This window comes from Episyrphus balteatus, chromosome 3 (assembly GCF_945859705.1).
Source record: "Episyrphus balteatus chromosome 3, idEpiBalt1.1, whole genome shotgun sequence".
Lineage (NCBI taxonomy): Eukaryota > Metazoa > Arthropoda > Insecta > Diptera > Syrphidae > Episyrphus > Episyrphus balteatus.
The window spans coordinates 36,305,190-36,588,309 of record NC_079136.1 but is presented as its reverse complement, the minus strand read 5'-3'; the positions used below and the strand labels follow the sequence as shown (position 1 = coordinate 36,588,309).

Here is a 283,120-nt window from a genome sequence, read left to right as displayed (position 1 = left end):
TGTAAAAAACAAAATTAAAATTCATTTTGATACTTTTTTAAAAATTACTTTAATTTTTTAAATTGAAGAAATTTCTATAAATTGATTTTTGTGTAAAAATTTTTTTAAAAATAATATTTATAATTTGCTTAAGCCTGAAGATATGAAGATTTCTCGAAAACGTTTGTTAATAAATAAACAAAATTATATGAGTATAAGAAAATATTATTTAAAGAACTCATATATAGTTTCCAAAAAAGTAATTTATTACTTATTAAAATTTAAAAATTTTTTTCATTAGTTGAAGTGGTTTTGCGTTTGGAACCACTTTTGGATTTATCAAAAGGGGGCGGCGGTCAGAGGCGCACGTTAGTTACTGGGGCATATGGGCAAGACTGAATTTTGCCGCCCCTTTGATATTTGGCGGCCTCTTTGATATAAAAAAAAGTACGTATATGTACGTCACACTTTTTTTTTTGAGCATTTTTTTTTTTTTGAAATTTTTCATACTAAAAATCAATAGGTACTAATAGCCCAGGGGAGATAATTTTTGAAACCAAAAAAAATCATAGTAGGTTGAAACCCATTGGAAAAGGAGGTGAATATGATAACAATTAAAGGAAAAATAAATTACGGGCGAGCCGAGTTCGGGAAGTGGTAGGGTTGAGTTTTTAATAGTAAAAAATGGTATATCTCGATTTCCGGCAAAACTACAAGTCCAATGGAAAAAAGTTGTATGGCAAGGTTGTAGGTAATAAAAAGATCTACAGCTTATCTGTTAACAATTTTTTCACATAACCTCAAAATTTATGTGAAAAATTCAAAAAACCGAGTTTTTGGTTTTTTAATTTTTATCTTTTTAAAAAAAATGTTTTTTTTTCTACGAAATTTGGTGAAAACTTACCTTATTATCTCCCAAATGCACAGAAATTTATTTGATTCAAAATATTTATTTTTTAACCTTTTTTTTACTTAATACCAAAAAAACACCCTAATTTTCAATCGAAAATTCACGTGTCAAAATATCAGCTTTTTTCAAAAAGTCGGTGGGTATTTTGTTCGTTAAGATCTCTACTTTCCAATAGTGTAAACAAAAATTTACATTACTACACCAAAGTGCATGTTCTCGGAAAATGCAAAAAGCATGAATTCGAAATTTTTTTTATAATTATTTAAAATTTTGGACTATTTATTAAAATTTACACTTAAATTACTCAAAAACCGTAATATTAATCAATGTAACATAAAAATCGGTGGGTATTTTGTTCGTTAAAATCTCAACTTTCCAATAGTGTAAACAAAATTTACATTAGTATACCATAGTACATGTTCTCGGTAAAAGCAAAAAGCTTGAATTCGAAATTTTTTGTATCATTATTTAAAATTTTGGACTATTTATTCAAATGTACACTTTAATTACTCAAAAACAGTAACATTAATCAATATTACATGAAATCCTACGTTTTTTGAGTAATTAAAGTGTTAATTTGAATAAATAGGCCAAAATTGTAATTTTTTTTCGAATTCCAGCTTTTTTCATTTTTTGCATTTTACTAAAACATGTTCTATAGTATACTAATGTAATTTTTTTTTTTACACCATCAGAAAATAGACATTTTAACAAACGAAATGCCCACCGACTTTTTGAAAAAAGCTGATATTTTGACACGTGAATTTTCGATTGAAAATTAGGGTGTTTTTTTGGTATTAAGTCAAAATAAGGTAAAAAAATTTATATTTTAAATCAAATAAATTACAGTGTATTTGGGACATAAGGTAAGTTTTCACCAAACATAAGGACATAAGGTAAGTTTTCACCAAATTTCGTAGAAAAATTTTTGTTTTTGAAAAAGATAAAAATAAAAAACCAAAAACTCGGTTTTTTTAATTTTTCACATAAATTTTGAGGTTATGTGAAAAAATTGTTGATACAAAAGTTGTAGATCTTTTTATTACCTACAACTTTGCCATATAACTTTTTTCTATAGGACTTGCAGTTTTGCCAGAAATCGAGATATACCATTTTTTACCATTAAAAACTCAACCCTACCACTTCCCGAACTCGGCTCGCCCGTAATTTATTTTTCCTTTAATTGTTATCATATTCACCTCCTTTTACCATGGGTTTCATCCAACTATGATTTTTTTTTGTTTTTAATGTTTTTGAAGGCTTCGGCACTGGTATATAAGAAGAGAAAGTCTGGAATATTTTAGAAGAGCCCTAGAACAACCTGGAACAAGTTTTGGATTTTTGAAATTCGAAAAAGGGGAGCCAGAACAAGTTTAACATGATTTTCCCATATTAAATGAAATTTTGGCTTAAAATGCTCAGTTTTGAATATTTTTGAATGAAACTTTGGAACAATTGGATTTGAAAGATTGTCAAAAGGGGGGATGAAGGAGCATTTTTTTGACTTTTTACATACTAAAAATCAATATTAAGAAGCGAAAGTCTAGAACATTTTAAAAGAGCCCTAGAACAACCTAGAACAAGTTTTGGATTTTTGAAATTCCAAAAAGGGGAGCCAGAAATTTTTTTTTTGTTTGTTATATCTTAAAAAATTTTTTTTAGTTTTTAAAGTATCTAATTTTAAGTTTTATGGTATTAAACTCGTATAGTGTTTTTTTAAGTGGGGTTTTTTATAAGTATTCAAAAAACTTATATACCTTTTTTTTCTTATGTTTTAACTGGAATTAATTTGAATTGACTATATTATGACAATAATGTTTTTTTAATTTTATTATTTGGGGTTCAATAGAACTTTTTTGTAATATCGTAAAAATAGGTTTTTTGCTCTAAAATGTGAAATGTGAAAACATCACGATTTATTTTGAAAGTGCATTTTCGAGTTGATACTCTTACTGTAGAACACTGAAACTCACTCCAAATATGGTTAAATATTCGATTTCAGAAAAAAAAATTTTAAAATAATAATTGGAAAAGTATTTTTTTTTAGTTTTTTGAAAAAAAGTTTCCTAAGCGATATCTTTTTGGAACAATGTTTAGAACACTTTTTTAAAGCTGAAAAAAAGGGGGGCTAGAATTTTTTTGTTTTTGTCCCCTTACTTTCGGAATATTGAACTTAGAGGTCCAAAACAATGGAACAATGTTCGGAACAACTTTTTAAACCCGGAACAACTTTCAAAATTTCAATTTTCGAAAAAAGGGGGGCTTGGTCAAAAACGGTTTTTTGAACAACTTTCAAAAATAACAATTTTGAAAAAAGGGGGGCTAACTTCACACACTCGCAAGAGTTCTAAATTTTAATGTGCAACAAATATAACCTTTCAATTACTTTTATCATTTACGATTGATTATAATGTACGTATCTCGGGCAGTAATAAATGTATTCGAAAAATTCTGATAGGAGTTCCTAAAATCTATTTCAGACCCCAAAACATGTAAAATCACCATCAAACTGCAGTTGCGTAAAAATTTAATACAAAAATGTGGTAGGTTAGGTATACAGAACAGTAGTAGGGTGAAGTATCCTTAAAAATTGTTTAATGTTGCTTACCATGTAAAATCTTATCGACCTTTGTACTCAGTTCCAACAAAACAAATAATTGGAATTCTTGAGCTTTTAAGGTCTAGTTTTTTTTTTTATTTAAACTACGTGTTTTATACATTGTTCCTATCTTCTACCTTTATACATATCTTCTTTCTTAAACAGGGAAAACGATGAATAATTTTCAAATTATCTGACGGTAAAAAAATATGTTTGCCCAGATTTTAAAAACTAATTGAAAAATGTGTCAATTTACTGTCTTCAAAAAGGCTTACAAAACCTACTAGGTCCCAATGTTTTTAAATTGATTTTGTCAAAATCATTTTCTTTATTTCAAAGAGGAATACAATTTTAGATTTTATTACTTTAATTTTATTTCGGGACAAAGAATACATATTTACATAATTTAAGGGTATTTTACAATTCTAATCTAAAATAACTAAATCTAAAAATAAAGGGACATTTTTTTATAAAATGCAGCATTTAAAAATAATTTTAAATTATTCAGAATATAATTACATTACTCCAAAATAAAATTTAAGTCACAAAATAATATATACAAATGTAGCTTTTCATTTCACTCGCAAAAACACCATTTCATCTTGGATATTTGAATAAACTTTTTTGGTTCTTGATGGTAACCATATCGATTTCTTACTATACTATATGCATATACTATAATTTTGCTCAAAAAAATTCTTTCTCACGAAAAAAATGAAAATAGATTCTCTTGATTTTTTACTTCCACGAAAAACTAAACCTTAACGACAAATTTTATTTGCGTTCCATTATTTTTAACAGTTTGACGCCTATAATTTTACTTTTGTATTCACTCAGTTCCATAAAATCAAGATATAGATAATGTACAATCAAACAAATTAATACAAAATAAAACACGTATACGCCACAGTGCACGTGTAAATTATGTAAATTACAACTTTAGTTAGTTAATAAATAAAAAGAAAAAGAAAATGCTTAAAATAAAAAAATTGAGTTGGTGTGCCATGTTGGAACCATTATTATTAATTTTGGTTAGGTAGTTTTGTCAAATACCAAATGTGGGTTTGGTCGTTTTCATAAAAATGTATTTATTCATCGAATACGCCAGATTCTCGGTTTGAACTAGGCTCTTATCCACTCTTTGATTTATTTTTTGAATTTTTTGGCCGATCCTGTGAAAAGTACGCTTTTCTAATGGCATATGTGATACCCTTGTTTGTAATTTCTATATCTTGAATGTAGGTACTCGTTTTTTATAGGTTTTAATTAAAAAAGAGGTTGTCTGTAAAGCCGGTTTACGGACGATGATTTAACGTTTGTGTGCTTTTAAAATGAGTCAATTAAAGAGTTCATTTATTTCAAACAATTATAATTTACAAGAAAAAGCTTAAAAAAATTACCTTTTTTCTTTTCTCATTATATTAATTATTTTTTTTTGAAAAGCTTACAAAAAAAAAATTATACCATTAAAAAGCCAAATATTTCTTCTAAATAATAAAACCATTTTTAAATTTTTACAATGCGCAAAAAGTATTAAAATAATTTACTAAAAACAATCATTTCTTATGAAAAAAGTGAAAAAATCATTTCCATCACTTGGAAATTAATTTTTTTGATATAAAACCTATAATAAATTTAATACCACCTGAAAGCTTATTGCTTCAGCTCAAAATATATATACATATATCGACCATGTCTATCAGGCATCTACAAAAAGAGCTAGAATTTTTTGAACTCGATCAATTTTTATCAAAAAAAGCAAAAAAAACATATAATTTTATGATCTCACGTTATTGAATCATTTTTTTTTTAGACAACCTATAAAAAATTTTATATCGTGTAAAAGCTTATAATTTCACCTTTCATAAGACGTTTCAATCTTATTTCTGCGATGCCTAGAAAAAAATTAATATTTTTAAAGCCAACCATGTCGAAATTCCAAACTGAGATTACGGTGGCTGTTCATGATCAACAGATCTCCACAGGAGTTTTGAGGTATTTCGCAAGTTTTTTAATTTAACATTGTGTAGCTTGTAGTGAATGTGCAGTTATGTGTGATATACCAAATGAATGGTAACATCATCAGGATGCTCAATAAAGTTAAATCGAATTTGTATTTGCTTTAGATCAAAAGATAGAACCTGTTGAATAATAAAACTTTATTTTACCGTTTTCTCATAATTGTGACTACAAAATTGATTGAAATTTTGCACAGATATAGTCATGTCGATTATCTATCTACAATATAAATTTCATTTATTTATCTTTTGAAAAAAAAGATACAAATAAAAAACGGTTAAAAAAGGTCAAAAAACTTGGGACAAAAAAACTTGTTTTTCCCGTTATTCGGTCAAAAACCATTTTGAAATACCAATTTTTTTGCACATGTTCTATAAGCTTGAGATTTTTTGAATGCTACAAAAAATTTAAAAAAATAAAAACTCACCCAAAAATACCCCAAAATAAGTAGGTGTTTTTCAAAAATTCATATTTCGGAACGCAAAGACTTAAAAAATATCAGTATCAGACCCTTAATTTTTTTTTATTATCTTTCGAATGACGTTTTCACGTAATCACTACTTTGTCAAAGGTCTACCTCATGTTTTAGTTTTAGAAAACCATTAATAGCTTGGTTTTGCAATTTTTTAGAATTTTTTCAATACCATTGGTAGTCTTGCAATAAATTTATCTACCTATTGATTTCAAAAAAATTCAACTCTTTACATTGTCGCGTTTAGAAAATAGCCAATTTTTTGAAATTTTGTTTTACCCCTATTTACCCTATAAAAAGATGGAATTTTTTAAAATCCTTCAAATGTATTTAACTTTAGGTTATTATCTTTCAAATAAGCTATAGAAGATTTTTGTATCTCTAATAGTTTATTTTTAATTTTTAATTGAAATTTTTGCCTCACTGCGAAAGTGCGAGGGTGGAACGGGAGAAAATGGCGTCACTTTTTTGTGGTGGCTGCCATGGTTCATCGATTTATAAGACGTTATGACGTCAAAAACGTTAAAAACATGCAGACAGAGGCCTGGAGTTCTTTTCATGAGACTTTTTATACAGTTTTAGGTTAAAACTCATGATCAATATTTTTACAAAAACAGCCCTGTACTTTAACGAACTCCTAAAAAATAAGTTTTTTTATCAAATTTTTATAACGAAAACCACTGTACAGAACAAAATCCTTTCAACTAAAGTGAAACATTTACTATTATGGGCATGAATATGCGGCCATCATATTCCTTCCATCCACCTCTAAAGGATACACCATACTACCAACCCAAGGTAAAAAAATATGAAGAAGAAAAAAAGCGTCCTTAGTGATTTTGTCATAGAAACACCTAAAATCCAGGGCTGAGGTTAACTTCATGGCAACACCCTAGTCCCTGACAAATTTATATTTCTATATATTTTTTGGTATCTACATTTATTTGTACATTAAATATTACAAGAGAGTATCCTTGTTGAGATTTGTTATTTACAAATATACAAAAATTAATGAAAGAATATTTTTTTATTTGTTAGATAAAATTGTATTTTTAATTTAAACCATTTTCAGTTCTCACTTAAAATAAAATTCAAAATTATTTTTCTTTTTTTTTCAGGTTGTATACAGTGTAAATAAAAAAAAAAAGCTCAAACAAAATAAAGATCAAAAAAACTAAATATACCAGTCAGAGTGTATTTTTACCTAAAAATTAATTTAAAATGACAACAAGTCTTGCTACACAAAGGAGTTTTGTGTTAGCAAATCCTTCGTCAAATGTTGTCAAAACAAACCTTAGCAATGCAACTGCAACAACTAATCATCGCTTGTTGACCAATAATGAGATTAAACATGAGGTTATAACAATATCAACTGAAGACAATTTAAACGATGACAACGGATTACAGCTGGAGGATGTTTTATCTCAAGTTAGTTAAATTTTACAACAAAACAATTATAATTTGCTTGTGTGTATGTGTGCATAAATCTATAATTTGCTTGGTGTTTTCCAGAAGAAGATTATAATACAACAGCAAACAGATAATGATGATATGCATGATGTCCTGGATGTCGTACCTATGGATGCATCAGATTCCAGCAATGGTGAAAGTGATAGCATGCATGACTTAAGTGCAATTAAAGATGGTGTCGAATTGGCTCAGGTGACTGTTTTGCAGGCGCCCAATGCTGAGGATGGTGATAGCCCACAGTATATTACTGTAACAGGTAAGCATTATTGGGATTATATTTTGTTGTTGGTATAGATTTTACAAAGGTGTTTTTGAGAATGCCAGAGTATTGAAAGCTGAGAGAATATTATTGAATATGGTACATGGTTTTACAAAATATGTATTTTGGAAAACTATTGAGTATTAACTCAAGTTTACTGTAATCTTAGGTTCGGATCCTAGAAGGTGATATTCGTTCAAATAGTGTATTGTGTATTGAATCTTGATGATGATGAATCGCTAGTGGGACTTTGTAGTGTAACTCATATGATTATTACTCGTAATATTAATCTATCCGGAAAGTTCATCCCAATCGGGTAAGACCTTCCGAATCAAATAATATCGTTTGTTTTATACTACAGGCATTAGGGAATCATCTGAGAATTTTTGGAAAGGATTTGAATTTGATATTTCATATAAAGAGGCGCATTAAGACGAACATAAAAATATATTTTTTTTTGTCTCAAAAACGTGTGGTTTGGCCGCCATTTTGAAAAATGCGTTTTTGTGATTTTCTCGGCTCCTGTTTATCGTAGAATAGATTTTTTTGTCTTGTTTTGTAGAAGAACGTATTCTTAAATTTTTTTATCAAAGAATTTTTTTTTGTAAAGTTTCTCTATAAAAAGTTATTGACGAAAAGATGTAAAATTTTCGGTGATGATCGTGATTTTTACACTTTTCTTCAGTTTAGGTTCATCTAAGCGAAATAGTTTTCATAATAACATTGATACAACTCTAAATTTCCTACATTTTTGTATATTAAGTTTTCTTGTACGTCCAAAAGTATTGCAGTTATAACCTGACGAAATCAATATTTTGGTTGGTTACAATGATAATTCTGGTGAAAAAAATTAATTTTTTTTTTTTTTGCAGAAGAAAAAAATATACTTTTCTGATTTTTTGGGGTGCTGATTTTGAAACTGAAGTCAGAAAAAATTTATTGATCTTAGTTTTTGAAATATAAGCGTTATAAAGCTCAAAAAAACGTTATTTTTATAGTTTTTGAGGTTGAGCTATAATGTATAGCAATTTATTTCAGAATTATTTGTAATAGTGTCTGTAGTGTCTGCTTTTCTTCTTCCAAAAACTGTTTAAATCTTTCCGATATCTCTTTTATTGACTGAGATATCTTAAGTTAAAGCATCCTAAGATTGTACCAGGATGTTTTTTAGTGCATATCCCAAAATTTCCCCTTTTTTCAAAAAATACCAATTTTTCATAGATATGAATGTTTTTTTTCATTTTTTTTTTTTTGATTCCTAATAATAATGGATATGAAAACCTTCATGCAAAATTTGGTTCCTCTACCATAACTTTTAAGGGTTTTTCGGTAGTAAGTTTGCAACTGTTATAATATTATGGGTTGACAGATGAAAAACTGGTATAACTTTTTTTAGAGACGTCAGATTGTCTTGATTTTAAATTTTTTGGCATCAGCATTAAAAAGTACCTCGAAGACATGTATCATATGTGTATATAATACCATTGTCTATTATTGCTAGTTTTGAAAATCACCTTTCGCGCTTTGACCTTGAAAATAGAAACTCGCGGACATTAGATTTTTCTAGACTTTTGAGGTATGTTATAGAATGCCAAAACGAAGATATTAAGCAAAAAAAAAATTCTATTAGCATTCATTCCGAGGTGAAACCCTTATTTGACTGGATTATATCAAAAGTAACATAATTGCTGAATTTTAATATGATACAGCTATTATTACATAGTGTTTCCAATATACCCACATTTTCTCTACACCTAAAAAATCACCTTTTCACAACATGAAAATAATTTATAGACTTATTTTACTCGTAATTTCTATGTGAAAGACAACATTTTTTAATAAATTTCATAAGGGTGCCATTATACCATTGATTTTATCGGACTTATCAAAGATTTTCCTTACTTCCCAAAAAAACACCTTTTCACCTATTTTCACTGGGGTTTTATCCAAGTATTTGTGGTACTTATTCCAAATTTCATCATTTCTTAAAAAAACATTCTTTTACTGAAGATAATTTTGTAGACTCTGTAGATTTTTAGTTCTTAAAACAAACAAAACGTTTTCACCGAGTTAAAAAAATTAAAATAAATTATGTTATTATGATACCTTTCTCACACAAAACTGAACACCTAAAAAAAAAAACACCCTTTCACCAAAAATATTTTTAAGAACTTTATGGATCCTTTGTCCAGAATTTCATCAGCGTATCATGTTTTTTATGGGTTTCGGTTATATTTTACCTGTTGAAGTAAAAAAAAAACGCACTCTTGTTTTTAAACGACAATAACTTCTCTTAATGCAGTCTATTGACTTTATTTTTATGTCATTAGATTCAACATCAAAAAATACCTTCCAAAAACAATTTTTTCACTCTATTTTCGATCTTCACCTCTTCCCTCTTTTCTACCACAAAAATTCCGCCCAATTGTTTATAGACTTCTTTGATCCTTGGTTCTTATCCCAAAAGCAAATTTTTGGCCAAGTTTCATGAAGGTAACAATTTTTTTTTTTTTTCGAAGAGCAAAAGCAACTTTTTTCACTCCTATTACACTTTAAAGAAGTATACTCTAATACTCCGATAAATATTCTTATCAAGAGCTGATAGTTTTATTCCTAAGTATACTAGGAAATAGGACAATTTTTTAATGCTTGCCGATAAAAACTTAAGGAAAGTGACGTAAAGTAGCAAAATTGTTAGCTGGTTAAAGAGCTTTTCAGGACTTTTGTCCGGATTCTTTAAAACACTTCTCATACACATTCTTTAAACCGCTTCCTCACTTCCCAATCAGGAAAACTCTTAGACAATTTTTTCTTCAGTCCGGTAAAATCGATCTTATCGACTTTAAACAGATCAATGGCTCATTCTTTCCAACTTGGTTTTGATATGTAATTGTGCTAATACTGCTTTCTTCGATTGGTTCTTATTCTGCTTTATGAGTTGGTGGTGCTAGCACATAAGAGTACTTTTCTCGATTTTTATCCGCCGACAATCATTGAGTGCTTCGTTTTACTTGGAAAAATTGTTGTATTGATTCTAGTATTCAAGTCCCATATTATGAGATATCATCTGACTTCCGAGCTCCTCAAGCATGCCATAGGAAATTTCCGTTGCCAATTTCTCGATAGCAGCGGAATAGCGATGGAAATATTTACTAGTGTTCATATTTCATTTAAAATAATTTTTTGTAAAGTGCAACAATAATCTTTTTGTTATTAATCATGTTCATATTTCATTTTAAATTCATTAGATTCTTTTTTTTCTCATTAATTTATGCAAGCGTGTGAACAGCTAAAATTTTTATGTTTCACGGATCTCATTTCCGATTTTGTATATTTTCGTTGTTACCTGTTCCCACGCTTGAATATTATTGCATAGTTGCACTTTTAATTTAATAATTAATTTTCATTTGCACTTTTTTCAACCTATCATATTTTTCTTGTCTTAAATAAAATTCAGTTTGCTGTAAACCTTTGAGAATTTAACATTGGCGACCGTGACAGGACACTACTAAAGAAAAGTTTTTAGTGACCTGTATAGTGATTTAAAAATAGTGATTTATAAAATAGTTATTGCAAGTAAAAAGTGGTTAAAGAAGAATATTAAAAATGGCTTCCAAGAATAATGACCTAAGTATTGAAAGCATTGCGGCTGCACAACAACAGATAGGTGATTCTATTTGTACAGTTGTGCGCAATTACAATAAAGATGGTCCCACTAGGAAAACTCTCGACTATCTCATCAAGAAAAGGGATCAGTTAGAGGATTTGTGGGAGGAGTTTGACAAAAATGATACGATTTTCCGAGACAAATTCTCGGAACATATGGATCACGAGTATTTTCAAAAGGACTATTTCCAACTGGTGCGTCAGGCAGCGGATCTCATGAGGAGTGATGTAAGTCGTCGTCTTTTAGCTATCGAAGAAATAGAAGATGGCGCAAGGAAGATGCCTGACCAGGAAAAATATCCCAAGGAGAAACTAGATGAAACTCATACCGTAGATTTGAATAATCCAACAGGAAAAGGAGCGATTCCAAAACCAAGTATCCGTAATTCAATTCCAAAACCGAATTTCCAAACAAATTCAAACCAAGAACCCCAATATACAATTATCCAGATGAATAACAAGACAAGATTTAATTTAATATTAAATATATTGAAAAGATCTTTAGACAAGGTCGATGAGCAGTCCTTGATGAATAAAGGTCTACAGTTTCGTCAAATTAAAATAAGAAGTTTGGAACAGAATTGGGATGAGATCACTTGTTTATATCGGAAATTGGACCAGGAATTGGATGCAGAGGAAGTAGAAGACTACTTTGATATACAAGAAAAGCTTGAGGAGACGTTATTGATGTTAGCAACTAGCGTCGCACCATCCCAAGAAACAGCAACTGACCCAAAACCTTCAAATATAATGATGAAGCTGCCAAAAATTGAGCTCCCTAAATTTGATGGAGAATACTTAAACTGGTTGCAATTTCATGACTTGTTCAAGCAAATGATTCATGATCAGCCTATCCCACCAGCACAAAAATTATATTTCCTAAGGGCAAATGTTACAGGAAAAGCCAAGGAATTAATCCAAAATTTCAAGCCCACTGATAGCAACTACGAGGTAGCTTGGGGTGTCCTTGTTGAACGCTTCAACAATAAAAGATTACTATTGACTGCACAACTAAACAAGCTATTGATGCAGTCAGCTACAACAGCAACAAGTTCAAGTTTAAGAAAACTACATGATAACACGAAGGAGTGCTTGCAAGTTATCTCCAACCTTAATGTCGACATCGAAAATTGGGATCCGATCGTCGTTCATTGTCTGCTGCAAAAACTGGACAAAGAGAGCAGAGAAAAATTCGAGTTTACGATCAAGGATCCGAGAAACAGCCCATCCATTGAAGAGTTTCTGAAGTTCGTTGAGGCCAGATTTCAGACTCTAGAGGCCATTAACCCAAAAGATGGAGGAAGGATGAAGTATCAAAGCCTGGAGGTCACCAGCTGCGATACTGGGAAAAAGTCAACCATGGTCATTGCGCCCAAGAGCGATCAGGAACTAATTTGTCATTTCTGCAATTCAAGTAAGCATGGTATATACAATTGCAATAAATTTTTGTCTCTTTCAGGTATAGAACGAGGAAAAGCTGTCCATAAACTGATGTTGTGCAGAAATTGTCTCAAGAAAGGCCATTATTCCCAATCATGTATAGCTCGAAAATGCCAAAAATGCAACATGCTCCACAACACGTTACTTCATCAATATAAAATACAAAAATCTCAAGAAACAAGCAAGGGTCAGTGGGGTGATAAAGTATCTTCAAGCAACACTCCACACCAAGTAAACCAGGCAGTAAACCAGGCAGGAAACCAGGCAGTAAACCAGACAGGAAACCAGACAGGAAACCAGATAGTAAACCAGGCAGTAAATAACGCAGCAGCAGAAACTCGTGTCCAGAAACGCCACGTATACTTAGCAACAGCAGTGGTCAATGTGATATCTTCGTATGGTGTACGCATCCCATGCAGAGCTCTTCTTGATTCCGGATCTCAATTGAACTTTGTGACGACATCGTTCATTCAACAGTTGGGTATTAAGAAGTATCGTAAGGATACCCCTATCAGCGGAATAGGCGCACAAGAGTGTAGGTCCGAGTTTGTGGCATCAATTACATTTGAATCCAGAACCTCGGGGTATGAAGCGACCATTGAAGCGAACCTCATGGCCCGCATTAGTGATTACCAGGCTTGCCAAGAAATTGATGTTTCTTTGTGGAAAATTCCCAATCACATCCAGCTTGCAGATCCTTCTTTCTGCAAGGCTAACCAAATTGACATGCTGTTAGGAGCTGAACTTTTCTTTGACCTGTTCATATCTGGAGAATACAAGATTTCATCAGATCTTCCAACTTTAAGGAATACAAAGTTAGGTTGGGTTGTAGCAGGAGGCGTTTCAGCCTCAAATTCAAATTCAAACTTTAATTGCCATATTGTAACGAAGCCATCGTTAACATCATTGGACAAACTTGTTCGTTCATTCTGGGAAATAGAAAGCCATGACACTCCTATTGATGCTGAAACCGAGGAAGAACATCAGTGCGAAGAACATTTCAAGAAGAACACCTCAATGAATTCCGAAGGTAAATTTGTTGTGACATTACCATTTAAACAGGATCCTATAATATCTTTAGGGGACTCCATGTCATCAGCAAGAAAAAGGTTTTTTTCATTAGAAAACAAGCTGAACAAGGATGAAGAACTCAAAACATCCTACATTAGCTTCATGCAAGAATATGAAGCATTAGGTCACATGACACCATTGAAAAATGGTATTATTCCAAGGGGGCACTACGTCATACCTCATCATTGCGTCATGAAACCCGAAAGTTCAACAACAAAACTTCGAGTAGTTTTTGATGCATCTGCTAAAACCACTTCTGGTCTCTCACTCAATGATATACTTATGGTCGGGCCAACAGTTCAACCAGATCTTTTCTCAATTGTTCTAAAATTCAGAATGCACCGATATGTATTTACTGCGGACATAACAAAGATGTATCGTCAGGTCTTACTACGAGAGGAAGATCAAGCTTTCCAACTTATTTATTGGAGACCAAGAACCAATATGCCACTGCAGCTTTATAAATTAAATACCGTCACCTATGGCACAGCCTCTGCTTCCTATTTAGCAACCAGATGTCTTGTGAAACTAGCTGATGACAAACAAGAGACATTTTATAGAGCTTCACAAGCCGTTAAAAACAATGTTTACGTGGATGATTGTTTGGCAGGTGCAGACAACATTGATGACGCTCATGAGTTACTTAATGAGATTATTTGTCTACTCAAATCAGGTAACTTTCAATTAAAAAAGTTTTGTGCCAATAATCCCATGATTTTAAAAGATATACCTGAAGACGATAAAGAGAAATTAGTAACATTCCATCAATCTGAGATAATTAAAACTTTAGGATTAATATGGGATCCTTCACTAGATGTTTTCAAATTCAGCTTTAATGACGAAAAGGTAAATAAAATAAACACACAGATAACAAAACGAACAGTGTTGGCAGATCTTGCAAGACTTTTCGACCCTCTTGGTTTACTCGGACCAATAATCGTAATTGGTAAGCTATTCTTACAAGAGTTGTGGAAATTAAATATGACTTGGGATAATAAGCTTGAAACTGAAAAGGCTCAGAAGTGGATAAACTATATTGCCCAGTTTTCACACTTGAACATGTTAAATGTTCCACGATATGTCCTTATTCCCTCCGCCAAAACAATCGAACTTCATGCCTTTTCGGATAGCAGTTTATTTGCATTCGGATCATGTGTGTACTTAAGATCAGTTGATGAAAACAACAAAAGCTTTTGCCAACTTCTTTGCTCAAAATCAAGAGTAGTGCCACTGAAGACTATCAGCATAGCCCGCCTAGAACTACAAGCAGCAGTCCTTATGGTGGAATTAGTGGATAGACTAATTCAAATTCTTCCGAAGAAAATTGACAAGGTATGCTATTATACAGATTCAACAACCGTTTTAGCTTGGCTTAAATCACCTTCTTACACCTGGGAGACGTTTGTTGCAAATAGGGTTGCGAAAATACAATCACTTTCAGAGTTTCATCAATGGCAATTTATCAAGGGCCAACTCAATCCTGCAGATTTGGTATCAAGAGGATCAAGATTAGAAGTACTATTCAAGTCACAAATATGGTTTCAAGGTCCAGAATTCCTAAGAAATGGGGAAACAAGTCCCTTCAATGAATACGATTTTCCAGAGGTTATTCCAGAAAGACGCAAGAAGAAATCGGTTTTGTCAGCAGCAATTCAAAATGAGCTTAGCTTGATAGAAAACATCAATTACAGAAATTCATTTTTCACATTAAGAAAAATATTTGCATTTTGTTTTAGATTCTATTATAATTGTAGAAGACCAAAAGAATTACGAAATACAGGCCAACTAACGGTTAATGAGTTAAAACAAGGAACCCGGTGGATTATGGTTTACACTCAAAGAACCTCATTTCCAGAAGATTATCATGTCTTAGAAGGAAGAAGGCTTGTAAATAGAAATTCATCTATAGCATCGCTTACTCCCTATTTTGATGAAAAAACTAAATTAATTCGAGTCGGTGGAAGATTGGCCTATGCGAAGATCTCTCCAGATGCTAAGCATCAAATTCTAATGCCACAAAATAATGTAATAACTAAATTGATTTTGACAGATTTACATCGTAAACATATGCACGCTTCACATAGAGCGTTAATAGCCATCTCTAGACAACAATATTGGATATTAGGTGTTGGACATGCAGCTCGACAAGTTATTAGTCGATGCATCATTTGTTTTAGAGCGAAGCCAAGATTCATCAACCAAATGATGGGAAATATGCCTCCAGAAAGGGTGAATGTATCGAGACCTTTTTATCACTGCGGTATTGATTTCTGCGGGCCCATTAAAACCCACTACAACGTCAGAGGTAAGAGTCCTACCAAATCATATTTGGCTATTTTTGTTTGTTTTTCGACTAAAGCTGTACACATAGAAGTAGTTGGAGATTTATCGTCTCAATCATTCATATTCGCCTTAAAAAGATTTATTGGAAGGCGAGGACTTTGTCACACAATATTTTGTGACAACGCAACAAATTTTGTTGGTGCTAAGAGCGAGTTAGCAGAACTAACAAAAGTATTCAATTCAAGAAGAATACAGTCAAGTATCCAGACTTATTGCCTAGAAGAAGGAATAAAGTGGAAAAACATACCACCTCGTTCTCCTCACTTTGGAGGCTTGTGGGAAGCTGCTGTAAAATCTGCAAAGACGCTTCTCGTTCGTCATCTAGGCGAAGTTTCATTGACGTATGAGCAGTTGCTAACTGTGGTCATACAAATAGAAGCAATATTGAACTCTCGACCGCTAACACCGTTGTCTTCTGATCCAAACGATTTTGAAGCTCTTACACCAGGGCACTTCTTAATAGGAGGTCCTCTTACGGCCATCGCAGAACCAGATGTGACAGACAGCAAAATAGGCAGTCTAAACAAATTTCGGCAAATGCAACACATACAACAGCATTTCTGGAAAAGGTGGTCTGCTGAATATTTACATCTTCTGCAACAAAGAGTTAAATGGAAAACAGAATCGAACAACCTTAAAAATGACACATTGGTGCTCATTAAAGAAGATAATATTCCTCCTATGCGCTGGAAACTTGGCCGAGTGATCGAGACATTTAAAGGAAGTGACAATAAAGTACGCGTGGCTAACGTTAAAACGGCAACTGGAACGTACCAACGAGCGATACACAATCTTTGTCCTCTTCCGATAGACGAGCCGGATTATCCTCCTCCAACAAGTGAACCAGATTATCAAGAAAAAAATCAACATACAAGATGTTTAAGATCAAGAAATCCAAAAAAAATGTCATTACTGTCAGTCTTGTTTTTGGTACTTTTACTGATACCCACATCTTTATGTCACTCACAAACACAGGAACAAATAAATATAAACAAACTTGATGATGGCGTTGGCATATACTTTGAAGACGTTGGCAGAATTCGAACAGTAAACACGTATTGGAAAATATTTGTGTATTACAATCTTACAACGTACTGGCAAGAGTTTGATGAGCTCAAAACATATGTCAATAAAATGCGAGATCTTTGTACAAAAGAAATAGCTCATCAAATGTACTACATACCAACAATAGATACAATGCAAAGCAGGATCGCAGTTATAGAGCACAACAACGAATTGCTTCAAAATTACCATGCGCCAAAATACGAAAGAGCCAGAATAGCAAGATCACCCTTTGACATCGTGGGAACTTTGGCGCATAGTTTGTTTGGTATACTAGACCAAGAAAGTGCTGACAAAATACAAGTCCAAATCAGCAATGCATACAAAAACGAAGATCATTTGATTGAACTTTTGAAAAAACAAAGTTCGATTGCAGATGCTACTTCTAATATTTTGAAACGAAACCACATCCAAGTTCAAGAACAATTTAAGGCTCTAAATGAACAACTTCAAAGTACAATGGCAATCTTCAGCAAGAAGGACAAGGTTAACGAAGTACGACAAAACCTTGGATCTTTGACGTCTTATTTAATTCTTGTCCTCACAAATTTCGAGCATATACAAGATCTACTATTAGATGTTCTATTGGATTTAAATCATGGAAACATAAATCCACATTTTATAACCCCTCATCAATTAAGTGAGCAGCTGAAACTCGTAAGAAGCAATTTACCTTCTTATTTATCATTGCCTGAAGGTTCAGTAATTGACATGTACAAGATGTCAACTGTGAAAGGCCGTTTCTTAAATAATTCAATTGTTTTCGAAATGCTATTGCCACTAACTGATGCTGAAGAATTTCAACTTTTTAATCTTCTTAATGTTCCTATAATCCACAGAAACAACACGTTTATGGTAGAAACATCTGCGCAATATTTAGCTGTGTCATTGCCTAGAGATAGATATTTCCTAGTGAGTGATTTGGAGCTAGGGGCATGCAAACGTTTGGTGTCCAAGAAATATATGTGCAACCAAGTTCATCCAACCATTATTCAGCAAGGTAATTCCGAGATATGCGAATTGGCATTACTAAACCACAAGGAGGAGAGCTTTAAGAAATGCATCTTAAGGGCGACACCTCAACAAAATGTTTGGATGAGACTCAAATCATCTAATAGCTGGATTTTCTCTATCCCATCAAAAATGTCTGGACATTTGATTTGCGGTGATAAGAGCAACGCCGTTACTTTGTTTGGAAATGGGGTTCTGGAATTCAAAAAATCTTGTATTTTACAACTGCCCAACATTGTCATCAAAGGTAAAATTAATTTTGAAAGCATAATAACGTCACCTTTTATTCCTAGCGCTAATGCAAGCAGTTGGTTCATGAATCAAGAAACATCAACAATAAAACCAGCAACCAGGGTCGAAGAATATCACATTGACCTATCCGAATATAATGATTTGAAAAAAAATATCAAGGATATAATGGACATGTCTAAGGAACTACCAGCCCCCACTGACATCGACGTTCATGATTACCATCACTATGGAAGCAGTCTTTTTCTTTTCATATGCATGATTGGGATCATCTTCACTCTTTATTGGCGAAAAAGAAGGCCAACTCCTATGCCGAGAACGTTTGAGGTCAACGTATAGATTTAAGTTAAATATTTAAGTTAAATAGTTTGAATCTAATTTAGAGAGCTAAGAACCCTCAAAAGGGGGGAGTATGTTCATATTTCATTTAAAATAATTTTTTGTAAAGTGCAACAATAATCTTTTTGTTATTAATCATGTTCATATTTCATTTTAAATTCATTAGATTCTTTTTTTTCTCATTAATTTATGCAAGCGTGTGAACAGCTAAAATTTTTATGTTTCACGGATCTCATTTCCGATTTTGTATATTTTCGTTGTTACCTGTTCCCACGCTTGAATATTATTGCATAGTTGCACTTTTAATTTAATAATTAATTTTCATTTGCACTTTTTTCAACCTATCATATTTTTCTTGTCTTAAATAAAATTCAGTTTGCTGTAAACCTTTGAGAATTTAACATCGTGATCTTTTTATTATTTTTGAGAATTAAACAACTAGTTTTAGATAATGCTGCTACTATTACGGTAGAATAATAACCCTTTACAGAATTAAATCGGGAAAACCCATTTGAGTGATGAATTTTATAAAATTTCTGTACCTACTAAATAAAATAAGAAGCATGAAGCGACCTGATCGGGCATTCAATTTTTTTTAAATATTTATGTACAGTCGACTCGAACTCCCTCTAAGTTGAACTTTCACGGGATTCGAAAATCGGTTCGAGTTAGAAGGAAATTCGAGTTAGTGGAATTTATTAAATATTTTTCTTCAAAATTGTTCATTAAAAATGGTGAAAAAGTTCGACTTAGAGGGACGGGAGTCGACTGTATTTGTTTTTTTTGTTCGGAAAGTATGAACGTTTGTTCGTCAGCTCTTTTGTTTATGAAATTGTTTTACAATATGTTTGTATTAAAAGCTTTATTCATTTTTTTTAGGAAGCAGCAATATTTGAAATTAGATTTTCTAGGAAATAAGAGATGAATAAATGCGATATACGTACATGTGTTGTGTATACCGACTGTTATTGATAAAGAATTGTATAATATTCCACTAACCAACAAATGTTTATTTTCCCAGAAATAATATTTTCAACAAAGAGATTACAAACAAGTGCACCATTTCATAGAATATATTTTACATCACAGAGATATCCTTTATTACGTATATATTGTCCAAAATATTTTGAAGGTAGATATAGACGAAAAAAAAACTTAAAAATGTTTTTGATATAATATCATTTTATTTGATCTGAATTCATAATAAAATCATCACTGAATCACCTTTCTATACAAAACATTATTTCGAAAAGATGAGAGGAAAACAACAACACAGTACAACAACCCCACTTAAAATGAATACACAGATAAATAAAAGATATAGATGAATAGAAAATACACTGAATTCCAAATTAAATCTGTTTTCTATATTTCGGTTTTACAATATAAGGATTCACTATCATTCAACTTGTATATTTATTGCGATGAAAAGAGGGTTCATCTTATATAGAAAGGTGAAAAGTTCAAACTGTTTTCTGATTGCATCTCTCGGTTTTTTGTTTGACTGGACAATTAAATGAAGCTCAACATATGCAATTTATTTCTGAATTTGTTTTTGTTGTTGTATAGATTGAAAGATATCAATAAGGATAGTCTATCCGTGTAGTTCATTTAATTCATAAAAGGAGTATTTATAAGGGTAAAAATCAAAGGTGATTTGAACAATTGGAGATGTAAACGATAAAATCAGGGAATCAAAGAAATCAAAGATATCACCGACTTTACTTGATTTGATAGTATTACAATTACCACAACACTACATTATGAATAAGCTTTTTTTTTTATTTGCAATATCTTTCACTTTTAAAATTAACTAAGTCTTAAAAATTACAATATACAAAATTACGAAATGTTAAAAATATCTAAATGAATTACGGATATTCAGCGTATTTTGTACAACTTATCTGCTGTCAAATAGAACTTTTTCTTGCGAAGTTTTGCCGCTTAAAATGAAATAAAAGCTTACTTATTAAAATTGAACAGTTTTTGTTAAAGACACAAATAAAATAGCCTTTTTATCTCAATTCTCAATTCAACTGTATTCAGAACTTTCAACTGGGCGAACTGATTTGATAGAGAAAGAAGTCGGGTTTTGCTTTTTTGTTAAAAATATATTATGAATGTAACTTCTTATTCATATTAACCTAGTATTAAAGATTTTACAATTCTTAAAACCAAAAATGCGTTTTTTGAAAATTTTCTAAAATTTTAATATTATCTTTACTTACACACTTTTGTATAAAAATTTTCATTTAAATCGGGTTAATGTTGTACGAGATATTCAGAAACGAAAAAAACCGTTCTATGACAGGTACCGTTAATAACGGTACAAAAAAATATTTTTTTTATTTAAAAAGTTGGCCCTTATGTGTAGTATTACACACAAAAATTTTAATCAAAATCTTTAGAGCCGTTTTTGAAAAAAATTAACTTTTCTATTTCCGTTATATGGCAGGTACCGTTAGTTTTGGTCATAAAAAAAAAATTTCAATTTCCCCTCTAGGGAATCACCAAAAACTGCTAACTACCAAGTTTGAAGAAAATCACTTCACTCGTTTAGGCTGCAGCTCCAGATAGAGACAGACACACAGACAGACAGACAGACAGAATTGCCGGACCCACTTTTTTGGCATTCTACATCATCGTAATGTCATGTAAAATTGATATCTCGAGTTCGATTTTTTTTACGAATCCTAAACTTGCCCTATAGTACCTATATCGCAAGTAAAAATTGCTTGCAATTTACTTCAAAAGCTTAAATATATTTAGAAGTTTTAATGCTTTTTTTTAATAATTTCATCCAAGCTGTGAAAAAAAAAACAGGAAAATAAAGATCAGACTACTCTGCTTTAGACACAATAGGAAGCCTTAAACCAAAACAGTTTAAAATTTTTTTTAAGTTGAAAAGTACCTATAGCTTTTTAATTTTTTAAATACAACTTTGTGTAATAAAGGTCTTCGATATGTCAATTTGGATACCACAACGAATCTCAACCTCAATTCATTAAATAAACAAACAAAAAAACAACATTAAATAGGAAGCCTCTTCAAAGCCAAAGACTTTTTTACGTGTCCTTGTACCAGAAACCCAAAAACCAAACATCAAACAAATCATTCTCACGCTTGAAGCACCCATAATGTCAAAACAAATAAATCTCAAAATCTCATCTCTCGTGATGATTCCAATTAGACCACCAAAATGAACCCTCATTAACTTAATACATATACATTATCATGGTACACCCTCTTGAAATTAAAAATGAAAAAAAAAAAAACTATGAAATAGATACACTTTTTATTTAATCCTCACCCTCAAATATGTTTTTCGACAAACTTACAACAAAATAGAAGTTTGTTGGCATTGTTTGGAAAGTCGTGCAGCAGGTACAGAGAAAGAGGTACAAAAGTAAAAGAGATATAAATCCTTCGTTTTTGTCCAACATTGATATTCCAATTAAAGGATTTAATTCGCATACCTGCGTAGCACGTGTTCTTTGGGTGGTGGATGGTGGATATGCAAGGCGCAAGGTGCACCCTGTTTTCACCTTTTGTTGTACCCGCACCCGACCTCCGCCACGCCGCTTTAAAACATTCAATATGAGAAGGTATTTATTTCACGCTTCTCTTACTACTGTTAATATGAGTTCGAGTTCTTCAAATGATTGGGATTTTGATTATGATTGTGCAAAGCGCGCTATTTATTAACTCACACCCCTTGAAGTGGTGCGTTTGTTGTCTGTTGCTTGATGTCAGTCTTCTAACTTATCATCCTTCATTATATTGAAAAATATAAAGGTAGATTTCTCCCACCCTCTTCTTTATAACAAAGGTAACGCTTCGATTTATTTTGTAGGATATTTTTCCTTTGCCAGGGGGTGCAAGTTGGGTTGTATATTATTACTGTGTTATGATGTGTCCTTTTTCGCTTCAAATGTATCTGATGAAATAATTGTAATTGATAAAGATTACATTTCTGACGAACGAACGAAAAAAAAAATTAATAATAAAACCTGAAGATACGAGAGCGGATTATGTAGACATAATACCGGATAATTGATTTGATTTGAACTAATTTTTAAGGACGTCCTGCTGTTAATGTTACCCATAAACATGGCAAGTTCATTGTTTTGAAATCAGCAAGTGGTGGGCTGTTATTTTTTTTTTTTTTTTGCTTTAGAAAAAATAAAATAAATGGTGTCTACAGCTAGTTCAGTAATTTATAGAGTAATCTAAAGAAATTGAAATGCAACACTAAAATAGGTCCCAAAGATATCTGGAATCACAAAAAGCATAACATGAAAAGTGAAATAGTAAGAAAACTCCATAAATTCTTGTGCTTTTTGATTCTTTCATTCATAACTTAATCTCTCTTCTTTTTTTTTGAAAATTTTTTGTATTCACAAAAAATTCATTTCTGACTTTCTCATAAAAGAGTTAACCGACCGGATGAATGAATTTTATTGAAACTTTTTTTATGTCAAATATTATTTCTTTTTTAATGGCATACCAATTTTTTTTTTTTTTGAAAAATGTTGGAAAATTTTTATATTAAAAAAAAAAACTATTTTTCAAAAAACGACACAAACTATTTTTAAAACAAAAATTCTAAAAATTAAAAAGAAATTAAATAGCATACTTCGTTTTAATATCAAAACAATTTAAAGAGGTGTATTTATAATTTCAAACCAAATTTTATATTATATTTTAAGTTTTTTTTCCAAGAAACTTTTAACATGAGAGCAAGAACGTGCGAACCAGTCGTGCATTTTTTTTTATTTTTTGCCGAGATGGGTTTAGTTGAGTGCGACAGAGAGCAGTGGTCAATAAATCTATATGGATCAAAATCATGGAGGTCGAAAATTTGATGTCCAGGCATTTTTTTAAATCAAAATAACATTTATTTAAAGTTTTTTTCTCATTTACCAATTAAAATAGTAGGCACGCATCTACGAATATTATTTATTTCGGTTAGAAAAGTTTAAATTTCTTTTTTATTGCATCTTATATACCCAAAAAACAGCATTCCCGGACATGTCCAAAACTCAAAAACTGCACACATTAAAGTCAATTATTTTTAAGTATTTCTTTTCTAAATACTACTATACACAATACTTTTTATAAATTGGTACATCTCTTACAAAAAAAATTAAGTTTTGTTATTTTTTATACATTAATAAAAGTTGTCCCAGGAAAAATGACGCATAAAACCAACATTGTGCTGGAAGCAGTTTTAAAAGTTGATTTTATATAGATTTATCATTCCACGGTTATTTTTATGGATAAATATATAAAATGTATGAAAGAAGATAGTTTTAGTTTCATTTTTAAGTAGAGTACATCAATTAACCGTCATTCCGGGAACGCTTGTTTTGGGGTATAGTTAGAATGAAAATTTATTTTTTTGTGATATTATGATCAAAAATCGAGGCCACTAGAATATAATCTCAAAAATATTTCGTTTAACTTTGTGAAATAAAAAATAAATTTGGAGTTGAGGTCACTTGAACTTTAAAATTGCATTTTTGTGCTCTGCCCGTTCATGAACCGACAAATTATGGCTAAAGCGAACATTTGAGCATGAAATTTTTATCATAAAACAAAGTTGATTTTTTAAGAATTCGGTCATCGAAATTTCTCACCTCCATGATTTTGACCCATATAACCTTTAAAAACGTATTGATTTTTTTAACAGTGCTACTATTTTATATATTTTCACTAAAACTTATTTGTCTTATGTATTTAAAAGCCTCATTTTGTATAGACTTTCTAAAGAGAAAAATTGATAAAATGTTCCCATTAAAATAATTAAGTTTACCTTTAGTGACCTGTTCTATTTTTATCAAAGTGTCTACCAATTTATTTACCCTTCAGGATTCTGAAAAGTAAATCATTTTATACTAGTTAAATGGCAAAAAATCATGCAGAAATCTTCTAAATTTATTATAGATCCTATTTGTTTTTTAAGCTTATTTAATACACGCTACTTATGTCCATTTATTTAATTTATCTGTCCAACCAAATAATAATGCAACGTTCTATAAAATTAAAACAAAACAGATAAATCATTCTTGTAATAGAAATTCAATTGCTTAAAAAAGGTATTCTTCGAATAAAATGGATTTAATTTTGTATAGGTAATAACAATAATCAAAGTATTCGAAGTTTGTTTTATGTTTTGTTTTCCAAATGTAGATGTAAGAAGCAATCATTAATATTTGATTTCAAGTATAATTTTTCGAATAGCCCTCAAATTGTTTTTGAGTATTCTTTTATTTTATAATATGCAACAAAATCACGAAAAAAAAACCTTGCGCCTTTTTAAAATCAATCAATAGCTTCTAGCCTTACATTTAGAAGATTTTAAGATGTAAAGATTTTAATTTGTGTTGTTTGTAAATTTTATTTTGGCTAAATTTTGCATAGAATTTTGTATAGGAGCAAAAGTAGAAAAGCAGAATTTTTGAAAATCCTAAGGAAATGGTAACCAAAACATACAAATTTTAAAGAAAAGACTTAAAGGAGACGAATTAAAAATTTTGGAAAATGTCAACTATACCTAATTAATGGCAAGTATATGAACTTGATTCGCAACATTGTCCAATAAAACTAGTCTTTTTGTGTTTATAGGTTTTCCCACAAAGTTACTACGACCCACAGTTTGATGTTGTTGAATCAAAACTATCATTTATACTCTTACAACACATTAAATTCATATTTGTATGTGAAAAACAAAAATATTTAAAAAATATTAACAAAATCAAGTTTGCTGCTCAACTCTTTTGTTTTAAAGAAACCAATTACGCTTCCTCGTACTTACGAACAATTTATTCACTCTCCATTAGTAAGAGCTCATTACAAATCTGTTAAATTGCATGCAAATAAATAGCGAATTTAAATTGAATGGAGTGTGAATAGATTGGGGCTTGAATCATACATTTTATGGGATTCAACTTTTAATTTCGGTGCCCTGCAATTTTTTTTTTCTTTTTGTGTGGTAGTGCCATAGAATCTTCAAATTCCCTATAATCGGGTAACCTTTTGGATCCATTTTTCTATAATTGTTGAAAGGTTCTGTGCATTGTAGTATGTGTTGGTATACTTAGTTATAATTTCGGTCAGAGTGTATAATGTATATAATTTGTTTTGTGTTTAGTTAGAAAAGCTTTTGTTATGTGTTTTGTAAGAAATTTCGCGAAATATGCTTACAGTTTTCTTCCTCGAAATAAAACCATGAATTAAACGCCTCAATTAACATAAAAAAGAACCTTTCGTCCTAGTTTTATTCTAGTAATGTAATGTAATGTTTTTTTGTTCTTAGAATAATAAATCTACATCTCTATAATTTGTTCTCCCGAATCACCCTACATAACCCATTGTTTCTTGGGAAATCATATTTTCTTCTTAATCCTTTTCCCTACTTCCTTTTTCTGAATTATAATTTTCCTATTTATCAAGAATAAATAATAAAAACCACAAAATTTCGTAAATTGTTAACCCAATTGTGTGAGAGTGATGTGGCACGAAGTTCAACTGCTCTACATCCATCCATGCATAACAATAATACATTTTAAAATATTACAACATTCAAAAATTCATTCTGTGGCTTATTCTTCTCTCCTAATTAATTGTTAAGGAATTTTCCTCGAATTTTAATTGAAAAAGTTTCAATCTCAACAAACAACAAACAAGAGAGCGAATATCAGATATAATAAAACATCCTGGATTCACGAGGATCCAACAAAATAGAAGCAGCAATGTTTTAATTTTTGTTGATTTCTGGTTTTTCTATAGTGATGAGCTCATTTCCTTTACCCCATATCGTGTCGCCGCCATCATCCTGCTTGAATTCTTGAAACCACAAAAGCTGACTCTGACGGTTTTGAGATAGTCTTGATATATACCTAGTATTTTATCTGTATATACACAACTGTATAAAAGTTATTCCTTTGAATATTTTTCAAGAATTGAAAAATTGTGGTGACATCTTAGTTCAAAGCACAAACAACTTCTAGTAGGTACCTATATTTGCTTACATATACACAGAAATCCAACAAAACACAGAAAAAAAAAACTACATCACTCCTTCCAGGCATCAGAATCCAGTCCAGAATAGAGATGAAACGTTTTTCACTTTAGGCAGAAATAAATCCTAGAATTAATAAAGGACTAGAGTGTGATGAGTGATTATGATGGCAGCATCCATCAGCAACAGGAAGGAGGATGCGCGAGAATCTCTATTTCTCTGTTTGTAGATTGTAGGTAATAAAATCTCATATACCTACGCGAAACGAGGACGAGGACACTCAGAAAAAAAAAATAAGGGATGAATCTCGGTACGCATCCATAAAAAGGGGAGGCGCCATGTCTGATTGGCCAAAACTCATCCCTGACTCATTTGCTCAATCTGCCCTGCGGTTCAACACAAAGCACCAACCACCCATCTGACGTTCCTGGCTGCTGGGGGTTGGATTCACTTTCACCTGTTGTTGGTCCATTTCACCCGAACATCCCCCAGCGCCCAGCAGGGTTCGTGGAAAATAAGCAAAAGCAAAAAATAAAACGCAAAACTCATCCCGGATTGGGTGGATGATATCCATATTTGCCGCGCGCCGCACCGCGCCGGGCCAGGTGGTGGTATAGTTTGGGTAGATATATCGCTATGACAGACACTGATGATACACCTGTGTGTTTGAGAGCAGGAAATCCAGGGTGTATCTCGTAGAGTATAGAGGATTTGATAGAAATTGTGCGTACGTTCGTACTGTTGTAGATCGTAGTCGTAAGTATATGAAAAGGATAACACGGCTGCTGTAGCTCTGGATGGGCTTTGTCAATGTACGGGTAGGTAAAACGTTGTTGTCGTCGTCGATGATAGAGTTGGGGGTGATGTCGATGTCGAGTCGAAAATGGTAATGGTGATGACGATGACGACGCTGCCGACACAACGGCGATGAAGGCATATTGCTAGGATAACATTCGATTTTGAATTCAGTTGTAATTTTACCGTCACCGTGTTGTCCGGTTGCTAGGCACAAAAGCACCTCATATTGTAGCGTGGCAGTTGTAGTTGCTGCTGCTTGAAAACTCCTTTCACTTTCAACAGCTTTTGCTTGTGCTGGCTGATGGCTTGATGCTGGTGCAGCAGTAGAGAAATTGTGGACCAATTCTCATATATCTTCCTTGTTGTTGTTGCTATTTTGCTTTACTTTTTGTTTTTTTTTTTTTTATTTTATTTCATTTTGATTTTTTTTTTTTATTTGTTCGGTGAGACCCGGCTGTAACTATTGGTGATGTAAACCATTTGAATGGGATCAATTTTCAATTTTGTTTTACTTTTTCAATGAAATGGATTCTTGTTAGTGTAATTGTAATTGGTGCGGTGCATCACTTTAAACTTTGTACACTCTCTGTTCGAATGTGATGTATATTTATACAAGAGTGTTTGCGAGAGGTGCTGATGCTGCTGTTGAGTGAACGGCCTCTAAAACTAGTTCATCGCCCCTAGTGACGACCTTTGGCGAACTTGGATATCGCGTTACAATTGGTTTTGATATTCGATTGAATTTGTCTTGATTTTTGTCTTCTTTCGATTTAAAAAATAAAAAAAAAACAATTTTAAATTTTTAAAAATAAATAAAAGTGAACCGGAAAAACATTGTTTTGTTGTGTGGGATTTATTTCATTTTTTCGTTATAAGACAAAGTTAAAGTTATATCGTGAAATTGAAAAAAATTAAAAAAAAAATTACTGAATGCATCAGCCGGATTTTATATCGAAAATTTATCAGTTTTCCAAGGAACAGAGAAAACAAGTTGTCAGCGATATGTACAGGCGGCACAATAATATTTCTTATTGCGGTGGTAAATATACGAAATATTTATAACATTAGTCCATATTTTAAAAACTTTTAACAACCATCTAATTTGTATGAATAAGTGTGAATAAAACGAAGAACCTCAAAGATTAAGCTGTTTCCAGAATCTCTAAATTCCCTTCTTGAAAAGGATCTTCTTTTTCCAAATGAATTTTTATTTTCTTGGGATATGCAATAAAATTTGTTTAAGCCCTTCCAAATTATTATAAGAAATTCCTTACATCTAACCCATTACAAAAATAATTGATTTACTAATGGGTTTTCTAAAATTCAAACAAGAATAATCTTATATTGCAAAAACGAATTGTTCTTATATTAATACTCTTCATGAAAGGACTCTCAATTAAAAATAAATATGTATCAAGAACTCAGTTAAAAAAGTATTGCATATATTATAGATATTTTTATTAGTTTAAAACACCAAAAAATTACAAGAGAAACTACTGAATAATTAATAAAACTTTGAATCTGAATGAATCAATCTAAGAATTGATTAACAAATTTTGTTTTTCTGTTTTAGTCTTCCCCTGAAACAAGCTCACGTTTTTCAGCTTTTTTAACAAGAGGGAGCTAAAATCCCTTTTCCAATTCCTGGTTGAGGACTGTCTTAATAAAAACAAATTATGAAATATATTTAAAAAAAAAAAACTGAAAACTTTGTTACTGTGTAATGTGACTTATCCTTTTTGGATTTGTTTGTACATTTTTTTAGAAAGATCACCATATTTAGATTTCTTTTGTATTTTTGTTTTTTTTTTTTTTGTGCTGATTTTCAATGAGAAAAAGTCTTAAATACCTGAAAACAAATTACTTTAAATTAAAATTTTGGGGTTGGTAATTAACTACATACCTTGAACCAGATTTACCACTTCGTTTTTAAGCTTTGTATACAATTCTTAAAAAAGAAACAAAGCCAAAGCTTTTCTTATGGGAGCGATTTTTTCCCGAAAAAAAAAAATATTTTTTATTTTACCACAGTCATCTGAGCTGTAAACCAAAATCGAAAAAATAAATTTTACAATAATATGCTATGCATCCTGTTGTTTTGTCGGAAAAAAACTTACAATTCTCATTGTAAGATATCTAAGTAGGTTTTCCGTTTGATATAAAACAATTATGGAAAATGATAATGATTTGAGGAGTTTATTTTGCTTGACAAAAGACTGAACAAATAAAAAAAATTAAACAGAAAAAATATGTTTGACATTGGCACCTATTTATATTTTCTGTACAATGCTACATAAAGAGAAAATTGTAGTTGCACCAGTGACATTTTTTCACGAAACATTTTTTTAACCACATTTTTCTTTTATTAAAAAGCTAAAGCTGAGTTAGCTAATCTTTATATTTTCAAAATCTTATACATTCTTTACAAAATTCATCATTCTGTATAAAACATATATTTATTACGATTTTAATTTTTTCTCTAAAAATTAGAGCCTCATGAATAAATTTTTTTGATATTATTTTGATGTAAGAAGCTGACCTTCGATTAAGAGAAAATATACGCTTAATCCATTTAATCGTTTATAAAATCGGACATTGCTGCTGAATTTTTAAAAATTTAAAGCCAACTGAAAATAAGTTGGTGTAGTTTCAGTTTAGAAATATAGAGAAATACATTAAGAGAACACAAAACAAAAGCTACGATTTAAGGTTATTTAATGTAGTTTATATGTTTGTTTAAAAAGAATTAAGATAAATATTTCGAAAAACAAATCATATTAAGTACATATTTCTAATTAATATTCTAACTAAAGTTACAGTTCAAGAACTTTAAAGGTCTTTTGGGTGAGAATTTAAACACTCAAACAAATTATTTCTCCTATTTCCTTTGAAACTTAAAGTCCATTTTAAAAATCAAATGATAATTATTTGTGTTTCCATATCGTCGGTGAGACCAGAAAAGTGTGTAACTCCAAATTTTCTGAAAATTAGATTTGAATGCCATCTGTCAGACAAACCTGATATCTACCGTTCCTTAAACTGAGAATCCCCTTAAAATTCATAGTTTTTATTTTATTAGAAAATTAGAAAATGAAAACTCATACAAATGCCTTCAAAACGATTTTGTTTTTTTGCTCTCCTATAAAATTTGCTAAAATGGAGTTACACACTTTTCTGGTTTCACTGACGATATGCCATAGTAAAATTTACAATAAAAACAACTTCTTGATAAAAAAAAATCATTATAATTTTCCAAAACAGGGTCTATGGAAGTTTTTTAACAACATAATATTATATAGCATTTTTGAACTCGTTATACTTAAATTCAAGATATGTACTTAAATTTTATAAAATATTTTGCAAAATTAAAGATTTGTTGGTTTCTTTAATTTACATATTATGTGTCTTTGAAATTTCTCTAAGCTCCAATCGAGAGAAAGCCATATCAATATTATTAATTTATTGAAATATAAGCAATTTAAGCCATTTTTAATGCAAAATTTACAGTCGAAACATTTTTGATTTTTCCTCTCAACAGTTTTAAAACCTAATTGTTTGCTAAAATAAAAATGGTCTTCTATGTGTTCAAAAGAGTTCACTAGAAGAGCAGATTTTTTCGACAATGTAAGGTAAACCTAAAATGTATTTCCAAAATTATGTAACTTAAGTGTTGGATTACAAGAATCACCATCTTTTCATTTAATGTTCTTTCAGTTTAAATATAGCAAAAGTGTTCAATTAAATGGATTTTCAGAGGAGTTTGTGAAATTGAATGTAACGTCAGCTTTTTCGTTCACATATTAATACTAGAATATTTCTTAAAGGATTGATCATTGGTTTTCTTCTTTTTTTCAATGTTTGCCAATTCTTAACATGTGTTAAAAAAAGCCTTTATTATGGTTATATGTAAGATACCCGTGCTTAGTTAGATCTTATTAGGTTATCTTAAAAGTTTAGAATAATTTGGCTATAAAAAAGGAAAAAACAGAAAAAAACAATGAATCCGTTTCCGTGCATTAAATGCACAGCTGCAGCGCAATTAAACCACTATTTTAATGGGTTTTAACTTTAATATCTATGATTTAAACTTTGTAAAAGAACTTTTGAACAAGCATAATTGGACACTCGTTTAAACAAAAGAGCTGAGCAGCGAACTTTATTTATTTTTATTATTTGTTTTCTTCACTTTAAAAAAAAACTAATTTTTCTCAAAATATCAATCCTTGAAACATGAAAAGACAGTTTAGGCAAACAGACAGAAAGAGTAATTGTGAGACCCACATTTTTTGCATTCTCTATCATCTTAGTTTTATTTCGAGAAGAAGCTTTTGTTTTAAAAGTGAACTTGAATTTTGTAACCGAATTCATGGGAGTCTTTTTTGAGAAAATAAGTACTACCCGACTAACAATTTTGCTTCTATAAATCTTTACAGGTGCTATAGTTGCTTGTGTAAAGCTTTATAGAAGCAAAATTGTTTGTAGGGTAAATAATTTCTATGTAGAAAGTACTGCTATTTCTGTTTCTGAACAAAATTTAAAAAATAACTCCTTTGGAGGGTTCCCAAAAGATGCTAGATTTCAAAAGCAAAACAGCTTATAGCAAATTGTAGGTTCATCGAAATCTGAAAATGTCATTTTATAAATCGATGACTCCTCGTTATGAATTCAAACTTCAAACGGGGTTTCTTCGGCATCTATAATACAAAATCACAAAGTTTAAAAAAGCGTTGTTCCAACCTATGCGTGAAGGACAACTCAATTTGGTTCAAATTAAAAATGTAGAAAAAATTATATTGCATTATTTTCCATATACCTAAACTCCTCAACATTGAAGATTAGTCCGGTAAAATTCAAAATATATCCATTTTAAATGAATCTATAACACTGGTCTGCAAGGAAATCCTCCTTTGAATAAAACTATATTTTTCTAAAGGATTTTTGTATGCTGATTCCGAATCCGAAGTCAGAAGTCAGTTTTTTAGATATTCCCGTTACAAAATTTCATAAACCAATTTTTTTGCTGTTTTCGAAGAAAAATTTTGGCATAATGTAATCTTTTTCAATTAAAATTGTTACGGTTTATGAATTCGGCCAGCTCTGGTTTTTGAGATATAGTAGTTTTTTTTTGACATTTTCTAAAAAAATGACTTGATTTTGTGATACATTAATGCGAATATCTTAAAATCGTACCGTGATAGAGTTTTTTTGACTTCGGATTCTAAACTTAGCACATCAAAACCTATAAGAAAAGTATACTTTTGTTTCTAGGAGAAACAAATCTGAAGCTTTACAAGGCAGTTTATCGAATGGTTTATTACAAATAAGATATTTCTAAATAGAAAAATAGTATATAAAATTACAAAACACGTACAAATTTTGTTTAAAGTAGGTATTTTACTATGGTTTTCTTCACATATTTGACTTTTTAAATATAATGGGCATTGATATTTTACATTTTCCTTAATTAAGGTGCTTTTTTTCATGTAGGATTTACTAAAAAGTTAAGGATTTCGAAATGTCTGCTTTTTTTGTCAATCAGTATTTTAAAAACTGAGTAAAAATTAATGTAGAAGGACATATTTGATGTCAATCGATAGGTCATAGTATGAAGAATAAGTCCTCAAAATTTGAGCTCAATGCGATAAATAGTTCTAATTTTATATACGTTCAAATGAATCTAAAAGGGTGATTTTTTAGAAACTACCCACATTTTTTAAAAATAAATTTTTACAAAAATTGTACCTGATAGAATTTTTCTGAAACCAGATTTAGATTCAGTCTAATCTTTCATAATATCAAAAAATTATTTGAAGGAGAAAAAAAAAGTTAAATTTTGCAGACCAGTGTAATCAGCTCAGTGGTTTTTGATCTATTTTTTTTTTTGTTAGTGTGATTTTTCAAACTCTCCAAAAGTATTTTATGTTTCCAAATTGGATGCGCTCTATATGCTTCGTTTTGTTTTTTTGTTTTCGTTTTAGTTTCTACACAGGACACCGTCGGTGGTCAGAATTCCTATCAAGTGCAATATGTGGACACAGAGTTGTACCACAGTAACTCCAGTCAGTCCCAAATGTAAGACAAAATTTCCCAATTTATCTACAATTGATATTCCAATAAAATATATTACTTTCAGGACATATCCTTTTTGTCCCGTCGGTGATTACCAAACAACAAGCCAATCCTACTATTCAACTACAGCCAACTACTCTACAACGAATACTCCCCCATCGCATGCATCCGGGTTGCCTTATTTAGTTCCTGGCGAGGAGAATCTTCTCCTAAACACCTCATCACAAAGCCGCGAATCGCCACCGAGCTTATCCGTAAGGACATCTTCAATTTTATTATTATGATATGACTTTGTGGCAGCTCATCACCCAATTTTATTATTGAACATTCTTTCTCTCTTTATTAGGAAGTGTCTTACTTGCAGGAAGCACAAACACCAACTTCTACAACTCCATCAATTGCTGTTTCCTCTGGGACGGGAAGTGGTGGCTCTGCTGGTGGGCTTGTTGGTGGGAACAATGGAGGTGTTGGCGGCGGCGGGGGTGTGATTGTCAGTGGAGGACTCACTGTTGGAGATTCTAATAACCTGGCAAATGCCAACAAGATTGCCTCGGCAACGGTAAGTCAAAGGGATGCAAGCGCATTCTCATCCCTTTTTTTTTTTTTGTTGTTTGGTTTTGTTCTTTCTTCTTTGGAATATACCTTTTTACTGCATCCCTTAAAATGTTCATGTTTTTGAATTTGCGCTGTACCCATATTAAAATGCTCTCTTGTCAATGTGTGAGTGTGTGATGTTTATGTGTTTTAACTTTAATTTCATTGCATATATACAGATAAAATGGCTTACACGTAACTATGAAACAGCAGAAGGAGTAAGTCTGCCCCGTTCGACCCTCTACAATCACTACATGCACCATTGCAACGAAAACAAATCGGAACCAGTAAATGCTGCAAGCTTCGGCAAGCTAATTCGTTCGGTTTTTTCCGGATTGCGGACTCGTCGTTTGGGTACTCGTGGAAATTCCAAGTATCACTACTATGGTATTCGCATAAAGCCCGGATCTACCCTGTCGCACACTATGGAAGATAAACCGGGCCAGCCGTTCTCGGGAAAACATCAGAACGGTGGTAATCTTAACGGGATTGGTGGCGGTGGTGGTGCTGGTGGTGGTGGCAGCAGTCTCGGGGGTGGAGGAAGTTTGGGCAAAGGCATGAAAAAACACAATGTTAAGCCCGACGCATATGAAGCTTGCTCTCAGGTGAGTCCCATTTATTCATCAGAATCATAATAATAAAATAAACGCGATTCCCGTTTTTGTGTGTTATTGAAGTTCCTTTAAAAAAAAAAAAAAAAACTTTAGTTTGTATAAGAAAGGAAAACAAAAAGAAAATAATACCTATTGTGGTGACAGTGATTGCTTGTTTTTACTTACTTTTCAACAAAGAATGAAAAACTTGTTAAATTTTAATTAGTTTTTATTCAAAAGTGTATTATTTTTTTTCAGTGCAAAGAAAATTGAGAAAAATCAAATTAATTCTGGTCGTGTCGTGGGGATTTTTTTTTTAATAAAAATAAATCAAATTAAATGAGTTTTAATTAAAACTGCGCTTCTTAAAAATAAATTGTTGAAAATATGTGAAAGCTTTTTTAATTCGCTGGAACCCACAAAGGGGTATTTTAGATTTTAAGCTCTTTTGAAAAATTCTTATCGATAACCGACGGTGAAATTATTTAAACACTCCTCTCTCTCTCTGGCGTGCCATTAATGGATTGTAATAATAGTAATATAAAAAGCAAAACTATTAAACAAGCTATTTCAACGGTGATCTGATACAAAAAAAAATATGGACCAAATTTTTGTTCTCACATCATAACCAAAAATGAAGAGTTCAGGTTGATAAATCTTATTAAGGTTTCTGAAAAAAAAAGGGCTGAGTTTGCCAATCATGGACTATTTTTAAAAAAAAAATTTAAGTCAAAGCTGTGCACATATTGAAAATTAAAAGTATTAGCACTAAATCCAAATGTGTAGGGAAATCAATCAATCTGCATTCACAAAATTCTATCTTATCTTGCATCTTAAAACCGTACTTGCCAATTTTTGTAAAAAAAAAAAATAAGAAACGAAGTACGTCCCTTAGTTCTGTATGTCTCTATCTCGAGCAAAAAAAAAACCATTACTGTCATAAATAAATTACCAGAATGAAAGCACAAAAATGTCCTAATCTAACGGTTTTGATTAAAATTTCTGTATGAATTTAAAAAAAAAAAAGTTGTTTGAATTCAATAAATAAATAAAGGACATTATTTTTCAAACCCAAGCACTATTTACATAATATTGTTTCTTTTTTTGGAAAATCGCTTTAAACGCTATATTTAATTTCAAATCGATTTTCAGAAAACTGTTAGTAGGTATACTTTTAGGAATTTTTCGAAAAACAAAGCATTTTATCTGGCTTAAATAATTTTCAGAGTCTTTTTTAACGCCTTTAGTGCATTTAATGGCGAAACACTTTTTTGAAAAAAAAAATACTGTTTACACTGATAGGCAGCGGCAAGGCCAGAGCACTCCGCCGCCGCCGCTTCACATACTACTTAAGATTTTTTATTTTTTATCATTTTTTTTCTGTTCAGTGGGATAGGGACCGCGCGTATCGTGTGCGTGTGTAGGCCTTCGGCAGAAACCAACAAAACGACGGCCGGCGCCATTTTTCAATGTTTGGTATAATATTTTATATTTTAAAATAAAATATTACAATGTTAAAAAATTAAAAAACTTTGGATTTATTGATTAAAAACAAAAAGTGCATTTTTCTCTTTGCCAGTTTGGCCTTAATAAAATTTTATATGGTATAAATAAATTCTATATGGCATTTATGATATTAAAACGTTAATTATGACTGTACAAAATTTTTTTGGGGTTTCAAAATGTTTGTTAATTTTTGGTCATTCCTACTACGTAAAGCTGTAGAGTACCCGCACGCTTTTTGTTGTAAGCTAAAATAATTAAAATTAAAATAAATAAAGATTAAATTTTTTATATCGTCAAAGACTTAGGTTATTTCGAATAGCGCAGTTGTTTGAGTGAAGTTCCTTAGAATATTTTTGTGGGGCGAAATCGAAGTAAATTTTATTTTTTTGTAGAAATAAAACTCATTGAAAGCGAAAGGAAACAAACAATTTTTTTGTTTTTTTTTGCATAATTTATAACAAAACACAAGTACCAATTAATGTATCAGTAAAACGTGTACACAAGAATTTGACGTTTCTCCACCTCAGTGTCAAAGATGGGTGGAGAATTTTCAAACACATTGTTTATTAAGTAAGGTCACTGAGGCTTATGCGTAACATTTTAGTATTTCCATCGAAAGACTAAAAAAAATAATGTCGCTGAGTTTTTTCAAACGTAAATGTTAAATAAACTTTTTAAAAACTAGTGATAACTTGGTTATTTAGGTTTTTTTTTGGGAATCAAGTTCCTAAGTGGAAAAACTATTTCAAAATAATAAAAAAAAATCCCCTAATTTGTCACTATCTCCTTTATTCCTTAATTCCTGTCCAGATCCTCAGAAGAAAACTTCCTTGACTTTCCAAGAGATGCAATGGTCACAAATTATAACTTTGTGAAAAACTACAATATACATCTCAGTAGTAAAAAAGATTGGGTAGGTGAATCTATCAACTACTCTTTTAAAGAAAATACCATCAAATGGTACACAGACGGGTCGAGAACAGCGGAAGGTACAGGGGCAGGCGTCTTTGGGCCTAGTACCAAACTCTCCGTACCTATGGGTCAATCCCCAAGTATCTTTCAAGCTGAGGTAAATGCCATTGTAAAATGTGCAGAAATAAACCTCGAATTAAATCACCGGAATAAAAATATTGCCATTATGTCTGATAGTCAAGCTGCCCTAAAAGCACTTAAATCCTACGAAATCAACTTCAAGCTAGTATTGGAGTGTATAGGAAAACTTAACGAACTTGGCAAAATAAACAAAGTCAGTCTCCACTGGGTACCTGGGCACGTTGGTGTCCAGGGTAACGAGGAGGCGGACTCTCTAGCAAAAACGGGAGCAAATTCCCCTTTAATGGGACCCGAACCGTATTGCGGAATAGGAGAAAATGTTATTAAAAATAAAATAAAACTAGACGAGGAGACCAGGAGAGCAAAAAACTGGGCAGAACTACCAAAACTGAGACAAGCGAAAATGCTTCTCGGGAACTACAACCGTGAGCGTTTCAAATCATGTATCAGTCTAAGTAGGAACAATCTCAGGTTAATCACTGGGCTCCTCACGGGCCACTGTAAGTTAAGAAGGCACCTACATATTTTGGGCTTAGTAAATAGTGCAACATGTAGATTCTGTAGCGAGAAAGAAGAAACACCGGATCACATCCTGGGTAGTTGCAATGCACTAATACACCAAAGATTTAAACACATGGGTCGCTACCAAGTCGAAGAGGATAAACTGCACTCTTTGAAAATACCCCAAATAATCAATTTCATGAAAGGAATTAGGTTAGAGGAGGAGCTATAAAATGAGGTACTAACTCATATAGCTTAATAGGGGGTACAATAGATCTTACAGGTCGCAGTACAGCTTACACCCCAAATCACAATCAATCAATCAATCTCCTTTATGGTATATGAAACCAAACCCACTCACTTCATTTTAAGATACATATGTCGGACAGTAAAAAAGATATCGGAAATATTTAAGCAGGTCTTGAAAGAAGGAACACAGTTGACAGTTCTTATAGAAACCGTTACTAAAAATGTGACAAATTTGCTAATATTGGAAGCTCTTCAAATCCTCTTAACCTCTAGTCTAGGCCATTTTCCAACCTTCGTTTGAAGCATAAAACTGAGTTTGAGAACTTATTTTTGAAAAAATGTCTACTCTATTGTGGTCATGTTTAACAAAGTGAAATTTGACAATTATTTGAGGCTAGTTGAGGCAAACCTTAATGTATCCTTTTAGAGAATGTTTTGAAGACTTATTACCTTAGATGAATTTTAGGTCTTAGGAAATTAATAAAATATTATAAAAAATTTTCTTTCAATTTCAAACTAAAATTTTAATTAAAAACACATTTATATCTCATTCTAGTATTTGGGAGATGGTTCCGGTTGTATTCCCATATTTCCTCATATTGAACTCGATACCACATTTAACAACGAACTTACTTTGGACGATGTTGAAACTTTCCGTTCCATCTATCGTGAGCACTGTGAATCTTTTCTTGATGCAGTCTTGAATCTTGAATTCGGTACTATTGAATACCTTTGGCGTGATTTTTGGCGTTCTTCGGATAACAACAATTTGGATGAATGTGAAGAGGAAAAATACTTGTCAAAGACAAAACTTTACTTACTTTGCCATTGTAATGGAGTTCAAAAGTTTATCAAAGAAGTAAGCTTTGCAGCGCAAGTAAAAGACGTTCTCAAGCAAACTAACTTGTTTATCTTTTTTTTCTAGGTTGATTACCAATTCTATCAAAATATGGTTGATGTCCTTATTCCAGATGTCCTACGTTCCATACCAAATTCACTTACACAAGCCATTCGTAATTTTGCCAAAAATTTGGAAATCTGGCTCTGCGAGTCGATGGTTGGTGCTCCAGAACGTGTAGTTCAGATCAAATCAGCAGCAATATCGGCTTTTTGTCAAACTCTACGACGCTATACATCTTTGAATCATCTAGCTCAGGCTGCCCGAGCAGTGCTTCAAAATAATTCTCAAATTGCTCAGATGTTGAATGATCTTAACCGTGTTGACTTCCACAATGTCCAAGTGAGTAACAGTATTAATCATTTATGCATACAAATATCTAAACTTATTATTTTTCCAGGAACAGGCAGCTTGGGTATGCCAATGTGACACATCTATTGTGCAACGTCTTGAGAATGATTTTAAAACCGCTTTACAACAGCAAAACACTCTTGAACAATGGGCTAGTTGGTTGCGTCTAGTAGTTGATTCGGCCTTAGAAGAATATCGGGATAAACCCAATTACGCCAAAGCTGCACGCCAATTCTTACTCAAATGGAGTTTCTATAGTTCCATGGTTATAAGGGATTTAACTTTACGATCGGCATCGAGTTTTGGTAGCTTCCATTTGATTCGTTTGCTTTATGATGAATACATGTTTTTCTTGGTGGAGCATAAAGTTGCTGAAGTTTTGCAGAAGACCGCTATTGCAGTGATTAGCGATCGAATGGTAAGTGTTTTAAAAAACTGATCGAGACCAATTATTGTGTTCGCATTTATTTTGCTTTAAATTGTACTAGAGTAGGGGAGAAGGGGGTACATTTGACACTTAGTTTTTAAAGGTCTGTATTTTCGAAAACTGTTAATGTTTTCCAATGTTTTATTTTGTATTTGATTTATTGACTATTCAAGATTATTCAATTTATATAACAGTAAATTTTTTTGTTTTACAACATTACAACATTTAAAAAAATAATGTTTTCTAAAAAAAGTCATTTTGTCAAAAGTGCCCCGGGACCGGGGCACATTTGACTTTATAAGGGGTACAATTGACAATGGTGGATTAAACCTCACATCGTGTGCATTATGTTTTTAAAACTATCAGCGGATCCTGCTCGTTTATTGTTCAGTTAGAAAAAAAAAAATTTTTTGGTTTTAAACAATCTACTTAACAATATAATGAAAAAAATAAATCAGAAAATTTATTTTCTAAAAAGAAGAAGAAAAAACAAAAAACCATAAAATGTTTCAAATAATCTCTCCATTTAAATCTTAATCAAAATTAATCGATGTTGATTTATTTTTAAATAATTTATTAAATAAATAAATCCCCAAAACCAACATAAAACTGTGCCCACATTGCAAAAGTCAAAGGTGCCCCGAAGGAGCCTCATAACTGTTTTTCTTTTTTTTCAATAACTAATACTATTTTTTTACAAAACTGGTTTTAATTTACTTAACTTTAAGCATAGTGCTATCAAAATATTGATTCACCATTAAAAAAAACTTTTTTATTAGGTTCAGAAATCGCTTACATACCGGTGGTCAAAAATTACATCAGAAATACAGAAAACACGAAAACACGTGGTACTCCGCGAAAAGTTAATGAAAGACGACGAAATTTCGCAAAAATTTTTTAAATCAAACTTAGCTTCTTTCTTCATCCAAACTATTATTAATTAAGGGCACGATCATACCGAAAAACGCAAAGTCAAATGTGCCCCGGTGTCAAATGTACCCCCGCTTACCCTACTCGAGTATGAAGTATTTTTTTTTTCCTTTCTTCCTACTTATTTAAAAGAGTTTATGAAAATTTTGAGAGTTTAATCTTAATTTTTCTAATCTTACAATTTTGATGTTTAACAATCTCAATTCAAATCTTGCATTCCTTCTTCAATTTTGAAATCACTCTCGACTTGGACACTTCTGGGACAATAGGTTTTCTTTCATTTCGAATTTCGTTAACCGATCCTTTTTAGTATTAAAAAGTTAAAGTTTACGATCCTTTTTAGTAAAGTTCAAATTATTCATCAGTTTGCTTCATAGGATCTTATAAGCTGATAAAGTCATAATACTGAATTTTCACTTGTCAGACATGCTTTCCTCTGGCCATATTAGAGTACAATGGCCCAAAAAAATTGTTTTTCACAAATAGATTTCGGAGAAAAGGCTATTAAAATTACTAGTCGGTTCAAGTAAGGTAGATACAAAATTGGAAAACATGTTCTGAGTTAAAATTTATCAAGTGGCAGCGATGCACAGTGGGACGACCCATAGCAATAAATACAAATATAAACTATACTTCAGTGCGTTCTGTTAACGGTGTTAAAATATGGACTTTTTTACAAGTTACTTTAAAATCCAAACATATAAAAATGAATTATGGTAAGAACTATTGACGGAAATTGCTGCTGTGTTGTAAACTATTGTTGAAATCAAACTTCAATCGTTTTTAAACATAAATTCTTAAAGCACGAGTTCATGCAGTCGAAAGCAATTAATCATTTATAATTACCTACTTGTCTACTTCAGATTCATTTAATTTAAATACGCGTTTCAAAAACTCGCATATTTCTAAAATCGAACCAGATATTGGTTTACATAATCTACTCAGCGATAATTTTATAAGTCATAAAATACCCAGTCAATGTAATTTTAACGGTATTAATGGGACATCAAGTGTGCTTTTTAATTAACTAATGTTTAAAGTTTATTTAATACAATTTACTACAGCAGAAAAATAAAGTTCGCTATTTAACTCTTTTATTCCGATCCATACTGGACGGGAGAGTCGTTTAGGGTTTATTTGTTATTGTTCATTCAAAACCTTCAATAAAATTCACTTTACTAAAAAATTGTACTAGTTTACATTTAAACATTTTTTAAATAAAATAAATTTTTTTAAATAAATACAAAATTGTAATATTTTGAACACAAGTGCGTCAATTGGATTTTGAATTAAACATTTTAAAAAAAAATAAATATAAAATAAACCATTTTTAATTTTTAAAATTTTTTCTTTACAGCAAAAAGATACTGATTTCGAGTTTGATTATCAACTAGCATTTATTGACGCCGATGCGAGTGTCGCTAAACGAATGAAGCACGAATGATTAAAATACTTGATTTTTTGTTAAAACAAAATACATTTAATATGAAATATTTGGAATACTTGAAAAACAAACAAAAAAAATAAAAATATTTAGTTTCTAAATTATTATCTTTTTATTTTAATTTTTTTCTGTTTTTAATGATCAAACTTTTGATTTCAAAAACATTACTTACTATCATTCGATCTTAAATAAAAAAAACAATAGCAATTTAAATTAATAACTTATGTAACTGTTAACCAGTTGAACATTATGCAGTTTTCTTAAAAGCCATTCAATAGTTCAAACCGTCCAAAACAAAGAACTTTTACGTAAAAATATTTACTTATTGAGGATTGGCATTTTGTTAAAAAAAAATAATTAAAAAATCAAAACCAGACATCAAAAACATCACAAACAAAATTAAATACAAAAAAGTTTTAAAATTTTGTATGTAAAATATTATATTTTTATTTTTAATTTTATTATAGCTGATAAATTTATTTCAACAAATCAAATTGACTACAGGCCTTAAAAGTGCAACAAAACGAATTAATATAGAAACATTTATAAAATTATTATATTCTTAACCAACAAAAAAAAAAAAACAAAATACCTATTATTATTGTATGTATGTGAAATTATATTAAAAAAAATACATTAACAACAAAATACATACAAAATAGAAAAAAAGTTCTTTGCAAGATAAAAACAAAAACTATTTTATATTGTTTTTGAACTTTTTTTAAATTAAACAAAATGGTTGTTAAAATTTAAGGAATTAATGTTTCTATAAATTGAAACAAAAAAAATAAAAACAAAAAATACAAAAGGAATTAAAGTTATCTATACATAAAATATTATTTAAACAAAAAAAAAATTAAAATAAAATATCAGTCTAACTTAGATAGTGAAGTTTGTAATCCTGTCATTTTTATAAGAAATTAAACTATAACATGTCTAGTCTTTTAGATTTTTAAGATTTTCCTTATTATTTTATTTATTATATTTAATATTAAAAAATAATTTTTAAATTTACAAAAAAAAACTAAATTGCTCAATAGATAATTTGGATAAAGATTTAAATAAAAATAAATAAATATGGCGTACAATTGTTTGGTGAATTTTTCATACGAATTGTATAAGTGACTATGTTTACTTCTTTTAAATTATCTCAAAACTCTTTTTGACATAATAAAAATACCTATAAACACTGAGAAGTTAAAAAAAAATAAACAAGAAACATGCTCAAACAATACTATTGTCTGCTCAAATAAAAATAAAAGAAAAATACGTATCAAAATATTTTTTACAAATTGTACAAAAAACTAGAGACATTTTAAAAATAAAACAAAAAATATTTATTATTTATAAATAGAACTATCTATTTATTATTTTTTATTTTTCACTTTTAATGTGAAATATTTCTTGCACAATATTGTTAGAACTTTTTTAAAAAAATGAAATTTAATTTTAAAAATTAAAATTACTTGAAACCAAAAGAAAGAAATGAAGGAACAAAAAATTTAAATTAACATTCATAATACATGTAAAACAAAAAAAAAATAACGAAACAAAGTTGTTTGAATAGAAAAACTAAACAACAAAACATATTTGTTGTATTAGTTGATGTATAAATAATACATCTCTTTTAATTTAAATAAAGTGAGTGTAAAAGAAAATTAAACGAATTGTTGTTTTTATTAGGTACTGCGTATATTCATATTTAAAATCTCTAGCTGAAAGCACACAGCTCAGTGATAGTCAGCCCTATCGTGAGTTTCACGTGGAATGTTTTCCACCCCGAATATTCAGCCCTATCGAGGTATTCGTTCGGAGAAAGTTCCGAAACGATAGCCCGTTCCGATCGGAACTTGCATTTCTTTCAAGGTATCCACTTCTGAACAAAGAAATTAAAGTATACAATCGCATTCAGTTGACACATGTGTCAGCGTGATTTATTCAATAAATAAAAATCCTCAAGTCTTCTTAATTTCAACCAACCTCTCTTGCTGAGGCTGGTCGCTGTTTTTTATTAATCTACACTAAGGTCCAATTTATTCACACTCCATTAAATTTAAATTCGCCATTAAAAAAGGGAAATTTTAAAATTTGTATGCGATTTGACAGTTTTATAATTTTTAATGGAGCCTTTAAAAATAATGGAGAGTGAATAAATTGGGCCTAAGAAATCAAAATTATATTTACATTTTTTTATTTTTTGTCTGTGAAATTCAACTTTTATGAAAATATTCCGCAACTATTTTGTGTCGCAATGCGTTGATGGGCGTCATGTTTCATCGGAAGATTCTCCGATATGTCAATCGGAACGGATACCTCTATAGAAAATTCTCCGATTTCGAACAAATCGGAAAAAAAAAATTTCTCCGAACGGATACCTCGTAGGGCTGATTACTGTTCGCCCTGAATCTTAAAGGGTATCGTAAGTTTCACCCGAAAGGAATTTACATTTACGGCTAAGCTAGTTTCTTGTTTCCTGAAAAAAAAAAGTTGAAAAAACTGAGGGATGTCCGAACATGAACAACTTTTCGCCCGGAATTTATGATAGGGGAATAATGAAATTTAATTTTTCCGGGTGGAATCTTGTTCACGTGAAACTCACAATAGGACTGAATGTCTATCGTATAGAAGATAACAAGATCTTTTTGTTGGTTCCGATCATATGGCCTTTTTTTAACTATCTTTTTTTCAAGGAACCTTTTTTGTAACTTTTTTACTACATTTTTAATTTTGCACATTCGTGGTTTTGGAATGAGGGCGACCATATGTCCCCCGCAGTGACCTATTTAATTTATCGTGGAGCTACAACAACAACTTTAATATGTCCTTCCCATTTGACCTTACGTATAAAGTTTTAGTATTTCTGAATTGTGCCTACCAGAAAAATTATTTCCCAGAATTAAATGGATCTTTATTATTGGTTTTTAGGGTCGTCGGTGTAGTAAATACAGCTGATGAAACATGAACATAAATTTTCCAGCTTGGTCAACCGTCTTCTCTTTCCCTACTCTTCTACATGCGATTTGAAAAAAAAGCCAATATAATTAAATACTAAATTGAGCGAGTATACGCTACAGTGCACGTGGACAAGGTATAAATAATGTGAATAACAATTTGGCCTTGCAAATCAAAATTGAATGAATTCCCCGGACTCTTCCCTGGAAATAGACTCCGAGGGATATTCACGATCACAAAATAGATTCCGAGGGAAAAAAGTATTCAGAGGGAAACAAAATTCCCCCGGAGATTTACGATAGGGCCCAATAAGTGAAAATCTTTGTGATGCTTAAAAGTCGTGTACATGTCAATCAACCTCTCTTGTTGCTTCTTCGTTGTTTTTTTTTTTTCTAAATCTGCTCTAAAAATTCAAAATTATATTTTTTTTTTTTTTCTTACTTCTCAAATGATTCCATTTTTCTTAAAACATTCCGCAAATTTTTTCTGTCGGAGAATTTCCAAAGAAATTTGACGCACAACTTTCAAAAAATCTTTGACGAAATGCACTTCATTACAATGCGTCCATCGTCCATGGGCGCCATATTTCATCGGAAGAATTTCCGATATGACAATCCGAATGTATACCTCGACAGAAAATTCTCCGATTTCGAGCAAGTCGGAAAAAAAAATTCTTTGAACGGATACCTTGTACTGATGATTATGTTTGGTAAAATGCAAAAATCTCACAAAAAATGTTTTCGGTTTAGGCCGTACGATTTTCGTTTACTTCAGTATCGTATAGTTGCTTCTCGTTTTGAATTACGTTATAGACATCCAGAGGAAACTCTTCTTTAAAAACTTGGTAAAATTTGTGTCTTCTGTACAGCTAAAAGATATATTAGGTCATTTCACCTAATGGCCGGGTTCACGCAGAGTCGCAGTTCGCAGACCACCTAAACTTAAGTTCGAATTTTTAGTGGCTATCATTGGTCGTGTGTCATAGAAGTTAGGTGATATTTAGTTGACATTTGCGTCCCCATGATCTTAATCCACAATGTTTTTTCAAATTGAAAACACACTCTGAGTTAGCTGTGGACGTTGGACGTGTTTTTGTTGATATTGAATGTCAGTAAAATGTCATTTTTTACTACCAAATACCATTTCACTATCAAAACATGAAAACAAATTCACATTCATCGCAACGTTCTTTGGTCTCTACCCATTTCAATCAGGTTACGTTCGGGTCGACAAAAGTTAAGCAGCGCTATTGACCAACGCGCCCACATTTACTCCATTGTGTTGATCATCCTTCATCACAAATCAACATAATGTGGACATAGCTTAACAAATTAGAGCCACTCAATATTCAGAACATAAGTTCAGGTGGCCTGCGTTGAACACGGTCAAAATGTGCCGGAATATACTTTATTGTCTACTGTTATTGCAGTTTCACTGCAAAAACTAGTTCATTTTTGAGACCTGTGCAAATTGGGTAAAATATAACGCTAAAGTTTTAAACGTAAACTGTTAAACTGGTAGTAACTGGAATCATTTTGATTACCTCGAGCACATTTTAAAAATTGTTACACAAAAATCTTTTTGTGCATTGTTAAATATCGAATATTAAACAAATAAAAAACATTTTATTTTTTTTACAAATTTTATTACTGTAATTTGTTAAAAATAGGATTACTTACTAAAAAAAAATAATACTACTAAAATTAAGTTTGATTATACATATAATTATAATTTAAGATATTTTTTTGTTTTTTTTTTTTTATTTTTGTTGTTGTTCTTTTATTTTGTTCGTTTAATTCTATTCTTTTTTAAATGCGTACCTCCTATTTTTTATGTAAGAAAAAAAATACATAACAGCTATTTGTATGTATTTGTGTAGAAAAATATTTTTTTTTTATTTTATTATTGGTTTTTGTTTGCATATAAATATATATAAATTGTTTATATAAGAATTTTTTGTTGTTTTACATATTTGTACTTTTTTTTATGGGAAATTAAAAAATGCTTCTTCTGTAGGTTTTTTTGTTTTTTGTTGTTCTTTTTTTTTCTTTCTCTTTTTTGTATATCTGGTCAATCAGTTGAAAGTGGATACATTTTTGTTGTTTTTTTTTTTATTTTTTTGTTATTGCTTATATTTAAGGTATGTAATTTTATTTAAGTATATAGGTACTCAACTTAACTTACAATTTATGTCTCTCTAAATATTATATTTACAAAAAATAATTATGAGAATGTGTTTTTGGAGTGTGTCAATTTTATTGAGAATTATAAAAAAAAGAAAGGAAGGAATAGAAAAAATACTGAATAATAGGTAATTTTGTGTAAAACATAAACAAAAAAAAAAGAAATTATACTAATTCTCTTATATTTTTTATTAAATTTTTCATCAAGACTTTTAATGAAACTAAAAGAAATCGATCAAAAATCTTACACAATTTTGGAATTCATGGGGAACATGGAACATTTGTTATTTTGTCATTATGGATAAAATTTTAGGAGTAGGTTAAATAGGGAAATGGGGGAAAATAAAACAAATTCAAATTAGATGATAACTAAAAATATTTGGATACAAAATTGGAATCTTTTCAATTATTCGATTTTGTTGTCAATTTTGTTGCCAAATATTCATGTAAATCAAAACTTTTTTGGATATTTCGTTTATCGAAACCATAAACTAGAAAGAAAACAACACTTTGGCAAACTCTGTAGCAAGAAATTAATCGGTGGAGAGTTTTTATTTTGTTTACTAATAACTCTACACCAAGTAATTTCTTAGTCTAGTGTGTATACTTTTGCTTATGGTACATATTATTTAAATGACTTAATATTTAACTTTTGAATGAGAATGAATGATCTAAACAACTAAATCTTATAGACTAAAATTACGTATTACCAAAAATCTAATATTTACATACTTACAGTATAAACTCTTATTAAAATTAAAATTATATATATTTTCTTTTATTTTTTAATTTTTTAAATTCTATTTCATTTTCTAAAACAAAAACAAACAAAGTGTAAATTTTTAAAGAAGCGTAAACATTTTTTTTGTGTGTAATTTTTCAATATTCACTTGAAAAAATTAAGTGAATCTTCAAAATAGGAGAGTTTTGGGTTTATATAAAAAAAAAACATAAAATAATTTCGTTCTTGAAAATTCGAAAAACTTCGAAAAAGTTTTAAAAAAAAAATTAAAATTTGTATTTCTTTTTGTGACCACACACACAGTTTTTCGTTGGTGTATTTTTTTTTAACATATTTTTTTTACGGGGAGGGGGGGAAAAACGTATACAACGTTGACATGATTTTTAATATATTTTTTTTGTTTAAAATTGCCACATGGAGTTATAATAAACATTGATAAAGGAATAAATTCTACAATATATTTTTTTTTTTGAGAACACATTGACTTATTTTTTCGAAGGAAAAACACATTCATTTTAAAGAATATTGAGAAGAAATATCTCAAAAATTATCTTCGAAAATAACGAAATCATCATCGTCCTATGCTATCCGATTGACTAATTGCATTTTTCTTCGGTTTTGTGGTTGAAATGAGCTAGTTGTAGTCAATATTTGTGTGTGTTGTTGTTGGTGTATGATTTGGGGTTGTTGTTGTTGATGTTGTTGCTGAGAATGTTGTTGTTTAAATTGTTGTTGCACTTCACCAGCAGGACCTATTGAATAATTAACACTTAAGCGAGCTCGTTTCGGTGAATTATAATCGTTGTCGATTGAAGATGTCGGTGATGAGGTCATTTCAATGATATCATTTGAATTTATTTGCAGGCGTACAGCTTCTTTGTCGTCTTCCATATCGATGGCATCGTAAAAATCCTCCACCTGAATAAAAAAAAAAAAAAAACAAATCAATTAATATTATTGAAAACTAGTTGACTGAGGACGTTTTAATCTAACGCCTAAAGAGAAAATGGACTCTAGGGTTGAGAATTTATAAAGGATGAAAAAAACTTACCTCGATATCAAAATCCCTATGCTGTTGCGGCCCACTATCATCATCCTCCTCTACATACATTTCATGAGTTTCAACAATCGTTTCATCCAGTTCCTGATCCAATTCCTCCGAATCACTGGTTTCCTCCACCTCTGACTGACTATCAAGTTCTGCATCACTATCGCCCGTACTGCCATGTTTCATTTCACCTCGTTCCAATGCCTCCAAATGCTCAGGAAAGACCATAGCATTTCGAATTGCCATAGGTTCTTTGCGTGACCATTTTTGAACCTCTTCATCCATCTTTAAAACCTTCTCAGGATTCATTGCCCACAGACAACCTTTCCTCTGTCCACCATTTGTGGTTGGTTTCTTAACTTTTCCAAAACATTTATTCATCGATAGATTATGACGAACACTATTTTTCCAACCGCCATGTGCGGTCCTATAAAAAGGGAAATGCTCACACATGAAACTATAGATTTCAGAAACGGGCAGGGATCCACTGCGGGAGTTCTTTAGCGCCAAAGCAATGAGGCAGGAATATGAATAAGCTGGCTTGGGATACGCCGACTCCACTTCCACCTTAACCTTACTCGGTTTCACACTGATGAGTGTGGGTGTCGACATACTGGCCAAAGGTGATGACACCGATGATGATGTTGCTGTCGAATTGTTGGTGGAATGCTGCAAGTGTGTGGCTGGTGAAATATTTTTTGTATGAATAACATTCCGGGCTAGAATTTTCCCAGACATTTGATTGCCCAGAAATGAAGTGCTGCCATTTAGTGTGGCCATATTGTGCAGCGGACTAGAATCACGATCTCTTTTGAGAACAATTGTATTGCCATTTGCTGTAAGAGTTCCCGAAGACGACTTAGTTGTGTTGGATTGTTGTTTAAGCTTATTGTAGGTTATACTGTTGGCGAATGTTAGACCACCAATTCCTGGGGCAAGCTTTATTGTATTCGTTCCTGTGGATATAATTCCATTTGAATTGATTATTCCATTGGACGTCGGCAGTGGCGTCATTGATATTGATGTGGATGTAGAAGTCGAGGTGGCAGTGGATGTTGGTCTTGATTGTTCTTGGCTTGCTGCAGCCAAAGATGATGATGTTATTGATGATGAGGTAGTTGCGGAAGATGAACTTACAACATTATTAATCAGACTTATTGGTGATTTTCTCAGCTCTGAGGATAGATCCTTTTTGATAGAATCAATTGCAACATTTTTACGTTGATGTACTACAATATTTGAATTATTTTGTTGTTGTAGCGGTTGTTGTTGGTGTTGTTGTTGTTGATTTGGTTCTATTTTAATTTTCTGCTGTTCCGGTCGGAGGTAGGATATTCTCATTTGTTGTGGAGAAAAATGCAAATGACTTTTACTCTCCACCGGACTACCTGGCGGTGATGATGTATTACGCAGGCCATTTGTATTGAGTGTTGTCTTTGGTGATCTATACAACATCGATGAAATGATGGGTATAACAGTGATTGGATTTACACAAGCTCCAACATCGGAATAATAATCACTTGATGATGACCAAGTTGGTTCCCATTTGGGTTCCCATGAGGGTTCACTTTTTGTTTTATGTTTGGATGTGCTAGCAGCATCACTGGATATTGTATCGGCTTGATCAAATGATGATGACGAGGGCAGGTCATTGCCAAATGAACCGAATTCATTGCTGCCACCTACAAGTGTTGCAACCTCACTGCGAATGTCAATGTCTAGCATATCTTGCAACGAATCGGATATATAAAAATCCAGATTGGGACCTGACGAGTCCTGAAAAGAGATAAACAAAAAAAAATTGATTATTAAAAACAATAAATCGATTAAGATCTTAAATGATAAAAATGAAGAAAAGTTAAAAATAACTAATAGTTTAAAAAAAGCCAACAAAAAAAAGAGTATGGAATCAAGTAGTTAGAGCAAAATCACAAAAGCTTTGGTGATTTAGTTCCCCTCAAAGGATTTTCTCTGCCTTCTTCATACTGTTTCCATAATCTCCTTTTATTGAGATAGATTATTAAGACGCATCCGCAAATTGGAAGCTGAAGAAACTATGCTTGGCGACAAAACTTTTAGGTCGATATCAATCTTTAAATTTAGTGATTACTTATGTTACAAAAACTACTCATACATATCCCCGCTAAATGTCAGTCTAGGATCCGGTCACCAAATCTTTACACTTTAGCAAATCCTCGAAATTATGATACCTTAATTTCTGAACTTCGCAAGTGGCGAAGCCTTTATTCTACCTGGTTTATGAGGACGATAGTTAGACTGTTAGCAGAAAATGTTACTGAACTCTTTTGAAAAGAAAACGATACGAAAACCACTGCATCCTGGCTGGGTAAAGTGCATTGTGCATCTCATAAAGCTAAAAGACGATATTGGTGTCAAATTAAAGATTATAATGTCAGATATTAAAATTCATTCATGCAGCCCGTTTTAAGGTTACAAGCGCTAAATATGAGTTTTTTCCTAAAGTCCTGTTTTTTGGTGTGTTGATAATGGACGAGTTAAGGAATTTTGTTGGTATCAAATCAAAGGTAAAATTTTAGCACCTTCCTGGCATACAAGCTTTTTAAGACATTTGTTTCGTGTTTTTTTTTTTGACGTGATAACGTCTTATAAATCGATGAACCATGGCAGCCACCACGAAAAAGTGACGCCATTTTCCCGTTCCACTTGAAATTTTTAGCAGTGCGGCAAAAATTTCAATCAAAAATTAAAAATAAACTATTAGGTATACAAAAATCTTATATAGCTTATTTGAAAGATATTAACCAAAAGTTGAATAGAAAGGATATTTAAAAATTCCGTCATTTAATAGGGTAAATAGGGGTAAAACAAAATTGAAAAAAGTGGCTATTTTCTAAACGCGACGTTGTAGAAAGTTGAATTTTTATTAATCGATAGAATAATTTATTGTTAGGCTGACAATAGTATTGAAAAAATTCTAAAATACTTCAAAACGATGTTATAAATGGATTTTTAAAACTAAAACAAAGTAGTGATTATAGGTAGGGGAAATTTTTTCTGACAATTTGAAAAACGTCATTCCAAAGATAATAAAAAAAATGTTAGGAGTCTATTACAAATTTTTTTCAAGTCTCTGCGTTTCAAATATGAATTTTTGAAAAAAACCTACTTTTTTGGGGTATTTTTGGATGAGTTTTTATTTTTTTAAATCTCAAACTTTTAGAACATGTAGTCTATAACCTACAACCGCAAGAAATTGGTATTTTAAAACAATTTTTGACCGAATAACGGGAAAACAATTTTTTTGTCCCAATTTTTTTTACCGTTTTTTATTTTTATCTTTTTTTCTTCAACAGGTAAATAAATGAAATTTATGCTGTATGTAGATAGATAATAGACAGGACTATATCTGCGCAAAATTTGATTCAATTTTGTAGTTACAATTTTGAGATAACGGTAAAGTTCTATTTTTCAACACGTTCTATCTTTTGATCTAGAGCAGATACAAATTTAACGGTACATTTACTACAAGCTACACAATGTTAAATTAAAAAACTTCAGAAATACCTCAAAACACCTGTGGAGATCTGTTGCCCACGACCAGCCACCAGTGGGCGAAGTACCGTATTCTCAGTTTGAAATTTCGACATGGTTGGCTTTAAAAAATTCAAACTTTTTTTTTAGGCATCATAAAAATATGATTGAAGCGTCATATGAAAGGTGAAATAATAAGCTTTCGTATGATATAAAACTTAATATAGGTTGTTAAAGAAAAAAATTAATTTTATGGCGTGAGAAGATAAAAATGATTGATATTTTTGCTTTTTTTAATGAAAACTGATTGGGTTTAAAAAATTCTAGCTCTTTTTGTAGACGTCGAACAGACATTGGCGATATAAATATTTTGAGCTGAAATTATAGACTTTCAGATGGTATAAAATTATAGGTATAATTATAGGTTGTTATATAAAAAAAAAATCGATTTTTGGGTGATGAAAGTGATTTTTTCACTTTTTTATAAGAAATGATTGTTTTTAATAAATTATTTTATACTTTTTGTGCATTGTAAAAATTTAAAAATATGTAGTTTTATTCCTTAGAAGAAATATTTGGCAATTGAAGACGTTGTTTTGATATTTGCTATCTTACTTTTATGTCTTTTATTTGGGCTTTAACACCGACTGATAAAGGAATCTAAGTACACATCAGAATAATATTAATTTCATTTTTTACCCAATAATTAATACTAACCATATTTTGTTTAACGATTTATCTCAGAATAAGCTTCAGTTTCGGAATAGGATCTATAGAATAGGGTGTGTGCGGAAACAATATAAGCCTGATCGATACAATTAGTCATGCTAGCCAAAGACTTTTTGTCTAAATTTGAATATGTACTATGTAGAAATTGTTTGGGATTCTAGCAGACTATTTTTTCTTCTAGCAAATTTATTAACCGTGTGTTACTAACTTAAAAGAAATCATATCGACGCTAATTGAAGTCAAGGAAAACCATTCACCTCTGCCTAATTTGTGTTAACAACATACCTACCTACCTTCCTCAATAGTCTGGTGTCTTCTCTTAATTCCATACATATCTTCTTTAAAGCGCCTAAACCGGAAAAGCCTAATTAACTTAAAACAAAACTTGAGTAACAAAAAAAAAACAAAATAAAACTAAAAAAAAAAAACAATCAAAGACAAAGAGACCCATTCTCCCAAAAATAAAAATGATCATCTCATCTTTATTTTGCATAAGCTTAAGTTTTTTGTTTTTTATTAGTTTGCTTTTCATAGCCGGCATAAACTAAAAGACCACCATAAAAACAAAAATCACAAAAAAAAGAAAGCCGAACCTACACCAATCTTCGTTTATCTTTTGTTCTGTTTGTTTTTTTTTTTTTTTTATTTATGTATGCATGTTTTCTTGACAAAAAAAATATGTGTGAATGAAGCAAGTGAAATAAAATACAAATTTTCGACACCATGTGTGAAAAAAAAATTGAAACGAAAATATAAGAGGAAAAAAAAATCAAAAACAATAAAATCGAAAATGAATGACAAAACAACAACAACAAAAATCGATCGATAAGTCTTCCCGCCCAAAATTTTGTTCTTTGTTCGTCGTGTCGTCTAAACTCTAAAGCGAGGTTTACAGTCAAATTCAACTTAAATTCCATTTCAAGCGGGTATGAAAGGGTTTGGTTTTGGTGGTCGACCGTCCAATAAAGAGAATGTGATTTGATATGGAATGTTAAAACGAATTCCTTGCCTGGCTCGTAAAAACGAATTCCGATTTGAATTTCAAAGTTCGAGTTTTATTAAGGTGGTAGCTGCAGAATGTTTATTCGGCAACATTTTTCGAAGAAAAAAAACTAGTACCTTTTATTTTGGTACTTTAGTAACATATGGCCATTTTAGCGTTGTTCCTTTAGGAGGTGGCAAAGTACTATGTACTAGTAGTTTAGTAGCGAATTTCAATGCACTTTCAACTAAATCAATGCAATTCTCAACTACTCGGGCAGAAGAGCATCAGTTGTTCTAGTAGTAAATGTACTAGATTATCTACTCATGAGTAAACTACCAATTTCAACGAAACGTGAAAAAAATTGTTAATGTAGTAAGCTCATGTCAAATCGTCTGGAAAGAGCTGTCAAATCCTGTGACATTAGTCGAGTTCGGGTTCCTTTGGAGTACTAAAAATACAAGAAACAATTTGGCAGTTATTTCGGCCGTGTTCCTTTTGGGGTCGTATTCATGAGTAGAAACCTTGTATAACAACTACTACACATTCTTATCTACTCGAGCAAGAAATGAAATGAAACGCAAGGTGCAATTATGAAACGGCGTAAACCCAGCCGTTTGGTAAAGTGGTAAATATGTCAAAATTTTCTATGGATTTGACAGTTCGTTTACCAAAGGACCTTGGCTTTAGTCATTTTTGTCGTGAAATTTAATATGCTTTGGAAATTGTTCAAAATAATGGCAAAGCATTATAAAGAATGGAGTTAACTAGTTCGTTTGTCAGTTTAATGAACAGAGCATTTGACTATTGTGACAAAATTAACATTGACATTTTTTTGGTACAGTAAACACAACTTTTGCAGATTATTCATATACGATTCCCTTCTGATCTCAGCGCAAATGAATGTTTTAGATTTTTAGGGCATGCATGACGGACTTCTTCTTTATAATGCTATGCATCCGAGGGAACTCATCAGTAAGATCCTGTTGTATCCTTCTAAGATAGCATTTTTTTTATCAGAGCATGATTACCTATCGCTTCGCTGGTTTTCATTAATTTTGTTATTTTCTTTAAATTTTTAAAATTAAATTAATATTAAATTATATTTTAGTACAAAATATTATAACATTCCTAGTACTTTTATAATAAATTATAAGTGGGAGCCCTATTATAAAAACGACAGCACTGTTATAGATGTGTATCCACATTCAAGGCTAACTTCATTCAAACTTCTTTGGCAACGTAGAAATAATTGTATTTTAAAGTATGAATCAACTTAGAAGATACATGTTGCAACGACAAAAATATTCATCCACTTCACAAAAATTCTTCTACAAAGATATAATTCATCCGTTGGTTCATCGGCATTGAATGGAGAAATGAACATAAATTTCCCCTTTCGAATGGAGTATTATCGACGCCATTTGAAATTTTCCTTTCCTTCATTTAATATGTTGTTTTTTTTTTTCTATCTCCCCTTGTAGAATAACAATAAATAAGGATAGATACAATATTTTGTTTATTCAACCATTTATAAAGAAAGAGAAAGGACTATTATATGTGTTTTTTTTTATAATTCTCCTTAATTTTCAGCAGCAGTTAAAACAGAGCGCTCAACAAAATATTGTTGAGTTGAGAGGGAGAGAATATGACAACAACAAAAAAAACACACCGAGGTAGAAAAATTTAACTACAAAAAAAAATAAGAAATATTTTCAACATGGAAGGGAGGGAATGAGTAGCGACGAGTGTGGTACAGTTGCGACAAAACATGGGGTTATATTCGAAAATTCTATGTTCTTTCTTTCTGTGTGCCTTTGAATTTTTGTTCCTTTGGGTTTTTGTGTTTCTCTACAATAGAAAAAAAAAAGATGAAAACGAAAATGCGAGACTACAATAATTCATGGAATGGCATGGCACTGGGGCTCACACAAAAATGTTACTATAACTCCAATGGGGATTTGCCGGTTGACTTTTTGTATATAGATACATTTGTGGATTATTTATGTTTACAAAAATAAGATGTCCCGAGAACAAAAAAATATTTGTGGCGCAGCGCGGCACAAGTCGCGTAACGTAACGAAATGGCGGGCAAGTAAAAATGAATTGGGATTGAATATTCGATGTGTTTTGAATTTTTTCTAAACCGAATTAGGTATGATCAATTTCAGAAAAGTGGCATTCTTGTAAGGATATTTTGGTTGGATATTAAAAACACAAAGTGTTGAATCTTCAATTAGAAAATATCAACATTTCCATACACACATACATAATGTACATAGATTAGTATTATAGGTATAGGTACAGGAAGGTAATAATTTTGACGAAAAATTTAATCGATTTTTTGAAAATTTTCCTTTTGCTTTGTGAAGTCTTTTTAGGGTTACCATTTACCAATTTTGAAGTAAAAATGAAAAAAATTCGACTTTAGTAGGTTTTTACTAGGGATGTTGCGGATGTTCGCATCCGCAACCGCAAATGCGGAACTTCCGAATGAATTTGGGCATCCGCAATAATCTATGCGAATTTTCATGCAAAAAATTTGCGACGAGAAGGAAATTGGACGGAGTGTACAAATGGCGCGTACCAATGGGAGTCGCGTCTAGCAATTTTCTATGACCGATTTTTTAAGGCAAAACACAGAAAAAATGCAAAAGGTCTTAATTTTAATAGAGTTCTTTCTTTCCGGACAAAAAAAAAGAGCCAATGTGGAGGAAGAAAACCATCTTCGTTGAGAAGACTTTAACGACGATTTCTACCCACTCCACAATACTGTGCTCCTAGGAAACAATTATTTAGAAGCACGGGCTTTATTTACCAAGCTTTGTTAACCGACTTAATGTAGAGAAGGTGGCGGTATTCTTTTTTTACCGACTTCCAAAAAGGAGGAGGTATTCAATTCGTCTGTATTTTTTTTTTTTTTATGTTTGTTACCGCATAACTTTGGACTGAGTGAACCAATTTCGATAATTCTTTTTGTATTGGATAGCTGGTGGCTGCAGTGTGGTCCCATTTTAATTTCGTTCACTTTTTGCCATAGGAACTATTTTAAAAACCTAGTTTTGATCCATGGAAGTCGGTTTTGTTTTTTTGCTAAAAATGATTATTACTAAGCCTAATGCACCCATTTTTAATTTCTCTTGTTAAATATACCTAAATAATAAAAATATTTTTAATAGCTGTGTCATTTTTTTAAATATTTTTTTTATATGTTTGGTAGGTTTAAATTCGATGTGGCAGATTTTTGAGCCAATTTTTTAAGAAAACGATTTTTTAAAATGGAAATTATTTTTATTATTTAAAAAATGTTTTGAGTTGACCGAAGCTGGCATACGAACTCAGACCTCTCGCGCCACAGGCCATCTCAATACCTACCTAACCATTGCGCCACGGGATACTATCATTTTTATTAGTTTTCCAGTAGAATATTTTTTTTCATTTTTGACTTTATTAAAAAAAAAAAATAGTTAAATTGATACTGATAATAAAACTGGTCGGCAAAAAATACCCAAATAAAATATTATTTTTTGAGAATACATGGTTAATTTCGAAAAAATTAACGATGATGTAATTCGACTTCAAAAGTACCGAAAATATTGGGTATAAAATACGTATAATATTCTAGTTTTTTTTTTAAACTTTTTTGGCAGTGCAGAAATTTTGACTTCAGATTCGAAATCAGCACACAAAATTCCTAAAGTATGGCTTTGTGTGATGATAGTCAATTTGTACTTACTATTTTTATCCCATTGTAGTCATAGTACTTTTGTAAGTTAAAAGACTAAATTCCAGTTTACACGTTTGGAAGATCTTCTTAAATTGACACATTTAAAAATTTAAAGGCAAATTAAAGATCCTTAGTTAGATTCCCAAGATAAATTAATCAAATCACCTAGGTAGAAAAAGTAATCCAACTTTTTTCCAAAGAGTAAAAAAAACATAGAAATTTATAAGATTGCAACATTGTATTGCATTGTCCCGTAGAGGAAGGTCTATGTCTATACTTTCCAATGTTCTTATCTATTAAATTTTAAACTTTACCTTCTAACTGTGCCTAGTAATCCCGTTATTTGGTATGAGTAAAAGAAGTGCCAAAAATACTGTACCTAACTACAAAAAATTTGAACTTCCTGGAAAACATGAAACAATATCTAAGGTACTTGAACTGATAGATACGAAATCATTTCAATGTAATATTTCATATTTTAGGAAAGGTGGGCTTCTCAAAAAATGGAACAAAAATACATCCTAAAACCCATTCATTCCTTTGTAAACACACGGAAATTTGTGTTGTTCGCGATATAGGGATGAAAGTGAACATCGAACCATGTAAATTCAATTGTTATTTCTTATTTATTTTGTTTTTTTTTTTTTTTTTTGTGGGTTTGTCCTTGGCACACATGTTGTTCTCGTTATGGCCGAAACTTCACGATACCTCTTCTCCACCTCTTATAAAGGTGTAATTTTATGTATCTACACTACCACCTTACAGGCACGTATTTCGAACTTGGACATGATAAAGAGGACGATGAATGAGAAAACAAAAAATATACAAAAAAAAAAAATTGAAAAAGGTTTTTTTATCGTAATAAGGTTTGGTTGTGTGTCCGCCTGTTCGTCTGTTGTCTTGTCGGTTGATTGAATCTGCAGGTGCAGCAACATTTGGAGCTCTGACCGAAGTCAACGCCTACACTTTTTTTATTTTAAAGAAGTTAGGTATTGCATTAAAAGTTTATATCGTCTTTCAGGCTTTAGATCGAGTACTCTTGTCATATTACCAAAATACGAATTGATCTTGGTCACATGATCTATCTAGACTGAAAAAGAAGGATTTATAAACTCTTATTTTATGTGAACTGTGCCAAAACCTAATCAGCTAACCTTTCAAGCTCACTTTTTTAGATAACATCGGTTTCTGTCCCCTAAAATAACCATGACCTGAAAATTCTAGAAAACAAATGCGACACGGTTGAGATTGCCAAAACAACAAGAGACAATTTTAAGTCGGAAGGATATCAATCAAATAAAAGGACAATATCACAAAATCAAATTTTGTGACCTTCAAGAAATTGTAAAAATGAAAGTAAGTACACAATTTATTGCCAAATCATTAGGTCCCACTGTCCTTATTTTATAAAGGATCCTTTTATTTTTTCAGGTACTACCTAAAATGACGAACAAAAAACTAGCTCAAGAAAAAAGATAATAATACAAAAAAAAGAAATAACAAAAAACAGGGAACTGCATTTTATCCATAAAAGTGCATTCATATCGCAGGCGCAGCAGCAACAGCAGATGGTCTCGGCAACTACCCTTGTTGGAAAGAAAAAGTAAAATATTACAATGCACACACACAATCCTCGCCATAGGGACATTTTTCAGGATAAGAAAAAGAATATTTGAATTTGTTTAAAGTGCGAAAACTAAACAAAAGTTGAGAAATTTTTTTCTGGAAGGTAAGAAGGTAGGTAATGTGTAGAGTGTTCCAAGAAAGAAAAAAACCTTTTCTTTTAAATAAACAATTACTTGGTGAGTGAAGAAGAAGAATAAGGAAATTCTTTTCGTTGTATTTTAATATCCTTAAAGGGGACAAAAAAGGGGCATTGTGTAAAACGATTCTTTTCTTACATCACATTAGGTACCCATCACGGCTGCGATCCAAAAGGAGGTATAGGTATAATGTGTACAGAACGATCGTATAGCGGCCAATGAAGAAATTTTTACTTTATTTCTTGATCCGCAGCAGATGTCCGAATTATGAAGGGTAGGATTGATTGTTTTAATTTAATGTAGGTTAGGGTTTGGTAGGGTACTTGCATTCGTTGGGTGGTTTAGTGGTTTAGCATCATGGAAAAAATACAGAAGGTAAGACAATTTATTAATTTCCCAAAGTTTGAGCTAAATTGTTTGTGAAATTCAAAGATTATTTGAAATTTCTTATTTTTGAAAGAGCAATTTGAACGGCTTTTTTAAGGCATCTTGGAAGATTGCTACTTTTGTCGGATTCGACCATTTGACCATTACTTTGTGATTTTATGAACGATTTATTTTCAGAAATCTGAATCGGCTCAATGTTAATGATTTCTAGCTCAAAACCCGAATTTGAAAGATCTTCACGTAATTTGTGTTTGATCCAACAACGGTAACACAAATTTTACTGATCTTTTTCATGGCGATTCATCCCCCATATAAACGTTTTAGCTCGTGTATACATTCCAATAGTCACTGACCAGGATTATTTCGGGTACACTCAATGACTAACATTCTAACATTGACGTCAATTGTGCATATTTCGAATAGTGCCAGCCATAGAATACTGTTCTTTTTCAACCGAAATTTGCTGATATCAGAAAGGAAAAACTATCTTCTAGAATAGAGTAACTGAACTGACACTCTGCCTCGGATAGAGATAAATCAAACCTTTACAAGTTTTGGATACATCATAAGGACAAAGAATAATTTCTTTTAAGATTAAAATTGATTTCACATAAAATTAACATTTTGAAGATAAGTTAAATGCAATAGTTTTTCTGTAATACGGGCTTCCGTAAATATGATGCATACGAAAAGGCTCAAAATGTTGATTTATTAGAAGCCTCTAGAGCAGAGATGACGATAACAAAGTTTTGGACTAGTGATATTTCCACCACCATTAGAAAATAATGCACTTTCTTGTATTGATAAAAATCAATTTTCAGATTTCAAAGGAATATTTCCACCAAGCCCATCTGCAAACCTGGTCTTTTGAATGAAGTGGAGTCATTCAGCGGACTTTGGAATTCAACACGTAAACATTGCAATTCCATAACACAAACACATCTAGTGTTAAAATTGACAACCCCTATGCAAAAAGTGGAAACTAAAGAAGTCATTTGAATAAAATAGTATTAAAGTTCGAACTAAGACCATTCACACAAACAGTGATAATGTTTATACCTTCTACTCAATGGGGCTCACAACTCGATATCTTTCCTCGGCTTTAGTCCATACAAAATTTGATATTTCACCTCGGTGGAGGTCACTTCGGCTCATCAGTTGACTTATCGTGAGACACCTTGTCAAAACGCAAATTTTGTCTATATTCAGCCCAAATTACATAGATTTTTTGACAAAAATCTAATGTGATTATTTAGTTCAAATTAAGTCAAAGATTATAACACCAAACCTGCTGATGTAGGAATACCACAAAGGAGCGGCATCTTAAACCTAGGTACCTGACACGACTTTTTATCTGTCATTGATTCTTTATCAAGCTAAGTAGACCTTTATTTTGAATAAAAAGTTATCTAATTCTTAGAAAATTTACAAATTCAATGTTAACGTTATAAATATCATCAAATTTTCTATCAAGTACAAATGTTATATTTTTTTCTTTTTACAAATCCTCAATCTTAACTTCTTATTAAACATAACAATCGATCATATTTATTTGTCTTTTCCCTTTTTCCAAACATTTGTTACAATGTAACAATCTTCCCATATCAAGTGAAAAAATTTCAACATTCTTGCTTGTTTAAAACAACCTTCCCGAATAGGGATTTTTGCTGCTGACCATTTTGTCTATAGTAACAAGAAAATTTGTTCGGAAAAAGAAATATATCTCCAACAAACGCCATCGTTTCATCGTTGTTTTAATTTTTTTACTCCCTTTCCCATGAGTGCAACTAATAAACACCAGACAGGCGTGTAAAATTGTAAGAAGAAAAAAAAATATATATATTTAAGCTTGCGATTGCGCGGTTAAACTTGGAAATGAACGTAGAGAAGATACTGGGAGTTAGATGCTATTAATAGGGAAAAATTCTCTTCTCTGTATCTAGTGTTTTGATTATGTTTGGCTTCCCTTTTTCTTGCCGGTTTTTTTTTTTTTTTACTTTTTCGTTTGGTTCACCTTCGTTACTTGGTTTTGGATTGAATGATTACACTCTCGTGTGTTGGGTTGACTGTCGTCGCCTGCCGGTATCCATTCCAAACCAAAACTCGACTCAAATGAGAATGAAAACATTGTAGCAGAAAATTTTGCTGCTTTGCAGAGAGAAACTGCAAAAATAAAAATATATAGAGAAATGAGAAAAGGTGAAAAATATTAGAATTGAGTGAAGTGAAGAACAACAAATCTCAATGTCAAGACCAAAGGGCAATCACTTTTAGTTTTTTTGTACTTCTTTTTTTTTGTCACAAATTCATTAAACATTAAATTTTTTGTTTTTTATGTAATTTTATTCAAAGTTTATTTCTTTTATTTTAAGAGGTATACGTCCTACCTACCTAGGATGTCAAAAGGAATAGTTAAATAGCCAGCAAACAATGGTAAATGTAAATGGTACTTTTGCATGTATTTAAATTAAACGAGAAACTTTTATGATGTTGATGAAACTTAAGGGTAACTAAGTAGGTATGGAGAGTAAGGCAGGTAACCAAAAACAGAATTTATGATACCTCAATGTTTTCTTTGTTCTTTAACAATTGTTATTTTTAGAGCAATTTGTGATGACACTCTTATTAAAAATGTTTTTATTAGGTAGGTAGTTACCGGAATTTTTTTCTTTTTTTCATTTTGGTCGAGTGTTAGCTTAGGATCTTAGTTCTTTTGAGAAGTTTTGGTTATACACAACAAAAGTTTTCAAATCACATACCAAGGTGGCGCCAATACTTAATTCAACACTTTGTTAGAATATGCTCATTTATATAAGAGGTCAGTCAGTTCATTGTTACTTTGACATTTTTGTAGCCCGTTTTAACTTAAATCGCTATGGTAATAGTATTACCAAAGCCAAAGAATAATTTTTTTGGATGTAAAAATATTTCAAAATCATATGAACCATCACACGATTCTTGACATCAAGCTTATTAGGTATAGGAGATGATAGAACGTCTAATAAGTTTCAGTTACATTCGTATTACAGTAGGAATAAAATGGCTTTAGGATTATGATCACCTCGACATAGAGATCATAATAGTTTCGAATAAATGAAGAAGAAGATTAGGTACCTACCTATAATTTTTCAAATCAAAAGTAAATCAGTTTCTATTGACACTTCCTTAGTTGAAATCGATTCACTATGAGAACCGGAAAAGGAAGAAAGACTACCGTAATTAGGTCTATATTTTGATGATGATAAATGAATTCCTTTACAAGGTAATATTAATATCATTTTAACAAAGCAACTCCTTTTTCCCTTGAGGTGTTGGTTTAATTATACGTATATTTTTATTATTTCTTGTGTTAAGGGTTCGCTATGTATACCTGAAATTTAATACATTTCTAACTTTTTATTATTCCAAGGTCGTCTTTTTTATAATTTTTTTTTTCACAAAATACCTTTATAGAGCTTCACATTTAGTTCTGATAAAATATAGGTTAGGTACCATGACCTTGATTACATTACTTTTGTTATTCTGAGAAACTAAAGAAGTATAGACCACAGATTTTTAAATAAGGATCATCTCAAACTTGGATCCTAGTTTTTTTGGGCTTTTCATAAAAGTTGGTAGGTTTAAAATCGATTTTGTAGATTTTTTGCTCAACTTAAAGATAACAATTTTCAATTTTTAAGTTCAAGTGACCTCAACTCCAATTAAAATATTAAAAATTTTTTTATTATTTTATTCTTTGTGATAACAATTTTCTTAAAAAAATTATTTCCAATTACCCAAAATCTTATTATTATTAAGATTCTTTATTTTTTCAATTTAATTTTGTACAAAATTTTACTTAAAGAATACGGACCTGGTTTTTTTCCGTCTTCCGGATATGACATTACAAATAAAAAATTTTAAAAATTAAAAAGTAGAGTGTAAATTACAATTTCAAATGAAAATTAAAAATAGATACAAAAATGTATTTAGTTTTTTTTATATAAAAGAATAACAACAAAAATGCATTTTTACAATTTTAATGATTTGTCACATAAAGAGATAACACGGGTCGTCTGAACGCGACACTACTCGAAGTTTCTTGCACTCCAGATTTTTTGATGCAGAAATGTTTCTTGGGGTCTAAATAGTAAAAAAAAAAAGCTTTTTCAAAATTTTCTATCTAGCTATTCGCTTTTGCGGGTTTAATTAGTTAAAAAAGCGTACTTTAACGTACTCTCACTCATGTTTGGGTTAATAACACTCCTAATAATAACGGTAAAAACTTAAACAATGGCTCTATTTTTTAGAAGACATATGACTCTTTTTAACTACGTTTCAATTAAATTGATATCATTTTTAAATCTTCAGATATTCAAATCCAAGTCCGTTCATTTTTTCTGCCCTATTCGATTTCACTAATAAAAAAGTTTTTTTTATAGAAGTCAGAGTATACCTTTCTAATGTTTTTTCGTACGCTGATCTAGAATCCGAAGTCAAAAATCACATCATAAGTTTTTGAGATATACCTTTGTATTACCGTTTGAGGAGAAGCATCCCCAAACCATTATAAATCCTCGATTGAGTAAGAGAAAATGTTTGTATTGAAAGGACAATGAAAAAATTAACGGATGGTCACCGTACTCTCCTAATTTTCAACTTTCCACAACCTTTTAAAGCTTTTGTCATCAGCTTCAAACTAAAAATATTCCCAAGAATTTAAATAGGTAGGTAGAAATGATAACTCAAGCACTTCCCCTGCATGTATGCCATAAATATTAATAAAATATGCAATTTTGCAACCAATCCATAACTGTTCCGCACTAATAATCCCGCAAACACACAACAACTCAGTGATAAGAGAAGACACAAAAAAATGTTGCACAAACAAACAAACTTCCCATCCCACTTCGTTTAGAATAAATTTTTACTATCAACATCCCTCCAATGCAACAAAAACAACAAAATGAAATGAAAAAAAAAAAAAAAACATGCAAAAATAATAAAGAAATATCGCAGAAATGTCAAAGACCTTCTCTCGCCATCGTCGCCACTAGCAAAGAGCGCCTCCAACAACGCCGCCATGAACTGCAAAACGTCGTTCGTCGTCGTTGTCACCGTCATTCTCACCACCACCTCGTCGGAAAGTCGATTCACAGTCGAATCGGCCTCGACGAGCCAGCCAACAGCAATCAAAACAAAAATCCCAAAGAAAAAAAAAAAAAAAACAAAAAATGACGAGAAAACTACGGAAAAAGAAAATTGTAGAAACATAATAAAATAAACATGTTTTCTCAAGTCACCCCACCACACCGCCCACCCGGTGTGTGTGCAAAATAACTTTATCCATTCATCACTCAGAAAAACCGCTCACTGAAAAATTCACACGGTAGAAAAAAAAAATAAACAAACACAAAAAAAAAACATGACATCTCCCCTCAGCCGAGTCTCGAAAGGGCACACATACCAACTTTTTTCCCACATATACGTTGTGGAGTGGAGAATGTGATAGGGAAAAAAAACAGGGAAATATTATTTCTCCCCCACCTCTTAGCGGATTTTGTTTTGGTATCTTTGTTCGTTTTCGTTCAAAAATTTATTGTGTCCCCCCCCCCCCTTTACCCATCTTTTACAAACACCACACAACCATACCAAGAAGCCGGGCAATAAAAAAGGCAAACGATAAAAGAAAGAAAACCCAAGTAGAGCGAAAAAAATATACGTTACAAACTACAAATGAAAAAAACAAAATTCAAAAAAATATAAAATACATTCCATTTCCTTCGACTTTGATCGAGTTCACCACAGCTACACACTATCCCATCGTGGTAAAGAAAAAGACATCACGTTCGAATAACACAACACAAGGGACCTACAAAAATTTGAATTCATAAAATTGAATATTTTTTTTTTTTTTTTTTTCAAGAATATGTATAGAGGTACTCTAGGTAGAAAATCGGAAACCCTCTTTTTTTCTGTACGAAGCAATTCATTAGACATCAGAGCTAAGCTGAACCCAAAAAATTAGAAAGAATAAAAAAGCGAGAAAGGGTGAGAAGAGGAAGGATAGGATAGAGTTGCCAACATGTCATATAATTTGTATAAAAAATTATCACATTTTTTCGATGACAGTACAGATAACGGTATATCGATTTAATTATTCATGAATTATGGACAGTGGCGTAGTCTCTAGATTTAATCTTTATTTTCGGACAATGAAAGGCCAGAATGGGGGCGCTTACAGTGTTTCTTATTTTCCGGACTAAGAGATTTCCTTTGAATTGAAAATATGTTTTGCATCACAAAATGAACTGTCTTTCAAACCCCGGTCAAGATAATGTTAAACTAACGGTTAAAACATCATGGGAGTATCAAAAGTTTTTCATTTAAGATATAAAATCCAGTCAAATTTTTGCTCAAAAATTTATATAGTGATATTAATACCACTAATTACAAAATACCAAGGACTTATGATTTACAATACCTAACTATTCCTGTATGCATAAGGGTCCCATTTATCCCGTTTTTTTACAGAACCAGTCCTGTATTTGGATGCTAAATCCTGTGTCCTATAATTTAGCTTTAAAACCTGTATATATCCTGCATTTATCTTGAATGTCAATTTTTGTTTCAGTTTTGAGATAAAAACGCTTTCGGGTAGATCCAAATATGCAAATCAAGCTAAGTTTTAGAGTCAATAACTACTCCTACTTAAAATACTTATAAAAATATATTCTTCAAAACTATCTTGAAAACACAGAGATAGTTTTCGACTGCGATTATTGTATGATTAATTAATTTTATAAGTATAAAACGATGGTACATTATTTTCATCCAAAAAATTGTCTTAAAGGGCTAAAGATTGCAAATTCTGATGTTTTTTTTTTGACATTTTCGACATTGCTGGACTCGAATCTTTTGTCCAAAAACTTAGTATGTTCAATATATCATATACATAATAAACTACGCCAAAAGTCAGAACATTCCACGTGTGGATCGAAAATTCATTGACCTTATTTTCGTTTGCAGGGTTCGACATCAGTAAATCCGTCCGTATCCCAGGCTTGTCGTTGTTGCATATTTACATCCAGACGCAGGCAGATAAGTAGATTAGCAACTTTACATGACTGTTTATTTGCCCGAAGCAATACCTTAAAAAATCAAGGCTAGATTTAGATTTAGAGTGTTTTTGGAAGCCCATGGTGGGAGTTTAGCAGAAAAACATTAAAAAAGTGAGGCAATGGGTCGTATGCAATAAAAATAGCTTAAGCTCTTACCTCTCTTATCAGTACATTTTTTTTAGATCTATCTCACTTTCTTGATATAGATATCAAGATGTACTGAGCTCATTCTTTTGCATATGAGGCAATATTTGAAAATTACGTTTTTGTTCTTAGGGATTTAAGTTATACACTCAGGGAAAAGCCACCATAAAACAACGTAAAATTAGTGAAAACCACATTGATTTAACTATTATTAGGAATGATTTTGCGTTTAAGATGAAAATTTTAAAATCAAAGTAGTTCATCTTTGAAACAACGACGACGTTTCAACTTCAATTTATTTTTTCCCTCAGTGTAGAAAACTATTTTGCTCTCTAATCAAGACCTTCTTTTTACTCTCGATTTATTATTAAATTAAGGTTCATAATTAAGATGATATTGCCATGTTCAAAGGAAAGAACCCCTTCAAAAAGGCAATATCATACAATCAAGGTTATAAGAAAGATAGATCTAAAAATTCTTGGTATATTATAAGCAAATGTGGAAAACCACCATTAGTTGACCTCAGAAATGGAAAAATAAAAAACAAAGTGTGATGTAAATACATTATGTGGGAGTCAAGATCCCTACAACATCGTTACCATAATAATACTGTACAAAGGAAGAAGGTCCATATTATATTCCATGATTGTATTCTTTGCATGTGCATATCCATGGTTACATGACAAAATTTGTTTGCTAGTTTAGAAAAATCGCTTAAAAACTTTAAATTGAAAACATAAACATATTACTCTTGGTATATTATTTGTATATCTAGTTTAGAACTTTTTTTTATCGATTTTTTAAAGACCCAAAAAGGTCTTACTCAACCTTTTTGACTAGTAAAATCAAATCTTATGATAAAAATCAAATATTCCGGCTTAATGATCTTTCAGAAAATTAATGCAGTTAATAAAAACTAATTCATTATTTTCTAAACGTTTCTCCGAGTTTTATTCGGCTTCATCAGGGGATTTTTTTATTAGTTTCTTAAAAAAGAAAAATACAATAACTTATTAACTATACCTACTGTGTTACAATTACTTTACTTGGACTAACTTTTTTTCAAAATTGGGTTATTTCATATTTAATTGATTTGTTGAATATTGGATACATTTAAAATAAATTAAAAAACAAAAACTTTTTAAATTTGAATAAATTAGAAACTAACGGAAATATACATACATATATTTAACATTAATAGCAAATGTTAAATATTTATTTCCGCTTGTTTCTATTTTTGTTTCTATTTTAAGTTAATAATTTGTTGTTCAAAAATTTTGTTTCCATAACATGTTTACAGCTGTTTATTTAAATTTTATTTTTTTTATTCTATCTGTTTTTATTTGAATCCCCAATTAATTTTCTATTGATTTGTTTTTTATACATACGGCAACCCTAAACAGGTACTTTTCCACATTCACTCCACCAACCCTCATCAAGTCTTTAATTTTTTTTTTTTTCCTTTTTTCTAACCATTCAATTTGTACGGCTTTTTGATTGTGCTGACTGCGGCGACTGCTGCTGCTGCCGATGTCTGCTTATACACATCTGCACAATCAACAACAGGCCAAAAAGAGACAACCAATACAAAAATCGATCGATAATTCGTGCAACAAAACGAAACACAAGATGTTGGGAAACATTTTTCGTAGAAAATTATGGGGTACATCTCAAAATTTGTGTAGACATGAGATTTTATAAAAAAGCGGGAATTCAACATAAAAAAAATTGAATTCGTTTTTTTTAATATAAAATTTATATTGAAATACAGTTTCAAAATTATAATCCATCCAATCGATATTTTAAATTGTCAATAAAACTTAAAACTTTTTTAGGTGCATGTATACATACCGCATATTTATTTAGGAATCCATCATGAAATCCACTTGAGTAATCTTCCAGTTCAAACATTTTATTTTTTCGAATTTAACTTTTTTTTATTATCACCCACAAAAAAAAAAAACTGTATAAAAGTTTTTTCAAAAGTTCTTCGAAAAATGTAAATCAGTTAATAATAAAAAAGAAATAAAAAAAAACTTGTTTTTCTAATTTTATCTTCTATTAACACTTTTTTGTGGAACACAAGACAATTGTTTTATTTCTTTTTTTTTCTTTGCTTTTGCCTTTTTCTTTTGTTTTTAATGGATTATTTTCGTTTTTGTTGCTTGTTCTATGCCCTGTTAAGCGCAGCACACAGAGTCAGTAGCAGAGAAGAGAAATTGACGGCAGAGAAGAGCGAAAGAACAACACTATCAACACGCACCACACACAACTCATGTACGAATTCGACTGAGGAAAAAATTCGTTAAATATGTATCTACCACCGCGCGAAACACGAGTGTACTCTGTTCGTTTCTCTGCAATGAGAATTGCTTTGTGTTTCCCCTCTTCGAAGGAGAAATGTTTGTTTTTTTTTTTTTTTTTGTATTTTCTTTTGCACAAGAGAGTCGCTCGGTAGTAATTTCCAGAAATATTATTCTCGATGGAATATGGAAGGGGAAAATGAATGAATAGTTGAGTTTTTAAATTTGACGATGATGATTGTTTCTGATTGGTTGATTTTGATATTTAAATTCAGCTAAAACCGTTGATATGATAGAGACAGAGATAGAGTGGTTGTTCATTTTGGATATTTGCTACTGCTGCATTTGGACAAGAGGGATACAAATTTATTTTGTATTTATTTTTGTTCGTATTTTCTAGAATTTTTTTTTAAATGAACACAAAATGTTGGTGGTAAATATACACAAAAACAACACAGTTGAACAGAAATTACAAATAAAATTTATTTGCCGATTTTAATTACATTATTTTGCACAACGCCTTTTTTTAACATGAATTCACCACATGAAGAGGATTTCTTCTGACACTGGAATTATGTGTAGAATTTACCCGCCATTTGAAGTTTTGTCTGGCAACACATGGAATACATGTGCATTTTTATGGGGTTTCTTTGCAACATTTATACATAACTTGATATATATATATATTTTGGGTTCATTTTATTATAGGGTAATGTTTGATAGGTTCACTTAAAACTATGATGAGAAGTTAAAACCGGGATAACTAAAAAATAGTCGCAAATAACCATTTTTTTAACTGTTTTAATAGTTATCCCGATATTAAATATTTTTTCTCTGAGTGTACAAAAATGCGTTTGAAAATTTTCACTTTTGTACTTTTTCACTTCGTGAACCAATGTAGTTAAGGCCTTAACCCTTAACTATAGTGGTGAAAATTTGTGGTGTTTTGAAATGATAAAATAAAATACAAAATTGAATTTTTTTATAAATTTTGTTTTTGCATCAAAAGAAAACAATTTAAAAAAAAATAAAAAAATAAAAAAAAAAAAGAGAAAATTCATTTTCAACGGTTTTTATTAACTTTTTAAAAGTTGATGTGGGTCCCCTGGACCCACCACTATAGTTAAGGGTTAAGATATAACTACAACACGGCTACTTTTTACAATAAGTGGGAAATTTACAAAAGTAAACAATTTTTTCCTTCCTAGCAAAATTTGATTTTAAAAAAACATATTGTTTTTGAAACTTAAAAATAAGCTTTCTGCATAATTTTTTTTTTCGTTTTGGGGTCGAAAACTGTCACAAAATGGGGTTTAAAATTTTCACTTTTTGACTGTGCAAAAAGTGCTCCTTGTAGTTATTCCTTTATTCCTTTGGGCTTCTTTCGAAAAAGAATAGAATAGAATAGTTTTAATTCTTATGTAGGTACTTTTATTATCTCACAAACGGGTTAGTTTTTCTTTTCAATTTTGAATTATTTCAAATAGACAGCCCACAGCAAATTTTGGGAGTAAAGGTACATATAACCAAAATGTGAGTACCTATGTACATATGCAGTTTTATAGCTTTATGCGTTCTTATAAAGCATTCAAAAGTCTGGGACCTTTAAACAACGGCTTTATATCGTCGGCACAAAGCCAAAACCGCGAATCTATATTTTTGGACATTTTCACTTTCATGTGTCATTTAACTTGTTTTCGGTTACTCTATTTTCTACTTCGACCCCAACCCTCCATCTGTTGCCTAGCATCCTAAACTATTAATTTCCATTGCACGAGTTTCCATAATTTTGCATGAGTATCCAAAACTTTGAAGCCAAAACTTAATTTTGCAGATTCGTGGTTTTGGCGTAGACCCACGATATGGTTTCTGGGTGGTTAAATGCGAGTTTTCTAATCAATTTGAGTAGGATAAATTTACATAAATTCACATTTTTAATACCTATGAGGACTGATGCTCTGTCATTTTCTCAAAGTCTGAATACCTTGTTGCCAGTTGTACAAATATTTAATCCGTGGTTCAGCAACTTTTATCTTTTAAATTCGGTGCTTAAGTTGAGGTTGTGGCACTGGTTCAAGGTCCATATATGGTAAATTGGCTAAATCTAGCTTGAACCAAAGCTGATCCACAACTAATCCGCCGAAATCGGCGAGTTAAATGTCTGATCCGAGGCTGAACCACGTTTGTACAACTGTAAACAGAAAAGTCGTCAAAACAAAGTCGCTTAAACAGTTTATCACCCGTATTCTGCTATTTGATTCACGTGAAAGTCTAAAATAAGAAGCGTTTAAATGGCAATTAAAATTAAACTTAAATAATTTGTTTTTCTTTAAAATTTCTAAAACAGACGGAAACAACGTTTTGCTTTCAAAATTAAGCGTTTTTTTCAAAGCCATGTTGGCATGGTAAAGGAAAGAAATCTTTCGATTCACGTAAATCGAATAGCAGAATAAGGGTGTATATCTTGGGTTCTATTGATAGCATCATTGTCAATATTGAGGTCTTCATAAAAATGACAGCATCAGTTCCTGTAATTGGAATTTGGAATATGAAATAGTGTGAATTTATCCTACTCACATTAATTATCTGCACCTTATAAAAGATTGTTTTGATTTTAGAAACAAACAAAATTGATGGAAATAATTCAGTATAGTTTCTTATGTCGTTTTCGATTGGATCTCCGGAAGCGTCCGGAATCATTCAGAAACCTTCTGAAAGTGTTTTATTCGCTCGAATTTGACAGACAGAACGCTTCTCAGAATAAAAATTCTCTTCTCGATTTCAAAACATCGATGGTGGTAAAATTATCTACAACATATGCCTAGCACATTTTTCTGTAAGATGAACCGTTTCGCGAGCAGAGCGCAGAGAAGGTGACTAGATTGCACTCACATACGAAAAAATACATATTTTTGGTTTATTTTGCTCGATTTTTTAGGTTTTCATAGAAGTAGCTTAAATTTTTTTAGTTTTATTAACTTATCTTATTACGTTAATACGAATTAACTAAAAAAAAATAAAAATGTACACATTGGGATAAAAAATATTATGCAAAAGGGGGAACCACGTTTTTTGGAAATGTAGTATGTTTCCCTTTTTTGTACAATAAGTGCCTTCATTATTAAGAACACACTTTTTAAACATGGTTCAATTTTGGTTTTGAGCTTGTTATCAATTTTCCAAACATGAATTCCATAGAAAATGTCGTTTAGAGCTTCTCAAGAGAAAAGTTGCAGCATACCTTAAAACAGTACAAAATTAGCTGCTGAAAAAGCTTAATGGTAATTTAAGGTTTATACCAAGCTCAAAACTAAAATTGAACCATGTTTAAAAAGTGTGTTCTTAATAATGAAGGCACTTATTGTACAAAAAAGGGAAACATACAACATTTCCAAAAAACGTGGTTCCCCCTTTTGCATAATATTTTTTATCCCAATGTGTACATTTTTATTTTTTTTTAGTTAATTCGTATTAACGTAATAAGATAAGTTAATAAAACTAAAAAAATTTAAGCTACTTCGATAAAAACCTAAAAAATCGAGCAAAATAAACCAAAAATATGTATTTTTTCGTATGTGAGTGCAATCTAGTCAGCTTCTCTGCGCTCTACTCGCGAAACGGTTCATCTTACAGACAAATATGCTAGGCATATGTTGTAGATAATTTCAAGACCATCAATTTTTATTTAACCTGTGATGACCTCCGATCAATAGATCGCGAGATATTTGCGAAAAACTTTTCGTGACCTTTTGACCCCTATAACTCTTAACGCGTACACGATATCAATGTCGATTTTTCACATCTTCATAACAAAGCCGTCATTACAAATTTAAATTTATAAAATTTCAGAATTGAGTGGAAGCGATTCAGACTGTTTTATTGGATTTCAGAATGAGTGAATCCTTGAGTGAAACTAATCGAAAACGACATTAAAAAAAATTAAAAAAAAAATGTCTTTGAATTCCCGATATCCTGGGTTGGAAATATGACCATTTTATTTTAAGATAACAGTGCTCTTTTCATCTTTTTTAGACGATAAAACAATATTTGAAAACGCGGTCTTGAGCTTCTTACGACAGGGTCTCATGAACTTACCCTAATGGTAAAAGTAGCTCTATGTAAAAGTTTTTTAGAGTTTTGTTTTTTTTTTTTGAAAAATTTTATAACAAATTTTAACAAATAAAATTTGTTTATTTATTATTTTATTTATTAGGTAATTAAAAATCGTTTCAAATGATTTTGACCACAAAATTTGATTTTTTGTTTAAAAAGGAATTTTTGAAAATTTTTTTAAAAAATTGTCGGACAATATTACCTCCAACACCTCTTTCTTACCTTATTATATTCTTTTGGTGTGGACTGGTTTAGTTCCTTATTCTGACGGTACCTACATTACAAATCGTACTAAATTAAGGAATTTTGTCCTCGGGTTGTTTTAAATATTTTAACAAACAAAATAAAAGAAAATTTAGCTACAATTAATTGGTATTTATTAAAAAAAAACTTAATAGTAAAAACTAAATATAACAAACATAAACAAACTTGCTTTTGATATAAACATGAACTCACAAACGGATATCCGGCAATCCATCCGTGTTTTTTTTTATAATAAATAACAGAAATCGATTAACTTGTACATGTTGTGTTTCCTGCAAGCTCAAATTAAAACTTATTATTATTGGCCATTTTGCGTTGCTTTGAAAACATAATCTCTCTTGGCTGTTGCCGCTTAACTGTTTTAAGAGCATTTTGCTTAAAATTCATTGCTTTATTAAATGTATTCGTTGATACAACACCTGTCGATGAAGACTTGTGTTTTTTATCACTGCCCAAAGAAGCTACTAAAAATTGTGTAGCTGTTGAATTTGCCAATGGACGAGTTGGTAAGTCTTCCTCAACAAATACTCCCGATGGTGTCCATTGGGTCTTTGGAAGTGTATATACTGGTTCCTCGATTTTGCGCTTCTTTTTCGATTTGTTAAGATCTTCTTCGACAAATGAACCTGATGTTGTTTTTAATTTGCGATGAGATTTTTTATTTGATCGTTTATCAGCGGAATCCAGGTTTTGAATTTTGAATCCAACTGGTGTTTTTGGACTTTCACGAAAACCACGTTGAATGCGTAGTTTTTGTGGAGTTGATGGTTCAACGATCACTGTGCCGCATGCAGTCTCTAAAGTTTCTATATCTGATTCGATTTTTTTGTGTATATCTTCGATTCTGTACTTTTGTTTATTTGATTTTTTCTTGGAATTTTCCTTATCTGATGGTGGAGTAGTTTCAATTGCTAAAAAAAGAAAAATTGTGGAATTTTAAAATTTTTGTGTATTCATATTTATTTGCAGTTTGTATTACATACCTTTTGCTTTTTTCTTATTTGTACTTGACGACGTTTCCACAAGGGATTCTAGGAACTCGGTCTCCAGTCGCTTTGATGGATTGACACTGTTGGTTTCATCTATTGAAGGAACATTTTTCTGTAAAGTATAATAAGAACATTTTTGTATAAAATGGTTCAAATAAATCTTACTGTTTTTTTTTTATTATTTAAAGAGCAATTCTTTTGTCATATGTGCCCTTAATAATGAAAGTATGGCTGGAACTAGGCATACCAAATATATAAACTAGAGGAACTTTGGATCCATGAGATCCAAGAACTGTGAGAAAGATGTTACCTTTCAGTCAGCAAAGACAAATTAATTCGAAAGAAATTTGTTTAAAAATCAAAAATGAATATTAATCAGAACTGAAATCGGTTGTTTGGATGAGGTTTGAAGTCAAATGAAGACTGAAAGGGCATATCAGGAATTTTTGATATGTCAAGTCAAATAATTACGATGGTTCGATTCAGAACTATTTTCTAAAATTATAAAGCATTATAAAGGCACGTACCCTTACGGAAGAGAAGGCTGAGATAACTGAAGAAAGCTTTTGGCCGAATTTGTAACTAAACTGATCAAACTCCAATCATACTCTTACTTGATAATGAATATACGTACTTTCATCTAAAACATACTCAGAGTATGAGATGCAGTTGGTACTTAGCTACACATACAGTCCCTGGCCATATTATTAGACACACTGTGGACATTTTTATAAATTCATGGATTGTAGTACGTTTAGGCCCTCACTACGTTGCCGTAGCCTTAAGAGGGGCTGCCGAGATATTGAAATAATACTCGAGCTCTGGGCGTTTGTATGCTTTATAAATTGTAGCTAATTCAGAAAGGGTGACAAATTTCATATACCTTCTCAAGTAAAGGGGGTGTCATGACATTTCCTATTATAGCAGAATTAGTGCAAACTGCCTGACGAGAAGGTTGTTGAGAGAACTAATAAAAGGAGTGTCATTGTAGCTCTTGCGAATGTGAACTCAACGGTTCTAAAGTACAGTCATTATTCTTAATTTTTTTTTCTATTAAAATACAATAATTGAAAAAAAAAAAATACTGACCTGTTTAGCTTTTATCGCAGGTTTGGCAGCCTTAGTTAGAACAGATGCTGATTGCTTGAGAGCCTTTTCTAGTTCCTTCTTCATTTTTTCTAAAGAAAAAAAAGATAAAATGCATAATTATAGTAAATCTAGAATTACTAAATATTACAACTTACCTTTGCGTTTGATTTCTTTTTTGCTAACCAATGGAATCTCAACCTCGTCCTCTTTCTTTTTGGGTTCTTCTTCTTCCTTGTCCATCCATTTTGGTTTCTTAACTTTCACCTTTAAAAAATTAAAGTTATATTTTAGACTTCAACATTATTATTATTTCTTACCTTTTTGGATTGTAATTTAGCTTGGCGTTTAGCTTCATTAGCAGCCTCCAACATTTGTTCACATCGATTGAGTACATTTTTAACATCTACTTTCTTATGTTCTGATTCTGAAGATTTCTTTAGCTTTTTCTCAGATCTTGGCTCTGGTGGCTGAACTTTATCACCATCCTCTTCTTCAACCGAAGGTTCAACAACTCCACAGAAACTATTAGATTTCCTCTTTTGTTGTTTAATTTTCTTTTTCTCTTCGGCCAAGTTTTCAACAAACGAATTCGATGCTGTATCTTCTTGTAGATACAAACTTGTGCGTTTAATTCCACTTTTTTGTTTGATATCTTTTTGTGATTGTTGTGGAGCTAAGAGTATAGAATTTGACATCGATTTCCTTGATTTGTAAGGTCCAACACTTTGGACATTTTTAACTTTTTCCAAAACTTCTGTCTCACTTTCATTTAGGAGATTACTTTCTGATGAAGATGAAGCTTGATTATCTGCAGCAACATCTTCATTTTCTGAAGAAGCATTATTTTCAACATTATCTTTATTTTCAGCCTCCACAGCCTCCGATGAATCTTCATCTTCTGATGAATTCTTTCGAACCGAAACACCAATTGTGAACGAATTACGAATTGCTTTAGCATCTTTGACCTTTTTCTTCTTTATTTGAATACTACTCAACGATACACTTAACCCCTTTTCGGAGACAATCTTCTTTTTGATGTTGATTTCATCATCTGATGAGTCATTTTCTTCCTCGGATTCACTTGAATGATTTTCTTCAGCTTCTTCCTCATCTTTTGTATTTCCTTCGTCTATTGTTAATCTTCGCTTTTGACTCTGATTGAGAGACTTTCGCAAAACACTACGATGTAAGCTATCATGCAATGAAGATGAAAGACTGGTCTTTGGATCTAATTGGAATGTTTCATCCAATTTGCTTTCATTAGCAACAATTGACTTTCTACGTGATGAATTATTTTTACTACCCCTGTCATCTTCACCAAGGAAACTTGACATAGTTGTGTCCGAGGCGGCATTTTCTTCGTCATCAGAAAATTGTGCTTCTACTTCATTTGGATCGTTTTGCGAACTTTCTTCCATTTCATTGTCAGTTATTTCAAGAGATAGTTTTTCATTATTTTCTTCTTCGTCCGATTCGGATTCAGCAGAGCTCTCAGAAACATTCTGGACGAAACTTTGTTCTGGAGCAATTGATTTTCGTCGTCCAGACTTGTTTAAAGTTTCGCTTTCTGGTTCGGCAATATTACTTTGTTCTGGAGCAATCGACTTTCGCCTTCCAATAGATTTGTTTGCAACCTTTTCTTCTTCAGACTGTTCCACAGCAATTGACTTCCGCCTTCCAAGAGACTTGTTTGCAATCTTTTCTTCTTCTTCTGACTCATCAGAGCTTTCGGAAACCTTTTGGACAATGCTTTGTTCTGGAGCAATTGACTTTCGTCTTCCAATAGATTTGTTTGCAATCTTTTCTTCTTCAGACTGTTCCACAGCAACTGACTTCCGCCTTCCCAGAGACTTGTTTGCAATCTTTTCTCCTACTTCAGACTCAGCCGAGCTCTCGGAAGCTTTTTGGGTAATGCTTTGTTCTGGAGCAACTGACTTCCGTCTTCCAACAGATTTGTTTGCAATCTTTTCTTCTTCAGACTGTTCCACAGCAACTGATTTCCGCCTTCCAAGAGACTTGTTTGCAATCTTTTCTTCTTCTTCTGACTCAGCAGAGCTCTCGGAAACCTTTTGGACAAAGCTTTGTTCTGGAGCAATTGACTTTCGTCTTCCAACAGATTTGTTTGCAATCTTTTCTTCTTCAGACTGTTCCACAGCAACTGACTTTCGCCTTCCAACAGATTTGTTTGCAATCTTTTCTTCTTCTTCTGACTCAGAAGAGCTCTCAGAAACATTCTGGTTAATGCTTTGTTCCGGAGCCATTGACTTCCTTCTTCCAACAGATTTGTTTGCAATTTCTTCTTCATGTTCTGACCCAGCAGAACTTTCGGAAACATTTTCAACAGTACTTTGTTGAGCAATCGACTTCCGACGCTGCTGTGTTTTTGAATCGTTTAATTTTTCATTTTGTAAAGAAAAGCTGTTTCTTTCCATGGATTTTCTTGATTTTTTCGACGTATTGAGTGACGTCTTAGCAGTCGAAATATCTAATGGATTTTCAGATGCTGACAAAGTTTCTTCGGGTTCAGATCCTTCATCTAATGACAATTTAGTTTTTTCCAATGTACTTTGTTGCTCTTCGGCCTCATTTGTGTCTTCTTCGGTTGAGGTTCTAATAAGTGATTTTCTAGACTCGTTTGTTGGTTTTTCAGTTTTGGAATTTTCTTTTTCCTCATTTGTGGATGCATTTTTGCTTGAGTTATCAATAGAGTGTCTTTTTTGACTAACATTGAGTGTTTCTTCGTGTGCAGATATATCAATAGCTTTGCTAATAGATTTTCTTGACTCTTTCAATGATTTGCTGTTTGAGTTGGACTCATCATCATTACAAGCCATACTTTTGTTCATTGATTTTCTCGAAGCTTTAGGAGATTTAAGTATATCTTCCTGCTGACCACCAAAAGCTGAAGATTTTCGCTTTGAAATGTTTGAGGAATCATCAGTCTCCTCTCCAACAGACATAGTACTTATTTTTCTCGTTTTTGTTGCTTTTTTCGATGGTGAATCGGTTGCATTAACTGAATTTTCAATTTTATTAAAAGACTTTCTGCTGCTGTTGTTCAAATTCTGCACATTTGCAGAGGCATCAATAGATTTTCTCGCAGAATCATCATCAATCTTTTCCACTGATTTTCTAGAATCTTTTGCAGTGTTTATTTGATCACTGCCAGATAAAGTGAATGATGATGATTTTCGCTTTGGAGACTTAGCAGGTGATTTCAAGACACTTGGGTTTTGTTCAATTTTGTGTGAAAGAATAATATTTTCTAAAATTTGTGGCTTGGTTCGGTTCAAAGTTGTACCTTCTTTTTCTTCATCATCTGCCTCTTCCATGTCTGAATAATTATTATTATCAATTTCAATATGGTTAAGCTTACTGTTGTCCAACTTGTTTTGTTCTTTAACAGATTGGTCATTGGATGAAGCATTTTTGACTTCTGATTTTCTTGGTCCATTGTTCTTAGAAATGTCTTCTTCATTCTGAATTTTAGGAGATGACACATCTTTGCTATTTTCTTCGTTTTCATCATTCTTCTTTTCTGAAACAATCTCTTGAAATGACTTATTAATTTGACTGCTTTCATTCAAAGATTTATCCTTTTTTAATGATTTATCAACTTCAAACGAAGACTCAACTAATAAACAAAGATCAGTGTCATCTTTCTTATCGGCACCAGGATTTCCTTCACGTTCATCCTCCGATGTATCAGATGCTTGAACAATTCGTTTGTATTTTTTGTCTTTAGATTTTTCCAATTCATTTTCTGAACTTAAAAGTTCCTCAATAGGTTCTGTATCAGAAACAATGAATCCATCATCTTCTTCGTCGGGTACTTCATCGACGGCATCATCATCTTCTTCTTCTTCGCTATCCTGACTACCAATTGATTCACCATATTCTGGGATTTCATTTTCTTCCAAATATGCTCTTTCTTCTTCGTCCATTGATTCTTCACCCTCAGCAACTTCCATTGCTTCATCATCTATGAAGATAGTTTTTTCTGCATTTCTATTTTCATCTTCCTCATCATCATCGTCAATAAAATCTTCATCATCTTCTTCTAGCATATCATCTTCGGCGTCAGAAATTTCCGATTGACGGGATCTATGAGATAGATGGGATCTATTTTGACTGCTATTATGTGATGTGTTGCTTGGTGGTTTGTTTGGGGTGTTCTTGCTTTGTGATTTATTCTGGGATGCGTTGATTTGTGATTTATTTTGAGATGTGTTGCTTTTTGATTTATTAGCGGCCTTTAAAGAAAAGAAAACGTAATAAAAATTTGAATTTGAAAACTTCATTTTAAGCTATTTTTAGGACGATAGAACCTAAATTAAACAAAGAAAAGGATTCAGCGAGTATTAGTAATATATTTTTAGGATCAATGACTGGGTAAAAAAGTTTTGTGTTTTAAGATGGTCAAGATGCTAGCAACTTAGGGACATATCTAAGCTCATCAGTAACAAGAAAGATAAGACTTTTCATGAAATTTTTTTCGAAAATTATTATTAACGGTACCTGCCATAGAACGGTTTTTTTTCAAATCTGATTTTCTGCCAAACTACTAATTCAGTTTCAACGAATTTTTTTATACAAAAGCATTAACATATGTATGTATGTATATAATAATAATTAAAATAAATAAAATTTTTAAAAAAATAATTTTTTGATTTAAAAAAAAAATTGAAATTTTCGAAAACGGGATATTGAATTTTTTTGAAATTTTAGTTTTAGATGCTAATTTCTAATTTCTACAAAATTTAATTTTTTGATTTTTTTTTTTCAAAAAATGATTTGAAAAATATAAGTTTAAAAAAAAAACGGATCTAACGATTTTGGAACTTTTTTTCTAAAAATGCATCTTAATAAAAGAAATCAAATTGCATACTTGTTTTAGAGCTCAATTTGTTTTTAGATGTTGTTTTTTTTTTAATTTGAAAAACAAACAAATTTTATGTTTTTTTGTCAAATAAATTTTCTAAATTTCTATATAAAAACTATTAATTTTAGTAACTTTAACCCTAAGAGCAAGTTCGTGCGACCCAGTCGTTCATACTATTTTTTTTTCTTATCTGGAACGCGAAATTTTATCGAATGGAATTTGATTTAGAATAAGATGTTGGCGAAATCGAAACTGATGAGGATTAGAGAAATGAAATATTTTTGCGAAATGGTGTGGTGTATTCTTTATTAATTTCTTCTTAATCTAAATGAGAATCAGAAGAAGAGGTTCAACTGAGCATAGTTAGAGTTAGAGGCCGTGAAGACATATTATGGACAAGGTCCCCTAGCCATTGCAAAGCTAATAAAAGAAGTTTCTTGTACGCATCAATAGGAAATATGTGCTAACTGATCTGCTCTCTTATCATCCATGCCCTGCTGTTTTTGTTATACATTTTGCTAGAAAAAGAAACTTAAATTACTTAAAATACTTACTTCTGCTTCTTTCTTTGACAGTGATTTCTCCGAAACAATGCAATCGATTTTTGATGTGTCGCGAGTTGTTCCAGACACCGATTGAGTCCACGACTTTGGAAAAGCAACAGCATCCTTTTCTTCTTCATCATCAGAAGAAGAAAAGCAAACTTCCTTAGCTGACTTTTCTTTTTCCTTTTCAGTTTCCAATGTTTTGTTTTGCTTTGGCAAACTATTTTGAATAGGTGTACTACTTTCAACCGCCTTAACTTTCAATTTGTAAGGTGTTTTTGAGCTAAGAGCTGCTGTTTCTTCCTCCTCCTGCTCCTCTTCATCAGAGCTGTCTTTAAAAGTATGATCTTTCTTGGATTTGGTCGATTTGAAAGTGTCATCTTTATCGACATTTACATCATTTGAAGCATCTAATATGTAACTTTTGCTTTTAACTAATCCTGGTGTCTTTGGGTAGACACTTTTCTCAGTGTTTTCATCGTCTGCTTCATTGAATGCAACATTTTTTAGTGGTTCTGGGTGGTTTTTCTTTTGTGGACTATTTTTAACTGCTGCTGGACTTGCTTGTTTTGTTATTGTAAAAAACCGACGGATGCCTTCCTCTTGAGGACTATTTGAATTATTTTTCTTACTGGCAGAATTTTCTGGTGATGATCGAATTTTTTGAAAGACCTTTGGTGAAGACTTGGATTCTTTTTGTGCACTTTTGTTCTTCTTTGCACTACCCATATCAGAATTTGGTCTTTCTGGGGTTAATTGTTTTTGTATAGGTTCTTTTTTTGAAGCAGATTTTGGAGATTTTGAGGATTTTGCTGGAGTACCAGTTCCGCTCAAGCGTTTTTTGTCTTTTAAGTTATCGGATTCATTGTCTTTCGGGCTTTTCTCTTCGATAAGTTTCTTCTTATTTGAGTTCTTCTCTGTAACTGATAAAGTTTCCAAATTCTTTGTTGGTGTTACTTCATTACTAGAAACAGATTTCTCTTTTTCCAACTCATCAATGATAATCTCTTTTTTAATGGATACTCTAGTCTTTTTCTTGGTACTTTGTGGTTTCAAAGTTTCCATTTCAACGGTATCGTCTAGATTAATAATTTCTGGTTCTTCTTTTTTTGTTGTTTTTTTCGACGATGCGTTTTTATTTTTCTTTGTATTTTCTGGGTCATTTGGAGATCTTGAAGATGAACGTAAGACTCGTTGTGGTTTTTCTTTTGGACTTTCAGGTTCTTCTTTTACAACAGAAATTGTTGGATTTTTTACTATTGATTGTACTGATTGGTCTTCTGACTCTGAAATATTAACGCTGCGTCGTCGTGTAAGCCTGCGACCTGGTGTATTAGATGCTTCTACATTTTCAACCAGATTCTTCGCTTTGGAAGGTGTAAGAGCAGCAGAGTTACTAAGAGTTAAAGAAGCTCTGCGAGTTAGACGTTTTGTTGGAGTATCTGCAGAAAAAATAGTTAATTTTAGTTTATATTTTTAATTCGAATTGTAAATAGAACTATTTACTTATTTCTGGAATTGTTTGAAGATTGATGTTGTTGGGAGTTCCAGGCCTACTGGGTACATCACTGTCGATAGATGTTAAACGTTTTCGGAGAGAACGAGTCACTGAAAATAAATAATATTATTGTTAAGCCTGAACTACATCAAAACACAAAGTAAAAAAAGTACAAAAAAGTAAACACGATTTTTTTTTACAGGGATGGCGAACCAATGGCACGCGTGCCAATTAAGTAAAGCCATTTGAGCGACATTCAACGATTTTTCCAGTAATTTTGTAAAACTGTAAAAATCTCTTCTTCTCAGAAGAAGATACTCATGTTCTGAAGAACGTATTGAATTTACATGAAAAAACCAGACGAATTAGGTAAAATTAACTGAACAGTTTTTTATGGGTAGGTAATTAGGTTTTCACAAATTAAAGAATTATCAGAAATGCTAGGTCTACTATGGACCCTGATACGACATCCTTTGATAAACTTAACATGTCTAAATTTTACTGGTTGGAAATTGAATGTAGCTTGTCCGATATCGACTCAAAAATTAGTGGAAACAATGAAAGAGTTGGAATCCATCGAACTAGAGAGGGTGGAGGGCAATACGACGAACAATTCCAAATTAATGGAAACATGAAATTGGAAAATTTGGAGATCTTGACAATATTTTCACCTACTTACGCCTTTTATTAAAATGAACTACAATAATAATAATTTGTTATTTTCAAAATTAAATTAATAGGTGTGTTTACAAATAAAACGCTGTGTAGTTTAAAATTAATAATTTTTGCTTCTAGTAGCCACAAAAAAACCTTGATCAAAACTCTATGGCACGCCGAAGGCACCTCAAATAAATATTTTCTTTAAATGGCACGGGGCTCTAAAAAGGTTCGCCATCCCTGTCCTAGTAGCTTGTTTGTATATCTCTCTTTCATTTTAAAAAAGTATTCGATTCAAAAAGCTTGAACAAGACCAAACTTTCAATTTTCACAAAGTTTTAAAAACAAATATGTACACTCAAACAATATTTTATATCTTTTCCGTAAGGTAGCTCTTCGATCACATATGTAGTTCCTGTCATTTGGCGAAAAAAGCTCTTTTTACACACAATTGAAATTTCAAATATAGTCGATTCCCTATAAGTCGTACTTCTTTTAGGTCAAATTTTCCTCTAACTCAAATTTTTTTACCGTTTTTAATGAAACCGCCTGCAGCAAAAATATTAAATAGATTAATCTTAGTCGAATTTCCCTCTAATTCGAACCAATTTTCGCGTCCTGTGACAATTCGACTTAGATGGAGTTGACTGTAATTTGTTTACTTTTTCAAGCTTTTGCAAACTTCAAAAACAAAAGAGCTTTTTTAGTTAATTTTTTTCCAATAGATGTCAGGTAAATATACATGTGATTTTTATATTTTGAGCTTTGTTTACTTTTTCGTACTTTTTTGACTTTGTTTTTTGATGTAGTTAAGGCTCTAATGTTAACGAGAGCTAATCCAACAAAATCAAATTAAGAAAAAAATACATTTTTGTCAAGACAAGATATTTCCCCATTAAATTTTTTGGAAGAGCATATCGACTCAGGCATTTTGACTTGCCGCATATAAGATGTCGGTGCAACTTCCATGAGAGCAGCTTAGTCACTTACGAAGTTCCACAAGCATTGAAACTCCATGCCAGCCAGGAATTCCAAATTAAATAAACTCTGAACCATGAGAAAAATATATGGGAGTTAGCCAAAAAATATCGGTTCTTCCGATAAAAGTTCTTCTAGTCTAGAATCTTTTGAACACAGGGAGAGGATAATTTTCAAAGCCAGGGAGGGTATGAATATAATGATTCCAATTTCCCGATTTTTAATCTGGTTAAAACATCAAAAATTAAGTTCTGGAGATAGTACTTTGGAGGCTTGAACTTTTTCGATGAAGAAAGCAGTGTGTCAATGAAACGTTTGGCATTTTAAGTTTCCATTTTGCAATTAGTCGGTTTTTATAGCCGGTCAAAGCTTTGGCACCATCGTTGTCCAACGCAATTCGTAGTCGCGAAAGCTTTCTAAAAACTTGTCATACAAACAAGTGTAAGCAGGCAGAACTTCGGAAAATAAAATGTCTTTTTGTTTTCATCTGAATCAAAACAGACAAATACCGCAAACTGGGAACAGTCTGCAACCTTTGTAGACTTATACAGTCTACATTATAGTAGGGGAGTCCAGGAAGGGATTTCGCGCGTTACTCGAGCGCATCAGAAAATCATATGGGGAGAAAGCTTGTACTTAGTAATGTACTCCTACCAAATATAAAAGCTTGATACAGTGGTCTGTGTTGTGGGCAGCCTGTCAGATTAGTAAAAAAAAATCGATCCTCGGAAATACTCGAGCGCGTCAGATTAAGAAATGGTAGGTTAAGTACGTCCAGAAAAGTGTATATTTCAATAATCTGACAATATGAGTGAGGCATAAGAAAATGGCTGAGGCACGAAGTTGTAAAAAAAAAACGTCACCTCGAAATACTCGAGCGCGATTAATTTTTTTTTTATTCTGAAGGGAATTTTATCAGGAACACGAAAAACATATAATCTGACGGTTTTCATGGGGCAATATAGCCAAAATTATCGATAAAGCATGAAGGTACAGTAAAAAAAAAATACAATTTTTTGGTTCATAATGCCGAGTTTTTAAGGTTTTTGTCGAAATATCTTAATTTTTTTATCTAATTTACCTACACTTATTATGTGGATACAGATTGACATAAAAAAATCATACAGAATTCATTAAAGTTGATAAAAAATAACGTGCCAAAGGGAATAAGCCCCAAAGACGTTTTATATGGAATTCACTATCGGAAAATTTCCAAACCGGTCCAACACTCAAATTTGTTTATCGAGGAATAACGTGACATTCTTAACTTTATAGCAAAAGCCCCATCTTTAATAAATATAGAAGCTCCGATCGTCTGGTCATTACGTAATGTTCTTAGATTCGGGGTATTTTTTTCTTTCGTTAACCAGACGAGCAAAACTTATGACTTTAATTACGTTTACTTTTTAATAATAATTTATCATTCGAAGGAAAGATTATCAAGTAAGTATCATAACCATTTTTGCTTACAGAAACACGAGATGACGACAAAGTTGAAAAACAACCTGGAAAACGAATCCAGTTATTATCAATATTAAATTATTGATTTACCTTTGTATATAATATGTATATAATATAAATTTTGTGTAACATCCAGTAGGTAATAACCAGAAGAAACGAAAATATTGTTTTATATTCAAAAACTGTCTAATTTTTTTTTTTTTCAAATTGTCAGATTAGCAATACACCTTAACATAATTGTCAGATTATCATTTAGGGTGACTCTGACATCGAGCTGAACCTACAGTAGAAAAATCTGACGCGCTCGAGTAACTTAAGTTAACAATTTTTTTTTAAAATTTTCAAAAATAATTTATAAGTGTAGGCCACGTCCAAATCGTCAGTTATTCAAATTGAACACTATTTGGAGTTTACTGAACGTACCCTCTCAAAATCTGACACGCTCGAATAACTTTTTTTTTTTTATTTTTTCTACCGCTTTTTGTAGCCACCCACCACTGTCTTATCGTCAGATTAATATATATCGGTTATCACAAAGCCAATGCGAGTATACCCTATTAATATCTGACGCGCTCGAGTATTTCAATGCGACAGTTTTTTTTTACATTTCCTTAACGTGTTTATAAGCTCTTATCCCCACTTAAATGGAAAACTTCCATATACTTTTTTTCGTTTTAGAACCTAATCTTCGCAATCCAATAGGTCCCCATGGCGCTCGAGTAACTGCAAATTTAGCATCTCGGGCTCCCCTACTATTACTGAATATAAATTAACAAAATTAAAAACAAAAAATTAGTTCAATTACTCGAACTATTGATAAAAATAACCCGAACGTTAACTTATAATACATAAATTAAATTTTCAACTTTTAAAATAATTTCACACCAAAACTTGCACAGGTGATTTAGTTTTAATTCATCTTTTGTAATATGAATCCATAGAATATAAATATACCAAGTTCAACCACACGTCATAGCCTGAGACCCGGGGGTCCCACGAGCAGTGTTTTTGGACTTCTTTACTTAATAAACTTTAAACCAGAAAATTGAAAGGTCAGTCTTGTATTTTGTTTGATTTAAAAAAACCATTGACACCCTTAACTTAATGACAAGGAGAAGGTAATGTCTTTTAGTATATGAGAACTTCATCCCTCAAAACCCAGTCCTGAATGTATGGAATCAGTAACTCTGAAGCTTGAAACTTATTTCTTTATTAGTCTCACTTGTGAACGCACTTCTGGGGCCCAATTCCGCGATTTACACGTTTTTTTTGTGAACACAGAGGAATTAACTCTTGCGGAATTGAGTCCCTGGTATGTATCAAGAAATTTTATTCTTAAAATCCAATTTTAAATGGAAATAAAACCTATTCATGGCGTCAAAATGTGCTATGCAGATTACTTTTTAATTAAAAGGTGTTGACTTTGGGGCCTGCCTGGCGACTTTATATACTCTAACCGTTTCCAATTTTCGGCGCCTAAGTTATGGTATTCATCAACCATTACGGACAGAGAATGCTTCTTTCTATAACTAGGTATTCCCTTACCCACATACATAATAGACTTCGCTGAGAACGGCCCACCGAGGCATGCATGAACATGTACGGGTTGTTCAAAAAATTGTTCTACCTGGCGACTTCTGAAAAGGCGGCAAACATCAGGACCAAACTTTGTAATTAGAGATAATGAATAACTGTAGTAGAGCCCCAGAGGGTATCTTTATTTGATTTTAAGGTAGGTATATGTATAGATTGAAAAATGGGGATAGCCGAAATGGGCGTTGTGTTGACGACAGAAATAATGAATTCTAAAACGGATAGGTACCTAGTTAAAGATAGTTAAGAACAAGGGATAGATTATTACGTTTTAGAAATTGTAAAATGCTAAATATGAGTTGCAAGCTGAAAGATTAAGGTTTGGAACAAAGTCTTCGTCTGATATTGTGTTTTGATGGGTTTAAATGGACCAAATTAAAATATACAAAAAATATTAAACTTTTTGCTGAAGGTCACGATGTTATAGAATAAACCTAAGTTCATAAAAAAGAATGTGCTGTTCGCATGTCTAAAAAAGGCTTACAAACGAAATTTAGAAAAACCATGTGCTCTTCTCATCATTTTTAGTAAACAAAAGCCTAAAACAAATTTTGAATTTCAATACGAATTAAAATTTGAGACCTTAACCAAAAAAAAAAAAAATTTAGACATCATAACGGACAAATTCAAAAACCAAAATGTCCGTTGCCTATTGGAATGTTGAATAAAAAGCAGTCGAAACAACATGGCAAAGTTGAGCTTTTTTTTGTAGAGGACAAACGAGACTAGATTCTTACCTCGACCACCAGTGGGTTCCGCATTCTCTGCTGTAGGCATCGTGAAATTAGTTTTGTTTTCTTATTCAGTACAATTAAACAATATGACAAATAATTATATGATAGTTATTAAATGATTATCGATGTTTACAGTAACAAAAAAAATTTTAATTCTTGAATAATCACGCACTGATAAATCGAAACGAAGCCGAAGCAAACGCTTGCTTTTTGAAAAATGTGCATGTAAATTGACGTTTGACGAATTGAATTGAATTGAATTGAATTTTATTGAGTCTTCAAAGTTAGGTTACATTTTATATCTTATTCTAACAATAGCTTTTATTGTACTAAAGTGGCTATAAAGTATTGCCTTCTTTTTCGAGTATTTTTTTTGTAAAGCCTCGTGGCTGTCGGTATTTATATAAAACTAAATATACGGTTGGACTGCTTTTGCTCATAAGCATTTAGTTGAATTTGTTTGTGACGGTAGTCACGTTGACGTTTGACGTTTAGTTACAATTGTGACACACGTGACACAGAACGTAAGCTTGGTATGCAGGACACAGGGATGTTACATCAAAATCATAATGCAACAAAATATAATGCTGCATCTGCATGAGTGAAAATATGAAAGCAATTTAGCCATTTGGAAAATATATAACATTTATGACAATAAATTGATAAATCATCTATTGCCATGCATTAGATATTAGAGAATTTACAATTTGACAATATTTTTACTTGCGATATAGGTACTATAGGGCAAGTTTAGGATTCGTAAAAAAAATCGAACTCGAGATAACAATTTTACATGACATTACGATGATGCAGAATGCCAAAAAAGTGGGTCCGGCAATTCTGTCTGTCTGTTTGTCTGTCTGTCTGTCTGTCTGTGTGTCTGTCTCTATCTGGAGCTGCAGCCTAAACGAGTGAAGTGATTTTCTTCAAACTTGGTAGTTAGGAGTTTTTGGTGATTCCCTAGAGGGAAAATTGAAATTTTTTTTTTATGACCAAAACTAACGGTACCTGCCATATAACGGAAATAGAAAAGTTAATTTTATTCAAAAACGGCTCTAACGATTTTGATTAAAATTTTTGTGTGTAGTATTACACATAAGAGCCAACTTTTTAAATATAAAAAAAAATTTTTGTACCGTTATTAACAGTACCTGTCATAGAACGGTTTTTTTCGTTTCTGAATATCTCGAACAACATTAACCCGATTTAAATGAAAATTTTTATACAAAAGTGTGTAAGTAAAGATAATATTAAAATTTTAGAAAATTTTCAAAAAACGCATTTTTGGTTTTTTAAAAAATATTTCAAAATTTTTTTTTGAAAAATCAATTTTTTGAAAACGGATCAATGAAAAATTTTGAAATTTAGTTTTTATGTGTAAATTAATTATTTCTTCAAAATGGCATACAAACTTTTTTTTTGAAAAATGTTAAAAAATTTTTATATATAAAAAATTGTTTTTTTTAAAAAACGGTTCCTACAATTTTCGAAAATTTTTTTCTAAAAATACCTTTTTATACAAGAAATAAAATGGCATATTTTTTTTTTTTTTAAGATAATTTATAACAGAGTTTAATTAATTATAAAAACAGATTTAATTTTTTTATACTACTTATGAAATTTCTTCAAAATATCAAATTTTAAATTTCTTGAATAAAAAGCTTTAACATTATAGTTACTTTAAGCATAAGAGCAAGTACGTGCGACCCCAGTCGTGCAATTTATTTATATTACAATAAATGACAATAATTAAAATTGAACGACTTTTTCATTGTAGATTTGTATTTGATGTTGTTTTCACATAATTACCGAACAAATTGCACTTCTTGAAAACCAGTCAGTGTCCTGATTGATTAATACGAGTGATTACATTCCAGTCTTCTAAAATTTAACCATTAAAATATAACTACTTTTGCAAAACGTGAAAAGTGAACATTTTCAAACTCATTTTGTTACAATTTTTTTTGACCGCAAATTTCAAAACAAATGTTGAAAATGTTAGAATTTAAGCTTGTTCGAATTAAAGAGATACGTCTTAATAAGGCAAAGTTTATTGAAAGAATAAGAATGTAATGACAAAAAGAATTACATGAAATGATAGATCAAAGAATATTACAATGGAACAAAGAAGAAAGAACAAATATATAAGGGGTATTCACGATCTGGTGCAACAGGCCTAGTAAAAATGTAAAATTTTATTTTTTTACAATAGATCGTGAACGCCCCTCTTCTTATCTATAGTAAATATTGAAGCATGGATGATGTTTTTTTTTCCTCCACCGTTGCTTCTTCTTTATTTACATTTTTTATAATTTAATTCTTTGTTTTGTTCGGGTTAATTAATTTTCACTAATTATTTTACATCAAAAGAAACTAAATTACGGGACATGAGTAGCGACAACCATTATAAACAGAATAAAACAGACAAACTGTTCATCATGGGCGACGCGACGGTGAGCTGCCATATGTCAAAAATAATTTTACTCCATTGTATTTTTATTTTGCAATAGGGTTAGGGTATAGCAAAAGTGCAAGACCATTGTAAAATTTCAATCCAAACATTTTGTTGTTGTAGTGTTGTAAGATTTAACACTTTTGCACTTTTGCAATGATACTAGACCAGTTGCATCGGATCGTGAATACCCCTATAGTATTGCCATAATAACTTAATTTTAACAGAAAAAAGCCTAGTTTTTGGTTTCAAATTATTTTTGTTTTTTTTTTCAAACACAAATGGCGCTAGAAGGAAAAAGTAAAATTCCCACTTTCTCGAGTAATAAATTGTCAATAGCTTTGTTATAAAAATATAAAATGCTCTTGTCATAGAACAAGTTTATTCTTTTATGGTGGCTTTACAGGACAAACAGATGTCAAAATTATACCCAAAATACTGACAAATGTACACTCACGTAAATGCGGCATTACGGTCATTAATATTGTTTTTTTTTAATAAAGGCGTAAATGGCTGTGTTTTCGTGAGAAACTCACTGTGGATAACTTTACCCGATTTATTCAAAAATTTAGTTTAAAAAAAATGCTTTAAAACAATTTGAAAACTGTGTTGGCCCTGGAACGTTTTTCCAATACTAAAATCAGCACTTCCGCTATCTTGCTCTAACTACCCAAAAGCTCTATCGAAAACTCAACTTTTTTGTTACTATACTCATGACATTGTTGAATTGCACTGTTCATTAATCAAAAGAAAGTTAATTTAACCAATTTTCAACAAAACATCTATTCTGGTCAAATGCTTCCCAAATAATGCACATCTAAATGATTATTAATTACGATCTTTACAAGCTGATCGTATGCATCCCAGATTACGTACATCTAAATGCTCATTAATTACGATCTCATTGACGTTTTGTCACATTACATTATTATAACGTTACGCCAATGTATTTACGTTACATTACGTTGCCATTTTTTTAGCTGATCTTACTTTTTTTGTTTACTTTTTATAACCAAAAATTAATGAACTTTATGCTTCAATTCAATTAATAGTTAAATGATTCTTTATATATTAATTATCGCTGCAAACCTTGTCGGTTTTTCCTATCCCGATTGTGGTTGTAATAAACTCAATCGTGATGCACCACAAGTTGATAAAATAGAAAACCACTGTAGTAAATCTAAAGATGAAAATGGATTTTGTCCACAATCATCTGAGGAATCCAAGTTCAATGATATGTCCTTAATTCCTGGTGGACAATACCAAATTGGTACAAATACACCTCATTTTGTAGCCGACAATGAATCGCCCGAACTTGATGTTCAAATCAAAGACTTTTACATGGACAAATATGAAGTCTCAAATCGTAGATTCAGGGAATTCGTTGAAGCTACAAACTATGTAACCGAAACTGAAAAATTCGGTGATAGTTTTGTTTTCAAAAGTTTCCTCTCCAAAAAAATGAGAGAAGAATACAAAGATTTTCGTGTTGCAAGTGCTTTATGGTGGTATAAAGTAAAAGGCACTGATTGGCAACATCCTTATGGACCAGAAAGTGATATCAATGGTTCGATGCAATCTCTTACGTTTATGACTCTTTTTTAAAACTAAGACAATTCTAGGCATCTTAGACCATCCAGTTGTTCATGTAACATGGAATGACGCAGTGGCATTTTGTGCTTGGGAAGGAAAACGCCTTCCAACCGAAGCAGAATGGGAAGTAACCTGTCGAGGTGGAAAGAAACGCAAACTCTTTCCATGGGGATCCAAATTGATGCCAAAAGACAGACATTGGTAAGGAAATTTAAACAATTAAAACAAAATAGAATTTAAATCCGGAATTCTTAGGTTAAATATATGGCAAGGTGAATTCCCAGATGATAATACCAAAGAAGATGGTTACGAAGGAACGTGTCCCGTTGATAGTTATAAGCAAAATATTTTTGATATGTACAACATTGTTGGCAATGTATGGGAATGGACATCCGATTTGTGGGATGAAAACGATAAAAATAATCCCCCAAATCGTGTTAAGAAAGGTGGATCATATCTTTGTCATGAGTCGTATTGTTATAGGTATCGATGCGCAGCTCGTTCGCAAAATACCGAAGACAGCTCAGCGGGTAATTTGGGTTTTAGGTGCGCCAAGAATCTCTGAATGTTTTTTTTTTCAGTTTAATTTAATAAAATTTTGAAATCAATTTGATTGTTGCAATTCTATTTTTAGAAAGACATAAGACCTCGGTATTCGTAGAATGGTTTCAACGGTTTGTTAAAATTATCTTAATTGATGACACGAATAGGCGGTGATCATCGTTGAATCTTCTAATCATGCTTCTGTACCATATTGCATTTGCAATGTCCTTTCGCTCTTACAACTTTTCTTTGCATCTTAAAAGGATGTTCTTGTCTGCTCCAACAACGAGTCCTCCCCTTAAGTGGTTATTCATTAACATAGCTTTGCGTATCACCTTTTCCTTTGTGATTGAAAACCGGTATCAAAATATTAACTATTGTTTTGAGCCAGGTTATAACCTCATTATTGATTTCAGTTATTCAAGAGGCTCCATATCGTCGGTGACGCACGCAAAGTGTATAACTCCATTTTTTTTTGAAAATAAGATTTTGTTGGAATTTGTTAGATATAAGGGAATGCTACAACTCCTCAAACCAGAAATTCCCACTTTATTCATTAATAAAATTATTCATGTTTAAAATGTCATGAAAATAACAATGCAAACATGGAAAATACGAAGTTTTTTTTCTCTTTTACGTTCCTGGGAAAATTGGTAAAATGGAGGTAGACCACGAATCTGCAAAATTGTAGTTTTGAGAAAAACGGCTTCGAAGTTCTGGAAACTCAAGCAATCTTATTGAAACTCATGTAACGGAAATTGATAGTTTAGGTTTTTAGACAACAGATGGAAGAATGGGATCGACGCAGTGAAAAGAGGGACCGGTTGCAAGTAAAATGACGCATTAAAGTGAAAATGTTCAGAAACGCAGATTCGTGGTTTTGACGTCGTGCCGACAATACGATTGTTTAAAAAATCTTCTTCATGTATTTCCATCATTACTATTTCCAAATCCTTGCACATCAAGTCCAAGCTAATCGCGTTTTCGGATCTCTTGTTTTCTTCTTTTTTCCGCCCCAGTCCCAATAGTTTCATCAATATCCTCTCCCTGATTCTAGCATGCAGCGGAGAGATACCGTATTCGTAGTTACATATGGATGTTTCTCAGCTGAAACGAACCAAATAAAAAAAAATAAAGAAATCCAAATCTAGTACTAAAATCTGCGTGCGGTTTGACTCTACTAAGGCCTGTCATTAGTTTGATCCAAAAGTGTTTATATTCAAATTGGCATTTTTCGAAAAAAATTTCACCATAAGAACGTATTTACGTTAACTCGTCATAGCTCCGAATTCACTTTTTGTGACTTGGTTCACTTCAGCTCTTAGCCCTCCATAATGTTCGTCGTTATTTGATTCATCTTGATTATTCAAGTTTTTTGTGAACATTTGCTATAACTTTGTTTCTGTTTATTCGTTTAAAACGTTTTCGTCTCGTTTGGGCGGGTCATCCCGTTCTCCTCCATAATCTTCAAGATCAGCATATTTGTTTTTAATCTTTTCAAATCATAAAGTGAAAATTATATTCCTACATAAAATAAGAGACAAAATTATGAAAACAATTTAAATATGTATTCATTTTCAATTACATTATTATATTTCGGCTCGGTAAAATTCTAAAAACTAACAATTTTATATAACTCACATTATTAAAAAAAAAAAACATTATTCGATAAGAAAAAAAGGAAAGCCGAAATTGAAAAAAAAGGGAGAAAATATTGCTAAATAGCGATAAAAAGATTCAAGTGGGAAAAAAATGTAATCACTAAATGTACAATTTAAAAACGCGATAAGAAAAAAAAAATCGTTTAATGCTATAAAATCGCTTAAACTTCTATTAAGATTCAAATAACAGTGAACCAGATGCATAACTAACACTAGAATCATTCATGTCTCTACATTGACTACTCTGTGCGTATTTTAGAAATTTAAAGCTCATATTGTAGCCTTGTTTCTGCATAACTTTTATACAATTAAGCAATACACCGATTGGATGACGACCACATATGGTATTGCTATATTTGCGAAGATATTCAGTAAAGGTTGTAGGACTTAGGGTCTCAATAATGTCCATGCCCTGAAATGTATATAAAATAGATTTATTAATTTTAAAATAATTAAAAAAAAAACACTGAAATCACCTCTTTGTCTAGTTTCTCGATAGATTTATGAATGGAGCCACATGACTTCTCATAATATGTATAACCGAAACGTTGACCCCAATGGCAGAAATCAGATGAAACAACAAAAAGATTTTGAGGATCATTTAAATATGGAGCAAGAAGATCTCCGTATAAAGCTTCTTGATCTGGATTCAACGAACCCACCAAAATAGGCACAATAGTGAATTGATCTTTGAAACTAAAAAAATATAATTGCTGTTTGAAAATTTCGAAAGATTTGTATATTTAAAAAAAAAACTTACTCTTCCATAACTTTGGCTATGTATGGCAAATGCATTTCAATACTATGCTCATCTTCGTCCGTTTTCATGTCCATCCATGAAAAGTGTCCTGTTTTCTCCAATTGAGCATTTATTTGGGCATCTATTTTGAGATCATACAAAGGTGTTTTGTACTTATTAGCTATTGATAATGCACAGCCACGTAGTCGTACGTGATGTGATGGTCCAAGTATGAATATTCTTTTGCTAGAGAAAAGGATACATTTTGGAAAATATTCAAATAATTTTATTTTATCAACTTACACCACGGCAGGACTAACTTGTCGGTAGGCATAAGCTCCACAAGCACCACAATATGTATACCCTGCATGGCTAAAACTCATACAATTAAAAAAAAAAAATCAAAGTTTATGGATTTTAATAACTCACGGTGCAATTATTGCACGTGCAGGTCCATGTGAAAGCTCAGCAGCTCCAAGCCAATTGTCAAGTTGACGTGATAACTCTGGTTCTTTAAAGAAAACAAATTTAATTTAAAATAAATTATCAACAGAAAATCGCAAGATTTAAGAGTTTCGAAAGTTGAGTACCTAATTAAAATTTGTTTTTGCAAAACATTTCATTCATTCTTGTTTTTGCATAAAGCGAATGATTCAATAATAGTTTCAAGGTCGTCCGATTTAGATTTTTTTTTAACTAACTAATATTTAATTCAAATTTGACGCTCTTCCCGAAAAAAAAGTCGGAAGAAACAACTAAATTTTGCAGATTTTGTATGGAAAATTATAATTTCGAAATTGACCTCTAAATATTTTTTAATCGGACGTAGTCTATGGATGGCTTGACGATTTTTCAATGTTCTTCAAAATAAAAAAAAAAATAACTACAAACTACAGAAAACAGAAGTATTTAAAACGCATTGAAAATGTTTCCGAACAAAAAGTGATGAAGTCATGCATAAATTTGCTTGGCACTTACACTATAAACGGTTTAGCCCTAGCCTTTTTTTCTTCATTTATTGATTTACAACTCAATTACCAATAAATCAATATTTTTATCCTCAACACTCATCAGATAAATTTCTTATCAAAAAACCATTGAATAACAAAAAAAAAAACACTGAATGCAAAAATAATAAAATTGTATAAATGTTGTTGAAATCTGATAACAAATAACATTTTCTTAGGGATACTTTATTGTTTTTTTTGGCAAAGTAGGTTTTTATTGCCAATGAGTAAGATGGTACAAAATTGTTGTGGTGTTTGCCAGAAATGGGACATAAAGGGTGTCCCAAAAGTAATGGTTCCAACGAAATATGCTGATAGAAAAACTTAAGGGTTCTCAGAATTTGGTAACTTGTTCATTCCAAATCCTTACGGTTTTCGAAAAAATCCCTACTTTTTTTTTTTAAATCTTTCACTTAAGCATTCTAATGATTGGGACCTATTAATTAATCAAAATACTTGTTATTTCATACATTATTTTTTATAACTCAATTTTTACTTTCATTCGAGAGCAACACCCCGAAAAATATTTATATGGTGTGATACTGGTTTATTATTTTAAAAACTTGCAGTTTTCAAAAAAGTATAAAAACTCATAAAGTACAATTTCAATTTGCCAAAAGTGTTTTTCAGAGTAAAAAGCAAACAAAAGTAAGCACATTTTCTCGAACTGTTGTTTGATTATTTCTTTTTGAATAAAAACCTCTATTTTTGATATCATTTTATAAAATCTAATCATTCTCGCTGCTGTCTCATTTTTTACTGGAATGAGCAGCTATGAAGTAATTGATGTATTCGGCCCAATAAGAAAAACTATAAGAAAAAGTAGTAGAAAAAACATTTTGAAAAAAGAGGGAAAGAGGAAGTAAAGTATCAAAAATAACCATTTTTGGATAGTTTTTAAAAAGTGGAGAAAAAGCGCATTTGGTGAAATATGACTCTTAAGAGTAGCGAAGGTAAACTTGCATCCGATTTATAAATCTTATAAATTGAATGTAAGAAGGTTCAAATAACAATTTTACTCTATCTTTCTGTTACTAAGCGATGAATTCTCTTGTTTATAACTCATAAGCAAATCGGAAAAACTATGTACATTTTACCTGTTTAATCAGAAGGTATACATTTAACGAAAATACAAAGTTTTCAGAAAAAAATTTCAATTTTGCACTTAAATAAATTTAAAAAAAAAGTGAAACTTAAAAATTATAAAGTAAACAAATATAAATCAAGAAACTATTCTTTAAATTAGAATTGACTTTAACAAAAATTCATAAATCTTCTATCTTGAAATGGATCAACAAAATCAAAATTTTGATAATATCCGGGAAGAATTGAAAAGACTTATTAAACAAAGGTAACTTTTTAAATTATTTCACATATGAAATAAGTATGAATACATTTTTTCCTGTAGCGAAAATCAAAACCCCGACCTTACATTACCAGCTGATGATCAAAAAAACCAAATAGCTACCCATTTTGACAGTAACATTCATCCCGACACAACCACTCCCTACTCAATCGATGAAGGCATTCAAAAAATCCGCTCTGAACTCAAAGAAAGTTGTCAACTATTCCAAACTGCTGGCGAAGCATTTGAATCGATAAATTTCAATTCTTTAAAACATCGAATAAGGGATTTACATTTAACAGCTAGTCAGTCAGAAATGGATGTGGTTATGGAAGAGAAAAATGTTGATCAAAAATTGAACAAACTTACTAATATAATGGGTTATAAGTTTCGACAACATCCAGGTGAATTTGGGGACATACCAGAGTTGAGTAGCTTTTTTAAGGCATGCAGTCAACTTCAACATGGATTGGAAAAACTCAAAAGACATCGCTGTGAAATGGACGAGCTTGGAAATCAAACAAATTTGGCTACAAATGAATCAAGGCAAAGGATAGAAGAGATTCAAAAGATTCTCAAGAAAGACTAAATGATATATTGAAAGAAAGTTCCAATACTAGCGGTCGTTGACTTCTTTTTATATATATTTTTTTAACACTATTAATAGCTGCATTTGGGTAGAATACAGAACAAAGAAAGTATGACAAAAGACTCATCAATTTTTCAGAAAAAAAAATATCAACGTTCTTTACTTCACCCGAGACCAGAATACAAATACAAAATAAATAAAATTGACCTGAAACACCTTATCAGTTGCACCTTTTTCGTTTGTTTATGACTTGATTTGTTTTTTTCTGTGAAAAACCTATCCCCGTTGAAGAGTGCCAGACCAGCAAAGTCTTCATAAGTTGTCTAGGAGGTAGCAGGTACGAAGAAAAAAAAAAGATGAAAAAGCAGAAAAAAAGCCCTCGCCCTAAATTTTATTATTTTATAGACTTACTTGAATCAGAATACCAACTGCCTGCATGTGATGCGTTTCTCGACGTCATTTTTTTGTTCTTTTTTTTTTAATAAACTATTGATTAATTAAGTACTTTAGAAATATTTCGTGATTATACAGAAAGTGGAAAATCTTTTCTTTTTTTCAGTTTTTTTCTTCTTTCTTCAAAGTGTAAAAATTTTCAACACCACAGCACAAACCAATGCCCGACTGAAAACAAAGCAGTTTTCTCTTTCCGTTTGACACTTTGAATAAAAAAAAATGACAGCCAGAAACAAAAAATTCATTGTCAGGGATGCCACTTTTTTAATATTCAAGTAGCGTTCACATTATCCAATATAATGTCCGTCAAACATGTTTGATGGATTTCAAAGTATTTTTTGGTTTGTTTTTTTAAACGACTACAAGTTTATTTTGTTTGTGGAAATTTTCCCATTTTATTTTTCGTCGTATAAATCTTCTGTCAGTTTTTTTAAATAGTGTCAAACCGCCATTCGACAATGAGATTGTTCATTCTTTGCCAGTTTTATACTACGTTTCCACCTGACATTTATGCCATTAGGGGTATTCACGATCCGATGCAACTGGTCTAGTATCATTGCAAAAGTGCAAGATCTTACAACACTACAACAACAAAATATATGGATTGAAATTTTACAATGGTCGTGCACTTTTGCTATACCCTAACCCTATTGCAAAATAAAAATACAATGGAGTAAAATTATTTTTGACAGATGGCAGCTCACCGTCACGTCGCCCATGATAAACAGTTTGTCTTTTTTATTCTGTTTATAATGGTTGTCGCTACTCATGTCCCGTAATTTAGTTTCTAATGATGTAAAACAATTAGTGAAAATTAATTAACCCGAACAAAACAAAGAATTAAATTATAAAAAATGGAAAAAAGAAGAAGCAACGGTGGAGGAAAAAAAAACATCATTCATGCTTCAATATTTACTATAGATAAGAAGAGGGGCGTTCACGATCTATTGTAAAAAAAAAATTTTACATTTTTACTAGGCCTGTTGCACCAGATCGTGAATACCCCTATTATGTTTGTTGCCATAATTTTGGAAAATTTGCACTCAAGTGAAGCGAAACGAAAGTTTTTATACAACGAAAAAATTTGTTTAGTTTTCCATTTTTCATACACAACTTTCATACTTGTATCAAAAAAAAAAAAAAAAAATACAAACCGGAACGCCAAGGGTCAGATGTGGAAAAATTCAAAATTTCGTTGTGCTATTTTTGTATGGAAAATTTCGTTTCGCTTATTTCGGATTTACACGAATGGCAATTTGCCAGTTACTTTGGCACACAACTCTCAAATCCTTTTGCCAAAATATTGGCAAAGAATGAGAATGAAAAAAAAAATATAGCGGAACGTTTATGCAACGAAAATAAAAATGGTAATAAAATGGCAAAAATACTGGCAAATTGCCAGTCGTGTAAATCGGGCATTAGCCTAGTATGCAGCTGAAGCCAAACGAAAAATTGTCAGGTCTCCAAAAGTCAACAGCGAATATTTTAACGAAAAAATACCATCGATATTAGTCAAAGTCAAAATAATAAAAATACAAATAAAAAGTTCAAGAAAAATCATTGGAAAATAATTTTAAAACAAACACTAAAAAATTAAATTTTGTTCATGATTTCGTTGTGATATTTTGTATGGAAAATTTCGTTTCGCTTCAGCTGCGTACTAGGCTTAAAAGAAGAAATACTGGAAATAAAAGGGTCCTGCAAATAGTTTTAAAATTTGTGTGGGGTCTTCAGAACCCATCAGTAGGTGCTTGGATAGTTATAGCCTGTTTTCATTAGAGCCCAAATGAGATAATTTCGCAAATGAGGTCAGTTCAGATTTTAAATTCAATTTTTTTAATATAGAATTTGACATTCGAAATGTGACAATTTGCATAATTATCTCATTTGGGTTCTAGTGAAAACAAGCTATTAGGATGTTAACAACCCCACCCCTCTTAAAAACTTTGGTGATTTTTCTTGATTTGAAACAAATTTTCCTTTCAGCTGCGTATACTAGGCTTTAAAAAATGAGATTCGATTTGTCGTTCTCGCAGATGTCTAAGGCCAGTTGTACAAATATTTAATCCGTGGATCAGCAACTTTTATCTATTGAAGCGAAACGAAATTTTACATACAAAAAAAGATAACGAAATCTTAGACGAAAAATTTCGTTTAGCTTTTCGTTTTTCAGTACGCAGCTCTAGGGAAATTGGAGAGTCTTCACTTATTATTTGTCATTTACTTTTTATTATCCTGTGCATTTTACTTCAAGAGCAGTGTTGACGGTTTTTTTTTTACTTTTTCATTAATTTTTTGGAATTTTTTATTTTGACTTTGACAGAATACTCGATGATATTTTATCGTTAGCATTTTCGTTTTCGACTTTGGAGACTTGAAAATTTTTCGTTTTGCTTCAGCTGCGTACTAGGCTTATGATTTCAAATTGAAAATTTGTACGGAAAATTTTCTCAACAAATCAAAACAGAAATTGCCTAGTGAGTATTCTCCCTTAAATATTTTTACTCCACTTGGAACTACAAAAAGTGGCAACGCTTTTTCAAGATATGTTTGATTTTTTTGAAGAAAATTAAATTAAAACAAAAGAAAAATGTCAAAATAAAAAAATAAACTCAACAAAGGAGAGAAAAACAGTATGAAAGAGAAATTCTAAAAATATTAAATTTGTGCTTGCTGTTGTGTGTGAGTTGAAAATTAAAAGCGAAACTGTTAAGATACCAGACGCGCAGACAGTCCAATTGCATTTTTGTTTTATTTAAAAATATTTTGATGTCAATTGAGTTTTTATTTTCTGTTTTTTTTTGTTGATTTCGACGACTATACGATTCACGCCTAAACGCCCTTAAAATTTTCTAATTATAAATATAGAAGACATTTACCACCTCCTCCCTTGTGGTTGGTTTATTTCTTTTTTTTGTTGTTGTTGAGGTGTTTTTGAGTATGCTACCATACCCAAGATCCCAAGTTAAATTTTTTGTCTAATTAGATCTTGATAACTTTACATCCAAGCTGCAGCTGGTATTCTTCTAGTAATAAAAACGACAACATAATAAAAAAAGGGGGACTCTATTTCGGATTTTTTTATTTGTGGTTTCTCAAGTTTTTTTTTATTGTGAGAAGAAAATAAAATTTAATTAATTAAAAGAAAAACCACAAAACACTGCGTGAGAGCTACTTTTGTAACAATTGAACAAAAGAAGAATAATAAAACTAAAAAAAACTCACGTAAAATCTTGAAATACATAATTGCATTGACAAAATTAAGACAAACAAAAAAAATCTTACAAAAATTAGCCATAAAGCGGCAGTGACTGAATTTTTGTTTATACCGTTAGAAGACGAAGAGTGTTAAAAAGAACATTACTTTTTTTAAGTGCAACAACTCGTTTTTCCATATTTGTTGTAATAAAAGAGTACAATTGGAGCCGCATTGCGACAAGCTAACGGCCCCAATATGCAACACCCTGCAATGCAAACAAATCTAACGGAGTCGCCATTTACAGCGCAAATAATAATGGCAGAAGACGAATCCGGAATGCGGTCGAAATTAAATGGTATGTTTTGATTTATATATTCAATTAAAAATTTTGTTTTAACTACAAAATTAAGTAAAAAGATATTATTCTCATGCAAGAACAAAAGATTTATTAAAATCTTAATTAAAAACCCAGAGAATCTATTTTTATTTATGCAAAAATAATGACATTCAAAAATAAAATAGATTTTCTTAGATTCTTCTTAAATGTTTTCATCCCTTCTGAATTTTTTAAATCCTTTTTTCATTACTGTGGACACTTTGATTTAAGAAACCACACCTAAGTAATAGTTAACTTTGCTAAGCATTTCTTTGAAATAAGTCTGCTTAGAAGATTGAAGGAATATTTTTTTTTAAATAGAAATAAAAACTTACAAAACAAAGGAACTTAATTAAGAAATAAAATATAAAGGAGATTTTTTAGTTGAGGTTACTGAAGAACAGTGTAACTATGCGCTTGAGCAGTTATTTCATACACTCCATTTCAAAATATACCATTTGTTTGTTTCATTTGCAATAAAACATAGTTTATTTAAAGATAATCACAAATTGCTCTTTTTGTATTTTTTTAATTCAGATATTAATGCAAATTTGCCAAAAGTTTAGTCAGAAAAATATACAGTAAAACTCGCTTATCTGAAACCCTTTTCTTATTCCCAAATATTGTATTTCACTTAAACGGGGTTCGTTTAAGTAAAAAACCCGCTTAAGTGAAAGAGAGACTGTCACATTTTGCCGTGTTTCTTAAACGAGTTTTACTGTATTAATGTTTCAAATCGGTAAATGTTGAAGTCGGTCACTATTTACGATAGCGATTAGCTTTAAAACAGATCTTTCCAAGTTTTCAATTTTTCACATTCATACTTTTGGCCTGAGGAGGACGATATTCCATTTTTATAGTCTTATGTCGTTTTCCTTTACTCCAAAGAGAGTACCCTTTTAGTACTTATTTTTGCACTTTTGAAGGTTTTGTGTTCCTTGACGCCGCAAAAGTTTAAAAAAAAATCATTTTTTTTTCTGCGCTGATGGGATATCTTTATTTTACAAATAATCAAACTAATGGTGTGTGTCAATTAGGCTGAAAAACCCGATCAGAAGCATAATGAAAAATATATCAAAAGTAAAACTTATCAACGAACGCTTATTTACTCCAGTCAAAGCTTCATTTGACCTTGCGCACAGAGGCACTGTATATGGGGTATATTTAAAATGCTTAAACCCAATTTCTTACCACCTGATCATTCTTTTTAGTGGAGTTATTCACAAAAATGCATTTTTTGGGATATTTTACTTCTAAGCTAATATCTTTGCTCCAGTTTGTCGTAGACCAAAAAATAAACATACATTCTCTTTCTTATAATATTTTCTATCATTGTATGTAATTTCATTGTATTAAAGTGAGTTACTACAAAATGGCAGCCAGTTAAAGTCAAATTCTAGTTGTTAAAAAACACATTTTCATTTTTATTTCAAAAAAAGCTTATAGGTATTATAGTTAACATTTTTCTGATCTATTTTGTAGCCCTCTTAATTTCCTGCATTTTACAGAAAAAATCAACTCTTTATCACCAAAAATGACCGAGCAATTGATAAATGAACGCACGAAAAACCGGTGCGCGGTGCGAAACCACCCAAAAATATCTTTTTTTTGGGAATAACTCGGCTTCAGAATGTCCTACGACAAAAAATAAAGCTATTAATGGTTCGTTACAACATTTTCTATCGATTTGGTGCACATTATTTCTGGGAAATGAGCCATTGAGCCATGTTTGTCTCTTCACACACATAATAACAAAAAAAATTACTCTCATTATGTTCCATCACTCCAGAAAAAGGAGTACAAATTTAGAGTACTCCTAAATAGCGTGAAGAAACATGACATTAATTTAACATTAGCGCATTAACAAGCCCATACAACATTAAAATAGTTAGTTGCTGTATATGCCTGCGAATGAAAAATCTATTCAAACTATTTCTTAGAAATAGAACTAACAATAGTTTTGGAAAACTTAAATTTTCTCAAAAACTACCTAAAGGATTTTGATGAAAAAATTAAAAATCATTACTAACGGTACTTCCTTATAACCGTTTTTTTATTTCTACATTTTTCCCAAAAGACTAATTCAATTTCAACAAAGTTTGTAATACAAAAGAACTTTTATGAAAATATAAAAAAAAATAGTTTTTTTTTGCATATTAATGCATCTTAATAACAGAAATCAACTTGGATACTTTTTTGGAGCTCTAATTCATTAAAGATATTATTTTATATTTTTTTTATAACATAAAGTTTTAAAAAATGGAACAAATTTCATTGAACATCCAAGAAGTTAAACGCCGTTATCTGTTACTTCTTTAGAATCTGTATCCTCATCATTCGAACCTATCTCCTAGCCCAAAATGCACACCACACAGTAAATATTGTAAATTTTGATGTTGACTTTTGGCAGCAGATACCGTTTTCCAGTCTGTGAAGTTAAACCTGCTTTTTTAGTAGCAAGGAGTGATATCCAATTACCGACGGTCGTCAAAATCATTTTTAACAAGGTTTTTGATTTGAATAAAAAAAATACCTTTTTTTGTTATTAAAAAATGGTCAGCGTATAGGGAAAGTAACAAAAACAAACAATAGACAAACAAGTGGTTTCGTCAAGCCGTTTGTCGGTCTGTGCGTCCATCTTTCTTCAAATTTGGCACAGATGATTTGTGTAGAATTTGAGAATTTGTTTTTATTTTTTAGAACCATTTCCAGTTCTTGTGACACTAAACATACGGAATATTAATATTTCTACCCACTATAAACTTTTAATAAAAAAAATTCATATTTGAAAGCGCTGACGATATGATCTTATAAATCTTTAATAGGCAGATATATGTATAAGAACGACTCGTGCTTTTTATATGACAACAATTTTGATTTCGTTAACGACCAGTGAGCAATCATAATAATGTGACCAATTCAACTAAAAAAAAATTATACCATAAAACGAATGCACTCAAGCAAAACATAAATAGATTTTTTTTTTTAATTAGCTAATCATTCAATAGATTCCAATCAAAACAATAACAAAAAAAAACATGTTTTAGTATTTGTGTAGTTACAATCAAAACGTTTTGTATGTCAATTTATTCCAGTCAAAGGGGCAAGTATGACGTTTGCTCCAAGTGATATGGTATAACACCTCAGATTAGATAACAATAATTATTTCAAAGTGCAAAACTAAGTAATTGGCAGTTACTAAACAAGTAGGTTGTTAAACATTTTGCCGCTTAAACAAAATTAAAAACAATTTTAAATTTTCTTTTTATTGAACTTGTTACTATTTTTATAAGAAAATCGCAAGTAGCAACAAAAAGACTAAAGGCTGTATGCAAATAATAATCATTCCACAGCAGAATAATAAATGTATATACAATCATTTCTAAAGAGAGATTTACTTTTTTTTTATTGCCTTTTTACAGATAAACCAACAACAAACACAATTATAAAACAAATGACAAAAAACCAACTGATGTTGTCGCCGCCGCCAACACAAATGGCGCATGACCTTAATGAGCCAAAAAATTCAGAAAAAATCCCCAGCATTGTGACGACGACGGCAAGAAATACAAATTCAGACAGCAGCAGAATGCCACATTCGCCTGAGAATGGCGACGATGCTATCGACTGTGCTATAGCAGCAGCTGTGCAAAAAGACAATCACCATGAACTTATTTCCGTAGCAAACGGATCACAAGCGACGAAAAACTATGAAAACGGCTGCCTACAATCGTCGACACCTACTTCGGCTTACCACAAAGATGGACACTACTTCCTCAAGCTGCTACAGAGTGAAAAATCTCGTTTGCTAACTATGGCCGACCAAGCGGAGCGTGACATGTGCGTCTTAACAACAAATTCGAGTGCAAACAATGAGATTTCTGACGAGATATTTGGCATCCTACGGTCCGTTTCGGGTAAAACAAAACTTTTGGTATCACAAAAGTTTAAACAATTTGAAGGTTTATGTCATAGTAATTTGAATCCCACACCCGATGAGAAATTCCCAACAACCACTGAAGATTTATTAGGTTTCTGGGACATGGTAAACCTTCAGATCGAGCACATTGACTCATTGTTTAAAGAACTTGACCTTATCAAAGCCAATAATTGGCAACCAACCAAAGATCCCGCCTCTCCGTTTGTGCCAACTGGGTCAAGGGTCTTGAAGAAATCATCTCTTAAGAATAGCAATAACAATAACATTACTCCAATTAAGACATCGCCAAATGCTCTGCTGATGGCACAGAAACGCGATATGCAACGTAAACAGTTGCTTGAGATGAAGCGAAAAAATAAGAGTGCAGCAGCCACAGATAAGGGACCTGTTTCCAGTCCCATTGAAATATATGTTACGGAAAATGTTGTTTGATAATCAAAACACACATACACCCAAATACATGCCACACACATGCACCGCGAAGTACTTTTAGTAGAGGCTGGCACTTGAAACTGATATTACTCATAAATGTTTTTATTTTTTTTTTTTTGAAACAAGACGATATATTCACTTGGTTAACAGCTGCATCTTTTACTTCATACAATTTATTTCGAAATATTTATATTAACTGTTTCAATTTCACAACAATTGAGAATTTAAACAAAAAATTAAAATAATCATAAAAAAATAACTTCTGAGAAGGAAAACAAAATTGTGTATAATATTTTCATCACCGAAGCAAGACTGTTTTTGTTTTCTATTTCTTTTTTTTGTACAAATTATATTAAAATTATTTTACAAACAAAAATTGGCCTTAAATTTTTAACTTTAATTGTTTATTATGCCAAATCGTAACTGATGTGTGTCAATTTTTTTTTTCAATTTTTTTGTAACAATGTGACAATGACGGTATTAATCATGGAAAAAAAATACAAGCAATTCAAAGACTTAAACACTTATAATTAACATTTTTGATATTAATAAAATTTTTGATTCATACAAATATTCATACAAAATTTTTATTGTTTTCTTTGTTTAATGATTGCTCTCAGCTTAAAAAAAAAGGGCATGTTTACGTATACTTTTATATAAAAGATGAAAATTAAGTCAACACATATTTTTCTTTTTTGCAGATATAATCTTTGTTTTCATAAAATCAGTTGATCAAAGTCATGGAGAGTCAAAATTCAAAGTGTGAATTTTGAGAGATTCATGCTCACAAATATTCAGTTTAGTTATCATTTAGTTTATGAACTGGCAGAGAATAAAGTCGTTAATTCGAATTAACCGCCAAACATCAAAAATAGCATTAAATGAAGCCTTAATCGGTGTAGCAGGGATGTTTTCAAAACAACTGTAAGGATCTAGAAATTATATCAAGCCTAAGCTACGTTATTTCCTTTTCCTAAGACCACGTTTTTTGCTTGTGTAAAACACCTTAAGTGACTTCTTTTAGATTTTTGATAATTTTGTTGATAAAATTTAAATTACAGGCGCATTTGCATAGAATTCTGATAAAAAATAGAAACTATCAATATTGTAATTTTGCGATTATATTGGAGTGGCCTCGATTGTTTATTATAGTTTAGTTTTTAGGAACTTGTGTAAAGAGTGGAAGAAATTATCGGCCGAATGTTCGACATCTTTATCTTTTATATGTTTGTGAACGGAGCATAATGTTCGAAATATGTTACTAAAGTAAACTAAATCATTCGGCCTATTCACGAATTCCATCGGTTTAGAAAATTGTCTACGATTTCCGAAATAACAATCACAAAATCCGGTCGTTGTGACTTTCTTTCATGTACAGAACACTGCCGAAAAAATCAGAACAATATTCAAAGCTAGAGGCGAACTCATTACTCTAAAGTTTTTACCTCATAGACCGGAATTACCATTGCTGTGTGATCTATGAAATTTAAAAGTGCCAGAAGATATTTTCCACTCTCTCGGAATCTGTCCAATATACATAAGAGACTTCCGATATTTCCTGATTTTCGATATTTTTACTGATTGCAGCAGATACTTGTTCAGTATTTGCTTTCTCTTACAAAAAGGTCATGTGACTGTCAAATATTATAAATCATCTCAGCCGATTTGGCCCCAGGTCTAAATGCATAGTCCGAAAAGTTGAATCTTTCTAAGTATTCCATATCAATTCAACTCAAATGTACATGGAATTAAGTATGCAGTTTGTTCACATAGAACATCCTTTTATTCCGCCAGTTTAGTTTTGAGTTGATTATTATAGCAATATTATGATTATGATAGCAACAAATCATATTCGGCATATTGCTTTTTACAGAAAAATAAGATCGCTTTAAATTCGATTTTTTAAGGTATTCAACATAAGATTTGCGATACTTATTAAGTATTTCTTGTCGTTAAATTGAGTACATACACACTAAAAAGAATGTTTGCTTTAAAACAAAAATAATAGTCTTGTTGTCTGCAATTCTACAATAATTTATTCAATTTTCTAACTATACAATCTTTGATATTCTTATTAAAGAATCTCATTTGGATCCAAACTATTATACAAAGCATACAACTTTTTACTTAAAACATCTCCGATACGTCTCTCAGATGCCAGAGGAACAGCTCCACGACTGATTTTTAAATTCGCTAAAGAAGTCTGGCCATCTGGGTTATCGAATTCCTAAATAATTTAGATAGTTAATTATTTTACCATAGAATCAATAGTTAACAATATATTACCTCCAACAATTTTTTAGGACAAGGATATTTATTCTGAATTGATTGAGCTACATCTAAAGTGACTAGAGGAAGTCTATTTAGATGCTGTTGCCAAAGTCTACTCAAGCCATTGGTGCCTTCAACCCGAACACAGTCTTTATTGTCATTCAATAGATATTGGCTTGAACTAGCAGCAACAGAGGATTTCTGTTTTCTAAAATGATTATTTATCAATTGTTAGTTTGCAGTTTTTTTTAAAGATTAATCATTAACCTGTATGGAATCTCTGCAACTGCTTTTGTAAAACGTCCTAAAAGCTCAGCTAAACCTTGTGAATTATTCACAAATAGAACACTACATTCGTACAGAATTTGTAATTCTACAAATGCTGTTTCCCTTTCAAGTGTGTTCCTACACTTTGGCAAGACACCCACTACGACAAGGGAAAGTTTCATATCAGGAAAAGTAGTTTTTACATTTGTGATGCGTTCATGAATACTTTTATCTTCTATTAATTCATGGAATTCTTTGCCACTGAATATTCGAAGAAATTGTGGTTCCAGTTCATACTTTTCATTGAGGTTGTACTGCACAATGATGCCTATTAACCAAAAGTTTGGTTTATAAATCAAGTTTGCTTACCAAGTCATTATCTTCCATAGAATTGAAGATTTGTTGGCCAACATTTCGCTCCCAAAAAATTGTTCGGTTGCACTTCTGTTTGCGGAGTACATGCGATATTTGTAAATCGGTTAGTTGGCTCAACAACGAGAGACCAACTTCTGGTTGAAGGACATCTTCTCCTATAACAGCTCGGATATACTAGAAATTATGATTTTAGAATTAAATAGGTATAACTTTAGGGGAAGGATGAATTTGAAATAGAACCTTTAGACACTCGCCTGGTTTTATTCGTTTTTGTTGTTCTCGAATAAGTTTGGCCTTTAATTTATCAGAATTATTAATTTGTTTCTTGGACATTGTGAATACGGAGTTGTGGATTAAAATTAAAATAAAACCTTCAGCTTAAACATTCTTTGAATACAACAAAATTCAAAACAATAAACAAACAATTTTCAAAAACAAGTAATGTCAAGTTTTAACAAAAAGAGTACATTTTAGTAGCGTTTTCCTTTGTAAAATGGATCGCATTTCGATGCGGATCTGTTTCAAATCTCGATTTTTCTATCGTTCTCCATTGAAAGCTGAGATAGGCCTCCAATGATAAGAATACATTTTCCAGTCGAGATAAATATGAATTTCCAATTATGATTGCGTGAAAGGATGAGAATTAATATCATAATTATCATAGGAAAAGTATTTTACTATCCTGAAAATACATTTGAAAAGTTGAAAAATATTTAAAAAAATATAAAAAAGTATACTGACTGCAATCGGAGTATACTCTTTATGAAAGAAGGAAAATGTTTTTCATTATCCGAGCAGAACCTTACACGCGTAACGTAAGACAAATCCTATTTTTGTATGCCACTGTAGCTTACGTTACGTTTAAGATTTACCTACAGTTACACCCAAAATTTATCATACAACAAAAGAATATTTCTTTTCACTTTTTCAAAATAAAATAAAAATTTGTAATTTTTCTTATAAGTTAATTTAATATTATTTTGACTGTTTTATTAGAATTAAGGTAGAATTTAGCGTACTTAGTCCAGGATTTGAGCTCAGAACTAGTTTGAAATAAAAATTTTGTTTCCTGTATGTACATCGCGCTAAATTTCAACTGACATTTATTTTCTCCGAGCGCTAAATGTGAAAGAAATAAAAAAATGCACGGTTGGAAACGAAATTGAGATTTTTAAGATAGAGTTGTGCACTACTTTTCAACTAATTTTACCAGAATAAATGTTACATTGATTGTGTGACTGGCTTTTATATTAAGTTTTCAATGTTTAAATCCATGGAGAGGAATATTTGGAAACTCATAAGACCTGTGTTTTATTTTTCATTAATTTTCAAAATAACGCGTCTCCGTCTACCCGTGTGGACGTTGGCCGCAGGATACTGAAGTGACAATCACCATAGAAAAATCCTAGTCGAATTTAGCCATGCGATATATTGTGCGGCTAAAATTTTACTTGAATCGAAAAGAGTTGTAACCGGTTTCTATATTGATCTTGATCGCTTTATTTTTTAATCATGAAACTAGATTTCAGCTGATTTTTTTTCTCCATTTTTCTTGACTTATTTTTCGTCCGCTAATGTATAACATAATGTGTGAAATTTTTAAATACATTTTATTCGGCTACATTTTTCAGATGATTTTGTATAGCAGCTAAAATTTATTTTGAACTGCGTAAGTATGCTAGGCTTAAAATCTCAAAAATTGTAAAAAAAGATTAATCCGGGAAGATGAAACTAGCTATTTGCCTAAAAAACATTTAAATACAAGGCGGAAAAGACTTCGAGCTTTCAGATCGTTAATATATTTTGCTGTTTTTTAAATGTACATGGAATTTTATATTAAATAGTACCGTGGTCCAATTGTCGAATAAATGGTTAGTGCTATCGGACTATGACACCAGAGGTTTGGGTTTGAATCCTAGCTCCCACCACTTTTAAACAGGGGTACTGCCTTTGGGAGGAAATGACAAAGCTTCCATGCAGGGGCGTACGTTGAGTTGTTGGGGCCACGGGGCAAGACTTAATTTTTGGGGCCACTTTAATATAGAAAATAAGAACAAATAAAAAAGTACGTATATACGCCAACTTATTTTTTTTTGGGGTCCCTGATGTACCAACCATTTGTTGGTCGCTAAAATTATGTAAGTAATATTTTTTGGCCCCCCAAGATAATATGTAATTTTTCTTTCAAAAAACCAGTTTATTTTTTGGGAGGTAATATTTTTTTCTTTAGATGAAATATTATGTGGCTGGCTACCAATTATCTTTTTGCATCGATACTTTTATAACAAGTTGCCTTCTCTGCATTGTCTCCTTACGGGGTCCTGGCGTGTTGTGGGCCCCGGGGCACCGCCCCACTTGCCCCTGCTTCCATGGTATATAAAAAAAAGGTGTAAAAAAAAGGTGTAAAATTGCTAAATTTTGTTTCCTACGACTACAACTACAATCTACAACAGACAAATTTTGTACCATTGTATTTTATTTTTGCAATAGGGTTAGGGTATAGCAAAAGTGTAAAACAATTGTAGTCTGTATATTTGGTTGTTTTATTTCAAGAAAATGTTACACTTTTGCACTTTTACAACGAATCGTGAATACCCTTAATGTATTTTTGATGTTATGCTTCAAAATTGTAAATGTTTTGTTAGGATGTGAACCTACTAAGTAAATTTCTGTTGGTGAGTAGACTTCAATCGCGTTTTTTTTTTTCAACAGTGGAAACTTATTTTTATTCCTTTTAAGTGAAATAATTCTTTATAAGAAAGATAAAACATTTTTAATTCTGTACACATAATTTTGGGAGTGACTGTAGTGAGAATGTTATCTATTTAATCGAGTGCAAACAAAGTCTTATTTGTTTATAAAGTATTTCTTTTACTTGTAAAATGTAAAATATTTTAACAAGAATGTTTATAAAACTTAGAAGGTAAGTGAATAGTTTTTTGGTGATTGTTAGTTAGCTATTAAAATTTCTAACGCTGCCACAACATCGCCTCTCTGTTCCCTCAAAACTTTTTCTGCTTGTTGTTTCGATATTAACATTTCATTCATCTAAAAAGAGAAAAGAAAATATTTTATTTGTACTTTTCAAAGAAATTCATAAAAATATGTTTTTACTCACAATAAGTTCGATGTCCTCCTTTTTCACTTGAACCTTTTGCAGTTCTCGTTCTTTTGCTAATTTTTCTTCATCTTCTTTGATGCGTTTATCACCGAATTGTTCAACAGCCTAAACAAAAATTAAATACTCATTTTTTGGAACTCAAAGTATACTCCAGTTCTATTGAAGGTTATGGACGGATGACTGAAAAAGGATCACTTACGCTGGAGATATCTGCAGCTGAGATTTCTTTTTCTTCGGCATAGTCTGTTACACGCTCCAGATCAGCTGCACCACCGTCGTGACGGGTTGCTTTCTTTTGTTTTTTGTCTTGAACATCATCGGTTCCATTAATTTCGGTGTTTTCGGTCATTTTTGCAAAAAATGTTTGTAGGGATCAAATAAATTAGGCAAACAACGAGGTGTAGAAAAAAATAGGATTTTTAAAGAGTTGTCAAAAGTGACACTTCAACTTGAAGTTGGGTGCATTTTGGTTATATGGCTTTGTTTGATTACATTTTCTATTTAAAAACTTTAAGGAAGGAACACACTGGAAAGGTATGCGGTAGCGGTACGGTTAGCGGTGCAAACTTGAATGAAAAAAAATCTATGGACGGCAGCGGTACGGGAAATTGTATTAAAAAATCCAAACTGGAACATCAAAGTTCAGCTGTGGAACTTTTTTCATACAATTACACATACCGCTACCACATACCTTTCCAGTGTGACCAAGCCTTTACAAACACACGCGACGTTTTTGCAGCGAGTCGTTTGTGTGTTTGACGCGTTGAACTGTGAAAAAAGAAAGCGAAGTTTTTTTGTATGATATTTGAAAAGAATTAAAAACCAATAAAACTGCATTTAAAACTATGTGATACGTGAAAGCAAAAACTACGAAAACAGCTAATAATTTCAAAAACCAAAATAAAATATAAAAAAATTTTTTAACGGGAAATTTTGAATGTAATCTTTTAAAGAAACTATTTTCCAACCAGAATCAACAAACATTTTAAAAATAGATGATTTAACTCGAGAGAAAAAAAATTTTATGTATGAGTTAAAAATTTCCCATACTTTGTATGGGGAAAGTATGACCTTAGAGGCACGGGTTAATGACCCCAAAAAATTTGTTTTTGCTAAATTCCCCGTATTTAGGCCCTAAACTTTCGATCTGGGGGGTGTCACCCCCGAAAACATCACTTTGGGAAATAACGGACACCCTAATGTACAGGTGTGTGGATTTTTTCATACTAGTACTATTTCTGTACCGTTACCCATACCGCTTCCGCATATCTTTCCGGTGTGTACCCAAAATTATCCGGTTAATAAAATGTGTTTCAAGCTTATATTAGCAAAACCGAACAGATCTGAAATATGATATTCAAATTTGACAGCTGCTGTCAAAAACTTAAAAATCGTAGAAAAAACAAAAATTACAAAAATTTTCCACCAAAAACCAAAAGTTTGTTTTTGTTTGTTAAATTAAATTCATTTACAGAAAATGGCAACAACTTCAAAAGTTGCTAAAAAGAAATACACACAAAATGATTTGCGACGTTTAATGCAGGAACAAAAATCCAAATCTCAGCAACGAGTGGTTGAACAAAAAATTGACTCGCCTCTAGCAAAATATCCTTTTTAAAACCAAATTTCTATTTTAATTATTCTTATTATTTATTATTTTTATTTGATTTTCTTTAAACGATTTCAAACGTATTTTCCTTAACCAATTTCCTTTACGTACAATGATCAAGGTCAACTTACCTGCATACTTTGCAAAAGTGTCGTTCGCTCGGAATCCGTATGGAAAGTTCACATCAACACAAAAGCCCACAAGGCAAATGTCGAGATTGCCAAACAGCTCAAGGAACAACTACAAAAATCCTCCTCCTCTAATCAAAATCAACTAAAACGATCTAATCAGATAAAAGATGAAAGTATTTCGAAAGAAAAGAAAATCAAACTAGCAAATGAAAAACTACGTGAACCAATTCACGGGAAAGCTGGAATTCCTAGTGATTTCTTTGACAATGGAAAGACAAATCCGACTGTGTCAATATTGGCAAAGGGATCTATTGAAAGTAGCACAACTAAAACAGAAGTCGAAGTCAAAGATGAAGTTCTGCCTGAAGGATTCTTTGACGATCCAATAAAAGATGCTAAAATCCGAAATCTAGAATACAAAGATCCTCAAGATGAGGAATGGGATAGGTTTCAGCGGGAAATTAAAGAAGCAGCAACTCTTTCGAATGAAATTATTGCTGGTGAGCAAGAAGAAGCAACTGTTGAGAGACAAATCAAAGAGATTGATGAACAGATTGAAAGATGGTCGAAGGTGTTGGATTTGGAAAAGAAGAAAGAATATGTTTCGAGTAAGCTTAAAGAAAGACCAGTGGCAATGGTAGTTGATAGTTCGGAGGAGGAGAGTGAGGCTGATGATGATGAGAACTTTGATGAGTTTCCAGATTGGAGGGCAAAGAAGTTCCATCGGTAGTTTTTGTTATTATTTTAGCTATTTTTGTACCCATTTTTAAAATAATAATAAATGTGAATCCTACTACAAAAAAAGTTATCTTATAATTTATATCTGTTGTTTGATGAATAATATTCCTTGTAAAATAGGTTGTCCGTATTTTGATTTAAGTATGTATTTCATACAAGTATTATCAATTCTAGGAAGAAATCGGCTAACATGGTAGTCGAAAATTGATTATCAAAATCGACGATTTATGTAGCCAAAAAGTTGTTTTTTGACGATCAACTATGGCGTTAGCCGATTTCACCTTTTTCTTAAGGGTGACAATCGAATTTTTCACCTACAAAAAATTTAGAAAAAGATTTTTTTAACATTCAAGAATCGCTCTTTTCCTGTCAAAAAATTTAGAAAAAGATTTTTTTAACATTCAAGGATCGCTCTTTTCCTGACTTATTTATAAGAAAAAATTTAAAAAAAAATAGTTTCAAAACGTTTCAATGGGTAATAAAATTGGTTCACCCTTGTCTTAAGCCCGTATGATACTTCTTTTTTTGCTTATTTTAAATAATTTGTTTTCTTGAAATTTGGTACAGATGATTTTTCGTAATTTCCAAGGTTGTTTTTAATTTTTGTTCTTAATCTCGCTTAGAACGTGTATCTTCCATTCAAATTTTTTAACCTAGTGCAATTTTCTCGAAAACGATTTTAATTTTCTAACCAATGATAATTCGTTTTCCCGTCGATTTTGAGGCTTTTTTGCCGTTTCATTTTCTTTGTTTCTTAAAAAATTGCTTACTTGGTTCTGCGATATTTCTATTTTTTGCTTTTATCGAACAACTTGATTTTTATTGTTTCTTCTGAGCTAATGCACTTGGAATGTAGCGTTTCCCTCAAAACATGGTTAAAAAAAACCGCCCACGGATCTATGTAATTTTGCGCCCAAACTTACATTAAACTGAAGTTTATAACCGTTTTCTCAGTATCCATGCCTCCGCCCTATCCCTTCCATGGTCCTTGGAGGAAGGACTTTACTGCTTTAATGCCTATTTATCCAGAGAAATTCTTTGGTATCTGCACTCATGTCAAATTTGCGAAGCGATAATGGATCCCAATAAATTCACTGGTTATTTAAAAATTATGCCTGTTTATCTTGATATTCGTTTAATTCACAAACCCATTTTCGACCCCTGCGTTTAAATAAGAAGAAAGGTATCACTGTCAGCTCGCTCATTAGCATGAGCCAGTAGCTGAATGGAATTTTGCGAATACCCAACGCTTTAAGCGTTTTAATTTATTTTACTTTTGTTTTGATGAGTGGACGTGATCGTTATCGTCCAATAGAGGATTAGATGGCTGTCCCAGCTTTTAGCAGTTTAGAGAAGTTTTATTTTTATATCCTCAGTACTCACTGCCTTATTATCCTACGTATGATGGAATTTTCGAATGTTGCCGTTATTTGACCTAGAACTCACAGGTAGCCCTCTCACTAACCAGTATTCAATGCTATTATATACAAATTATGTTGAACTTTACGTTCGATTGAGCTGTGAAGGTGGGTTTAACAATATACTAGTTTTCCAATAAGGTCTTTTATTTAAATAAATAGATTTAATATTAATCGATTAAAAAATAAGATTTATTCTCAAGTTATCCATTTACTTCAGTAAAAAAAAAAACAATATCAACATTTATAAAACAATTACAATATAAAATCATTTCTTATTTTTTACATTACTAAATGTAAATAGTTTGTTGAATTTTTTATTATTAGCCTTATTTTTGCCACCCTGTAATAAATTAAAAACAAAAAATAAATTAATAACAAATTCTTCAACATTCAATCATTTTAAACTTACCTTTCCATGAAACTTGGGTTTCAATTCAGTTCCCTTTGCTTTCTGTGCGCCTCCTTGGAACTTCTTAAAGTCTACTTTTTTATAATCAAATGCCACAGGTTTTTCCGAAGATTGTGCAACCTTATTTCCTTTGAAACGTTTCCTATTCTTTCTATTATTGCCATTGTTACTATGTTTTTGTCCTGAATGTGGTGTTGTTTGATTCGATGATGTGGATGACGGTTCTTCATCTTCTTCTTCAACTTCCTGCTGATTACTCGTGTTTGAAACTTCAGGAGCTTTTCTTTTCAATTCCATAAATTTCAAATGATCACCATCAGAGGCAGGAGTTTCTTTTTTAATGCGTTTACCCTGTGCCGATTGATTGTTATTAGGGTTTGAGCTTTCTGGATTTTTTCGTTTGAGAGATTCCCTAAGAGGAACACTATACAAGTTATCAGCTTCGTTCTTTACTATCGCCTCAGTTTTTTGGGGCTGAAAATTAATTTTTTTTAAACATTTTATACAAAAAAAAATATATATTTTCAAACCATTACCATTTCACTCTTTATTGGACAGAGTTGTTTTTTAGCATTTTCAGCCTCAATCCTTGCCAGTTCCTCTTTCTTTTCGATCTCAACCAATGGCAGCACTGCAACATATCGAGCATATGGACTGATAAACTGCATTTGTTGCAACTTTTTCAATTTTTCTTTAACTTCGTCATCCTAAAGTGTTTAAAATTAGATTAATTTAAGTTTTGAAAGTTTTAGCTTCAAAATAACTTACTTCAGAGTTCTCCGGAGTGTCAAACACACTCAATGCTGGCTTGCATAGTTTACCGCTTTCAGTCGATTTATCAGCTTGGTTTTCAGAAGACTTCAATAAAGTTGGAAGATCGTCTCGGAATTCTTCCAAGTGGGACAAGTCATGAGGGCAGTATAATTTACTGTTGTAATCTTTAACATTTGAAACGATTGTGCGATGAACATTATCTCTCTCAAGAATTGGCTAAAAGGAAAAAGAAACAAATACAAAAACAACTCAATCTCCAAATAAAAATGTATACATACCTTTACTAAAGGCTGTTCACGAGCCTTATGAATTATCTGATGCAAAGCATGTAAGTTCTGACGTACCAAAGGTGGTATGGGATTACAACAAGCGAGAATACCTTGCATTTCCCTTGGCAAACTCTCAGATATTTGCATCATCATGTGGTTTGGCAATACATAGCCATAACTTTCATCTTCCTGTCGAGCAATGACGTCACGCCAGAGGAAAATCTCTTTCAAAGCAAACAGCTGCCTATTGTCAAATAATTTTTTTGACTTCTGGAAGATATCCATATGAGAGTCGTCATTTATTTTTGGTTTTTTATAACGTTTCTTGCATATTTCTGCACTGCGTTGGTAGATCAAACGAAGAATATTGGTCTGATTGTTTGCCAGGTCTAGAAGATCATTTGTTAGCCGTTCGTAGATGTAAATTAAGTTGTGGGTATCCTGACGAGCGTAGGTTATTAACTCTTCGGGCAATGGGCGAATACGCCAGTCTGCAAGTTGAAAAGTCTTATCGGCTTCAATTTCACAATAATGCTTCAGCAGATAAGCCAGTGAAAGGCGTGCAAAATTTAGACTCTTAGCAGCTTGATGAGTGTCAAACATGTTGACGAGATAAAGTGAAAGATCTCGCTGCAGCCATTCAACATCTGAGTCAGCACCATGTAAGATCTTTACAACTTTTGGATTTGTGAAAACTTCATTAAGTATATGCAACTCATCTCGCAACTCTAGAGCATCCAATATGTAGTCCTTCTCGCGTGTGGATATTTGCATTAGACATGTTATCCCTTGGAATGTTCGGTAGGAATGATGTTCAACATCAATGGCAATTTCCTTGAACTTCCTCAAATCCTCGAGCGTTGATTTTAATTTGTCAATGGTGTCCACATAAACAAGTTCGGTCTTTTCAAGTGGCAATGGAGCCACTGGGTTTTTCTTCTTTAATTGTGTGGGTAGAGGCTCGAATTTCATTAATTCAAATTCATATGGATGAAGATAACTTTCAATGTTTCCAGCTTCATCGTATTCAGGGAGGACTGCTAGGGGCTTAAGAGAGTTGGGTTTGTCTTTGATGTTTGGTATAAATGGTGTTTTGGCGCTATTGTCCACTATCATTTTAAACTTGATCTGAGGCCGAGCTATGTTTTTCGCGGTAATCAATCTGAAAGAAGAATATCGGCATGTTAATAGAATGTAAAAATGTTTCAAGAAAAAAAAATTAAGTGTCAAGGACATATTGAATTATATTTTCATTTTCAATACAAAATAATATGCTCTGGCTTTTGTTTTTTAAAGGTTATACATATATTCATATTCAAGATTAGGATCTTCAGGCTCAGGGAAAATGACAGAGCATCAGGATTTTGCATTTAAAATGCACTTTAAGGTTATAATATGGGAAAAATCTATGTTTATAAAATATGTGAAATGTAAAAAGGCATTTTATCCATTTGTGAGTTACGTCTTACGTCACAGAGAAAAAACTTCTGCACAATGCATTTATGACTTAACTCTGCTGGAGTTTTGCCTTTTAATTTGAAGAGGTAGCTTTGAGCTCTATTTTTGAAATGGGTGTTTGAATATGTAAAGAGCTGCGTTCCTTTGGAAATATTTATCTACTGCTTAGTACTTAAAGCTGCTTTGAACTACTTTTTCAGTATAGCAAAACAAGTTCGGTCTTTATCTACTGCTTAGTACTTAAAGCTGCTTTGAACTACTTTTTCAGTATAGCAAAAGTAGTTTAAAGTAGTTTTAAGTACTAAGCAGTAGATAAATATTTCCAAAGGAACGCAGCTAAGATTGAGATGAGAAGTGCATAATTAATTTGTATTAAAAGGTGAATTAAGTGATTGAGTTTTATTAATTTTTTCAAAAGATGAGAAAGATTTGACCAATATTTTTGCAAAAATTTTACTTATTTTATCAGGGGTAGTGTTGTTTTGTACCTAATAGAGTGCATTGGTGTGAGGTGGCAGATTTCTTGCCAGATTTTAAAGATGTGGGATTTTTTGAGGACGTAATTTGACTCTGAAATTTTTAATCCCCTACGAAATTTAGCGTTTGATTTTTTTTTAATTTGAGAATGTTTAGGTAAGCATATTTTTTCAAAAGTTTCCATACTCTGTTATTTTATTTTCTGAATTCCAGGAAGATACGTTACGATTTCGAGGTTTGACGAATTATGAAGAACTAAAAGGTTGGCTGCAAATCGAACTGCCTTGGTAAGTCAAGCTGTCGCTACACCAAAACAACAAATCCGTAATAAATGCATACTAGCGCAACTATATTAAATTAGGATAAATGCTAAAGAGATGCATTCGCCAAAGTTCATGCTCAAGGATATAATTTCTTCTTGCGCAACTATATTAAATTAGGATAAATGCTAAAGAGATTCGTTGGTCAAAGTTCATGCTCAAGGATATAAATTCTTCAATCCTCTTGTAGGTTTCATAAAAAAGATTTCATCTGGAAAAAATTGAATTTCACTTTTCAATTATTGTGAGTTGCGATCGATTAGTTTTCACATTTTAAAAATTTTTATATTTCGAAATTTTTTTTCAGAGGTTATATCTTATGTCGTTTTCTATTGACTTTTCAGATTTTTGTGTAAGATTCTCAGAATTTCCAGTGCAAATAGAATATGAAATCTAGTTTTGTAATTGTGTGCGAAATCTGTGCGTATAAAAAAAATAAAACAACAACAAATGTTCAGACAAATGTCAAACAGAGGAGTGTGTGTGAAAGTGCGTGTGTTTGTATGCGTGAATCTTGATAAAAATCCAGAATCAGATTCTTGAATCTCAGATTCATTTTTTTGTCATTTTTTTGAATCTCAAGACGCAAATAGATCATGAAATCTGAGATTTTTCCACTATTTCCCCTCTTCACCCCCCCTTTCAGCTGTCAAATTCACAAATCTCATTCTGAGATTCGTCAATAGAAAACGACATTAGAGGATATAATATTATATCCTCTAAGGGTTATATAGACAAAAAAAAAAATGGCGTAAAATTTTCCACTCAGCTAAAACCCGTAAAAGCTTTTTAAATTCCGAGCCAACACAAATAATATTTCGCGGGGAGCAATGATATCCTCAAGGTCGAGATCTTAATTAGAAAATAAGAAGAAAATAACAGTTGGATAAATTGATCAGTAATCATGAGACTTTTATGACTAACTTGTGGAGTTATTTTCATTAAGCCCTGATTTTTTAATAATCAGTTAGACTATCAGAAGAATAAATGTCAATGTAAAAAAAAGTTTTATTCCTAGGAAAAAGCTCTAACTGAGGTTTTTCTGACTATTAAAAAATTGGCTCTTAATTTAATAAGATAATTATTTAAATAGGGTTAAAATTAAAAAAGGATTTGAAGTGTTGTTTTATTTACCTGGCTCTTATCGGACCTGGTTCATTTCTATTTTTTGTATTCCAACTTCCAGCTCCTTTGCCAACTGAATCTGAATCCAAACGGGATTCAATGACAACTGTTTGTGGATTCTTTTTAATGCCCGCCAGTTCATCCAAATTGGAGTTGATTCTTTCCAACATGGCATCATTGCATTCGAGTAGCATTTCAAATTGTTCATCTTGTTGACGCCTACAATTTATTAAAATCAAATTGAAAAACATGTTAAAACATATTATTTCGTTACTTACCTTTGTATGTTTCCTTTAATATTTTGGAATTTTAAAACTTTCGATATGACACTCATAATGCGATATGATTGTGAGTCGACAATTTTTCCAAATGTGGGATAAGCACAATACAAATCTCTTGAGGCACCCGATGGAAAGGCATTGATGGTTTTGGTTGCATTTATTATTTTACCTAATCCCGTCTGTAATTATTTTTATAAAATTGTTTGATATATGTAAAAGATTTGTGATATAAGACAAACCTTTGCAAATTCTTCGATTGTTTGATCACCAATTTTATGTTGAGTTTTGGGTTTCTTGGGTGTTGTTCCAGATGTTTCTGGTGGGGCTTGCTTATTTTTCTGTTTATTCATTTTTATTGTTTTTAATATATTTATTGAATTAATTTAATATTAAACTAATTAAAAATAATTATAAGAAAATTTTTGTTGCCCGTATGAGCAACCCAACCAGTGTCAATTTTGAGGTTATGTTGAACAAAACAAATCAAAAAAAAGCATGAAGAAAAAAGTATTACCATGTAAAAAGGAGAAATTATCATAGGCACATTAAGCTTGACACAAAATGAAATTCTGTTTTGTATATATAAATTTCCATTTAAAAAAAAAAAGAGTTCGCACTTGTGATTTTTTTGTTAATATTATCAAGCTCAAGCTCAAGGTTCAAGCATGGCTATTTTAACGTAATTATGGACTTTGAACCAGTACTAAACCTCAGCTTTACCAACGATTTCAGAAGATACAATTTGCTGAAACACGGTATAATTATTTGTACAACTGTACAACCCATTGTACAAATATCTAATCCGTGGTTCAGCATGTTTTATCTTCTGAAATCGGTGCAGTTTAGCACTAGTTCAAGGTCCACTCATGTTAAAATAACTAAAGTCATGCTTGAACCAAACTTGATTCACAACTAATCCCCCAAAATTGGAGAGTTAAATTCCTTAATCCAGGCTGACCCACGTGTGTACAACTGGTCCTTAGATTTTTATGGGAGTATCCACACCAAATAAATCTGCCACTTGCGATTTTTTTATCGTTGGTTGTGGGAGAACATTTTTATTCAAAAGAACTTGATGAATCCAAAAATTATTATTTTAGCTGAAGGTTTTTTTTTAATTTTTAAAAGTTCTTTGTGAAATCAGGCATTAATTGTAAAAATGAATTCTGCTTCCAACATAAGGTTTCTGAACTACCATTACTAAAAGTTAATCTATTTCGCACCAGGTGGCTTCATGTTCTTTAAGAAGACTTATTCCAGTTTAACCAACATCTAAAACACAAAAAAAAAATAAATTTAACAGCGCACATTTCACCCGTCCATCACCCCCTTTTGACATTGCAAATTTCGCATCAGACTTCGGAACTTTTCTTGTTCACAGTCTTTAAATCCCTTTTATTAGGTTTTTAATTATATATTTTTAATGTAATCGATTTAATTCAATTCGTTTATATTGAAATTCAAAATTATCGCAATAATATTTACCAATCAGTTTTGTAGTTATTATTAAAATGTAAGAATGAATTTAAACTTTTTCAAGAGTGTACATTCCATCATCTTCCATGTGACCAAAATCAAGATAATAAAAATAAAAATATTAATCAAGGTGTTTTTCTAAAATCAAATTAAAAATAAAATACATTCGAATTTGTATTGTTTTATAAATAAAATGCAATGTTATTTTAATAAATTACGTTTTAAAATCACCGGACGATTCTTGATTACACAAAATTATATAATTTTTCTTTGATCGTCAAGTCAACAATTTTGTGGTGTGGAGGAAACAAGGAAGAAGAATTTTTGTATTACGCTAGAAAACTAGAATATTACAAATATACATTGAGTTGGCAGTCATACATTTTAATTTAATTTTTTTTGTATTTTTTGTTTTAATAGATAAATCGAACCAACGAAATAAAAAAAATATGGAAGAATACGCCAGAGAACCATGCCCTTTCCGAATTGTTGACGATTGCGGTGGAGCATTTGCAATGGGTTGCATTGGTGGTGGTGTTTTTCAAGCGATTAAAGGTTTTCGAAATGCCCCATCTGGATTTAATCGAAGAATGGTAAGCTTTTTTTAGTTAATTGTTTGGTTTAGTTAATTCAATTATTACAAGATTTAAAATAGGAAGGGAATTGTATTTAAGAGAGCCGAAGTATTTCTAGGTTGGAGAGAAAAAAAGATTTTATCACAGCCAAATTGATAAAATTCAATAGGTGTATACACCTTTGCGCACTATAAATGCCCTGATATTTATTGATGAAGGATCCTGAAACCACTGTCAGCTGGATTCATAAAGCAACTGTCATCTCAGTTCTTTCGATCTCTACCTGGGTATCTCCAGCTACTGAGACATTCTTTCCTATTTTGTGATTTTGTGAGCGGGTATCAACTTGGTTGCGGTCTTGGTGTTTGTGGAGTTTTCCTCCTGAAATCCATGCCAGCAGCTTCAAACTTGAATGGAAATTGACTAAATGTCAAATAATTGGTCTCAAGTTTTTTAAATGGTATCTGTTGACGTTCAAGTTGTTTTTATTCAGGATAAATTAAACAATCTTTTTAATGTTCCTACCAGAAAAAATAAAGTGCAAAGACCATCCCTGGTTTAATTGCAATATAATACCTGGAAACGTTTTAGACTTAAGGTTTTTTGGAAACCTTTTACCTACTTGTATGAGAAACAAAGTTGTACTTGAGATCGGAGAATCGAGAAAAAAAAACATTTTTAATCTTCTCACCTAAATGTATCTTTGGCTGGTTATGGGCTTTGGAAAAATTTTAAAGACATAGGTGTAGGTAAACTTAGGAATAATAATTTAAGTATTGACTGTGATGAGCTGAATCAATGAAGAAGATGTTCTCAAATTCTGTTCGTCGTTAAATTAGAATTTTGTTGGTTTGGCCAATTTTTATCCTGAAAACGGGCTGAGTATCGACTAATTGCCATTTTGCTTTTCTTATCGAAAGTTTTTGAAAAAATGATGATTGCTTTTCATCATATTCCTCCATTTGTAACCTGACTTCGGTTTAGTTGTTCTTTGGGACTTATTAAAAATGGATCATGTGAAAAAAATGAAGATCTAAATAAAGTCTTGCAAAGGTCCCGATCAAAAAAACTTTGTGTAGTGTATGTGATATTGTGATTTCGAATTCTTCGGTGACTCCAGCTGCAAATCTTACTTTAGTAACTGCTCCATTATACCTATTGATAGTTATTTGTACATAGGTTTCTGGAACTCCTCCTTGCCTGGGGGTGACCCATATCAGATTTCATAGTTGTGGGTCGAATGCTTTTTCAAAATCAACTTATAATGACTCCATCATCAGCAAAGAATAACTGATTCCCATTCGGATTCCTGACTTTGCCTTCAAGCAGGAAGCCAATGACTGTGACAAAGAGCAAAGGACAAAGGAGAGCTATACTATACCTATACCTATCGATTATAGACGACTCAAAAAATTTTCAATGAAAAGAAAATTTACAAAGGAAACTCATTTTTTGCTAAAATTGTATTTATTGGTTTTCCTGATTGTGAAACAATGGCCTTCCCTTTCTTGAAGTATTTCACTTCCACACTAACAACTTCGATTTTGAGGCCGGGTACTCTTTGTAAATAAAGCCTATATAGTACATACTTGTGAAGCAAGTCGTGAAGTGAATTCATACAATTTGTATTTATTTTCAATTTTCAAATTAATTTTCTTCGAAAAATATATAGGGAGAGTAGATTCACGAGTGAAAGAGATTCCCGTACATTTTGAACGTGAAGTACTACACGTCGTGAAGCCTTGAACATGCTTTCCGTACTCCGATTCATGATGGGCACATTTCTTCGTTGCACTTCGAACCTATGAGAGGGGCATTTCGACCAAGATAGTAGTCATTTTCCTGGATATCGCTGCTTTGACTTCATCGCTTCACCACAATATTTCTTTTTTGCGTTTAAGTTTGTGCCACTTTTTAAAGTTTGTACCACTTGATTCCCCCGATAGCTTCTAATTGTTTATTTGTCATCTTCTCCATAAAAATTCTGTCAGTAGAAGACAGTGTTGTTGGGCGATCGTTTCCCCCAATATCGCTTTGCAATCTTTCAATAGAGGCTTCGACCTGGCGACCATGGAGGCCCTTCTGCGAAAACAAGTTTCGGAATCGTATAGCTCTAAGTTTCATAATAGTATTCACCGTAAGGCCCTCCGCCACGTCAAGGCTTACCCCCATTGAAGGACACTTAAAAATTGGTCCAAACAGTCTTTTTAAAAAGAAAGAAAAAACAAACACGAGATTTTAAGTTAATTTACTTGAATAGAAAGTCTTTAAAAAAAGATTTAAAACTAATATGCTACAGTTAATGCTATGAAACACAAATCCATTTTTCAATATGTACATCTAAAAAGGGAACTAATTTTATGCTATGTACATCTAAAAAGGGAACTAATTTAATGCTGCTAGGATCTAAGCTATTTTATGCTAAAGCCCTTTTTTCTTAAATCTAACTTATAACATTACTAACTTTATTAATTATTACAGTTGGGAAGTTTATCAGCGATAAAATTGAGGTCACCCATTATTGCCGGTAATTTTGCGGTTTGGGGTGGAATGTTCAGTACCATTGATTGTACTTTAGTACATTTCCGAAAGAAGGAAGATCCCTGGAATTCAATTATCAGTGGTGCAGCTACTGGAGGAATTTTAGCAGCTAGAAATGGTAATTCTAATCAAATATCATCTACTTAACTCTCACTCACTAATTTAATTTTTTTGAAAAAAAGGAATACCCGCAATGGCAGGTAGTGCCATTATTGGTGGAGTACTTCTTGCCCTAATTGAAGGTGTTGGTATCCTATTCACACGCATGTCAGCCGAACAATTCCGCAATCCAGTCCCACCGACTGAAGATCCAGCTGCATTGGGTGATCCAACGAAAGGCTTTAGTTTTGGATCGACGACGCAAGGTCAATACCAATAGCCATTAACGACGAAAGACATATAAGACAGTTATGTGGTTAAAATTCCTTCGTAGTAGTCATCTCCATTTAACCTGGTTTTTGTCCAAAAAACAAAACCAATCACCCATAAACAAAAGCTTGAAATTAATATAATTAACCCCTGGTAGGCTAAAAGGACTGTGTGTTTGAATAATATATAACTATTATTTTGGCAAATAGAAAAAAAAAAATAAAATAATATTTTAGTTTCGGTGTGAATGCGAAAACAATGTAATTGAATGTGTGAATGAATAATGTATACATTATTATTTTTTTTTTTGTTATTTTTTTCTCCCCTTTAAACTTGGCCAATTTTATTATTGATTCTTCTTTCAAATAAAACAAAAAAGAAATAATCTTCAAGATAAATTCATTTTGAGTTAAATGAGTTTTGTCACTTTATCCGTTGGATGGCGCTTTATATTGTATGCTGTTGTAATGATAAAGTGGCAAATGGCTTGTTTTAAAGCCTCGGCTCCGGAGCGAGGATCTTTTTTCTATTCTCTAGGAATAATTCTTTATTTATTTTGTCTGAGAAATAATTCCAGAGATAGGAATAGAAACTTTAAACTGTATCATTGTTATTTTAGTAAAACAACAACAAAAATCAAAATGTAATAAAACTTCGTTTTTCTTTGTATATTGTACATAACATAATAAAAACCGAAGACAAATTAATTTCTATACACACATTAAACTAAGGTTTAGTTTTTTTTTTGTTTTTTTGTTGCAACAATGGATAATTTTAAACAAGAATCTAAATGATAATAAAGAATATAAATGTACATCTTCATCATTGATAAATACTGTTTTGTTTTTCTTTTAATCGGAGAGTTTACATATTTTTGCTGTAATTGTTTATGTCTTCAAAGGAGATACCATAAAATATAATATTTTGTTTCCCATCATCGTAAAATAATGTTTGTTCAAAATCTCAGATTTGATTTTTTTACGAATCCATAAAATTAATATTATAATACCCACTTCGCAAATTAGAATGGAAAGACAAAAGAAATTCAAATAGGTTCAAATATTTTAAATTCTAGTGTAGTATCATTTTATTTATTTTACGTCTTAAACATTTTATCATCGTATATATCCATACAATATTCTACTACGGCATAAACTACCAACAACCGTCGTTCGACACCTCGTTTGTGTTTATCCGTGATCAGTGGATGAAGAGGGTCCGGTTTACTGAGACGATCAATAATATCTGTTAATACACCACCAGAAAAGACTTGAAGTCTATCCCATGTTGTTTTGCGTAGCCTTAAAAAAAAAAATAAATTTTCTTAAGTTTAAAGTAAAAAAAAAAAGAATTTTAAATAAAACCTTACATGCAACATTGGTACAATGGTGCTAAGATATCAAGAAAATCTTTATTTGGATTTCCAAATGCTTTTCCATTATCGATTAGAACAACACGATCCTCGCGTGTTTCGTAATGATGTCTATCTCCATTTTGTATTAGATAATCGAATATGGCTACATCGATCAAGTCTAGGAGTCTTGATGTTTCTAATTTATTTTTGAGTGATCTAAATTCAAAAAGAAATATTGAAAGAATTTGAAGAATTACAAGATTAAACTCTGCTTACTTGCAGTAATTCATATCATCTTCCCATGGAGCTCTGACTCCATCTTTGTACGTTCGTTGCCACGGTGAGCGTTTTTTTGAAAGGGATCCAGGAATAAGATAAAGGAGAACACCTTCAATCATGTTATTTTCATCGCCGCAGACTGTTTCATCTTCGTTGCAATAATGACATTTACCAAACACACAGTACTCCGTTGAGTTTTCTCCTTCTGCAATGAAAAAGGGGGATTTATTCATAGAAATTAGAATTCAAGTAACAATTTAAAGAGACAGCTTGTATCCATATGGTAATTTTCGATTTTATAACCCTTGCTTCAGTAAACACCATATACCAAAAACTTAACTAATTTAGCGCCAAGAAAAACAGAACACAAATCTATCACATGAACTCCACTATTTCTGGTATGTATCCAGCTTTCAAACATAAACCATATTAAACTGTTGCTCAAAGAAAGACCAATTTTCAGGAAATTCGATCATCAAAGTTTATTAAACCCATATTTGTAGCTTAAGCACAATGCGATGGCCAAATCAAAAGGATGAATGTGAGATTTGTAGCTTACTGCAATAGAACTCAACTTAAACATCTTAAGTAACTGTTATTTGTTATTTTGAATTGTCTGTTCTTTTGTTCTTCAAAGATTAGAAGAATTTTTATCAGAAGTCTAAGTAATTAAAGCTTCAGTTTTACCTTGCAATTAGGTTTTTTTCAATTTTCTTTCTTGTGGATTATTTATATAATAAGCTGTCAAGCCGATCTTAAATAATGCACTAATCATCAAATTTAATGAAAAAACTGCACAATCAAAATTCCAGAAGGAAAAATAAATGCGGTTGCTGTTTTAGTTGGAAATTATTACATAACACGAGAGTGAGGAAAAGTATGCAGCGATGATGAATAAGAACAGATTATACTGGCACAGGTTGCTTGGAAATCGAAGTTTTGTTAAGAAATTGGTCAATAAATTCAAATTCAAGTTGTTGTTTTTTTATTTTTTGTGAAATATCCAAAATAAACAAAATTACTTGCTTGCCTTTTAACTCGCATTCAAAAGGCTAAAGTACTTCTCTTTTGGATGTAGTACACAGTGATTTATTGGGTTCCATGCAAAATATAACACCTGAAGAGAAAAGATATTTCATGACTTTAATTGATGGTTTTATCATATTTATAACAACGTACAAGAAAAGTTGGATGTTTTTAAATGTCTCCAGGAATATGTTGGAATGTTTTAAACTCGATTTTCAAAAAAACATAAGATCGGCATCGGATAACGAAGTAGTATATAAGAACGGACGAGTTATGCAGTATTTTAAGAAGGGCTTATCAGCAGAATGCCCTTTGGCTTAAAGAAAAAATCAGTACTTAGTAGAAATGCCAAAATATATGCTCTTGGATGCTTAACTAATTTAACCCTCTGTAGACACACCTCTTTTTTGCGAATTTGGTTTATATTTTTTCATGTCACTAAAACTTTTGTTGGTCTCACTATTTTATAGAGAATCATATATGATATTGATGAATAATTTTCCGAGGAATTCGAATATTGTATTCACAATTCCAATTTATTTTCACCCTTATAAAGACAATTTTTTGTGACCACTTTTTATTTTTGTCCTGCCAAATTCGCACCCTTGTTCCGACAGAGGGTTAAGATTATGATCTGAGAAAAAGTAAGTTATTTAAAAAAGCCTAAAAAACAATTATTTTAAAGACGCGTTTTAAAAAAATATGTTTGGGAAACATGAAAACTTGTTGACAAAATTCATTGTTATGTGATGTTCATTGCATGGGCATATTTTTAGTGACCATTCTCTTAAAGTCGGCAAAGACATCAGAAACTTAAATAAATTACAGTCTTGAATAAAGACCTCTTTCCGAAGTTTCCAAAAATATCATTAATTTTGAAAATGCTAACAACTAAAAGTAATGTTTTTTTTTTTTCTGGTAATCACACGGTCACGATCAAATCACAGATTATATCAATTTATTTTTTTTTTTCTATGCAAAAAGAACTTTTCTTTAACTTAACAAGAGACAGCCCTTTGGCTAACTAATTACAATCTTGTACTGCCACTGTCTCCCTTCACAATAATCATAAAACTTGCACCTAAACGGATGTTCCAATTATCTCACACACACAACGTGTCATGTCAAAATTGGTGGTTGCTTTCTTGGCAGGCGATTCATTGCTATTGTCTAGCATTGAATTGTATTAAAATGTTTTGGTTTCAAAAAAAGAGCAAAAAAAAAAAAAAACAAATTTATAAGTACACAATAGAATTTACCTGTAATAGTCATAGTATGTCTTAATTCCGAATCAGCCTTCTCATACATTTCCTCTTTTAAATTTATTCTCCTACCAACTGCTATCGGTGTCCATCGGAAATTTAGAACTGCTCCCAAATAAAATGCATACACCTCAGCAGTATGTCTATCCTTGCCACCATAAACAGGTCCATCAATGGCCACATCCCTGTCATACCATTGTGGCTTGAATATGATTTTCTGTTGGTTTGCCAATTTGAGAAGTATTTTTAATTGTGTACCTCTGGGTAGATTCTGTGCTTTCGTAATTGGCTCGAGACGAAGTGATTGCAACAACTGTCCCATTGAAGAGTCATACATTGGATAGATTTCATTTTCTTGGGGCCACTTGAATAAAATCATAAATCATATAAAAATAAATAAACTAAAAGTGCTGGAGTTAACTTACCCAATTAGCAATATCCCAAAGTATACTAGCATTCTCGTAAGGAGCTGGCTTATAATTCCTCAGCAACTTATTCCGATACATAAAGAATCTTGGATTGCGATTCAAATAGACTGGCTTCAAGTGGCGCATTTTACTGCGAATCATATTCTCCAGTGCCCTCATACTACTGAGTTTTCCCTCCTCAGCATTCAGGTAATACATGAAGTAGAAATTAGCACCAGCTACAATCACAACGAGAGTGACCAGTGCTACAACAATAAAGACAGTTCGCTTGTTTGTCATCTGTTCGTAGTTCGCGCCTGGTACATTTGATTTGAACTCAAGATATGGATGATCACAACTAATGTGCCAAAGGCGACGATCGTGTGCCTATGACGAGTAGGATCCCTTTGTTGGCTGCAGTACTTCATTCAGTTTTATTTCATACAAATGTTTGTTGGTTTCTATTTTTTTGTTTTACACTCTGAAGAGATACAAGATCAAAAAAAGACAAAGAATTTGCAAATTTTATGAAACGTTTTTACATAAAATAACATTGAGAATATGTAAGTCGTCTCTCGGCGGGTATATTTTTATTCTCTTTCTCACAGGTTTATTTTGAAGAAGAGATCTTAAGAACAAAAATAATTGCCTATTGTTTTATGCTAATAATAAAAAGTGCATATAATAATTATTCACCCCGTCGTCCATTCGAGAGCTCTATGCTATGCAAGAATTGTAAATACACGAGTGTAAATTCTAAATATTGCCGCGCCAATGACCTCGATCAGAGAACAATAATAATATATAAAATAGGAATCACCTTATTACCAGTCACCAGCAAAAAGAGTGTGAGGCGACAGAGGAATGCATATTTTGAGAAATAAATGCTGATGTTTGTTGAGTTGGTGGAAATGTTGTTTCTCTTGGTATTGTTTTTAAAAATTTAATTTACGGCAAGTTTTCAAAGTTTAAAAATAGAAAACAAAACGTAAAATTGTGCGTGTAGTTTTGTATTTTTTTGTGTTCAGTAGATGTTAGATACCGGTGTAGTTTTTTTTTTAAATTCCAAACGTCAAAATAAACAGGAAACAGCTGATTTTGACAGACAAAATAAATTTGCAGAACTGCCAGATAGAAAATTTAAATCAATTCATTACGAAACTTTACGTTACGAACGGTTACTTTGCGTACTATAACTTAAATTTTCAAAAGGAACTTTATAAGGTTCAATATATTGAACATTACCATGATAGCCGTTTTGGGGCGACTTTCCATTAGGGTCGCACGCCTAGAGTTGTGATTTTATTTTTTACAGTGAGCTTAGGGTCTCAATAGAATACCTTTAAAATATTAAGGTTAGGAAACACCCTTAAGTATGATAAAAAAAAAATATTTAAATTTTTCATACAAAATGTATGCAAATGACGACCACGAAGAATTTGAAGTTTGAGGCGTATAAAAGTTAGATGCGTATGGGGGGGCATGCTGCCCCCCTGCAACCCCCCTGCTTGGGCTCACTATAGGATTTGAGGTGGGGATAAGTTTGGGTATGTAAAAAGAACTTCAAAAAAATATTTTTTTTTCTTCGCGGTCGTCATTTGCATGCATTTTGTATGAAAAAATGAACTTTAAAAAATTAATTAAAAATATAAATACACGTTTTTTAACTTTAAAATTGTTATTTTTATTACTTTTAGCCATTAATCTTTCACATAAAATTATTCGCGTATTAAAATTCGTGCGACCCTAAAGGAAAGTTGAGCCGCCGTTTTTTTATAATCCCACTTGATCCATATAGATCATTAACTAACACGTATTACAACAACTATATGAGATCTTGCTTTTCATCAGGATCACGATTCATGATTCTGATGAAAAGCAATATCACGATTCGTCACCTTACTGAAAGCAAAATCTTATATGTAGTTGTTGTAATACGTATTAATTAATGATCTATATGGATCAAGTGGGATAATAAAAAACGGCTAATAGCCCTGTTTCATTGGAAGTGGTAGTCTACTAATAGTAGATGTTTTGGTTAATTAGTACTATCATTTACTCATGCTCTTCTTTCCGAGTAGATACGATTTGTATGGAATTCGTTTAAAGTGTGTTTTATTGAAAATCGCTAGTAAACTACTAGTAGTACTTTTCCACCTCCCAAAGGAACAGAGCTAGAAATGGGAGTAAGGAGATGAGATATACATTTCTGTTTGAAATTTGACATATTTTTAGTTCGTCCGTAAGCATACTATTTTGGTGGCGCTGTTTTTCTCCTTGATAGTACTAAAGATTTTATATACAAAGTACAAGCATCGCATATATCTGTCAACATAGACGACTTCTACACGAAGACGTAGACGCACAAGATGCACATAAGAGTAAAGGATAATTCGATATTTCTCTCTCGCTTGTTCTCATGTGCATCTTGTGCGTCTACGTCTTCGTGTAGAACCAGACATTCGTGGAGAACCAGACATACGAACAAAAACGCTTTGCGAAGCGCTCACCCGGTTTTTCTAGTAGAATAGAAAAAAAAAGTCATGTGTGCAATTCACACGTAGTAGAAGTGAAACCTTAAAAAAAATTTTTTCTTGCAAAAAAAAAAAAATAAACCTATTTTTATTCTATCTCCTTTAAATACATGTTTTTTATATGACAACATATATTAATTTTATATCATCTTAAAGCTTATTGTTTCAGCTCAAAATATTTATATCGTTATATATTTATGTCTATACAACATCTACAAAAAGAGCTTATTTTTTTCAAACCAAATCACTTTTCATCAAAAAAGCAAAAAAATCAATCTTTTTTCTCTTTTAACACCATTAAATATATTTTTTTAAATGACAACCTATAGTAAATTTTATATCATCTGAAAGGTTATTTCACTTTTATATAACGTATGAATCATATTTCTAACATGCCTAGAAAAAAAATAAGAATTTTTTAAAGCCAAATATGTCGAAATTTCAAGCTGATATTACGGTACTTCCTACACTGGTCATCGTCAACAGATCTCCACAGGTGTTTTGAGGTATTTTTCAAGTTTTTCAATTTAAGATTGTGTAACTTGTAGAGTTCGTACAGTTTATTGTGATAAATCAAAAGGTTATGTTATCAGCATGCGTATTAAAGTTAAATCAAATTTGTATGTGAACTAGATCAAAAGATATAACGTGTGTAGAAAAAAAAACATCTTTTTACCGTTACCTCAGAATTTTGAATATGAAATTAATTGAAATTTTGTACATTTATAGTTTATTACCTATTTCATTCATCTATCTATTAAAACAAAAAAGTTATAACAAGTTAAATGTTCGTGTCGCGTTTTCGTTTGATCTTGTTTCAAATCACTACGATACTAAAGAAGTTTTCACTTCAAAAAAACAGAATTTTCTTTAAAGAATAGCAGAATTTTGAAGTCAGGAATTACTCTTAGGGCCATTTGCTGAATCGAAACTTAAATAATTTATGTTGAACATAAATTCTTATTCTCTACTTTTTCCTCTGCGTAAACTGTCACATAAGGATTTATGTTGAACATAAATCTTTAAGTTTCGATTCAGCAAACGGCTCTTATTTACTTACTTGTGTGAGTAAAAAATATCTGCCATATCTGTACACGGAAAAAATGTACCCTATGGCGTATACGTACTTTTTGGTATTTCTATTTCTACCTAGATTTAATTTAATGAAGCTTCCTTGAAAAAATGTTTAGACACAGAATACACATAGTGAAAGAATAATCCATGAACGCTTTAGTATAATCATAAGTAAAGTAATGCATAACTCCTCTTTCGGAGTGGCCAATTTTTGTGTGTTATCGTAAAGTCACAGGGAAATGAATTCACCACTCCACCCATCATGGCAGGTAGGTAGAAATGGCGGCCTCAAGAGTGCTCAGAAAAGCCCAATTAGCGCTGATTTTCCCCGATTCAATACCATAATTCTTGTGACCGGTTTGGTCGGTTCTCACAAGAACTTGTGTATTTATCGATCTATCAAGCGACGTGACGTAAAGAATGTAAAGTATTCTATGGGTTCTAAGAGGCCCTTAAACTTTGATTCATATTTACCAAAGGTTTGAGGCGAGTTCGTCCAGCAGAGTCTCCTACTCAAAAGGGTTTCTGTGAAATCCAATGGCGTAAAATTTTAAAATTTTAATTTAAAAAACAGACTGCTTTGCTTTTGCAATTTACTTAATCGTTTAAAATTTTGCGCCAATGAGCTTTCTTATGGAAAATTCTTAGGTCTTTACTTCAGAGAGATGGCTAAGGAAGTCTAGGAACGAAGCACCGAAAGCTTGATGTTTTGATTGAGATAGGGCTATTCAGTTGCAAAGAAAATATTCTAATGTCTCTTTCTCCTGTTTAGCCCTTCAACTTCGACAATATGGGCATTGTAGCGTATACCAGAGATTAGTTGTGTGCCCAGTTAAGGATATGTTTATCCCAAACCAAAAAGAAATTACACCCACGGACTTTCTTTACTTTTTGAAAAGGAGAATAATAGGACGCGTGAAGGCGTCGTCGGTCGACGAACAGAGAACAGCACAAATAAAGTAAAAAAAAATTAGTTCTAGAAAATAACCACTTTATTAAACAATTAAAACTAAAGTACATTATATTAATAAAAAAAAAAAAAAACACTTTTATGTTTTTGTGTGCAAAAAGTTTGATATGTTTTGATTTATTTATTATTTTTGAATAAATTGTGTAAATTTAAATTTTTATAATAAATCCATGTGAATTTTCTTTTTTAAATTATGTTTGCAATTCTTTAAAGTGAATTAATATTTTAAATTCCCGACTATATAATTTGACAAACATACATACATAAACATTATACGTATACAATACCACTACTACAATCATAAAGAAATTTCCTACTAATTTATTTAACACTTCCATTAATTTTTTTTTTAATTTCATTTTTAAATATATAGCTCGATGCGATAAATTTAATTATTTGAACCATGTAATTTTTATTTGAGCAAATTATTAAAAATCATAAAAATCATTAAGAAGAAATAATTAAAACGAAAATTTATTTTATTTCGTAGCTAAAGCTTTTTAAAAATATTCATAAAATCTTAAACTTGAATAAACACTAACGCCCACTACTATAGATCCAGCTGAGATAAGAATGTTGGAAATTGCTTGTAGGACAGCTGTTAAATAAGAAAAGAAAAATTAATTATAACAAGTAAAGTATGGAGTTATTAAATTATGTTGATGTTTTACCTCCATTGCATATGCTGTCGAGGGCATTTTCAACGTAACCATTTTCATTGTCACAGAGGCACAGCTTGACTTTCGATGACATGAACTTTGCCACGCCTATTGTTCTATTTGCATTTTCCATGCTGCATACCATATTTGGTTCGCAATCACTGGTACTGGAGCATTTATGACGTAGTCCTGTGGAATAAAAATATATTTTTATAATTATAATGTTTGTTAATTATACATACATTACATATGTGTATAGGTATATAAACCGAAGAAAAATATATGTTTTAAATAATCCAGTTCTGAGAGCATGCAAATCAGGGGCCGAATCGTTTAAGTTGATGTTTGATAGTTGACAGTCAAATTGGAGTTTTTTGTATGCCCTTCAGCTCATAAATCAACAACAATATGAATATGACTGTCACCTTAGCCGATTCGACCCCAGGTGAATATAAGCGTCAAAATCATGAGGTGCGAAATTTCGAAGTCCGAATTATTACAAGTTCAACATTGTTTTATGATAAATATTTTATGCTAAAATGTTCACTATAGCTATCATTTATGGGTTCATAAATGGGCAGAGCACAAAAAGTGTATTCTTCAATTCACACCAAAACACCAAAAATAGTAGGTACTGGGACGAATGTCCCTAATGATCTCTTTAAAACGACTTTAGGGGTCCAAAAACAGTGTCATTTTGAATTATTTAGCATTGCTATTAAAGAAGTAGGTAGGCCTTTAATAAATCAAAAAATTTATGACTATATTTCGTTCTCCAAGGACCAATTTACATAGCAATTTCCGCCCAAGTAACATTTTCGTAGCTTCGAGTTGTTAAAGTGTTCGATGTATGCTTTTTAGAAGTGAACTCCGTGACTACTGCTATATTTCATACTTCGTTGCAACTTCTGACATTTATTTACTAATCATAAGCTCTATATTTTAGTTTCATAACATCTTCAAGCTCTATAGCCTTATAATAAAGCTATATTAATATGCTCTTATACACTTTAAAATACAACTTTCCACGAGCCTTACTTCATTTCTAATACATATGCTTTAAAAAGTCATTTTTTGAGAAAGACAAATGCTCTTTAGAGCCAATCAGCAGCCTTTTGTTTTAATTTGTACCCATACAAACAAAAAAGCCATAGAATCGCCTACCAACACCAAAATAAACAAAACCATAAACAGGGTGATTCCTTTTTAAAACACCTATTTATTAAACGCGTTTTGTGCATGTCCAAAATACCTAGGCCAAAAGGGATTTTTTTTTATAGTTTTTTTGGTAGTTTTTTTGATACGTCATACTGTTGTGACTGAAAAAAGAAATCAGTGACACGTTTCAGTTCTTTTATAAAAAATAAAACTGACTTTATTCCAATCTTAAGCATAACAATGAGGAAAGCTTTATTGTGCAGTGTGCACATTATGTACTTCTCATAAATAAATATACTCAAAATAAAAAAAAAAATTAAAAAAAAACAGACAAAATTATGTCAGTACAAAATTCTACTTCATGAAACAACGTATAAACGTGGTTAAGTGTTAAATGTCATAATTTGTATTGAAAAACTTTATCAAAATATGGTCAAAATATAAATAACAATAAAATAAAAAACAAATATTTTAAAATACTTTTTTTCCAGATTCTTCTCCAAATAGCCCAGTCAAATTAGATCGAAAATACTATGTTTTAGACCCAAATTAATCGCCCGCCGTTGATCACATTTTTGTTGGTTTTATAGAGGTTGGTTTTATATGAGACGTGTATGGTAAACTTTTCTATTCCGGGATGTGTTAAAGTTTACGCTGTTTTATGAATACCACTATTATTTATTCAGAGTCCTGAAGTGTTCCGGGAAATGATCCTTTGACCACAATAGTTTTTTAGGTTGCCACAATTGTATTTTAGGTTTTATCTTACAGCGTAAACGAAATATTTTTGGCCTCGATTTTTGATCACAAAAATAAAAATAAAATTAATATATCCCATCAAACAAGCGTTCCCGGGATGACGGTTAATTGATAAACGCTACTTAAAAATGCAATGATAAATCTATATATGTAATTTCAAATTTAAAAATATCTTGCAGTACCTTTTCCACGTTAGATGATTAAAATGTTGAAACTTTAAGTCATTTCCGTAGAGTGAGTCATAATTCTTGGGTTTTTATCAAAATCAAAAAATTTGTTTATATGAAATTCAAAATTCAAATACCTAGAAATAATTGACTGTAATGTGATTTTAAGCCATTTGAATCTCAGGTTTTGAGTTATGGCAGTGTTCTGGAAACGCTTTTTTTCTATATTAGATGACATAAAATATAAATAAAAACATTTTATTACTAAAACAAATATTATTAGATGAGAAATAATCTTCAATTTAACATTGTTTTGAGCCTACAAAAAATGCCTGGAACCCAAATTTTCCACCTCCATGATTTTGACCGTTATGTAAAATATACATAAATGTATGTATGGATTATTTTGTTCTTTTTTCAATTTGTTTGTTGATGATTGATCATCATATATTTTTTGACCATTTCATTATAAATATCAGCTACCTACCTACTTATGTATTTTATTCAATTTAAAGAAAAACCCTGTGATTCATAAATTCCTACCTACATAGTTTTGGGAAGGAGGACACATTGCCTAACTTCCACATACGTACATAAATAACCAATACATATATCGCTTAGTTATTAAACATACAAAATTTCTTTAGCAAAAACTAGACTTCTTTTGATGTGCATGTTCATTTTTTTGTGTATCCAATAATGCACAAATATCGTGCTTATCAAAATTTAATTAGCTTGCTAACCATGGAGTACCTTACCTACAAGCCAAGGAGCATTCATGATTAAAATTGGTCAAGTACACCATCACACTTTAGAATCTTTAGATTTCCACGAATATAAATTGGTCAAAGTCAAAACCAAAATATTCGTGTTGAAACTTTATCTCTGGCACGAACATAATAAAAACATACAAAAGTCCTTAAGAATGAAAGATTTTTATTTTTTTAATGTCAATATTATAATTGCACATGAAAAATTCCATTATTTGTATAAAGTAACCAGCAGTATAAGTCTTAAAATTATATTTTAAAAGTTATGTTTAAAATCAAAATAACCTCGATTCTAAGCTAAATAACAGGGAAATTAATTTTAATTGTATGTCCGTTTCCATGTTAAACATTTCGGCAAAGTGACTCACTCGTTGGGAAGGCTTTGGCTTGAAAAAACAAAACTCTACCCATTAAGTAGGCTGAACAAAGATCATTAGCCTTGCACAATAGCAAGCATTTATTTCCAAGCTCAAGTGCAAATTAAACAAATACACATCCCAAGAAAACAAGCAACAGCAAAACAAAAACATACCTACTCTCTTACCTAAGAATAGAAATAATAGTGTTTTAGCAAAGTTAAGGTTTCATATTTGATCCAGGGACTAAAAAATGTACCTCTAAGTAAGATATGGAACGACCAGTTCTCTTTTTTATTTGCTTGGGAATGTACAATTTGTGTTAGAATTTCGTGACATAGGTGCCAATTTAAGACATGCATAGCATATGGCATATACCTATACATAGGTAAAGGAGTATATTAGAGGACTTTTTATGTACGCTAAAGAAATCGCGTATTTACAAAAAATTAGCTACGACCTATTCTGGTAACGGAACACAGAAAATGAGTCCTCTTGTAAGTGCATACAGCATTATAAGTGCTATGACAAATATTTCACGCTCAAGTAAGTAAACAATGGAAGCATATAGAAGGAAGGAAAACACAAGAATATTTTCAGTCTAATTAATTGTGTTCTACGTCTTGGCTATTTAGATTTTTAGAAACAAAAAAAAAATTCCAAGAAGCCGGTCTTTATAATTATTGCTGGCTTACAAAAGGATTCTAGTTTCCTGTAGTGTTGTCGTTTCTATACTAACTAGTGCAGATTTAATTTCAACGAAGCTAATGTACCTTATGGTTAATAATGTTTTGGGAAGTCTTGATGCACTTCTGGTCAAAAAACGTCTTTTTGAAAATTTATTATGAAAATATTCAACAGAAAAACTGGAGTTAACATAATTATATTTTACGATAGGTACTTTTTTTTTATTTATTTTAGAAAATGAAGTTTGTAAGTATATAAGCCTACAACAGTTCTTTAAGTTAACTATTTGAGATTCATACAATTTTTTTGTTGACGGTGGCTAACAAGTACAACATTAACTTTTTTTTTAAGTCTCTTGCCTTTGTATCGAAATATGTATAATTGTGAATGCAATTTAAACATCATAACTCATTACAAAAACAAGTGTTTTATTCTTAAATTAAAATGTGTAATCTTTTATCTCCTATACTTATTTTTAATTGCTACAACTTTACTTTTATGTATAAAAAAAACTTAAACTGGTTGATTTAGTGTTTTGAATATATCTTACCTTTAGCTACGTTAGGACACAGTCCATTTTGAGGCGCTGAATCGTCACCGCAAAGACATCGCAGCTTATAATCATTTAAATCTTTTACACAACTGGATTTATCAATTGATACGCAATCGTCATGGCTGGAACATTCACGTCCTTTAACTGAAATGAAACATTATAAGATTAGACATGTCTTTTTTCTATAACATGTTTTTTTTTTTTAATTATAAACTATTATGATATCGAATTATTCTGCAAATGTGGTAATGCAAGATTAAGAAGAACTGAATCATTTATTTTCAAAACATGATAAGTCCACTTTTTTCAAAATTCGTTTTTTTTTGACTAAATTACTCTAGAGATAACCAGACTCTCTTCAAAATATGAAGTATCTACTCCATCTATATCCGATTTTACAGCTACGCAAAATATTTTTTTAGTATCAAAAACAGGATAGGTCCCGAACTTATTATCTTTTGAAAATAAACAACGGCTTCTTTATGTGTAAATGCTATATTAGGCTACTGGCTGAAAATCTTAAGTTTAAAGCGTCTTTAAAGTTAAATAAGCACTCCGGAAATTATATTTTAATCTCAAATACAATTGTGTGATAGACTGGGGATGAAAGCAAAATTGTATACCAATTTTAAAACTAATTTCACATCCGTTTATTTTCAAAGTTTGATAATTCCAAAAGCGTTTTTTTTTATCTTTTGAACTATCGCTCCAAAAATTAAAAACCTAGGCAAAAGTTCTACAGAATATATTATTTTGCTACACAAATCAAAAGAAAATAGAACGTTTTTTTCTTTTCCTGAAAAATTTAGAACATGGACTTATCATGTTTTGAAAATAAATGATTCAACTGGTACCGAAGGTAGGAGTTCTCTCATGGGTTGGAATCGAAATATTAATGGTTAATAAAGCTTAACTGCGTTCTTAAAATACTGTGTGCCAGAATACTGCATTTCAAAATTCTGTGAAACAAATTGTGAGTGAAAGACAAATCGTATTTAAAGTAGATACCCTCATGGCGAACAAAAAACACCCCCAAAATAGTAAGCTAACGAACGAACTAATTCATGACAATACTATAGATATTCAATACAAAGACCAGGTTCTAATATTTGGATTTAATTTTTTAACAATGAAATTTGGATAATTTAGTGAAAAATATTTCTTTAAGTTAATATTTTCTAAAGATGTTTGTAAAGAACAATCAAAATTTAATTTTTTACAGTTATATTTTGTTGAGATTTCACTGCTTTTTGCAAGGTTTTACTGTAAAATTTGAAGTCTCTATAGTTATTTGATTATACCATGCTATTATATAATGCACCACCGGCGGATCCAGGGGGGGGGGGGCACGGGGGCACGTGCCCCCCCCCCCCCAGAACTGGTTCATACTTAAAGCAAATCAAATTATAAGAGTTGTTAAAATATATGAATAATAACAGAAAGAACTTAAGTGAAACTCTTGTCTATTTCTGGCTGAAAATGCGAATTTTATTGTTTGTTGATCCACCTCACAAATAAATAAACCACTATTTGTTGGGTAAACACGAATTTTTTTTCGATTTAAAAAAAAGTGAATTTTCTAAGTGTTTTTTTTTTAACTTCAAAGTGATTTTGGTGAAAAATTTTGATATGGACATTGACAATTAAGGTATGAATTGTATTCTAAAAAAAATTTAATTGTATATGCAACTCTATTTTTCCATACGAAGGGGTTGAAATACACACTTAAAAAATTTGCACTTTTTTCGTTATTTTTTTCTTACGTTAGTGTTTTTAAAATAGCGCAACCCGCCACAAATTTCAAAAGAATCGGTGCAGTACATCGAAAAAAAAAATTGATAATAACAGCTATCAAATTAACATTTTTCAGTGACAAAAGTCGTCCAACAATTAAAATATCAATTTTGATATTTTATCATATCATTTTGACATTTTTACTTGCTCTATAGGGCAAGTATTGGTTTCGTGTCGAAAAAAAAATTTGAGGTTTTAATCAAAACCAACATTACGATGATGGAGAATTCCGAAAAAGTGGGTCTCGCAATTCCGTCCGTGCGTCTGTACGTCTGTGCGTCTGTGCGTCTGTGCGGTTGTGCGTCCATCTGTACACATTTCCACAGCCTAAACGGGTGGATGGATTTTCTTCAAATTTGGTACAGATGATTTTTATGGAATTCTGAAAGTTGGTTTTTTTTTGTTTTTTTATATCTCGTTTAGAACGTATACCTCCCATACAAAAAAATACGATATTACGAATTTCTCGAAAACGGCTCTAACGATTTTGATTAAACTTTGTATACGTAATATTTAAAGCAGTGGCAATAAAACTGCATTTTTATTTTTTCTCAAAAAAGTCAAATAACAAAAAAAAATTTTTTTCATTTAACATAATTTTGCCCTAAATGGCGGCTCTTTCCCAATATCAATTTTTTTTTTAAATTTAGATCCAGCTTTTAAAATCTACAAGTAGACTAACATAAAAGTGCTTTGAGCTGCAAGAGCAAGTACGTGCGACCCCAGTCGTGCATTTTATTTAATTTCAGATGGGATAGTGAAAATTTCACTTTGAAAACTAAAATATCAATGTTGACTAGATTTTACGTTTTAATTTATTATAATGAAACCTATTTCTTTCCTTTTTATTTTTATTATTTTTATTATTTTAAGAATTTTCTTTCTTTTTTCAAAACATTACTGAAAGGGAATATTCTTAACAAAATAATGGTGATATTATTTTTTCTATTATAGGTGATATAATTGTTTTGTTATTTTCTCCCAAACTATGTGAAGTAAAATCTTAGTGCCGATCAAATCTTCTCAGTAAATCATACATTTTACTTCGAAAAAAACACAAAGCGCCTTTAAATTAGTACACATTAAGAATTTTGTATTTAATATTTTTCAATAATTTGGAATGAGAAATTGATATGAAAAAATGATAATAAAATATCAAAAAAAATTTCCAAAATGTGACATTTAAATATCATCCTGATAATAAAAATGTTGTTTTAATATTTTAAATATCATAAAACACATTTTATAGAGCATTTTTGGCTGATATTTAAAAAATGTTAATTTGATATTTAAAAAATGTTAAATTGATATTGGTTTTTTTTTTCGGTGTAGTTTTGAAGTTATAAAGGGCACCGGCTTGAAAACATTAGTTGTGGGGAGAACGATTTAAAGTTTTGAACCCTGGACTAAAACGTTCGTAAGCGAAGTATTAAAATACTCATAACTTGGTCAATTTGGCTCCAATAGACCTACAATTTGAACACAATATTCTTGAGATATAAAAAAATGTATTGCAAATAAAAACAACAAAACTTTTCTCAGAAAAAAAGTACCTACCTATGTTTCAGTTTTTTTTTTTTAATCTTAGGAACTTTAATATTTTTTATTAGAATGAAGTCTCTGTATTTGACTAAAAACTACGAGGTCATTAAAAAATGGTATAAATATGTCCATAATATTGCAAAATTTTATACAAAATCAATTAAAAAACGAAAACATTTTTTTTCTACATTTCATCTTTAAAACTTAATTTCTCAAAAACTATTTAGGCCCATTTGCTCATACGGGTCATTGAATCCTAACTACATAGGTCCAACATAGTTCTTAAGTTCTTCTTATTTTATTCTACGTTGCTAAAAAATATTTATATGGAACTCAGCAATGATTTTCTTTCATGATATAAATCGCTGAGAACTTCAAATCCAAATGTCAAATCGATAGAAAAGTCAAAAAATTCGAATTGTTTTTGAGAAAATTAAGCAGTTAGAATGCAACAAATTTGTTGTTAAGAAAAGTGTGTGTCTTTTTATTACAAAAAAAAAGATTCAACAGTGAAAGTGACCAAAAATATATGTTAAATTTAATTTTGAAAAATATTCATTTGAAAGAATTTAATTTTTAAATGTGTGCGTTTGACAAAACTAAGAATGAAAATTATGATAACAAAAAGTAAACAGTGTTTCAAAAATTTGTGTTGAAAGTTTTTCCATCTGTAGATGGTAAATGCTAATGAAAGTGAAAAAATTTCTATTAAATTGATAATTGATGTAATTTTTGACTACATACATCCATTTCTTAAGCCGCATTCTTTTCTTTTTTATTTAATAAAAATACTTAAGTAGAACACTAACTGCTTATGTTCTTAAATTTCTTCCCGCTAAGTTATGTTAGTTTTAAATTCGAGCAAACCGTTATGTGAAACTTTAGGTTTTACTTAACTATTTAAGTTTCGTTTCAGCAAATGGGCCTTAATGAAACAACTTGACTCAAAAAATAAAATAAATAACGAACTTTAAGAAAAGTTATAGTATAGGGTTATACGTGCATTTTATGATTTTTAATATTTTTTTTCTCCCGGCTAATCGGGAGGTAAGTGGGTAAGCACTAAAGTGGCTTTTACTGTACCAAGAAAATGAAAATTTTTCCTTCCGAATATTTTTTTTGTAATTTGGTACCTATTTGATGTGGAAAATGTGCCCAAATATGTTTGGCCAGGTTTTAGACTAAAATACCGCACTGTGCGTCGTTAAAATTCGCTGCTTGTCAGTCAGTCGTATGATACTTCACTTTATTTCTAACTGTTATTGCTGATTTTTTTGCCAATCCGTCCCTTGTGCCCCCCCCAGAAAAAAATCCTGGATCCGCCCTTGTAATGCACCATTATTTCATATATCAAAGGGTGGGCTCTGCACACTCTTCTTAGTATAAAATCTCAAATTCTAAAATTTTTCTTGGTATAAGCTACCAGTTCTACTATTCTACCAAATTTCAAGTATCTACGAGTAAAAAGTTCTCTGTAGTACCTATTTGATGATAATTCAACGAAATAGGTGAATATCACGCCTCCTGGGGAAATTTAATAATTATTCTTTTGTAGTATTTTCTCATTAGCCTATTGTACAAAGTTTCAAGATTCTCCAAATATCAAAGCTGCTCTATAATATGTAATAATAATAAGGCAGATACCACGCTTACTAAATGGAAATTTCCAATTTTTTTACGATTACTTCTCCATAATTTTGATGATAGGTCAGTCAAAGAGTCAGTAAAGTTAGGTCTTTTTGACTAGCTCATGAAATAAAGCAAGTTGAAATTTCTAGGATATTTGGTATAGAAGTTAGAGAGGGTTTAATGGCCTGAGTTGTTTCCTGTAAATAAGGGTGTAGTGCCAAAGTTGCTAGAGAACTTGACTCTACACTACCGTGCCCCTTCATCGTTTAAAAACTTTCAAAAAAAAAGCTCGAAATTATTGGTTAAAAAAGCTTAGTTTTTGAGTTCTATTAGTCTTCAGACTCAGAAAACTGACAGCGCAATAAATTTTCGTTAAAAATGAAAATATAATTCAATTTAAAATATTTAACATTCTTAATGCAATGCAGCTTAACTTTCATATTAAAAGTTATTCTTAAGTTATAGTTCTTTTTCTCTCATTTGATACCAATTTCTTAATGGCCACCGAGCGTCCATAATGATAATAAAAACAAGTTAAGCTCCTTCATATTTATAATCTAACCATTGTATACTTCAAGAAAATATAAATTGTTAGTAGCAGTTATAGTTAAGTAATAATATTTTGGATAAATAACATTTAGTTTATCATGAAAATAAATTATCCAATATCAATCAGGCAGACGGCACAGCCATGTTCTATTGATTTTTGTAAACATATATTTGTATACCAATTAAAATTTATATTAATAAAAATCAACTAAATCTAATCTAATCTAATATAATATAGGCTTGAACTTTAGCTAAAGAGAGTGGGAAAAGTTAAAAATTGTATGATTTGCGGGTCACTGTGGCGTATGCGTAACTTTTTTTCTATTTCTATAAAAAAGTTAATTTGGAAATTCTATCACTGACTAAATATTATGATGAACATCTGTTGAACTATATTCGTTTAAAATTTGACATTAAATGTGTAAAAGTCGTAGAGCACATACGTTTTCCTCTTGTAAACATTGAAGCAAAAATATTTTCATTTTGTTCCGTTTATAAGTTTTTTTTTTTGTAATTTTCCTTTAGGTATTAGTAATACAGACAAATTGGATAATGGAGGGAGCATCGAAATCTTCCTTATTTCCTTCTACCTTAATTCGGGACTCTCTACATCTACATACAAGATAGTTGATCCAACCCTAATTGCATACCTAAAACTTACTGAAAAATAAATCTTTATTAAATTTTCATCACCAGACTAATAAAAGAAATCTTAATCAATTGTTAAATTGCATAAGAAAGGTGTTCTTCCATCGAAACAAAATATACAAATTTAAATAGCTGGTGCGTGTAACACGAAAGTCCCCCTTTTTATAAGACAAAGCATAATTTTTTGGTATCTAACTCACATTCCAACTTGCGATCGAAATTATGACTTTCCAAATATCCCACAGGTCAACTCTAAGGCAATAAATCTGAGTCCTTAGATTGAATGATTGATTACAAACTCATATTCAACACAATTTTACTAGTTGGCTTTTATAATCCAAGTTTTGTTACAAAAATATGCCAAAATATTCATATTTCGATAAAAAATTATATTTGTATCCTTTTGTGTAGGTATTTCAAATTATATTCCTTTTTAAAGAGAAAATATTCTAAACCTCATTCTCATCATCATTCCTACATATTTCCATCATCTAAAAATCACAAAATCCAGATTGTTGAATCGCTTAAGGAAACCAACTTCATTGAAATTAATTTGTTAGCATTTAAGACATACAATTTATATCGCACAATTTATTGCCTAGCAATAAAATGGTCGCACTATGCAACTCATATCTTCCTGCGGGCAACTAGTTAAATGTGTATTTCGCCTAATTATGCGAAAACTTCGTCGTCCAACTCCGACTCCGACTGCTACAATCACAGCGACAGCAGTCTTCGCGTCGTGTGTCGTCAGTTTTTGAACTGCGATAGCATCTTGATTTGGCCTAGTCACGCGCTTACACTTTAAATATTCCAATGTAGTTGAATATTTTTGTCCCAACTCATGTTTCCAATTAGTCTGCCTGCGAAAGTATTCAAACAAACATCGAAGGACATTCTTATGATCATTGCTACTCCTTGGCTCCATTTTGTGGTATAATAAATTGAATATGTCCTCTGTGGAAATGGCCTTTCTTGATGGACTGAAATATACAGTTTTGCGGCCATTGGCCGACACATATGCAGGAAGACATTATTTAACATTGCAACACACTCTTTTTCTTTCTAAGAAGGAAGGTTAACTCTTTTTTTTTTTTTTTATAGGGGTTAAAGGAGTTAAGGCATTTTTTCTATTTTTTTCTATTTAATTCAGCTAGAGTATAGGAGTATTATAGGAGTACCTATAGGAAATTTGCATACAAACATCCTTTCGATAGCCTTGCCACCTTCGTATAATAAAGAGTTTATGTTGTATGTACGGGCAACGTAGTCGTCGTGGGTTGCTTAGTGTTTGTTCTTTGCTGTTGAAGCTTACAAGGAGAACGGACATAGTTTTGCATTGATTTGCAAACGTCTAGCAGCTTGTTTGGTTTGGTCTTGGGATTGAGGGCTTATTAGCATACCTTAAATTAAAATCAAACTAGGGCAATTGTGCGTTGTTGTTTTAGTAAGTTGTATAGGTATAAAGTTTACGAGCCCCACTCACGAGGTCTATCTACTCCACCATTCATTCTTATACCTAATCAAGTTGTAGGTTTTTTTTTTGGCACAATACCTTCTTTATTGCGACGGCTTGAGAAATTATAAGTTTGTGTTTTTTTTTTTTTGTTTTAAGTTTTTATTTTGATTGCATGTTTATTTAGTGAAAGAAATTTTAACTGTTTTATCGCAGATATAAGTGTCAAGACGTCAAGAAGCTTTCAGTAGTGCTGACTTTTTTAATGAAAGGTAAACGTTTTTATGCGTTCAACTTAAATATTAAAAATAGAGTTTTACCCTTTTCCTGAAGTAAAAATAATGTTTTAAGTCAAAAAGAAAACAAATTGCAATTCATTCTATAAAGCTTCTATAATGAAGTCTTTTAGAAAGAGTTATGGAAAACACGTGTGTGTTTGCCCTTGGCCTATACCTATATTTCATTTACGCAGTTATGGAAAACACGTGTGTGTTTGCCCTTGGCCTATACCTATATTTCATTTACGCATTAACGTGAAAAATTATTGAGGAACGTTAAATGTTTTTGCATGTTTAGAAAAATTTGCTATCGGAATTCCGAGTTGCTTACATAAGTACTTAAAAACAAAATTGAAGTATAAATTTAGAAAAAAACAAACTTGCATTTATTTTTGTGTGTTTTAGGATTTAATATTTGAGATATTGGTCCTGCAACACAAGGTATTGCCAATTTAAATCATAAATTAATTGAAGTGTATTTTTGTGGTTTCCAATTTTGAATAAATTTAGTAACAAAGTGTTGGAAAAGTAATCAACTTGATGAATCATTTCCTACTTCTCACGTTTCAAAAGCACTTATTGTTTACTTGCATAATTCATAGTCAATAATAACAGTGCGCATGTGTCACTAACAAGATCGGAACGTTTTTAAGAGAATATAAGGTTTCAGTGGTATAGTATTGAAGTTTATGAAGGTTGTTTAAACTTTAAAAATTTGCACATTTTAAAAAATATTGAGCAAAAAACAAAATGTTCACCCAGCTAATTTTAAAACTTTTTCAAACCAACTACATACTTTTGCGACCCTGTGGACACCTTTTTTTATATAAAACAACCGAATGTATTAGAAAAATGTGACGGCTGAACGTGACACAGTCACAACTTTGTTGATGTGGATCCTCTAATGTTCAATTTTTTTTTCGTAGATCTGTAAAAATAGAAGCTAGGGTCAGAAAAGTTAATTCACGAATTTTTAATATTAGTATTAACGCAGAGTTTTACTCTCTACTTGAGGTCTTTAGTCCCCTAAAGTTCCCCGAAATCCCCCATTGGCTTTTTTTAAACCGTATTTAAAGTGCAAGAAAAATCAGAATTTAAACGGTTAAGTTTTTTTAGATTTAGGTAAGAATAAGAAATCTTAAATCCTGTAAAATATTCTTCCTTTTCTGCGATTAAAATTTAAGTTTTAGAATCTAGCTTTTGATTTCTCTAAAAAAACACCACTTTCACCAAATTTGACAGGTAATGGAATTTGTTCACAGTATATTTCGGTACAAATCCCAAACTCTCCATTTTCCCTCAAAAAATATTTCCTCGGGTGAAAAATTTAAAAAAAAGTGATTATTTATTTAAATGAAAAAGAAACTAAAGTGCCAAATTTTAATATTTTTAATTTTTTTTGCATAAATTTTACGTGCTGTAGTGAAAAAGTATTAACCTTATCATAAAAAAGGGTTATAATCGGGATGTATTTGATATCATTTGATGATTCAGCACTCAAAAATACTTTGAAATATAGTGTCATTTAGCCAGATTGCATCAAAGTAAATTTCTCAACTTGATCTTCCATTTCCCCTTCCCTGAACTTTAAATATAAATAAAAAGCCAATAAAGGGATGAACCTGGTGAGGTTAGGACTGCATAAAGCCTAAGTTTATGACTTTACTCATGGTGTTCTACATCCACACACATTGTGTACTCAAATTTTTTTGATAAAAAATAATTTTTATGGGAAGAGTTACATTTGTTGATTAATCTCTATTTAATTAAATGCACGACTATACGTCGCACAAATTCATTTGAAATAAGCCTCCGATTTTGACATGGACTAGAAAGAGATTAAAAAAGGCAAAAAGGTTTAAATCTCAATTTTTTGGCTAATACAGAATTCCCAAAAATGAATAGTGACAGAGAACAAATACACACGAGCAATAGGTTTGCTTATCAGAAAATGCTGTTCCTGGTAGAAAGAACTCCTCAGTTGAATTCAAAACTGACAATTCACTGACATTCATCATCAGCAATGATATATCTAGAATTATGTAACTGAGAATGTGGATAAGAAAATAACAGCGTTTATCGATCTAATGGTATTAGCTCAAAATTACGTTAACCTTAGTAGGAAAAACTTAACCTTCTTTTAAAAGATTAAAAATATTGGGTACATTATTTGGTCAGAGACAGACATTTTAGAGAAATTGCAGATAAGGTTTTTCTATAGAAAACAAAATGATACGCATACACCCCAGTGACCCATAAATCGACACTTGAATGATTTTTCTTTGAAAATTTCTCAAGTTTAATCTAATACAGTAGAAATAGAAAAAGAATAGAACCAGTACAACGTTATTTTATTCATTTTGCTTTACAAGGACAATAAACTCCTGTTGCAAGCAAATTTAAAAACACCAGCATTCAGTTGGCCTCAGAAATGGAACAGTACAAAACCGAGGGGCTTGCCGCTAATTTCTGAAAACATAACCTGTTAGACAAATGGGAGAGTTATGATTTCCTTGACATTGATATAACAACACAACAATTAAGAAAGAAGAATGGTGTGATTCTTTTAATCTTCCTCCTTATGAACATCGGATTAATTTCCTTTATATGCTGATTTTGTCAAAAAGGAGGCTAAAGAACACATTCCAAACTTATAGTTTTCAGGTCGTTTACAACAGCTCCACCTCCGTTCAAAAATTTAATGCTTGATGCATAATTTGAGTTTGAGGCTAAAAAGATAAGAATAACAGCCCAATTACCACATTTTGGGTAAACATTTCGTAAATGAACAAAGCATACAAATCTTAATTAACGTCAGATTTTCGAGCACAAAACTTTTATTCTGTAAAAAAAAGTGAAAAAATATATTCAGATAAGTGTGCATGATTTTAACATTGATGAAAGAAATTAAGTGATTCCTAAGAAATACCAAGAAGCCTAATAACTTCAGAATTAAACAGACAATAGAGACATAAATGATTGACAAGTATTATTTAAGGTTAATCACATTTGATACAGTCAATCACGCTACTATTTTATTCGTCTAACTCTAAGACAACATTCTATCAAACTTAGTCTACCCCAAACCAACCATGGTAACTGAATAACTTTGATCAATATTTGTCTTATTAACCGACAGTCTAATATGTTTTTTTTTTCGTGAAATACCTTCTACAATTTAAATGCATGTTTGGGTAGGAAAAATACCTAACGCCTTTGTAGCTTCATCAATAATAAATAATAACGACAAGTTTTCTTTCCACATAAACTCTGGAATGACCAAGTAATTCAATCAAGTTCGATTTTGTTTATTTACTATTTTTTTTTTGTAGAATAAAGAGTTTATTGACAAAACTATTATGAATGAAAATTGTTTGATGATGGGTGGTCTTTTAAGCTCCAATTCCATCGAAAAAGTAGATCTATTTAATAATTAAGAAGCTTTCAATTTTGTATTGATGAAGTAAATCGTAGGAAAAGTAAATGCGGTAATTTATTCATTTTTGTAGCTTAATGAAGAATTCTTTATCCATTAGACCGCTGTGATGAGTTCCTAATGATGATTTTAAGGATTTGATAGTTTTTCTTATTTAAGGCATAGTTTGCGTAATGAATTATTTTTTTGTCACTATTCCCGTTAAAGAATCCGCCCATTAATAGAAATAAAGTTATTTTTGTATTTATTAATAGTAGGGTTAGGTGGTATAAGAGTGCGCATTTTAGACAAAATACCAAATAAAACAATAACAAAAAGAATTTAACTACTTTTTTTATATATAGTTTTTAGTTTATAATCAAAGCAACGAAAAAAACTTAAAAATGGTAACAAAAATGTATTAATTCAAAGGTTATAAACAAAATACCACATTAGGAAATTTGCGCACTCTTATACATCCTATTGTGTAAGATTGCGCGGCTTAGTTTGTAAGAGTGCGCAGCTGCGCACAGGTGTAAGTTCGCACAAAAGTCGCAAATAAGATTTCCTATCTTTAAATAAACAGAGTATTTTTCAACCCATCACTCCTTGCATGAGGAACAATCAATTTAGTCTTCGATTAATGGTTCCGAGAAAATTTCAATATTTCCTAGTTACTCTCATTCGCTTGTTTTTTGTAAAACTTTTATTTGGTTTCTTTTTGGTTGGAATTGCTTTTTCCAGCTGCTGTGTGCTGGTATATGGACAAATGCCAGTTATTTTGAAGCATTGGATAGCATTTACTGCTCTTATAACCCGCGCACTCTTATACATCATCATGGTGCGCACTCTTACACGCTCAGACATGTAATCGAAGAATATATATATATTTCACAATGCACTTTATGACCAGTCTTACGTGTTCCTCAAATGTTTCTTTTTGTCGACTTTTTAATGTCCCATACTTTGTTTATTGTTATTTTTTGTTGTTAAGCGGAAAATTTAATTTGTTTGGCAAGAAATATTGGAAAAAAAGTGCCAAAAAACTTAAACTTAACTAGCACCTCTGTTTACAAACACATTTGCATGAAATTTTGACAGCAGATCAAACTCATTTAGATCTTTCCAAAATAAGTGCATTCAGTCTTATATTCCCTTTCAAACCGTAGAAAATGGCCTTGCGCACTCTTATCAACCGCGCACTCTTATACCATCCTACCCTACATAGATATGTACATCAATTAGATGAAATCCAAGGGGCCCTAACATTCCTGGCTTAAATTTTTAAAGTTTATCAGAGATATATAACCTCTATGATGGTGAATTAAAGATAACAAGCGTAATATTCTTGATGAATTATTGATTTTCGCAGTTTTTGCAGAACTGTCACATCACCAGAAATCTTAGCATTTTCATTCTCAAATGGACAGGGATATTATTCATGATATATTCTGGATTGAAGAAAGCTAAAATGTTACTCGTCGTCTCGGCAAACTTTTTATTACTTGCAATAGTAAGTATTATTTCGTGTCTAAAAATAACTTTCGAGGTCTTAATTCAAACTACTCGTACCATTATATAATGATGAAGAGGACCAAAAAAGTGGTTTTGGGTGCTACGACCGTTTGTTTGAAGTTATTTAATATTTGAAATTTGGTACAAATAATACTTCTGCAATTTTCAAGATTTTTTTTCTTTTCTAATAGAACGCCTAGAACGTGTAGGTACAAATTTTTTTAAAAGAGCCAATTTTCTCGAAAACAACTTTAACGATTTCGATTATAACCATTTTTATCAAAAAAAAAAGAAAAAAAACCGAATTCTATGGATCGAAGATGCTACAACGTTTTGGATGGTTTAGTATAGTTTAACATATACTCTAGCTAACGGTTTCTCTATACTTTGAACGTGGTTGAAAGAAAGTACATAATATACAAAGAAATTCTTTAGACATATTTGAAACTGTTCTGTTTTCTCAAAGGGAGTTATTTAGCTTCTGTGATAAGTTCGATAAAAAATTTAGAATCTATGATAAATGTATCATTTGAGTTTATCATAAAATGTTCTAACGTTTAGAAAATTTGATTTTGGAGTTCATAAAGTAAAATTTTTTGCCGCCGCCGCCCGCCGGGTACAAAGGGGTTAATTTTTCAGCATTGATCCTCTTATTTTTATAGGAAAGAGTTGCTCTAAATTTATGTTTTTGATACCAAATAAAAGAGAAAAAAGAGCTTATTCTTATTTCATCAAAACCAGAAAAGTGCAATTTTGTGGCTTAACCTCTTTGTAGAGGGGTGAGGATTTTCCTCTTTTTGACGTTTGTTCCTAGAAAATGTATAATGGAACGTGATTGGGCACAACACTGCATAGTCACGGCCTAATAGATTATTCTTAAATGACTACCCTTTATTGGCATGAAAATGACAGCTAGATGGCTTCTCAGCAGAAAAATTCTTCTCTCGATTTCAGATCAGAATCGATTCAAAATCACTAATACATAGAAACTTAACGTCAAACAAAATTTTCTCGTGCAAAACTAAATCACTTTTATTTGATTATTCACTAACCCTGATACGAAATTTCAGAATTGGGTGGAAGCGATTCAAACTACTGTTTTATTGGATTTCAGAACAAGTGAGTCCTTGAGTGTTACCAATTGAAAACGACATAAGAATAAGTCTTTTTAAAATTAAAATTTCTTTTGATTTGTATGTCGAGTAGACTCAACAAGATCCAGGCTCGTTCAGAAAGAAAACTAACAGAACATGTTGAGTTGAAAGTTCCAAACTAATGGGGTTTTCGTTTGGTAAATTTCTATTTTGATCTATAAATTAATTTTTTTCGTTACGAAACGAATACGTTTTCAGATTGATTTTTATTTGCTAAAGTATTGGTGTGTATTTGTGTCTGTGAACCAGAGCAGCGATCCACAGTAGTTGTCAAATATTGATTTTTTTTTATCCGAAGATGAGTTGGACGAATAAATTAATTCTCTCAAACTTACTTTCATTTTTTGAATTCAAAACTATTTTAATTCTTTCTTGAAACAGAAACAAATTATTAGCTTTATTTTATTTTCCTCGTGATCCGGATCAGATCATTAATTTATTTGCGAAACAATAACAAAACAAAATCCTGCTTTTGTTGTAAAGCTAATAAAAACAATGATCAGGGGTCGAATTACGGAATACGTTCGTTAACGAATGGTTGCTATGTGTCCCTATCGTTTTCTAATAAAATTAAATAGAGACAGAAATAGTCAAAACGTTATCGTATGATCGTAATCGTGTGCCGTAATTCGACCCCTGATCTGGATCACGAGGAAAATGAAACACAGCTAATGATACATATTAGTGTTAGTAAAAGAGGGTTAAATCTGCCGAAAAATCCAGATCTGGAAAACTGATCAAAAAATCAATTTTTTTGGCCAAACGAAGACAAAAATTGAAAAACTCAATTTTTTGACAGATCTAGATCAAAAAATAAATTGATTTTTGTACCAAACGAAAACCCCATAAATGAATTACTAACCATTTACATAAAGGTAGAACTATAATTGACTGAAGTGTCGGACGATATGGAGAGGATTGACATTTACTGCTTCCTCCAATTATAGTTCTACCTTAAGAGAAAATATGATTGTCTTATTTATTTGAGTCTCAAAATAGACCGGATTATATTCATGATGATATACTCAGACATTGGGAAAATGAAGCAAAAAAGAAATAAACAGTGTGATGTCCATTAAGGAACACAACTTTGAGAAGCTCTGTTTTGTAAATCAAAGGAAAAGAAAATTATTTTATAGATAAACCAGTAGATGTATGTGTCCTGGCTTTATTTCTTTCATTTTATTTGAGAAAAATAAAAACGTTTAATTTATTAGACCTTATAACACCCAATTTATAGAGATAATGGACTTGACCCATAACCACTATTAATCTGAACTCCACATATTCAAAAACGCTTATCTTCACACGAGGAGATCTATGAAAGTGTTCGTATACATGTTTTGTGAGTTTTAAGACATCATTATTTTTAATAAAATTATAATTTAAACAACTAATAACTTACTTATTGGTCCAGGTGTAGCAGGTGGTGTATTAGAATTTGTTTTGCCAAATGTTGTCAATGCCGTCGAACTTACTCCAAAAAGCACAATAAAAACCACAAACATTATTGTCAAACTACCACACTGGGTATAGCGCTTAAGAGGCTGCATTTTGAATTAGTTTTTTTTTTTGTTTTTCCTTATCAGTTCCAAAGTCTATTTTAAATATTACAAACAATAATTTCAAACACTCTTTTTATACAACAACGTAGAATATTTCTGATTGTTAATCTTCTTTCGACTTGCAATGTATGTAGATATTCGTTTGCGGAAATATTTCCAGACCACTGAAAATGGTCTCATTAAAAAGTTCCTTTTCCACAAAAAGCACAATACCAACCGCAGTTTTTTTTGTTGTACTTTTTCTTACCAAAAATAGAGCAAAAAAAAAAACAAATAACAAACAAAAATTAAAGCCCAAAATCAAAAAGCAAAGAGTGTATTTTAGTCCTTGCCCTTTTGTGGATTCCTTAATTCAACAATATTTCCTGTAAGATTACTGTTATAAGGCACTTAATAATTCTTCCATTCACTTCCATACACTACCATAGATCTAGAGTGGCCGATAAAACTATATGATTGGCGAACTTATAAGTTGGTCGGCTCGGCACCATCAACAATTAATACTCTACTCTACTCTCTACTGCGCGATATGGCTGGTGTAGTATGGTGAGTGCTTCACATAAAAATATATTCTTAAGGCACGAACAATAACAAACGAAATAACAACAACAACATAAAGTATCTTTAGCACAACACTAGAAGTCTGATATAGTACAAATAGCAATATGCTCGAAGAGTGTACAGTAAGTTCGGAAATAAAATCCAACCGGCTTGCTTAAAACCCTCTGAACGATTGAAAGATATCCCTCGAGTCCGAGGCTTAAGTTCGTTTGTAGGCAAATCTGCTGAGAAAACTAACACATACAAACTGATCGGATTTGTAGCAAAAATATGCAAGTGTTGGTGCAAGTTTATATGTGATTTCTTTTTTTTTTAAGAAATCATGTTCTGAAAGTGAAAGAGTTTGCTTTCGCTTTTTATTCGTGGCCCGAGTTTAAAAAAAAAAACTGACGAAGAAATTCGGCCAGGTTTAAGCGCATGATTGCAAAAGAACCAACACAAGAATGGAGCGGACGACGAGGAGGACCAGGACGACGACATGAAGTTTAAGGCTCAGGGTTCTTTCTTTTTTTTGTGAGTTTGAGGGGTGTTTGGGATTATAATTACACTTGAAATCAAGGTTGGGGGGTTGTAGGAGGTTTACAAAAGATGGATACAATTCTTTAACTGAATCAAGTTCTAAATCTAGTAACGGCTTCTATTGACTTGACTTAGTTTGTTCCTGATGGTTATGTATTTTTTTGCGTTGGGTTCCTGTTTGTAACAATAATTATTAGATTTCTGAATAACTTAACAGCCATTATGGTTATCAAGAACTGCAGATCAATGAGGAAATTACAAGACACTTTTGGTTGGAGGAGTCAAAAGTTCACCATAAGGTTCTTGAACTTCAATGAATAAAACTATAAGAAACTTTAATTGTATTTGGTTTTTTTATGTGAAGTTAGCAAACCAATTCTACCTACCTCTTTCTCTTAAAGGAAATTGGTAAACTTGTCAATAAAATATTGATATGTAAATTGAGGGGACATGATTTATGTCGCATATGATGGTTGATAGTATTGATAAAACATGGCATTCAAGTTGTAATAAGAAACATAAAATAAGTTTTAGTACCAACTGATACTAAAAGTATAAAAAATTTCGAATAAAACAAAAAAAAAAAAAACAAAAAATAACTCAAAATGTTATAAGTTGAATTTATAATTTTTTTTGGTTTTGTTTGTGTGTCATCAACATCTATTTTTAGGGTCGTTAATTATAGGTTACCTTAGGGGGTCGAAATTTTGTTTTTACTTTTTTTATGAAACAGAAGAAACAATATTTACCTATATGAAAAAAATAAATAAATGACCACAATTTGAGTCTTTTAGGTTAACCTACCGCAGTCACAATAGCTAAAAAAAAAAACAAGAAAATGAAAAAGGTTAAATTACTATGCAAACAAACATTTATTTTACTTTTATAAATTTAGTGTGAATACTTAAATACTCTGTAGCATGACAATCTATATTTTTTTTTTTCATAAAACAAAATAAAATATACGTACTATTGTTTGGTTGAGACAACAAAGCCTCTGTTGCTTTTCGATGAAGGACCTCCTGTTTGTATAATTGCAAAATTGTGATTAATTTTTTTGCGCATTAACACATGTGGCAGTCTACTCTGCAAACCACCTATTTCAAAATAAGAACCAAGTGGTATAATTAAAACTCTACCAAAAAAGCAACAATTAGTTTAGTGTCAAAAAAGGACATTTAAAGAATCAACGTAGAGATCATATGGTCTTTGAGTCTGTCCGTTTGTTCGTTTGTCTGTCTTTCATTATGATGAATTTGACGTTATTTTTATGCTCGTTCTTATTTGTACTATTTAAAAAATGTCTCATCTTTAAAGTATACTTCGACAATCAGTTTGTTTTGTTTGTTTCTTTGTAATAAACTACTTTCCTAAAATTATAATATTATTTCTGTTAGATATTACATTTCTTTGAAGAAAATAAAAAAGTACGCATACACCCCCGTGACCTATGCGTGTTTTTGGTAGTTGCGCTTTTCTTAGGGAGTTCAATCTAAAATTTTGTATTGAAAGTCAGGGTTACATTTTATTTACAACACTTATTATATTTTTGCAAATTAATTTTGTCGAAAAGTGGTCAAAATCCTACTATAATTAAGCATAGATATTTATCTAGTTCTACCAGATTGAAAGTTTTTTCTGTTCAAATACAGTCAAACTTCTTTATAACGAACTTCTTTATAACGTAATTTTCTCTATAGCGAATTTCATTTCGTTCCCCTTCCCCTTAAAAAACATTCCATACGAATTAGTTTCTTTATAACGAAGTTCCCTATAACGAAATTCTCTTTATAAAGAACTAATTTTTTTGTACCCAAGAGCAAATTCGTTTCTTTATAACGAAATGTCAATTTTCAAATTTGAAAAAAAGCTCACTAGATTTGTATACCGAGTTTTAAAAGGGAACTCCCCGTTTTGGCAAGAATTTTCTTAAAGTTATTGTATGTATGTATGTTTGGATGCATGAAAAAGGGTACATGTGTTTTAGAAATTGTACGCATATAGACAGGTGAATCGTTCGTTTGAGTTTACATTTTAAGTTAGCCAATCACAAGGCTATTTCGCTATGAGAGAATATTGATTAAATTAAAAGTGGAGAAAAGAAAAGTATGTGGCTGAAAAATTTGATGTGTCGTTTAGTACACCCAGAGAAAAAACGCATAGTAATTTTTAATCCGTTCTACATTGAATCAATGGTGAAAAATATATTCTTTAATTTTCTAAAAATCGTCCTATGGTTAACTTACAGTTTGTCACGTCAATTTTTATAAGTGAGATGGCACAGTGGTAAAGCACAAGCTTGTCAACCCAGGTATAGCAGGTTTGATCCCCAGCGGATGCCTGTTTTACTTTTTTTTATTTTTTTTAATGTGTGAACAACTTAGATTTAAAGTGTGCTACTTTGATTCAATCATTTTCCACTTTAGGCTAAAAATGTAGTGATTTTCCATTGATTCAAAGTGGTTTCGATTGATTTTACGTTGTTTTTTGGTTCAGTGTACACTATCAACAATGTTAAAGAATTAACTAAAAATTTTAAAGTTATGATTCATGTGCATGTTCAATTTCAAAGTTGATATGTTTTAACTAAAAAATATAAATGAATAAATTTCCTTAAGATGAGTTCTTTTTTGTACCATATTATTTTAAAAGAACACATGCAGTATTAAAAAATAAATTTTCTATATAACGAATTTTTATAAAACTTCTTTATAACGAAGCAATTTTTTGTTCCCTTGAAGGTTCGTTATAAAGAAGTTTGACTGTAATTATTTAATAAGATGGAAAAGTTTTTTTTTATCTTTCGGCTCATTTTTGAGATAAATATAAAACTTAAAACCTAATTTTGGTCACAACTTTCGAATTTTATAGAGAAAAAGACGTCTAATTGCCCATAGGAAATTTTGGGAGTGCAGATTGATCCAAAATGTTATACCGTAGTTTTTATAACCTATAACTGAAAAGTCTATCATCTTTAGTTCGCAGCATCAAATGGTTTTCGGGAAGTTCGATACTTAAAATGTCATTTTAAAATTTGTCAAAAAGTCAATTTTCACTCTTGTAAAAATTTAGCCATTTACAGACTACATTTATCTTGAGATCATTAAATCACAGACGGGCGAAAAAACTTTGGAACATTATGTATAATTAAAGCCACACCACATGAGGTATATCTGATCTTTTGTTTCATTTCACTTCAAGTTGAATTACCTTACAGAACAAGATACATTATATAACACAACAAGTATTAGATAATACAATAAAAACCAAACAAAAGTCTTTAAAAGATGTTATTCTGAAAATATATTTTCTAAATAAAAAACGTTTAAAGTATTTTTATGTTTTTTTTTTAAATTAATTAGCCTTACTAATAATAAAATTTAAACCTCCACTTTAATATTTAACTGAATTAGGTATAAATATTTGTACATTTTCAATTTCGATGTCATCTGAAGGCACTCAAATAACCAGACCATTATTCATTATAATTCATTATTATTTGATAATTTTATAAAATAACTTTAATTCCTTAAATTTATAGTTTTTGTATAAATTCATTTATAATATAAATTTAAAATATAATGTAACAAATAATATATGAGAGTAAGAAGATAATCTTGTTTATTTTTTTTAACTTATTTCCAAATAAAGCAATTTATTAATTTGGCAAATTTAAAAAATATATTTTTGACCTTTGGTCAAAATAAACAAATGTCTTAAAATAGAATCTTCCAATCGATTAACAGCAATAACTTTTTAGTCTGGGCATTTCATAATTTTAAGTTTTCTTTAACAATTGCACGCGAGCACTCCATTATCAAGGATATTCACAAACAGTCTTTCCAAAAAGCCATAACCTCAATCTAGAGTGTCTAATTTATCATTTGCTTAAGTGGAGCAAGTGCATTTCTCCTAGGTATATCACTTAACATTTTAAGATACTACACCCAAAAAGGGGCGTTCATTTTCAACAAAGGTTACTGCACTATATAACATTAAAAAATAACTGGAGGTCTGCATTCAAAGTCATTTATACTAGCCGTGTTTTTTTCTACAAATCCGTAGCTGTAAATTTTTCATTTCAAACGCAAAACAAACACAAAATATGTATACATTATACAAGTAAGTTTGTTTTTTTTTTGTTTGACGTATAAAATAAAAAAAATATGAGTAGCTATTGAGCTTTAAAAATCTTTTTGATATCATAAATAAAAAAAACTTGTACATTATGTAGGTTTGATTGAAATTAAGGGCGGAACTCTTAATCGTTACTCGAGTTTAGATTTATCTCAACTTCAGTAAGTTGAGAAATATTTCAATCAATCGCTCAAGGGAATTGGAATAGTGCTGTCACATGGGAAAAGACAAATTTTGTCTTGAGGAAATTTTTTCACACACTCGAAAATTTGACTGATTTCAATTACCTAACTCTGTCATCAAAACAACAACATACTCGTCGAATTCGTCGTCCCACTTGTACAACTCAAACAAATATTCGCTATTCATTTATTTTATTATAAAATTAGAACAAATTTTAATTCTTAAGCCTAGTACGCAGCTGAAGCGAAACGAAAAATTTTAAAGTCTCCAAAGTCAACATGTTAACAAAAAATACCATCCGGTATTATAGCAAAGTAAAAATAATAAAAGTACAAATCAAAAAATTCAAGAAAAAACATCAGAAAATAAGCAAAAACAAAACAAATTTAATTTCGTTCAAGATTTTGTTAACGAAATTTTCTTTGGAAAATTTCGTTTCGCTCAGCTGCTGTCCAGACTTTAAATACAAAAAACAAACACTCGCAATGACGCCATGTGTTTTAATGTCAACTTACTGAAAAAACTTGAGCGTTTCCTCAAGTAAAAAAGCCTCCTCAAACATTCACTTGAGAAAAATTTCGACTCCAGTGATTACTATGAATAAGGATCCTCTTGAGCGAATACTTAAGATATTTCTCAACTTGAGTGACGACTATGAATTCCACCCTAAATCTTTTTCACATACATAATATTTTAAAATTGTCTATTTTTTATTGACTGGAGGAAATGCGTGTGTTTCCGTCAGCAGTCTGAGTCTGAATTAAAGTAAAGTAGTCATTCTGTTGCTAGTGTTCATAATTGTAAAATCATTTTTGTTTTTATTTTGTATCTTAAAAAGTGGCGAACGTGTCAATTGGGAATTAGTTAAGTTAAAATGCGCGTCTGTGGCCAAAATTTGTACTAAGTTGCTAAGGCAGAAGAAACTAGCGCCGCGTTGTTGTTAGAAATAATCAACAGCTGCCAAGCAAAACGGAAGTGGAACGGATGTTCTTACACGGACACGATTTTTAGGATTACAAAAAGTACACAAAACTATTTCCCAACTCTGAAAGCTAGGAGGCGCTAGTTTCTTCTGCCCAAGCAACTGTTGGCCACTACTCCAGCGCAACTAATATACCCTCCAATTCCTGTCGATCAATTTGGCATCTAAAACTTTTACACCCGGCAGCGTATTTCAGCATTACGAATACCCAATTTTAAAGGGCTGAGTTACTTAATCCTATGAACTTTCCTATTTTCAGTTGAAGATGCATGTAAAAATAGCTTAAACCCAGGAGTGTAAAAAATTTTGATACATATCTGTCCTTTGATTCAGAATTAACTCAAGAAAATAGTTGAGTCAGCCTAAATCATTTAAGATCTTTTTATTCTGTGGTTTCCGTTTTGTTTTTGTTTTAATATAATAATAATCTATTGACTAGGAAAATTGTCCCTTTGCACAGCATTGTTGCTTTTCTTCAAAGATATGTTAACCGCTTTACTGCACAACACTGACGATTCTCCTCGTTAAAAAAAATCATTACAAATTTCATATTGCTTCGACCAACACTTTGGGAAATTGTAAGTCCATGTCAATAGTTTCATTCTCACTTCAACTATTGCTTACACGTAGGGGAGAGTGGGGCAGTTTTGAACACTTTTTGCTTTCGCAACTGCTAGAAAGATATTTATTCGATTTATTGATCTGTTAAGTTTACTTATATCAAGCAGTGATATTGAACTTCGATTTTAAATTATATCTGGTTATTTAAGCATATTATTTATATTCAATTTTAACTTTTAACCAATATTAGGTCTTATGTTCAAAAGTGCCCCATGTATGGGGCAGTTTTGAACATGGAAGGGGCAGTTTTGAACATCAGTATTATTTTCGTTGTAATGAATAAATTATACTTAACTTTTTATTAGTTTTTTAATAAGAACATACAAAAGACCCAAATTGATTATTATATCATATTCAATTAACCAACAAATAATAAAAACTCAGAAAAAATAACATTAAATTTTAAACTATAGTTATCAGTTTATCACATTTATAATAGACCGAGAGCCAGCGACCTAAAGTTTGCAGGTAATTGCTTAGTATTCACCCCTATGAAATATGTTTAAGGACATCCCCAGGCATGTTACTGCAAAAAAAAAAGTCTCGTGAGACGTGGCAAAAACGGTCTGCCAAGCACTTGAATGTGAAAAAAATTTAAAATTAAGAACTCGACCTTAAATCAAAAAAAAAATATTTAAAGAGAACGGCAACACTTACAAAACTAAACGATACCTTTTTTTAAAGTTAAAAAGTTATACTACTTTTTGGTTTTTACATAAATGTTTTTTGATGAATAGTTTTTGAAACAAAAAATTTCAAACACAAAATTTTGAAAAAAAATTCAAAAAAAGTTCAAACAGTTTTTTTTTTTCATAAAATTTACCCAATCAAGTATTATATTTTTTTTGTTTTAATTTCTCTTATATATTTTGAGTCAAACACCGAAAACTAAAAGTCAAAATCTCTTTTACTTTTCGAGAAAACTGAAAATTACCAAACCTTCTATTTTTTCACCAACGCCAAAATTACGGCTATTAATTATGTCTTTCAGAAAGGAAGTAAGATGTTCACGGGTTTTATTGCAGGAATCATTCAATGGGTTATAAAAAAGATAAAACCGCGGAGTGCTATTAATTGAGAGGGTGGGAACTGGAGATAGGGGTGCAAAAGCCCCCTTTTTGGTTTTTTCAATATATCTCGTAAACAAAGCATAATTTTGAGATATTGTTCTTAATAAATTTTGTGGAGAATAAAATTTCCTATAATAATAATGTTTTTTAAAAATTTATAAAAAAAATTTCCTTACCAAAACAGTCAAAACAAACAAAAAAAAAATCAAACAAAATCAATTTTTTTCGTTTTTTTACTTTTTTGGTTGTGTCTCTTATTTGGGCTGAGATAGACATTAACATTGCTCTAATAAAACATAGAAGAGTAAATTTTCTTTGAAATGCTGGTCTCATCAAATTTTTTCATTGAAAATTAACCAAAATATGGCCATTTGAACCTATCTTTTTTTCGCAGATTTTTTTCTAAAATTTTGACTTTGAAATCGTTTATTTCGAAATAGTCGGTTTAAATAACTTAACTTAAAAATTTAAATTTAGTGTATGATTTTAGCTTTTGAAAAAAGTATCGTTCATAACTGTAAGTGTTACCGTTGTTTTTTAATAAATTTTTTTGATTGTAAGTATTTTTCTTTTTTTTAATAACCCCTTCCGCCTAAACGGGGGAAGATAGACACCCCCTCCCATAGTAAAAAATGATTGTATTTAACCCTTCTACAAAAAACCGCTATCAATTCTTGGTTGCTAAGTTATAGTACTTTCCCCTCAAATTTTTCTTTTTTACTTGAGAAAAACTGAATCTGCGAAAAAAAGATAGGTTTAAATGGCCATATTTTGGTTAATTTTCAATGAAAAAATTTGATGAGACCAGCATTTCAAAGAAAATTTACTCTTCTATGTTTTATTAGAGCAATGTTAATGTCTATCTCAGCCCAAATAAGAGACACAACCAAAAAAGTAAAAAAAAAAAAAAGTAAAAAAATTGATTTTGTTTGATTTTTTTTTTGTTTGTTTTGACTGTTTTGGTAAGGAAATTTTTTTTATAAATTTTTAAAAAACATTATTATTATAGGAAATTTTATTCTCCACAAAATTTATTAAGAACAATATCTCAAAATTATGCTTTGTTTACGAGATATATTGAAAAAACCAAAAAGGGGGCTTTTGCACCCCTATCTCCAGTTCCCACCCTCTCATTTAATAGCACTCCGCGGTTTTATCTTTTTTATAACCCATTGAACGATTCCTGCAATAAAACCCGTGAACATCTTACTTCCTTTCTGAAAGACATAATTAATAGCCGTAATTTTGGCGTTGGTGAAAAAATAGAAGGTTTGGTAATTTTCAGTTTTCTCGAAAAGTAAAAAAGATTTTGACTTTTAGTTTTCGGTGTTTGACTCAAAATATATAAGAGAAATTAAAACAAAAAAAATATAATACTTGATTGGGTAAATTTTATGAAAAAAAAAAACTGTTTGAACTTTTTTTGAATTATTTTTCAAAATTTTGTGTTTGAAATTTTTTGTTTCAAAAACTATTCATCAAAAAACATTTATATAAAAACCAAAAAGTAGTATAACTTTTTAACTTTAAAAAAAGGTATCGTTTAGTTTTGTAAGTGTTGCCGTTCTCTTTAAATATTTTTTTTTTGATTTAAGGTCGAGTTCTTAATTTTAAATTTTTTTCACATTCAAGTGCTTGGCAGACCGTTTTTGCCACGTCTCACGAGACTTTTTTTTTTGCAGTAACATGCCTGGGGATGTCCTTAAACATATTTCATAGGGGTGAATACTAAGCAATTACCTGCAAACTTTAGGTCGCTGGCTCTTAGACTATAAGTTCAAAAGAAAAACAAAAACCAAGAAAAATTCATTTAAAATATATCTTAGGAAAATGATATTCATACCATTTATGCTTCTCAGAGTAAAATAGATTTATTTTCAATATAATGTAGATATATTTCTAGACATTAAATCCAAATGTTAACAAAGCGGATGTTCTTCATGTACCAGGAGCATTAATTGGTGTAGGTAGCTTGACTTTAATTTCTATAACGCTTAAGCGGTATATAATCGAGTTCTCATCGAGAACAGTCTAGCAGAACTTGAAGAATTCAGGTATTTTTTAAATCTTCAATTATGTTGTACATATTCCCATTTTTTCTTTAATTTTGCCCACATTACGATTACGAACATTACGATTTATTAAATAAAACACATTCAAGTGTCCTTAAAATGTCTGATACAAACTGCTCTGGGCGGTTTTGAACATGTTCAAAAGTGCCCCACCATCCTTGTTCAAAACTGCCCCCACTGTGTCAACGACATAAAATGTTGAATAAATATTTAACATTAATATATTCATTCAAAAATTCACCGTCAATTAGTTTAAAATTCATTAACCATTAACAAAAATTGTATTGCGTTTTGAATTCACGTACCAATTTTTTTTTAAACTCTTACAACTATAAAACTGAAATAATGCAAAACCACTATAAAAATCACCTTCCACCTATAAATCTGAAAGTCAGCCGAGATAACGATGGAAAGTCATTGACATTTATGGATTTATGGACGGGTTCAAATATCGAAATACTTCTAAAAAAGATTGATATACTGAAACTTTATATGCAGTGTTCAAATGTGCCCCGTGTTCAAAACTGCCCCACTCTCCCCTACCTAAAGTTTTTTGGTAAGAAAAAAAAAAATCCTTCCATTGTTTTAAACATGAGTTTTTCTGTTGTCCTACTACTACTACATCAATACTATAGTATAGTTCAAAGGACTATACATAAACATGTACATAGCTACTATTCAGATAGTTTTCTTGGGCAACAGTCCGAGGTCCGACTAGTTGAAGAGGTAAAGAAGGAGCTGATGACGACCAGACACGCGATCGATTACATCATTCATTCTCATCGGCTTTATGCTAGTGCGGCAATCTTTTCAAAGAACTTTTGAATATAACATTCCCCAGGTCAGCAAATGAAACCTCACTATACCCATACAACAATCTACCAAACGTAGTATTTTTTTAATGATTATTTTGATTGAATGCATCATAGCTTTGGATGGATGTGAGAGTTGGTTAAAAAAAAGAAGAAAAGGAACTCAAACCTTTGCGTTAAGGACTTCGGAGCCATATTTCTAGACGTGTTTCTCTCTGAAGCAGGTGGTAGGTATTGCGCGAGTTATGACTTCAGATGGTTGTCGTTGGCAGGAAGACCTATATTTAACAGCAACATACCCTTAATCAATTGTTGTTGTTATTAAGCTCGTTAATGGTAGAAAAATTTGAAATCATTTTATTTCAATGATTGGAAATGCTAAAATTATAAGAATGTTATGGCTAATTGAGTGTTGGGAGCGGTGGCGGGAGGTGTTCTCCTCGAGTTCGTGGTGTTGGTTAAAATGAACAACTATTTGTGGAGCTATATATGGTCTCTATGGCAAACATTTTTATAGAAGTACAAAGTAAAAATTATTTTTGGTCTTGTTTTCAAAGTGATTGAACGTGTAACAAGATTTGTTTGTTGTACACGAAATTCGCGCAAAATTTCAATCAATCATTGTAATGTTTTGCAATTTAGAATATACAAAACTAACTGCCCAACATGATATTGCGTAGGAAATATGTATGTATGGAATGGTTGGTTAGTTTTTAAGGTTTCCAAGATAAAAAACTAAAAGTGATTATCGAAATATAATTGCAACTTGAAAAGGTCAAGCTGCTCTATTATAGAAACTTAAAAACTTATTTTTAAGTAGAACATTTAAGGAAATATATTTTTACTGAAGAAGGACTGGCGAAAAAGAAAGAATAGGTGTTATAAAAATAAAATGCACGACTGGGTCGCACAAACTTGCTCTTAGCTTAAATTTTTAAGACTTTTTATATAGAAATTTGGAAAAAAAATAAATATCGTTTTTAAAAAAAAATAAAATAAAATCTGAAATCAAATTGTACTATATTAAGATGCATTTTTAGAAAAAAAATTTTCAAAATCGTTGGAGCCGTTTTTTAAAAAACTAATTTTTTATAAATAATTTTTTGGAAAAAAAGTTTTAACATAAAATTGGTATGCCATTTTGTAGAAATTACTAATCAACATCTTACAACAAAATTTCAAAAAATTCAATGTCCCGTTTTCGAAAATTTGATTTAAAAAAAAAAAAATCAAAATTTTTTTAAAAATCCAAAAATTATTTTTTTTTGAAATTTAATTCTTGGTTCATATTTAAATTATATAAATGCTTCTTCACAAAAAGTTTCGTTGAAATCGAATAAGCAGTTTCGTAGATAATCGGATTTGAAAAAAACGGTTCTATGGCAGGTACCGTTAATAATGATTTTCAAACAAGATTTGATTAGAAGATAGACCTTAGCTTAAAACTACTACTTGAATTTTTTAAACAAAATCGTTGGAGCCGTTTTTGAGATATTTCAATTTTACTAAAATCGATATATGACAAGTACCGTTATTTTTGGTCCAAAAACCCCTCTGGAGAGTCGCCAAATAACGCTACATACCAAGTTTGACATCAATCGGTCCATCCGTTTAGGCTGTAGCTCCTTATACAGACAGACAGACTGACAGACTGACAGACTGACAGACTGACAGACTGACAGACTGACAGACTGACAGACTGACAGACTGACAGACTGACAGACTGACAGACTGACAGACTGACAGACTGACAAACTGACAGACTGACAGACTGACAGACTGACAGACTGACAGACTGACAGACTGACAGACTGACAGACTGACAGACTGACAGACTGACAGACTGACAGACTGACAGACTGACAGACTGACAGACTGACAGACTGACAGACTGACAGACTGACAGACTGACAGACTGACAGACTGACAGACTGACAGACTGACAGACTGACAGACTGACAGACTGACAGACTGACAGACTGACAGACTGACAGACTGACAGACTGACAGACTGACAGACTGACAGACTGACAGACTGACAGACTGACAGACTGACAGACTGACAGACTGACAGACTGACAGACTGACAGACTGACAGACTGACAGACTGACAGACTGACAGACTGACAGACTGACAGACTGACAGACTGACAGACTGACAGACTGACAGACTGACAGACTGACAGACTGACAGACTGACAGACTGACAGACTGACAGACTGACAGACTGACAGACTGACAGACTGACAGACTGACAGACTGACAGACTGACAGACTGACAGACTGACAGACTGACAGACTGACAGACTGACAGACTGACAGACTGACAGACTGACAGACTGACAGACTGACAGACTGACAGACTGACAGACTGACAGACTGACAGACTGACAGACTGACAGACTGACAGACTGACAGACTGACAGACTGACAGACTGACAGACTGACAGACTGACAGACTGACAGACTGACAGACTGACAGACTGACAGACTGACAGACTGACAGACTGACAGACTGACAGACTGACAGACTGACAGACTGACAGACTGACAGACTGACAGACTGACAGACTGACAGACTGACAGACTGACAGACTGACAGACTGACAGACTGACAGACTGACAGACTGACAGACTGACAGACTGACAGACTGACAGACTGACAGACTGACAGACTGACAGACTGACAGACTGACAGACTGACAGACTGACAGACTGACAGACTGACAGACTGACAGACTGACAGACTGACAGACTGACAGACTGACAGACTGACAGACTGACAGACTGACAGACTGACAGACTGACAGACTGACAGACTGACAGACTGACAGACTGACAGACTGACAGACTGACAGACTGACAGACTGACAGACTGACAGACTGACAGACTGACAGACTGACAGACTGACAGACTGACAGACTGACAGACTGACAGACTGACAGACTGACAGACTGACAGACTGACAGACTGACAGACTGACAGACTGACAGACTGACAGACTGACAGACTGACAGACTGACAGACTGACAGACTGACAGACTGACAGACTGACAGACTGACAGACTGACAGACTGACAGACTGACAGACTGACAGACTGACAGACTGACAGACTGACAGACTGACAGACTGACAGACTGACAGACTGACAGACTGACAGACTGACAGACTGACAGACTGACAGACTGACAGACTGACAGACTGACAGACTGACAGACTGACAGACTGACAGACTGACAGACTGACAGACTGACGGACTGACAGACAGACGGACTTCCGGGACCCACTTTTTTGGCATTGTCTACCATCGTAATGTCATGGAAAAATGTTATCTCAACTTTTTTTTTTAACTTGATATACATAGTATAGTTACGGTGACCATCCGTCCCGGTTTACCCGGGACTGTCCCGTATTTCTCCAGCTTGTCCCTGGTTTTTATTTAAGAAACCCGGGACGTATAAGCGTCCCGTATTTTGTTATTTGTCCCGTGATTGTCCCGTATTTGGACATTCTCTGATTTTTGTATTCAATATTTTAAATACTTTGTACGGAAAACAAGAAAACAGTGGCTGGAAATTAAAATTTTTCTAATTTTTCGGATAAAGCATTAAGCATAGTACGCAGCTGAAGCAAAACGAAAATTGTTTTAAGTCTCCAAAGTCAAAAAACTTTCGCTGCAAGAAGAATTGCCTGGACAAATAAATGGGAGTGACACATATATTCAAGCACAGGTAAGAATTTCGTTACGTAAGCTGCGTACTGTGCAACGAAAAGCAACATTTTGTGCTGGTTTTGTATGAGAGTTTTCGTTTAGCATCTAGAGTAGGCTTTAGTTTTTTTTAATGTTCGTCAATTATTAAGTTCCAGCTTCTGTTTGTCAGTTGCTACACTAGGTAAAATGTTTTCGAATAAAGAACATGTTAAAAGTTGTGTTAAAGATCATAAAATTTCAAAATCATTTAAAATAAAATTAATATGTTAAAAAACAGCTCTCCCGATTTTGATTAAAAAAATATATTTTTTTAGAAGTTATTAACAGACATTATTATAAAACCATTTTCTTGATTTCTGACTTCGTAAACGACTTAAATGATTTCAACAAAAACGCTCCCATAAAATACTTTAGGAAATCTTGATATCAAAATAAAGAAAAATTATGAAAACTCATTTAAAAAAATTTAATTTTTTTGAAAAATCAATATTTTCAAAACGATCCAACGAATTTTTTATCTGTCCCGGGTTCCGCTTCCAGAAATATGGTCACCGTAAGTATAGTACCTATATCGCAAGTAAAAACGAATTTTACTAAGGAGTGCCATGTCGGTTACGATAATTTATCGGTAATGCTTGGATATGACAATAGTAACAATAAGTTCGAAATTAAGAGAATACAGTACTTAATCACTGGTCGGCAAAAAACCAAAAAAAAAAAAAACAACGAGTAGGGACCAAGAAATCATAAATTTCTTGTTTCAACATCTTTAAAAAAAAGATTATTTTGAAAAAAGAAAATACCCTAAGTAATGTAAGTGATGTAATTCGACGTCAAATGTACCCAAAAAAGGGAAACCTACACTATCTCCAAAAAATAAAATCTCAATCGGATAAAATCTCCAGAAAATTTTTGACCCCATGGACAAAATCTCCATGGGGAAAGGCATCCAATGGACAAAATCTCCAATAAATAATTTTTTCTCCCATTTTCTCCAAATCCCCAAAAATCTCCAATATGCAAAAACAAAAACGTAATAAAATGATAAAAAAACACTATTAGTCAAAGTAAAATCAGAACTAAACACGACAATTTTAAAATCATAAAGGTTCTTCTTTTAAAACGGAATAGAAAAAATAAATTGTGTAATCAACCGTGACTTGAACCTTCCTTGTTTGACCTACCATTCGTGTGCCTTAACAATGATTCTAATATACTGGAAGGATACAGCGAGTTGAACTAAGCATAATCTTTTGACGCAAGTTATCACAGCATACAATTAAATATGAGTAAAAATAGGTTTTTCCAAAATGAAGATGCGCAAGTTGTGTATCAAGCAATCAAATCGCGCGCGCGATTTGATTGCTTGATACACAACTTGCGCATCTGAAATTTTGGGATTTTCGCTCGGAGATTTTTTTTTTTTGAGATTTTTTCCTGGAGATTTTGTCTATACCCAGGTTTGTCTTGCTGATTTTGGCTTTGGGGATTTTCTCTTTGGGATTATGGGTTTTGGTCATTCATCACCAACCCCCCAAAAAACGCGTTTTTGGGTTTGTGGTTCGTATGTGGAATATCCTAAAGCGATCTTGCATAGAAAATATGGCAAAACAAGGGACCAAATGGTGGTGGAATGACGAATGATGTAGCTTAAGCAGTTTTAAGTAAAGAAGAAATAAGAGCGCAACTATCTTGAAAATAAAAAAAACTGTCAGAAAGAGGAGATATGCTAAGCAGACTCGTTCCTCAAAGTTCATTTACAATGCTAAAGGCTTACTTCTTGCGGAGAACAACGGACAATGAAATTTTCACAGATGACGGCAGTATTGTGATTGAATTTTAAACAAACGGTTTTGCTGGCTATATTTTTCAATAGCTTTCTAAAAAAAAGTATCTGATTTCAACGTCGCACACTGGGGCCTACTATATGGGAGGGATGCCCATAAGTCCATTTCTTAAATTATAACTTTTACGTTTTTTTGTGTTTTATTTCATGAGTATATGTGCTTCCCTATCTTTTTCTAAGCTTTATATCATGAATTAAGCACAACAGCCTAAGAAGTGAAGCATCAAAGTGCAAAGTTTGATACCATTGATTTCATCCACTTTTAGTGGTTAATCATGGATATAATTTTTTTCTTCGTATTAAGTGAAAATAAAAATAACTAAAAATTATCAGCTATGGGCCAAGGTAAGTAGAGTTCACTGAAGTGTTTTTTAGAATTATACTTTTTAAAATATCTGAGATATTTGAGGCTAAAGTCGGAGGTCTTTTTTCGAGAAATTATCGATTTTCATGGAAATGCGCAGGAGGCTTTTACTTTTGAGTTCAGTTTTATGTTAAGAGTAAAGGAAAAAGTTATTGGGCCAGACGAAATACCCTCGCAGGGTTTTGGAAAAAGGTAAGAGACATCAAGTGGTTGTTTCTTGTCCCCAAGGTTAAAACAGGTGATTGAATGCTTGGATCATTAAAAATGTTAAAATAAGAAAACTGTAGGTAAATGTAAATTAATAAAAATATATATATATATAAAAATTAAAAAGAAGAGTTGCCATGCTAATGGTGTGCCATGAATAAAGTTTTTGAAAAAATCCTTTTTTGTTAAAAGATAAAAGAAAATTGTAAGACTCGTTTATAAGTCTCCAAAAATCGTTACAAACTAAAATTTTAGTAAATTGGCCCATTCGTTAAGACAGTTAAGCTTCTTATACAAACCAATTGACAAAAACCAAAACCTTTTCTAAGTTCTTTCATTGTAATATCATGCTTGATTGTCTTCTCAAGTACAATTTTTTACTTAATTATATATCGCAAGTAAAAACACAATAAAAATGCAATAAAAAGATTGGTATAGATCGCATCAGAGTAATTATTTATAATTAAATAGATCGGCATGTCAAAGCTTTGTTAAAAACTGATGCCATCTTCATTCCTAAGGCTATTTTTTTTTTGTCGTTTGATATGCCATATATGAAATTTGTGGTTTCATCTTTTAAACTGTAAATTTTTAGCTAAAAAATGTATTCAACTATAATTTCATTCGGTTTTTGATCTCATACATGCATTTATTGAATTGAAACCGCTTAATGGGGCTCAATGACAATGGTTTTTTTAAAAATTACACGCACTAGAAATAACTTTTACCGAGATATTCTGCGTGATTACAGATACTTAAGAAGCTCACCACATCTTACACCTTTACAATTTGTTCAAACGACTTTAAGTTAACATTAAAAAATTAAAATATTCAGTTGAAAACTAATAATTATGAGCAACCGAATCGTTTGTAAGCTTACAATTAACTGAATTTATTTAATGTGTGTTGTTCATCAATTTCAAAAAGGCAAAATATTATGTACATATGTACTGCAATTCATTGGGAGGTAGGGGTATAGAGAAATAAAAATACAACAACTGCAGTGTATTGTCATACTCATTAATTTATCAATTAATTTGTATATAGGTATACAAAACAAAAAATTAAGCAGTCTAATTTTTTTTTACATTTAAAATGAAAAATAAGAAGATGGATGCAATTCAACATAAGGGTAATTAGAATTACATACAGGTGAGGTGACCACAACCTAACAGTAAAAAAATTTAAATATTTAAATACATATAGATACTTTTAACTTTAGGTAATATTATATATTAGTTTAATTTTTTTATATTGGTAGCTCAATCTAAAAATTTTAGAAAAGGACCAGCTTTTGAGAAAAAAAAATGGTCAAAATTAACACTCTTAAAGTTTTCAAAGCACGCATTTTTTTAAAACCGCTAGATTAAACTGAATTGCCGCTAGAGGCGCATTTTTATCCAAAATTGAAATAACTTGCTGAAAAAAATAAATATCTTTCAAATATATGCGTTATGCGTATCAGAAAAGGTAATAAAATATCCTTTTAAACGATATCCACGAATTTTCATTCAAAAGTCTACACTATTGCTTCTAAAAATCATCCAAAGCACACTGAATCAATGTACTAATGTCACACCCGTTACATCTATTCTTAAGAGTTTGTGACGTTGAAATACAGTTTATCAAAATGTAGTTAAAAAAAATATATATACATATTAACAACTAAATACGTTAGGTTTTGACGCTTTTAAAAGTTCACAAACCAAGAACAAAAAATGAACTAACTCCGTCACACCCATTACAATGGAAATACAGTAGTTAATGATTTTTCATTTTTAAAAAGAATTAAAAATAACAAAAAAAAAACGTATTCTGATTTGTTTTGGTAAAATTGCAAAAACTTGAAAAAAAAACATCTGTACCAAATTTGAAGAAGATGAAGATGGACCCACAGTCGCACAGCCGTTTGTTCAAATTTTTTTTTCAGATATGGTTAACTGTAAATTACCATAAAATAACTTTCACATATTAAAGGTCAATGGTAAAAGCAATTTTTTTTAACGTAAACTAAAAGACTTTTACAATACCTATACCATCAAAATGACCCTTAATCTAAATACTTCACATCATTTTCTTTCAATTAAAATCAACAACAAACAAACAAAACAAAAAAACAAAATACGACTGAAAAGTTCAAGGAAATCTCAAGCAAGGACGTGAGCAAACATCAAAATTTTATAAAAGTCATTTGCGAAAAGGGACGCACAGGACAAACATGTTGTAAAGTGATAACATGCCATGCCTATGCCAATATTTTACAACTGAGCTAGGGCTGCGTGTCAAGGCTTCTTTATTAGATGTCAAAGACAACGACGGAAACGGAAACGAAAATATTGAAAAAGGGTAAGTGCGTTAATTGAAAAGTAATTAAAGTTGTAGCGACACTATAAATATATGATGAACTTTTTAAAAACAGCCAAGTTATAACGGGGGAGGTTTCTGCATCAGAATTGGCAAATTGCAAAGCAGAAATTCATAAGCTTCAAAAAGATCTTTCGAGTTATAGAATTTTAGAGGAAAACATGGAGTTTTTAATGAAGAAAATGATAGGTGAACAACAATTTTTAGTGGCAGAAATAACCGATCTTCGGAAAATCAATGAAGATATGAGATTACAACAAACTGCTGATAGAAACAATCAAGCTTTGGAACGTAGTGCATTGTTAAGAGAACTGAATGAAATCAAAAGCCATCTTTATGAGCGGTCAAATGTTGTGGTATTTATAAAACAAGCTCATTAATCTTAAAAAGGTTGAAGATGTTTTTTTAGGGTCAACTACTTCAGCAAAACGAATCCTTAACCAATGCACTCAAAGATGCGAATGAAAAAATATACGCAATGGGAATGAAGTATCTGAAGTTGCGAAGTAATAGGGGTGCTTCAAAGAGAACAACTATCAAAAATGATCATCGCGAAGATGAGGAAAAAAGTTATGATAGCAGTGTTTCAGATGAGTCTTTGGGATGTGATCAGTAGCAATTTTTTTTTCTTTAGAACTTTGAGCATTTCAATATGTTTATTCACCAAATTACAAAACATAAAACATTATCAACATTAAACATTATCAACATTAAATGAAAATTCAATATAATTTGTGTTGCGTATTACTAAAGATTTATTGGTCTTGGATATAGAGTGCTTAGAAGGATTAATTGGGAATGTATTTGTGATTTCCGAAACAGTCGCATTTCTATAGTATTAAGCAGTACTAGTTAGCAACAAAATATTTTTTTTTTAATAATTGAACTCTCTCCGCTTATTAATCGTAAGCGACAACAGAGTTTACAGAAACATCGTACACTGTGGCGTATACGTGTTCTAATTTGTATTTATTTGTTTTATGTTAGCTGCGTTCCTTTGGGAGTATTTATCTACTGCTTAGTACTTTGAACTACTTTTTCAATATAGCAAAAGTAGTTCAAAGTAGTTTTAAGTACTAAGCATCTACTTACTAATGTTCCCAAAGAAACGCATCTATTACCGTTATTGGACTGAACTTCAAAATAAATAATAAAAAAATTTAGGAAGCTTAAAACGAGGAATATCGTTATAGCCTGTTTTTAGAAGCACCCAAATAAGATAATTTCACAAATTGGGTCAGTTCAAATTAAAAAAATTTTTTTTCTATAAGACTTGACAATAGAAATGGGCTCTAGTGAAAACAGGCTAATATTTTTTTTTTGTTTTCAGTATAGTGAAAGGAGGTAACTAGAGTAATTAATTTATGAATTTTTGTTATCGGCACAGAATTTCACGCTCAAAATTTCCTTATTAGCTTTTTTAAAACCTCAAGACGGGGAGGTGGTAACAGTTGAGCAAGCTATTTATGTTAATGCCATCTATTGAAACCACACATTTCTTTAAGTTTTTTTTCGAATGCTGAATAGAATGAGATACTCGAGAGGATTTGCAACTAGTACCTGTACCGAAACACCCTGTGAAAGTGTTTCAGTTTGTATATGATAACTAAAAATAAAATGAAATTTAGCCTTTTTCGCCAAATTATCATCAGCGACATGGCGGGCGTTTACGATGTTTAAGTTTACAGAAAAATCTTTATTATCTTTTTTTTAGACTTATTGGAGACAATTTCGATGTAAATGTTTTCTTGGGAAGTTGTTGATTAAATTAAAGTTGTTTTTTTTTTATTCCAAAAATGTTTCTTTTTTTATATAATTTTATATAACGGCTACTTAAACGCCTATAATAAAAACAAAATTGTAGAAATCGGTTAAGTCATTTAAGAGAATTGCGAAAATTCAAGCATCGTTTTTATCTGTTTTGCATAAAACATGTGGTTTTGAAAAGAAAAACCTAAACATCATTAGCTCAAAAATTTCACAAATACTGGATTTTAGTAAAAGAGCCGAAATTATCGAAAACTCGATTTTAACAAAAATCAATAGTAATAAACCATACCTATAGGTATCTAACTTCCAAACTAAAATAAATGCTTTCACTTTTTTAAGTTACAAGGCACTTCTTAGTTTGGGAGTAGATTTCAAAAGATTTTTTACTTGCGATATAGGTACTATATATCAAGTTATGCATTCGTACAAAAAAAAAAGTTGAGATAACATTTTTCCATGACATTACGATGGTAGACAATGCCAAAAAAGTGGGTCCCGGAAGTCCGTCTGTCTGTCTGTCTGTCTGTCAGTCTGTCTGTCTGTCTGTATAAGGAGCTACAGCCTAAACGGATGGACCGATTAATGTCAAACTTGGTATGTAGCGTTATTTGGCGACTCCCCAAATTAATTTTTTTGGACCAAAAATAACGGTACTTGTCATATACCGATTTTAGTAAAATTGAAATATCTCGAAAACGACTCTAACGATTTTGTTTAAAAAATTCAAATGTTAGTTTTAAGCTAAAGTCTATCTTTCAATAGAAAAAATTTTTTTTGAAAATCATTATTAACGGTACCTGCCATAGAACCGTTTTTTTTTTTCAAATCCGATTATCTCCGAAACTGCTTATTCGATTTCAACGAAACTTTTTGTGAATAAGCATTTATATAATTTAAATATAAGCCAAAAATAAAATTTTGAAAAAAATAATTTTTGGATTTTTAAAAAAAATTTGAAAATTTTTTTTTGAAAAATCAAATTTTCGAAAACGGGACATTGAACTTTTTTGAAATTTTGTTTTTAGATGTTGATTAGTGATTTCTACCAAATGGCATACTAATTTTATTTTAAAACTTTTTTTCCAAAAAAATATTTATAAAAAATTAGTTTTTTAAAAAACGGGTCTAACGATTTTGAAAATTTTTTTTCTAAAAATGCATGTTAATATATCAATCAAAACTGCATACTTGTTTTGGAGGGCAATTTAATTTCAGATTTTATTTTATTTTTTTTCAAAAACGAATTTTGTTTTTTTTTCCAAATTTCTATATAAAAAGTCTTAAAAATTTAAGCAACTTTAACTCTAAGAGCAAGTTCGTGCGACCCAGTCGTGCATTTTATTTTCTTAAAATCGAGTTTTGCTAAATTCGGCTCTATTAGAAAAGGTCACAGTTTTTTTCTATCTAAAGCCTTAACTATATTGGCTCAAAAAGTGAAAAAGTACAAGTGTTTCCAATAGATTTTTGTATGGTTTTTCTGGCTGAAAAATGAAAACAAAAAATGCAGAAAGCTTTTTTTTTGTCTAATAAACAATGGCCCATATTCATAGTTCATTTATAAGCTCTGATTTTGTCACTTCTAAGAAAAACTGGAGATTATATTTTTCATAGAAAATTAAGACCCACCTTCAAACCAATTTTATATAGAAAATTGTTATAACTTTAGATTCCAGTCTTAGTTAGACCCGGTTTTAAAATAGGACTATGATTATAGCCCAATTTGTATACTCTTTTTTGTAAACAAATTGCACTAGCAAAAAAAAATATTTTCATTTTGTACTTTTGCTAAAAGTGGCCTGTGTGCATTTTTTTTCCTCACAATAATTTTGTTTTTATGCGTATTCAACATGCTCCCAACAGCATTTTTTCGCTAATCTTTTTGGACTCGCAAACAAAAATTACATTTGGCTATAAAATAGACTCTACATGGGCTTCATACTCCACCCAGTGTAAATTGCACCTTAAAATTTCCAATTGGAATATATTTTCTTATTGGAAGTACAAAATGGTAGAAAAACAAAGACACCATGATACTCTCACACATACATCCATCCTTCTTGCACTCTCCTATGAAATTCGGAACATTATTGAAACTGTTTTATAAATAAATAACTTTCCATTATTCGATTTTAATCCAAATACATTTTCGCACTCTCATCCGGTGTATACAACCTCAACTGGCTAAAACTGAGATTTTCTTAAAAAGGCGTTTTGCAAAAAAAGAGAAAAAATATATACATATAAATTTTCTCAACGCAATTTTAAGATAATATAATTTGTTTTTCTACCTTACGACGACATTTAGAAATATTTCTTCACACATTTGCATTTTCTCTCAAATTCAAGTATACTCTTGTCATTTTTGTCCTAAAATAATTTTTTTCAATCAAAATTTTTAGTGATACAAAAAATAAAGTTTGTGTGAATATAAAATAAAAGAAATTGTATATAAATTTACAATTTATAAAAGAAAAAACAAAGGAGAATCGAGTTGTGCATAAATCGTTCATTTTTTTTCCTTGGAATAAAACAGTTAAAAAGGTAAATAAAAAATATTGTGGTGGTATCATTCAATTTTTTTTATAACTGTATATTAATAAATCTACTCCATTTTGTTGGGAAATTTTTATTTTTTTTCTCTTGACTTGACTAACATATTTTTTTTTTTTCTGAATTCTGATGCGCAAATTCAAGTTTCTTCTTGATTTCAAGTAGATAGGTATTATTTCGTTTCTACTTATTTGCATAACATTGGCATTGAGAGTATCAAACAACAGAACCACAATAATAATTATTTGTTGCATTTTGCGTTTGATTGACCTTCCTTCTAAAGAATACAATTTTAATTTTCTTCCTGATTTGGTACTTTTTGTTGTTGTTTTAAATGAAAAGATTGAACATATTTACCCCGTTTGTATGGCGATTTGAATCCGAATTGAATCAGGATTTATGTCTATACAGGGTGTCCCACAGTCACCGCCCCAAATGAAAACCATGGATTCCTGAGGTCATTTTAAGTCGAAAAACTTAAGAGGTAATTTTCTCGTTTTCGTCCCGTTTTCGAGTTACCACGGTTTTTATGATTTTTGCTCTCTTGTCCTTTAACTTGCCTTATCTTTGCCAAACCACGTTTGATTTGAAAGATTTTTTTTACAACCAATCAAGAATTTACTATAGTTTAAGTTTGTCTCAAAACTTTTTTCTCTGCGGACAACCGTTTCGCCACAATTTTGCATCAAACACAATATTCTTCGTTTTTTAAGTTGTTTTTTACACTTTCATATCATTTTAGTCAAAAAAACACGTTAATGAGTATTGATTTTTTGTGCTTTTTATTAAAGCCCAGTTTATTTTCATAAAAAAAATAAGTTTTATTTCATAAAAAAGACTACTGAAAGTAATTAAAAAAAAATAAACAAACTGAGTGAATTAAAAAAAAAATAATTTTTAAATAAAAAATTAATTTAAATGAATTAAAAACTTTTACTGAGCTATTGTCGTTAAGAAAAGAACAAAAAGATAAAGCCCAGAAAAAATTTTAATTCATTTAAATCAATTTTTTATTTAAAAATTATTTTTTTTTTAATTCACTCAGTTTGTTTATTTTTTTTAAATTATTTTCAGTAGCCTTTTTTATGAAATAAAACTTATTTTTTTTATGAAAATAAACTGGGCTTTAATAAAAAGCACAAAAAATTAATACACATTAACGTGTTTTTTTGACTAAAATGATATGAAAGTGTAAAAAACAACTTAAAAAACGAAGAAAATTGTGTTTGATGCAAAATTGTGGCGAAACGGTTGTCCGCAGAGAAAAAAGTTTTGAGACAAACTTAAACTATAGTAAATTCTTGATTGGTTGTAAAAAAAATCTTTCAAATCAAACGTGGTTTGGCAAAGATAAGGCAAGTTAAAGGACAAGAGAGCAAAAATCATAAAAACCGTGGTAACTCGAAAACGGGACGAAAACGAGAAAATTACCTCTTAAGTTTTTCGACTTAAAATGACCTCAGGAATCCATGGTTTTCATTTGGGGCGGTGACTGTGGGACACCCTGTATATACCTGAATCGAATTGAATCCGGATTTGTCGATCCGATCCGACTCGGGGAGCTGAATCGAATCGAAAATATACATATATACCTAACGAATTGAATACTCGAGATATAATTTACGATGGAAGTTGTGTGTGATTGTCTTCTTATTTGCAAATTCACTGTATGTATGTCTAATGATATCTAGTTTTACTTGCACTTTGTTTTTGGTTAGATTTTTCTATTTTACTGCAAAAAAATTGTGTTTTCGATTCTATTTCAATTCGATTCCTCCATCTGGTACTTCCATATACCTGGATCGAAATTTCGATTCAGTTTCAATTCGATCTTTAAATCGGTCATACAAACGGGGTAATTGATTACCCCTTCTTTAGTTGGGAGAGAGACTATTTACAGTTAATTCAAAAATGATTGGAAGAGGGGAGTAGACATACCGCATTTCAATATAAAAAAAAAAGAAAAATGACGAAATCAAACTTGAACGAAACAAACAAAGAAACCAACAAAAACTACCAAAGCAGACATTAATTTGGTGGTGTTGGAGGTGTGGTTTCTTTTGCTACTTTTTTTTGTATGTTTTTATTAATTAATTTGTCTACATTTTTTATGTATGTTTCCTGTTGAAACTATTACCTTTTCTCTAGTAAAGAATCTATACAACATAAAAAGAGATCAAGTTCTGGTCTTCTGGGTTCTACCATGTTCCATGTCTTTTTTTACTGTTTGTAAAATGGTTTCCTCTTCCTCAGTCGAATTATAATTATTCTATTTGACTTCCTCACTTACGTTGGTTTTAACCCTCCCCAATCACCTCAACCCCTCTCCTCTTTTAAGCTCATGGGAAAATAGATAAATGAACCCGTCAAGGTTTTTTGTTTATGTACCTATTGTGTTATTTATACATATAAAAATAAAACAGATGCAACAATATAAAAAAAAAATATTCTTGAAGTCAATGCACGTTTTGATAAGAATATAAAACAAAACAAAAAAATAAATACTTACCTAGAGACGATTTTTCATGATCATTTAAATTAATTAAACAATTAGCACACTACTTGTGGATAATAATGCTTAAAAATTTATATATGTAACATTCTCAGTAGTTGGTTGCCTTTTGTTTAAAATATTGATAAAACATTTTATTGTCTTGTTTTGTTCTAAACAAAAAACATTAGTTTATTGAACTTGTGAACTTTATTTTGTTTTGTCGTTGATTGGTTGGTTGTTATCGGTTATTTATTGAGTCTGCAGCGATAACAGGTTGTTTGATGTTTGTTTGTTATTTTTTGTTTTGAAATGAGAAATGCATTTTTTTTTTGTTGTTGTTAATTCAAATGTTTTAATTGAAATATAAGGTGTTCAGACTTCAGAATAATAACGCAGGTCTACATGATTTCTTAATCGAGAACCATAACATACTTTTCTGAAGGTTTTAAAGGTGCTGAACACGAATGTGAAGTCAGAAAACTTTTATTAGTTTTCGTTTTTGAAATATTACCGGTAGCAAATGCAAAAAATTGTAATTTTACTACATATTTTTAAAAGTATGCTTTAATGTGTGATAATTTATTTCAACATTATTGGTCTATAAGAACTGTTCTTCTTTCAAAAACGGTTTAAATCTTTGCGATGTATCTTTTATTGTCCGAGATATCTTAAGTTAACCCTTTTCTTATTTTTTTCACAATAAAATTACAAAAATCTTGAAAAAAAGTTTTGATATTTTCTAATTACATACCAAAACGAAAAAATAATTATTGTTCTAATAATAACATTGGAATATTTTTGATGAGTTTCTATTTTATATTAAAACCCTTTTCAAAAAGGTATAAACCATTTTTCTAGGACTAGGAGTTTAGTCAGGACATGTTTGTCTTTTTTGGGTTTTTTCAACAGGGCATGTTTTATTAAAACAAGCATATGACTAATAAAAAAAACCCAAAAAATACTAAATATCCTGACTAAACTCCTAGTCCTAGAAAAATGGTTTACACAAAAATTTTTACATTAAGGCTATATCTAAAAAAATAGCCTAATAAGTCAACATATAACTATTTCAAATAAGAAAAAACTTTAAGCCTCTTGGGGAGCCATCTAGCCATCTAAAATAAAAATCTGAAAAAATTAGGGGATTTTTTTTTTATTATTTAGAAACAGTTTTTCCACTTAGGAACTTGATTCCCAAAAAAAAAAAACTTAAATAACGAACATTATAATCATTCTATTTCAGTGTTACCGTTATTTAATTTTGTAGCTCTAAGCTTAAGGCTATTTGAAAAATTGAGAAAACCCTCACAAATCCTGCATTTTTTTAAACTAAATATTAACTTTTATACCTACAGATATTAAATTTTTTGTTGGTCGTAGTACTTTTTTTTTATTGCAACAAAAAATAATTAATAGGTGGTTTTATGCTGAAACCACCAGGAAGCAAAGGGTTAAAGGTAATTAGCCAAAGACTAATTTAAATTAATATAAAGTTTAAGTTATTACTCAACAAGATTTTTGCTAAACTGAAATCCGAAGTCAAAAATATTCCACTAACCTCTGTTTTTCATATATAACGGTAATATATCAAAAAACGGAAACTAATAAAAATTTTTCTGACTTTGGATTCGAATTCAGCACCCCTAAAACAATCAGAAAAGTATATCTTGGTTCTTATGGCAAAAATTGTGTTGACAAGTAACTTAAACTTAAGATTAACCCTCTGTCGGCACACGGGTGCGAATTTGGCAGGACAAAAATGAAAAGTGGTCACAGAAAAGTGTCTTTATAAGGGTGAAAATACATTCTTTTTGAATTGTATTGTACAGTATTCGAATTCCTCGGAAAATTCTACATCAATTTCATATATGATTCTCCATAAAATAGTGAGACCGAAAAAAGTCCCAGCGCAATGAAAAAATAAAAACCAAATTCGCAAAAAAAGAGGTGTGTCTACAGAGGGTTAAGTATAGTTAATTGTGGCTGTTAATGGATATAGCAAAGATTTAAACAGTTTTTGGAAGCATAGATACCATTACAAATTATGTTGAAATAAATCGCCACATATAAAAGCATAACCTCAAAAACCGAAACTAATAAAATTTTTCTGATTTTGGATTCGAGTTCAGCATCCTTAAAACCTTGACAAAAGTACCTATATTTTGGTTCTTAATACCAAAAAATTTAAATTAATTTTGTGGATCACTGTAATGGGTCAAGTTCACTTCTCTATTTGTTGGATGTTTTAAGGTCTTAAAAACTAACTGTTACTTTTTATCTTAAATAAAATAGTTCCTTTGGTTCTGAGGTTTCTATAATGCACAAATTTCAAATGGACTTGACGCATTATTATTCTGAATGCCTCATATTTTCATGGCGATATTAAATTGTGTGCTGTATTGGTTATTCTCTAAAATAAAAATTATAACAATCTCTGGAGACTTTTCTTCGAAAAGGTGACTCTTCACTTCACCATCACCTGTCTAATCAACTTTAATTGTGTCTTAGCTTCTTATTATTATTTACCAGCTTTAAAAGTGAATTGAATCATTTTATCAAAAAAATGATTCAAGATATTTAGGTAGCTACAGTAAAACCTGTTTAATTGAACCACCCTTGGGACCGAAGAAAAGTGGTCCGATTAGGAGGCGGTCCACTTATAGAGGTTCCTTTTTAATCGGACCGGTCCATTTAGAAAAATTTTTCTCTCATTCATACCTCTAACCCACGTGAAAATGACAACAAATTTAAAAAGGCTTAATAACTTTAACATTCTTTTTCAAATCAATTTCACAAAAGAATCAACTTCAAAAACTCTATTGCACTGTCAAATTGTTTCCTTTGCCAAGAAACGAAAAATAAAATTAAACATTTTGAGGAATCCCCGCATATAACAAATGTAACTTTGCAAAATTGGCCAAGAAAAAAAAATGGAATGCATATGTAGTACATATGCATTCCATGTACATATTATGTACATGAACATTGAACACACATGTTTCATATTTTTGACTTTTGGTCCAATTAAACAGGTAAAACAATAAGCAAAGAATGTTATAAAGGTGGTCCATGGTCCGATTAGCAGTTGTCCCGATTATAGAGGGAAATTTGTATGAAAAATAGCAGGAAAAGCATTAAGTGCGGTCCGAATAGGAGGTGGTCCGATTATAGAGTGTCCCAATTAGCAGGTTTTACTGTATATTGGTTTTCTTCGATCTACTTTCTTATTGCGCTTTTTTTTAAATCCATGACTAATTTCTAAACCAACTGTATTTCGATGCATTGTGAATTGGTTTTCATTGAAATTTCTTTTGAATGAAACGGGTTATATCGCATTAATTATGGTGTTATTCATATCTCTAAATGATCTCAAGTCTTGTCTGTTTTGTAAAAGCAGAGGTTTTTTACGGTTTTTTGTTTAATTTTAAAATTTAATGATGGATGCTTAAAAAAATAGCGATGTTATCATCAACGAATGACGTAGGTAGAAGAATGTTAATTATAAATTGACAAAATTCTACTGCGTAACTTGACTTGGACAGAGACAAGAAATACTTCCATAGTATGAAATAGTTCAAAAGGTGTTTCTGCCAATAAGACAGTTTGGTCGTTTGAAACGTTGTAATGTTTCAACATCTCTTGTTATTTGCCTATATATCTTCTTACTTTTTATTTTGTTCATCTTTGTACATATATTGGGCAATAGTTTTGGTATTTAAGTTCCGTTCTTGGCGAGTTCATCTGCTTCGCAGATCAGAATATATTCGTTTTCCGGCACATACGAGAGGTGAATGTTAAACTCTTACGACATCTCATTTACAAATTTAATTCAATATACATACAACAATCCATGATATAAACAAGAGTGAAAATGCACATGCATATTTATTTTGATAATACTCGGCTTCGAAGACCCAATTGACTGACTATTATTCTATCCAATTTCCCATAAATATTATTGGTACAGTAGGGTGGGTCAAAAAAATAGAAATTCTTTTTTTTTTTTAATTTGTACTCCAAAAAATCGATTGCAAGACACCTCTAAAATATACTCTTTATGTTAATGGAAAGATCCTCCGCTTCGCAATTTTCCATTTTTCATCAATCTTCTACTAAAAAAAATAATTTTTTTATGAATCGACTTTTTAGCAAATTTCTTTACATATTCTTGTAAGAAATTGAACGCTCTGTACACTTTTTTCGTTTATCTAACCGTTTAGAAAGTATTTGAGGTCCATAAATCGAGAAAATCGTTTTTATTCTTAATTTTCTTACAAATTGAAAAATTACAATAAATAAATAGGCAAAACATATTCATGTAGGAAACAGATTGCTCCACAAAAAACGTCTTATAAACTTTTTTTTTATTAATCTAACCATTTGAAAGATATTCGAGGTCAAGGTTAAAACAAATATAACATAATTTTTTTACTTTTCAAAATTTTATAATTTACTGAAAAGTCATTATTATCAAATAAGCAAGATGTATTTACGTTCTACAAAAAAGTCCTGAGCATCAAATTGATTGCTTTAACCGTTTAGGAGATATTCGTATCCGAACCCCACTTCATACTGTTCATAAGAAAACTGTTGAAATCAGTGGGCATCAAGATTTGGATACGTATATCTTCTAAACGGTTAAAGCAATCAATTTGATGCTCAGGACTTTTTTGTAGAACGTTCAAGCTCCTAACGGAATACATCTTGCTTATTTGATAATAATGAATTTCAGAACACAGTTTGATTCCATTTTTTTGCTCCTAAGTGTAGATTAAAAAATAAATTGATTTTTTTTTTTTTGCAATTAGAAAACTCCTTAAAAGGTCTTGTTTGGATCTATTCTTTTCTAAACTAGCCAATTTATTGTAATTTGAAATTATGCTTATTCTGTGGCCTTCGAATACTATGCAATCATATCCTACAAATATTTATTTTTGTTTTGAAGACAATTACAAAATAATATACTTTTTGCTTTTTTGTTTAGTATTTCAAAAATGATTCTTAAAAGCCCATCTAACGACTGGTCCGATCAGTTCGATATTATTGAAGAAGAATACGATTCTCTATCAGAAGTAGAGGAAGAGACTGATTTCTCCGAATACTTATGGATGGAGAATGAAGAAGAATTCGACAAAGATGTAAGAATCAATTAAAAATTATAACCTAAACAACAATTTAATTTTCAAACTAACTTTCTAGGAATTACAACGACTTGAAGAAGAGGAAATGATGCAACAATGTTTAGAAGCAATGTTGGTTGATGAACTCGAAGCTGAAATTGATGAATGGCAAAAAGAAAAGTAAGTTTAACATTTTTTTTATCAAATTTTGTACAAAATCTTATTTATTTTGTTTTTTTTTTTTTTCATAAAATAGAGCAGAACAATTGGACAAAGCTCTATCCGATCTTGCTGTTCCCGAACGCAATGTCGAAAACTCATCGCTAAATCCCTTGGCTGAAGAATTCATTCCAATGGAAAACTATTTTATAGATCTGATAATATCATAAACAAAAAAACATTTCCTTAAACCACAATGGAACCCGCCCTCAACAATCAGTTCATCCCCAAAATCGAGTTAAAATTGAAACATATTTTAAAAAGAAAAAAACTTAACAAAAAAAAAATACAAAAACCAAACAATTGAATTGCAAGAATCAAAATGTGCAGGCATGTGTAAGACAAAAAAAAAAAAAACGACAAAATTCTTCCTTAATAATGGTTAGAAAGACTTAATAATATTAAATATTTAAGTACACATTCTTAGTGTATTGTATTTTTTTTCTTACATAAAGACAATTCAGAAATAATACTAACAAAAAAAACAAAACCAAACAAACAAACGCTTCTTCGAACAAATTTTTCAGTTAATTTGAGAACTTTGTTAGTTAAGCTACTATTTCCTTGTTACATTAACTTATTTTTGCTTAGCAAAAAAAGTAAAAAGTTATTAGTTTATTTTTTTTTTTCAATTATATCGACAATTTTCTGAAAACATGCTTGCATAAAAAATTTTAATTGTAATTTAAACATAAAAAAATTAAAACGAAAAAAAAAATCTCTTTGTTATAAGAGAGAGAAAAAAACCTTTAAAAAAAGTTCAAAAAATTAAAAAAAAATAACAAAAAAAACATAAAACTTGCAATTTACGAAAAATTAAAAAATGCTGTTTAACGTAAGGAACTTTGAAAAAGAAAAAAACAAAAACAAACACTATTATAATGGCCATTCCAATTTTGAGAAAAAGAAACATACAAATTGGCAAAGAAAACTTTGAGCTAAAAACAAAAAAAACCGGAACTGAGACTTTTTCTATTCATTTACTAATAGCTTCGTAAAGATTTTATGTTGATGTGTTTTTTTTTATTTTAAAAAATAACTTAAATGTGATATTTTTTTAACAAAAAAAAAGAAAAACTGTACTTTATTATTTCAAATAATGTTAATAAAAACTAAGTCTCGAGATTAAGTACTGTAATATACTATGAAGTAGCATATTAAAATACTTTTTATTTTTTTTTTAATACTTATTTCGTCGAATATGAATGAAATGCAAAAGCAAATTTTCGCCCCCCTTTTGTTAAAAAAATGTAGATAAACTTATTATGACGTCATTCTCTTTATAAACTATTTATAATATTTAAAATTATTTTATTTTATTGTTTTTTTTTTTTTTAATTTTTATTTTGAATGTCTTGACATCTTATCAAAAAAAATTGTGTAGAATCGAATTAAATTATAATTTTTATTTATAATAATAACTCTTCTTTATAATTTTGATTTAAAGAAAATTTAGCAATATGAATGTGTCCCTGTAAACAGCAACAAAAAAATATGTGTGATAAAAATATATTATAAAAAAAATACAAAAAAAAAGTATTATAGGTTAAAAAAGAAATTGCAAATTGTTTTATTTATTATTGAAATTTTTGGACGAATTGACACTATTTTTGCCTGCAACTCTTCACGTATACGGTTAAATAAATTTAAGACAATAGGTAAGGTACATATTTGACTGAAGGGGGATAACAAAACGATAACCAAGGAAAATTACAGGGGCCCTATTTTGTAAAATGATTATCGTTGAAACTACTTCGTTCTCGTTGAAATGCGACTACGTATTACGATAATCGTTTTACTTCAACGATACTCGTTAATCTTTACGACTGCCTTTAAACTATCGTTTGACTTTCGTTTAGCTGTCATAATTATTATTGCGTATGCTGGTAGAATGAACGTGAACCTGAAAAAAATATTTTTTTCGGTTTAGTTTGGCCAAACGACTTTATCGTTTTACATAATCGCTCTTTGTCGCGACTTTCGTTTAATTCAGTATCGTTGACTTGCCGCTCGTTTCGTATTACGTAATAGACCCCCAGTTGATACATAAATCGATTACGAATTACTTGCAGAAATGGATCCAGAAAAATTATACTTATGGTTTTCTATTTTTAAAGCCTGGTTGTGATCGATTTTAGTGTTTGAATCCTCCAAACTAGGACCATCAATTCCCGATCTGTGAAACTGAAGTGATAAGTTTTATCACGTTTTCTTTCAAAACAAACTTCAAAAATGTAATAAAAAAAATTAAGACAAACTTCAAAAATTTTTCATATGAAAACCGAAATGATAAATTTTTATCACTTCACAGATCGGAAATAAACCACCTGATGTGGCCAAACGGTCCTCATATTCGGATTACATAACCCTAGTTTGGTGTACTTCGGTGTACAAGCCACTTTTTGGTCTTTTTTTTGTACCGGTGTAATAACCGTATTAAAAACGGTATACATATGTATGTAGGTATCAATATTTTTTTTGTTTTGTAATTTAAAAAAATTACTTACCATTTTTAACTATAAAATAAGTCTATTTCAATAAATAAAATAAAATTAAGTTAAACTGGATTTTTGAGTTTAAATAAATTTTATTTGAAATGATTTTTAAAACCGCTAAAAAACAGTTCAAAATGAATAATTTAAAAAAATTTTGTTTGTATTGTAACGATGAATTACCGAACTACTTTTAAGATAAAAGTCTGAACACACTACCTGCTACAGTAAAGGTAGAAATGTGAACGGACCTTTAGTAATTAAGAAACTACCCTCTGAACGCATCCAAAGAAATTCCCTCGACTGCTGAATATCCCAAAATATCCCACTGGACTGGAAGTATGAAGCGCCCCCTCTTGGAAAGGAAGCTTCGAGAAGCAAAGACGAGAACCTTCGAAGACATTCTCGAATTCCGAATTTCAGGTATAAAAGGGCAGCGTGGACACCGACCGGATACAGTTTAATCTTGAAAGTGAAAGAGTACAGTACAAAGTGAAATAAAGTGTTGCGAATTGTTAGTAGTAAATAAAGTGATTTAAAAGTGTGTTTGTTTGAGCGAATAATAAAAGTAAATTGAGTTGAAATAAAGTGTGTTCTTATTTGAACGGAAATATAAGTGGAAATTAAATAAGTTTTATTGTGAACCCGGAATAAAACATTACATTGGTGTCAGAAAAGTGGAATAAAACTTATTTATTTGTGCGAATCAGATAATTTCGCGAATAAAATAAAAAGTGCGCGTGTGTTTTAACAATAAACAAAGTGTAAAACATTTTGAAATAAGTAAAAGTGCTCGCGTTTTGAAAAGTTAAAATGGGTAAGACATTGAATCAGTTAAGTTTGACTGAGCTGAAGGCGGAATTAACTAAACGAGGTCTTCCTACTGCTGGATCGAAAAATGACCTCATTATTCGCCTGCAGGATTATTTAACCCAGAAAAACGAAGATTTGGATACATTTCAATTCGAAGTTGAAATGGTAGAAGAACGAGTAAGTACTAGTTCCGATATGTCATCCATGATGGCTGTTCTCCTTGCAAAATTTGAAGAACAGAAAGATCAAATGGAACAGCAACGTAAAGAACAAAAGGATGAACAGAAAAATCTTCTTGAACAAATTGAGACACAACGCAATGAACAAAGAGAACAAATGGAACAACAACGAACAGAGCAAAAGAGTGAACAACAGAATCTTCTCGAAAAAATTGAGAAACAACGTACCGAGCAAAAGAGTGAACAACAGAATCTTCTCGAAAAAATGGAGAAACATCTAGAAGAACATCGCGATGAGCAAAAGAATCTTCTAGAAGAACAGAAAAATCTTTTAGAGGGAAAGCTTGGTGATTTCGAGAAGAAGTTCACTGCTCTTGACGAGCGTGTTGAAGAAAACAAAGAAAAGCTGTTGGCAATGCACACAAAGTTCGAAGAGAAATTCCAAGACATTACTAAAGAGTTGGACAAGGTTCGAAAAATTAAGGCCCGAGAAAGTTCTGGTGAGTATTCAAAGAAGAAGGAAATGCATCCACCAACCTTTGATGGACAAAGTTCTTGGTCGATCTACAAGAAACAGTTTGAGGCAGCTGCCACAACAAATGGCTGGGATGACGAAGACAAATGTATAGCGCTGACTCTTGCTCTTAGAGGTCCTGCTGCTGAGTTGTTACAAACTTTACCACCAGAAAAGAATGGTAACTTTAACGCTCTTGTCCAGGTCATTGAAAAACGCTTTGGAGATGGCCATATGCAGGAAGTCTTCCGCGTCCAACTCAATACAAGAGTCCAGAAAAGAGGAGAAACTCTGCAACAACTCCAAGCAGATATTGAAAGGTTAGCTCATCTGGCATATCCGACAGCAGGAGACGACATTATCAATCAGTTTGCGACAGAAGCCTTTGTACGTGCTGTATCTGATATAAATCTTCAGCGAGCAATTCGAACAGCTGGAAAACGTTCCCTTCCTGAAGCATTAGCGTTTGCACTCACTATGGAAGCAGCAGAACAGGCTTCTCAAGGCGTTCATCGGGTAAGAGAAGTTACAGTGGAGGAATGCTCTTGTCAAAAACTCGCATTCCAAAGAAACCAGCGAGACGGAGCTGCTCGATGCTGGAACTGTAACAAGACAGGACATCTCCAGCGGCAGTGCAGATTGCCACCAAGAAGAAGTGCTTGCCAGCACTGTGGAAACAGGAATATTGCCCAACAACAGGTAAGCGATACAACCAACACTCATCCTCAACTTGTAAGAACCAACTTCGAGGGGCAGAAGCTGGTTTCTGGTATCGATGGCCCCAGAACCACAATTCAAGTCTCACAAACTAAACGAGACAACAAAAGTCTGACAGTAGAGGCAACCATAAACAATAACCAACACGTGGCTACAATTGACACCGGTGCCACCGCCTCTATTGTACGAAGAGACTTGGTAAAGATGACGTGGCTACATAACATCAACAGCTATCGTCTGAAGACCGCCACAGGAGAAGCAGCAAGAGTGTACGGAGAAGTTCGTCTTGAGATCCGTATAGCAGAACTAAAGTTTTTACATGTGTTTTTGGTGGCAGATATATGTGACGAGTGCATCATTGGAATCGACTTTATGAAGGAGCATGGAATCATTTTGGATATCGGTAATCAAGTCCTGAAATACAGAAATGTAGAGATTCCAATGGTCTATGGCAGCGAAAACTCAACAACAATTAGAACTGTCATCAAAGAAGACATGTGCCTGCCTCCTTCTTCAGAAGTTTTTGTGTGGACGAAGTTAAAGGGGAACTGTGGAAACCATCGATACCTCATGGTCGAACCAGAAGTTGAGCAAAGTTCCGAAAACATCATCATCGGGAAGACTCTTGTGGCACCAAAGAACAACATGGTACCTGTACGGATACTTAACATCAAACCGTACCCAATCAAGCTTAAGAAAGGAGAAGTTGTTGGGCAATGTGAATCTGTGTCCGCAATAACTAAGATCAACGAGATGGACACACAGATGACTATGAACTCTGAGAAACTAAAGACTCAAATTCTCAAATCAGACAACTTGAGTCAACATCAGCTTAATGTTGCTGGAAGGCTTCTTCATGAATATGCTGATATCTTCTCTTCACCCAGCGGGCAATACGGCCGAACACAACTGGTGCAGCATCGAATCGATACAGGAGACGCTAGGCCGATTCGTCAACCAGCAAGACGTCTCCCCTTGGCCAAACAAAGTGAAGTTGAAGAAATGATATCGACAATGAAGAAAGACGGGCTGATCGAAAATTCCAAAAGCCCTTGGGCATCACCGGTAGTTCTCGTCAAAAAGAAGGATGGAAGCACTCGATTTTGTGTCGACTACCGCAGGCTGAATGATGTGACGAAGAAAGACAGCTACCCACTGCCAAGAATCAGCGATACTCTAGATGCAATGGAAGGAGCACAATGGTTTTCGACTTTGGATTTGAAGAGTGGCTACTGGCAGGTAGAAATCCATCCAGAAGATCGAGAAAAGACGGCTTTCTCCACAGGAAATGGTCTGTGGCAGTTCAATGTCATGCCGTTTGGGCTATGTAATGCCCCAGCTACTTTTGAGCGCTTAATGGAGTGCGTTTTAAATGGATTAACCTGGAAATCTTGCCTAGTCTATTTGGATGATGTCATCGTTTACGGGAAAACATTTGATGACCATTGTGAAAACCTAAAGGCTGTATTCCAGAGGCTACGAGAAGCACATCTTAAGTTAAATCCAAAGAAATGTGCACTTTTCAAGACCGAGGTTAAATATTTGGGGCATATCATCTCATCCCAAGGAGTAATGACTGATCCAGAAAAAGTTGACACTGTGAAGAATTGGCCAACCCCTCAGGACAAGCATCAACTTCGGAGTTTCCTCGGTCTGGCAACGTACTATCGACGGTTCGTGAAGGATTTTGCGAGAATCGCCAAAAGCTTGCACCAGCTTACGGAGAAGGGTAAACCCTTTAAATGGTCAGGTGAGTGTGAGAAAAGCTTTCAGGAACTGAAGCTACGGTTATGTGAAGCTCCTGTGTTGGCCTATCCGACTCCAGGCAAACAATTCATCATTGACGCAGATGCAAGTAATGTTGGAGTTGGTGCTGTTTTATCGCAAGTTCATGACGGAGAAGAAAAGGTCGTTGCCTATTTCAGCAAGGTACTCTCGAAACAAGAAAGAAACTATTGCGTGACCAGAAGGGAACTTCTAGCTCTGGTATTGGCAACAAAGCACTTCCATAAGTACATCTATGGACAGAAGTTCCTTCTTCGCACAGATCATGGTGCACTAAATTGGCTTTTGAACTTCAAAAATCCAGAGGGTCAAGTAGCAAGATGGATCGAGATACTCCAGACGTATCAATGTCAGATTCAACATCGAAGAGGAAAGCTACATTCAAATGCAGACGCATTATCTCGGCGCCCGTGCAAGCAAGACTGCAAGCATTGCACACGGCTAGAGGAAAAGGAAGTTGTCGCTGTAAGAAGAACGAGAGCTGATCCCATTTGCGGCTGGAGTAATGAAGAACTCAGGATGGCCCAACAGGAAGATTCGGACATCGAACCCATCCTTGCATGGAAGGAACATGAAGAGAAACCAGAATGGGCCGACATCTCCGACCGAAGCCCCAATCTCAAAGCATATTGGGCACAATGGGACTCACTTCATGTGCAAGAAGGGTTACTCAGGCGTAAGTGGGAATCCGCAGATGGTAAATCTTATGTAATGCAACTAATCGTACCTCAGTCAAAGGTTAATGATGTTCTCCGAGAGATGCACGAGGGAACTTCTGGAGGCCATTTAGGCATCAACAAGACGCTGGAAAAGGTACGCCAGCAATTCTACTGGTTACGTATGAGAGAAGACGTTGAAAAGTGGTGCCGAAAATGTGATACTTGTGCAGCTAGCAAAGGACCAGCTAGAAAAATGCAAAGCAAGATGCATCAGTACAATGTGGGCACACCTTTTGAGAGGATTGCAATAGACGTGGCAGGTCCTTTTCCCGAAACCAACAAAGGAAACCGGTATATCCTCGTAGTGATGGATTACTTCAGCAAGTGGCCTGAGGCATTTGCCATCCCAAACCAGGAAACCAAAACAGTTGTGGATAAGATTGTCTTTCATTGGGTGAGCAGGTTCGGAGTACCCATGGAACTTCATTCCGACCAAGGAAGGAACTTCGAATCTAAGATTTTTCAAGAGGTTTGCTCACTCCTTGGCATCAAGAAGACGCGAACAACACCGCTTCATCCACAATCTGATGGGATGGTTGAGCGATTTAACAGGACACTTAAAGAACACCTGTCAAAAGTAGTCAACGATAATCAACGAGACTGGGATCGACATATTCCATTATTCTTGATGGCTTATAGAAGTGCAACACATAGTTCCACTGGACATACACCATCGGAAGTCCTTTTTGGTTCTACAATACGGCTGCCAAGTGAGATAAAATTCGGATGTGTTCCAAATGAGCCACAGGAAATAGATGAGTATGTTGATAACCTGAAAGAAACACTGGCTGACATTCACCAACGGACAAGGACAAATATAAAAGCGTCTAGTGACAGGATGAAAACAAGATATGACGCGCGAGCGACAGCAACAGGGTTTCAAGAAGGAGAACTTGTGTGGTTTTACAATCCCCACCGACAAAAGGGACTATCACCAAAGCTACAACAAAACTGGGAAGGCCCTTACACAGTAATAACCAGAATCAACGACGTGGTTTACCGTATACAGAGAGGGGTAAGAGGCAAATTAAAGGTAGTTCATTGTGACCGTTTACATCGTTATAATGGTGAAAGTAGCAATGGAGTTGTTCGGGACGAACAATCCTAAGAGGGGGGCAATGTAACGATGAATTACCGAACTACTTTTAAGATAAAAGTCTGAACACACTACCTGCTACAGTAAAGGTAGAAATGTGAACGGACCTTTAGTAATTAAGAAACTACCCTCTGAACGCATCCAAAGAAATTCCCTCGACTGCTGAATATCCCAAAATATCCCACTGGACTGGAAGTATGAAGCGCCCCCTCTTGGAAAGGAAGCTTCGAGAAGCAAAGACGAGAACCTTCGAAGACATTCTCGAATTCCGAATTTCAGGTATAAAAGGGCAGCGTGGACACCGACCGGATACAGTTTAATCTTGAAAGTGAAAGAGTACAGTACAAAGTGAAATAAAGTGTTGCGAATTGTTAGTAGTAAATAAAGTGATTTAAAAGTGTGTTTGTTTGAGCGAATAATAAAAGTAAATTGAGTTGAAATAAAGTGTGTTCTTATTTGAACGGAAATATAAGTGGAAATTAAATAAGTTTTATTGTGAACCCGGAATAAAACATTACAGTATTTAAATATTGAAATAAACTTATTGTAAAGTAAAAAATGTAAATTAAAAAGAATCAGCCCTATTGTGAGTTCCGGAAAAAGTTGTTCACACGTGCCGGAAACTCCTCGTATTTTGAGCTTTTTTTTGCAGGTAATATGCGAGGAAATCTAACAGCTACATTCTTAATTAAATTTTGGTGAAGAACAAGAAACTAGTTCAGCGAAAAATGCATATTTCAATCGCGCGAAACTAGTAATAGCTTTTTAAATTCCGGGCGTATAAGCATCCCGAATAACAATTTTGCTTCTATAAAGCTTTCCAGATGTTACCGTTGCTTCTGCCATGAAAAAAATTACAGGAAAACCGTTTGATTAGCAGAAAAAAGTCAAGCATAAAACTATTTTTTTTGTGAAAGTGGTGCTGTTTAAAGAAAACAACATCTAGAACGAAGCAAAAAAGAAATTTCATACGAATAATGTGGCGTTTTATTTTGAGTTATGACCATTGAACCATAATGATCATGATTAGGTACATGGTTTACGCATAAACAAAAAATACCAAGACTGGAAAATTTCGTACGTCTTTCCCCCCAAAACCCTTTTGTGTACAGTGTTGTCTGTGAATATATGTGAAAGCCACCACGTTGGTAAATGACGTTAACACGTACACATTTATAGATTCACGACATTCACCACACATGGGACACGAACACAACGATAGGTTCACGACATTCACCACAACTCGCAGCTTGTAGGCAAACGTCAGTTGACCGCCGAGTTTCCAGTCTTGGTATTTTTTGTTTATGGGTTTACGTTTGGTTTACGTGTAAAGCCTGGTACGCAGATCGAGCTAAATTTTACCCGGGATAAAATACCCATACAAGATATCGATAATTTGTAAGGGATCTTTTTAGCTCGGATAAAATTTTTCGATAATTTATATGGGATCCACATGCACAATAAAACACGCTTTTCTTAAAAGTATAAGTAGCGGTTATCTCATATGTGGCGATTTTTATGGCGATTCGCTATTGATTGTTATTTCCGATGAATGTAGATAAATTACTTAAAATAATTGTTGAATAAAATAAATAATATGAATATTATAATAAAAATAAATATTTTTTTTCTCTGAAACAAGTGTTATCGTTCCCTTAAACAAACTGATGGCAATGATAATCCTCTACTGGAATCTCCCAACTGGAAAAACATCAAAAACTTCCCGCTGTCACCCAACAAAAATGACAGTTGCATAGAAAAATGCAAACATGGCGGTGTGCAATTAATAAAAAAAATTTTGTTATATTTTGTCTGTGCAAAGTAATTTTTTGTGTTTGTTTCTCTCTGCTCAACAAAACAGTGCAATAATAAAGTTAAATAAATATAAATTGTTAAACAAAAATAAAAAAGTATAGTTAAAATTTTTTTTTGATTTAACTATAAGTTTTTTACTGCTTCCAAATCCTTTACAAAAGAACAAGTGCATTTTTTTTTCTTTAGTCCAATATGACATGTCACAGAAGAAGTTGAAAAAAAAAACAAAAAAACCCATTCCAACAGAAATTACAAAAAAAATGTATGTTTTTTGCTTTGTTGCCGCGTTAATTGAAAAAAGCAATTTTATTAATTTAATATCCAAATGATAAAGAAGAAAAAAACATCTCCATAACCGGGAAATATAAATAAAAATGAGCTCGTCCCGTGGTGCATTGTTTCGAGAAATTCATAAAAATAGTTGGCTCAAACGTTTAACAACTGATGGTAAAAAAATTACAATTGGTCCCAAGGTAAAATAAATAATGCAAAAAAAAGACTCAAATTTATTATCAATTTAATTGTTATTTTAGAAATCCGATAGAAGTTGGGTTGTATTTTGTGTACACGACGATACAGAAGCTCTTTTAGAAGGCTATGCAGAACCAAGGCTTGCACCTTCGCATAATCCTGAGTGGGTGGTCTCAATGCAAGATACGCAACATATATCGCACGCGCTCATACCAAATTCACATGAATTTGAATTCGTTGTCACTTTGAGTAATGAAGTTGTGCGTTTTCACGCAATGTCATGGTAAGTAGAAGTAGTTGATTGGCAATGAGTAGGTAACTAAAAAACTAACTATAAACTACCTTCCCTTCTTCTTCCATAATAATAATTGTTTGTAATGCTTTAAGGCTAAATGATGGATTGCTTTGTTCACTCTCTGTGTTTGGTCAATGGTTTGGTTTGGTTTTGTCTTGTTTGTCTATTTTTGGGTAGAATTGAAAACAGATAGATAGATAGAAGACTGTTCACGGGTTGAAGTTTTAATTTTGTATTCCATTGTTGTATACTTCTATGATGAAATTTTCAAGTCAAGGTTGGTTGAGTTGGTGGATTATATTATTATTATTATCATTTGGAATTCTTTGTGTTTGGTGTCAATTGAAGACAATTATACAAAGAATTGAATTGTTTAATGGTAGGTATCTTACAGCCAGGAAGTTCTGAGAGGTGGGCGGGTAGAAGAGTACGTTTTTATGATTAATCAAAGTTAGTTAAAAATCATTGGGTAATTACGGTTAATTTTATGTCTCATGTGTAGATAACCATTGAATAAATTGATTTTGTTGAAAAAGTTTTTTTTTCTTTACACTATCAAAATTACATAGGTAAATTATTAGTGAGGAAGTGTTTAGAAAAAAAGGTTTTAACTAGTCGGAAGCATAAATTCCAAGTATTAATACTTTAGCTTTGAAGAATAATAAACTTAAATTTATTTATTTCTTTGAAATCCTAGATTCGGTAGGTAAAATGTATAAATTTTGGATGAATATTTCATCTCACGAAATTGTGTAGCATGTAAATTTTTCAAAATGAATTAACTTTTGTTTCAGTTCTAGGTTAAGTTACGAAAAACGACGTTTCAAATGTACCTATTTTTACTCAATAGTTTTTCGAGTCTTTTATTGAAAGTGAAAATTAATATTAAATCTAAGCAAATAGCAAATAGATTTAAAAATAAACAAAAACAGTATTTTGCCATTGGAAGATAGTTGTTTTTCAAATGCAATGCGATGTATTTAATCAAGTAAATCGATAGGTTCACGTGAATGGAATAACAGAATAGGGCTGTTAAGTCGCAACTTCTAAAGAAGGGTTTCAATAGAATCCTGCCTTATGGATATATTGCACGGATAATATTGACTTGTGAAAATCGGGCATTAAATGAAAACGTCGTTCTTAAGTAAGTAAAGACCAATTAATTTCTTCACAAAAGTACTATGCCAGCTGAGTAGCACCGGTACTCGGACCTAAGGAAAAGTTAGTACTCAACCATTACGTTGACAATATTTTGATGTATGAAACATTTTATTAATAATAATAAGAAGAAAACGTAAATGTGTTTTTGTTTTGTAGACTTGTTGAAATAAATTCAATTTTGTTGTTATGTATTGACCTGTAGTCCAAAATAATGCGTTTCGCCCAGGCACAAGTTGGGCTCATCAGTAAGATGCATTATTTTGGAGTACAGGTCAAAACAAAACAACAATATTTTATTAATAGCTACATATTTAACAAAAGAAAAATAAACAAAATAGTAGACCGTTGATAAAATTGAAAAAAAAAAAAATGTGATGAAACTTATTACGAAGCCAACAAGCAAAAAAAATTTGATGATTTCAACAAATAATTTCTCATGAAGAGCATTCATGAGTGCTGAATGATATGATCTGGTAAATGCGATTCAGACTACCAGCAACGACGACGGTGTTGTTCAAGTACATGAGGTATACGAGTATAAATCATTCGTCTACCTTAAATCGAGCGACAATTTCCGTACAGACGTTTGTACCTTATAAATAAAATAGTTTTAAAAACGTAAATCCTGAGATGTGATTATATCTTATTTTGCTAAAATGCGAATAGTATTATTATAACTTTTAGGCGAGGCGAAAGTAGTAGTAGTATGTATGACCATTGACCACTCATTTTCAGATGTGAGTTTAATTTTACTTGTAAATTCCAGGAATTTCCGTAAAGAGAAATCATCTTGCAAACACATTATGCATTAAAAGTGTACAGATAATTTTTTTTCTAAGCTTATACATTTTTGACCCTTCCACAATTAAGTATTATCAATAGTAAATAAAAGTAATCGTTTGTTGTTTACATCATAAAATGTTTACTCATGCAAATACTGAATACCAATAAATAGGCTTCATATGTAAACTAGAACGAAATTCAAGTTGACAGCCACATATGGAGATGGAAAAAAAATGAAAGACTTGAACATCTCATACCCGCAATTTAAAGACCTCTCCAAAAATAATAATTATTTCTTGCTATGACTAACATACTTTTCTTTGAAAGGCATTCTGGTTTGCTTACCCTTAGTACACTTTAACTTTAACAAGCTATCAAAACTAAGGCGAATCATCAACGATTCAACAATTTATTGTCCTATTCTTTGGATTTTTTGACTTTGTCTTTTGCTATCTAACTCACGTTTACATTCATACGATTCAGAAATATGCGGGACTGTGAAAATTATGCCCATGATTATGAAAGTGGAGTAAGTTACTTTTTGCTTTGTTAAAAGAAAACCTTACTTAATAATTTTGTTATAACGATTAAATTGTAATTTTTTTTTTTAAATCACAAGGAGCAATAAAGAAGTTTATTTACTGCAATTTCGGTTTCAAATTAACTTTACCCCTTCAATAATAATTATTTTTATGCTATGTTTACCGTAGCTGAAGATTTGACAAACCTTTAAACTGAGTTTCCTTTATTCACAATTTAGCTGATATTAGGTTGATACCATCTTTGTTATCCCTCTGAACAGCAACTTGTAGCCTCGAATCTGCATTTGTGGACATTTTCACTTTAATGCGTCATTTAACTTGTTATCGGTCCCTCTTCACTGCGTCGATCCCAATCCTCCATCTGTTGCCTAGTAGCCTAAGCCATCAATTTTCGTTGCACGAATTTTCATAAGATTGCATGAGTTTCCAAAACTTTCGAAGCCGTTTTCTCAAAACTACACGTTTGCAGATTCAAGGTTTTGGCTTTGTGCCTTTCACAGACACAAAAATTACAAACTATCTCACTTCAAAATTATCTAGTTAAACCTTTAAGAAAGTCCCGCTTCATAGGTATGTGACTGAAAACCCTGTCCCAGTCATCATTGTCAATATTAGTCGCAAGGGCTGTGTACAATCCATGCGTCTCGGTTTTCATATCATTGTTGCTTCTTTGAGCAATTCCTGGTAAAATATTCAAAATCTTTGTATTCCTAACATCTTGCCCATTAGATTTTTTCGTTAGACAGAGAACACAGCAGATTCAGCCTGATAATATGTTATAAGAAGTTTCGTTCAGATAGGATTCATATTGATAGGAGTTCCTGAGTTCAATGTATTTTATTTATTTTATCTTATTTGAATAAATCGTTGATTTAAAAAATGACTTCCTGCTTAATTTTCAGGGAAGTTATGCAGGAATGGGTTGAAACGTTGCGTTCAAAACTTCGTGAAATGAAAATAATTTCACCACGAGAAAATCTCTACACAAAACTGCCAGAAGTACGTGCACCATTGCTGCCAACCAGAGATCCAACATCTCCACTACCTGCTACACCTCCAGTTCCAGCAGCTATTGTACCAGGTGTTGAGCGAGTTGTGCCATCGATATCATCTTCATCGACTTCTGTTTCTACCACAACAGCATCTGTAGTTATTGCCACCACATCATCATCATCTTCTAATGTAGCAGCAGCTCCATCAACATCAACTACAACATCTTTGCAAGACATTCCAAGAAATTCCACAACATCATCAGCAACTTCTTCCACATCTACAATCACAAACACAAGCAATGTCTCAGTTGTAGTTCCATCAACATCGGCATGTCTAACATCAATGTCAAACACTCTAACTCAGAATTTATTAAATATGCTCTCGGACCCGATAAGCAATTACAGTGAGCAACTTAACACGGGCAATTACAGTGGAGGCACAAGTGCCGATGATGACGAAGAAGACTTTTCCGATTTGAGTGAAGAATTTGTTATGTGCTTAGCACGACCCAAACTTATTCCTCATACCAAGATCGCTCATGCGACTTTGTCACCCAAGAGTAGCTTAAATGATTCATCGAATCGAAGCAGCTCGAGTGAATTACAAAATACAATAACCGATGCACTAAGTGTTCGACTAGATATCAGTTCTTCAGCAAATAAAGAAAATGGTAAAATAAAAACAAAATATATTTATTTAAAAAAAATTCTATTAAATAAAATATTTCATTTACAGATCGAAAATCAATGTCACCAGGACGTCAGGTCGTAAGGTAAGCCTTCAGAAAACTTTATAATCATATTTTTGTACTTTGTTTCCAAGCTGTCTAATAATTCCATAAATTGCGTCTGACTTTTCTGTCGGCTTTTGAGAAAAATTCGACTTAATACAGAACAGAATTGCAATTTGGTAACCTTGATTTTAAGTTTGTGTTGCCACTTTTGGATCCTTAACTCTTGTTCACAGTTTTTTAATCGTTTCTCTTTAGATTTTATGATTTTTGTAAGTTGTTTTTTAGTAACCAAAATACGGGTAGCCATTATGTCTTGGAAAATCTTTTGTAACTCTCGATCCAACTCATTGAGTTTTTGATTTAAGTCCAAATTATTTGCTTCTGCAAAAAGTTTACTAAATACAAAGAAATTCTCCAAAACTTTTTCGTTTTTGAATTCTTGCAAAATCTGTGATAATTGCCCAATTATATCATGCTCCATTGAACATTGATTACATTTGTCAATAATTCTATTTAATTCTTGGATTTTTGCTTCTTTCTCGCTCATTTCGCAACGTATTTCCATTAGTTCTTGTTTAAGTTTTACAATTTCATTTTCCTGACATTGAAATCTATCATCATTAATCCGTGGTGTAATTTCTCTTGATGACGTTAAAACTGTATTCGATGATTGACTTTTATCCAAATTAGCCAAAACTTGAGTAAAATCACGATTGCAATTTGATAAATCTGTAAATGGTAGTGATAGATAACCTTCGTTTTTTAATTGCTGACAAAGCAAAACACAAAGACAATTTCTTGAAATTTTCTCATCTTCTGAAGTTTTGTTTAAAACTTGTAACCATTTACGGCAAAGATTTATATCTTGTGTGTCATCTATTTTAAGGGTAAATTCTTTTAATTGTTCCAATTGATGTTTGTATAAATTGTCCAGTACATCTGGATCAAATTCAAAACTACTTTCCATTGAATTAGATTGCATTAAAAATATATATAAATTGAATATGTATTTGTCTTGCAAAAGGCAATAAATAAATAAAATTATGTTTGACAAATAACAAATTTGATGTATGTATTTATTTAAAATTTTAGTAATGAGAGAGTGTTTTTAATTACTTAACATATAATGGCACCCCATTCTAATATCTTATCAATTTTAAACCTCAAGTGATTAGAGACCAGTAACACATAACATGAATAGTTTCTACCAATGGACTGCTAATTAACGGAAACGTAAATCGTAGAACTTTCCTTCCGAATGCGCCTAAAGAGCATTCATGCTGCAAATGTTTTTCACTTATTTGCTGTATATGTTTTAATATTTTGTGTGGTGGTTTGATCTAGGATTTAGAATTTTATGTTTAAATGTTAAAAGTGTTCGGGCTAAAAATACAGTTATTATACCAAATGATTAGTACCTCTAAATTGGATGTTGTTACGGTTTCAGAATCATGGTTGAATTCTTGTATCTAGCAGAGCTAGCTCTGCCTGGTTTTAATATTTTCAGTATTTTCTGAACAGCTGCTAGAAGGACTTTTTAGAGCATTTCAACTATATAGATTATTATAAGTATTTCCCGAGGTTCAATTGTCCTCAATAACTGGTTTTTGATGTTACAGATGTAGCGGAAGTAGTTGATGTAGTAAGCTCTGAAATAGGCCCTTGATTGTGTTTCCACGACATTTTTAAGTTATGAATTTTTCTGGGATCTACTTGGTAGAACTTCATCTTAATACTGGCGCAAATCATTTAATTGATTTTAAATTCCACCTTGTTCTTGTTTTATTTAAGCGTGACAGATGTTTCAGGATATAGTACCTTCATCACGCTAAAATAAAAAAACAACAAACTGGAATTTAAAATCAATTAAATGACTTGCTCCAATATTAACATTTTAAGCCAAAGATTTACTACTCGATTCATATCATCAACTGTTGCTTATATCCCTGTTAAAAAAAAATAACCCCGCCAAACCCTGAATTCAGATCTAGTAGCATTTTATTTTTTCCTGGACAATTACTAAAAAAATAATGCATGATTTAAATGGCAATCCGAGTTTCGCAGCTTGAACAGTTATGATTCTGCCGCTATTAAAGTTACAATGGATATTCGCTTTGCATTTGTATCTGAAAAGTTTGGAGTCATGGTTCTTGTATTGGCCATTCCATTATTGTTGCCAAACTCAAATCAAGGTTTGACTTTTTAAATTTATCTCTAAAGTTATAACGCAACAATAAAGTGAAAAGAGTTCAGCAAATTAAAACTGAACTAGGTGCCTCGAGATCCTTTTTAATCAATCTTGGAATTCCTCTAGGCTCAGTTCTAGGTCGTTTTCAACAGTCCGGTTCATTTATATTCAGCTGATGTTGTTCTTTATATTTTTCGTCCAATTGACCTTAAGGAGGATTGTATTGCTAGATTAAATGAGGATTTCAGCCGTAAATTCAGTGGTATAATGATAGTCATATGAGTCTGAATATACCCAAGGCTGTTGTAATGTTATGTGCTAGAGATGAATTCAACTCTGACGATTTTCCGTCGGTCATTTTCAATGACGAAATCATCTCATATGTAAAAAACGTCACTTATTTGGATTTTAAAATAACCAGTAATATGAGCTGTTGTAAAGCTTGGTCTGTATTTGGAGTGTATTCGTCAATTTTGGTCAATCCAAAGCCATTTTGAGTTTCTTCACAATAAGATTTTTCTTTCATTGTGAGGCGAGCTCACACAGATATATCTTATTTGGAAATGGTTCTATAGTGCGATTTGTTATCATTTCCATTTCTTTGAAAAGGAAAGAAATTTTGTTTTCATTTTTAAGCTTTATTGTATTCTTCTGGCCCACCTCAGTTTAAACCACCTAAAACAAAAATTTCTTAACATAATAACACAATATATTAATTTCAGGCCACAAACATCGCGTTCCCTTTCCATATCGGAAACAACACCAGAAATAACCACAATCAACAATAACATAACCGAATTTGATGTTGAAAAAGACCTAGACGATCATCCCCCAACTGATAAATCTTTGTTAGAGTCTTCCTCGACGAACATAACAATAATTCAAGTATCAAATCCGTTGCCATCTTCCAACAAAGGACCTGAAATCTTTAAATTTCCCGACCCGCTTAACAATCACGATGAGGAATACAAAAGCAATGTGCAAATTATTCCGTCCAATCTTAGTACAATTCCAATCCACACTAAAGCTGCAATTGCTAATCAATATTCATCGCCTGCAAGAGCATCCACAACAACTACTGTTGCTGCTACATCTGTTAAGAAACTAATCCCTGCACCCTCTTCACATTTGGAAAATCATACAATAACAACTGTAAGAGTGACAGCAGGAAGTAGCACTAGCACAAGTAATGCCTATGGGTCAGTATGTCCCAGCAGCTCATCGTCTCAAACTCCAAAATTGTCAAAGAAAATCATATTGACTACAAATACTTCTGGGGTTACCAATATTGCAGTCAATAACGATGTCCAACAGAAGACCGCTCACTATGAAAAGGTTTTCCTTACCTCAACTGTTCCCATATCAACACCGATTCTATGTGAAAATCTAAACGTTAGCCAATTGGCTGCTTCAATTAATTCACCCAAAATGTCACGAGTCAAGAATACGGCTAGTCAATCCGGAATTCCTCCTCCATCTGCAACATCATCGCCAATACATTCAGCTGGACTGAAGAAAAAACCAATAATTACTGCTGAATCAAATCGGATGAGTATCGCAACACAAACTACATCTTCTACCACTGGCGTGAGCAGTAATGGTGGTGGACAGCAGCCATCCACATCGACTGCCTCTCCGTTGCATGTTACGAGAAATCCCAAGTCCAGTCCAGCAATGCATAGAAAACGATTGCTGCAGGATGGCCGAGAGAATTGTCCACCTTCGGCTCTGGCAAACCGACCCTTCCTTACACGAGGACTTACCGAAGCTGTGATAACTGCACGACCTAGTCGTAAAGACATGAATAGACCTTCACACCTCAAAGGCAATCAACTTTCAAATAATAATGGCGAAGCACATTCAGCAGTCGAACGCACTCGTTCCGAGTCCTTGGAGCAACGCAGACGCAGTTCTTCGACATCGGATGCCCCATCGCCACGGCCACGAACAAATAATAATGAGCCTCGTGCTTCGACACGTATGCAACAGCCACCGCAACCATTTCGGTTGGCACACGAGAATGCTCTTAATGCTCAATCTTCAAAACGCATGACCCTGCGTGAACAACAAGTGCTTCAGTTACGTCGTGAGATTATGCACCCGGGTGGGGTGAGATTGCAATTAAGACGAAAGGACTGCATCGGGTCTATAGCATGGGTCGATGCATTTGGGGCAGTTTGGTAAGTTTGTTTTTGCGAATAATGTCGTTTTCCAAAATTATTGGAGTGAATCACTCCTTTTTTGTGTAATTTTGTAATTTGGTTACAACAAGTGGAGTGATTTGACGTTTGCTTTGCATGTGTTTGTAATACTAAATAAAATAAATAAAATTCACTTTTATTGATTTTTTTCAATATTTTATTGATTTTTTTTTTAATAAATAAATATACTTTTCTTCACTAAAAAAATTAAAACAACCACCCAAGAATTTGACAAGTAGTCGATGAAGAAAAATGTATAAGTGTTGGTAATCACTGCGTCACTGCTTCAAAATTTTGGGAGTGAAGAATTCACTCCAAAAATTCACTCCTCTTTAAATTTTGGAACTTGAAATCACTAATTTTGGGAATGATTATATAGCTAGGAGTGACACTTTTTGAATTTTGGAAAACGACATAAGTCTATTAGGCGGATTTTATAAACTTATCAATAATTCATTTTCAGGGTTGCTGGCTGGAAACAAAAAGAGCATCCGGTGCTATACAATGCTCTTCATATTGGTGATCAACTTATATCAATCGCTGGAATAACAATTAGTTCAGCAAGTGAAGCAAATAAAGTGATTCGTAACACAAATACTCTTTTTGTAAGTATAAATTAATAATCCTACCATGAAATAAGTTGACCTGTCGAAAACACATAGCACCGTTGTTAAAGAAACACCGGGAAAAGTTAAAATTGTAAGAAATTTGTTAAAAACCTTCGTAACATTACCTCATTCTTGGTCCCAACGGTTCAATGTAACAGTTTTTGTTAGATCCTTGGAGAAAACTAACCTTCTTTTAGTACAGTTCGCTGCAACATAATATGTTATGATCCCTCCCAATAAAGCGCACATAATTTCATGTGACTAATTTTCTTTAGCAATCGTACAGTGGCAGTGTTAGGCACTGAAAGTATCCCTTCAATCTTTTTGAAAAGGTGTTTATTCAAGCAGGTTAAAGCACTGCATTAGCTTTAATATCTGTTCTACTATAAAGTTAAAAATTGTAAATCTTCTTCACCTTTCAACTATTGACGAATTGCACTTTTGTCTCTTCTTTTCAAGTTCATTGGAATTGAGATTAACATCAAGTTCTTTTATAGAAAATGAGTGCATTGGCCATCGTTGGATCTGAAGATATCTTTAAAACCGTTCTAAAATTCACAAATAAAACCTGGCGTACCCCAGAAATCTGTTATGCGTCCAACCGTCTTCCCTATTTTTGATCTGAAACTTCTAATTCGCTAATTTATTTTGTGGTTGACAGCATCCTCCGCTTTATATATTTCTTTCCAAATTCTCTGGTTATGGATTTGCAATTGCAGCACATGATTAGGTTATTAAATCCCGATGTTGACTGCATTATCCTATTGGTTACAAAAAACCTTGTCCAATTCAATACTTCGAAAATGTGGGTTGCTCTCATTAAAATGAAAACCTCTTGGAACTTAAACAGCTTTTTGTTCTTGTCGTGTTATGTATGTGGTCGATGACACTACAAAATCAACAACAAATAGTAACATCACAGAAAATAATGAGAACGAAAACGAATCAGATATCAATTCATTTCCTTTTCCATAAAATTGCTGAATTGTAAATCAATAGGTAAAAATCAATAAAACTATTTAAAACCTAATTTTCTTAATATTTTGGAGTTTTTAATGCAAATAATGTAAGCATTATATTTTTAATCACGCTTTGTATGGGAGGGTACCCTACCCACTGTGCAGCAAGAAAAATAGACGGTTTTTCGATTTCTATGGCAATGTCCTGCCTTATCTAGGAAGAGAACACTCTGCAGGGAGTGAATTTTTCAGATAAGATAAGCTCTCAGAATAAAAGATCAAAGACTTAATCTTATTCTTGATGCTGTGGATATATGTAGGTCAGCCTCCAGGCACTGGGCTTATCTCCCTATGTTTGTTTTTAGGGGGACTGGGACATGCCACTTGTTTAGGATAATTTTTATTTTTACATTATTTTTACGTTTTTTTTATCAAAACGATGCACTCCGCGCCAATTGGGTCAGCAAGCGACTGGGCTTAGGATCGCCATCTCATCTCTACCAATCTTCCTACTACGATTGTCGATTTATTATCAATTAATAATTATTAATTGATAATAAATCAATTATAATTGATAATAAATCAATTATAATTGATAATAAATCAATTATAATTGATAACATTTTTGGTTTAATAAAAATTACTGAAACCATTACTGTAGAAAAATTAATTCAGATTCTAAATTAGTTTCAAATATTATGCTTGCTGGTCAAGTCACTAAACATTAGGCAAAATTACAACAAAAATTGACATTTAAAATATATTTCTGTTTCTTCAATAACGACACTGAGTTCTTGTGAAGTTTTAAACCATTATAAAAGTACATTCCACAAAAAAATAATTAAATTTTTTCTTTAACAGCTGGAAGTTTTAATACGGCGAGTGCCATTTGGACGTGGGTATGCAATACGTAGGGAACGCGACGGCCAATGCTTGGGTTTAATTCGCGATGGTAACACCTCGACAATTGTAGATGTTGTGCCCAATAGTTTGGCTGCTCGTCATGGTCTTCCACCGAAGGTGAACATTTATGTCCATTTAGTTGATATTTTTAATAAATTGTTCTTCTTTTTAGACTCAATCATGTGATGGTACAACTCTAACATTTTGGGTGCTAACCGAAATCAACGGCCGACCATTGAATTTATTTTTTAAAGAAAACGAAATTCGTGACAGACTTAATTGTATTGGTCGTGATATATCTATTCTCGTTCAACCATCCGATCTAATCACAAAACTTAAAAAGCAACTTAAATCTTTACGTAGTCATAAGGATTACATAGTGCAGTAAAAAAAAAGGATTTAAAAATATCCTAACCATTTATGCCTCCCTGCCCGGGTGCGGGTCCGTCCAGGGGACAGAAAAAATCTTCTCACAAACACACATGCGCATGATGTACATTATATAAACAAAACAAACAAACAAACAAACATTCCACAAAAAATGACTTAATTTTTTTTTTTTTTTTTTTCTCTACACACGACTTAGTATGCATTTTACATACCATATTCATATTTTACATACATATTATATATTTTTATATAACAACAACTCTACTAATAGTGGCAACTATAAAAATTGTATAATTAGAAGAATTGTATTATTTTTTTATATCAAACTAGTAAATATAAATATATTATACTACAAAAAATATAACAAATATAAAAAACAAAATCATATACATAATCGAATGAAATGAAATGAAAATTTATATTTTGCTACAAGGAATTGTATGGATATAAAAACAAAAAGAAAAACTTTTGATACTTAAAATAAACGGAGCTCATTTTTATTATCTCTATATTTTTTTTTATTAAATAAATAGAATTTTCTAGAGCTCTGTTTTATATTTTTTTAAATTAATGGTTTGTAACCATTGGTTACCTATGTTGTTATATGAGTTTTATATTTTTGGTAAATAATTCTTTATTTTTCTATAAACACGATAGAATTTAAATTTTTTACACCATAAACATATTTTTCTTCTTAAATAAAAAAAAAAAAAAGAAAAATGAAGCAATAATAAATTAATAAAATTTTGTCTATACAGGGTGTCCCACAGTCACCGCCCCAAACGAAAACCATGGATTCCTGAGGTCATTTTAAGTCAAAAAACTTAAGAGGTAATTTTCTCGTTTTCGTCCCGTTTTCAAGTTACCACGGTTTTTATGATTTTTGTTCTCTTTTCCCTTATCTAGCTTTATCTTTGCCAAACTACGTTTGATTTGAAAAATTTTTTTTACAACCAATCAAGAATTTATTACAGTTTTAGTTTGTCTCAAAACTTTTTTTTCTGCGGACAACCGTTTCTCCACAATTTGGCATCAAACACAATTTTCTTCGTTTTTTAATTTGTTTTTTACTCTTTCATATCATTTAAGTCAAAAAAACACGTTAATGAGTATTACTTTTTTGTGCTTTTTATTAAAGCCCAGTTTATTTTCATAAAAAAAATAAGTTTTATTTCATAAAAAAGGCTACTGAAAGTAATTAAAAAAAAAATAAGCAAACTGAGTGAATTAAAAAAAAAATTTTTTTAAATAAAAAATTAATTTAAATGAATTAAAAACTTTTTCTGAGCTATTGTGGTTAAGAAAAGAACAAATAAATAAAGCTCAGAAAAAGTTTTAATTCATTTAAATAAATTTTGTATTTAAAAATTATTTTTTTTTTAATTCACTCAGTTTGTTTATTTTTTTTTAATTACTTTCAGTAGCCTTTTTTATGAAATAAAACTTATTTTTTTTATGAAAATAAACTGGGCTTTAATAAAAAGCACAAAAAATTAATACTCATTAACGTGGTTTTTTGACTTAAATGATATGAAAGAGTAAAAAACAAATTAAAAAACGAAGAAAATTGTGTTTGATGCCAAATTGTGGAGAAACGGTTGTCCGCAGAAAAAAAAGTTTTGAGACAAACTAAAACTGTAATAAATTCTTGATTGGTTGTAAAAAAAATTTTTCAAATCAAACGTAGTTTGGCAAAGATAAAGCTAGATAAGGGAAAAGAGAACAAAAATCATAAAAACCGTGGTAACTCGAAAACGGGACGAAAACGAGAAAATTACCTCTTAAGTTTTTCGACTTAAAATGACCTCAGGAATCCATGGTTTTCGTTTGGGGCGGTGACTGTGGGACACCCTGTATAATACAAAATGTATATCTAAGAATCTCTTTTTTGAACAAAAAACAAATTTATTTATAAAAAAAAATTGATACAAAAGCACTAAAACTAGAAAATTTCCGATTAAATTAAATTTAGGTTTAAAACAAAATTTTTATTGAGAGTGATTTATCAGGTTTTATCATTTTGGCCTAAGAAAGATAAAGGTTAAGTAAAAAAATGTAATTTTTAACCCTCTACTGCATGAATTAATATTAGCGGACGAAAAAATTAAAAAATGCTTTACATGGGTTCTTTTGGTTGTTTTAAAACGGTTTTCATTAAAAAAATTTGTTTAAATTAATTTGTTTAAAAAATTTGTTCATAAGCCAAATTTGGCTTCGTATGCATTAAGGGGTAAGAAATTTTACTAATTCTATTTATTCAGATTATGTAAAGAATAAAATTAAAAATATCAAGAGATAAATATTTATCATTTAAAAACAAAATAAAGTAAAATAAATACATTGCATTACAAATGGTTAAGAATTAATTCAAATTTGGCTCATTTTAAGCCATGGAACCGAGAAAAGCAATTTGTTTTTTCCGTTATATATATTTTTTCTGATTCACATTCTTTCCACTGTCAAAGTAAGTCTTGCTCCAACATTTTCACCCACTCCTAGATCTTAAAAAAACTTAAAAGTAATAAAATGATTGACAAATATTATAGGTGAGCCTCCCTCCCCCTTAATTTTTTGTGGTTACGCCCCTGGAAATGGGGTTAACATAAAAAAAATATCTCTAAAAGTGAAGGGGCTCCATTTCTGAAGTAAAACATAGCTTCCAAGCAAAATAAAAATGTAAAGGAACAAAATTTTTCAACAAAAAAATTTAACAAATTGTGTAGATTTAAAACCCCTTAATGCATACGAAGCCAAATATGGCTTCCGTACTTTTTGCCCTCTCAAGACCAGGCCAATAATTTTTTTTCAATAAAAATTGGTTCATAGCATACATAATAAGACAATCGATCAAAAATAAATTTTTAATTCCACTTTTCTTACCAAACAAACGCAGTAATTAACACTTAAAGTATGAATATATTCTACACTTTCGATTTCAATGCACACGACTGATCGAATCACCTGTGATCATAAAATACACCTTTATTTTGTGTCGGACACAAGAAAAAACTATCTCTATGGGTTCTCAGAAACACAAAGAAGAGGATTGTATTTAATCTTTACCATTTTTTTGTGACAGAGAAGAGAAAAGTGCATACAAACAGATAAAACCATATTTGGCTTCGTATGCAGTAGAGGGTTAAAATTCACATACATATATATAAAAATATATACATCATTTATATATATATACATTTTACATGCCTACATTCAAAAATCCTTATACAAATTACAATTTAGATCAAATTATATTGTAAGATTGTAAACTTGATAAAAAATAACAAATTATAATAGAAAAAAAATACACACAACACACAAAACACATACACATTTCTACACTTATGTATGACGCAAGTCCATAAACAAAAAACAAAACAAAAAATGTTAAAAGACCTTTTTCTAATTATTTGAAAACAATCACTATACATGTGTATATTTCTGGGAATAAAATCATGTTTGTCACTTTTGTATATTAAGTGTGACTGCAATATATTAAACAAAACAAAAAAATATTAAAAAGTCATTTTGTTTTCTTTGTTAACACAAATTTCAAAATTTGGAAAATATTCGGGCTTCTCTCAAGCATCAATTAGGAACAGAGTTAGACGACCCTTATTATGACTGGTGAAAGTTTAAGTAAGCGAAGCTTATACTAGAGAACTCCTCCCTATTTATTGCCGTATTTTATTGGGACTGAGTTCTAAGGTTAAAATGATTTTATACGGTAAACAACAATAAACGATTGCTAAAGATTTTCCAAAATGGCTATTTGTTTTTTTTTTTCAACTTTTTAAACCCAATTGCTGTTTTGGGTACTCTTAAAAAATGTGTAGAGAACGCTTTGGACAAAAATCTGAGATCTATCAAATGCTATTGCTGTGTCAGTTTTTCTTTATTTTGTCTTGTATAAACTTGTGGAAAAAAAAATTAGGAACATGTAAAAAAAAAAATCTAAATTTTGTTGAGGTTTTTCAAGTGACTGTATTTTTCTTAAAAATGGTCGTACTTAAATTTTAAAAAGAAGATTTAAAAGCTTAATTTTCAAGCTACATGTTCTATTGAACATTATTTAAAAACTTGGAAAAATTTTTCAACTAAACCACTAAGCGGATCGGATAACTTGGATTTTTTTTTTAAGTTCGATACGAACACTTCGACACTGAGACATCGATCTTTTTGTCTCTAACCATCAATATCTCAGGAATCGCTGATTGCAGAAAAAAATTCAGGAGTGTTTTGAAATTTTGAATAAAATTCAAATTTTTGAAAAAAATATTTTTTTATTAGTTTTTTACATTGATTTGAAAAATAAAACAAAAATTATGGCACGCAGATCCACTAAGTAGATTTTTTTCCATATCTAACCGGAAAATGTCAACTTTAACAAATGTAAGAAAGCGTTTACTTAGTATTTTCCTTTTTAAAAGAAATGCATCTAGTGATTTTTGTTAAGGACAGCATAACAATTTTGTATATATATTACCCAGGTACATAGGAATGTACCTATACTTATGTAAAAAAAACTTTTGTTTTAAAAAACTGCTCCAACTATTTATGAGAAATAATTATGTCTCTCGTTATTTACTTAATTTAAAGTTTAATATAATATTTTTAATTTTTTTGTTTGTCCCGGGTTTCGCTCCCAAAAATATGGTCACCGTAACTATACCCACCTTTGGTGAAATTCACCTTCTCATAGATGGCACCCGCCATCTCTCGTCAACAGTAAGTTGATATCTCTCGCGCGATCGTTCTCTTTTTTGAAAAACTACAGAGTTTATAATTTCCTTCTTAAAAAAATTAAGTGTATCTGCTTAAAATTAAAAGATTTCTCATTAATTAAAATAAAATATTAAACAAAAATGAAAGAATGTTATTTTAATTTACATTTTGCACCGTAGATGCAAGAAGATTTGTCCGCTAATTTTAAGACAGCAGTTTTTTTGGTAAAAAAAAACCTTGCAAAAATCCGCTAATTTAATGTCGTTTTCTATTGACTTTTGAGATTTTAGTGTAAAATTCTCAGATTTTCCACTGCAAATAGAATATGAAATCTAGTTTTGTAATTGTGTGCGAAATCTGTGCGTATAAAAAAAATAAAACAACAACAAATGTTCAGACAAATGTCAAACAGAGGAGTGTGTGTGAAAATGCGTGTGTTTGTATGCGTGAATCTTGATAAAAATCCAGAATCAGATTCTTGAATCTCAGATTCATTTTTTTGTCATTTTTTTGAATCTCAGGACGCAAATAGATCATGAAATCTGAGATTTGTCCACTATTTCCCCTCTTCACCCCCCCTTTCAGCTGTCAAATTCACAAATCTCATTCTGAGATTCGTCAATAGAAAACGACATAAATTTAGAATCCATTTGTTTTAAGCATGTTTTTTTTCTCCGCATATCATAAGTTAAACATGCGTCTATGCATATGAGTAGTGTAAGAGCCCCCTCGCACTAAAAACTTTCTATCGGCCGACAGTTTAGTCGGTCTCTTAATCAGTGTGAAAATGTGTAAAAGCGCGCACATTACAACGATTGAGTATCGGCCGATCAAAAAGTTTGTTTGATCGAAAAAAAGTTTGTTTTCCTACACAATTGCCTTCAAACTAAAATATATCCTACCTAACCGACTATTTAGTCGGCTGCCTGTGCGCACACTAGGAGCCCAACCAGACTAAACTATCGGCCGATAGAAAGTCTTTAGTGTGCTCTAAGTAAGTTTAGAGTAAACCTTAAGAAGTATTAGCCGTGTTTTATTGGTAGGTAGTAGGTACTCAGTATTTCCTGAGTAAACATTTGATGCTGTAAAAAACAACAAACGACTACTTTTATTTATTATTAATAATACTTTACTGTTAAAGAGTAAAAAATGTTTAGAAACAAATTTTCTCTGTAAACCAACAAATAAAAAACTTTTGTTTATCCTTAGCAATCATTTGTTGTTGTTTCCCGTGCAAAATTTTACTGAGCTAAGTACTGAGTTACCAATAAAACACGGCTATTATTGACATTTTTGAAATGTTCAAACATAACTCAAGGATCGTTAATAGTAAAAGAATATTTATTTGATATAATATGTAATAGTTATTTAAGTACACTCAAGTTTCACAGACGGTATTTTCAACAGCATCCTGTACTCTCTGTTTCCATACTCTAAAATTAACAACATTTGGATCCAATTGCGAATAAATAAAAATTGGCATCGAATTTGTCATCACCCAAATAGTTCCTTCATTATCAATCTATTAAATAATACAGAAAAAACTTTAAAATCCTTCCATAAATCATAAAATAAATTTATTCACTTACTGTTAAATCACTAGGATAAATCATACGATCTGCATCCATTGCAACTTGTCCATGGTTGCTAGCAGAGAAATCTGAAGTCATCGTATTCCAACAACCTACACCATTTTTCATTATTTCAGCATAAAATATAATTCCAGTTTTGGGATCAAAATCATGCATAGTTGATTGTTTTTGTGGACCTCTGGTTCCAAGAAGCTTTATAGAAAGTTGTAATTTTTTGAAAATGGATAGCAATTTTTTTGTATAAGCATGTTAACATCTTACTTCAAAATCTTGTCCATGACTTGAACGACCTGCATTACGTTCATTCTGCAAAACTTTAGTTGACACTGCAAACTCGTTGGTGCTTAAAAAAAAGCAATTGTTACAACATTTTTAGTTAAAAAAAAAAAAAACTTCCAATAAGAACAAAACAATCTAGAAACATACTTTGTATTACCTTCTTTATATGAAAATAAAAATGCAATTTAACTTATGCAAGAATAATATTGATAATTTATTTATGGCTTTAAATGACAATGCAATTAAGATCAAAGTCAAAGAACTTTTATAAGAGCACACTGAATCGGGTTCCTTATACATACATTGTATCTCTAATGTATCCCTTAGTAACCCATAATATTAAGTTTCTATCACCATTTATAGATCACTTAATATGTCAACGAAATGTTAACTGATTTCTATTGATGTTTGGGCTTGAATGATAAGTTTTGTGGATGCAATTAATTAAATAAAAAATTAATTCATATTTTTGCCAACAACGTTACGCTAGTATTTTTCAGCTACTTCATTATTATTGTTAGTCGACGAAAATGTTACTCATACACCACAGTGACCCTCCAAGGAATAAAATCAGTTAAAATTCTATGACTAATACAATGGTTGACTGTTTAGAATGGTGTTGAATTTGCTTTTTTGTTGTAATAGCAGCTTAGGCTATTTTCCCGTACGAGATCATAAAGGGTTTGCTATCTTTTTAAAGGAGAATGAGTACTTTTATGGGTTGCGCCCCATTAGTGTAACAAAGAGGTACCAATATGATTAAAAAAGGTCTTAATGAGTGTTTTATTTGTTTCTATGGATATAAATCTGTATCTAGTGCATTGAAAGAGCTACAGTGGTTTCATTTCCAGTGCACTTTTACAATAGAAAAACACGAAAATTTCTCAAAGAAAAGATGAATTTTTGTAATTATGTTGTTTCCTTGAAAATAATAACTTATTATAATAACGGTTCTTTTTCTTTAAAAAAATGTTGATAGAACTTATAGTCCGGTCAATTTAGACATCCGAGGTTACATTAATTCCCAGCAAGCTGAAAACTGGTAGGATTGTTGGAAATACCATCATAAACTAAATCTAAAAAGTCCTCATCTATCCGAGGCCTGGAAAAAAATTTACGGGGGGTCAAAGGTCACAAAAACTGTTTTTTTCACGATTTTCAGCAAAACGGTAAGTCTTATCAAAAAATTTTCAATGCAAGAATTGTAGACCAAATCATTATATATAAAAAGTGTCATGACACTTTTTTTTCTAAGACCCACCGTTTCTTAGGTATAACGATTCAAAAAGTTGAAGTAGAGTAGTAATCGTCATAATCTGGCCTATTCTGAAAAAAGAACTCCTAACTGAAAAGTTCTTGAAATTTCACTATTTTTTTTAGCTTGAATTTCGTTCTTCGATGGTTAAGAATATGAGGAAAGCAAAAAAAAATGAAAATTTTCACCATTTTTCCGATTGGGGCCCTCCTCCCGAAACCATTTGCCTGGGAATTTTTGTTTAAAATATGTCTGAATATATACAGGGTGTGCAATAGAGAATGGACAACCCTAAAACGGCCGAAAGCTATACTAATGACTGTTCTAAAAACAGATAGAAAAAAGTTCTATGGCGTATGCGTATCATTTTATTTTATAGAAAATATTATAGTAGAGTAACTAAAGCAAATTATTAGGGAACCCGGCCGAACAGCTCTGATTTTGACGATTTTTTTTTTCAAACGTAGGTAATTAAAAATACTTTAAAGTCTATAGATTAAAAATTGCCGGTGTTGCCGTATTGTTTTTTAAAATTAAAATTAATTTTTTTTTAACAAAACCATTTTTTTTTGCTTAAATTTCATAAAACAAATGATAGCAAAAGATTCTCTAGGTAATTTAAGGAAAATATATAAAAGGCAGTAAGGGACAATCTTCCATCGTTTAAGCGATAAATGCAATTTTCTAACATTCTGACCTCAAACACAAAAAAAAATATTTTGAAAACAACGGCAACACCTACAATATTTTAAAATACATTTTTAAAAAGCCAGAAGCTCATTCTTATCTCTTAAATTTAAATCCACTAAATTTAATCAAGGCTTTTTGAAAAAATGGTCCTCAAACTCAGAATTAAAAAAAAACAATGTTATTAGAAAAATTTAAAATGACTTTTTTCCAAACTTTTTCTAATAAAATATGAATTTATTTAAAAAAAATGTTTGGCCATAAATATTATCAGTTGAATTTCGAAGCAAAAAAGGTAAAATATACCACACTTTTGAAAAAAAAAAAAAATGAAAAATTACTTCAATTTCAATGGTTTTTTTTATTAAAACTGAATTTTTGCATTAAAATAATTAATTTTCTCAAAGACTGTGGTAAATAGGAACTTTTAATTTTTGCTATTTAACTTTCAACAGTAAGGGTTATTAAATGAATAAAAAATAATTTTATGTTTAGATGTTGAACTTTAAAAAAAAAATAAGTTACATTTTTTTCAAAACTTTTATTAAAAAAAGTTCTTCGAAAATGAAATACTTTTTAATTTTTTTCATAAACCGTAATACATATTGACGTTTCCTTTTATAATTTGAAATCATAATAAATGCGGCCAAAAAAATTTGAAAATAAATGCATTTTATATTACGACCAAGTTTAAAAAACGACATGTTAAAATTTTTTCAATAATTTTTTTTTTTCAAAAATCTGAGTTCAATTACCATTCCTTCAAAAGCCGTTTATTCAATTAACTTAATTTTAATTTTACATATATGACTAAGCTTCTAGCTTTTAAAAAATGTATATTTGAATATTGTAGGTGTTGCCGTTGTGTTCAAATATTTTTTTTTGTGTTTGAAGTCAATTAATAAGAAAATTGCATCTATCGCTTGAACTATGGAAGATTGTCCCTCACTCCCATATATTTTTTTCCTTGAATTTCCTAGACAATCTTTTGGCATCAATTAATTTATGAAATTTAAGAAAAATTTTTGAAAATAAATTGTTTTTGTTCAAAAAAATCTTCAATTAAATTTAAAAAATCAAAACGGCCACACCGGCATTTTTTAATCTATAGACTTTAAAGTATTTTTAATTACCGACGTTTGAAAAAAAAGATCATCAAAATCTAAGCTGTTCGGCCGGGTTCCCTAATATTGCCAGTTTTTGAGCTTTAGTTACTCCACTATTAATCGATTTATTTATGTATGATCCGTTTCTGATAGTAAAATTTATGTTCATATGTATGTATAAGATAATATTTTTGTTGTACTTAAATTTAAAAATGAACAAACTTATCATCTGTATCTATTAGTTTAGAAGTGCAATATGATATTGACTTTGCTTGGACAAAAGATTTAGAAACATTTTTATCAGTGTAAATTATTGACAGAAATATTAGTTCTAAATGATAAAGAGTCGGTACTTGCTCATATTTGAGGGACCCAACCAGACATTTTGAGGAATTTTGATCTAAAATTTGATATATTTTTAAGTCTTTAACTGTTAATATTAAATATTCTTTAACTGTTTTAAAAATATAACATTTAAGCAGGCTAATCATTTTCTTCTACTACGAAGTTGTGATAGAAATATTGTGATGCAGAAATGTATTCATTTAAATAGAGTTGCCACATGCAAAAATTAATTTAAAATTGGAAATTGGCTAGGTCTTTTATGGAAATGCGATTTGAAAAGATGTTTTTAAGTTTGAATAAAAAATTACTTTTAAGTTACGACTTTAAAAATTGCTTTTCAGACTCTTTACCTTGCCATTGGATGGAAGAACGCAGTTCTATAGCCATTCATATTTTTATTTCCCAATGTGATTGAAAATATACCATCATTCCATGAAAAATCTTGTCCTCCAATACTGAGATCACCTTGAATTGGATCGAAATGGAAGTAGTTATGACTGAATGACCAGATACGATTTTCTTCCAAACTAAAAAAAAAAAACAATACAAAAAATTAATATCTTTAACTCTAAATTTGTACCTAAACCACACCAACCTGTAAACATAAAGTGCATTATTATTTAAATCTGGAACATATCCAAATGCCTTGTGACAAGCTTTATTATCCACATCCACGGTTATACTAGCTAAACCAGGTCCTGTTGAAACAATTGATTGTGGAATTTCGAATCGATTTATCTTCTTGTTGGTATTTAAGTCGATAATCCAAATAGATGGGCGTTGGACTTGTATTTTATTATCTTCAAAAAAAAAAATTATTAATACTGAAATAAAATTTTGTAAAAAAATATTTCAAAAATACCAGGAAGTTCCAACATTCCAGTGTCAATGAACCACAAGCGATTGCATGCATCTACTCTAGTTCTGTAAACAGATATGATACGATTTGCGTTTGCAGTATCCTGAAGGATTTAAAGATCATCAATCAAGTTGAGCTTTTAATGTGTAATAGCCTTATTTTTTTAATTACCGTAAACTCATTGGTGTCCATATCTGGATATGCTCTCAATTTTGGACTTCGATTTGAGCCAACAGTTTTCAAGTCAATGTAATTTAGTGTTGATGGAATTCCAAGGCGACGTCTGGGCATGGTTATGAAGAGTTTACCTTTGAAATGGCTAACACCCATCGGAACATTATTATATGGAATGTATGAATCGTTTTGCATTGCTGCTTCATGTTTTTCAATATCAGTTGGGAAGACAAAGTCACCTTTTTGAATTAAAAGATAAAGAGAAATTTAAAATTATATTTAAAAAGTTTATCGGAACCAATTTCATTATTGCTATTTTTTTTATCTAAAAATGTATTTTTAATAGTTTACACTAATATTGGCATTCAATATCTCTAATAATTATATCAGGTCAGAACAATAATCTACATTCTATAACATTTTGTATTGTATGGGAACTTAAAAATTAAATATCGATATTTCTGATTCAATAAACAACAACCTAACAAAACAACATAAATGTAGGTTGTTTATGTCATCAATAAAACAAACATTAACCCAAATACCCTAAAGAAATCACTATATCTCATGTGAATATATTTTGTGTTCTTATCGCAAAGTAAAATTAAATAACACCAATCGACAGTATTTTAAGATGTAAGATGAATTTTGCTTCTTTACATACTATACTATTCTTGACTAAACCACTTAACATTAAACAAACATAACTTTGAATATTTCTTTATTTGACAAGTGAGATGAAAAAAAAAACTTTTAATTATTGATTTTAAACAAACACCATTTTTTAATTTTTTTTTACTTAGACTATTACTTTTTATTGTCGGTTGTTTTTGTAATCTCATACTTGTAGATTTAAAATAAAAAAAAAATTAAATAAAAGTAAAGTTAATCTTTAAAAGGAATAATAAACTGTATTGTAAAAATAAAAAACTTTTTTTTATTACATTTTACATTTCAAAATGATTAATACCTGTAAGTAAATTTTGAGTAAAATAAGCTTATCCTTTGATGAAATATATAGGATTTACTTAAAAATATAGTGGGCTTAGAGTGAAAAACAGCTAACTCCACTTTAAATCTAAAAATAAATTCAAAACTATAAGTTATTCTTAAGGCTCGATTATACTGAAGGCAAAAGAATTGATAAGATTTAAAAGCTTTTAGTATTAAATGTACCTATTTAAAATGTATTTGGAGTTTTGTTAGAATTACTAAGACCATAACGTACACAAAATTCGAAATTTCAAAAGTTTAAAACGTCTTTTTCAAGACTTTGAATTTTTGAATTTTGAAATATTGAAAAATAAAAAAGCATCCAAAACCAACAAAATAATTTTATGAAACCTCTTAAAATTTAAACAGATTTTGTATAAATAAATCTATAATCTAGATTCAATAAAGACTTAAAGCCCGCTTAGGATTCAATATGTTAATAAGGATACATTAAAATAATAAAAACATGGTCTTGGAAATTACACAAAAATCATATCAACCAAGTTTTAAGCAAATCCATCCCTCCGCGTTAAGGCCCTAGGTCGATGTACAGTTGAAACCCACTTTTTACTTGCGATATAGGTACTATATATCAAGTTATGCATTCGTACAAAAAAAAGTTGAGATAATATTTTTCCATGACATTACGATGATAGAAAATGCCAAAAAAGTGGGTCCCGGAAGTCCGTCTGTCTGTCTGTCTGTCTGTCTGTCTGTCTGTCTGTCTGTCTGTCTGTCTGTCTGTCTGTCTGTCTGTCTGTCTGTCTGTCTGTCTGTCTGTCTGTCTGTCTGTCTGTCTGTCTGTCTGTCTGTCTGTCTGTCTGTCTGTCTGTCTGTCTGTCTGTCTGTCTGTCTGTCTGTCTGTCTGTCTGTCTGTCTGTCTGTCTGTCTGTCTGTCTGTCTGTCTGTCTGTCTGTCTGTCTGTCTGTCTGTCTGTCTGTCTGTCTGTCTGTCTGTCTGTCTGTCTGTCTGTCTGTCTGTCTGTCTGTCTGTCTGTCTGTCTGTCTGTCTGTCTGTCTGTCTGTCTGTCTGTCTGTCTGTCTGTCTGTCTGTCTGTCTGTCTGTCTGTCTGTCTGTCTGTCTGTCTGTCTGTCTGTCTGTCTGTCTGTCTGTCTGTCTGTCTGTCTGTCTGTCTGTCTGTCTGTCTGTCTGTCTGTCTGTCTGTCTGTCTGTCTGTCTGTCTGTCTGTCTGTCTGTCTGTCTGTCTGTCTGTCTGTCTGTCTGTCTGTCTGTCTGTCTGTCTGTCTGTCTGTCTGTCTGTCTGTCTGTCTGTCTGTCTGTCTGTCTGTCTGTCTGTCTGTCTGTCTGTCTGTCTGTCTGTCTGTCTGTCTGTCTGTCTGTCTGTCTGTCTGTCTGTCTGTCTGTCTGTCTGTCTGTCTGTCTGTCTGTCTGTCTGTCTGTCTGTCTGTCTGTAAACGAAGCTACAGCCTAAACGGATGGACCGATTGATGTCAAACTTGGTATGTAAAGTTATTTGGTGGCTCTCCAGAGGGGATTTTGGAATTAATTTTTTTTTTGACCAAAAATAACGGTACCTGTCATATATCGATTTTAGTAAAAACGAATTTGCTCGAAAACGACTCCAACGATTTTGTTAAAAAAATTCAAATGTAAGTTTTAAGACAAGTTCTATGTTTTATTGAAAAAAAAAAAATTTTGAAAATCATTATTAACGTACCTGCCATAGAACCGTTTTTTTTTTAATCCGATTTATGTTAAGCTTTTTTTCCAAAAAATTATTTATAAAAAATTAGTTTTTTAAAAAACAGCTCTAACGATTTTGAAAATTTTTTTTCTAAAAATGCACCTTTATATGTATATCAAATAAAACTGCATACTTGTTTTGGCGGGCAATTTGATTTTAGATTTTGTTTTATATTTAAAAAAAAACGATTTTTTTTCGTATATAGTACCTACCATTATTTCCCAAATTTCTATATAAAAAGTCTTAAAAATTTAAGCAACTTGAACTCTAAGAGCAAGTTCGTGCTACCCAGTCGTGCATTTTATTTTATTTCGATTAGGGCTAAGTTAAAGCAATCAGTAAAATCCATCAGTAAAAATTCTGTTTTGCTATTTTGAATACTTTAAGATTCTAATTTATGCAAAATATTGATGAAATAAATTAAAAACACATTTTCACTAACTTTTTGAAAAAGAAGCAGTGCATATGGTGTTATATTTTAGTCACAAATTCATTTTATAAATTTTACTGATGAAATTTCACTTCACTAAACAATAAAATTTATAAAATGGATTTGTGAATAAAATATAACACCAAATGCATTGTTTCTTTTTCAAAAAGTTAGTGAAAATGTGTTTTTAAATTATTTCATCAATATTTAGAATCTTAAAGTATTCAAAGTAGCAAAACAGAATTTTTACTGACGGATTTTACTGATAGCTATAATTGAGCCCTTACATTTCAATTAATAACGGTTAATACATTCTGTGCTATTAAAACGTTTGTCAATTGGGTAATATGATATCGAAATTCGTATTTCATCAACTATCAATTGATAGTGGAATTAAAAAAAAAATCATAGACCCGTTTTCAAAATCTTGATTTTTCAAAAAATAAAAGAAACGAATTTTTTTTTAATCCAAAAGTATATTTTTTGAAAATTTTGCAAAAATTCACGTTGAAATCAAAAACACAACACACAATACACTACTAATAAAAATCTAGATTTAGAGCCGTTTTTGAAAAAAAAAAAACATTTATATTTTCGTCATATTATGACGGATACTTTTAGTTTAAAAAAAAAATAAATTTTCCTTCTAGGGAACCATCAAAAAATGTTAACTGCCAACTTTAAAGAAATCGCTCCAGGTGGGGTAAGTTGAGCTCGAGGTACATACAAACAGATAGACGGACAGAAAGAATTGCGAGACCAATTTTTTGAAATTCTCTCTCAACGTAATGTCATATCTGAATTTTATCTCCTGCTCAATTTTTTGTACGAATCCTTAACTTGCTATAGTACTTTTGTAAATATATCACAAGTGAAAATATGGAGTTGCCGTTGTTTAGGAAATTTCACATATTAAATCTTTTGTTACTATATCTGTATTTTTTTTTAACGGTTTAATCATTTTAGAGATTACCGTCCATTCAATATTTAAAGAAAAAAAAATAATAAAACATACATAGTTTTTGTTTTATTTTTGAATTTTCTTTCACTTTTCTTCTGATAACTTAATTACACTTTTAAATACAAGCGGAAGTATTTATGTGTCACCCAGTCGTGCATTTTATTATTTATTCAAATTAGTTTAATTTGATTTATTATAGGAATTTTGATTTAGCTTTCTGAAATGAAATGAAAAATACCCGGATAAGAACTCTTTTCAATTGAGTTGGTAGCTTGATATTTCTTTAATAAAATGATGTGGAATCCCGTTGTGATAGAAGTTCTATGTACATACGTATGTACTGTACATCATAACTACACGTTTTTTGTATCTTCACAAATAATATTAAGTAAATGACCACTTGGCAATTCCAATTCGTGCTGATAGTAATTATTATTACCTAACGGCGGATAAAAATAAACTCCCATAACGTTTATTTTAAAGTCAAATTTAAACATTAAATTTGCATTACAATATAAATGCAACTATCACGTAACTTAAGTGATAATTTATAAACAAATAAAATTTAAAAAAAGGCAATTATCGAAAACGAAAATCTTTTTAACTGATATAATGTATCTTGCCTGATTCATTATAAAACCCAAAACTAGTTAACAAAGAACAGAGAAACAGGGGTATATATTTACCTATCCAATGTAAACAAAATGATGCTGGTCATAATTATTGTTTTCGATTCTATTTATGGACGGTTTTTTTTTTTTCTTTGAATCATAATAATAACTCATTTAAATCTCCAATGTACCCCAAGTTGGTATTTCCACTGCTAGTAAGCCCTCAAGGTCAGGTCGCAAACAAAACCCAAAGTAGAAAAAAAACCACTACATCCCAGACAAGGTGAACCTGAAACAAGACTTCCAGTATAGGAGATTAGGCTACTTTGTTTACCGCCACTTGTTGTATAGAATGCATGAATAACACTTAACTCATTGATTTGAACGAGAATAAAAGTAATAATTTTTTATACCCCTTGGTGGTGTAAACTTTTCTTATCATCATATTACAATCAATCTTAGAATTTAGAACATAAAAGTTGATTTTATTTTATTTTAATAATATTGGTACATACTATCAGAATCGCCTCGATTTTCATAATCCATTTGTTTCCATTCGAATACTTCGATTAATCCAGTACAATGGATACCGGTTATTTGTAGATAAACAATTGTTATAAGGATTAATAAAAACCCTTGCGTCGACATCTTTCAATATAACTCTTATACGAATTTTATTTCAGACAAAAATTAAATGTTATTTATTAAACAAGTCGAACCGATCACTTCAAAAGCCGATGTGAAACTAGTTTTTCTCCGAAGATTGAACTTTTATAATAGCAATTATACATGAAATAATAATGATAAATAATATGTCTATTTAGATTCTATGCCATCAATCATAGAGCTGTTGATGTTAATATGAGATTTTACATGCCGGTTGATGCTGAGGAGGATCAGAGATTTATCAGTGAGTAATACATTGAAGATCTTCATTTGGATAACAAAATTACAATTAAATTATAACTAGATAGTGTTAGAATCATATTTAAAAACTCTGAAATTCGTTCTTTGAAATAATAAGTAGTACATAATAGATAATTATGTAGAAACTTAAAAAATTTTGAGATACAAATTATGTATGTAGGAATGTTGTTTTATTTATTTTGTTTGAAAATGAGAAAGGTGCAACATTATAAATTATTTTCTTCCAAAGTTTGTTTTATTCACTGACGATAAGAAGATTATTTTTCCTTTATTGAGTTCAAGCTCTTATATAATTTCCATTATGGTGTGTTAGCACCTACGTCCAAGTTGTAATTCACATTATTTGCACGTTGTCCAAATTCACTATGGCGTATACGTACTATATTTCTGTATTGGCTTTTTTTAATGCTGAATGGAATGAGACCCGATTCTACCACTTTGAAAAAAAAGTGTATATAATCCTTTTTACGAAAAGATGAGTAAGAGTGAAAGGGAACAAAGAGGTCAAAGGGTGTTTTTCGACAAATGTGAAAAGTTAGATTTTATATTTTTAATTTTATATTGGAGAAATAGAATTACCTACATTTTATGCATGGTTTTTATGGAAATTTTATAATGCTGAGATATACATACATAGCACAACTCTTTTCAATTTTTAAATGCAAGTTTTTTAGATTCAGGTTGTAAAACGCACTTAAATCATGTAATATATTTTACTTCCAATAAAAAAATTATAAAATCTAGCATTTCGTTCTTTTCAAAAGAACACCCTTTTAATTTGGGCATTTCAATCAAATGTATGAGTAATACTCAATTTCATACATTTTCAAACATTTTTCAAAAATCAAAAATTGGTATGCCATTTTTAAGAATTTGTTATTCGATACATAAAAATAAACCCCCGTATTTATAAACGTTATATAACTTTATGCAACTGTTTAAATTTGGAAAATGTGATCAAAACCTTGTTTTCTTATAGCTGTCAAACTTATACACAAGAGTAGATTGTCTTAACCGCGAATAATGTGATTATTATTTTTATTAAATAAATCATATATCCAACAATTTAAAAAAAGTAATGCAGTGTATATAAATTTTTTTTTTAAATCATCGAACCATTTCCAAAAAAAATTATTTATTTAAAATTAAAAAATGTTTTTTTTTTTTGAGAATTTTAAATTGGCTAATTATACTTCCTTATAGAAATTTTCGTGGTTAAGTCATTTAAAATAATTAGAGATCAAGAAAACGGTTTTATGACGGAACGTTAAAAAACAACTTTTCTTGAGTCCTTTTAGTTTTTTTTTTTTTTTGAAAAATTTGTTTAGAAAAAAGTATTTAGAATATATCAATGATGTAAAGAACAAACATAATAAAATCAAACGTACTTACTTGCTCTTGCAGTTCAAAGCACTTTTATGTTAGTTTACTTGTAGATTTTAAAGCTGGCCCCACATAAATTTTAATGAAATTTATGTTGATGTTGGGGAAGAGCCGACATTTAGAGCAAAATTTTGTTAAATGCAAAAATTTATATTGCAATGGTTTTGAATATTACGTCTGCAAAGATTAATCAAAATCGTTAGAGTTTTCGAGTAATTAGCTATAAATAGAAAAATTTGTAAGCGAGATATAAAAAAAAAACAAAAAAAAATCTTTCAGAATTCTATAAAAATCAGGTGTACCAATTTTGAAGAAAATCCGTACACCCGTTTAGGCTGTGGAAATGTGTACAGATGGACGCACAGACGGAAGAACGGAATTGCGAAACCCACTTTTTCGCACTTCTCCATCATCGTAATTTTGGTTTTGATTAAAACCTCAAATTTGCTCTTCCCACTCCAGTGTGGTACATATGTATGTATGTATGTATGTACTCCTATACCACATTCTAGAAATATTAGATCTATAATTTTGGAAATAAAAAAAAACACTTGTAGAAATACATAATCAGCCCTATCTTGAGTTTCACGTGAACAAGATTCCACCCGGAAAAATTGAATTTCACTATTCCCTTATTGTGAGTAAAAAGTTGTTCACGTTCGGATATCTTCCAGTATTTTTACCTTTTTTTCAGTTATGCGATATAGTCGACAGCTCTTCTTTCATTTAAATTTTGGTGCGGAACAAGAAACTAGTTTAGCGGAAAATATAAATTTACTTCGGGTGAAACTGAGGAGATAGCTTTTAAGATTCCGGACGAACAAAAATATTCCGGGTGGAAAATATTCCGGGTGGAAAACATTCCACGTGAAACTCACGATAGACTGGCAAAATTGCGTTGTCTGAAATCAGAAAAGAAAAATATAAATATGTATATCCAGCGCCTTAATTTTCTACGCAAAACCTTCCAAAAATGTTACGTTATAGTCCTATATAACCAATATAATAGAACTTCACGATAAATCGATTGGGTTTTGTAGTTAATTAACTGAAAAACAAAAAAAAAACAACGGCTTTGCTTATAGATTGTTACTAAAATATAAAAACAAAACAAAATGACCCATAACCCAAAAGAGGATTTTTTTTTGTATACCTACTGTTGCTCTCAGCACAAAAAAAGAATATCCAAAGATAAAATTAAATATCAACCAGAAGAGAAGAGAGAACCCAAATTTAATAAAAAAGAACAATCCTTTTTGAGTTCACAAATCCAATCTCTAATTTAATTTTATTTCCTATATAAAAGAACAATAGGTAAATAATTTATAAATTTACATAGTAACAGGGTACTTACATTTGGTATAACCAATATACAAAATAAAGTATATAAAAAAAATATGCTTTAGCAACTTGAAAATTTAACTTTTTTTACGAAGATCTTTTCTTTAAATGGCGGGAGCCGGCTCAACATAACCTCATACAAAATGAGGTATGAGAGCCATGCAATTAAATATAGTTGTCTCTTTCTTTAGAATAAATAAATTTCATAGGTACTGTTTGATTACTAAAAATAGAATAACCTTAAGGACTCGATGACATTCCGGGGGCCGTCTGAGAAGTAGGCGAAGACTCCAAGTCCAAAACAGCGAGTCTTCCTACAGATCTCTTCTTCTTTATAGAACCGTTTGATAGTTTAACGTCGGCCATTCGAACAACCCCATCTGGACCAGCATAAACTTGGATAACACGTCCCAAATGCCAAGCCGAACGTATCTCATTGGGTTCAATTACGATGACAACATCATTCACTTCGACTGGTTTTGTTTTTTTAAACCATTTGGATCGTCTCGTAATAGTAGGCAAATATTCCTTGTACCATCGTTTTGTAAGTTCGGCCATCAGATACTGAGATCGGCGACTATAGAATCGGCTGAAACAATCGCTATCCGAAAATACTCCAGGAGCTGTGACATCTCGATCGTCCTCTCCGAATAGCATTGAGTTTGGCGTTAAGGGCTTGGGATCCTCAGGGTCGACCGGGATGTGAGTGAGCGGGCGCCTATTCAACTGCCCCTGAGCTTCAGTAAGGGCATTTCTTAAGACATCCTCTCTAGGCACGATACCCTTTAGAACAAAGTCGATACTGTTTTTGATAGATTGTATGAGACGCTCCCAAGCACCTCCCATCCAGGGAGAGTACGCAGGTATGAAGCGCCACAAGATACCTTCATACCTTGAAGAATACTCGCAAAGGGAGTTCTCCATCTCCTTAGCGTCTTTTTCTAACAGATTTTTAGTTCCCACAAAGTTAAGGCCATTATCACTGTAGAAGAATCTTGTTACAACACGATTTATTACAAAACGCCTTACCGCCATGGTGCACTGGTCTAAGCTCAAATCATTTAAAACCTCTATTTGTACAGCTCTGAACGTTAAGCAAGTGAAAACCATCCCGTAGCGCTTCACCGTACCTCTACCAAATTTAACCAACATAGGTCCGAAACAATCCACCCCTACATGGGTAAAGGGTTTGCAGTCAAAGGCCAATCGAGCTTCAGGAAGTTGACCCATTATCGGCATAATTGGTTTAGTCTTCAGATATTTGCACATAAAGCACCCTTTTCTTACTCTCTCAACAGCTGAACGTATACTTATTATCCAGGCGGATTCACGAATATCTGATATTACTGTCTCGGTTCCTATGTGAGAATTTTTCTTATGATGATATTCGATAAAAAGATCAACTAAAGGATGTCTGTTAGGGAGTATCGCTGGATTTCGGGATGAGTATGAAGAATTTGCCTTTTGCGCTCTTGAACTTAGCCGCAACGTTCCGTCTTCGTCCAGAAACGGTGAAAGGCTCAGTAATGAACTCGAAGAACTGACCATGCCACCTGACCTCAAAGAAGCTATATCCAATGAAAAACACTCACCCTGAATCTTGCGAAACATCCATTCTTCAGCTTTTCTGAACTCGAAAGGTGTGATGTAAGCTTCTTGTTCGATGGGCCTTCTTTGAAGAAAGTGTTTAAATCGCAGTAAAAACGCAATAGCTCGAACTGATGAACACCATCTTGTTTGAAATCTAGCAGATAACATCTCAAACGCACCGTAATAAAGCTTTGGTTTATAAGTATGAAGATGAGTGATGCAAGTCTTAGTATCTGCCTTCTCAACGTAAGTAGTAACGGGCCAATCCTCAAAAGGACGTTTTAAAAATTCTGGGCCTTTGAACCAACGTGTATCTTGATTACCCATTGAAACGTCAAATCGCTTAGTGCCGTCATCAGCCACGTTATCGATAGAACCTACATGGAACCATTCACGAGGTGAAGTAGAATCCAATATCTCACCTATCCTTGAAGCAACAAAAGACGGCAACTTAGAATTAGACGAGTTGATCCAAGCCAGCACAGTTTTCGAGTCTGATAAAAAAAGAGACTCATCGATTCTAATAGTGTGCGAGGCCTTAATAGTAGCTGCTAATCGAACACCTAGCACAGCAGCTTGCAACTCTAGGCGTGGTATGGTTAATTGCTTAACGGGTGCGACTCTAGCCTTGGCCATTACTTGCGTAACTTGAACCTCATCTTCTCGAGCAAAACGCAAATAAGCCACAGCAGCAAATGCCTGTTCTGATGCATCAACGAAAACAATCAAACTAACTTTGCAGTCGTCTGGGTTAGCTAATAAGTAACGGCGAGGAATCTTTATCTTTTCGATGTTCTTCAACTCTTTTATAAAGTCCAACCACGCGTTACTTAATTGAGATGACACCGGCTCGTCCCAATCGTATCCTTCTCTCCATACCTCTTGCAATATAATTCGACCACGAATTATGAACTGAGAGATCAATCCAAGAGGATCAAAAAACTTCATGATCGTTTTTAGCATTTTTCTTTTGGTGATAATTGCATCTTGGGCCAACATGTCTTTTAGGACTTCATCATCCGAAATCTTATACGCGAAGTTATCAGTGGTCGGATGCCAATACATTCCTAAAATTTTGGATACCAAACTTTCGCTTTCATTAGGATTTATACATACCAATTTAGGGTTGACATTATGTTGCTAGGCAAGAGGAGCGGAGGAGGTGTAGGTAGGTCGGTAAGGTAGGAAATAGGATGAGGTAGGAAATCAGAAAAGGAAGTGTTTGGAAAGGAAAGGAAGGAATGTCAAGTTCCGGAGGACGTGGCCTGCTTGCGATGCACGGCATAAGCTCGCCGGATGGGGGGGATCTTGCCCCCGAAACTTAACCTCACCTGCTAACAAAAACATAAATCAGGCCGAGAACAAAAATCGAAAAAAACCGTTTTTGACAGATGTGACAGCAGACGGACTATCATCATCTCAAGGGCACTGCGGATGTTGGTGCAGTGTGGCCTATACCCTCCCAACCATGGAAATCCGCGGCCATGTTTGGATTCCCCCAAAGATGGTGGATGATCGGTTTCAGATCATACCATCTTCACTTAAACTCCGCTACCATGACACCCCTGAAAATATCTTCAAAAAGGCAGAGTTTCATTCACATGAAACTAAACAAAACACCAAACAAGTAGATTCTTTTCGACCCTTGGCGTCATTTAAGTTTATTCACATCATTGAATATAAAGAATACAAAACGACTTTTTAACTACAAAAAAAAATCGAATCAAATTTATCACTCGAAATTTACAGGACAATTTAACTAAAAAAAAGAATATTAGAAAAAAAAACAAAGGCGATTAAAAACCCTTCCTCGGAGTCGAGTTATTATCCAAAAAAAAGACACTGTTACCCTTTTCGGTAATAAATTTAGCTTTGACAAAAAAAAACGATCCTGGATAGCCTACCCCTAGAGAGCTCTTTGGAGGTATATTTCACCCTAGGATACCCAAAAACGAAAATTTCGCGTTGACCCCTTCAAAAATGGTTTTTATCACTTACATAATAATTAAATTTGGGAAATTAAAAAAATAAATAAATAATAAATAAATTTAAACTTTGACGCACAAAAAAAAAATGTTTTAAATAAATAACGGACAATCACAAACACATAATTTCGTTTTCTATTTGCAGCTTTAAATTTTTTTCTTCTTTTCATTTTGGTAATCTTTTACTTTTCCGATGTTTTAACTTGTTCCCTTTTGTTTATTTCTTGTATTTTATTTGTCAAATTTTATGATCTAAGACTCACGGACATTTTGATTTCTGTTAGGTTCCCAGCTTATTTATCGGGGGGCGGAGCTCCCGATATTTGGGCGTTCGGGTTCAGAGCCTATACTTTCCAAAGAATAGGGTAATTTTCACTCCTTGTTCTGGCTCAATATATCATTAAAAACCCTGACCGATATAAGGCCCGTAGTCGGTGGGTTAGCCAATGACAAATTGCAATTAGAATACAAATCAGCAAGTTGGAAGTGGAACCTCGTGAGCAGGAACATTAAAAAAAAACATCCATAAAATATTACAGCGGCCCAGCACTCAAATTTCTAACTGGACCGCCGGAAATTCACCTAAGATATTAACGGCTATACTAATTTTTCTATTAAAAAAACTTCCAAAACTAACTCACCACTTTTATGTTTTCATCATTATGAATTTTATTTTTCCTTCAGGATTTCAAAAATAATCGGGAATATTCCTAAAACACTTTCTCAATTTACCATTCTAAAACAAAAAAAAACACAAAAAATGTACATTTAATAATTTTTACTGAGTTACAATTACACACTTTTAATTTTCGCCGCTGCAGCGTATGGTACCACGAACTGTTGAGAAATGTCAAGAATTTCAGTCACAACAAAAATTATGTCTCATATCATAAGACAGGAAGGTAAGCTATGCATAAAAAAAATACTCGGATGATTTTCCTCTAACTGCATAAGATCATCCGATCCACATCTCTCAATAAAAACAACAACAAATATTGTACGAAGATACAAAAAAAATCTACATGTATTTATGTTCTTTTCCTTTCTTTGATCAGTGTGTGTGTATAAAAATCATAATTTGTGTCATTTTCCTTTCTTCTTCCAAATTCGTAGTAAGGGAGGTACCATATTCATATATAATTCAAAAAAAAAATAATTGCCTGTAACCTTTCACCCACAGGTGGCCTAACAGTATTAAGGTGCAACTGCATTGGTCCCTTTTTAATTGACCATCGATCGTTGACACAAAATACGATGGGAACATTATTCGACAAAAAGAACCGATCACGACATGAATTTACTAAAACAACGGGTAACGAAATCAATTATAAAAACAAACACGTGTAAATGTGTAAAAGTTTGTAATCGTAACATGAAAACCGATTTAAGATTATTTCTTATACGAAGAAACACCGAATACCCATCATGGCATATATATTTCCATACTAATTTGAGCCGCTATGGGACCCGTTTCGTAGTCGAGGTCGGACTCACTTCGGAACCGATTCGGACCGAGGTCGGACTCGTTTGCTTGAAGGGAAAAGTTAAACTCGATCTACCGTACTGTCAACTCGATCCTACATGTATACGTATACCTATGAATCTTTTATTTTCTTATCGCTGTCAATCTGTCATTCTCATTCATTTAAATTTCGTGGTAAACAATAAATTCTTAATCTGTTTTTATTTCGATATTTCCTTTTTAGCTCTATTTTTCATTACTAAAAATTCTTTTTATATTTTCAGCGATGATCGCGACTGTCACCGAGGGAACCTCCTTCAGGGATTTCACCAAGGAAAAAGAATGGTAAGTTTTGTTTACATTTGTTGCTTTTGCAATTTTCATTGATTCCTTTTCCCATTCTAGGTCATGATTGCATCGGATGGACCAGTTCCCCAGGCGTCCGTAACAAAATTTGCGGCTTATTGGGATACATTCCCAATAAGACGCAAAAATAAAAAGGAACTTTTTTGGGTCGCCTGGGAACTAGAGTCGTTTCTCATTTGCAACAGGCCATTGCTCAGGAGAAGAAAAAAGTATAGACACAGTGGTGTCGGAACTGAGTGAATGATTAGGTATAAAATAATCAAATAATTTGTATTCTTTATTTAAGTATTTCGTTTTGGTTTATTTCAGGTTGCAAATTAGGAGTGGCAAGGAACCATGTGGGGAAAAACCCACGTTCAAAGCCGGGCAAAAAAAAAAAAAAATGTATTTACTAAGTACATGTTAGTTCAAGAACCATCGATGCCTTTCTTCCAGCTTAGTACACTCGTGAAGCAAGATTTGGTATGCAATTGTGTCGTTTATTCGCCCTTGAACTTCCCTGTGAATCTTGAAAAGAGAGGATAGTTTTATTTCACGACCGGAGAAGTATTAGTGGTGTCGTGTTGAGTATCTTTCACTCCATCACAGCATTGAATTTTTGCGTGAGCGGATTTGAATGCAAAGTGCATTTTGTTTATTGTGAACGAATTCATGGGATAAATAAGATCAGCGATGAATATTACCTGTCCCAGAGGGGTGTATCTGATCACTTTATTAGAAGTCGCGTTATAGTTACAGTGAAGATAAGTAGCTTATATGTATATAATCTCTTTCCTCATTAATACTTTTCTTTTTTTTTTTTCGGATTACCTGTTGTCAAAGGATTATGGAGTGTTATACAGGCGAACGGCAATAGTGAAGCACGATTGGGAACAACTTGATTTTATCAACGAATTTAATAATTAGGATTCACTTAATATCCATGGTGAGTGGTTTGATTATTTTGATATTTGAAGTATGAAAAGAGCTTGTTATTAAACTATGTATATAAAGAGCATGCAAAAAAAAAAGGTTTAATAAATAATAAATAAATAAATAGAGAATTGTATAAATAAAACTTAAGTCTAGTATCACAGTAGAATAAATAAACGAGATAATAAAACGTAAAATAAGTAAATATCACAGATTCAATAAAAAATTAAAATTGTTCTAACTAAAATTAAAAACAATTAAGCTAAAAGTAAATTATTAAAAGTTAGTTAGTTATCAGTCTTTAAAAAATAAATAAATTTTTGTTAAAATATCACAGATTATTAAAAGTTAACTAGAATATCAGTATTAAAAAAAGTATAAAATTATTAAAATATCACAGATTAAAAAAATTAAAAATATCAGTCTTTCCAAAAATTAAAATTCATAAAATATTACAGTTAGCTTCTTAGAGTTAGTACCTAAGTAAATAAATTCAGTTAAAATCAATAAGTAAATTAAATAAATAACATTTAGTAACATTGAAAACACTATTTTTAAGCATGTATTTAATAAAATATACAATAAAACATCAAATTTTGGTCTTTTCATCAGAATTGTTGGGACAAATTATTTTGAAACAGGGTGTTTCGGATTTCTGGTGGTTTATTTTTTTCTTCTATTAAAAATTTTCAAGATTCGTGAAAATTTTGTTTTTCTAATTTATTTTTAACGGCGAATGCAAACACCTTATTAAATAAACACACGACGATAAGGAATACATAGAGACGGTATAAAGACAACGATACCCAATTGGTACTCTCGGCCTATTTTGAAAATATTTCGTATCTAAAAGAATTCTCGAACATTTGAATGATGCATATTTGGGACTTTGGAAAATCGAAGGAACGTTAACACCTGAACAGTCTACATTTTGAGATGTGGATCGGATAAGTCTATCCGAGATCAGAGGAAAACATAATACCTTGCCTGGTTTCTATATCTAAATTTAGTTGTTGTTGGACTAGTAGCTCTCTCTACTTCCCTTTTCCAGGTTTAGATTTCGTGTGACATTATTTCTCAACTTTAATTTATCCGGTTTCAATAAAAAAAAGTAATCAGCGTTCAACATGTAAGCAGTTTTCAACAATAAATGTACAAACAAATATCAACAATAAACTAAAGTGGTGAGTTTTTGAACAAATTCCTTTTTGTTTTCTCAGAAAACCAAACTAAATCAAAAATTAACCTAAATAAGTAAATAAGTAAACTATATTGTAACAAAAACAAAAAAAAATAAATTAATAAATAACTGTAACTTTAACGAAAATTGAAATTGTAAACTAAATGTAATTCTATTTTCAAAAAAAAAGTGTATATATCAAACAAAAAATATGACACTTATAGCAAAAAAAAAATGTAATTAACAAGAAAACTGAATAAATAGAAATAAATAAATTAATAAATAACGAAAATATTTAACAAAAAATGTTTAAATGAACAAAAAAAAATAAATATAAACAACGAAGAACGAAAATTTGAAATAAATAAATGTTTAATTAAGAATTCACGATTTTTGAAAGTATTTGAATGTACCTAAACAAAAACTAAAATTTCGAAATTTTCAAAAAAAATAAATGTGGTTTCAAAAATGAATTGAAAAAAACCAAAAAAGTTTATAATTAAATATAGAATTGTTTTCAAAAACTTTTTACCTAAACCTAGTAGATTTTTCAATAACCAGTTTTGAAAAACAATTTATAATACCGAAAGGAATTGTGTAACAAAAAACTATCACTACAAAAAAAACAAATTTCTAACTTATATGTTTTTGAAAAACTTAAAGTAATTTAACTTTTTAAAAAAACTTAAATTTTACCAAAAATTTATTAGAAATTATTTCTGAATTCTCCAATATCAGAATTTTTATTTTATCAAAAAAAGCTGAATTAGAAAATTAAGGGAACAAACAATGTAAACTTTAACTGAACAAATAAACGAAAGAAAAAAAAATACTAAACTGAAAACCAAAGTTTTTTCATTCAACAGAAAAATCTTATATTTGAAAAATTTTCAAATAACTACTTAATTCCTAGTTTCAGTACTGAAAGTTTAAAAATTCTTTTTTTTTTTTCAATCAAAAAAAAATAAATTTCAATAAAGAACAAACTAAGTAATTTTCTTTGATAAAGCTTAAAATTTCTTTTATCAAAAAAACTTAAACTTTTTTGAGAAAATCCTCAAAGAAGAAAAAAACTTAACCAAAAATAACGAAAAAAACGAAAAACAGATATCGAAGATCAAAAGAAAATATGTATATTCTTTTCTTTTTAACTTAAATTTAAGAAATGTGTTGTATATTTGTATTATTTTATGTTTTGTGTGTTTGTATCTATTTCTATGTATTATTTAGGATCTTTAAAACTTTTTATATCACCATATGTATTCAGATACAAAAAGGTAAATTTAGAAACTTAAACTTAAGTTTTGAACGAAATGAACAGTTTTGAACAGCCATAGTATTGTTTTCAAAAACATTAACAATAATTTCAATTAGACTTTTGAAATTGAACAAATTAGAAATAAGTTTCGTTTTAGGGTTTAATTTCATCAACATACGGGGTGCTTTTGGTAGCTTTGTTAGCAAGATGGTACGATCCTACTTACGACATCACTAAAAAAGGACTTCGGACAGACGAACTAAACTCCCTTGAGATGACAATAAAATTGGACCAGAACTTTATTAGAAACACTAACAAATCACATTACAAAGTTTTCCTAATCGTTCCCGCAATCCTAGACTGTCTCAGGGACCTTGTCTAGAAGACATGAAACGACTAGTAAAACTCGACAAACCATATTGGAAGGATGAAGTCAGACTACACGTCAAAAACAATCATCACTTTCAAGTAGGAACTCACAAGACTATAGGATTAGAAAATTGAAAATTAGAAATTGAAAAGTAAAATGTATTAGGATAGGATTAGGGAAAAACGATACAAATTACGTTATCTGTTGCTACTGCAAGTTCATGAAAAACAACGTCGCAATACACCTAGGTACATCTCTGGGATCTTCCTGGTGCAGACTTACGTGTTTTCAGAGACTATGCAGCAACAAGAGATAAACGCAAACAAACACTAACCGCAGTCACTGTGAATTTTCAAGTACTCGTCGCGATACACCTAGGTATGTCTCTGGGACTTTCCTGGTGCAGACTTACGAGACTTAAAAATTCACAGTAAGTTTGGTTGAAACTTCACAACATAAAAAAACTGAAACTAAGACTACAAAAATCTAAGACAAGTGCCTTAGACGTTGGGCGCCATTTTGTTGCTAGGCAAGAGGAGCGGAGGAGGTGTAGGTAGGTCGGTAAGGTAGGAAATAGGATGAGGTAGGAAATCAGAAAAGGAAGTGTTTGGAAAGGAAAGGAAGGAATGTCAAGTTCCGGAGGACGTGGCCTGCTTGCGATGCACGGCATAAGCTCGCCGGATGGGGGGGATCTTGCCCCCGAAACTTAACCTCACCTGCTAACAAAAACATAAATCAGGCCGAGAACAAAAATCGAAAAAAACCGTTTTTGACAGATGTGACAGCAGACGGACTATCATCATCTCAAGGGCACTGCGGATGTTGGTGCAGTGTGGCCTATACCCTCCCAACCATGGAAATCCGCGGCCATGTTTGGATTCCCCCAAAGATGGTGGATGATCGGTTTCAGATCATACCATCTTCACTTAAACTCCGCTACCATGACACCCCTGAAAATATCTTCAAAAAGGCAGAGTTTCATTCACATGAAACTAAACAAAACACCAAACAAGTAGATTCTTTTCGACCCTTGGCGTCATTTAAGTTTATTCACATCATTGAATATAAAGAATACAAAACGACTTTTTAACTACAAAAAAAAATCGAATCAAATTTATCACTCGAAATTTACAGGACAATTTAACTAAAAAAAAGAATATTAGAAAAAAAAACAAAGGCGATTAAAAACCCTTCCTCGGAGTCGAGTTATTATCCAAAAAAAAGACACTGTTACCCTTTTCGGTAATAAATTTAGCTTTGACAAAAAAAAACGATCCTGGATAGCCTACCCCTAGAGAGCTCTTTGGAGGTATATTTCACCCTAGGATACCCAAAAACGAAAATTTCGCGTTGACCCCTTCAAAAATGGTTTTTATCACTTACATAATAATTAAATTTGGGAAATTAAAAAAATAAATAAATAATAAATAAATTTAAACTTTGACGCACAAAAAAAAAATGTTTTAAATAAATAACGGACAATCACAAACACATAATTTCGTTTTCTATTTGCAGCTTTAAATTTTTTTCTTCTTTTCATTTTGGTAATCTTTTACTTTTCCGATGTTTTAACTTGTTCCCTTTTGTTTATTTCTTGTATTTTATTTGTCAAATTTTATGATCTAAGACTCACGGACATTTTGATTTCTGTTAGGTTCCCAGCTTATTTATCGGGGGGCGGAGCTCCCGATATTTGGGCGTTCGGGTTCAGAGCCTATACTTTCCAAAGAATAGGGTAATTTTCACTCCTTGTTCTGGCTCAATATATCATTAAAAACCCTGACCGATATAAGGCCCGTAGTCGGTGGGTTAGCCAATGACAAATTGCAATTAGAATACAAATCAGCAAGTTGGAAGTGGAACCTCGTGAGCAGGAACATTAAAAAAAAACATCCATAAAATATTACAGCGGCCCAGCACTCAAATTTCTAACTGGACCGCCGGAAATTCACCTAAGATATTAACGGCTATACTAATTTTTCTATTAAAAAAACTTCCAAAACTAACTCACCACTTTTATGTTTTCATCATTATGAATTTTATTTTTCCTTCAGGATTTCAAAAATAATCGGGAATATTCCTAAAACACTTTCTCAATTTACCATTCTAAAACAAAAAAAAACACAAAAAATGTACATTTAATAATTTTTACTGAGTTACAATTACACACTTTTAATTTTCGCCGCTGCAGCGTATGGTACCACGAACTGTTGAGAAATGTCAAGAATTTCAGTCACAACAAAAATTATGTCTCATATCATAAGACAGGAAGGTAAGCTATGCATAAAAAAAATACTCGGATGATTTTCCTCTAACTGCATAAGATCATCCGATCCACATCTCTCAATAAAAACAACAACAAATATTGTACGAAGATACAAAAAAAATCTACATGTATTTATGTTCTTTTCCTTTCTTTGATCAGTGTGTGTGTATAAAAATCATAATTTGTGTCATTTTCCTTTCTTCTTCCAAATTCGTAGTAAGGGAGGTACCATATTCATATATAATTCAAAAAAAAAATAATTGCCTGTAACCTTTCACCCACAGGTGGCCTAACAGTATTAAGGTGCAACTGCATTGGTCCCTTTTTAATTGACCATCGATCGTTGACACAAAATACGATGGGAACATTATTCGACAAAAAGAACCGATCACGACATGAATTTACTAAAACAACGGGTAACGAAATCAATTATAAAAACAAACACGTGTAAATGTGTAAAAGTTTGTAATCGTAACATGAAAACCGATTTAAGATTATTTCTTATACGAAGAAACACCGAATACCCATCATGGCATATATATTTCCATACTAATTTGAGCCGCTATGGGACCCGTTTCGTAGTCGAGGTCGGACTCACTTCGGAACCGATTCGGACCGAGGTCGGACTCGTTTGCTTGAAGGGAAAAGTTAAACTCGATCTACCGTACTGTCAACTCGATCCTACATGTATACGTATACCTATGAATCTTTTATTTTCTTATCGCTGTCAATCTGTCATTCTCATTCATTTAAATTTCGTGGTAAACAATAAATTCTTAATCTGTTTTTATTTCGATATTTCCTTTTTAGCTCTATTTTTCATTACTAAAAATTCTTTTTATATTTTCAGCGATGATCGCGACTGTCACCGAGGGAACCTCCTTCAGGGATTTCACCAAGGAAAAAGAATGGTAAGTTTTGTTTACATTTGTTGCTTTTGCAATTTTCATTGATTCCTTTTCCCATTCTAGGTCATGATTGCATCGGATGGACCAGTTCCCCAGGCGTCCGTAACAATTATCCTCCGGCATCTGCTGCAAAAAGTCACGGCTGTTCGATTGTATACCAACTAAATCGAAGTTCATCGAACGACATATACGCAAGGCATCTTTCGTGACTTTTACGGCTTCTTCCATAGAGTTGTGGCTATTAAAATAGTCATCGACATATGTCCGTTTTGTTAGCCCATCAACCGCTTCGGGACACTCAGCTTTAAAACGGTTGGCGTGAACATTTTTTACATATTGCGCGCAGGATGGGGAACACCTTGGCCCAAACATCATTACTTCCATGATATAAACAGTTGGCTGCCTAGTTGTGTCTCCATCTCGCCACAGAATACGTTGGCATTGTTGGTCTTCGGCCTTTATGCGAATTCTATGAAACATCTCTCGCACATCACCATTCACCGCTACTTCACGCTCTCGGAACTTGAACAGACCCGCATGCAGTGGAACTAAATTATCAGGTCCCTTTGATAAATAAGTATTCAAAGAGACGCCATTGACTTTAGCCGCCACATCTGCCACACATCTCGGCTTTGGAGGAGACTTGTTAGGATTAACTATAATAAACGTTGGTGCGTACCACACCCTAGGCCAATCCTTTTTCAATTCTTCTTGCGACGCAATTCTGGCATAGCCTTTTGTGAGCAATTCGCGAAAATAGTTGTTCTGCCATTCCATAAGTCGGGGATTCTTCTTTAAAGACTTCTCCAAAGAAATAAGGCGTTTGAATGCCATACCAAAACTGTCGGGAAGTTTTACATCATCTGAAGTCCACAGAAGACCAATCTCATACTGTGTACCCACTTGCTTTAAAGACTGTTCCATAATATCTATGGATCGACTTACTTCTCTGCTAACAAATTCACCTTTTGGGGCCATAACACCGAATTCTTCAGTGGTGAAATGATGACGAACAAGCTCGTGCAGGTCTGCTTCCTCTCTTATGGCTTCGTGAAACATGACTCTCATAGAAGGTTTTGATGCTGGCTCCAAACAGGATAGAGCCATTGACGGAGCTGATCTGCCGTACACTATCCAGCCTAAAAGTGTCTTTAAGGCATGTGGTTCGTCATCCTTGCCATGGCGTTGGCCTCGACCTAACAGAAATTTCGCCTGATCCAAGCCAAGCAGGATTTTCGGTCGAGCGTCCACCAAATCAACAAGTGGCAGTCCTCTGAGATGCGGATATAAACTTTTCAAATGCGTAACATCGATGGACTGGCTAGCCAGCCCTAGATTCTTGATTGTGTATACGTTCTGCAAAACATACCTCTTGCGAGTTTGTATACCAGAAACAGAAAAAGTAGTTTTCTTGCAATCTTCAACTCGAGAAACGCCTTTTGTCCATTGTAATGTGAGTTTTTTAGATTGCCCATTCAAACCAAGTTCATGAAACAGTTCTTCATCAACCATCGACAAGGAAGAACCGTCATCCAAGAAAGCATATGTGTCTACAAATAGGTCACCGTTGCCATAAATCCGGATGGGGACTATTTTAAACAATATAGACACATCAAACCCAACGTGAGATGAATGAATATGTGGTTGCGGTACAAACGGCACAGCTAATGAATTCAATTCGGTGCTACTAGTATTTGCTGACGTGTGCAACAATGGATGATGACGTCTACTGCAACCTTCAATACCACATGAACGTTTTTTGGCACACACTTTCCATTGATGTCGAGATGGATTCAGACAAGTAAAACAAATAGACTTCTCCTGAGCAAAAGCTTGTCTTTCAATCGGTGTCAACGCCAAAAACTCATCGCATTCAGATAAAACATGCTTTTTTTTACTACACTTGCAACACAAATCGTTCGTAGACACAGAAGCAGGTTGGTGTAAGAGGACTCTGGATGTTTTGTTGACAGCTTTCTTTTGTTCAGATCCAACCTTCAATAAATCAGGTGGTAGGTCAATAACTTTCTCTGTTAAGAACTCGGCAAATTGTTGAATACTGACATTCAATAAACCTGACTTCCGTTTTTGCCATTCTTGGTAGAGACTTGCACCTAACCTCGAAGCCAGACAAGTTAAAACGTACCCATTTGTCAGGTCTTCTTCTTTATTTATAGATTTCAAATCTGCTACGAACCCATTAATTTTGACAGCCCATATGCGAAGCTTTGGATCACATTTTGACGAAAGTTTTGGGAGGTTCAACAACTCGGCAGTCAAATCATGGACAAGAACATCTGAACGCCCAAACATTGTGCGCAGCGAGTCCATTATTGCATCTGCGTCTGATGAATACTTCAATCTATCACTCACCATATGATATGCCTCCCCTTTCAATGCTTTTCTTAAACGAGCAACGTTCTCTTTATCGCTGTACCTTCCCTCAATTGTGGTCGATTTGTAGACCTCTTCAAAGTATGGCCATTCCCTTTTATTCTCGCCAGAGAAACTTGGTAATTCTTGCACATTGTTGCGATTAAGAATTGTGAGAAGCGTTGCCATATCTTGGTCTCGGAAACAACTATCACGAGCCCCTGAATCCTTAGGAGGAATATCTCGAAACGGTGAAGACTGATTTTGATCGATGTTTTGTTTTAATGTACTGCTTAGCAGTGCTTTGTGATTCGCTTGAATTTTTTTAATTATTTCCAGCTTAGTCGAACTCGTAGCATTTACAGATGGTTTTAGAGGTTTAGAGCCGGAGGGAAGAGCAGAAGAGGCTTTTGAAAGTTTAAACTTTGTCTCAGCAAGTTCAGCTCGGAGCTCAACCAACTCTTTGTCTCTTTGCTTAGCAGTGCTTTGTGATTCGCTTGAATTTTTTTAATTATTTCCAGCTTAGTCGAACTCGTAGCATTTACAGATGGTTTTAGAGGTTTAGAGCCGGAGGGAAGAGCAGAAGAGGCTTTTGAAAGTTTAAACTTTGTCTCAGCAAGTTCAGCTCGGAGCTCAACCAACTCTTTGTCTCTTTGTGCTACAGCAGCTTGCGCAACAGCAGCAGCTTCAATAATAATATCCACATTTTGAACAACATCATCTTCTTTTGCTAATGCAGCCAAAGACTCTCTGTGACTCACATCTTGGGAAGTACTGTCTTCTTGAAAGACACAATCATCTTCTTCGCAGAACCATGGAGTTAACGTGTCATATTTGTCGGGATCAAAACTATGACAATCATAATGCCACCATCGTTTGCACTTGTCGCAAGACACCATCAAATCATCATCTTGCCTGGTGCACTTCGACGAAGTGCAATGTCGAACTTCTACTGCCTGCATCTTAACTGGGCAGGAATTTCTTGAATTTATTTCAAATGAAATAAAATAATGTTGCTCTCAGCACAAAAAAAGAATATCCAAAGATAAAATTAAATATCAACCAGAAGAGAAGAGAGAACCCAAATTTAATAAAAAAGAACAATCCTTTTTGAGTTCACAAATCCAATCTCTAATTTAATTTTATTTCCTATATAAAAGAACAATAGGTAAATAATTTATAAATTTACATAGTAACAGGGTACTTACATTTGGTATAACCAATATACAAAATAAAGTATATAAAAAAAATATGCTTTAGCAACTTGAAAATTTAACTTTTTTTACGAAGATCTTTTCTTTAAATGGCGGGAGCCGGCTCAACATAACCTCATACAAAATGAGGTATGAGAGCCATGCAATTAAATATAGTTGTCTCTTTCTTTAGAATAAATAAATTTCATAGGTACTGTTTGATTACTAAAAATAGAATAACCTTAAGGACTCGATGACACCTACTCCTTCATTCTGTACCTATTTCGTTTTGTTATGAAATACCTGCATCAAAACCATATTCAAAGATATTCCTACACAAACTAACAATTCAACTTGTGAACTTGTTTGACAAGTTGGGAAAATATCATCAATGGAAAAATTAAAAAAAAGAAAATGCCATTGATCTTTTTTCATTTTTAACATTTATTTTTCTTTTTTTTTAAATAGCTTTATTTTGTAAGAAAAATCAGACCCACATAAATAAATAAATAAAAAACCCAAATTCAATTAACAATCGTCAAGTTTTTTTTTAATAATTAATATTTAATGAACACTAAAAAAAATAATAATAAAATTATTTGTCTGAAGAACCAGCCGCTTTGATGGACCACAATTGTTTAACAGCCTTTGCAATGCCAATGTCATTGTAGATGAAATAGAAAAGACCTCCCAGAGTAGCGGCTGAGATGAGGAAGAGTGCGGCCTGAGCAACTTTTGGCACAACATTGCCAAAAATAATTGGGCGCACATAATCAATGACCATAGCTTCTAATCCCCTAAAAAAATAATGATAAAAAAATGTATTAATTTAATGAGTAAATATTTTTTTTTTGTTTATCTAACCAATGTTGATGCATAACAATTGAAGTTGCCAACAAAGCATCCAAAGCTTGCGAGGGAAACAAGAAAGCAGCTGGAATGACTCCCAGAAACGCCACCGAAATTGCCCTCTCAGCAACCCATATTCCCGAATGTGATCCACCTGCTGATAGCTTTGGAGCTGTCAGAGAAATGTTCCTCTAAAAAAAAGAAACACATTTCTATACAATTCTATAATTCTAAATTGCCACCAATATTGAACTTACCTGGATTGATTTAACGAGATTCAATGGAGCATCTTTTTTGGGAGCTAACAAAGCTGACGATGTGAAGGTCTTAAGTGGAGTTGCACGGACATTCCTAAGCAAATTAATACCTAAATAAATTGTAGAAAATTGTAAATTTTTGTTTAGTTAAGAAGAAGTTATATAACAACATAATAAAAAAAAAGAATAGGTAATCATGTGCAAAATTGTTTGGTTTTTTTGGCAAATCAGCTAAGAGTACTTACCATTTGATTTGCAGGCATTTCGAAGAACTAGAGACATGGCCATCGTTTTTTATTGTTTTTGAGCTGGAAAATAATTTGTATTCGAGAGTTAATTTGTGGTCTTGTGTTGAATGTGTTTTAAAAGAATTTATTTGATTACCGAGGCAAGGAGGAAAAAATGGACTTGTGTGTTTTTTTTGCGGAGTTTGTGAAATGTCAGTTTTGACGTGGCTGTCATTTTTAATTGGTTTCTAGAGATGGGCAGTTTTTCGATACAAATTTTATCGATATTTTGAGTTTATAAATCTGAACAAGAGATGGTGCAGCAGAGCTTTCAGTTTATTTTTGAAAATTGTGTTACCACACAAAAAAAAGAAAAACAAGATAATGAAAATGGATCAAAATAGAAACAGATTTCTATATTCATCTCTTTTTCACTCATATTTACTTATTTGTCAACTCATGCTCTATCTTCTACTTTTCTCCCTACCGACAAAAAAAAGCCATCTGTTGGCCAGAATACAAAGTCATCATCTTTTTGTTCAATAAAAATGATTTCGATTGAAAGCAGGATAACATGTTGTTTTTGTTTTAAGCCTGGTACGCTGTTCGAGCTAAATTTTAGCCGAGATAAAATTCCCATACAAATAGTCACTCATGAGTTGTATGGATATTATGGTGCATTAGCTTATCGCATGTCACTTTCGCAACGGTAGGTTAAGTGGCCCTCCGTCAATCCAAACGAATAATATACTCCCATGAGCAAGAGTAGTCTAACCATATGTAAAAGACAGCCACGAGGCATTTCAAATAAATTGTCAAAGCAGGCAAAACATTATAGCCGCAGTAGTGCTTAAGATATAGATAAGAACACACTTTGTAATAGAATTTTAAGTCTCAATAAAGAATTCAATTCAATTCAAAATTCGCAACAGTAGCCGATTTTTCGATAATTTGTATGGGAGCTTAAATTTAGCTTGATCTGCGTACTAGGCATAAGGGTGAATTCATAAACGCATCGTTGCTTTTGCATCACAACTTTTTGTATGTCACGAAAACACTGCTTTACCTACAAAGCACCAGGTTCGGACTTGATATATTTGCAAAAGCATCCGTGTTAATTTCAATCAATTACCACGATTTGTTCCGTGTTCCACAATGGAGGAGAGGGCAAAGGGGTGAGTAAAAGTCATTTACTATGTAGTTCTTCATGATAATCCTATGATATGGCTTAGTTAGAGCTTGTGGAACCATTTTTTTATTTTTAATACAAAGTTAGTATTTTCCGAAGAATTGGAGTATTTTATTCACAATCCCTAAAAAAATATATTGTTTTCATATAGCAAAAACTTTCAGGTTTAGTTATTTCACGAGCATCATCATAATCACAACATCAATACCTCGGTAAAATTAATATGTTTATTTATTTTATTTAAAAAAAATAAAACTTGTTTTACAAAAAAAAATGAGATTACAGGAATGTTTACTTTTCAATTATGGTTTTGTCTTAAAATCCTAATTGTACACAATATTTGCTAAAATAAAATAATATGGACGGAAAAAGTTTTCTTTCAATCATTTCAAGTTGCTTTACATTTACATTTAAAATACCTCATGTGTAGAGGTATTAACACTGACTTAAACTAAAATACCAATCAATCGTCTTCCAATCAAAATTATTGATAAAGACAGTAAAATTCCTAAACTCATATTTGTCGTTAGATGATCTGTACCAGCTTTGTAAAAGTCCCAATCGAAAATTTTAATAAAACTTTCCGATTCAATCCATGGATTTGATCCATCATCGAAATGCATTGGACATTGATCTCGTTCACGTTCGTATTCTGTCATATCGATTGCAACAGCAGCTCCCTCTGTGTAATTCCATGAAGTAACATCTTGTTTGAGATTACAAAATGCTCCAACAGCTGGAAAGAATGTAAAATACTTTCTTCAAGAAATTTATTAGATTTTCAATGCAATTGCCTACTAACCTTGTGACATAAGAACCCGATTGAGATCAGCTCTCTGATAGACCCAGCAACGATATTTCGAAAGGGGATCCAAGGCGTCATGGGTAATGAGATAAGATTTGAGATTCTCCTTCCAGAAACCAATACATTTCATTCTGTAATCGGGATCACCTAAAAAATAGAGCATTGAATAAGATCATGATTGCTCAACAGGTTCAAGGCACTTACTGTAAATATCAACAGGACGTCCTAAATGATCGACCGAAAGGCAGTAATTCTCATCGATAGCCATTTCTTTCTGATCAGTATCGCAAACCGATAAATCCGAAATATTTTGTTTGCAATGAATGTCTGGCCTGGGACTCAGAGTTACACCACCAAGGATTCTAGAAAGAACAATTTTTATATTAAAAACCTCCTCTCCTCTGATTCCAACCAATATCTTACCTTGTTTTAAACTTATGTTCACCACGTTGAGTAAAATTAAATTTGCCAGCTACTGGACATCTCACTGGGACCGGATTCTTTGCCAAAAAGAAATCATATTTCCAAGCTTCTTTATTCGGGAACTGCACCCAAGAGCAAACTGTACTAAAATCATCCTTAATAACAGCCAAACCCTTGCGATAACGAATAACATTGTGATGGCGTGGCATAAAGTCGAAGCAAACATAATCCTTCTGACAACCATCCACAGTGAGACGAGCCATCATAATTCGTGTGCCCCTTCGTTCGCGGCATACATAAATCGTTCGACGATAACGTGATTTGTCGGGATAATAAGTTTCGTTAATATGTGTCTCACTAATTTGCACATCGGCATCGATATTAGCGGTATTCACCCATTCCCCGCTAAAGTTCTGCGGCAGAGAACAACCCGGTTCAACAACTTCGGCTTTGACTGGTGTAAGTTTTAAACGTTCCGGGGAGCTTTCAGGTGTTTTGAGAGTATTACACTGAGCGGTAATGGAGACACCAATATACAAATCATCATCTCGATTCTTAAGGAAGCAACGATATTTTTCATCTTTACGAGATTCTTTTGTATTGGCCACAGCAAAGTAATGATTCTTGCCAATAAACCAATCTCCAAGGCAACTGTATTCAACAGTTCCAGTGAATGTTCCTTCCATACCTTCACATTGCTGATAAGATATGTTGAATTTCTGATTCGTGATTAAAAATTGAGTACCGGCTGTTTGGCATGATTGAATTCGAGCGTCTGGCTTGTTGCACACACCAGTAAAACGGAAACGATTCTGAAAAAAAAATCAGCAAGTATTGTTACTTATGAAATAGATTCAAAGATAAATGCACAATCAAAAGGCACTATACCTGAAATTATAAATTTTTTTTGGAAAATTGAAAAAAAAAAAAAAACAGAAAACGCATTTAAATGCGTCAATCCTTAACATCACCTACGAGATCAACACTGGAATTCTATTGGAAACAATTGTTGCTACTCTATCAGCCGGAACAGAACTTTAGGAACAATAACGCAATACATATTTAGTTTTTTTCTTGGGTTTAATTTATTTGTCTTTCACTCTTTGTCGGGAAGTACCTAAATATCGAGTTTTTGTGCGTTGCTCAAACCACAGCGCAAAGTGCGGCGACCAGTGGACAAAAATTTAAAAAAAATATGACCTTCTAAAACCTGTTTTGAAAAATACAAAATAATAGTCACAGTCTTTACTGGATAAACAATATTTGTAAAATAACTGCAGCAGACAATACAACCTCTTAAAGGTAACATGTCAAAAGTAGGCCATTTAGTGATGAACTACGAAGCGCGCCACCACGAAGTTAAATTGCTCCAAAATTAACCGGTTTTAAGGTGAATTCTCTTTAGTAAAGTAAGCCATGTTTATTTTATTGTGTGTTTCTATCACTCGAAACCCTACGATCGTTTTAATAAATATTTAAAGCACGTTTAATTTATCCTAAAAATAGCTTATTTTCAAGCAGCATCGCGCTTGATTCACGTGCATTCATAAAAAAAAAATAATAAGATATAAAGTGGGACGTACGGTCTTTTCAGCAAGGTAACATTTGTATGAAAAAGGCATTTTTTGAGTTATAAAAATTACTTTCCTCAGCGTACTTATGTAACAAAAACTTATAACCGAAATGAAAAATTTGTTTACATACTATTTGCTTGCCTTTCGACATAAAAATAATATTAAAAGAAAAAAATATACATTGGGCACGTTCAGGATAAGTTAGGGACTAAATATTAAGCCAATATCACTTGGCTTCTATTTGTTAAATTATGTTCAAACCATTTTATTTAACGCCTACACTCACTATAGTTTTATAGTATTATATTTGTAAAAATAGTTTCAAACGATCTTTTCAATTCCAAAAACATAGCTATTACCGAATTTTCACAGTCCATTTGTATTTTTTACTTCCTTTCCAATATTTTACAGATGACATTTTATTTGAAAAGCTTTGCCTTTAGTGCCTCAGCGCTGCCTGCTTTTCTAAACTTTGTAATGGCTACCTTGATCTAATTTTGGTTAAAATTGCGGTTGAATTTTTTTGGCTGCTCGTTTGTGCAGATTTGGCCTTCATCACCATTAAGTAATTGGTTGAAATGTTTTCTCCAAATTTTAAGTATTGCTTCCGTGTTTAATATTAACCAAGCTTTTCTCGGTGATGTTTCTGGGAATCCTAATACTCTTAATGGGAATCTGGCCACCTTCCCAATGCTATTTTTCCCTTTCTTGCTTTACGATATCAATACGCTTGAGTTTGTGTGCAGGCTCTGTTTACCGGCCAAAGATATCTGCCTTTCCTTTTTTGGAATTTCACGTCGCTCTTGGGACACTACATTTTTGCAGGACCCTGCAGAAGCTTTATTTGCAGTGTATTACAAGAGCCTTCATTGATTTGGGAAGCGATTGTCTAACTTAACTTGTGTCCAGTTGGAAGCTAAAAATACAGGTTTAATGCTGAATAAAGGGCATTGGCTAAAGGCGCATTACAAACTTTCTATCGGCCGACAGTTCAGTCGGTCTCTTAATCAGTATAAAAATGTATGACGATTTTTTTTTGCTACACAATTCTTTTCAAACTAATATATTTCCTAATAAGCCGACTATAGTAGATCTACAGTAATTACGCCGGGAAAAAATTGTACAAAATTTGTTTCAATGCAATGGTTTATTCAATAGCCGACGATAAAAACACACATAAAAAAAGCGAATACCTACTAATTAACTAAACTAATTTTGTATTCGTTTTAAAAAAGGATAAAGTATTGAGATTTTTAAAAAGGCTTTGGGTTCATGTTACAATTGTCGCTGCATGCGATATCCGTAATTATTCTCTTGCACTTAGAGCACAGCTTCCGCTGTACGCGAAGCTCAACAAGTGACTCAACATAGCCGCAAAAACTTTAGGTTTTGAATATTTCACCATTAATTGCAATTGCAATGCAATTTAAAATTGATGTTAATGTCCATCTACGTACCTGATAAGTAAAGTGCCATACACCTTCCAACGATGATCGACAATTAATTGGAATGAAATTCTCATTAAACAATGTAATCAGTTGCGAGTCTTCCTTAACGCCCTTACAAACATTTTCTACTGATGGATCAACTCCATTTGAAAGCGTTACACAAGGTCCTAAGAATAAAAGCAGTTTTAATGAAAAAGGATGTCTTTTTTTTCAACTTTTTTCAACGAGAAACAAACCTTCATACTTTTCAAAGACATTCAATGTTCTTGGAAATGTCTTAACACAATGATAACAGTCAGCTTTTCCTTTAAACACGAATGAGTAATCGGCACCATGGTGTTCGTAGTCAATGCAAAAGCCTCGATTAGACATTGAATTTGCGTCGATTACTGTTTGAGTGGGCAAACCTTCTTCCCAAGAGAACCATGATCCTCGCAGGATCTGAGGCATTGAACATCTTTTTCCATCAGTCAAACAATTTACTGTGGATATATTAAAACAATTACTTTTAAGAAATTAAAGTAAAGTGCATGATTTCGGGGTGTGGCAGGGCTTGGTTGGAGTATTAAAGCTAGTTTAGTACTTACCTTGGCTTAAAACGCCAAAAAGGCACATAAATATTAAATTTTTCATATTAAAGGCACTATTGGTTTTGAAATGTATACTTTTTAATTACTTATCATATCATTTTTTTTTTAAACAATTTAGTAGAAATTAAATTTGGTCTACTAAACAATAAATTTCGTGAAATGTGAATGCAACAAGCAAAGAACAAAGTGGTTGAAAAAATGAAAAATAGGAATTGGGAAAATGTCAAAATATTTTCCAACAGGGATGTACAAGAGTAAAAATAGGTTTGATGTGTTCGTTTGTTTGGAGAGTTTAAGAGCTAGACCACACCGGAAAGGTATGCGGTCTTTTTTTTCTAGGAATTTTGTTTGTTTTTGTTGTTGTTTCTATAATTTCGATAAGACTTGTATTATGCTTGTTTTCACAAGAGCCCAAATGAGATAATTACACAAATTATCTCGTTTCGAATATCAAACTCTATAGAAAAAAAAAATAGAATTTGAAATCTGAACTGACCTCATTTGCGAAATTATCTCATTTGGGCTCTAGTGAAAACAGGCTATCGAAGAGCTATACAAGCTCTTTCGAATGAAATGTTAAATCTGACAGCTTCGGTAGAGCTGCGGTAAGGCTTCGTTTAAGCGTACATAACATTACCTTCACATTTTTTGTTGTTGTTATTTTTTGTTCAATTTTTTCTTTCAGAGTTTTGTGTTTACTGTTATGTATAGCCTGTTTTAATTAAAGCCAAGTACGCTGCTGAAGCGTAAAGAAATTTTCCATACAAAATTTCGTTAACAAAATCCTGAACAGAAAATTTCGTTTTGCTTTTCGTTTTTCAGTACGCAGCTCTAGCGAAAAATTGGAGAGTTTTCACTCATTTGTCACTTACTTTTTTCTGTCCTGTGCATTTTTCTTGACTCCAAGAGCAGTTTTGAGGGTTTTTTCAATTCTAATTCATTTATTTCTTGCTTTAAAAATTATTCTCTGTTGATTTTTCTTGATTTTAAATTAATTTTGAATTTTTTATTTTGACTTTGACAGAATACTCGATGATATTTTTTCGTTAGCATTTTCGTTGTTGACTTTGGCTTAAAGTCTAAATCAGGTAATTTTCCAAATTATCTCATTTTGAATGTCAAATTAACATGAAATTCGGTAGCGTTGGTAAGGGTACTTGTATGAAAAAAATTCTACACGTGAATATTGATGTTCAAATTTGGAGTTTTGTTCATACAATTACCCGTATCGCTACCGCATACCCTTTCGTTGGGTCGAGCATTAAGGCTTGGCCACACCGGAGGGTACGCGGTAGAGGTACAGGTAACGGTACGGGTATTTGTATGGAAAAAATTCCAAACTGACACATCAACGTTCGGGTGTGGAATTTTTTTAATACAAATATCGTTGCCGCTACCCGTACCGCGTACCCTCCGGTGTGGCCAAGCCTTTAAAGGCTTGGCCACACCGGAGGGTATGCGGTATAGCGGTAACGATATTTGTACTAAAAAAATTCCACACCTGAACGTTGATGTGTCAGTTTGGAATTTTTTTCATACAAGTACCCTCACCGCTACCCGTACCGCTACCGCATACCCTCCAATGTGGCCAAGCCTTAAGGCTTGGCCACACTGGAGGGTACATGCGGTAGCGGTACGGGTACTTGTATGAAAAAAATTCCAAACTGACACATCAACGTTCAGATGTGGAATTTTTTTCCTACAATTACCCGTACCGCTACCGCATGTACCCTTCGGTGTGGCCAAGCCTTTAAGATTACTGATTTGTTTTTAAATGAATTACGACCGAGAGCGTTTTTGTGTGAAAAAAAATTCACACCAGAACGTCGTTGTGTATTTTTTACATGCAAAAACACTTTCGGCAATGTTTTTTTGACATCATAGTGTGGGCCAGCCCTTAAGTGTTGTGGAGACTTAAAAAGAACTTCAATGTGCAAACCCATAATTAGGGTTAAAACAAAATTATCTTACGTAATGTAATCGCAACGCCTTCAACTGTCAAATTTTACTAAATTTCAAAAATCAAATTTTCAAAAAAAGTTTAAATTAAAAAAAATAAAAATAAAACCAAACCAAAATAAAATGTTTTCTTTTAATTTCCCATCAAATAACAGTGAAGATGATTATTTTTCAAATATAAATTATATGAAAAACATCGAATGCATAATACCAAGCTGTGAACTTTCATTAAATGTTCGATGCAATGGAATATCAACTAAAAAACCATTTTTTGTTTATGCTGAAAAAATTGATTTCAAAGGATTAATTGTATTTATTTTCTTTATTTTATATAAAATAGGAATACATTTTAATAAAATCTATTTTATATTTTCGTAGCAATTAAGATTGGCTGAAAAAGCCGACCATCGAAAAATGTACATCTCCACTGTGGACACAAATTCCTTCAATGAGCTGAAACAAGATCAATCTTTACATGTTTCATTTTCAGGATTTGTAGAGAATTTAATTAAGATCCTACAAGACTGTCAGCGTGGTCAATTGGAAGTGGACTTGATTCAAAATAGAGAACACGCAATGACCTTGCAATTTTATGAAATGCGTCCATTTAAGAATCTTGTTCATTTGTGTTTGCCAATTAAACCGGCTCCTCTCAATGTTATCCTCTTTTACATGAACAATGTTTTATACAGTTTACAGGTAAACAAACTACTTTTTTAGCTTTTTAACTAAATTCTTATAAAATTGATGAATTTTTAGAAAAAGAATGCCTCAATTGAAAGTAGCATGCAATGCATGCAACACGAACTTAGTTCACACTTAAGTCGCATGTCTCAACTTGAAGTTGAAAATGCCAAGTTGAGAGAATCTCTTCTTGAAAACAGTAAAGCCATGACAAATAAACATCAGGAAGAGATTCTGCGAATGCAAGAAGCTTTAAAGAAATCCTCTGATCACCGACATTCAGATAACGAACGGCATATGATGGCAATGTCTGCTCTTCAAGCACAACTCGATAAAGCTTTGCAAGACAAGGCAAATATATATTCAGAAAAGTGGTAAGACAGCTTGAATTGTTAACAGAATTAAATAAATAAATACACGATAACTTTCAGCCAAGAATCAAAGAGATGTGAACATTTGCGAGATGAAGTTGGATCACTGAAATCTGCATTGTCATCTGTTAAAGATCAAAATGAGAAACATATGGCTGAAATGGCAGCTCTAAGAAATGTCGAACGGAAAAATGAAATGCATTTACTTGATTCAAGAAAACACATTCACGAGCTACAGGATAAAATTAAGAAATTCGATAAAGTCAAGGTAGTTAATGGTTTTTCTTACAATATATATCAGGGACTGTTGTTATAAACTTAGTTTTGTTTGCTATAAATTTAGTTTTGTTTGCTGTTGTTGGGTTTCTAATTAAACATCTTTAAAGTTTAAGTTGCTCAATTTTTAAAATTTCAAAGTAGCTTACATTTTTTTGATCTTATCAACATTTATCATAGACTAGCTAACCCCACCCGCTTCGCTGAGTTGTGAGTGTGTATGAACAAAATCGAACTTAATGGTTCCATTTGGTACACATTTTGCACTTAATCCAACAATATTTTGGCTTTGGTCTAAAAAACAGTTGCAAGTACCTACAAATAAAGTCTGCAAATTCTTCTTCCTCAGATAATACTTCTAAATAATAGTGTAAGTGACTTACAGTATTATTTGGCTCCTGTCGCTTAGTTTTTTAGAAGCTTTAATGGTGAACTTCTTTTTTAACTTTTTTTTAAGCCATATAATATCTGATGTCCTGGATTATTTTTTTTAAATTTATCTTTATGACTTCTTCTTTCGCAGAAAATACTTTTGAATATTGACTTTCTATTATAAAAAAGAAAAAGTTAAAAATTTGAATTTTTTCACTGTTAACAATACAACTGACTTTTCACAGTCATGAACGATAACAATTTGATGAAAAATCACAAAATTTACCATAATTCTTCGGCGCCTCAACTAAACTTGGTAAAACTTACAGACGTGATCGATCATACTAAAAGGCACGTATTTTGACAAGTGTTGCCAATTTTACTTTTTTTTATACAACGCAGTACAAAAGCGGTCTTGCCCTAGGGCTGCCAGATTAAATAATATTAATGTCGGGACAACAGGTTTTAAAAGTCGGGACAAAACGGGACACCAAACAAACTTATTTCCTACATTTTTGCGAATGGTACAAATCACATGTTTTAACAGTTTTCTAATTTTTAATGCGGACTTGAAATAAATGGAGTGTGAATAAATTGAGGCTAACAGCTTTTTATCTGGAAAGCTGGAAGTTTTTAATTTGGGAAATTATAAGCTTTTGGCATTTACCAGATTTCAATTTTCTGAACTCTAACACAAGTTGTAGTGCTTACAAATATCAAGACGCCACAAAATATCTCAAAAACATGTTTTGTAAATTTGGGCCGGTAGCTTTACTATTCATTTATACACGTGTAATAATAAAAGTGGCAATATATTTTCACAAAAAGGAAAACAATACGTAGCAAATGTTTTTAGGAAGTAAATGTCACCTCAGTTAAATGTTTTGGAGAGAGAACAGACCTCTTAACCACAGCTCGAATACCTACATATAAATTACGTAAGTGTAAACAGAACAAAAAACCATTTTCATTAATGTCTTATATCTGAGGTTTCAAAAACTTACTTTTCATTGACATTTCAACATTATATTTCTGTTTTAACGGTATAAAAAAAGATCAAAATGTTTGATGAAATAATTGTTCGAAATCAATTGAAATTGCTGCACATCAATAGTGATTCATTACGCAGTCACATTTTTTTCTTGCCGAACGATTTAAAACAAAGCCGGATTAAAAAACAGAATGTCGGGACAATATCGGGACATTTTGTAAATCGGGACAGGTCCAAATGTCGTTATCTTAATAATAATGTCAAAGTCAGGATTTAAACGATTATAATTAATAATTATTTTGAAGCCTGTCTTAATAAATTTGCTAACAAATTAAGATAAGTTAAAACTTTTAAAAATCGATAGTGTTTCTTCACTCGTACAAATTGACAGCTATGTAAAGATGGAAGAAAAGGTATTATTTTTTTTTTGATACAAACCATCTACATATTAATACCTTTCAAACAAAACAAAAATTACCAAAATCGGACCAGCCAAACTCGAGTTTATCGGCCACACACACTTAACGAACTCTCTTTTATATATAAGAATTATTAAAAAGAAATAAGAAAATTAATACAATTTAATAGAAAATAACATTCAAATAGGCAAACCAATTTTTTTAGACATTTTACATCTTTCCCTTTTGCTGCAATAAGCACCTCTTCTTTTCAGGGTATATTTTTTAAACATGATTAAATATCATTCTGTCACTCAGCATAAGGCTAATTTTGGAGTACTATAATAGCTGCGTTCCTTTGGAAATATTTATCTACTTTTTAGTACTTAAAGCTGCTTTGAACTCAGTATAGCAAAGTAGATCAAAGTAGTTTTAAGTACTAAAAAGTAGATAAATATTTCCAAAGGAAATATTTATCTACTTTTTAGTACTTAAAGCTGCTTTGAACTCAGTATAGCAAAGTAGATCAAAGTAGTTTTAAGTACTAAAAAGTAGATAAATATTTCCAAAGGAACGCAGCTAACGTTATAAGTTTTTCTGAAAACTTTTCTCTCCAAAAAAATTTATTCCATGGAGTTTGCCAAAATTTTGTCTGAAAAATGATTTTAGAGTAAAGCTTTTTTTTTTTTTTTTTTTATACTTTATTTCAGAAAAAGACTTAAAGCTATTACAATAATAACAATACTTATAGCTTACAATAATTCAAAAAATAGCATTAAACTTCAACTAAAATAGTTAGGAACATCCTGTTGCCCAAAGGCAAGAGTTGGATGTACCATTAAATTACAAAAGTAATCAAAAAACTATTGATGGGGATCATTTATAATATAAAAAATTGAAAAATTCAAGTAAGGAAATTACAAAAGAAATTTACTTATGTGTATATATTTTTATTTACTTATGTGTATATATATTTTTTTTATATAATTCTCAAATAATTACATGCAATAATCTATCTATTTCACTGTAGTTCAACGAAAATAGGAAAAGCTTAATATTACCTAAAAAGGTTGATACAACTCTCTCGCACCTTATATTTTCTGGCAGGTTATTAAATAAACGAGGTGCAGTAACCAAATAAAAGTGAGAAAAGTGCGCTTTTTTAATGTTAGGTACAGTGACCAAATTCATGCCGTTTACACGTAAACTATGAGATCCATACAATCTAGCAGCCGTATACCCAGAATTTTCGAAAAATATTTTCAATACTTTATAAAAATATAAATGCTTAAGCTTGTAGTAACTTAAAGCTAGTTTTTCCAAAGCTATAAACCAAGACTTTTCGCAACACTTATTCCAGCCAACCCCGATTTAAGAATTTTTCCGTTTCCAAATTGTTTCCTTACGTTTTCGAAAATTTTCTTAATACTTTTTGATTCTAATTTCCGAATCGAAAGCAAGTTACAAGTTCTTTTAGGAATAAGACATCTTCAATCATAACAGTAGTCTTCTTCTCATTCAAATAAGTGTTTCGAAAGATAGTTCTTAATATATTTGAAAATTAATTTCTCAAAAGAGGATAAAATCACTTTTCACTTTTTTCAAACTAAGTATACACTCCTCTTCTCCACATTTCAATGCACATCAAAATATTCCCACAAATCGGGCTTTGAAAACCAGCGAAAACTCAAAATCGAATGAAGAACCACAACTATGGTTTATTAATGTTTTTCCATTTTCTGAGAAGTGATATAAAGTGTTTTTAAACACTTTAAACAGACACTCCTCATTTATTTTCATTCTGTCCAAGTTTTTTGCAATTGAAGTACTTAATTTTGTTCTTTGAATACTTTGCAACCGACTGGTTGACTTCTTCTTTGCTTCATCAAAAATCCGACTTTTGACGAAATAAATCTTTATCTTCTGGAAATACATAGTTTCCAAAGAATGAAGAGAGACAATGTTAGAATAGTGACATATAATATAATTTTTTTTCTTAATTCGCTCCTGTATATCGCAGATTCCGAACAAACTCATCGAATCTTAGAAGATGATGTTCAATGTCTCCTCCTTCTAGGCATTTCGTTGTTAGTATGCTTTTCCGAAAAATAAGTTGAAAAGCATAAACTTTTCCCCTCGCAAGTGAGTTTGAAGTCATCTAAAATTTTCTTTGTCGTTATTTTATCTTTAACGTAATCTAAATGACTGCTATGTGATGGATTATTATTAATGATTTGCATTTCTTCTCTATTTTTAACTATAGCCAATTTCATTGCTTGATTTGGTTCATCATTTAGAGTCTTCTTCAGGTCCTTTATACAAATTTCTTAAGATCATGATATTGACATCAAGAATAATTTTAATTACTCGTTATTGAGCTGTGTTTCTAAAACGCAAAATTTATCATTTATCCCTGTTTTAGGTACTTTTGGGTTTTTTATAGATGGGATGGCTATCCCTCTTCGCCGTTTTAAAGGTGTTCTTGGCTGATATTCTTGGTTTTCACCTTTTCGTAGAAATTTTGTAGTAAGTTAAGCTTGTTCCAGAAGAATATTTAAATAAAATAAATAATTCGATGTGAACAGTTTGAATAATTTTAATGAAGTAAAGAAAAAATATTTTTCAATAAACAAGTTTGTTTGATAAGCTACTTAGATATTAAATTGATTATATGAGTACACAGTACAGTATTTCAACATCCCCACTTAATCAATGCACTCATTAAAAATTAAATAAGTTAAAAAATTAACAATCTCAAAATATGACATGAACAAATTAAGTTTTAACAAACAATCTAGTATTTAAATAAATTATACAAACATTAACCAAATTATTTAAATAACAGAAAAATATGTTCATTAAGTTTCTAAATTAAAATAAACCCATATTCTTGTTTTTATGACGAAAATAAACGTTAGCGTCTGTTTTGGAACGAGTGTATCCAGACTTATCCAGACGAATGGCTTGCTTTAACCCATATATTGCCTTTCTAAGCAAACACTCTCGTCCACTTCCATCATCAAAACTTTCTGGGTGCTTCATATACACCTTTTCTTTAACATCCCCCTGCAGAAAATAATTTATAGATTTTCTATCTTTGGGCTCCCAAGTCCGGTTATCTAATAAAGATCTCATTGCAAACTTCCATTCATTGCTATTTGAACTACTCAAAGCTTCTTCAACTGTCAATGGTTCTTCAATATTGCTACAGGCTAGATACGACACAAAGCCAGGAAATTCTTTCTTTTTTCGTTCTCTTGATGATCTTCTTAATTGTGTTAATTCGGTATTTGAATCACTGTCTGATAGAGTGTTGATTGAAGCATCAGTATCCTGAACGCTGTCAGATCTACTTTCAGATTGATTCATCAAAACATCATCAGTCGAACTCACTTCTGCCACCTGATCAATTTCCTGAACTCTTGTATCCGCAGTGTCAGAATTTTCTTCTTCGGTTTCAGAACTATCGTACACAACAAAATCGTTAGTATTATTTGAATCAGAAAAATTACCTTTTTCCAAGAAAATGACATCTCGACTGTTTATAGTACGGTTGGTTGAAGAATCATACACTCGATAGCCCTTGGTACCCTCGCAATAACCAGTAAAAATCAATTCCTGGGATTTTGGATCAAATTTTCTTCTTTTCTCAGCAGGAACATGTACCATTGCACGCGACCCAAAAATTCTTAAGTGACTTAGATTTGGTCTTGATCCGGTCCATATTTCAATTGGCGTTTTGTCGTTCAAGACACGTGATATTGAATGATTTTTTAAATAAGTCGCCGTTGACATCGCTTCAGCCCAAAACTTTTTCGGAAGATCTGCATCTTGTAGCATGCACCTTGCACGCTCGGTCAAAGTTCTTATTGTTCGCTCTGCAAGCCCATTTTGCTGTGGTGTGTATGGAGTTGACGTCTGCCGTTCAATACAACATGCCTTAAACAACTTATCGAACCTTTGATTGCAGAATTCAGTCCCATTATTGTTGATTCCTTCTTGATAAAATAAAAGTCTTCGTCTTATAAAGAACTCTTTAATAACAACAATAACGTCTGAGCTTGATAACAATTTAATAAGGAATACAAATATTTTAGAAATTTTCACAAAACAAATAAACAACAGATAAATTAATATTTATAACAACAAGTAATTTGAGCTGAGTGGATTTTGTACGCAAATGAATATTCTAACACTCCTCCTCATTTGCTTACCAAACCACATTTGTTTCGTAAAAATTCAAGTCGAGATGAAGCAAGAGGTTTTGTAAGCATATCAGCCAACATATTTCCTGAAGAACAGTACTTACATAAAATGAAATTTTTATCAACATAATCTTTAACAAAATAAGTTTTTGTATCTATATGCTTGGATCTATTGCTTAGCTTCTCCTCCTGAATCAACTTTAAACAACTCTGGTTATCTTCGAATAAAGTAGTTGCAGTAGACTGTTTGCAGTCAAAAGATGAAAGAAGTCCTCTTAACCAAACTGCTTCTTTACATGCTTCAGACAAAGCGACAAATTCAGCTTCTGTGCTGGATAATGAAACACAAGTTTGCTTTCTGCATGTCCAGCTCACAGGACCTCCATTCAATAAGAAGATGTAACCCGAGTTTGATTTTCGGGATGTTCGATCTTCTGCCCAATTTGCGTCTGCATAACCCATCAACTTTTCTTTTTCTTCGTGATTTTCAATTCTGCTCAGTTTAAGTTTAAATGTTGAAGTTCCACGAAGATATTTAAGAACTCGTTTTAGCTCTGTCCAATCTGTTTGGCTTGGAGAACTAGTCTTGCTAGCTAAAATCGAAACTGATGCAGCAATATCAGGTCGCGTGTTAGTTGCTATATAGAGCAAACTGCCAACTAACTTTTGGTATTTCTCGTTGTTCATAAGAGGGCTTGAGTCTTCAGTTTTCCCGTACCCTGGATCAAGTGGAATTTTGGAACTCTTTGAATTTTGAAGGCCATAATCTTCACATAGTTTTTCAATGTATTGCTTCTGCCGAACACAAAAATTCCCTTGACCGTCCTTGATTACTTCAAGTCCTAAGTAGTGATGTATATCTCCAAGATTTTTTATTTCAAAGTGAGATTTCAACAGTCGTTCTGTGTCTTCAATGCATTGCTCTGAAGTACTCGCAACGATGATGTCATCAACATATATAAGAAGATAGATTGTTGTCTTGCCCTTTTTTCTTGTAAACAAACATCGATCTGATTTGCTCTGATCAAATCCGTTTCCAGTCAAAACTTCTGATATTGTTTGATTCCAAGAAAATGCTGCCTGCTTCAATCCATAAAGACTTTTTTGAAGTTTACAAACAAGATGTTGATCTTCAGATTGAAATCCAGGAGGCTGCTTCATATATATGTCTTCATTTAACTTACTGTTTAAAAATGCTGACTTCGCATCAAAGTGCTTTACTTTCATTTTTCGGTGCCCAGCTAGTGAAAGAAGAATTCGGAAAGTGGCTTGTCTAACAACTGGAGCAAAGACTTGGTCGTAATCGGTTCCAAATTTTTGACTAAAACCTTGTGCAACCAATCTTGCTTTAAATCGTTCAACTTTCCCTTCAACATCACGTTTAATCTTATATATCCACTTGCAACCAACGATATTCGCATTTTCTGGAGGTCGGACTAGAGTCCATGTCTTATTTTTATTTAGTGATTCCATCTCTTCTTCCATTGCAATTTTCCATCTAGTATTTTGTTCACAAGTAATGGCTTCTTTGTAACTATTTGGCTCTTTAATAAAACAAACTTGTGAAACATTGTTTATACAACTAGTGAATCTTTCCGGTGGTTGCCCTTTATTTGATCGTGATGATGTCCTTATTTCTTTCGTAACCTCTTCATCGGGAAATCCTTCGAAATTTGATTGGCGTTCTTCAGAATTTGTTTCACTTTCATCATCATTGATCTCAATTGTTGTAGGTTCATTGATCTCAATTGTTGTAGGTTCATTGATCTCAGTTGTTGTAGGTTCATTGATCTCAGTTGTTATAGGTAATTGCTTTAGATGTATTTCTATTTCGCTACTTTCACTCGTTTCCAGATTTTGATCAGCAATTGTAGGCTTCATATTAACAAACTTGACATCACGACTAATGACAATTCTTTTCGATGTCTTATCGAGTAGACGAAACCCCATCGAGTTCTCATCATATCCGACAAATGTTAATAAAGAAGCTTTGTCATCCCACTTTTTGCGTTTTTCTTTTGGGATGTGAACAAATGCGCCTGATCCAAAAATCTGAAGATGCTCAAACCTAGGCTTACACTTATGCCAAATTTCAAAAGAAGAAGTAGGTAAAACACTAGAAGGCAAAATATTTTGAAGGTAATTAGCAGTCATTACAGCCTCGCCCCAATACTCTCGACCTAGTTCAGCATCCAAGAGCATGCATCTCGTCATTTCAACTAAAGACCGATTTTTTCTTTCGGCCGTGCCGTTTTGCTGTGGGCAATAAGGGGCAGTATACTGATGAGCTATTCCTTCGTTCTTCAAATACTGCATGACTCGTCTATTTTTATACTCTCCTCCGTTATCCGATCTGATAACTTTAGGCTTTTTGGAAAAACGAGTTTTGACCATTTCAACATATTCCTGGAGACATTGAAAAACATCTGACTTTTCTTTTAGGAGAAAAACTGTAGTAAATTTGCTAAAATCATCGATAAAAGTCATAAAATATCTTTTGCCCCCAGGTGTTGTATATTGCATTGGCCCACATAAATCACTGTGTACCAAATCTAAAACTGCAGTACTTTTGCTTTTTGAATGAGAGTTAAAAGGCAAGCGAGTCATTTTGCCTTTCATGCATATTTCGCAGACATCAGAACAACAACAACTACTTATAGGAAATTTGGATTGACTCACCAATTTCTTGACAGCATCTAAACTTCGATGTCCTAGCACCCTGTGCCAGTAATGTATGCAGTACAATCTGTTTGAAATCATCATTGCTTGTTGTTTTCTTGTACTTTCTCTTAGTCTGTAGAGATTACCAACTAAATCAGCTATCGCAACTATTTCCCCTTCCGGAATCTTGATTGTGCATAGCTTCTTATCAAATTTGACGTATAGTCCCTTGTTTACCATTGCTCTGACAGAAATTAGACTTCCTTGGAACTCAGGAACAAAAAGTACGTTCTCCACTCGGATTGATGTTTCTCGGTCTTCGACTGTGATAAATAAGCGACACGTACCTTTTCCACTTGAAGTTATTTCTTGACCATTAGCGAGAACGACTTTTTCACTTCCTGAGTGTTCATCAAACGAAATGAAGTTGCTGGCTTTATTCGTGATATGACACGTTGCCCCGGAGTCAACAATCCAACCATTCATATTTTCGGAACAGGACATCAAACAAAATTCGTTCGACGTCGTTACTTTATTAACGGACCCCTTTGGTTGGTTTTTCTTCCATTGGGCATATTGGCGACATTCTCGTTTGACATGACCACTTTTCTGGCAAAAGAAACATTTTTTGTTAAACTTACTAAAATTGTTTACCTTCAGCACAGAATTCTTCTCTACACCCATGTTGAAATTTCTTTTACAGCATTCTTCCAATAATTTCGATTCAACTATCGCTAATGTAAGATCGGAATCTTGCCTTGCTTCTAGTGCAGTAACTAATGTGTCGTATGACGATGGAAGACTGCTTAGTAAAACTGCTACTCTCCATCTATCGGACAATACTTCCCCCAACGCCGTCAGCTTTTCACACAATGTCGTCATCTTTTCAATATGAGGTTCCATCTTCTCATTTTCATTTAGCTTGATACTGCAAATTTTTCTCATTAATTGGACCCTATTAGTCAGGGTTGCTTTTTCGTGGTAATTTTGCAGGTTCACCCACGCTTCTTTCGCAGTTTTGGCTGCCCTGATATGGACTAATTGGTTGTCTTCTACCAATAATCCTATCATGCTTTTTGCATTGCTGTCCGCTTTGAGCCAAGCATCTGCATTTTCCGCAGGTTTCGCGGTGTCGATAGCTTTCCAGGAGTCATCCCTCCTTAACAGTAATTCGACCTTGTACTTCCAGATATGATAATTGTCTCCATTGAGTTTAGTTACACAACTCTTGAAAACGTCCATCTGGGCCCATAACCTGTTGATTCCTTCTTGATAAAATAAAAGTCTTCGTCTTATAAAGAACTCTTTAATAACAACAATAACGTCTGAGCTTGATAACAATTTAATAAGGAATACAAATATTTTAGAAATTTTCACAAAACAAATAAACAACAGATAAATTAATATTTATAACAACAAGTAATTTGAGCTGAGTGGATTTTGTACGCAAATGAATATTCTAACAATTATCTGATCGGAATTTCTTGATTTGGTTTCCAGTTTGTTTCTCAACCAATGCTTTGAATTCACAGAATTTAGAAAATGCTTCATCTTTCGATTTAAGAAAATAGGTGAAAGTTTTTCTGCTAAAATCGTCAACCAAAACAAATGCATAGCGAGCTCCACCAATTGAAATATTTTCCATCGGCCCTGTTAAGTCTGCGTGTACTGTTTCTAAAAGCGCCATTGATCTTGATCCAGCTTTCTTGAACGGCAATCTTGATTGTTTCCCTTTCAAACAAGTGACACAAACATGTTCCCCACTGTCTTCAAGAAACGAAATGCCTTCAACAGCACCAGACTTCATTTTCTTCAGGTCCTGATAGTTCAAATGACCCAACCGCCGATGCCAAGTCTCGCTACTTTCAGCTGATGCAATTGCAATGAAACCGCAATGTTGCAAACTATTCAGGCGATATAAACCATCAACCATGGAAGCTGTTGCCAAAATGTTCTTCTGTTGGTCTCGAACTTCACATCGATCTGTAAAGAATTCAACAATATGTCCACGTTTTGTCATCTGACTTACAGATAGTAGATTCGCTGTCAAGTTCGGAATGCACAAAACGTTCTTTACTTCGATCATATTCGGTTTTCCATTTACATCAGCTAGTAACTTCACCGAACCAGAAGATTCAACCTTCATTTTAGTGCTATTAGCTGCAGTTATATCAGGTATCGCTGGTTTCTCTGCATTGAAAATCCAACTTTGGTTCATGGTAAGATGTTGCGTTGCGCCAGAATCAATATACCAATCACCTGGGTTGAAATTACCAGCCAAAAACGCAGCACTAAAAGAAGCTCCAGATTTAGTTTTTTCATCCACCTTGTTGGACTTCTTCATTGGACAATCGGGAGATTTATGTCCAAATTTGTTGCAGCTATAGCAACGTATTCCCTTTTTCTTAGTGAAACCCTTTTTATTTGCACTGTGTCCACTAAAAAATGCACCCTCACCACTCACTGAAGACGCTTCTTGCAACAGTTTGGTTTTTATTGCATCACTGGAGAGTTTGGTATCAACATTGTCCAATGCCATGACCATTGGTGTGAACTGATCAGACAAACCGCACATCAGAAAAATTGCCAACCATTCATCGTCGACTTTGAATCCTATAGCATTCAAACGCTGAGCCGCCGTAATGATTGTAGCAACGTATGTTTCCATTGAACTGCAATTTTCAAGTTTTGTGCCTGTTAATTGTCTTGCCAATGTAATTCGGCGTGCACAACCCTTGTCTTCAAATGTGGACTTTAATTTATCCCAAACATCTTGCGCTGTTGAAGCATCTTGGATATGTACATAATTACTTGGATCAAGGCTCAAAATTATTGCTGCCCTGGACTGTGTTATCTTATCAGCAACTTTTTCTGTTCCAAGTACTGCAGCCCAAAGACCATTATATTCCAAAAATGTCTGCATCGCAAACTTCCATGTGGAATAATTTTCACGTCCCTTAAGCCTTTCAATCGAAGTCAAAAAATTCTTGTCGTTTCCCATTGCACGTAATTACAATTGATATCAGGATCACCAAAAAACAAATATTAATTATTCAATACAAATTCTTCTAGAAATTTGCTGGTCCCATAACCTGTAGTAAGTTAAGCTTGTTCCAGAAGAATATTTAAATAAAATAAATAATTCGATGTGAACAGTTTGAACAATTTTAATGAAGTAAAGAAAAAATATTTTTCAATAAACAAGTTTGTTTGATAAGCTACTTAGATATTAAATTGATTATATGAGTACACAGTACAGTATTTCAACAAATTTCTTTCGAACTACAAGTAAAAAGGAAATGCAGAAATTTCGTTTGAGAATTTTATTTTAAGAATACCACAAGGGTCAGAGAAATCTCATTTCCATTTTATTTTTCAATTTTGTGTACAAAACCCCAGAATTGTTGCCTAAAAACAATTTTAGAGCCATTAAAATCTATAGTTTTTTTTTTCCTTTTAATAGAAAATATCTTATTTTTACTTTTGTTCCCTCACGAAAAATCAAATAGTCTGATTTATTAGCTGAGCTAGAAGCAGAGAAGAAAATATGTCACACCAAGCGACAAGCCTTAGAGATGGCCACCGAAGAAATTTCAAAAGCCAACGAAATAATTGCCAAACAAGGAGTGGAAATTGTAAAAAACAAGAAAACCATAGCTGTGCGAACTGAAGTGGCATTGCAGCAAGAAAAGGCTATTAGAGAAAAAGATAAGCAACTGATTATACAGAATGAAAAAATCCAAGGGTTGCAACGAGCAATAGAAAGTCTGAGAAAAGACATACCAATGCAATTGGAATCAATGAAGCAATTTGCTGATACAATCGAGAATAAATATAGTGAACGTAAGATATACAAATTTGTAGGAGGTCTTGTTTATAATTTTGTTTATTCTTGCAGAAATTTCATCTCTAAACCAGAAACTTTTGTCGGCGAGTAAAGACAGATCATCTGGAAGAAGGACAATAAGATAACAAGGTTCTACTGGGAGACTGATAATACCTACGATAGGATAGAAATATTTTTATTTAAATTTAATTTTATATAATTTATTGTACATTAAAAAACTTTATACACAATTAAGAAAAATTAATTAGTTAGCATTTGTTCTGATTCTTTAGCTTCAATTGCCGCTCCAACATTGACTACCTGAGAAAGATCAAGATTCTTTTTGAGTCTTTCCCGAATCAACTCGGCGATGGCCTTTTGTGTGCGTCTTTCGAGTTTTTCCAACTTCTTGGCAACATCACGTTTAAGATCCCAATCGGGTTTTCTTGGCGCAAGATTTGCTATGTCAATTTCATCAATAACATTTGGGGTTTTGAGTAGTTCGAGTTGCGATTCGACTTCCTTCTCAATTTCACCAGTTGGCCCTTGTTCGAGTATTGTGTCACTAAGGTTTTCATCTTGTGGTTTGTAACTTCGAAAAATTGGCCTAAAAAAACATAAAAGTTAATATTTTATGAATTGGTTAATGAAATGTAAAGAAAAAGATTACTTGGGTAATTCAGTGGATTCACTTGATGAGTTTTCGCTTTGTTCTACTAAATTTCTTAGCCGCTTTAAACGTTCTTTTCTTTTGAGTGATTCCTCTGTTAAAGTACCGATTTTTTTCTGATTGTTATTTGTAGTGTTTTCCATTATTTATTATTAATTTATTTAATTCTTTGAATTTAGAATTTTTGTTTACAAATTTGTACACGTAAAAAAATGCATGTGTGTTGCAAATGTCAAAATGTGAAATCATCTAGAGCCGTGTACAGGGGTGTTCAGAGGCTTTTGTGAAGTTTTTCAGTGGACGTATTCAGTCAATCGGTCTATTTTTAATGTCGAATTCCTTTCAATTGAAAAATCGAATTTTCGGCGATCTCGAAGCGAATTTTTTCTGAAAATCATGTTCCATAGAAAAAAAATTCGCCTCAAACGAAGCAGAATTCGAATTTTTTTTAATCCCTCTTTTTTGAGAGATTTACACGGATTTGCACACACACTTGGAACATTTGACATTTCTCAAACGTCAAGCTGAAAGTTTTCTTCGTATTGTTTGTTTATTTGAGAACACCAACTTCAAATAAAGAGTAAATTTTAATTGAATATCGTATTTTTATTGCGGAAAAATATGAAATAAATAAAAAAAAAACAATGTGCGATCAAAATATATTTTTTCCTGGCATAGTTCTTGTGAAAAAGTCAAATTACTGTGACTTTTCTTCTCGTAATTGTCGTCAGAAAATTTTTTCTCTGTAAAACCACAGCATACGGCCAAAATAATAACCTTCTACTTCATCTTCACTCAGATCTTAATAATAACTGCAATTTCCCTTTGATTCTGATTAAAATAAATCTATATTACCGAAGAAAATAAATAAAATTATTGATCAAAGGAATCTCTGGTTTTATTTTGCAGAAATTGTTTTGGTTTCAGCTTGACGTTCGTGTAAAAATTGTTGTCAAATGACACACATACAATCGCAAAAAGAATTCGGTCTGTTTTCATGTTCCTTTTTAACACCAAAAATTCGATTTTTTTTGAGGCGATTCAAAAAATTGAAAGGAATTCGACATAAGTGTGCAACTACTGCTTCCAAACTTTGCAAGTTTTTTCCTGCAATAATGACGTATGGAAGGAAAAATATTTGTTAAATGATTAGGATTACCAACACTTCTACATTTTTCTTCATGGACCACTTGTCAAATTCGTGGTTGTTTTAATTTGTTTTATTTAAAAAAAATTAATTTATAAAAAGTATCAATAAGGTATTTAAAAAAAATCAATAAATAATGTGTATTTAAAAGATTGTGTTATTATTTTGTTATTCAGTATTAAGAGCTGACAAGAATGCGTCGCTCGACACTCGGTGACTAAAATGACAGCTGTAAAAAAATCGCTGTCCAAAATCGCTGAAGAATGAGTGAACAGAATGCAGTCACGCGACGGGCTGTCAAACAACATATAAAAAAAAATGCATGCAAAAAATATCTCTTTTTAGATGAAAAATGCAGTATTTATTATGATTTTTTTGTTTGCATTTTTTCATTTTTTAACAAAAAGTTCCACTGAGAAGAATAAAAAAATAAGAAGCAGTAAACAAGATACAGATAGTGAAAAAACATAAACGTCAAACTCGTCGCGCAACGAAGTTGAAAAAAGTTCAACTTTTGAGTGAATCGCTGAGCGACGAGTGACTGTTGCCGATGGCGATGGGAGACTTCCATACAAATTTCAAATTTTTGACAATCATCATTTTAGTCGCTTAGCACCGAGTGACACATTCTATTCAGCTCTTTACAAACACATGCAAAGCAAACGTCAAAACGGGCACAAAAAAGGATTGATTCACTCCCATAATTTTGGAAAACGACATAAAGTAAAAAGTAATATCGATGGCGGAAAGAAAAATTGTTGTCCTTAATAAATCCTATAAGCCATAACTACATTGGCTCAAAAAGTGAAAAAGTACAAAAGTGAAAATTTTCAAACGCATTTTTGTATAGTATTTCGGGCTAGAAAATTAAAATAAATGATGCAGAATGCTTATTTTTCCGTCCAAAAATCAGTTTGTAAACTCTTTTTTACAAAAAAATCCCGCTAGCGAGAAAAAAAATATTTTCACTTTTGTACTTTTTCAAAAAGTGGTGAATGTAGTTAAGCCTATAGAACGAAAACAATTTAGATTTCCACAGACGATTTATGTTAATACATAGGCTACTTCGATTCGAAAAATTGCACGTGAATCCGCAGGGTTTACACAAGAAGCGTGCAAGTTGTTTACTGAATGCGACCCATCCAGTTTTAGCTTTGAACGCATCCATTAAACTGACAACAAACCTGTTGTTTTCAATTTCAAATGACAACCAAGACCAAAAACCTCTTTGTGCAACCAAGCCGAATCTTCCTTTTATAAATTGGGGATTCCCTACTCCCGTTCAATCCAAAATAACTCTACCGTACTTAAAATCGGTTCTTCCACAAATGTGAAATAATAAAATTCAATTTATAAAAATGTTTAACTGGTCAATAATTCTTATATCAGCACTAACAGCATGGTTAACTTGTTGTGCTGATAGTTCATGGCTCGAGCCAAATGCATGGGAACTTCATTCTCCTTCAGTTTCAACTGAAGTATGTCCAGTCTGTGATATTCCCGCTGGTTCCTCTTTGGACAGTATTACAGCGGTGTTTTATAAAGAAATGATTACTCAACTTTTTAAAAGGGATCAATTTAAGGTGAGCCTTGTTAAAACACTTGGAAGAATTCTTTAATGCAAACAATGACGTCATTCATGATTTGACTATTTATTTAATCTTATCACAGGAAAATCCTAAAACTAGCCATCTAGAAAGAACACTATTACTTTCTTTAACTCCCGCGCAATTAAAAATTCTTGAAAACGCTTCAGATATTCGAGATGTAAATGCCATCGTTATGTTAGCTTTGGCAAGAGCCAAAGATATCGAAGAAGTAAAACCGCCCACAACAAACAACAAGAACGATGAGAGTTCACTTTGGTTCTTGATGGTTATCGCAAAGTACATTTATTATGGTTTTGCTCAAATTGGAACGATATTTATGTTTGTATATCATAGTGGTTCTGAGGTAAGAAATGTTCAAGACTTTTATAATATTTACGTTGCTATCAATTTGGTTTTTTTCTTTGAAATGTTTAGGGTCGTTTTCTTATATCAGTGGGAACAGTTCTGATATCGATTTGGTTCATCCACAGACGGTACAATAAAAGCCTGATTCTCGTTTTCTTGGGTGCATTTATATTGTTTGGATATTTTTGTACATATGTGGAGTGTAATAGGGTAAGTATCTATCTTGGTTTTTTTTTTTTTTGCTTGAGCCCGTTTTCGGTAGAGAATATAATTTGAGCATATTTTTTTAATTCTTATGGCGTTTTCGATTGGCAGTCCGGAAGCGTCCGGAATCATTCTGAAAAAATTTTATTCACACAAAACTGTCAGTTTTGTACGAATAAAACGCTTTCCGAATGATTCCGGACGCTTCCGGACTGCCAATCGAAAACGCCATTAAATTCGTTTCGTAAATTATTTAACTTGAATTTTTACTCCAATCAACCGAATTGTTTTATTATTTTAATCATAATACAGTCAAATAAGGAGAAAAAAGGGGTAAATCTCGGAATGAATGTTAGTAGAAATTTTTTTTGCTCAATATCTTCCTTTTGCCATTCTATAACATATCTCAAAAGTCTAGAAAAATCTCATGTTCGCTTGTCGCGATTTCAAGGTCAAATCGCGAAATGGAGATTTTCAAAATTAGCAAAAATAGGCTATGGTATTATATACACATATGATACATGATTTCAAGGTATTTTTTAATGCTGATTCCAAAAAATCTAAAATCAAGACAATCTGACGTCTCTGGAAAAAGTTATACCTGTTTTTCATCTGTCAACTCATATTATTATAACAGTTACAAACTTACTGCCGAAAAACCCTCAAAAGTTATAGTAGATGAATCAAATTTTGCATGAAGATTTAAGAATCCATCATTATTAAAAATCAAAACAATCCATTACAAAAAATATATATGCCTACGAAATAATGGTATTTTTTGATGGAGGGGCAAATTTTAGGATATGCACTAAAGAAGATTCTTGTTCATCTTAGGAATAAGTGCGAATAGGCTAATTTTTTCATTTTAATCTTTGTTTGGATATTCTTTAACTACCCTCAAAAATCTAAAAAAATCTCATGTCCGCAAGTCCTAATTTTCTTGGTTTGAAGATAAGGTGCAGATTTTAAAAAATTGAAAAACTACACTTCAGATATTTGTGTCAGATCAACATGAATAAGGTGCATTACTTTTCAGGGATGGTCAGGTTGACTTGTTTGTGAGTTTTGTTGGAATAAGTGTTAAAAAATACCTTTAAATCATGTCGCTTATGTTGGTATACATTAGAGTGACCGCAAGAAATCAATTTTCGAAATTTGGTCGGGGGAACCCCATAAAATGTTCCGCCTTTGCAGATTTTTAGATAGCCAAAATTTCAGCTCGATTGGATAACTCTAAATGGTGCCGACACTCGCTCAAAGTATCAAAAATCTCTGTTTTTTCACTGTTTTTCGAAGAAAATTAGCTCTAGCTCCCAAACAGATCGGGTTATTTTCACTTTTTATATATTTAATTAAAGGTAGTGTTGCTACACATAATTCAGATGCTAAATTTGTTTAGTTTTACCAAAAAAAAAATTTTGTCATCAATTTAAATTTTCAGTACTTACCTCAAAAAGAGCTGAAGTGCAAACTCGATTTAAAATGAAACTTTTTTTTAAACTGTTTGATTTAAAAAAACGAAACATTTAACAGAATTCTAAGGCTGTGTGTGAATTGCGTTAAATAGTTAACACTGTGTAAAATTTTTGACACTATTGAGGTGAACAAAAAAATTTCAGCTGTATGGCTTATTGTTTAATATTTTTCTCTGCCTCTTTTCTGCTATGAAACTCCTTTTTAATAAAAAAAAAAAAAAACAAAACAAAACCATCTGCAAAAAAAATTTAACTCAAATTTAACCAGGTCCCAGAGCCCAATAAATTTTTAACAGCTGAAAATTTTTTATTCACCTAAACAGTGTCAAATATTTTACACTATGTGAACTATTTTACGCAATTCACACACGGCCTAAAAAACAAAAAAAAAAAATAACATCGTGTTACATTTCTTATACATAATTAATGAAGTAAATACTAAAAAAATTTAATCAACAGATTTACAAAGTAGTTTTGGAAGCATCAGGATACAATTTTCGGCACTCACTGACTACTTGAAGTACATATTGTTTTTGTTCCTCATCTTTAGTTAAAAGGTTATTAAAATCCGTTATTAATTTGACTCCTCTTTCTGTGATGTCATTTACGACTTTAAGTGATTGCACTTTTTTAAAGCCTTCTTTAAAATGCGGGTTTTCGGGCCAAAGATTTGGAGGTTCTTTGAGAAAACTTGTGTCTATTTTCAATCGGCTGAAAAAGTTCAATGTTTCTTTGTTCAAAATATTTTTTAACCCTGCTGTGACAAATTGTTCATCTTCATGTGTCTGTAGCTTTGGATTTACTATTCTGTTGGTTTCCGTTTCACTGGTTTTCAAAATTATGTTGGCCGTTTCTAATTTTGTTCGCCATCTGGTAAAGTAAGGTCAAAGAACGCCAGACCTGCCTGCTCTGAAATATCTTTGTCTATCTTGCGTTATTCAATGCAATTACGCAAAAGATCAAGATCTTGTTTAGGAGCCAGATAAGCTCTTGGGGCATTAAACCAAGCAAAAGTTTTTTCTTGTTTAATGTAAGTTTGATTTTGAAACTACAAAGTCAATTGGATTTTGCCCTAGTGCTTCTATTGTAGCTATAATTATGCGAGAAGCATTTCTATCAGATGCCTTACATCGATCCAATAACAAAGAAAGTTTCATTGTTAATAGCTCTTTCACCCCACGACTATACCTCATACTTTTGCTACCCGAGGGCCCAGAGATAGAGAAACATCCATTCTATCCCTATCCGCAGAATAAAACAGTTAAAAAAAAGTTTAAATTTAAATTTTAATTGTGGTAAGTACTGAAAATTTAAATTGATGACAATATTTTTCTTTTTTAGTAAAACTAAACAAATTAAGCATCTGAATTATGTGTAACAACACTACCTTTAATTAAATATATAAAAAGTGAAAATAACCCGATCTGTTTGGGAGCTAGAGCTAATTTTCTTCGAAAAACAGTGAAAAAACAGAGATTTTTGATACTTTGAGCGAGTGTCGGCACCATTTAGAGTTATCCAATCGAGCTGAAATTTTGGCTATCTAAAAATCTGCAAAGGCGGAACATTTTATGGGGTTCCCCCGAAAAAAATTTGACAAAAAAATTTTTTCTATGGGAGTTGCGGTCACTCTAGTATACATATACAAATTTAAACTTTTCTTATTAATTTTTTAAAATCTGCACCTTATTTTCAAACCAAGAAAATTAGGACTTGCGGACATGAGATTTTTTTAGATTTTTGAGGGTAGTTAAAGAATATCCAAACAAAGATTAAAATGAAAAAATTAGCCTATTAGCACTTATTCCTTAGATGAACAAGAATCTTCTTTAGTGCATATCCTAAAATTTGCCGCTCCATCAAAAAATACCATTATTTCGTAGGTATATATATTTTTTGTAATGGATTGTTTTGATTTTTAATAATGATGGATTCTAAAATCTTCATGCAAAATTTGATTCATCTACCATAACTTTTAAGGGTTTTTCGGCAGTAAGTTTGCAACTGTTATAATAATATGAGTTGACAGATGAAAAACAGGTATAACTTTTTCCAGAGACGTCAGATTGTCTTGATTTTAGATTTTTTGGAATCAGCATTAAAAAATACCTTGAAAACATGTATCATATGTATGTGTATATAATATCATAGCCTATTTTTGCTAATTTTGAAAATCTCCATTTCGCGATTTGACCTTGAAATCGCGACAAGCGAACATGAGATTTTTCTAGACTTTTGAGATATGTTATAGAATGGCAAAAGGAAGATATTGAGCAAAAAAAATGTCTACTAACATTCATTCCGAGGTTATACCCTTATTTGACTGGATTATCATTAAAATTTAAGTTTACTTTATTTATTGTAATCTTTGTAAATATTTGTCAATTAATAAATATCTAGGTGTTTTACATAAGATGTCAGAGACCATACTACCAATATTTCCATACGAAGATTTTAGAGTATAAAATCTGTAGAAATCTCTGAAAAGAACTCGCTATTTGTTTTGATTTTGTGAGAAAGGTCACTCAGTCGTTGGTGGTAGGCGTGATACTTTTGTCTATCGGTTTTAAATTGGGGCATTTGGGCATTGAACCTCCGCACTGAAGCTGTTCGCAATCGGTAGCTTCCTCAAGATGGTGGTCAATTTAAATTTTTCCAACTCTACTAAATCTCTTTTCTTTTTTTCCATTTGTTAAATTACTGAGAAAATTTTTGTAACTTAAATTATAGATGTTCTAGATTTAAATCTAAATGCATTTTTGTAAATTTATATCCTTTTTTTTTGAATAAATGAAAAATGAAATGAAAAAATGAAAATTCTCGGCAACTCGTCTGTTTCGAACATCCAGGAGACTTTTAAAACGCCTGAATTCTTGTCTGTCGGTCGACACCCAACTTATTTAGTGATATGTCTTATCTTTAAACATTGTGTCAGGATTTGCAGAAATACATTTCGCCGTTGTCACTGCGATTACCAACTCCCTTCATTAGTCTAATTCCCTGGCTGTCATGTAGAACCTTAGCTTTGAAGTCCCTCGTAATAATGATATAAAATCGGACTGGTTTTTATGAAATTTAGGAAATTAATAAGCTGCTATTAACAACTCCAGTTTCGCGAGCGCTTTCGGAGTAAGAGTACAGTAGTACCGTCATAAGTGTCGGAGTCTTTAACTTGCCCAAATACACCGTGGCGTAATGTAGAAAATCCAAAAATTCGATTTTTTAAGTTTTTCCTGCTTTATTAGTCCGGTCAAATTAGACTAAAATAAGGGGTTGAGGTTACATTAATTCCCAGCAAGCTGAAAATTGGTAGGATTGTTGAAAACACCATCATAAATTAAATCTAAAAAGTCCTCATCGATCCGAGGTGTGGAAAAAAATTTACGGGGGGGTCAAAGGTCACAAAAACTGGTTTTTCACGATTTTCAGCAAAACGGTAAGTCTTATCAAAAAATTTTCAATGCAAGAATTGTAGACCAGGTCATTATATATAAAAAGTGTCATGACACTTTTTTTCCTGAGACCCACCGTTTCTTAGGTATAACGATTCAAAAAGTTGAAGTTGAGTTGTAATCCTCATAATCAGGCCTATTCTGAAAAAAACTCCCAACTGAAAAGATCTTGAAATTTCTTTATGTTTTTTAGCTTAAATTTCGTTCTTCAATGGTTAAGAATATGGGAAAGCAAAAAAAAAAAAAATGGAAATTTTCACCATTTGTCCGATTGGGGCCCTTCTCCCGAAACCAATTTCCCTGGGAATTTTTGTTTAGAATAGGTCTGAACATATACAGGGTGTCCGATAGAGAATGGACAACCCTAAGACGGCTGATAGCCACTCTTATGACTGTTCTAAAAACAGATAGAAAAAAGTTCTATCACAACCAGTTCATAAAATATTGGCTTTTTTTCGTTCAGTGTATTTTAAATTTTATCATTTTATGTTTTCGTTCACTACAACCACGAATGAATGAATTTTATTTATTTCTTTTTTTTTATAATTTTCTACAATAATTGGATGAGTACATAAACGCTTTAAAAACTGCAAAGCTATTGCACATTTTCGTAAAAAAAAATTTGAAATCTGTTTTTTGATGCAAAATGTGAAAAAAGTATTTTATGAAAAATTTTAAACACCTGGGGGCCAATTCACTTATTCACAGAACCAGAATTGGCCCCCTGTGGTATAAAATAAACCTATGGAAACCTAAGTGGCCAACTTTCTTAAAAATATTCTCGAGAAACTGATGTTTGAGATAATGAAGATAAGTAATCCTGACCAACAGCTCGCTGGAAGGATCCTTGAGCAAAAACACGCAATGCACATAGCACTTAAGTGTGCGCTGGAAGTGCATGTATCCTTGATGATGATTCAAGAAATGGGATTATTTCATCTATTAGAACTCTGCATAAATGTTTTGGAAAGCGGTATAGCTGTATGAAATGCTCCTCCGTTATCATCTCGAAAGGATTTTCGTTGTCTCTTAAATTTCTTCTGATTATTCTCATGTTATTTCTAAAAGAGAATAAATCTATTTGTATGGTAATATAGCGTACATATTTATGTATCGAACCTTTGCGTATTCCTCCGATTTGTTTGAATTAGAAGTCTAACATAAATTGAAGGCATTTTAATAAATGCTTAGAAATAACAACCAAATTGAAACAAGAATTTAAAAATATTATTTTTCGTTTTGACATTTGAAACAGTTCAAAATATTCACCAATGTGAAAGTTTTTGAATTCAACACGATGTTTTCATTCGCAGGACGAGAATCGCTTTTTCATTTCAAATGAATCGAAAAAGTGAAAATGTGTGAAAGCGAAAATGAAAGTTTTTTTTTCGATTCACGTGTTCACAGAACCAGAATTGGCCCCCAGTTCTGGAAGGAAATCTTTTGTCTAACATTGTGATGGTAATGATGAAAACCAAGAATGAAAAATTTCAGGAATAACACCTTTCTTACAAATGAGGCGTTCAGAATAATAAAGGGTGAAGTCCACTTCTCTATACATAAGTCGAATTTTTAAAGGTCTTTAAAATTAAGGGTTTTGTTCTATACAAGAAAGAAATCTGTGAAACCTTTATTTCAAAAGTTCCTTTAGTTCTTGAGAAAAGGCTTTTCAAAGTTCAAAATAATGCACAAATTTCAAATGGACTTAACCCATTATTACTCTGAACACCTCATATATCAATCAGGTCTTTCTCCTAGTTGTGCTAATTTAATAGGTTCGGTGTACCCTGTTCAGTCTTGGCCATTTTTTTACCGGCAGATAATTAGGAACAGGGTTTCTCCCTCTTCGAAAATTCTTTAAAACGTTCAAGTTTCGAAAACTGTGGTCAAATTCATATTAAGTTTGAAGTATTCCCGGTTTATTTTTTCGTATCGAAAACATTTAATTTGAAGCCAGTTAAGAACGAGAATTCTAATTCATTTTTAAAAGGTTATTAAGGTTCATATAGAAAATTCAAGTCGTCTTTACTCGCTGATAAACTTACAATTTGTATTAATCTATTACATTTGACCGTTTTTTTCTTACATTTACCTCACAAGATACTTTGTAAGTCATTTTTCAAATTTAAAAATGTTGTTTTGAAGACAGGAAAAATGCACTAAGTCTGATTAATGCTTTCTCTTGCTATAAACTGGTACTGATTTAATTTTTCTTGCGTTACAGGTAAAAAGCACTAAGTCAACTTAGTGCGTTGTGCCTGTATTAAAGTTATTTTTTCTGACTTCGTGCAAAAATATACCTCAAATAATTCATAAAGTACGCCAAATATTTCTTAGTGTGGTATTTTACTAGATCGATATCATCATTCTGAACCGTTTTGCATTTAAATCTAAAAATCCTTAAAATATGACTTAGTGCGTTTTGGCAGCATACCGACGCACAGTGTGTAATTTTGCCAATCTAGCGGAACTTTAATCAAAAATAAATGTCTCTCAAATGCGACAAAATTGGTATCATATGAAAGGTAAAACCTCTGGCAATAGAGTGTTAAAAAAAAAAACAAGAAAACAACTGTATTTACCGTTCAACAGAATCACAAACATCAGCTTGGTTCAAGAGAAAAAAAAATTGAAGCTCATTGCTTTTCTTGTGTCAAGTTGATAACAGCGTGGTCAAGTGGAAAATAAGTTTTATAAATTAAATTTATTTTATTTATTTTTGGTAATATATTATAACTTCTCAGGGTAAGCAATTTTTTTGTGCACTTACAAATAAAAAAAAAAAAGTCGTTTGTTTGAAGTCCTTAAAAGTGATGTTTTTTAATTGTGTTCTGTAACTTTGTGAAGCGTTTTAAAAATGTATCCTCGTGTATATTTCGTGTTATTGGGTTTAAAATCTCCGTTGGTATATTCTGTGTTAGAATTTCTTTACTTTCCATGCTTTAGACTGCTGACCCCATACAAATTTTTTTTTTTTGTTCAGGTACATAGGCCAAAAACCAATTTTTTGATCTTTTGAAAAATCGCACATCACATTTTTACAAATTGAAAATGACTTTTTTAGATTCTTGTTGGCAAAATAAGACAAAAAGATTAAATAAAATTTTTCGATATTTTGCTTCGTTTTCGAAATAGAGACAGTTTAAGAACCAACTCCCAAAATCGTTTGCTCGATGTCGGCTCTTCCCCACCCATTGTGGTACATTTTGTACTCGTATAATACATATTGGACATATAGTTAGATATATAATTTTGAAAATCAATAAAACCCTTGTAGAAATACAATACTAAACAAAATTAAGCTGGTTTGCATCAAAAAAATTAAGTTTACTTGGAATTAGAATTAAGTACTGCTAGATTGGCAAAATTGCACACTGTGCGACGCTATCTTCAATTTCAACCCTCTCATTAAATAGCACTCTGGGTTTTATCTTCTTTTATAATCCATTGAACGATTCCTTCCCGCGAACGTCTTGTGTCGAATTCCTTTAAAAAAAATCGATTTTGTGTTCAGTAAAACATGATCGGCAGATTGTATGGATCCTAAAACGCATTAATTCGATTTTTTTAAAAGGAATTCCGCATTGATTCCTTTCTGTAAATAAAAAAAAAAAATCAATCCACCTTTTAAATATTTCATTTTTTCATTTCAGAAACTGGAAAAAGAAGAATATATTCAATTTATCAGAGAAACTGAACCGGAAGAACCGAATTTTTTTACAAAAAATTTTGGCAGGTTCTTTAAATTATCGGCGAGAGAAGAAAAGATACAGAAAATCGAGTATGAATGACAAATGAATTGAAACAATTAAACCTATTAATAAAATTACTATTTCCAGAAATCAATCGAAACTAAAGTTGCCTTTCTGTAGACCCGATCATGTAGCTATTATGTATTTCAACGAAATGTTCTTCAATCAGCTGCAAGTTATAGTGGAAAAAATAGCTGATTCAATGACTGTTATTCAAAGTAATACAACATTTTATTAATTTCTGGAATAATCTAATTTACTTTTTGTTTTTTTTTTTTAGATAAAGTTCCGTTCCCTTATAATTATTTGGGAATGATTGCTTTCCCCTTTCTTTTTTTAACCATCCTACCGTTACTCTTTCAAAATATTCTCAATCCAGTTTCATGGTTTAAGATTTTTCAAGGCTCTACTTCAGAGCAAGAAAAGAGAAATAACAATAATTCTTCGGCTGAAGGAGATCGTCTTTCAGGAGAAAATTTAAAAATTGTTCTAGATGCTCTGAAAATTAAAGATCAAGTTGAATCAAAACCGAAATATTCTGCAGTTGAAGATGTTAAAGATATTAAAGATATTAAAAATGCTCCTCAAGCTATTGGTCCAAAATTAGATGATAGTTTTAGTGATGATCTTCCTCAAGATGTTCCTGCAAAATTAGATGAAAGTTTAAGCAACTATTCGCAAAATTCTACTGCAGAATTAAATGAAAGTTTAACTGAATCAGATAAAGGAGAAACCGTCATTGAAAATGGAAATGCAAAAAAAGAAAGCTAAAATAATTTATTTTAAGATGTAACTTTTTTTATATTATTTTTTTGTAATGTTGTTTTAATTTATATAATTTTAAGATTAATACTCAAAAGTTAAGAGATGTTAAACATTTTTTTTTTAATAAATCGAAATTGTGTTTTAAATAAATTTGATTTGTTTTAATTTAATAAAAGGAATCAAAACATGTTACTGTGTGTGGCAAAGTAAGGTTAAATCATAAGAAGCTCCGAGTTGTTCGACAAGTAGGTTCCTAACTCGTGTCTTTGCCCTACATCCACTTTAACCATAACATAAACTAACATACATGAGCGGTATCGAATCCATACAATTTAGTATTTTTGTTTCCGAGGACCGTTACCGTGAAGCTGTGTGGAAAAAAATGCAGAAACAACCATATGTAATTCATTTAAATAAAAAACACAATAAATTTATTATTATTTTAATGAAAGTATCTTTTTTATTTAACTATATTTTTAATGTATATCATTTTCAATATATATAATATTGTGTATACATATTATTTTTTTTTAACAATAGTAAGTACTTTTTTTTGTTTAATAATCAATATGTTTTCATGTATTTATGGTATTTTATTTTTTGTTTTTCAATATATTCATATCGTACTAGTTTCAAATTTATTTTTTATAAAAAAAATTGTCATATATATATTATTATATGCATATTAGCAAAGAATTTTTTTTATTTATGTTTTAATAATTTTACTAAGTATTATAATAATTTGTATGAACTCCATGCACCATAATTTGGTGTTTTTATGTATTTGTTTTTGTTTGTTGTAT

The 283,120-nt window shown here is 31.8% G+C and overlaps 25 protein-coding genes and 5 long non-coding RNA genes across 36 annotated transcripts; 14 read left to right on the top strand and 16 right to left on the bottom strand.

Annotated features, from left to right (window-relative positions):
* The first annotated feature begins 7,137 nt into the window (after window positions 1-7,137).
* LOC129914113 (DNA-binding protein RFX2) lies at window positions 7,138-42,384 on the top strand. 2 transcript variants are annotated; one of them, XM_055993181.1, is made up of 10 exons: window positions 7,138-7,407; window positions 7,495-7,705; window positions 33,689-33,782; window positions 33,844-34,033; window positions 34,126-34,338; window positions 34,553-34,978; window positions 38,832-39,134; window positions 39,201-39,515; window positions 39,574-39,942; window positions 42,239-42,384. In XM_055993181.1, the coding sequence occupies exons 1-10, from the start codon at window positions 7,201-7,203 to the stop codon at window positions 42,323-42,325; spliced, it is 2,415 nt and encodes an 804-aa protein (XP_055849156.1). In that variant the 5' UTR covers window positions 7,138-7,200; the 3' UTR covers window positions 42,326-42,384. The 2 variants fall into 2 exon arrangements, with proteins under 2 accessions (XP_055849156.1, XP_055849155.1); XM_055993180.1 differs by having other exon boundaries at window positions 7,492-7,705.
* A 5,597-nt stretch (window positions 42,385-47,981) lies between these two features.
* Window positions 47,982-70,434, bottom strand: LOC129913898 (serine-rich adhesin for platelets). Its single transcript, XM_055992865.1, has 3 exons — window positions 69,447-70,434; window positions 49,254-51,026; window positions 47,982-49,120 (listed from the first exon to the last, which is right to left on the bottom strand). The coding sequence occupies exons 1-3, from the start codon at window positions 69,504-69,506 to the stop codon at window positions 48,782-48,784; spliced, it is 2,172 nt and encodes a 723-aa protein (XP_055848840.1). The 5' UTR covers window positions 69,507-70,434; the 3' UTR covers window positions 47,982-48,781.
* Window positions 70,435-74,371: 3,937 nt separating this feature from the next.
* Window positions 74,372-88,917, bottom strand: LOC129913840 (transcriptional regulator ATRX). The gene is made up of 8 exons (XM_055992747.1): window positions 88,705-88,917; window positions 83,287-83,388; window positions 81,790-83,222; window positions 76,671-80,606; window positions 76,509-76,617; window positions 76,354-76,442; window positions 75,259-75,376; window positions 74,372-75,186 (listed from the first exon to the last, which is right to left on the bottom strand). Exons 1-8 carry the CDS (start codon window positions 88,742-88,744, stop codon window positions 74,561-74,563), a joined length of 6,453 nt encoding a protein of 2,150 aa, XP_055848722.1. The 5' UTR covers window positions 88,745-88,917; the 3' UTR covers window positions 74,372-74,560.
* Window positions 88,918-92,141: 3,224 nt separating this feature from the next.
* On the top strand, window positions 92,142-93,354 carry LOC129913803 (formylglycine-generating enzyme). The gene is made up of 3 exons (XM_055992667.1): window positions 92,142-92,720; window positions 92,776-92,947; window positions 93,002-93,354. Exons 1-3 carry the CDS (start codon window positions 92,210-92,212, stop codon window positions 93,309-93,311), a joined length of 993 nt encoding a protein of 330 aa, XP_055848642.1. The 5' UTR covers window positions 92,142-92,209; the 3' UTR covers window positions 93,312-93,354.
* A 1,481-nt stretch (window positions 93,355-94,835) lies between these two features.
* LOC129913805 (protein MEMO1) lies at window positions 94,836-99,277 on the bottom strand. The gene is made up of 6 exons (XM_055992669.1): window positions 99,042-99,277; window positions 96,119-96,200; window positions 95,993-96,061; window positions 95,711-95,935; window positions 95,427-95,646; window positions 94,836-95,362 (listed from the first exon to the last, which is right to left on the bottom strand). Exons 1-6 carry the CDS (start codon window positions 99,088-99,090, stop codon window positions 95,123-95,125), a joined length of 885 nt encoding a protein of 294 aa, XP_055848644.1. The 5' UTR covers window positions 99,091-99,277; the 3' UTR covers window positions 94,836-95,122.
* On the top strand, window positions 97,813-98,850 carry LOC129913806 (uncharacterized). Its single transcript, XM_055992670.1, has 2 exons — window positions 97,813-98,047; window positions 98,105-98,850. The coding sequence occupies exons 1-2, from the start codon at window positions 97,983-97,985 to the stop codon at window positions 98,628-98,630; spliced, it is 591 nt and encodes a 196-aa protein (XP_055848645.1). The 5' UTR covers window positions 97,813-97,982; the 3' UTR covers window positions 98,631-98,850.
* Window positions 99,278-101,745: 2,468 nt separating the features above from the next.
* LOC129913802 (disks large-associated protein 1-like) lies at window positions 101,746-107,565 on the top strand. 2 transcript variants are annotated; one of them, XM_055992665.1, is made up of 2 exons: window positions 101,746-102,637; window positions 106,081-107,565. In XM_055992665.1, exons 1-2 carry the CDS (start codon window positions 102,538-102,540, stop codon window positions 107,028-107,030), a joined length of 1,050 nt encoding a protein of 349 aa, XP_055848640.1. In that variant the 5' UTR covers window positions 101,746-102,537; the 3' UTR covers window positions 107,031-107,565. The 2 variants fall into 2 exon arrangements, with proteins under 2 accessions (XP_055848640.1, XP_055848641.1); XM_055992666.1 differs by lacking the exon at window positions 101,746-102,637 and adding an exon at window positions 105,759-105,864.
* A 1,469-nt stretch (window positions 107,566-109,034) lies between these two features.
* Window positions 109,035-110,671, bottom strand: LOC129913804 (crossover junction endonuclease EME1). Its single transcript, XM_055992668.1, has 6 exons — window positions 110,411-110,671; window positions 110,184-110,330; window positions 109,938-110,117; window positions 109,569-109,882; window positions 109,317-109,509; window positions 109,035-109,257 (listed from the first exon to the last, which is right to left on the bottom strand). Exons 2-6 carry the CDS (start codon window positions 110,274-110,276, stop codon window positions 109,105-109,107), a joined length of 933 nt encoding a protein of 310 aa, XP_055848643.1. The 5' UTR covers window positions 110,277-110,330; window positions 110,411-110,671; the 3' UTR covers window positions 109,035-109,104.
* A 2,119-nt stretch (window positions 110,672-112,790) lies between these two features.
* On the bottom strand, window positions 112,791-113,498 carry LOC129914821 (huntingtin-interacting protein K). Its single transcript, XM_055994235.1, has 3 exons — window positions 113,264-113,498; window positions 113,062-113,169; window positions 112,791-112,991 (listed from the first exon to the last, which is right to left on the bottom strand). The coding sequence occupies exons 1-3, from the start codon at window positions 113,411-113,413 to the stop codon at window positions 112,893-112,895; spliced, it is 357 nt and encodes a 118-aa protein (XP_055850210.1). The 5' UTR covers window positions 113,414-113,498; the 3' UTR covers window positions 112,791-112,892.
* A 930-nt stretch (window positions 113,499-114,428) lies between these two features.
* Window positions 114,429-115,602, top strand: LOC129914393 (zinc finger protein 830). The gene is made up of 2 exons (XM_055993611.1): window positions 114,429-114,669; window positions 114,781-115,602. The coding sequence occupies exons 1-2, from the start codon at window positions 114,542-114,544 to the stop codon at window positions 115,532-115,534; spliced, it is 882 nt and encodes a 293-aa protein (XP_055849586.1). The 5' UTR covers window positions 114,429-114,541; the 3' UTR covers window positions 115,535-115,602.
* A 1,528-nt stretch (window positions 115,603-117,130) lies between these two features.
* LOC129915470 (exosome component 10) lies at window positions 117,131-122,549 on the bottom strand. Its single transcript, XM_055995021.1, has 8 exons — window positions 122,316-122,549; window positions 122,074-122,255; window positions 121,805-122,014; window positions 118,425-119,577; window positions 118,141-118,362; window positions 117,909-118,079; window positions 117,373-117,846; window positions 117,131-117,303 (listed from the first exon to the last, which is right to left on the bottom strand). Exons 1-8 carry the CDS (start codon window positions 122,424-122,426, stop codon window positions 117,229-117,231), a joined length of 2,598 nt encoding a protein of 865 aa, XP_055850996.1. The 5' UTR covers window positions 122,427-122,549; the 3' UTR covers window positions 117,131-117,228.
* An 851-nt stretch (window positions 122,550-123,400) lies between these two features.
* Window positions 123,401-127,752, top strand: LOC129914824 (mitochondrial import inner membrane translocase subunit Tim17-B). Its single transcript, XM_055994240.1, has 4 exons — window positions 123,401-123,589; window positions 123,973-124,145; window positions 126,609-126,786; window positions 126,851-127,752. Exons 2-4 carry the CDS (start codon window positions 124,002-124,004, stop codon window positions 127,045-127,047), a joined length of 519 nt encoding a protein of 172 aa, XP_055850215.1. The 5' UTR covers window positions 123,401-123,589; window positions 123,973-124,001; the 3' UTR covers window positions 127,048-127,752.
* A 345-nt stretch (window positions 127,753-128,097) lies between these two features.
* Window positions 128,098-132,422, bottom strand: LOC129914823 (glycosaminoglycan xylosylkinase homolog). 2 transcript variants are annotated; one of them, XM_055994238.1, is made up of 6 exons: window positions 132,186-132,422; window positions 131,384-131,846; window positions 130,956-131,322; window positions 128,668-128,875; window positions 128,407-128,607; window positions 128,098-128,338 (listed from the first exon to the last, which is right to left on the bottom strand). In XM_055994238.1, exons 2-6 carry the CDS (start codon window positions 131,663-131,665, stop codon window positions 128,134-128,136), a joined length of 1,263 nt encoding a protein of 420 aa, XP_055850213.1. In that variant the 5' UTR covers window positions 131,666-131,846; window positions 132,186-132,422; the 3' UTR covers window positions 128,098-128,133. The 2 variants fall into 2 exon arrangements, with proteins under 2 accessions (XP_055850213.1, XP_055850214.1); XM_055994239.1 differs by having other exon boundaries at window positions 132,194-132,422.
* A 3,621-nt stretch (window positions 132,423-136,043) lies between these two features.
* Window positions 136,044-174,550, bottom strand: LOC129914143 (uncharacterized). Its single transcript, XM_055993224.1, has 5 exons — window positions 174,414-174,550; window positions 156,438-156,839; window positions 141,050-141,196; window positions 136,615-136,791; window positions 136,044-136,541 (listed from the first exon to the last, which is right to left on the bottom strand). The coding sequence occupies exons 2-5, from the start codon at window positions 156,583-156,585 to the stop codon at window positions 136,444-136,446; spliced, it is 570 nt and encodes a 189-aa protein (XP_055849199.1). The 5' UTR covers window positions 156,586-156,839; window positions 174,414-174,550; the 3' UTR covers window positions 136,044-136,443.
* LOC129914144 (uncharacterized) lies at window positions 154,874-155,335 on the top strand. The gene is made up of 3 exons (XR_008772139.1): window positions 154,874-154,997; window positions 155,085-155,169; window positions 155,231-155,335. It is a non-coding gene; the product is annotated as an uncharacterized LOC129914144 (long non-coding RNA).
* Window positions 174,551-175,759: 1,209 nt separating the features above from the next.
* Window positions 175,760-176,780, top strand: LOC129916498 (uncharacterized). Of its 2 annotated transcripts, none has more exons than XM_055996489.1 (3): window positions 175,760-176,031; window positions 176,105-176,405; window positions 176,474-176,780. In XM_055996489.1, exons 1-3 carry the CDS (start codon window positions 175,922-175,924, stop codon window positions 176,663-176,665), a joined length of 603 nt encoding a protein of 200 aa, XP_055852464.1. In that variant the 5' UTR covers window positions 175,760-175,921; the 3' UTR covers window positions 176,666-176,780. The 2 variants fall into 2 exon arrangements, with proteins under 2 accessions (XP_055852464.1, XP_055852463.1); XM_055996488.1 differs by having other exon boundaries at window positions 175,770-176,031; window positions 176,459-176,780.
* A 3,163-nt stretch (window positions 176,781-179,943) lies between these two features.
* Window positions 179,944-188,497, top strand: LOC129914609 (polyadenylate-binding protein-interacting protein 2). The gene is made up of 4 exons (XM_055993942.1): window positions 179,944-180,360; window positions 187,848-188,001; window positions 188,063-188,163; window positions 188,240-188,497. The coding sequence occupies exons 2-4, from the start codon at window positions 187,858-187,860 to the stop codon at window positions 188,370-188,372; spliced, it is 378 nt and encodes a 125-aa protein (XP_055849917.1). The 5' UTR covers window positions 179,944-180,360; window positions 187,848-187,857; the 3' UTR covers window positions 188,373-188,497.
* Window positions 188,498-198,285: 9,788 nt separating this feature from the next.
* On the top strand, window positions 198,286-211,039 carry LOC129914227 (uncharacterized). The gene is made up of 8 exons (XM_055993368.1): window positions 198,286-198,805; window positions 198,866-199,086; window positions 202,487-203,247; window positions 203,313-203,349; window positions 206,221-207,678; window positions 208,163-208,304; window positions 210,128-210,286; window positions 210,342-211,039. The coding sequence occupies exons 1-8, from the start codon at window positions 198,707-198,709 to the stop codon at window positions 210,555-210,557; spliced, it is 3,093 nt and encodes a 1,030-aa protein (XP_055849343.1). The 5' UTR covers window positions 198,286-198,706; the 3' UTR covers window positions 210,558-211,039.
* A 5,523-nt stretch (window positions 211,040-216,562) lies between these two features.
* On the bottom strand, window positions 216,563-226,965 carry LOC129915915 (L-dopachrome tautomerase yellow-f2-like). Its single transcript, XM_055995619.1, has 8 exons — window positions 226,794-226,965; window positions 221,576-221,817; window positions 221,408-221,507; window positions 221,141-221,345; window positions 220,896-221,072; window positions 217,135-217,216; window positions 216,871-217,065; window positions 216,563-216,803 (listed from the first exon to the last, which is right to left on the bottom strand). Exons 1-8 carry the CDS (start codon window positions 226,924-226,926, stop codon window positions 216,660-216,662), a joined length of 1,278 nt encoding a protein of 425 aa, XP_055851594.1. The 5' UTR covers window positions 226,927-226,965; the 3' UTR covers window positions 216,563-216,659.
* Window positions 226,966-230,169: 3,204 nt separating this feature from the next.
* Window positions 230,170-232,584, bottom strand: LOC129914931 (uncharacterized). Its single transcript, XM_055994383.1, has one exon. The coding sequence runs from the start codon at window positions 232,582-232,584 to the stop codon at window positions 230,170-230,172; it is 2,415 nt and encodes an 804-aa protein (XP_055850358.1).
* A 75-nt stretch (window positions 232,585-232,659) lies between these two features.
* Window positions 232,660-234,708, bottom strand: LOC129915460 (uncharacterized). Its single transcript, XR_008772308.1, has 3 exons — window positions 234,305-234,708; window positions 234,146-234,240; window positions 232,660-234,086 (listed from the first exon to the last, which is right to left on the bottom strand). It is a non-coding gene; the product is annotated as an uncharacterized LOC129915460 (long non-coding RNA).
* Window positions 234,709-235,022: 314 nt separating this feature from the next.
* Window positions 235,023-237,580, top strand: LOC129915459 (uncharacterized). 3 transcript variants are annotated; one of them, XR_008772306.1, is made up of 4 exons: window positions 235,023-235,161; window positions 235,251-235,311; window positions 235,372-235,580; window positions 235,642-236,808. It is a non-coding gene; the product is annotated as an uncharacterized LOC129915459 (long non-coding RNA). The 3 variants fall into 3 exon arrangements; XR_008772307.1 differs by adding an exon at window positions 236,857-237,580 and having other exon boundaries at window positions 235,161-235,311; window positions 235,642-236,257; XR_008772305.1 differs by lacking the exon at window positions 235,023-235,161 and having other exon boundaries at window positions 235,178-235,311.
* A 1,234-nt stretch (window positions 237,581-238,814) lies between these two features.
* LOC129916014 (uncharacterized) lies at window positions 238,815-241,626 on the bottom strand. Its single transcript, XR_008772396.1, has 3 exons — window positions 241,223-241,626; window positions 241,064-241,158; window positions 238,815-241,004 (listed from the first exon to the last, which is right to left on the bottom strand). It is a non-coding gene; the product is annotated as an uncharacterized LOC129916014 (long non-coding RNA).
* Window positions 241,627-241,644: 18 nt separating this feature from the next.
* LOC129916016 (uncharacterized) lies at window positions 241,645-242,338 on the top strand. Its single transcript, XR_008772397.1, has 3 exons — window positions 241,645-242,079; window positions 242,169-242,229; window positions 242,290-242,338. It is a non-coding gene; the product is annotated as an uncharacterized LOC129916016 (long non-coding RNA).
* On the bottom strand, window positions 242,336-245,561 carry LOC129914930 (uncharacterized). Its single transcript, XM_055994382.1, has 3 exons — window positions 245,060-245,561; window positions 242,418-245,006; window positions 242,336-242,352 (listed from the first exon to the last, which is right to left on the bottom strand). Exons 1-3 carry the CDS (start codon window positions 245,559-245,561, stop codon window positions 242,336-242,338), a joined length of 3,108 nt encoding a protein of 1,035 aa, XP_055850357.1.
* A 754-nt stretch (window positions 245,562-246,315) lies between these two features.
* LOC129914562 (succinate dehydrogenase [ubiquinone] cytochrome b small subunit, mitochondrial) lies at window positions 246,316-247,356 on the bottom strand. The gene is made up of 5 exons (XM_055993880.1): window positions 247,283-247,356; window positions 247,144-247,206; window positions 246,899-247,008; window positions 246,657-246,832; window positions 246,316-246,589 (listed from the first exon to the last, which is right to left on the bottom strand). The coding sequence occupies exons 2-5, from the start codon at window positions 247,184-247,186 to the stop codon at window positions 246,388-246,390; spliced, it is 531 nt and encodes a 176-aa protein (XP_055849855.1). The 5' UTR covers window positions 247,187-247,206; window positions 247,283-247,356; the 3' UTR covers window positions 246,316-246,387.
* Window positions 247,357-248,578: 1,222 nt separating this feature from the next.
* Window positions 248,579-253,306, bottom strand: LOC129914552 (uncharacterized). Its single transcript, XM_055993866.1, has 7 exons — window positions 253,152-253,306; window positions 252,801-253,046; window positions 252,574-252,731; window positions 249,543-250,354; window positions 249,324-249,481; window positions 249,117-249,266; window positions 248,579-249,050 (listed from the first exon to the last, which is right to left on the bottom strand). The coding sequence occupies exons 1-7, from the start codon at window positions 253,195-253,197 to the stop codon at window positions 248,761-248,763; spliced, it is 1,860 nt and encodes a 619-aa protein (XP_055849841.1). The 5' UTR covers window positions 253,198-253,306; the 3' UTR covers window positions 248,579-248,760.
* Window positions 253,307-255,176: 1,870 nt separating this feature from the next.
* On the top strand, window positions 255,177-269,160 carry LOC129914555 (spindle assembly abnormal protein 6 homolog). The gene is made up of 6 exons (XM_055993869.1): window positions 255,177-255,422; window positions 255,492-255,812; window positions 255,873-256,171; window positions 256,229-256,436; window positions 268,581-268,914; window positions 268,970-269,160. Exons 1-6 carry the CDS (start codon window positions 255,237-255,239, stop codon window positions 269,041-269,043), a joined length of 1,422 nt encoding a protein of 473 aa, XP_055849844.1. The 5' UTR covers window positions 255,177-255,236; the 3' UTR covers window positions 269,044-269,160.
* On the bottom strand, window positions 269,049-269,800 carry LOC129914563 (coiled-coil domain-containing protein 12). Its single transcript, XM_055993881.1, has 2 exons — window positions 269,568-269,800; window positions 269,049-269,504 (listed from the first exon to the last, which is right to left on the bottom strand). The coding sequence occupies exons 1-2, from the start codon at window positions 269,708-269,710 to the stop codon at window positions 269,159-269,161; spliced, it is 489 nt and encodes a 162-aa protein (XP_055849856.1). The 5' UTR covers window positions 269,711-269,800; the 3' UTR covers window positions 269,049-269,158.
* Window positions 269,801-271,899: 2,099 nt separating this feature from the next.
* On the top strand, window positions 271,900-282,338 carry LOC129914556 (uncharacterized). Its single transcript, XM_055993870.1, has 6 exons — window positions 271,900-272,297; window positions 272,386-272,667; window positions 272,739-272,879; window positions 281,454-281,581; window positions 281,640-281,770; window positions 281,833-282,338. Exons 1-6 carry the CDS (start codon window positions 272,073-272,075, stop codon window positions 282,321-282,323), a joined length of 1,398 nt encoding a protein of 465 aa, XP_055849845.1. The 5' UTR covers window positions 271,900-272,072; the 3' UTR covers window positions 282,324-282,338.
* Window positions 282,339-283,120: the final 782 nt, after the last annotated feature.

Bases quoted from the DNA above. Each gene is read 5' to 3' on its own strand.
- LOC129914113 (XM_055993180.1), top strand. From the start codon at position 7,201: ATGACAACAAGTCTTGCTACACAAAGGAGTTTTGTGTTAGCAAATCCT. The intron at 7,706-33,688 runs GTAAGCATTATT...TTTTCGTTTTAG, and splicing joins ACAGTATATTACTGTAACAG to TTTCTACACAGGACACCGTC. The intron at 34,979-38,831 runs GTGAGTCCCATT...ATCTCATTCTAG, and splicing joins CATATGAAGCTTGCTCTCAG to TATTTGGGAGATGGTTCCGG.
- LOC129913898 (XM_055992865.1), bottom strand. From the start codon at position 69,506: ATGTTTGAACTGGAAGATTACTCAAGTGGATTTCATGATGGATTCCTA. The intron at 51,027-69,446 runs GTATGTATACAT...ATCTCTTTTCAG, and splicing joins GATTCCTAAATAAATATGCG to GACTCGTCAGGTCCCAATCT. The intron at 49,121-49,253 runs GTAAGTTTTTTT...TTTTTTATTCAG, and splicing joins ATAGGGATTTTGATATCGAG to GTGGAGGATTTTTACGATGC.
- LOC129913840 (XM_055992747.1), bottom strand. From the start codon at position 88,744: ATGCCTACAGCAGAGAATGCGGAACCCACTGGTGGTCGAG. The intron at 76,618-76,670 runs GTAAGAAATAAT...AATTTTTTAAAG, and splicing joins CTAAATTACAATCCAAAAAG to GTGAAAGTTAAGAAACCAAA. The intron at 76,443-76,508 runs GTAAGTTGTAAT...TTTTTTCTTTAG, and splicing joins AAAAGAAATCAAACGCAAAG to AAAAAATGAAGAAGGAACTA.
- LOC129913803 (XM_055992667.1), top strand. From the start codon at position 92,210: ATGATTCTTTATATATTAATTATCGCTGCAAACCTTGTCGGTTTTTCC. The intron at 92,721-92,775 runs GTTCGATGCAAT...AGACAATTCTAG, and splicing joins ACCAGAAAGTGATATCAATG to GCATCTTAGACCATCCAGTT. The intron at 92,948-93,001 runs GTAAGGAAATTT...CGGAATTCTTAG, and splicing joins ATGCCAAAAGACAGACATTG to GTTAAATATATGGCAAGGTG.
- LOC129913806 (XM_055992670.1), top strand. From the start codon at position 97,983: ATGGATCAACAAAATCAAAATTTTGATAATATCCGGGAAGAATTGAAA. The intron at 98,048-98,104 runs GTAACTTTTTAA...TTTTTCCTGTAG, and splicing joins AAAAGACTTATTAAACAAAG to CGAAAATCAAAACCCCGACC.
- LOC129913805 (XM_055992669.1), bottom strand. From the start codon at position 99,090: ATGACGTCGAGAAACGCATCACATGCAGGCAGTTGGTATTCTGATTCA. The intron at 96,062-96,118 runs GTGAGTTATTAA...TATGAGTTTTAG, and splicing joins GCACGTGCAATAATTGCACC to CCATGCAGGGTATACATATT. The intron at 95,936-95,992 runs GTAAGTTGATAA...CCTTTTCTCTAG, and splicing joins CAAGTTAGTCCTGCCGTGGT to CAAAAGAATATTCATACTTG.
- LOC129913802 (XM_055992665.1), top strand. From the start codon at position 102,538: ATGCAACACCCTGCAATGCAAACAAATCTAACGGAGTCGCCATTTACA. The intron at 102,638-106,080 runs GTATGTTTTGAT...GCCTTTTTACAG, and splicing joins AATGCGGTCGAAATTAAATG to ATAAACCAACAACAAACACA.
- LOC129913804 (XM_055992668.1), bottom strand. From the start codon at position 110,276: ATGTCCAAGAAACAAATTAATAATTCTGATAAATTAAAGGCCAAACTT. The intron at 110,118-110,183 runs GTTCTATTTCAA...CATAATTTCTAG, and splicing joins AACCAGGCGAGTGTCTAAAG to TATATCCGAGCTGTTATAGG. The intron at 109,510-109,568 runs GTTAATGATTAA...TAATCATTTTAG, and splicing joins GTTGCAGAGATTCCATACAG to AAAACAGAAATCCTCTGTTG.
- LOC129914821 (XM_055994235.1), bottom strand. From the start codon at position 113,413: ATGACCGAAAACACCGAAATTAATGGAACCGATGATGTTCAAGACAAA. The intron at 113,170-113,263 runs GTAAGTGATCCT...ATTTTTGTTTAG, and splicing joins CAGCTGCAGATATCTCCAGC to GCTGTTGAACAATTCGGTGA. The intron at 112,992-113,061 runs GTGAGTAAAAAC...TTCTCTTTTTAG, and splicing joins AGGAGGACATCGAACTTATT to ATGAATGAAATGTTAATATC.
- LOC129914393 (XM_055993611.1), top strand. From the start codon at position 114,542: ATGGCAACAACTTCAAAAGTTGCTAAAAAGAAATACACACAAAATGAT. The intron at 114,670-114,780 runs ATATCCTTTTTA...AATTTCCTTTAC, and splicing joins ATTGACTCGCCTCTAGCAAA to GTACAATGATCAAGGTCAAC.
- LOC129915470 (XM_055995021.1), bottom strand. From the start codon at position 122,426: ATGAATAAACAGAAAAATAAGCAAGCCCCACCAGAAACATCTGGAACA. The intron at 118,363-118,424 runs GTATGTATACAT...TTTTCCTTTTAG, and splicing joins GTGAACAGCCTTTAGTAAAG to CCAATTCTTGAGAGAGATAA. The intron at 117,847-117,908 runs GTAATGGTTTGA...ATTAATTTTCAG, and splicing joins GTCCAATAAAGAGTGAAATG to CCCCAAAAAACTGAGGCGAT.
- LOC129914824 (XM_055994240.1), top strand. From the start codon at position 124,002: ATGGAAGAATACGCCAGAGAACCATGCCCTTTCCGAATTGTTGACGAT. The intron at 124,146-126,608 runs GTAAGCTTTTTT...TAATTATTACAG, and splicing joins CTGGATTTAATCGAAGAATG to TTGGGAAGTTTATCAGCGAT. The intron at 126,787-126,850 runs GTAATTCTAATC...TTTGAAAAAAAG, and splicing joins AATTTTAGCAGCTAGAAATG to GAATACCCGCAATGGCAGGT.
- LOC129914823 (XM_055994238.1), bottom strand. From the start codon at position 131,665: ATGACAAACAAGCGAACTGTCTTTATTGTTGTAGCACTGGTCACTCTC. The intron at 131,323-131,383 runs GTAAGTTAACTC...ATTTTATTCAAG, and splicing joins TTTGGGATATTGCTAATTGG to TGGCCCCAAGAAAATGAAAT. The intron at 128,608-128,667 runs GTAAGCAGAGTT...TTTTGAATTTAG, and splicing joins GATGATATGAATTACTGCAA to ATCACTCAAAAATAAATTAG.
- LOC129914143 (XM_055993224.1), bottom strand. From the start codon at position 156,585: ATGCAGCCTCTTAAGCGCTATACCCAGTGTGGTAGTTTGACAATAATG. The intron at 141,197-156,437 runs GTAAGTTATTAG...GTTTCATTTCAG, and splicing joins TGCTACACCTGGACCAATAA to TTAAAGGACGTGAATGTTCC. The intron at 136,792-141,049 runs GTAAGATATATT...TTTATTCCACAG, and splicing joins GTGTCCTAACGTAGCTAAAG to GACTACGTCATAAATGCTCC.
- LOC129916498 (XM_055996488.1), top strand. From the start codon at position 175,922: ATGCCATGCCTATGCCAATATTTTACAACTGAGCTAGGGCTGCGTGTC. The intron at 176,032-176,104 runs GTAAGTGCGTTA...TTTTAAAAACAG, and splicing joins AACGAAAATATTGAAAAAGG to CCAAGTTATAACGGGGGAGG. The intron at 176,406-176,458 runs GTATTTATAAAA...ATGTTTTTTTAG, and splicing joins ATGAGCGGTCAAATGTTGTG to GGTCAACTACTTCAGCAAAA.
- LOC129914609 (XM_055993942.1), top strand. From the start codon at position 187,858: ATGATTCTTAAAAGCCCATCTAACGACTGGTCCGATCAGTTCGATATT. The intron at 188,002-188,062 runs GTAAGAATCAAT...CTAACTTTCTAG, and splicing joins AAGAAGAATTCGACAAAGAT to GAATTACAACGACTTGAAGA. The intron at 188,164-188,239 runs GTAAGTTTAACA...TTCATAAAATAG, and splicing joins GATGAATGGCAAAAAGAAAA to AGCAGAACAATTGGACAAAG.
- LOC129914227 (XM_055993368.1), top strand. From the start codon at position 198,707: ATGAGCTCGTCCCGTGGTGCATTGTTTCGAGAAATTCATAAAAATAGT. The intron at 198,806-198,865 runs GTAAAATAAATA...TTGTTATTTTAG, and splicing joins AAATTACAATTGGTCCCAAG to AAATCCGATAGAAGTTGGGT. The intron at 203,350-206,220 runs GTAAGCCTTCAG...TATTAATTTCAG, and splicing joins CCAGGACGTCAGGTCGTAAG to GCCACAAACATCGCGTTCCC.
- LOC129915915 (XM_055995619.1), bottom strand. From the start codon at position 226,926: ATGTCGACGCAAGGGTTTTTATTAATCCTTATAACAATTGTTTATCTA. The intron at 221,346-221,407 runs GTATTTTTGAAA...TTTTTTTTGAAG, and splicing joins TGGAATGTTGGAACTTCCTG to ATAATAAAATACAAGTCCAA. The intron at 217,066-217,134 runs GTAAGATGTTAA...CTTTCTATAAAG, and splicing joins GTCATGGACAAGATTTTGAA to CTTCTTGGAACCAGAGGTCC.
- LOC129914931 (XM_055994383.1), bottom strand. From the start codon at position 232,584: ATGTATTGGCATCCGACCACTGATAACTTCGCGTATAAGATTTCGGAT.
- LOC129914930 (XM_055994382.1), bottom strand. From the start codon at position 245,561: ATGCAGGCAGTAGAAGTTCGACATTGCACTTCGTCGAAGTGCACCAGG. The intron at 245,007-245,059 runs GTTGGTTGAGCT...AACTTTCAAAAG, and splicing joins GCTAAGCAAAGAGACAAAGA to CCTCTTCTGCTCTTCCCTCC.
- LOC129914562 (XM_055993880.1), bottom strand. From the start codon at position 247,186: ATGGCCATGTCTCTAGTTCTTCGAAATGCCTGCAAATCAAATG. The intron at 246,833-246,898 runs GTAAGTTCAATA...TCTTTTTTTTAG, and splicing joins ATCTCGTTAAATCAATCCAG to AGGAACATTTCTCTGACAGC. The intron at 246,590-246,656 runs GTTAGATAAACA...TTATTTTTTTAG, and splicing joins ATTGTTATGCATCAACATTG to GGGATTAGAAGCTATGGTCA.
- LOC129914552 (XM_055993866.1), bottom strand. From the start codon at position 253,197: ATGAAAAATTTAATATTTATGTGCCTTTTTGGCGTTTTAAGCCAAG. The intron at 252,732-252,800 runs GTTTGTTTCTCG...TTTTATTCTTAG, and splicing joins TGTCTTTGAAAAGTATGAAG to GACCTTGTGTAACGCTTTCA. The intron at 250,355-252,573 runs GTACGTAGATGG...TTTTTTTTTCAG, and splicing joins TATGGCACTTTACTTATCAG to AATCGTTTCCGTTTTACTGG.
- LOC129914555 (XM_055993869.1), top strand. From the start codon at position 255,237: ATGTTTTCTTTTAATTTCCCATCAAATAACAGTGAAGATGATTATTTT. The intron at 256,437-268,580 runs GTAGTTAATGGT...AAAATCAAATAG, and splicing joins AGAAATTCGATAAAGTCAAG to TCTGATTTATTAGCTGAGCT. The intron at 268,915-268,969 runs GTAAGATATACA...TTATTCTTGCAG, and splicing joins CGAGAATAAATATAGTGAAC to AAATTTCATCTCTAAACCAG.
- LOC129914563 (XM_055993881.1), bottom strand. From the start codon at position 269,710: ATGGAAAACACTACAAATAACAATCAGAAAAAAATCGGTACTTTAACA. The intron at 269,505-269,567 runs GTAATCTTTTTC...ATGTTTTTTTAG, and splicing joins GAATCCACTGAATTACCCAA to GCCAATTTTTCGAAGTTACA.
- LOC129914556 (XM_055993870.1), top strand. From the start codon at position 272,073: ATGTTTAACTGGTCAATAATTCTTATATCAGCACTAACAGCATGGTTA. The intron at 281,582-281,639 runs GTATGAATGACA...TACTATTTCCAG, and splicing joins GAAAAGATACAGAAAATCGA to AAATCAATCGAAACTAAAGT. The intron at 281,771-281,832 runs GTAATACAACAT...TTTTTTTTTTAG, and splicing joins TTCAATGACTGTTATTCAAA to ATAAAGTTCCGTTCCCTTAT.